Consider the following 288,358-nt stretch of genomic DNA (forward strand, 5'->3'; position numbering starts at 1 on the left):
GGCTGCTCTTCATAGCATCATTCCTCTCTGCATGCAAGGACTCCAAGTTTCAGGTTAATGCTGATCTAACATCCCCAGTAGAGTGGTGTTCATGCATTGCTTGCCTCAGAATTCCTTTCTACAAGATCATGAAAGACCTGAATATGACTTCCTGACTATATGGCATCCTCCACATGGCATGACCTTGCATGCACTGTACAGGTGAGGCCACACCTTGCATGCAAGTGTAGAATTGCATGCCTTACTAAAAATGTCAGGACATGCTTCTGCTTCTTCGCCCATGACTTAGTGAACCCATGTGCAGAGTGGTGGATTGGCAGCAGCCAGTGGGAGGCCATAGCAGCACAGCATAAACGGCATCCTGTGACATGGTCTGAGAAGTAGTGCTAAGGCAAATGGGGGGTCTCAAGAGAGCTATAGTTCTAAGGGTCTGATGCCTCTCCTTGTTATTGGCTTCAAGTAGAGCTTCACCTCACAGCGTCTGATTCAGTTTCTGCTGAGGCTTCACCAATTTATAGCCAGATTATAGATTCAGTGGGACAGACATGTAGGGAGGGAAATTGGCAGACTTCATCACCAGATGAGCTGGAACTCTGATGCAACCAGCAGGAACTGCTGCTTCACACTCAAGCCCACCTGACTCTATTTTAATACTTCATGCTAGGTGATTATTACTGAGTTTGATATTAGGGCTTGTACGTCTTAGTTAAACTTAGAGACCGTTGGACCCAGGCTGCAGTGGGGAAGGGTACTTTTAGTTAGTGGGGTCACCCATTCAAGATCCTGGCTGGACACTACAAATATCTTTGGTCTTCTGCTATAGATATGGTGGTTCCTAAATACCACCTTTACTTGCATCATTTGTCACCTTTGTATCTAGAAGATCTACCACAGATAAAACTGGAAGAAAGGCAGCTGGTTCAGAAACCATATTTTGAATGTGATAAGACATGAGGTGTCCTAATGTCATCATGATAGAAATGGAAGGAACAGTGACTTTCTTCTCTGACATAGCATAGAATCATAGACGTGTAGGGCTGGGAGGGAATATGAAGCCATCCACTTTATACCCCCATGCTGAGGCAGGACCATATCCACCTAGATTATTCCTAAAAGGTGTTTGGAAAATTTTAACAGGTTAAACAATGAGGGGGATTTCACAATCTCCTTTGGCAACCTATTTGAGTATGTATAGTTTTTCCTAACATCTACCCTAAATCTCCCTTACTGCAGCTTACGCCCATTACTTCTTGACCCACCTTCAATGAACATGATGAACAATTGATCACCATCTTCTTTATAACCGCCTTTGCTGTTTGAAGACTAGCACAGCCTCCATCAGGCTTCTCTTCAAGACTAAAGCTGTTCAGTTTAACAGGTTTTTCTAAACCGTTTATCATTTTTGTTGCTCTCTGCTAGACTCTCTCTCATTTGTCCCAATTTTAAAGTGTGGTGCTCAAAATGGACACAATACTCCAGTGGAGGCCTCATCAGGGCATGTCCAAAATGCTGGGACAGGTCTAATGATCAAAGTGTCCAGTAAATTCAGGTTAGCTGACCAAGGGAGTGTTTTGTGGCACGGAGCATCTCAGCACTTGAGGAGTTTCCCAATCTATGTTCTGGAAATTACTGCTCAGATGTGGGCCAGATGGATAGCTAATGAGGCAGCACATTCCTGTAAGGAACTGGGAAGGGTAAAAGCAAATTCTTACACACTGGCTGAAAGCCGGGGAGAGAATTGACTGTGGTAGAGGTTTGGGTTATAAACTGGTGTGATAGCTCTCTTGGACAATGAAACATGAGCCTACAGGGGGCAGATGATATTACTGGGGAAAGTGCAAGAATCCCTCAAATTATTAAATCCCCTAAACACCACACTCTGCTGTGGGCTGGTCACTCTTGCCAATTACCTCCTAGCTCTCTAATCCCCCATTTATGGAAAAAACTGAGGCTGTTGCAAAGCAGCTTTGGTATCTTCTAAACTTTTGACCATTTTCAGGGTTAGCTGGAGTAGAGAGAGAAGGTGCCAGTCCATGACTTCCTGGTGATAAATGAATATCCAGGGCTCACGATTATTTTAGACCCATCAGCACCCTTTGTCACCATTAACTCTTAAGGCTGGTGCCACAGTGGTGGATCCTTGCCAGCATAGGGATTACAACCCAGTAGTTCTATTCTTCTGAGGGAGTGGGTCCAAAGAATAGCACTGAGCAATTTTTCTGCCCTGGGAGTTCTCACACAGGCTTTTATTTTTATTACCTCCGCTGTTCAACCTGCACATGAAGCAGCAAGAGGAGACAGAGGACTGGGTCAGGCTGCAGTGCTGCTATGGTACAGCTAACAACTCTACCTCCATTTTATTGGCTCTGAACAGCAGGGACACCTAGTCCTCTTTTCCAACCTATGCCAGAGATTGGGGGATTAAAGGTAGTCAACTGAAGCTCATCGCAGCCAAGCCTGAAATAATAGCACCAAAGAGAGTCTGTAGGAAGCAGTAGGGGGAGTAAGTGGCGGACACTGAAGAAGTTAACAACTGCCCATCTGGGCGCTGGCCACTTCCCATGCCCCAGCTTCAGATAAGAGGCCTTGTTTGAGTCTTCACTGCTTCTGGGTGCCTGAGCAGCAGCAATGGGCAAGGAACTCTTGGCAGGCAGGCCATGATTTGTTTCAATTTGTACTGACCACAGCCCTCGCTTAACATCTTTACACGTTACCCTTCAAAATACCCACATTTAGACATCCAACACAGAGCCTATTATACCTCCACTTAAGCAAAGGCAATGGGGTTCAGTTTGTTTCTGGCAAGTCACAGTGTTGGGTTTGTGCTGTTCCCTGGCCATTGAGCTCAAGGAAACCTTGGACTGCCTTAAAATTCAGGGGGCTGGAGGAAAGGTAAACTGACTTCTGTAACTCACTTTCCCCTCTATCTATCTGCATCTGGGAGATCTTGCTGCAAGCAAATCCTAACCCAATCAATTTGCTCAGGCTGGGAAGGTGGGATGAACTGAGGGCTACAATTCTTTACAGTTGCTGGCATTTAGCCATTTTTACTACCCTATATAGCCTACAGAGAGCAACTGAGGAAAATTTTTGCACCTTTCAATCTTGCCTTTTTCTGTTTGCCAGCCACTAGTGTCTTCTAGCTTTTATTACGCATTCTTGGAAGGAGAGCAGTTTTGGCACCATTTGCCTGTTAGATATTAAATAAAGACAGAAATCATGATATAAAGTATTGATAGTTTATTTTCAAATAATTCAAGGATTTTTAAACTTTTTAAAATTTCTTTCAGGGTGAAAAACACTTACCCAACTGATCACTGAGCCAGGCTGTCAAACTAACTATGCAAAATCCCTTACTTAACTTTAGAACTCCAGCCAGGTGGAGTGAGGTGATGTATTAGATTTATTTATTGATTGCAGGGGCAGGTGTGGGGAACGCATGCACATATGCTGGAATAAAGAAAAGGAACCAAAAGTGTCTGCTTCCCAGGTCTAAAGTGATGATTTGGGATTATACCACTGACAGCATTTAGGGTGCTACATTAAAAAAAATGGAGATGATTGGAGAATTACCTTTTTTGGACCAGTTTTAAACTTCTCCTGTAGTAAGATAATACTTAGAACATACAGGAGCCCGTTTCACATTAACAATCTCAATGCTTAAATTCCCCACAGAAAACTAGACATCGAAGTGGTCTAGTCAGTGAGATAAAAGTAAATTGGCAGCTGTCTTGCATGTATTTGCTCAAGCTGGGAGAAGCGCAAAGCACTGCAGAGGGAGCTAATCAAGGTTAGTGAATGGACATTACAATTAATATTAAGTTCAGTGTTGGCAAATGCACATTGGAGGCAATAATTTGGGCTATTCACACACACTTTACTATGCTAAATTAACTATCAGCTCAGGAAAGAGACCTAGGTATTCTGGACAGCTCAGTTATCAATATGCAGCCTGAGGGCAAAAAAGAAACTTATGCATAAGGAATAAGCTAGCTAATATGGAAAATGCTATTCTATAACTCAGTAACAACCTCACCTGGAATACTGTGTTCAGTTCTGCTCACCCACTCAAAAAATAAAAGAACCCGTGAAGAAATAGGTGGTTGGTTCAGTGCTGGGTTCCAAGAATAATTAAGTACAGGAAACAATTTCATATGAAGAAAGATTGAAAAGACAATGCGTGTTTGCCATAGAGAAGGGAACAGGCGATTGAGGCCACAGTTTAGCAGGATGCAGAAACAGATTGGACATTTGGATGGAATACAAGAATAGCTTTTTCACCCTTTAAATTAGACTTTTGGAAAGGATACAAACCCTCATGCTTCAAGGCTTAAACAAACTTCTAACTAATGGGAGTTAGCAAGAAACCTTCCCTGAGGGACAGGGTTTTCCCTTGACAGACTACTGCAGGGCTTCTTGTACCTTCCTTCGAAGCAGCTGGTACTAGCCACTGTTAGTAACAGGATACTGGACTAGATTGGCTAAGTGGTCTAATGCAGCATGTCAGCACCTCTGAACAAATTTATGAAAACAGGCTAGTACTGAACTGAAGGAAATGTGTAAATTTAATAAAAATTTTAAACCTGTTCTTGTTACACCTGGCTAGCCCAAGAACTTTACATTTATCAGCAGTAAAGTCATAAAATGTTCTTATACACATGGAAAGTAGTAATAGTGCAGGGGAGTGGTGTATATTTACTATCTTCTATTTTACTTCCTCCTCCCACATCCAAAAACACAGTTTAATTTGGCCACAATACGATTTAATTTGAAGCGAAATATGCTCACTACATCCTTAAAGGCCACACAGTAAGGATAATACTGTCTGAATAAAAAACAAGATTAAAGTATAGAAATCAAAATGCTAAGTTCACTCCATCTTGAATATTTCTCAGTTCTTTCACTGGCTAAATGTGCAAAGCTCCTAAATTTTAGGAGCTGCAAAGGGGTAAATAGTATAGTTAAAAATAGTTTTAAAAAGTATGGATTGGATGAATGGATTATAGGGTGGATAGAAAGCTGGCTAGATTGTCGGGCTCAATGGGTAGTGATCAACGGCTCAATGTCTAGTTGGCAGCTGGTATCAAGCAGAGTGCCCCAGGGGTTGGTCCTGGGGCCGATTGTGTTTAACATCTTTATCTGGATGATGGGATGGATTGCACCCTCAGCAAGTTCGCAGATGACACTAAACTGGGGGGGTGGGTGTAGATACGCTGGAGGGTAGGGATAGGGTCCAGAGTGACCAACACAAATTGGAGGATTGGGCTAAAATAAATCTGATGAGGCTCAATAAGGACAAGTACAGAGTCCCGCACTTAGGACTGAAGAATCCCATGCACCACTACAGGCTGAGGAGTGACTGGCTAAGCAGCAGTTCTGCGGAAAAGGACCTAGGGATTTTTGGATGAGAAGTTGGATACGAGTCAACAGTGTGCCCTTGTTGCCAAGAAGGCTAAAGGCATATTGGGCTACATTAGTAGGAGCAATGCCAGCAGATCGAGGGAAGTGATTATTCCCCTCTATTTGGCACTGGTGAGGCCACATCTGGAGGATAAAAAGTCTAGTACCTACTACTGTGTATTAAAGATTTAAAGTAGAATATAACAACTAATATATGCTAGCAGTGGCACAAATTACTGAAGCATTTGTGGCTACCTAGAACAGGTTCTCAAATGAAAGTTGTTCATTTCTACATTATGTTCCTTTTAAAATTATAATTCAAACTCAAGTATGGACAGAGTAATTCTGAAGGCTACTTAATGACCATCCATTTTCCAAGTATGCTAGAAAAACATTCCACATATTCGCCACCTTTCCTTCGAGTTCAGACATGAGAAATGCTGAAGAAGGTGCACTACTGCATTACGATAGTCAAAAGAGCTGATTTTAGATTTTGTTTCACATTAATTTAAGACGTCATTCTCTAGTTCAGGGATCGATAACCTTTGGCACGTGGCCTGCCACGGTAAGCCCCGGCGGGCCAGGCCCCGCCCCGGCTGGGCTGTTTACCTGCCGCGTCCACAGGTTCGGCCAATCACAGCTCCCACTGGCCGTGGTTCACCGTCCCGGCCAATGGGGGCTGCGGGAAGTGGCACGGGCCAAGGGATGTGCTGGACGCCCTTCCTGCAGCCCCCATTGGCCTGAGACAGCAAACCACGGCCAGTAGGAGCTGCTATTGGCCGAACCTGTGGATGCAGCAGGTAAACAGCCCAACCTGGCCCACCAGGGGCCTTCCCTGGTAGGCCACGTGCCAAAGGTTGCCAATTCCCGCTCTAGTTGTTACAAAAAAAAGTTTTTTCAAAAAACAAACCATCCAGGTTCAGACTGAAAGCACACTTTAAACTGTCACCAGGTGACACTTGTGGATGGGTGCATAACAAATATATGTAAGTATTACTCCAGTTTTACAAAAAAAAAACTTATTGCGTGACTGGATTCTGCAAGTTACTGACCAGTGTTGCTATGTGCATTCTGGAACAGACAAGACATGGGTGTATTCCTACAGGCGTATGTGGTCCTTCAACACAGGTCTTTTCTTAAATGTAAAATTAGAAAGTTTACCATACAGAAAACTGCTTCCTACCTTCTGAACTTTTGAGAAGAGTGCATCAACCAAGCTTGCTGCAGCTTTATTTTAGTCATATATGCAAAATAAACTTTCTAAAGCAATAATGCAATTTAAGGGACCAACAGTCCAGATTAAGTTTATGCAAGGAAAAAACCAAAGATATTGACAAATTCACATGTATTTTACAAAATTTTCATGACTTTACAATTACATAAACATGTGGCATGGGGTGTCTGGGTACAGAGGACTTTACCCCACCAGTAAGTCACTTTTGCTGGTTAACAATACAGAACAAATAATTCTGGGCATCAAAGAGGTCAGTTATCCCATGTGTAATTTTCAGAGAAGCTAACATACATATTGTCATTGGACAAGAGAGCTCAATAAACATGGATGTAAAGGTATTTTTAATACAGTTTCTCAGAATTAGGGCTAATCTAGTAATGTGGACCTGATTTAATACAAGCAAAAAGGAGCTACTACTTTGACTTGGAAGTTAAGGAAATGCACATTACTATGTCTAGGGAAAAGTATCTAGAAATTGTAGGCCATGTGATTTACTGTAAGTGAAAAACATTAAATGCAGTTTGCAAGTCATGATTGTTACAACCCTGTGCTGGAGTCATTTACAGACTGAAATACAAAAGGAATATGATGGAATGCAATATACTGCCAATACTTAAGATGTGAAAAGCATTACCCAACTACAGCACTTAGCATGCTCAAAAGAAGGCTACGTTATTTCTGGTATTCTTTATTAAAAATACTGCTGTACATGAAGAATGAAAACAGGATTAAAGATGGGTAACATATATTGGGATCATGACAGAACCTAACATACTGGTGCTTTTTAGGGGAAGCTGTTGACAATTGAATTACTGAAACAAGGGCCAAAAAAAATAAAAATACATAGGTACCCTCAACAAAACATTTACAGCGTAGTAAATACATAGACAGAATTTAAAACAGGTGCAAAAATTAAAATGACCAACATCACATGATTTCAAAAGGTTGTCCTTTCTGTGCTTTTAGCTGTAAAGATAGGAAGATCACAATTTCCCACATGGAAGGGTATGTCCTGGGTGGTTTTTGTTTTTTTAACTATACACATACAGCTCTTCTTCGGAATGGAAGAGATTATAACTTTAGGACAACCTTCTTAATGGAATTAAAATGTGGTAGAAGGGCTCTCCCCAAAAAACACCCAAGCAGAACTTCAGACTGTTCAAATCATTCCCAAATATGGACCAAATGAAATAAATAGAAAACAAAGCTCAACAAATTATTTCTTTTATGTATTACCTGACACCAAATGTTTTCTGGCTGACATTAGTTACTTATGAAAACTTATTAGCTGTCTACTTTTTTTTTTTTTTTTTTTTTAAACCAAGTCCTGAGGTTACTAGGGGCTGAAGCAAACTGACATTACGCAAATACATGTAAGTTTGCATTCTAGACTTGTCTCACAGAGGATGGTTTGCTGGTCTAGGAAGGATGAGAAATTCAAGCCTTACTTTACCCCTGCCTGAACTTTCACAAAATATTGGTCCACAAACTAAATTTTCCAAAGGTTCCCAAACCCCACAACTGAACAGATGATCCCTTTTCATTTTCAAAGAAAACAATACTGGAAAAAACCTCAGCCCGCTTATAAATTAAGCATTTCATATTTCTTCTAGTATACAAGTACTTCTTTTTTGTACAAAAGAATTACAATATGATTTGTCAAAAAACATATAAAAGACAGCTGCTCTTCCTCAAATACATGAGCTAATGATAAAAGACTGTTTTGCATGTTCACTTCTCAAAGTTCCTGTTCCTTTTACAAGAAAAAGAACAATATTGTGGCAATTGTCATCCTTTGAATATTAAACATTATGTTCCTTTTAAAATTCATTCAGATCAAATGCAACAATAATTGATTTTTAACTCAACAACTGATGCTACCAAATGCGGACAAAACCACATTTTCTAAAATATGTAAAGCACGTCCCTAGTCTTCAAAGCTTTCGAGTTGCTTTTCTTGATGCAAGTCTCAAGGCGGAGAATCATTTTAAAGCTTATAAAAGTGGACAGAGAAATATTAAAAACTTCTCTGAAAACTACAAATATTGAGAATTATTAAAATTGATGCCAGTAACATCAGTTGCAAGTGCTTAGAGTCTGTCCTGACCTTTTGAGTTTCCACATTTTCTTCATGGTGAGCACCCAGTGCTATTAAAATATTCAGTGCTGGGAAAGGATAGATACAGTCTTCACTACTGCTTTACGAAAGGAAATTCCTACATATTTGGCAGTCTTCAATATCAAAGTGTAGGTGTTTATCTTTTGCTATAAATCCCAGGAATACCCAAGTTTGGAGAGACAACTGCATGTCCAAATATTAGAAAGTTAATTGAGGAGGAAAATTCCAGACTGAATTACTTCAGGAATATTCATGTGTTGAGTATTATCAAAAGTAATATTACTTTGGGCTAAGCAGTGACTGCAAAGGCACAGCAGATCATTATCCCTCCAGATTCAGGTTGTAAAACTTCAAAAGCTCTTGATGCCAGACAACTGCTGTGTTTAGTTAATCTTCTTAACAGTGTCTTTGTTTCTGTATCCAGTGTAGAGTACCATAATAAAGCTGTGGTTCAAAGAACAGAACTTTATACAAAAATTATACTGTAAATAACCTAAAGTAATACACTCCCGAAACTTGAGGCATTTAACACAATTTCTTTAAAAAAAATTCTGTTAAAAAAATTGCATAAATGTAAATGCAGCTGACTAGCAGGAAAACATACAAACAGTTTTTAAAGGCGCTGGTTGTGTTTAGAGCAAATTTGATATGCCCCTTAAATTATAGGTGTTTCAAAGGTTGCTATTTTGTCACGTTGCTTAGACAAGGCTTAAATGAGAGGGGATTTTATACATGTCAATTCACTGATACTTGATTTTTTTTTTTTAAATATGCATATCTTCTGGTTGGTTTGTTAACTAACAGTGGGTGGCATACAGAGCTTGCATACAACACACTTTTACAGAGATTACAAACTAAACTCTCATTTATAGAGCACAATTTCTATAAAATTATTTCCCTGGTCCTTTATGCTATTCTGGGTGCAAATAATATCAAAATGAATAAATTGAGCGATATCCTCAGTGACAAAAATGTATCCCAGAAATGTCCTTGCAAAGAGAGTTTCCCTTAATAAGTATACAATGTGGCAAAACATCAGAGATCAGAAAAGTCTTAAAAAAATTAAAATTAGTGCATATACAAGTGGAAAAAATAAAAGCAGGAACATCATGCACCTGATGTGTTCCTTAATCTAAAATAAATTCTTCACAGATAAAGCCTCCAATGGCAGCCATAGCTCTAGGATAAATGAAACATTCTTCCCTTCAAGTAACAGTGTACCTGACTGAAGTGCAAGCAGCTTTGCTCATCTCCTGTTTGTTTCCCAAATATGAAATGAGATGACAACAGTTCAGCTGTAGTGCAATTTGCTATTGGTTAAGTTCCTCAGCAATGTCCTGCATGCTTTCAGCAAATACTACAACTGACCATTTGCGGCTGCAATTAGTTCTTGAAAAGTATTTTCAAAGCAGCGTTTTAAATCGCTGTAAGTTACCACAAGTACACTCTTCTCGTCTCTGGAAATGAGGCTTATTTTTTCTGGCACACCAGCATCTAACTGTAACAAGAATGCAAAAGATAAAATGTGACAAATGGCAATACAATCATTTTCTTAAACATAAAAACAATCCGGTTTTTAGCAAGCGTGTGAGTATGAGTCACAGAAAGGGGACGGTTTTTCACTTTCAGCATAGACAGCCTGTTGACTAATCACAGGTTTGAAAATGTTTAACTCAAATCTGACCCTGAATCAGATTCATGGTCAAGACCCATCAGTTAAAATAACATTGCAGAAGATGATGAGAACTTGGTCCAATCCTTCTGAAATACCATCCCCCCTTAAAAGAACCAAGCAAGCTAGGGAGGGATAATCTCTATATAGGCCTGAGCCACAGCATTGAATTTCTGTGCAAGTTACCTGACAGGTTCATCAAATGGACCAGTAAGGAGGGATGGATCTTTGAAATTTTAAACAAAATTACAGGAAGTATCAGCACCTGAGCAATTTTGGCTGCCTATTCCTGTGCTCTGTAACAGCTGAAACTTTGACTTCCAAATTCAAAACTGGCTAGTGACGGTGGGAACAAAATTAACTGGCTCAAGTTTTTTTGTAAGGTATCCTCCTTTTTCTCAGTCTAGAATGCAGACATTATCTAATCCTGATCGCTGACAGACAGTTAATACAGGCTGTCAGAAGAAAAACAACCCCCTCCCCCAAACATACATCTCAAGTTTTTCTTCTGATTGATTAAACTACCATTGAAGCAGCATGGAAACTAACATACATCTTCAACTGGCTTCCACACAACTTGTGTCACTAATACTTTATGATATTTCTACCAGCAAGTGGTGTAGAAATCTCTAGGGGAACTTTATATTTTACAAAGAGTACACAATTTATACATGGCAAGAAGTGTTAATTGATTTGTAACTTGCAGACTCTTTGCTAAGTACAATGGGTGCTGCTTTCTTTTGAAAATAGTTTAAGAGATCTTCAACATTTGTTTTATACCTCAAACTCTCTTGTCCAAAGACAGGCTTCACTGTCTGTATTATGGTATATAAAGCAACACTTTGGAAACATACCCCAGGGGATGATGAGAGTACTAGTACATTTTTAGATAATATGGTGATGAGTGCTATGGAAACAGATAAATGTACTGTTATGCCTGTTTGAATAGAGGAAAAGGAGCACTAGGTTAGCCACCGAGTTCTTGTTTAATTGGGTGTTCACAGGAGCAACACTGTAAGATAGAAAACATCTTGTAGAAAGAGGTGCAGCATACTGGTCTGAATTCATAGCAATAAAAGCTAGAACCTCTCAAATTCTAGCCTCAGTGTTGTGTGAGGCTTCAGGCAAATAATGCAGAGAGACTGATTTGTTTTCTATTCCTGTAAAATGAGTATAACACTGCCACCACCACCCCGCAACATTTACCCTAGGGTGTTATTAGGATTGATTTGCAAAAAACAGTTTGAAGACAAAGAGTACTAACTATAAATGCTATGTATGATCTTCTATCTATTGTTCAGGTAAGTGCTGTACACACATAATTTGAGTTATCCTACTGGATTTGAAACACTGCAGATAAATAACAAACAAAGCCATGCTATTGATCATGTACCTCACTACATGTGGCTTTCTTCCACTGGTCCTTAGGTAAATAGGTGCACAAAAATGTCGCACTCAGATATAAAAGTTCCTTCCCCTTACGATACTTGAATAAGTTTGAATCTAACAAGGACATTTCAAGAGCGAAGTATGAAAGCACAGATACCCCATTTTACTAGGATCCGTTTTCCAACATGCTGCTTTCTGAAGTTTAAGTGGGTTTTTTTTAGAGTGCCTTTCCTGCCAAGATATTGAGGTCCTTCCGCCCTAGATAGTGATTCCTCGCATTATGGGTCCACAACCCTAGACCTAACCATTTGTTTTGAGGATAAGCTACAAAAGTTTCTAGCATACAATATTCTGCAATATATTTTCCTTCCCCTGACTTACAGAATTACATCCCCCAAAATCGCTGTAGCTCTTCACCTCCTGTTTGAGCATCAGCATACATTCCTTTAATTTTCACCTGGCCATTAGAACACACTCCCCTAATCTCCTTTACTTAGCCTCATCAATCCCTTTACATCAGGATTTAAAGGGACTGATAAAATGAAATTAAAAGTAAAAGGAGATTAAGGGAGTACCCCAGTGGCCAGATAGGTGAAGAGCCATCAATAATTTAGTGGAAGTTTTGGCTGAAGTTAACTAGTAGTTGCTCGTATCTCAGGATCTGAGTATGGCCAAACTTTTCTGGAAAAGAAAGGTGCTTTTGGATTGCTACGGTTTGGTAAAACATCTGCGAAGCTGAAGTATAAGCTGCAGGGAAAAATTAAGTCTATGTTCTTTTTTATTTCATTTATGGAGTAGGACAGAAAGATTTTCCTCTGCTGCCATTCATGAGAGAGTGCTCAACTAAAGTTTTGCCAATGATGCAACTAAAATCTTAGAATACTGCAAGTGGCCTCTTTAAACCAAGTATGCACCCTACCACTGCTGAGCTGCTCTGGGGGCTGGAAAGGACTCTAGCATAACTTAGACAAGCCATGGTGTCTGGAATCCGTGCAGCACTGCATGCTATGGCACCCCTCCGGATACAACCCTTTCACCCCCAGCCCTGCCCTTCACTGGCAAACCCCCAACAGCAGGGTGTGTGAGGGCATCTTCAGAAGACAGCCTTATGGTGGTCTTCCACGGTGCTTATGCCAGAAGAATCATATCTGGTTGATTACAAGACTTTTAGGGTTCCTTTAGGCTATCCTTTAGCATCACAAAAAGGGGGAACTAAATGAATTCCCAATTTAGTACTGCTAATTAAAATATCCATGAAAGGTTACATGCTAATTTAGTGGATAATCTATTCTCATCCAGATTAGAAAAATATCAGATAAATCAACAGAATTAGCCTATCAGTGATGCATCCATTTTCTTTCAACAGTAGAACGTCACATGAACGCTTCATCAAATCATTCTTTAAAGAAAGAAAACAGATACAGGTTACCTTGTTAAGACATGAGATAATGTGACTGAGGTCAATCCAAGGAGTGCCTGCTTCTGTCACCTGATGGAAAAGATGATCCCGAAAGAGCTTCAGTAGATATCGGTCTCCAGTTTCTGACCAAGTTGGGTCTTTCTGAAATCTGGTGCAAAACGAAGCTTGACATTAGCAATCAAGAGTTAAAGAGATACATATGCTCATTAACTCTTCAGAAAAAAACACTGTCTATCTAAGCTTCGCTACATAACAAACTTACTACCAAGTAGTAGTGTTTTCTTCCTATCACAAAGATATAAGAAGCTTTATCCAGAGTTCCTCAGCTAAAGTACCTGAAGTTAAATGTTTACTAAAAGCCTGCAGAAAAGGGATTGGGAGGAAAACCATCAAAGTTACCAGCCGAATGCTAAAAACTAGTTATACTGTAACTCAAATCTGCAGTTACCTAACAGTCTATTAACTGATTTTGAAAATAGGCCAGTGAAAAGTACGTTGTTTCATATTAGCATCTGACAGATAATCAGCACAAAACTATGCCCATTCAAACTCTTTTGAAACACTTTACTATAATTACGTGTTGAGGTAAGCCATAGCCTTGTATATGTACTCTCAAACATAATAAACCCCAAATACCATATATATGCTAAATATATGGTAAAGAAACACAAATATATATGTTGAGATAGGAATATTTTTCTTTTCTTTAAGTTAAAATTCTGATTAAAATAGCCTAACTCATTGCCTAAAGGTGCCTTTACTTCTCACTTCTTCTAAGGCATAATTGGAGATAGGATTATTCAGATCATATCTGTGAGGGTAGAAATCTTGAATTATAAATTGGATTTTATATACTGTACTATGAAAAAAAGTACTGCATCTCTTACTCTGGTCTCTCATTGATTGTTCCCAATTTTGCTAGAAGCCTAAACAACCTTCCATTCTGCACCTCCTATAACACAAGAAATGTATGATTAGTTTAAAGTTGGGAAGAAATACAAAACTTAAGACACTGGTGCATGCAAAAGCCTCAGTGCAGCAAAACTGATCTTGTGCAACAAAATTGCAAAGACCGATCAGATTAATTTTGATGAAGATGATTAATCTATTTCTAGAAAATGTAGACCAATACATGGCACTGCATACCCAAAGTCATATAGTGTTATTGATCTTTGTACTTCATTTTCTTCCTTTGCAAATCTCCAGTCTGGCCAGCACCCAGGCCATGTTTCTACCCCAGCAAGGGCTTGACCAGGGGTCGGCAACCTTTCAGAAGTGGTGTGCCAAGTCTTCATTTATTCACTCTGATTTAAGGTTTTGCGTGCTAGTAATACATTTTAATGTTTTTAGAAGGTCTCTTTCTATAAGTCTATAATATATAACTAAACTGTTGTTGTATGTAAAATAAATAAGGTTTTTAAAATGTTTAAGAAGCTTCATTTAAAATTAAATTAAAATGCAGAGCCCCCTGGACCAGTGTCCAGGACCCGGGCAGTGTGAGTGCCACTGAAAATCAGCTCACGTGCCGCCTTTGGCATGTGTGCCATAGGTTGCCTATCCCTGGGCTAGACTATCAGCTTCATTGCCTCATGGAGCACCAATGCAGACTCCAACTACCCCATTTGTATAGGATACCATAGGGTGTATACTTTTTTTTAAAGTATACTGGGTTTTAAGATGGAGCAGGAGCAGGGTCTGGACATCAGAACCATAAAAGAAAAAAATGCTAAATTTCCTAGTTGCTTCATGCCCCTCCTCTTTTATCTTGGTTATCTGGGCATTCAGTTTAGATTGTTTTGTTTTCTTCTCACACTTTTTTGGTTTGTTTTTTTTTTGTTTTGGTTTGGGTTTTTTTGCTAGCCATTAGTACTATTACCATTAGTAAATGGTACCATTTACCATGAGTAAAAGGTGTTTGGTAATACTGGTAAATCAGATTGCAATCCAAATTCCTAATAAGTATCAGATCTAAGACCAGTTTAGACACAAAGCACATCTGTTCAAAAGGAAAACTATAAACAAGTGTGTATAACTGAAGTAGCTGAAATCCTGACACCATCCGAAACAAAGACAGCAACAAAATCAACACAAAGTATAGAACCACTGCAATTTGGGGGTTTTTTTAATTACATATACAGCTGATAATCCATTTCACACACTGCTTTCCATCCCCATGGAGAGTTTGAGAGAAAAATTGTTCTGACTGTATCCTAGTTTACAATACATTGTGGATACATGCATATTTTATTTAAGTAGAGGCTTTTCAAATCAGGCTTCCAGAAGGATAAAAGGTTCTAATAATATGCCATTATTAAGCATCTCAAGACCCAGTTACTGCCATCCACACTCATATGGCGTAGCAGCTTACTCCACACACAGTGCCACTGATTTCAGTAGGATTACTCTTGAAGTAATTTACTACTCAAAATGAGTAAGGTTGGCAGAACTGGGTCCTAAATTTGGTTAATGAAGTCATACTGTAATACATTAGTGTGACAGCTTGATTTGAAAGACAAGAAAAAAAGGGACAACAAGATTTATACTCCTCAGTCTCCTGGAATACTGTGGAGCTGTCTGTATTGCTCCTGTAACTGTATTAATGTCTGATTATGAAGTGGCAGTGCAGCCTCCTACTTTGTCCAGCTACAAGGTTTTGCATGCAAAATATATAAATTAAAACAATAATAATGCTTAATGATTACATAGCACCTTTTATCTGTAGATCAAAATGCTTTACATAGGTGGTCAGTTTTATTATCCCCATTTTACAGATGAGGAAACCGAAGCACCCAGCAGGCCAGTGACAGCCAGGAATAAAATAAAATAAAATAAAATAAAACAAAACTAGGAGTCCTTGCGCACCTTAGAGACTAACAAATTTATTTGGGCATAAGCTTTCGTGGTCTAGAGCCCACTTCATCGGATGCATGAAGTGAAAAATACAGGAGCAGTTATAAATACATGAAAGGATGGGGGTTGCTTTACCAAGTGTGAGGTCGGTCTAATGAGATAAATCAATTAACAGCAGGATACCAAGGGAGGAAAAATAATTTTTGAAGTGGTAAGAGAGGCCCATTACAGACAGTTGACAAGAAGGTGTAAGTAACAGTAGGGAGAAATTAGTATTGGGGAAATTAAGTTTAGGTTTTGTAATGACCCAACCACTCCCAGTCTTTATTTAGGCCTAATTTGATGGTGTCCAGTTTGCAAATTAATTCCAATGAGAAACTGCAGAACTGGAGTCTGTTTTTGAAGGTTTTTTTGTTGAAGAATTGCCACTTTTAGGTCTGTATCAAGAGAGGTTGACGTGTTCTCCAACTGGTTTTTGAATGTTATAATTCATGACGTCTGATTTGTGTCCATTTATTCTTTTGCGCAGAGGCTGTTCAGTATGGCCAATGTACATGGCAGAGGGGCATTGCTGGCACATGATGGCATATATCACATTGGCAGATGTGCAGGTGAATGAGCTGTGGATGGTGTGGCTGATGTGGTTAGGTCCTATGATGGTGACCCTTGAATAGATATGTGGACAGAGTTGGCAACGGGGTTTGTAGTAGGGTTTGGTTCCTGGGTTGGTGGTTTTGTTGTGTGATGTGTAGTAGCTGGTGAGTATTTGCTTCAGGTTGGGAGGCTGTAAGCAAGGACTGGCCTGTCTCCCAAGGTCTGTGAAAGTGAGGGATCGTCCTTCAGGATAGGCTGTAGATCCTTGATGATGCGCTGGAGAGGTTTTAGTTGGGGGCTATAGGTGATGGCTGGTGGCGTTCTGTTACTTTCTTTGTTGGGCCTGTCTTATAATAGGTGACTTCTCTGTACCCTTACGGCTCTGTCAATCTGTTTTTTCACTTCAGCAGGTGAGTACTGCAGTTTTAAGAACACTTGATAAAGATTCTGTAGGTGTTTGTCTCTGTCTGAGGGACTGGAGCAAATGCGGTTGTATCTTAGAGCTTGGCTGTAGACAATGGATCGTGTGATGTGGTCTGAATGAAAGCTGGAGGCATGTAGGTAAGTATAGTGGTCAGTAGGTTTCCGGTATAGGGTGGTTTTTATGTGACCATCTCTTATTAGCACTGTTGTGTCTAGGAAGTGGACCTCTTGTGTGGACTGGTCCAGGCTGAGGTTGATGGTAGGATGGAAATTGTTGAAATCTTGGTGGAATTCCTCAAGGGCCTCCTTCCCATGGGTCCAGATGATGAAGATGTCATCAATGTAGCGCAAGTAGAGTAGGGGCGTTAGGGGACGAGAGCTGAGGAAGCATTGTTCTAAGTCAGCCATAAAAATGTTGGCATATTGAGGGGCCATGCAGGTACCCATAGCAGTGCCGCTGACTTGAAAGTATACGATGTCCTCAAATCTGAAACAGAACCCAGATCTCCTGAACCCTTGTTCGGTGCTCTTTCCACTAGGCCATACTGTCTCCTTTCAAAAATCTCAGTATAGGCAGTGGGATTAAGGGAAACAGGACAAAGTTGTGATTTAAGCCCTTAAAACCTTAATATCCCACTTTGACTGAAAGATTTGAGTTAGTCCATGTTTTGTCACATGACAGGGAAGATGCAAAAGCCTCCTACCATGCATCTTAGTCTGAATCTTGCTGGGGATTTGTAATCAAAGTAGGAAGAGTTAAACGCTCTCTACAGCAGTATTCTATAGTAATAGGAAAGTACACTTCTCCTGGAAGCTGTATAGCGGATAGTCAATCAAATTCAATCAAGACATGTATTGCTAAGTAGAACAGTATGAGCTACTAATTTTGTTGATGCGAGGGTGACAGCTGGTAGCTCTACTATTTTTCATTTGTTTTACAGGAATTAATATGGGGTAAGGAGAAGAGTAATGGAATCTGAATCTGAGGAATCAAACAAAGGTAGTATTTGCAGTTGTGCCAATTTCTAATACCAACTATTGAAAATGTTTTGATGTGCTGCAGATCGTATCTACTCAATCAGGAAAGGAATCTTCATTCTATAAGGTAAGGATTTAAATGCACAGAGAATGCCTCTTAGCCTCTCCTAAGTCTGTTGGTTCAGCAGAATGATGGTGCTTCAGCTAAAGCCCACATCAAAATGCCATCATCATGCACTGACCAACTCTCAGAGAACTGGCCACCAGGCTTTTAGGTTTACAATCAATTAGGCAGACCTCAAGCTCAGACTTGTTAAGACTACACAGCCAGCACCCGGGTCAGTCAAGTGCTTTCATTGTCCCCAAAGACATGAATTATTGAGGTACTGTATTTATTTCAACATTAGAATTTCGTATTTAGCACTAAATTCTAGTTCTCAAAAAGTCAATGACAAAACTCAACAAAAGCTCAAGAAGAACAGGATTCAACTTTATAGATTGTAGATCTACCCTCCGCAAGATACTTATGTTCAACCTTTTACCACTGAATGATTTACCTTTGCAAGGTCTTCCTCTATAACATCATTTCTCATTTGAGCAGCATCCAGTTGAGTATAGAATCGTGCACCAATCATAGGCATGATATCATTTACACTGCGAAGCCTATTTTGGTCAGTCAGCAAATACCTACCAAAAAACCAAATAGATTAATTGAACACATCACATTTAAACAGATATGCCACCATATTGTTTTAATCAGATCCTATTTTCTGCTTCAGATGCTATTTTGAGCACTAAACATGCATCTGGCTCTGAAGATGCCACTGTGTTTTCTTATATAAATGTCAAGCAGCAGTAGTGAAGTAGCAGAGAAAATGCTTGTTGTAACTTACCTATATGCTGTGTTTCCAGTCAATCATTGAGAGAAAGCACTCAGTAAGCTAAAGAGTACTCACATGGCAGTGGAGAAGTAGATCAATGCCAGAAAGGGCAGGATTAAAAGTAGGAGATATATGCAGATTGTAAATTTTCAAGTGATGTTTTTTCAAATGAGAAGCAGGGGGCAAATACTCCCATTTTTTCTCTCTCTGACTGTAAGGGTGGGTGAGGAAAATAGTGACTACATTTATGAACACAAAAAAACAAATCTTATCTCTGGTCAGAAAGGCAGCAACCCTATTAATAAAAAAACGGACAGTTTCAGGAACTAAAAAGTGTGCCTATACTTTTATAAAGAGGTAGAACACAAAAGTTAAGATCTTAATGCAAATCCAATTATTCATATGCTATTTCTCTGACTCTTGAAACAAGAATTTTATGATATTTTGGTCAGAACACCTTAAACACCACTTACTGAGGAAATATGGGAGTTCATATTTACTACATATACTGTAGAAAATATATAAAGTGGTCCCTGAATAGCAAGGGTAATGTATTTTGTCGGTCCCTTTTACCTACTATGAAGACAATTCAGTACCACTTTTTAATGCTGTACTTTTAATTTGAAATTATCTTAAGACACTACAGAATTTAATGCTTATTTATGTCTGAAAATATGAACTATTCATTTGGTAACTTCAGCTATATATTATCTTGCATTTATGTTTTGCTACTAACAAATTTCCTTCAACTTAAAAAGCGGCAACAAAAACATGCTTCAATTCATGCTATGATACTGAACTTACAAAATCAGATTCTTCAGATCAGAGGAATAGTTGATTGTCACCAGTTCCATAGCTTTCTGCAAATTTTCTCTCTGAATTCCTGACAAAGAATTGCAAGCCAACGCCAACACAACTTTTCCTAGTGAGATCAGATCTGCTTGCTAATAGAAAAAACAAACAACTTTACTATGGCACTTTTTAAAAGTACTCGCAATAAATTGTTTTTTAAATGAGTATCTAAAGTAAATGCTTTTTAAAGCCCACATTATCAATAGAATTTTTCAAAATATGTTTAGCGTGCACAAAACAGACGTCTGTATTAGTAGCAACTGGTAGGAATTACATGCATCTTTATTAACACTTAACATTCAACTGCCTATTTCTATTTTGCAATTTGAATTTTAACAAAGGGAGAGTGCCAGAGAAGAACTGTATCTCGAGAAGGGAAAGATCCTTTCTTGTGGCGATCAGAAGCTTTGAAAGGAGTTTTCTTTTCTCCATCCACCCCCTTCCACATCCCACCCCAGCAGAGTGAATGAACTGGCGATAAATAGGACAAGTCTTCCAGCGATGACTTACTGGATGATTTACCAAGGATTATTTGTTATACCAAGAATATCCTCCGGTAAAGTATGTTTTTTTTTAAATGAAGTAGTAAAACAGCAAGGCTATGGCATTTAGAGAGAAGGAGGTGCAAATACAATAATCTCATAACCCAAACCATCCACTGTCAGAATATCTGACACTTACAATACAATAATGCAAGGTTGTTGATTAACCCTAATCAAGCATGTGAAACCATCTCTTGATCTCAGTTGCCAAAGAATATGGGTTTGGTTTTTTTGTGGAAAGAAAGGGTTTGCAATAGCAAAACATTGAGCCTTTTAATCTTTGAGTAATTTCCCGTGAGAGAGGCTATGGGCCTAATGCCCGAAACTACTGAACAGGACAGGTTGGTGAGGTTAGTGTAAGAGTGGCATTTTATTCTGTGCAGGTTCTAACCATATAATCCTGTCACTTAACACCTTGATGAAAAGTAGCATCAAACAGAATTGTTCATATGACAGAAGTGCCACACACATATGCTGCCTAACAAGGCAGCATAAAAATAGTAAATTAAGACAAGGCAATGCTTTATCTGGCTTATGGGGGACCCTCAGGTATGTGTTTTATTCACTGCATTACAGCTGATTAAGAAGTTGTTGGCAGGTGTCAGTGATCTATCAGTCTGAATTGAGGACACTTCTAAATAATTAAATGGAGAATCTCCAGGCAGAACACGTTAGCTTTACAAGACACAGTAAGCATTAGTATACCTTAAACAACCTGGAAAAAAGGATTATGACTTATACAAACAAAAAGGATTCAGTTGTTACTTATCTGTTCAGAAACTCATGTTCTTCGAGATGGGTAGTCCATATACATATTCCACATTAGGTGACTGCACATCCAGTGCGCATGCGTCAGAGACTTTCTAGTCAGCAGCATTCACGGGGCACCATGTGCACCCTCACTTCCCTTGTGCGTCTTACAAGGGCATAACAGGGGAGTCACCCCACTGAGCCCAGTTCCTTCACCACTATCTGACTCAGGACTCTGAAGTAACGGGGATGGTGGGTGGGGTGTGAAATATGATATGAACTACACATCTCAAAGAACATCCGTTACCATACAGGTAAGTAAATCGCTTTCTTCAAGTGACAGCCCACATACATATTCCATATCAGGTGGGCTCCCTAGCAGTAGCCCCACAAGGGCTGTTACAAGGAGCCTCTGTAAAAATCTCTGTTCAAGACAGATCTTCTAAGCCTTGTATCACCTCCCGCCTGCCTGTAGTAGCGCATAATGTTTTGTGAATGGATGGATGACCAAGTCACTGCTCTGTAAATGTTCCAAATAGGAAGGTGTGCTAAACAAGTCACAGAGATGGACTGAGCTCTGGTGGGCTGGCCATGCACCTGTTGGGCTACTAGTTGATAGTACAATCTAATGTATTGAATGATACACTTAGAAATTCTCTGAGTAGAGATGGTTTGTCCTTTGAACCTCTACACAGACAAGAAAAAATCCAGGCAATTTTTGGAAGGATTTTGTTCTGTCCAGGCAGAATAAAATACTTCTGCATACATTTAGAGCACACAGTCTCTGCTCCGATTTGCCCATGTGAGACTTGGGGAAGAATAAGTGGATGGTTTAATTAATGTGGAATTCAGACACTACCTCGGGAAGAAAACTGGGATGCAGTCTCAAAGACTTTGTCCTTATGACTGATGGTACAAGGTGCCCCTGCCATCAATGTCTGCAGTTTCCCAACTCTCCTAGCAGATGTAATTGTCAAGAGGAAGGCCATTATCATTGAAAGGTAGTGCATAAAGTGCATACAGCCATTAGTTGAGTGGGTGTCCATAAACTTTGAAAAGGCCAAACTGAGATCCAAAGTTGGGGTTGACCAATAGGAATATCTTCAAAATACCCTTAAACTTTTTTTATCATAAGGTGGGAGAAAACTGGTCAATAGGGAGGTGGACTGCAGAAATGGCTGCATGGTGAACCTGGAGTGAGCGCAGTGAGGGACCAGAGTTCTTCAGATGTACAGGGTAGTCAGAATCTCTTGTATTCCAGAGTGCATAGGAAAAGTCTGATGTCATAAGGCCCAATTGGTAAACCAGTCCATTTAGAGAGGTAGTGGGATCTAGTGCAATCTTCCTGCTATTAACAGGGATGCTCAGGACTTCCTGTGAGCAGGCCAACTCCACCGGCAAGCATCCACATCATCAGGTGGAGGGAGTACTGGTTCTGATGCAAGACAGCGACCCCATTGCAGACTAGAAGGTTGGGGATCTAGGATAGGGGAACTGGGGAATAACGGTGAGGTTGTGGAGGTCCCTGAACCACGTTTGCCTGGGCCTCAGTAGGGCTATTAGGATAATCCTGGATTTCTCTTGTTTGATCTTCCACAAAGTCTTTAGAAGCAGAAGGATGGGAAGGAATGCATACAATAGTCAGGGGAGGAGGAAGGCCTCTGCCTGGATGTGGCCTCCTCATGAACAAAATGAGGACACTTGTTCTCTGCAGTCACAAAGAGATCTGTGTGGGGAGTCCCCCAAAGGCAAAAGATGTCCTGAAGAATATCCTTCTGGAGTGACCACTGTTAGCATGAACAGAGTTTTCTGTGATAACTATCTGTCCTTATGTTATCAGCCCCCAGAAACAGATTGCTGACAAGGTAATGTGCTGAATGGCAAAATCCCAGAGCTGAGTGGCCTTTTTGTATAAGGTCAGGGATCTGGCCCCTCCTTGTTTGTTCAGATAAAAGACAGCTGCCACGTTTCCAAACCTGAGTAGTCATGAATGTCTGGAAAGAAGGGCTATACGTGCTCTGTACACAGCCCTGAATTCTAAACCATTGATAAACAAAGCCCTTTCTGTAGGGGACCACAGACCTCAAACCATAAGGTTTGCCCATGTGTGTGGCCCATCCAAGCATCAAGCATTGATAGTGATAATCTGAGGGTGCGTGTCTGGGTGGGTGGGAGCGAGCTGAATGGAATGTCCTTCCTACATTACACTGGTCCTTTGTCAGGGAGACACGAATCAGTTTGTCTAGGTGGCGTCTTTTTGGAAGGCAAGCTCGGGAAAGTCATGTTTGAAGTGACCGGAACAAGAGCCTTGCATATAGAACAACAAATGTAGATGCTGCCATGAGACCCAGCAGCCAGAGGCATGTCCTTATCCATGTGAGTGGATGGAGACAGGATGTGGGAACCAAGCTCTTGCATAGCCAAAACCTGTTGGACAGCAGTAGACAACCACTGTGTCCACACTGAGCCTGGCTCCAAAGGTTGGATGGGATTTAATTGTAGATTTTTTTCTCGTTTGTTTACCTGAGATTGTGAGTGGATGCAGGCCAGCCAGCCCCTGATCAAGGTTGGAAAGACTTGGATGCCAGTCCTCAGATGAATTGCTACCACCACGAGACAATTGGTGAAAACACAGGGCACTGTAGAAAGCCTGAAGGGCAAGACTTAGTATCTATAATTTTTGTGGTTTAACACAAACCTTAGTAAGTTCTTGTGAGCCAGATGAATTGCAATATGGAAGTACACATCCTTGAGGTTGAGGGCAGCATACCAGTCTTTCTGGTCCAGGGAAGGAATTATGGATCTGAGGGAAACCAGCTTGGGTGCGAGCTTCTTGATATAGGCGTTGAGAGCTCTGAAGTCTAGAACCCAACCATGACTTGTTGGATGTAAGAACATACCTTGAATAGAATCCCTTGCCCCTGTGCTGAGGGGGAACTTCTATAGCACCCAGAGGCAGAAGAGACTGAACTTCTTGTTGAAGCAGGATCTTGTGGGAGAGGAATTGGATAGCATAGCCTCTCTGGACCACCTCCAAAACAAATGGTCTCAGGTGATGTTGGACCAGGTCTGTTGGAAGTGAGCCAGACTGTTGTCGAATGGAAGAGAGGGCAGAGAACACAAAGTAACCTGTATCCTGTCCTCAGGCACTGAGTCAAATGTGCTCCCTGGCCAGTGCCAATGCAGGGAGATGTGACTGAGATGTGACCAGAATGTTTCCTCCTTAAAAACCACCATCTGTGCCCCTAGAGATCAGGTAGTCTGAATTGGAAAAAAGGGTGGACTTTGCTCTGGAAGTTGAATGTGTCATATCCAAGGCAGTCTGCAGAACAGTTCTGGTCACCATAGGTTGGCTGGGCGGTAAGCCAACAGGTAATTTTTTACATTTTTAAGAGACACAAGTGTTCCATGGAGTTGGGGGAGGGGGGGAGGGAGAAGGAGAAGGAAAGGAAGTGGCCATTCTATAATTTTCTTTGTTGGAGGGAATGAGAGGTAGGGGGTGACTGGGAATCCTAAACAAAATTGCCAACAACCCTTCTCTCATTTGTGTTGTATCCCTAAATTGTTGTTGGGTGCGCAGGCAAATGGAGACTTTACAGCCTTACCTGCTCAGAAGAGTGAAAATAAAATGAATCTTGAACTTTACTAAGATGGAAACTCAGTCTTGGTGCTCTGAAGATGCAAAGAGGGGCAGAAGGGGTGCAAAGAGACAAGCTTCAGACTGCCTCTATTTATAACATCTCCTGCACTAAACACCTAACAGCACTTTTCTGGATCAGCAATACAGTAGGAGCAGCTTGATGTTAACAAGGGTCTAAAAGAAATGCCAGTCAGGCAACTCTTGCCTACTAACATCCTCAGGCTACTGAGCAATTAGTCATAAGTTGAAAGCAGTGCTTATGCGTGGCAGGTCCACCAGACAAGGTTTTTGGGAAGAAACACTATAGAGTCAGAATAAAAAGGGCTGAATAGATAATGGATTTTATTAGCCATTTCTTTTCTACTAACTGATTACAAAGAACACACAACAGGAGATATCCAGCTAAGAAGAAATAAGAAGCAAGTTAATGTACACTGGTAAAGTACACTAAGAACTGTTTACTCTATCACTAACAAAAAGCTGCTACATTTCTCAGTAGTTTTGAGCTTTAGCAAGGCAGAAACCAGCTTATTCAAACTTCCCATTTATTACTATGTATGTATAAATAAGCAATTCTCTCAGTGACTAAGCTTGTTTAATAAAAATAAGCTAAGTCTAATTCCCTACTGTGGTCTTACACTCCCAATGCTGGCAGGAGACGAAAATGCTCTGGAGACAGAATAATCATCCCCAAGGGGGAGTTAGGGAAAGAAGTACTCCAAATAATTATGGTGTAGCACTCATTGACTCTAAAGGGAGTCTTCCTAATCCAGGAAGTATGTGTATAAATGTTGGAAATGGGGTTGAGGGAGAAGTCATCCTTGTTTAAATCCTGATGTAGTGAGCACATTTAAGGATGGTGGGGAGGAGAGGAGACTGAGTGCACGTATACATTTAAAAAAAATTTTTTTAAGCTATCTTGCCCTTAGCATACACACATTTACTTCTGAACTATTCTGGCTATAACAGCATGAAAATGGAAAGCAGAAACAAAAAGTACAAAGGAACCATTAATTGTTCATTGACCTCATTTTCTATTAAAACCCTACATGACACATGCGCCCAATTCTGCAGTAGCTTCATGTACACATCACATCCTAAATTTGTTTTCCAGTATTCACTCAAGTTTTCATGCTAAATTTAAAAGATTTTTCCTTCTTTTAAAAAGGAATCAATTCCAACCAATTCTGATTTTTGTGGTTTTGCAAAATAAGCTGACCTATGCTTTGCTTGTTGTCAATATACAAGTGCTATATTATTTCTGAAGTTTCAACAGTAACAAAATGACAGCTCATGTATACAAATTACAAATAAATGTACACAGCTTAGGGAGGAAAACATATGCCAATACCAAAGATTGTTAAAAATATATATACACTGAAGCCTACAAATGTAAAATGTCTAGGCCTTAATAAAAATTAATGTTTCAAATGGAATTAAGAGTTGTTCCTGGCACGTATTATCTAACCTATTATAAAGCAAGCATGGCATTATCATCCTACCTGAAACTGAGCCATTAGTGCCAGTGGATTATTCTGACTGTTATCAAATGTTAAAACATCAAAGACTCCAACACAATTCACTCGTAACCTTTGAAACAAACAGGAAATAGGGAAGAGATTTGGTAAGATTTTATCTTTGATGGTTAGTTTTTTTCTGACATTTATCATATAAAATACAAGGTAAGAATTCAAAAAAGTCATCTAAGCTCTCCTGCTGCCAATTAGCTTACTAAGATTTTTATTTTTTTTAAATTAAAGTAACATATGCTGCTGCTAAAAGCTTTCTAGGTAAGAACTTAAGTGGATAGATCCACAAACATGCATGCCGCTTACTGGATGTTTTCAGAAGGCAAGATGTAAATCCTTCTAAACTTAATTTAGTAGAACTTGATTTCTAGCATCAAACCTTTACCACTTCATTAGTCTTGGGCCAACATAAAACATTTTAGTCAAATTATTAAGTTGTTTCCCCATATCTGGCAGAGGTATGTAATTAAAAGCTATCGTTGCACACAGATCTTAATAGTCAACCATCTAATTTGAAAAGGTTGTTTTCCATTACCTTGTTTTGCCCGTTACTAGAATCTTTGTTGGATCCATAACTCGACATGCTAATCCTGCTGTATGAATGGTCCTCAATGCAGAGCTGAGCTGCACAATATATGCCCAAATGAGAGACTCTGGTAGTAACCCAGCATGCTGCCGGGGCAGAGGACCATCATGCTGACCTAAAAGCAAAATATTATAGTATCAATGAACAAACAAAATGCAGCCATCTTTAACTTCAAGGATAGTATGTAAAATTTAAGTGAATGTATTTTGAAATGAAGAATTGACCAACATACCTCAATTTCATTCTATTTTAAGGCTACATCTACAGTACGAATTAGAAGTGTGATTCCCAGCTTGTGCGCTAGCAGAAGTGTGTATGCATCTGAGCTAGCATGCTAAAAATAGTAGTGTAGCTGCTGTAACATGGGCAGTGGCCGTAACCCTGTGGGTACATACTTGGAGTGGCTAGCCTGTGCTGCCGCTGACCATGTGTACAGGAGATGGGAATCCCACTCCTAGTTGTAGCGTAGACATGTACGCTTACTGAAAAAGTACCACCAACATTTTAAATGGATAATTTTGAACGGTCAAAATAGATCTTTAAAAAAGTGACAATTCCTTCAATAGATATTACAACTTTTGATTCAAATTCATGAAAATTAAGTCATTTTAAGTTAGGATGAAAATTCAGTACGAAAAGACAATAGGTTTAAAAAACTGATTGTTGCAGTCTGATTGTTGATGCATCACGATACTCAAAAAGCAGAAACCAAAAACGTTCCAAAACAAAAAGTATATACCACAATAACTACTGCTTATCTGCAATTGGTACCGTTGTGCTCTTATGCTATATAGAGAATAGAAAGGAGTATAAATTAACCCTGCCCCCAATCCCAGAGTGTACAGACAAGACAAACAAGTTAATTTCAAATTCCATTAGGGAAATAAGAATGAAAGATTGTATGTTTCAACAGAATTGGAATGCTGAGCCTTATTACCCCAGATCATTTGTTTCATTGTGACCCAAGTCACTAGTAATTCAGTCGTTACTACAGTATTCATGTTCAATGGGCCCTGTAAAAGCAACCTGATTTCAATCCATTTCCAAATCATAGCCCAAAAGCCACCCTCCTAGAACAGCAAAATATACAGAGTGCAGCTCTTAGTGGTTGATTTTAATGACTGACCTAAAATTACTGCTAGAAATAGGGAGACTGATTTTTTGTAGAGAGGGGCAGGATGTTAATACTGAAGACACTCAGCAACTAAAAGACGTTGCTGTTTGTGAGGCATAAAGAAGGGCTACAGTGGAAACAATACTTCCAGAACAGGAGTACTAGAACTAAATTTGACTATAAATCAGATTAGCTCTTTCAGACGTTTCACTAGGCCACATTAGTGCTTGTTTTGGGAATATCAGGGTCATCAATGTGGCTCTTCTTAGTAATGCCCAGATTCAAGAGTGCTCTTACATATGTGCCTCAATGCTGAGAGATTTACAAGTATCTTCATCCTTTTCCATATAAATGCCAGTTTTCCCTGAGGAATGCATCACCATTTCTGGGAAATTGCTCAAGACTGTAGTTAACAGCCACTGTTGAAAAGTAAAACACATTGCTCTAGATGATCCCAGATGAAATGTTACTGTTTGGTGGGGGGTTGTGGGAAGGCCAGTGGGCTAGGAATGTGTCTGAGGGTATGGCTACACTGGCGATTTGCAGCGCTGGAAAGCCTCCACCAGCGCTGCAATTAGTAAGTGGCCACACCTGCAGGGCACTTCCAGCGCTGCAACTCCCTGGCTGCAGCGCTGGCCGTACACCTCACTCGGCATGGGGAATAAGGATTCCAGCGCTGGTGCTGCAGCGCTGGTCATCAAGTGTGGCCACACACCAGCGCTGTGATTGGCCTCCAGGGAATAAGGTGTATCCCAGAATGCTTTTATAAATTACTCTCTTTGTTTTGTTATGCAGCCTCTCTTTGTTTTGTTGTGAACGAGCTCCGATCGGAGCTCCGTTCTGTACCTGGCAGTAAACAATCAAATGAGAGGCAGGCAGGGAGAGTGAATGAAACAGAACGGAGCCGATCGGAGCTCCGTTTGAACTGCTTATCTATAAAAACAAACACTGATCACAGCAAACAGGAGCTATCTGTACCTGGCTGTGAACGATCAAATGAGAGGCAGGGGAAACAGTGTTGGATGCAGGCTGTTAGGGTTCGCAAACATTTTGTGATTTTTCCAATCTCTCTCTTCCCCGCTCCCTGTCACAGTACACCACAGGGAGTGAGTGAAACAGGGGGGAGTCCGTGTTGGAGGCAGGCTGTTTGCAATTAGAGTTAAGACTAAGGGCTCATGAACATTTTGTGATTTTTCCAATCCAGGAAGCTAACACACAGTGTTGGCTCCAAAAATCCACTCTCTCTATCTTCCCCGCTCCCTGTCACAGTACACCACCCTCCACCCCCCTCTTTTGAAAAGCACGTTGGTGCACTTGAATGCTGGGATAGCTGCCCATAATGCAGCACTCCCAACAGCGCTGCAAATGCTCCAAATGTGGCCACACACCAGCGCTGGTAGCTGTGAGTGTGGCCACACACCAGCGCTGCTCCTACACAGCTGGATGACCAGCGCTGCAAACTACCAGCGCTGCAAACCGTAAGTGTAGCCATACCCTTACTTTCATTTCTGTTAACATCTTTATCTTTATTTTGGTGGCGAAGGTTCCATTGGTTCAGATTTTGAAGGACAAGACACTTCCTCTTTCAACCCACAGAACTCTGGCACACCACATGGAGGCTCCCGATGATTTAATTTTAGATTTATTGCCCTGCTGATGAATCAGTATGTGAATCATCCTCCACAAACCTGTTTACACTAATAGTCTCGCTTTGCACACATTTTTAAAATATCCCCTCTTCATCATTCATATCGATCACGGTTTCATGTCAGGGTGACAGGATGTTCCCTTATTGGGCAAGTCTCTGTCACTCACACATGCACTTTATTTCATTTTATACTCCTTTATATATGGTGAACTGCAGATGTAATACGCATACGGCCCCTTTAAGACAGTGAGTATTACATCTGTTTAAAAACCAACACTAGAATCAAACGTAATTTTTGTTATCTCCAAAGGAAAAGCACAGCCAAACGATTATCTTCGTGGAGAACTACAGTGATTTACATCACTGTAGCACCTAGGAGCCCTAGACATGGGCCAGAACTCCATTGTGTGAGGTTCTATACAGAAACAAAACAGTCCCTGCTCCAAGGGGCTTACAATCTCAGTATCACAATGGGAGCAATATTTGCCTTTTGATACCCAAGCACAAAACACTAATGAAAGAGCACTCATCATATACTGAGAAGGTAAAAAAGATCAAGGAGAGATCACTCAACTAAAATACCAAACTTTATTTCTGCACTAGAAAGCTGGAGTTTTCTGTGCCAGCTAGCTACTTAAGCAGTTGCTGATCTGATAGGCTTGACAGGGCCCAGGCCAGCCCCCACGTGGGGCAGGGATGGAGCAACACACTTCCAGCTCCGCTCTGGTCCTAGATCAGCTCTGCCCTCAACCCCGTTCAGCCTCCAGTCCTGCTCTGCCCCCAACCCCAGCCCAGTTCTGGCGTCATTCCTTCTCCGCCCCCAGCCCAGCTTCACCTCTAGCCCCAGCTCCTTCCCCAACCCCAGTTCCATCCCCAGCTCCGCCTTCAGCCCAAGCACTGCTGCTGAGGAAGCCTTGGCTGTGCAGTAGTGGAGGGAGTTGTGGACAGACAGTGTTAATGGAGGGGGGAGGGGCGGGGGCACACAACTGGAGAAGTTTGCTCACCACTGGCCCATGGTGAAAAGTTACTTTGAGTGTTTGAATTGTAAATCTCTGTAATTGTGTAATTCACCAACCAGGAAAAGCAGCATTAATTAAGGTAAAGGGCTCATCCAGTGTACAAGACGGCCCACAGAAGGCAAACGAGATATTGGGGTAGCACTGAAAGAAAGAGTCCCTGTTGATTGCATTCCTAACTCCCTCCAGGAAGGAGAGACCTACACATGAACTCATCCCATCACTTTGGGCTCTGGAGTGGAGAGAATTAAAATCCATGACAAGGGGAAACTGAACCTCTTTTATGCTGTTTGGACTCTTACCAGGGCTGGAGCTAAGAAACAAAAAGCAGAGATCCCCAGGGTCAACTTGGGTTAGTCTAAAAAGACATTCAGTGGACAGATTACTACACCTCTGTCACCTTTTGGAACCACAGACTGACTCTTTTGTGCTTGTACGTTGCCTGCTTTAACCTGTATGTAACTTCTTTTTTCTAGTTAATAAATCCTTAGTTTACTATAGGATTGGCTACCAGCATTGCCTTTGGTGTGAGATCTAAAGTACAAAATGATCTTGGGTAAGTGACTGGTCTCTTGGGACAGGGGGCAAACTGAATATACACCTCTACCTTGATATAACGCTATCCTCAGGAGCCAAAAAATCTTACCGCATTATAGGTGAAACCGCGTTATATCAAACTTGCTTTGATCTGCCAGAGTGCACAGCACCCCCCCTCCCCCGGAGCACTGCTTTACTGCATTATATCCAAATTCATGTTATATCGGGTCACGTTATATCGAAGTAGAGGTCTATTATGATTTTTGGTGTAAGTGACCATTTATCACTAAGTCTGTCTTGCCTGCATGGCAAGATAGATCAAAATGCCCAAGGGAACTGTCTGTAACTCCAGGGTAAGACTGTTACAGTGATTCAGGAGTTCATATTTGTTACTGGGTTGGTGAAATCTAACAACAGAACATACCACCAGTCTGGGGTGCCTTTTTGACAGTCTGCCCTCAGGCTGGCACTCACAGTTGTTAACCACTCCAGAGTGCAACCCCAGTGTGTATGATGTTGAGTAGATACACCCGATTATGGCTTTGCAGTGTGGGGCCACTCACACCTGAGCTAGGTCTGACACCCGGGCTGGCTTAAATGGTGATCACTTGAGTAAACAGAGTTAAGCACTTAGCTCTTTGTCAATACATGCTCCTGGATCTTATTTAACTAGGGCTTTGGCTACACTTGCGGCAGCGCTTTGAAGCGCTAAGTGTAGTCAAAGCGCCAGCGCTGGGAGAGAGCTCTCCCAGCGCTGTCCGTATTCCACCTCCCTGTGGGGAATAACGTACAGCGCTGGGAGCCGCGCTCCCAGCGCTGGGGCTTTGACCACACTGGCGCTTTGCAGCGCCGCAATTTGCAGCGCTGGAGAGGGTGTGTTTTCACACCCTGCTGCAGCGCTGCAAATTTGCAAGTGTAGCCAAGGCCTAGTTGTTTGAGAGGTGTACTACAATTCACAGCTTGAACAGGGACAATAAAAACGAAGTTCTCCCTTACTGTAAGGATGATGCACCTTCTGCCTATCTACAAAGGTCCTGTTGCACCCATTCTTCTCCCATCCCTCCCACTGTTCCCCACCACCCCGCAAGCTGAATCTACATTCTGTAGTACTGTGATATGGATTTTCTGGAGTAGTTTCATTTAAATTTTAAAAAGTGAGTTTTTTAATGAATCCAATATGAAAGTACAATGAATACAGTAGCCCCTCTGCAACCAGTTATTGAATTCAGTTAATTTTACATAGTCCCTACCTTGCCAATCAATATACTGCAGAATTTTTGTACTGTTAACGAATAACTGCATTTCACAAAAGTTGTTAGGGATACGGAGGTTTCAGGAGATGGACAGAGAGAGTTGGGGCTTCTGAACCCTGAACAGTCACAAAGGCAGTTTTGGATCGTGAAACAATCAAGTCAGCTAGATATTTCTGCTAAACAATCAGCAGCAGTGAAATAGTTAGTTTCCATTTAAAGTGGTATCTTTAGGTTTCAGTGTCAACTTGCTATTGCGATAAAAAGGTGCAGTTTATACCTCTCAGAGCTATTAGTTTCTGCTTGTGTGTTGATACAGAAAGATTATATTCACATCAACTTACAATGTTCAAGTTTTCAAGGTCCTCAATCATGAGGACTAGAAACAGTTTAAAACAGACTATATTCTGGGGAACTATTCTGAGGCAAGGATGGAAAAGATATGGATTCAGTTCCAAATTATGTTCTTATAGCGTAAACAGATTCCTGCCTACAGGTCAAAAAGGGGCTTGTGTGTCTTTGCTGATAAAGGGCTGTATGCAGAAAAGCAATCTGTAGCACTGAAAACTAATGTTCAGAGCCTTTGGAGGGGATTGTTAATAAGTATAGATAACTCAGAACTTTTTAATGCATTGACTGGAAGATATATATATAAATAAATATAAGAGAGAAGGCTTCTTGTCTGTTTCTTCTTCTAAACTAAAGTAGTATTGAACTAGGAAATCAATTGGAAAGAAATGCCATCCAATGCTGCCAAAAAATGTTATTTCTAATATTGCTGGGGTTTACTTTAGCAAATGATTTAAAATATGTATAATTTTGGTGTAATTTATTATTTACAACAATCTGATACTTAATTTGTATTCATTGATTATAATTCATTCAGGCAGAGTAACAGTTCAAGGTACTTTTGAGGCCAGGTTGTTACAGTAAGAGGAATTTCAGCTGGTGTAAAAAGAGATGTGAGACATTGTCATGTCTTGCACTATTTCAATACATTAAGTAATATATTACTAAAAAAAATGCTCTACCAGAAACTCCATAACAATAACTATCTCACAGAAAGATGACAAATTCCCTTCTTGGGAATGAAAACTGATATACAAAACAAGCAGCAAGACTCAAAGAAACTGGAATTGTACAAATAAATGAATTCTAAACAAACAGAATGCTTTGTCTGTTGAAATATGTACATGCTTCATCTTTAAATCTTATCCACATTATAAAACAACATTAGATTATCACAGTATGCTACCAGAAATAGAAGATACTTTATGGAATAAAAGACAGCACATGGAAAGAATTAAAAAAAAAACAGGAAACAACAGAAAGTACAGGTGTTCAGTACAAAAATAAACCATAGTTGTTAGTTTGTTTTTTCCCCCATCTGTCACGAGAAAGCTTTACACCACATCCCTTCCAAAAAAATTCTGGAACAGTAGTTGCAGATGACATGGCAAAATAAAAAAAATAAAAAGACTGACCACACAGACACCAGAAAGTGACATGTGAAACAGCTATGTAACCACAATTCTTTTCATTTAACTGTCAAAAACTAGCTTTGCTAACTGATAAGATAGAGACAAATAAGGTTGCATACCTGAAACCAAATTCTCTTAATTCACTATTTCCACAGATTCACACCAAGTTGTGCATCACATTGTGGGGATTCTAAAGCTTTAAAACTAATAGCACCATTCAGGGCCTCATATTGCAGCATGCTCTTTAGGAATTTATAGAAAGGAAATCTCAACTTCAAAATCCCCTGCTTCAAGGAATCTGTGAAGGTAGTCGAGCCTGAGAATTCAAATTATAGGCACACAATCTTATTTTCTCTCTCAAATTGTTCATTGATGCTCACTCTTGTAGACTAGAAAGCAGTAGGTAACCCAAAGATGGACGAGAAGAAATATCTGAAGGACTGCCCTGGCAAAAATGGCCAACTGACTTGCACGGTGTTGCTTAGATGAGGCTAATGTTGGAACAGAGTTTGAAGTGGCTGTTCGGAAGAGTTCAATAGTAAGGACTAGATGTTACAGATACTAAAAGCTACTCTAGCTGTGGTAGAATTAATTTAAATACCTTCCTGAAAAACAACTTCAGTTTTGTTATAACAATACGCTACATAATTGTACAGAACATCTAGTTCCTGTTTAAAAAAAGATGATTACTCTTTTTCTTAACTGCTAGGCCTGCAAACTTGTGGAATCGGAAAATCAAAGTGAGTTCTTTCCCTTTGGCACATCACCATCAGTCATGATATGATGCTTCTGCAAGTCACGTTTTAATTTCATACCTGAGAACTATATGAAAAGATAATGGGGACTATTTGATGATCATTTTGAATTGCATTTTTTAAGGCTTGCAGCTTTCATATGCTGAAGATCCACTAGGTCCTGATTTAGACAACCAAGTCAAATTTAAACATTTAAAATAAATTAACTAGTGGTTCCAGTTTCAACAAGCAGATGTAAAAAGAGCAGGCTTGGGAAGAGTCTGTGGGTCTATTTACAGAATTGCTTTCAGAGCCAATTAGTGGCCACTTTGAGCTATGAAATCCCTAACCACTGATTTCTTTTCTAAAAAGTAACAGACTACGGCATGGCTTGCAATTCACAGAATGTGGATCTGTAGATACAGTATGAAGGAAAAAATATATCTAGGAATATTAAATGTGCAGAGATTTTAAATTTGTTTCCTGTTCTTACTAACTGTAGCTTTACCTTTTCAAAGCACCATGCAAATGTTATTGGTTCTCATAACACCTTTTTAAGCAAGTAAGAATCCTCATTTTACCAAGGGGGACCTCTCAAATACAGAGATTAAGGGAGAGATTTTCAAAGACACAAATGGCACAATGACTTTGGATGGTAGTTAAGGCACCTGCTATTTGTGCCTTTGAAAATCTCACTGGTAAGTAATCTGCCACGTGCCACCCAATGATAGAGTTGGGATTAGAGCTCAGGAGAGCCCGACTCTCAGTCCCATGTTCAATCTAGTAGCTGTTGTAGCCTATAACTGCCAGCTTTCATGCACTAAATAAGCACCTGACTTTCACAATAAGCCAAAAATCAAGCTAATCCCATTTCAAAACAAGGCCAAAACAAGCCAATCCCTAAAAACCCCAACACTCTATGTGACTAGATCCCCCCAGCGTGCATCTGGGGCTGTGCACCCCTGACTCTCTTCCCCCACCCCAGCCCCTGCCTGCCTGGAGCCGATCAAAAAAAAAAAAAAATGAAGCAACAAACTACAAGCAAAACAAGGAACAAGCTACAAGCCAAAAACTAGCCAACAAGTAATTCACAAGCCAATTAAGCCAAAAACAAGCCCAATTCCTGCGTTTTTTCCCATGGGTTTGGCATGTCTGTTGTAGCCTCCTTACTCAAGTTTCTTGTGCATTTTCTTCCATTAGGAAAATAATCATTGCTCAACTGGTTCAGTCTATTATTTAAAATACTTCCTATACATTTATTTTCACGTAACACCTACAGCGTGCTAGGAATTTTACAAATAAACTAGGAAAATAGAAGTAAAGACCCTTGTCTGGTGGTACTTACAATATAATTAATATCTGACTAACTAAAAAATGATGAAGCTGAACTTACCTATTTCTCTGCCCAACTAACTTTACACCTCAGATATCTGAAATAGTTTCTAAAGTGACAGTTGAATGCATTTTCCTTACCCCATTTCCTTTTAGTGAAATAGGCATCAGCACTAGGGTCATTAAAGTGTCTGCTCATCATAGTCTCTCCTCCAGCATGAAAATCGTATGCAAACACAAGAGCTTAAAAATAAAAAGACTTGTAAGTGACAACAATTAACAACACTAATACAGGGTTTCTTAGCCTATGGCTCATGACCTAAGAGCGGGTTGCTGGAATGCATCAAAAGGTTGTAGGGCTGGCTGAACTCAGCTCCCCACTCCGAATACTGTGATCTGGTACACAGGGGCACACAGCTGCTCAAGTTTGGCCCAGCTGCCCCTCCGTCATGACGATGGGGCGCCAGCAAGGCCAAATTTGAATGTGTGATGGCTGCGATTCCAGGCACCAGGTCACACCACCACTCACAAAAATTTGTCCCGGCTGGCCCCTCACAGTGGAGACAGGCCAAACCTAAGCGGTGCTGTGGCTCCAGAAATCTTAATGTACACAGAGTATAGAGCTGAGCCCATGCAGCTTTGCGAGACAGTAGCTGTGAGGGAGCGGTAGGTGTCATTCTCTGGTAACTACTGGCCCCTTGATGTACTCCCCCACCCCACAGGAAGGTGACTGCCTGTCTTCCATATCCCATCCTGCCCCTCATCCCAGGCCCCCTGATGTACCCCTCCTCCCACAACCAGGCAAATCCCCCTCTGTCATACCACCCATCATGATCACCAGCTACCCAGCACTTCCCCCACTGCACCACCAGCCCCTTCTGCCCCCAACTCCTTCCCCCAGATCCCCACTTTATCCCAAAGATGAAAAATCCCCACCCCACCCTTTTACCCTCTGCCTCCCATGGGCCACGTGTGGGGGCTGTGTCCCCAGACCCCTCTGTCCTCCCTCTGTCCAACATTGCCCCCCACACCCCTCTGCCCCTCCAATTCCTTCTCCAGCACCCCTGAACCCTCAACCCCTTCTTCATTACATCCCCAAGTCCCCAAATCCCCTTCCAACCCCGTGTCCTCTGATACCAAAGACGGGGGGATGTTTTCTGGAGGTGTCAGCTCACTGCCAATCCCCCAATTCCATTGTGGAGCATCTGGAATCTTAGCTCTGAGACCCCACTCCCACCAGTGGAAGGGGGGTTGTCATTGGATCTCAGGGATCCCTGTCTCATGACAGGCCATCAAGGGTTACAAATGGGTCTTCAACCCAAAAAAGTGAGAACCACTGCCCTAATATCCTCAAAATTACCTCAACAGTTCAATTCCCAGAAACTTACAATGTTCTCCAAATGCTTTAGTGGTAAACACTTCACGCAGAGTTACAATATTCGAGTGTTGAATTTTTTTCCACATGTCAACCAATACCATGCACTTTGTGTTAACAAGACGGAAACCTGAGAAGAGAATAAAATCCACATAGTTTAATTACATCTATTCAATGATTTTAGGATCCATTAGATTTGTCTAAAAAACTTTGGTATCTGTTCTGAAAGTACTGAGCTGCCACCAACAGAGGCACACCAATATAAAACTTTGCTTGCTCATTTCCAACACTATGGACTGTTATCTAGGCCAAACCCTGCTCTATTATTCCAACAGAATGATTCATTTCAAAGCCAATTTAAGATTTATGCGTAGTATTATAGAAGTGCAAATGTTTTAGGCTTAAGTATAGGTAGCATTGAAGTTTAAAAAGATGACAACTTATTATTTCCCTCACCATGTATCCTCCGAAGGCAATATGGCAGATCATCTTTGCTATTTACAGCTTTGTAGCATGATGTAATGTACCCAAAGTTGCTTGTTTTCTGTATCCGATTGGGTGGTGGCAGTGGTTCTAAAGGGAAAAGGCTGTGGTAGCTGTCAACTTCTGTAGGGACTGCTAAAGCAGTTTATAGAAATATATTAGACACTAATTGCATTTGTAAAATAAATATTACAGTAGGAAAGAAAATTTGACTATTAAGATGTCAAACAATACTTTGTGTTGTGTCATGCAACAAAGTTAAAATTCATAATTCTATCTTTGGCACAAATATGGTTTCCTGTGAGATATTTCTGGATAACAGATATATGTGTTTTCTGAAAAATAGTCTTGCCATACTAAAAGTAAACAAGAGAAGTAAAAGCACTGCGTGCCATGAAGTACCAGCTTCATTCTAACATTAAACCAATTCATCCATAAATAGTGGGGAGCAGTACATTGGCAGCTGTGCAACAAATTGGGATCATCTTTTGGTCTGCCTCGAAAATTTACTTTCTTGCAGCTACTGAGGATGAAGATATGAAGGGACATGGATGACCCCCAGTACCCACACAAGCCTTGTGAATATGAAGCCCCCAGTCAACTCTTGACTTCGTTACGAGAACAGCAGAGAATAGCAAAGACAGACAGTTTTCAGAATGAATACACTATTTTGTTTGAAGAGTGAGGGGAACTGGACAGCTTATAAGACATCTAGGAGGACAGTTGAGACTAAGAAACTAGGCTGTGTTTTACAATGTGTCATTTAATGTGCTAACACTTGTATTTTAGTCCCAACTTTGCACCTAGACAGGGCAAACTGCATAAAAACAAGTTAGCTGACTGCGGTCAATTATAAGTTTTTCAAAAGACTGACCACAATGAGCAACTGCACAACATCCCCAATCTATACTTGGTGCAAAATCTGCCAAAAATCATGTTAATTAGCATTTTAAAACACAACCTATCTTACTAGTCAAGACAGAGTCTTGGAAAAACAAAGTCTTCTAAACATAAACCCACATTTACCAAGGCTTGTCTACATGGAGACTTAGTGAGTGGCAAACCAGGGTGTGAATACTTAGCATACAAGCCAGCTGAGCACTAAGTGGCCATGTGGACCCTGCTATCGTGCACTAAAAGTTCTGAAGTGAGCTTTGACGTACTCTTGTTTCAAATGGCAGTATCAAACTTTAAAGTGTAGTAGCAAGGGCCAGACATGCAGTTAGTGTGGAGCAGGCTAGTATGCTGTGGATTTACATTCTGGCTTGCTATGCACTAAGTCTCCCTGTAGATAAGCCCTAACTAGTAAAGGCACTGAGTTTAAACAAGGTTTTACTCCCTCAACTCCTCTTCCTCTGTTTAAATCATTTAGTGAAGTCAATCCTGTACGTATCTACGCAGGGGGAAAAACAAAAGGACAAGACAACAGGTTGATGGACTTCACAAGCACTGAGGACCATTGGGCTCAAGCAGAAGTTGGGGGAGGGGTTGCTAGGGAGAAAGTTCTTATTAAAAAGCAAATACTTTTGAGTAGTAACAAATATTATGGATGTTGGTTGAATGCCTTTGTTTAGGAAGAATTTCACAAAAGTGATCCCATGCAAAAAGTTCCTCTAAAGTATCACAATAAATGCTTATTATTAAACTTGTGGAATTTTACTTGTTTTTCCTCGTTAAAATACTGCCTTGGTCTGATTTTATACATACAAGCTCCCAGAACAGTTCACCTATTTCTTGGTAGTGAAGTGGCACCCTAAATATTCCTTCATCTAATGCCTCTCAAGATATTTGAATACAAAGGAAAAGATTGCTCAAGAACCCCTCCCGTCAGCATAGGTAATGTCTACACTGAAGTGTTGCAGCTGTGCTGCTGTAGCATTTTAAGTGTAGACATACCTGCAGTACCCAAAGCTGAAGCGTAGAAACATAGTCAAGTTGATGGGTTTAAAAGTCCTTCTCCTGATAATCTGCATACATATTCACTTTTGAAAAAGTAGGCCTTAGCTGCTGTAGTCACCCAATAGAATGCGTGAAAGCAAACCATGCTTAGAGCCAACCATGCCACTAACTGGATACAAAAATCAGTTACAATGTGGATTGAGGACAGGATCTAAAAGTGAAATCTGCTCAGTGAAGTTAACTGCTTACTTTTTAAGCACAGATAAATGGTGTTAAACAGAAAACCAGACTAAGTCAGCTAAAGAATTTTAAAATAAAGAAAAGAAAATATGCAGAAGAAATGGTGAACAGTAGAGACCTTATGTTTGTAAAGTGCTTTGAAGGGGCAAAGTATTAAAACTATGACGACATCTGTTATTAACAGCTCTAGTATAATCAGACCAAGTCTTACACTTCACAAAAAATTAAATTCAGGAACAGTTTTGCTAAAACATGCTGTTAATATATATTTATTTTTTAACAAAGTTAGTAGTGCTATGCAATTGTGCGAGCAAACAAGACTTGCTTAGAATAACCACAGACAATTATGACTGACTTTCTAGTTACTTACCAGGGATATCTGCTTGATCAATTTGAGCCATTGTTATTAAATGTCGGTTGATCAGCTCCTGAGGAACAAATTATGTAGCCTTACAGTACAGAACATAATTTAGTTGATCATCTTTGCTAAATTTACAGCATAATACCTAGGAAAGGTCAGGTTTCAATACTAAAATAGCTAGTTGACTTTTTAGGAGAACTCGCATCACCAGCTTGGAAAAATAAGGGGTTGAATCTATGGACTCTCCACCCAGGTAAAACCTGCACAAAAGGGAGGCTGCTTCAGGACTACTGCTTCTCATCGGAAGGAGGTTGTTGCCGGCACAGAATGCCCGAGGACAGCAACAGCGGTTCATTGCCCGGTGTGCTTCGCTCCAATAAACACACCAAGGTGGAGAAGCAGACAAAAGTTTAGTTGAGATCTCAAAGCGGTGCCAGGAGACAGACTTGTCTCAGATCAAGCACCCAGCTACAAGCAGTTTCTCTTTTTTATACATAACTTTAACTAAGCCTCTTCTATCCCCCCCCCTCACTCACCCTCTCTCCCCACCTTCCATTCCCATGTAGCAGATTACACTTTGCAATAGCAATTACATTAAGCAGTTAAGTCATACTTGGCGGGAACCAGCCTAGCTCATTAGTAACTCTTCTTTGAACCGTTATCTTGTTTTATTTCTTTTGATCTGTTATTTTGCCCCTTAGCCAGAGGCATACAGGCCTCATTATTATTTCCTAGTACCAGTGTGAGTGGGGTTGCACCTGATAACTAGCTGTTACACATTCCATTCTCTGTTGCTAGCTTGTTAGGTCGATTAAAGTTCAAACATGGAAAGGCTTTGGTCAGACATGGAGTGACTTTAGTTCATTCAGGCCTAGTACAGGAAGGCTTCACTGACACTTATGGTTTTCCACCCTCCTGAGTTACCTAGAGTCATGCCTAATGACACCAACAAGGTTACAATGGAGACTTTTTTTTTTTTTTAAAAAAGAAAAGTTGTGTGGAAGAAAGCTGTAAAAGGAACATGAAAAAGGCAGAGCCATGAAACCAAGAGACACCGTAACAAGTCGGAGCAACTCCAGGGGTGATCAGTATCCTGCCCCAGAAGACTAGCAGGTATGCTGAAAATGCTGAGGCAGTTAACTTTACACCCAACTTCATAATACATTTAAACATACCAAAGGAATAGAACTACATACTCTGTATATTGGAAAAAAACAAAAACAAACCACATAAATGAACATTTTCTTGATTATACTTCCATTTCAGTTAGCTGTATTCTAATCAAATTTAAAATAAAACCCCAATGCCTCACAAAATGTTTAGTATGTACAGAAATTCCAAAAGGTTTCAAAAAATACTTTTCTCTTCAAGTAACCTTTCTTGATAAAAAGATGTGGCATTCAGAAGGTATTACAGTTACAAATACTGTAATTTTGTTTTTTGTGGTATCTCTATTTCTGTCACGTGATTACATTTTTAAGTCCGGAATGAAGAGAATTCTAAGTGGTTTTAATGTGCCTATTTCCTTTTGTTGTTTGTAGTTGCTCAACTTTCTTAAAGACTATATGAAGATATTTAATCATTTCTACTTCAACACTATGACAGCTTACCTGTCTGAGTTCATCTGTCATGAAGAAGGAAGGTGCATTTGCTTTTGGCTGCATATAAGCAACATGAGGTGCAGTGGGAGGGTAAATGTGATAGTTTGGAAATACCTAAAAGGGAAAAAAATAAAAGATTTAAAGACTTATTTCCTTTAGAATTTGGAACATTCATCTGATTTTGATATGCGTTTATTCTGAGCAATTTTTGACCTGCTGACATAGTACATGTGCTATGAATGTACTTCTTGCATTCTCTACATTTTCCTAATGTGACATTCACAACCAATGCAACTTCAGATGATTTTTAAATCATTTAACACTAACTGTCGTCCTTTCCCATCCATAAATGCAAGTTTATCTTTATCTTGCAGAAATTAAAGATGATTTTTCTTGGAGCTTAACAATTGTTTTTAAAATGCTTTCTTCTTGCTGTTGTGTGAAAAACTCCACACAAATTGAAACAAGCAAAACAGATAAGTTTTCTCATCTCTTTCAGTTATAATAATCTTAGCTATTACTTGTAAGTTGTAACACTAATAGGTCAGCTATTCAGACAATGTGATTTTTGAGTTGACAGTACCCTTTTAATTACCCATGGATTTTCCCTACCATCTTTCCTTATAATTCCTATACTTAGTTACAACTTTTAAATTAATGGAAATTTCATCAAGAAGTCTTGTGTAAATACAACGGACCAGACTCAGTAAAACATAAGGCAACATAATTCTGAGTTGTCATCAGAACACTTCTTCTTTAGTGAACCTTTTACTAGAATTCTGCACAAAATTGTAAGTTCCAGTTTGCCATTTAAATATTACCCACATTATGCAACTATTTAGGGTCTTATGTGACCACCCCCATCCATCATTACAGCATTTTAGCATCTGCATGATAACTCAACTCAGTAACCTACTCCTAGTTTCAATTTTTGATAAGTCCCAATATGCTGCCCCTTTTTTTGGGGTGGGGTGGGGAGGGGAAGAGATGGAACTTAACACGTTCAGCACAGGAGTGCAGAAATAGAAGTCAGAAACAGCAAAGGAAAAAAACCTGCCCCATACTGCTCTCATATCACTTGAGTAATACCCCTCAAAATTAAGATTTGGCAAGAGAAAGTATCCAAGTAACAGCTTCTGTGCCAAGTTTCAATAGACTACAAATTAGTAGCAAGATTAAACATCACTCAAACATCTTCATTTTATGAAAAAGCTAAGATAGGGTCAAAAAGGTCATGAGGATATCAAAACCAAAACATACCATTCCTGTGAGAGGGGCTGGAGTTGTATCAGTATAGAAATATGTTGTTCCACCCACAGTTTCCTTCTGAATCACCTGGCCAGTAGATGGAGGCTGGGAGACAGCATTAGTAACAGGAGTAGAGGCACTAGTAGGCACCATATAATTTGCTGGGTTTGGAGTATGACTTCTTCTTCTAGGAGCAGGAGATGTGTGAGGAGTAATTTTAGGGGAGTGAAGAGGAGAAGATCCTGCAGACAGTGACATTCCTTAAGAAGACACAAGAAAATTTTCTTGAACAAATACTTGCTTTGTGGAAACGTAAAGACTAACTCAAGGCTTGAAAAACCTACCTCATCTACTCGTTCAAAGCTAAGTGAAATTTTGGTAGGTGAGAAGGGCCAGGAAGCTGCAACTTCCTTCTGCAGGAAGGCAGGGAGCAGAACGGCATAAGCACCACTATTTCTTTATGAAGCATTAAGGGGACAATGTAGCAGTACAGATGGAGAAGATACATTTTTCCCAGGAAGAGGACAGACACCAAACAGTCTGAATCTTTGCTTCTTTTAAAAGGAGAGCAGGACAGTTGTGGTGGGGGACTGGAGAACATGTGGCCTAGATGCAGGTGGAGGAATTAAGATGGCACACGGAATACAATATGTCAAGAGGGAGATAGGACTGAGAGCAGAGGAGCCTTGCAAAGACAGAGGAATAACCAAATTATTGGCATGCTTGTAGGGGCAGAACTGGTTTAGTTGTGTGCAGATAATATAGGGAATGAAAATGTGTCAATATATATTAGCACTAATTTTTACACAAGGTAGTCAAGTAAACAGTCAGGAAAGTTTTTCAATTTAAAGCAGTAAGCGCTTTAAAGAAGCTGCAGTAAGCGCCACCAGGACCCTACACCCCCTCTTGCACTCCAACGCCCTGTCCCAGCCCAGAGTCCCCTACCACACCACAAACCCCTCATCTGCAGCCCCATCCAGAGCCCACACCCTCAGCCAGAGCCTGTACCCCCTCCTGCACTCCAGCCCAGAGCCCCTTCCTACACTCAAACCCCCTCATTTCCAGCCCCACCCCATAGCCTGCACCCTCATCCAGAGCCCTCAACCGCACCCTGATCTCCAAGTCCTATAGACAACTTTAGAATCTCAGGGCTGATTAGCACTTTAGTGCTGCAACTGGAACAGACAGGGGCACCCTATGTTACATTCATGCTTTAGTTAATGAGCAACTTCTAATTCAAGAATATTGCAGATAGAGATACAAGACATGGATATTCCCTGTTCCCAAATATCCTTAAATTCATTAGGAATAAAAAAATATTCATCCAAGATTACTTTGACATTTTCAGAAAGTATAGGAATGAGCGCCAGCCTATAAAAATAATTTCAGACATTTATTCTATTGGCACCAACTACCTCATTTGTAAGAAAACCCCCTGGAGTTACAGGTAGAACATACATCTGGGTGAGCAGGTTAAATACAAGAAAGGCTGGTATTAGAGTGTTCCCTTTAATATCTCACTTTAGGCACACAGTTTTCCCCACTGGAAACAACTTTAACCTTTCCTAACACGACTAAAGTAAGCCTTTCCAGACTTAAATATCCTCTCTGCAAAACTGTACCATAGTACCAACTATATTTACCAATCCACATGACGAGCTACAAAAGTGAACATAGATTCTACCATGTAAAATGCAGCCCATCTCTCAATTCTGTATAGCTACCAAATATGTTAATAGATATAAATGTAACTTTTGGTGACTTTCTGATAAAAAAAAATTAAAAGACAGATTATACTATGCTGTGGAATAATGTAAACTTTCTTGGGTTTTGAAAATAGCTAAAATTTCATCTGAAACAAGTGTATTCTGATGGTACTATTAAAAGCTATTTACTAAATTTGCACTCTAGCTTTGGTTCTACTAAAGAATTTTTAGGCAGCTGAAAAGACATGCATAATAAGTTAGGTCTATTTCTTTCCGTCAACAAAACTGGAAGATTGCCTCAGAAAAAATTTTATATGTCTTCTATCTTTCACAAAACCCCTGAAAAAATCTTGCGACTCTCCCAAATTCCAAAACATGATTATCTTTAATATGTCATCTTATGCATTTTTTTCCTCCATTGCTGAGGTAAAAGTCTACCAGTTCATTGTCCTTAGGATATATAGGATGCAATGTGAGCCACATTAGATTTCTGGCATGGCAGCTTGCTTTATTGTGGCAATGCATAGTGTATTTTGTATAATCAACAATGGAAATTATAAATAGGTACTTCTGAATGACTAGATTCAGAATGGCTACATTTAATACTTTGAAGTATTCCTAAGAGGGGCTATATGAAGCCTTCCACAGAGTCCTGATCTGTTTTTTTGCTCTTTAAATATTCCAAAACAGAAAGAATAAACCCTGCCTAAATTGTCCTAGCTTGTTCCAGAATGTGTGATTACAATTCAATTAACTCTTCCAGCACAAAGTGTTATGCTATGAAGTTAACATCCATATTTATGCTGCAAAGAAAAGCAAGATTTCTCCATTAAAACAAGGAGCACCCACCAATACCTAAAGTGATTGAATAGTGGTTAAACAATTACTGCATATTATATAAAAAGACTATAATTTTAACAAGAGAGCAGATATGAAAGTTCTGTATTTTCTCCCACTTTAATGTGGAGAGGAGATAATGATTTCATAGGAAAAAATATACCAAGTCAAATATGGAAGGAAAGCCAATAAAATAATGGCCTACAAAATTAAAATGAATTTCATACAATTTATGTCCACTACACAATTCTTTAAACCAGGGAAAGATTTGAGTACGTCTCTTCTATCCTTTCAGTTATTTTATGCCATAAAATGTTTGACATTTATTAATTAAAAGCATTTATTACTGAGTGATCCAAAACGATACCAAAGCAATTGCTTCAAAGAATTTACTGAAAAAGAACTAACTGAATTAAAGTGTGCAGTTGTAGATTGGAAAAGCAGTTGCCACCACTTAATGAAATAATGTCTAGACTGCTTTATGTGGTGAAGTTTAATATAGAATATCTGTAAACAGCAAAAGTTATATTGTACTGTACATCTTGTTGGTTTGGGTATAAATATAGTTCAGGGTCTGTGTTAAAAGTATGCTATGAACATCTGTTGAAAGTTTCTCAAAACCATTCTCATGGGGCCAATAAAGCAATGTACTACCCAGCTGTGGTTATAGGTATAGTTTCATCCATTTTTCAATGTTAACAAGATATATTTCCATTTGCAGTAGTCAAATTAATACATCTAATGTTTAGAAAGTTATGTTTGTTTAGCAAAGCAAAAGAGAGGAGGGAAGGGAAACAAGAGAAAGGGATGATTATTATTATACAATTTTGCATACTGTATTATGCTTACTAGTCAAAATTTGAAATTTCGCATGAAGTTCAGCCCTGCACTTAGGTTTCAGGGATTTGGGTAGCTTTTGATGAACTTCTGACAGCTTGAAGGAATAAATTGGTGGTAAGAGTATCCAGCCTGGAAGCTAGACTCACAGAAACTCTCTCATATCAAGCCCCCTTACTGGAGTGGTAGTCTATTTTGCCAATGCACATGTTGAGTGAAACGGTTGGAGATAGGAAGGGTTTTTTTAAAATCAGAGTTTCTTTTTATCCTGCTGGAACAGCAGACCTGTTTGTTGCAAGAGACTTGCAACTTTGCTTTTGGTTCTGTGGGTGATTCCAGTAGGCTAGGAGTGTCAAATATCCAGCACATCTGATGGATTTATAAGGCTTGCATTGCGAATTCAGATTTTACATCATCTAAACTTTCATTTAAAAAAAAAAGTTTCCAGCCTTCATGGTAGCAAAGAAAATCATCCCAACGTAAACAATGCAACTAATGTAGTGCTGTCAATGTGAGTTTGCAGACTGTTTGAACCTAGGACTCAGGGGTGTGAACTCCCCTGGCCACCACTAACGTAACTTAGGTGTTAATAAAAAAAAAAAAAAAAAAAAGGACACTATTTCTACCCTCTTTTCCATTTCACTAGTTGTTGACATTAAAGCTCATTGGGAAAAGCAGACACCGGGAGGTGCTGCAAGAAAGGAAACGTGGAAGTAAAAGAGGAGAGAGGAAAAAACAATGAAGTACAGAAACCAGTTTAGCATATCTTCCCATTGACTGATACTGAATGCAACAATAAAGACACTGAATAAGCAATAAGACAGATTGTGGAGCCCCTGCTCCTGTAAGCAGGAGCACTGGCTTCATTACACCTATTTACAAGGCAAGCGCTCATCCATGTGATTAGGGCATTGCACAATCTATTTTTAAAGGTTTCATAAGTGCAATATTCTACTCTTGATCTTTACACAAACTTGCCACCGACCATATTAAGAAAATAGTAAAGCAATTTCCATCTCCTCTATGGGAGAGTTTAAAGGTCTGAGCCCTGTGAGTGATTAACTGGTAGTAGGAGCACCAAGATATGAGCTTTGAAGAAGCTGCTGTCAAGCTGTTTTTTTCATTCTCAGTGGGAGAAACCGATCTTGTCTGATAATGGAGAAAGCTGGGAAGAGAGCTTCCAATTTTCATCTCTGCCCATCATCAGCCTCTCTTATCTTCTCGCACACTATACTCAAATGCATCGGTAAAGTCTTCTGGTGAGGTAAGCTCTCTCTCACTTACAGCTTATCTTGCTTCATTTCAGTCACATTTGAAATATGATCTGTGTATGCTTTGCTAACCTATACTTCTTGGTGAGAGAGAGATTTCAGAATGTATTGACTTAACTATTTGCAAACTGATCAGTGGTCCCCTGGAAATCTGCAAGGAGCTGACTGGTCACATGCTACTAGCCCTCCCCCTTATTTTCAGCTGCTAAGTCTCTTCCCTAGTATTGATAAGTACAGTACCCACACAGGATTTGTGAACTGGAGGGGAAGTAGGAGCTATACATCACCTGAGGAGGTGGGAGTTAATATTCACATGTGAAATCAAAAAGTGCCTGTTACTGTTGAACTTTCACTTCTTACATTGTTTAACATTTTCCAAGTTCATGGTAAGTGAAGAAAAGGGAAGTGACAGGAGCGAACAAAGAAAAGCCAGTATACTTAAAGCATATTCACAAATTGCTGAACTGTTGACAGTAATCTAAAAATGGCTATTAAAATATTTAAATTTGTAGCCAAAAATTTAACATTGACTTTTACACAAAGTACTTGATTAAAAAGCTGGAATTCTGCAAGTATTAACTTCTACACCCACAACTGCTTAGTATTAAAAGACAGTAGAGCACAACGTTCAACTTTGCATGCTAGGGGCATGAAAAGCGTGCCTTTACTGGCTTGCTTAATCACATCTAGTAGTAGTAGTTGTACAAGTTTCAAAGAATTGCTTCCCAAGTTATAATAGTTCAAATTAAGAAATATTTTCTTCATTCATATTCTTGTCACACAGCTACTTTTGCTTTTTAATAAAAAGACTAGTTTTATACCACAACAGTAAAAAAAAAAAAAGGCAGGAAATGAAATATTGATTTTATCTTCCTTTTGTATTACAATTCACTTGGCTCCAGGCTCACAGACAATTCATGGGATGAGTGCTTTAAAGCTCTATTGTTCGCATTTAAATATTTTAATTAAAACAAAGTGTTTTTTGACTGAGGATTCATATGGATAAACTGGGACAAAAAAACAACACATTAGTTTTAATGTATTCTTCATTTGAGACCTGGTCCTAAAACTCTCTGAAGTCAATGGAAGTTTGCCAGTCAATGGGTGTAAGATCCGGCCTTTAATTAGTATTTCATAATAATGCAGTTGCAGTTTAGCATGGCACTTTATACCTTACTAAAGTTCACATATAATTATTGTATTATGTCATCCATCACTTATGTTAATTTGATCAACAAAGATACCAAAAATTTGCTCAACATGATTTGTTCTTTGCAAAGCTATGCTATTTAGTGCTTAGTATCAGAGGGGTAGCCGTGTTAGTCTGGTTCTGTAGAAGCAGCAAAGAATCCTGTGGCACCTTATAGACTAACAGACGTTTTGCAAGACATCCGAAGAAGTGGGTATTCACCCACGAAAGCTCATGCTGCAAAACGTCTGTTAGTCTATAAGGTGCCACAGGATTCTTTGCTGCTTCTATTTAGTGCTTATTTTTCCATTATTGTCAAAACAGTTACAGACAGTTCTTCCATGATTTTACTACAGACTGAAGTTAGTCTTGCCAGATAGCAACTGTCAAGACTGAGCATTAAGTACAACAGTTGCTCTTTTTGATTCCTCTAGTACCTCTCTAGTTCTCTATGACTTGTCAAAAGCAATTGTCAGGGGTTCAAGTACGTACATTAGCAAATTCCCTTACAGACCTGGGATGCATGTTATCCAGACTTGCTAATTTGTATATATTCAAATTGTCCAAGTATTCCCATATGTGCTTTTTATCAAGAATTAGAAACTAGTAAGGTATCTTTGCTTTATCAAACTTTGGAAAACTAATGTGCAAATTGCTTGAAATTTTTTGACTGTTTTTATTTCCAGAACACCATTGAATTCCAGGATTTGCATGGAACACATTTTTATAGGAGTTTTTAATACTGAAAATAATTGGAAGCAGACCCCAAAATATGGGTTGCAAACTGAGATTACACAATAGGACAAATAGTAGCAGCAGAATTAATTTTTAAAAAGGCAAGTGATTTTAAGTCTTACTTTCTTTGGTGCTATAAAATAAAGCTAAAGATTTAAGAAAATTCTTAATCTAGGGGGTTGTCTACACTTACCAAAGGATCGATGCTGCGGTGATCGATGCATTGGCAGTCTATTTAGCGGGTAGTGAAGATCCGCTAAATCGACCGCCAATAACTCTCCCGTCGACTCCTGCACTCCACCTGATCGAGAAGACTAAGGCTCTCCCGTCAACGTCGCATAGTGTGGACCCCGCAGTAAGTAGATATAAGCTACGTCGATTTGAGTTACACTAGTCACGTAACTCAAATTGCATAGCTTAGGTCGACTTTTCCCTTTAGTGTAGACAAGGTCTAAGAGTCAATGTATTATTACATCCACAATACCTATCCTAGAAATAAATAAAAAGCATTTATTGTATACAGTACACCCTTGCTATAACAAGAGACCCACTGTGGGGGAAAGGGGAGGCAGTAGCTCCTCCAGCCTGTCGCAGTGGTGAGGCTAAGGTGGGATCCAGGGACTGGGTTCATTGTATCTGAAGGTTTGTTATTATGAAGGGCATTATAGCGAAGGTGTACAGTAACGTAGTAAATTAATTGGAAAATTATTTCAAGATATTGTACTATTATTGGCACTACGGATTTTAAATTAAGAGCTAAACCAGGAATATACTAGGCTTATATACATTGAAAACTTTACTCCTAGTTTTAAATGGGTTAAATTTGAAGTGTAGATTAATAATAAATAGCTATACTGCAAATCATTACTCCCAACTTACCTGGAGCTAGTCCAGCAGTAGCAGGACTTCCCATGGAGGGGTGAGAGAACAAGGCTTGAGAGAAGGCAGACATACTTGACTGAGACACATTATTCAGCCTGGAAGTTGATCCTCCTTTCGGAATAAACTCACTTGCAGTAGGATTTGGTGTCTGTTTAAAAATCAAATGCAGTAAGTTAATGTTTATTTCAAGTGTGAAGATATAGACAATGCCTATTAAGCTCAAAAAACTTTCTAGGCAAGTATATCAGAGGGTATCGGACATTTTAAAGATTTGCATACAGCTTGTCTGAATAGATATAAAAATAAAATAATAATAAAAATAATAATTGGAGATATACCTATCTCCTAGAACTGGAAGGGACCTTGAAAGGTCATTGAGTCCAGGCCCCTGCCTTCACTAGCAGGACCAAGTACTGATTTTTGCTCCAGATCCCTAAGTGGCCCCCTCAAGAATTGAACTCACAACCCTGGGTTTAGCAGGCCAATGCTCAAACCACTGAGCTATCCCTCCCCCTTTAAAATCTGTTTGTGCAGTGTAATCTTCTACCTTACATCTTAAGTAGCATTATAGTGCTTGCCTTATGAACATCTGAGTTATAAATTTCTATAACACCTTTTCAAAAGATTTGTCAAAAATCTCTTCTATTTTAGTATTATGGACCTTTCAAGAACTGAGACTTTGTGACACCGCTGCACAGACTGGCACTATGAAGTGTTTTAGGGAACTAGACTGCTGAAAGTACCTCAGAACTGAGAAACAGTTTCAAATTTAAGTTGTAAAAACCACTTCTACTAAAGAAAGGTCATTTCTGTCTCTGTTTCAAACAGGTTAGTATGTTCCTTTTTTTGGAAAGTACAGCTTCCTTCTGTTTTAGGCCATTTCTACACTACCACTTATGTTGGCAAAACTTGTATTGCTCAGAGGTGTGAAAAAACACACTGCTGAGCGGCATAAGTTTTGCTGACATAAGTGGTAGTGTGCACAGCGCAATATCAGTGGGAGAGCTTTTCCCACGAACATAGCTACCGCCTCTCATTGGGGGTGGTTTAATTATGTTGACAGGAAAGCTCTCTCCCATCGGTACAGAGCAGCTAAACAAGAGATCTTACAGCAGCAGCTGTAAGGTCTCCAGTGTGGACATGGATTAAATAACTTAGGCTATTTACATAGCACCTTTAACAAACTGCTAGTTGCTACACCATAGACCAGTGGCTCTCAAACTTTTTTACTGGTGACCCCTTTCACATAGCAAACCTCTGAGTGTGACTCCCTTTATAAATTAAAAACACCTTTTTATATATTTAGCACCATTATAAATGCTGGAGGCAAAGCGGGGTTTGGGGTGGAGGCTGACAGCTTGCAACCCCCCATGTAATAACCTCAGGACCCCCTGAGGGGTCCTGACCCCCAGTTTGAGAACCCCTGCCATAGACAATATGATTAGACAGGTAATAGATGAACACCTTAAAATAAGTAAGGCATGTGAACACTTAGTCTGTAAAACAATTAAAATTACTGGTTTTGAACTTGCATTTTAAAAAAAGTATGTTTTTCATAGGAGAAGAAATATAAACTGGTTCTAGGTGGGCATAAAGTACACTACAGCATATCCATCTAAAATAAACTTAAGTGGACAGAAAACATGTGAAGTTAAGAGTAGGAAATAAAAATAAAAATGAACAAAATTCTACAAGTGGATGTGTATAACCTGAAGATTATTAAGTGTTAGTTGGCAAATTTAAGTATACATTCTCAGATTCAAAGGGAACTGCTGCAATTGCCTGAATAAAAGAGGTAAAAAGTGAAAATCAGAAAGAATAAGTTAGCAGCAGAACTCTGAATGGACAGCAGGCTGTTGACAAGATAATGGTTGACAAAAAACAAAACCAAAAAACCCACACCCTCACAGCAATTAAACCAGGTATAGACCATACTTTTTTAGGTAGTTGAAATATATTACGAGTTTTAAAATTTAGATTAGTTAAGTTACTAAATTGTACACTTTTCCACAAAAGTGAAAAAAAACAAGTCAAAGAAATTAAGTTCTTCATTTCACACACATTAGAGAAAAGATATGACAACAAAGATTGACTGAAGAAAATTATTTGAAAACTTTGTTTTAAATTATTTTGGTATTAAAAATAAATTAAAAGAAATGCGCCTCCAATTAGACACTTCAGCCAAACACTATGGAATATAATATTTGAAACTTCGAGAAAGGAAGGTTAAATCTGGACATTGCAACAAGGTAGATGATACTCAAAAATTTAAAATTACAAAAAATAGTTCAACAGCCAGCAATGGATTTGGAATGGAGCTCCACTGCATTCCTACATTTCAGCCCTACAACAAAGATAAATTCTTATCAAAAAATAATCTGGTTGTTTTAGGTAGGAGTCAATTTGTGCATGTGTGTGAATATTAAATTTGAAATACAGTCAATAGAGAACTGTCCTATTTTAGTCACAACCAAAAGCGCAGACAGGAGAATTAAAATACCTGGACACATAAGGGTATAAAGGTGTTCATCTATGATGCTAAAGGAATTGCAAAGTCTGGGTAAGGAAAAAAATCAAAATCTAAACCAAGACAGGAAAATAAAATGAAAGTTAATTATAACTGGCAATTTTAAATGCATTTAAACACAACGGGAAAGTTCTAGACAGACACCTGTACATTTTAGGTAGAGGAATAACTGTAGAATGAAATATGCTCTTGAACAGCCTGAAGTAAGATCAGGCAAACAGTCATGCGGTCAGTTAGATGAGGAGACTGGAGAAAGTGAAGAGAGGATGCACTGAGGGGAAACAGAGTTTTCAAATACAATACTACTACCGTAAATTTATCAAGCAACATCATTCAAAGTGTCTAAAAATAGGTGAAAAGCTTGTAGAATCAAATTAAATTGCATCTCAAAGAATCATAGTCCATAGAAAAATAGTTTCTTACAGTTACAAGTAGATCAGGGGTCGGCAACTTCTGGCACGCGGCTCGCCAGGGTAAGGACCCTGGCGGGCTGGGCCAGTTTGTTTACCTGCTGCATCGGCAGGTTCAGCCGATCACGGCTCCCACTGGCCGCAGTTTGCCATCCCAGGCCAATGGGAGCTGCGATCGTCTGAACCTGCCGACGCAGCAGGTAAACAAACTAGCCCAGCCCGCCAGGGTCCTTACCCTGGCGATCCGTGTGCCAGAGGTTGCTGACCCCTGAAGTAGACCATGAACTTCATGTCTACAATATTGTGATGAAAATTCTACCATGTCAAAACATTTTATGAAATTAAAACACCTATACTTCAGTGAACGAACGAACGAACAAGCAAACAAAATGCAGGCAAAACCAAAAATGAATCCAAGAAACTCTGATCAGCAAAAATTCCCTCCTGCCTCCTAAAAAGTGGGCAACTTCCAAAAACCCACAACTGATTAATATTTAACTCTCTCAACTCAAGTGGAAGTCCATTCCACTGTCTATAAAATCCTACCACTATAAATTCCTGAATATATTCCACAAATGTAGGTACCCAAGTTCTGGTCTGTAGAACAGCAACCAGTAGGTTCAAACATTTTAAAATGAAATTCTACTCCGAATATTCCCACTTGTCACTCTATACTTTGGTTTATCCAAATTAGGTGGCTACACCTGGATGCTATACTCCACATATATCTAAACAGTACTTTATAATGAAACTGCAAAAAATACCCTTGATTTGACATTTCATCTCTTGACGAACAGCAATATCCTACTGGCCTTTTTGGTCTCTCTCTCTCTCTCTCACACACACACGCACATGCACACGCCTCTTCTATGCTGGTCAAGGAAGAGATTTGAGGATTTAAACATGCTTCCAATTTCTAACCCACTTGGCTCCATACCCATTGATCAGAAAAACAAGTAGGTTATAAACCATTATAATCAGAATTTGAACATAAAACATTCTACGCAGTCACAAACAAGCAATATTTTCTAATAATTTAATATAGCATGATCAGAAAATTGGACGTTTAGTTCCCAAAGCAAGCTTAACTGCCATGTTACACGAAAGTTTACGAAAGCTTTTAAGAACAGATGAATTTCTTGAATGTGTAAGATCACAGCTATAGTGCCACATTATATTAGTGTGATTTTTCTGCATCTGAGTTCCTTGTTACATGTGCATTTTTAATTTGTAATCACTTGAAATCAATGAAATTTCATTTCATTTTCTGGCTTTCTAGATATAGGATCATGTTTAAAATAGGCAGCCACAGTATGTATACTGTACACATTCAAAATAGTCAAGGAAGTGACATATCACTGTTACTTGTCTATAATTGCTATTCATTTAAGTGTTCTTTTCCAAACTTCACAAAATGCATTCAAACAGGTATATGCCAATTTTGAATGCAAGATTAAGAAATCAGTTATTAATGCTCTAAATAAGTACCCAAGAAGGTTCTTATACCTGAAAAAAACATCCTTGTCAAACTCTGGCAACACAAAACACCAAATGAAATTTTAAGAAACTTTTGACTAAATTTGAACCAATGATAAGCCCAAGTCAAGAGTTTTCAGCCCAAAAGGGGATGGGATTGCCTTAAATAGTCAGAAGGACAACAAGTGCATCATTACAGTTTTATGGGGATTAATTTAACCCACCATACTGAAATAAGAATGGTTCCACTCTAAAGGGACACTTGACTACATGTGGAAATTGCACTGGTTTAATTTAAGGTGTGATTTTTAGAACTACTTGAACTGCTGAAAGGCTGAGAACATTTATTTTGGTTTAAGACAGGCTTGTTGCACCTTAGTTTAAGTCTCTTCCTAATTGAAAGTGAGGGGAGAGTTTATGTCTTTCTTAGACACAAAGAAAATTTACTTCATTGCAATCTGTTATACTTAGGATGCTCCACTGAAAACACTGCCCTTTTTTGTGGTGATGTGCAAAAATACAAAGAACCCAGTTTGACCCTCTGAATCCTGGTAGAAGGTGCAGGATTGGCAATTCAACATATTTGACATGAAGATCTCGGACACACAATACAGAAACTCTCAGTCATTTTTACAGTTTTCTGAGTGGAACTTAAACTTCTGTCAGAAAGCTTGGTAGAATAACATCCTTTAGATCGTGAGTAACCAACATGTATTTGGCGTTAACATGTTCAGAAAGAAAAAGAAAGTAGTATTTCCTAACCACATTTCTGAGATAAAATTTTTCAAAAAAGTAAAAGGTTCTGAATTTCCTATAAGAGCTGTGTAAGCAGAGTCACAAAGAGCTCATGTTCAGCTGCTTATCCACCACCACCACCACATTAAGAAACCTGATGGTAGAAGGGGGAGAACTTTACTGCTAGCTTCTCTCTTGAAAGTTTAAAGTTTTTAAATTTAGAAATAGTAGCACAAGGAATTTTACCAGCATCTAAAAACTTAGGTTTTTTTGATAATCATTAAAAAACAAATAGAACAAAACCCATAATCAGAAGAGAGGACAATGTTGTAAAGAGGAAGATCATTAAAGATGCTATCTTGCATCCACAAGATTATGGCAGTAGTTTGCAAAGCATATTATTTTAGTATCTCTGCCTCAGATTAAACAAACTCAAGAATTGGGGCTAAAACTGCTAGTCAATAATCTGAGTAAGAGTAACCTAGAAGCAAGAAAAAGCAGTGTGACAATGGCAATTTCCTACAGATCCTTGGAAGACCTTATTGAATTAACGTCAAATATATTTGGGGTCCATTGTTTTAAATGAAGGGTTTATGTAGGATTGTGTTCTACTCCCAGGGGGCGGGGGCTACCACAGCTCCTCCAGGAACTAAAAACAGTGGGTGCTGATTAACGTAAATCAGTCAGGTTATAGCCCCACCTCAGAGATGCATCACTTCCTGGGGCAGCTCACATATATTAGGTCAAACTGGATTCTCCACAAACCAACAGACATAGCCAGGACCTTTGGATAAAATAGCTTGATTTTCAACTAACCCAGGGCCTTCTTTCTGATACAGCAAACAGATAGGACCTGCTGTCTAAGAAGGAGTCACAATCCTTGCAAAAAAGGGTTGGAAGGACTGACACCTACCAGACCCTTGTCCTTGAGTTGGGGGTAAGCTTTTTAGCATGTGTGTAGCTTCTTTTCTTGTTTTTAGTATATTTTCTCTTTTATGCTTTCACCTTAAGAATAAATGTGCTTGCTTCAGAGATTCCAAGGCCAGAAGGAAACACTGTGATCATCTAGTCTGTCCTCCTGTATAGTACAGGCCATAGGACTACCCCAGAATAATTCCTAGAGTGTATCTTTTAGAAAAGCATCCAGTCTTCATTTTAAAATTACCAGTCATGGAGAAGCCACCATGACACTTGATTAACTGTTCCAGCAGTTAAATACTCTCACCGTTAAAAATGTATGCCCGCTTCTAGTCTGAATTTGTCTCGCTTCAATTTCCAGTCATTGGATTCTGTTATATCTTTCTCTGCTAGACTGAAGAGCCTATTATTAAATATTTGTTTTCCATGTAGCTACAGACTGTAAATCAAGTCATCCCTTAACCTTCTCTTAGTTAAACTAAAGAGATTGAGCTCTTTCAGTCTATCACTATAAGGCAAGTTTTCTAATCCTTTACTCATTATCGTGACTCTTCTCTGAACTCCCTCCAATTTCTCAACATCCGTCTTCAATTGTGAGCACCAGAACTGGACACAGTACTAAACCAGCAGTTGCACCAGTGCTGAAAAGTAGTAAAATAACATCTCTTCTCCTACTCAAGATTCCACTCTTTATATCAGGGGTAGGCAACCTATGGCCCGGGTGCCGAAGGCGGCACACAAGCTGATTTTCAGTGGCACTCACGCTGCCTGGGTCCTGGCCACTCGTCTGGGGGGCTCTGCATTTTAATTTAATTTTAAATGAAGCTTCTTAAACATTTTAAAAACCTTATTTACTTTACATACAACAATAGTTTAGTTATATATTATAGACTTATAAAAAGAGACCTTCTACAAACGTTAAAATGTATTACTGGCACGCAAAACTTTAAATTAGAGTGAATAAATGAAGACTCGGCACACCACTTCTGAAAGGTTGCTGACCCCTGCTTTATATCATAGGATCACATTAGCTCTTTTGGCCACAAAGTCACTCTGGGAACTCATTTTCAGCTGCTTATCCCCCTCCACCACCAAATTTTTTTCAGAGTCATTTTCCAGGATATAGTCTCCCACTCCATAAGCAGAGCCTATCTTCTTTGTTCCCAGATGTATACTTTTACATTTCGCTGTATTAAAACACATATTTGCTTATGCCCAGTTTACCAAGCAATCCAGATCATTCTGAAACAGTGACCTCTCTTCTCATTATTTACCACTCCCACAATTTTTGTGTAATCAGCAAATGTTATCAATGATAATTTTGTGTTTTCTTCCAGTCATTGATAAAAGTATTAAATAGCATATGGCCAAGAACCAATCCCTGAAAAGATCCTCTGGTCAGGAGGGAAATAGAAGTGAGTCTCTGCACAAGCAAGGTAATGGCTGAGGAGCCAGGAGCCTACAGTGGATGCCCTTAATGGACCAGGGAGGAAGGAGAAGCAGGGGTAGAAGGGCATACAGATGCAGTTGCCCTGAACCGTGACAGGAAGGTAGAAGAAAAAAAATTCACAAAGCCATTTACTGAATATATTTGGAGAACGTAACAGACTTAGACTTTAAGGCCTGAAGGGACCATCATGATCATCTACAGTGGATGTTGCTGCTCAAACAGTATGGATAAAGTAATGGAATAGTGTGACTTTAAAAAAAACCCTGAAGTTCTGAAATTTCAATCAAGCACCCAAAGTAAGCCAACACCACCATTTATTTACAATCAATAGAATAAGGGCCACATTTTCAGCTGGTGTAAGTCAGCATAGCCCCACTGACTTTAATAACTAATTGTTTAATCATACAACTAGCCATATGCTCCACACCATTTCTGAAGGACTTTCAATTAGCAAATTTTCTACTGATTGCATGATGTGAAAACAGTGCTATTGACTATGCTACAAACAGTAAAAGGACAGCATCCAAAAATAAAGCTGCTGATCAATAAGTAGGTCAGCTACTAACAACCATCATTCTCTTCCCTCCTCCTCTCACCTTAGATGTGCCACAGTTTCAGTTCCCCTCCTCCAAAGTATATTTAAGATATTGCCAACCTTATTTTAAATCTGTTGAAGAAAATAATCTAGGTACTATCTGAATGCACCAATGATTTCTGCATTAAGTGTTCTTGCCAATACTGTTCCAGAATAAGCTGATTTCGCCAAAAACAATTACCTCCAGATTGTTTACATCTGGCCTGAATCATAAAAGCAACAGAAGATACAACATCAGTGAGCTTGATAATTAGGTTCTGCAAGACTCAGGGATTGTCTACATGAACATTTAGTTTGTGGCAAGCTGGGATGTGAATCTACCCCATGCTAGTTTGCTGCAGACTAACTGTCCATGTGGACCTTGCTGACATGCATTAACAGTTAATTAATGAGCTTGGATCTAGTCCTCTTCAAAATGGAACTCGATCAAAGCGTATTGATGAACTGTAAGTGCACATCAGCAGGGTCCATGCGGCCAGCTAGTCTGGTGTAGAGTCACACCCCGGTTTGATCTACCCTGGCTTGCTATAAATTAAATATTTGTGCAGACAGGCCCTTACAGTAGTTAACACTGATCTGACTTCAGACAAGTCTATTCTACCATAGGCGCCGACTCCCTGGGTGCTCCCGGGCTGGCCTCACCTTACTCACCTCATCTCCGTCTCCTCCACTGAGCATACCATGTCCCTGCTTCTCCCCCTAGCTCCCAGCGCTTGCCGCTGTGAAACATCGCTAGGAGAGAGGGGGGAGGAGCGAGAATGCGGCGCGCTCAGGGGAAGAGGCAGGGCCAGGGCGGGGATCTGGGGAAGGAGTCCAACAGGGGCAGAGTTGGGGGTGGGGACTTTGGGGAAGGGGTTGGGATGGGGGCAGGGCAGGCGGGGGTGGGACAAGGGGTGGAGGCGGGGCAAGCACCCACCAGCAGCAACAGAAGTTGATGCTTATGTACTCTACAATCTACTTCAGAAAGGTCTCACAACCACCCAAGAAGTACCACATATATTTGTGCTTTACTGTTCTCAGCATGAAATGTAGGTGTCCAAGGTATGTCAGAATACATAAAAAAAAGGTCCTAGCCCAGAACAGTTTAAAATCTAAATTTAGTTATAAGGCAATTAGGGAAGATGAAAGAGCACAGGAATAGGACAAGGAGAGAAGAGGTTAACTGCAACACAATCACGTCATTTTCTTTTATGTTGTGTCACAGACGAGACTTTTGAGAAGAAATTTTAATGAGAAATGGCTAGTAGATTGGCAGACCAAAAACAGGAAAAGCATTCTAGGAGAAGACTGAATAATAAAAAAAGGCACGGAGTGAGACAAAACAGCAGGGCATTAAGGCCATCACTGATAGAGCAGCAGGGTTGCAATATTTATACATGAATGTTAGGGAATTGTATAGACTAAAGGATTACTGCAATTACAACTACCAATCCTGGTATATATCTGCCTTCTTGTAAAGCACTTTCAGATCTACTACTAAAAGCACTACATAGGAGCCAGGTGTTGTTATTCTTAATCAGTAATGAACTACCAGAGCACTCATAAAAAGATTACTGAATTCATCCTCAATGTACTTGTGATGTAGCGAAGTACCCTGTTTTATAGACGCTGGCTGAGGCATAGAGAAATTAAGTGACTTGTCCAAGGTCATATTGGAAATGGGTGGCATAGCAGAAAACTAAATCCAGAGCTCCTGAGTTCCAGGCCAATGTCTTATCCTCAAGACCATTCTTCTCATATTGTCCACCCCGCTGCTAGTGCAGAATAGTTCCCAACAGTGTATTTTCTAATGCTTTATTCAGACTAGTTGTAAAACAGTTCAGGCAATAAATGAGGTTTTTATGCGTGCCAGATTTTCTATGACAAAGGCCAGTTTCAAAAGTCTGGGGACACAGAAACAGTGTGCAACAGAAACTTAACTGAATGTCAAATGTACACGTATGTAGTCATTAATGAACAACATTGTAGATTTTCCCCCTATCAGACTGATAAATATAGCATGGTGGGATGTGAACATGACTTCTTTCTTCACCAGGAAGTCAGTTATAGCCTAGTGCACCAGGCCAGAACGGAGACAACATTTAATTTAAATCAAATCCATTGTAGCAGGGAGTAAAAAACTACATTGTTCAAAAGGAATACTTTGACAAATTTGTCTCCTGTATGCACAGTAAAAGCAGCAGCTGTAGAAATATTGTTTGTGCCTCTAAATGGCTGTGGCTGGTGTACTGCATGGCTATATTAGCTCCATGCACAAATCCTATCAGATCAAAGCAGAAATAGATTCCATTTATTTCTGAAGTATGCAGTCGAATGTACTTACCATGTTAAAAACCTTAAGTAAAGTCTTTTTGTTCTTTTTAATTATTATTATTACTACCCACCATCTCCAAATTCACGCTGATCTGTTCTGACATCCCAAACTGAACAATCCTTTAAGGTCACTGTTTGGAAAGAACTCCATTACACTGTATCCATGCTATTCGGGGCAGTTATCTCCCTTTATGGCACACTTTTCAAAATGGTTTTTATACTCCAAGTAATCTTTAAAAACAGACAGGTGTGCCCAGTAATGAACCTCACTTACCCAAGTCCCTATGCAACTGTTTGCTATTCTATTTGAGTTTTCTGATAACTATGACATCTGAGAATTATGCATTCTGGAATGTCAGAGCAGCCAGTCTGAGACTGGAGGTTGCGAGAGATGTTAAAAACAAACCTCTCTCCCTGCCACCCATTTGTGCAGAATGCCTGCTTATGTTGTTTAATAGAAACAATCAACACATCTCTCCTAAATTAATGAACTCTGCCCATTTCTACTGCAGCTCACCCTTACAATGAATTACAGTATTGCTCCTCCAAAAAGTTACAGGTATTTTGAGCTGTACATTTAAACTGAATCTTTTCTTACCATTTTACAGTATGTGTGTTGTGTGATCATGTAATAATACACCCTACTTTCTGCATACACACAAGGAGGGACAGAACTGAAGTAGCCATGGATGTTTTGAAACTGAGGGTAGAATTTAGTAACCTTTTGAAGCATAAAATTGAATAGAATCCAACTCACTCTGCCCACAATGGTGTTGACTGTGCAATGCTTACTGGTGTAAGTAGCAGCATAAGCTTACTGCCACTAACATAAAATTGATTTGACCCTTGTGTTCTCATGACCATATTAGATCATTTCTCTCCTCTTTCAGCTGCTTTTCTGACCATAGCAACATATTAAAGGTAGCACTTATGTTGCACCTTTCAAATAAATGTAATCCTGTTTACACAATCTGAATCATGTATTTCAAAGGCTGTACATTCAAATGAGTATGTGAACTTTAAGAATACCAGAATGAAAAGTTATAAACCTATTCGAATGTTGAGCTGGAATCCTGGTTCAATATTAGTTATTGATCTTCAACAGCTAAGAAAAACCAGCAAATAAAACCTTATGTCCATCTGAACGTACAAGTAATCTTAACAGTATTTTTTGTTTATATATTATATTTTCATAAATTATATTAGCAATGACGACTTGAGGCTGAGTTCTTTCTGGGAATTAACAGGCTAAGGTAAGAACTTTAGCTTCAGCATAGGCTTTCAACACCTTCAGCAGCCATTAAATGCCCTCCCTAGTCACTACTGTTTAGTCATCATCATCCTACACTATTTTCAGACCAGAAAAGCTATTTCTAAACTACATATCTTCAAAATATTGCTATGGCACCAACTTTATTTGTGGATTATGGACATGCTAAATCAGGACACAGTCAACTTGAAATCTCAGTTTCAACGTGTTAATTTAAAAGTAATTTCAGGTACCAAACAATTACTACTGCCTATTTGTAGTTTAACAGTTAGTTTCTATTTTTTAAGATTAATTTTCTCTTTCCCTCTTGCATGAAAACAGAAAGAAGTTTAATATCGGTACTTTCAGAGTTACCTCCACAAAAACTCACTAGAGCTTCAACATACATGAGGAACAATCTTGTTATAGAATTCAACCAAAGCTGAAATTCAGCTTCTCATGCTCCACCTAGGAGGCCCTACACAATTTTGCTTTCATCTACAGTCTCTGCTCATCTTTTCATTTTCCTCTTTCCTTCCCTATGCTTTTCACCATATAATTGCTTGTGTCTCATCTTCCTGCTCTGATTCATGTATTCTGCCCTCTACATCTGGAATAGTCTTCCCTTCCTCATCCACAAAGAGTCTCTCTCACTCTCTCAATCCCATGTCTCCAAGAAAGAATGCACATTGTAGAATACACAGCATCATGTCCTATGTGACACATTAATAATGAACTGTTGCATTGGCCTTATGTGCAGTAAGGAACTTGGATATATGGGATACTGTTCCTCTGCCCTCCCAAGCCCCTTGCTGCAGTCCCATCCCATTGCCAATTTAAACTCAAAGACTTGGGGACACTAGTAGGATTCAAAGAGCCTCATTCCTTTACAATTCAGGAGTGGAAAACTTAGAAGAAGAGAAGGGTGGCAGGAAGGAGGCCTGAATATTTAGGGTTCTAGTCCACTGCCTCCCCCATAGGATTTCTAGCTTTCTTACTCTAGAGCTGAGCAAATGGACCAGATGAAAGTCCCAAATTAAATTACAATGGAAAAGGAGCAGAGGTGGCAGCTGCAGGAGCAGGAGGGAGAGAGCGGGGAAACGTCTTCCTTGCCTTTCCCTGTTGAGTCTGGAGATGGGAATTCTGCCATTCCCCCTCTTCCTCTCACCTAGCAGGTGACCCCTAGTGAATTATGTGAGGTTTGCGCCCCTACCAGTCACAAAACAGAGTGATATATTGAACAAAAGCCCGAGAGCTTCAGAGTTCTAATTCCAGCTCTACCACTGATCCACTGCATGCTTTAAGCAAGTCATTTAACCTTTATCTTTCTAATTCAAATAGAAAAATAATACCTCAACACCGCTGTGAGGTAGAAGACTGTTCTCAGAGTAAACATTAATCGCAAGTGTTACGCAAGTTCTAAGCAATAAGAATTACAACTATGGTTACCACCTCTGAAATACAAAAAGAGGGCCCCGCTCCCCAACAACCCACAACCCCAAGGCAACTCAGTAACACTCGCCCCTTCAACAGCAACTTATAGTATCTAGCGAGAAAACACACAGATAAGATTGATAACATCATTTTCTTACTTAAACTGTGAAAGTGGGAACACTGCAGCATCTTTAGCTGGACACAAACTTTTAACACTAGATATTCTAGTGTATTGTAATGTTAATGCAAATCTTTAGTCCCACATTAAAAAAAAAGTCAGATTAAATTATTTTTCTGGCAACTGGCAAATCCATAAAAAACCAGCCAGGCTGGTTGAATACCGACCAGGTGGTAACTCTAGTTGCAACAGAATAGTTAAGCTTAATATGACCATTCCATTCAAAGTACCTCTTTTCAGTTATAATATTATCAAGTTTATACAAGTCTTTAGTTAAAATGCCCATTGGAATGAATTCTTTCCAGAAAAGAATAACCATGACTTTCAACACTGCGCAATCTCTCCTCTCTTAAAAATGTAGTTGATGGTAATTCGGGTGGTGCAAGACTATTAATACAATGTTGAATTTGACAATTTAAATGCACAAGACAGGCAGGAAATTAAGAAGATTCAAATAGCAAAGTTAAATTGTTAAGTTTTCTGATTTTGGGGCATTTAACTTTTCTACTTTAATATTGTAGGCTTTTTTGCATTGAATATTAGATGTTTGCAATGGATATATCTAAACTTTTTCCATCAGAAATGTACCTCACTCAGGAATGTAAAGTATGGCGTCTTATTTTTAATAGATTAGAAAGAATGCAAGTCTGTTATCTCCTCCACAAATTAGAACATTAAATAAAAACAAAACCTCTGAATGGGAGTGGGGACAGACAATAAAATGCCAGAGAGCACTTGTCCTGGAGACTACTACACTTATTTTATTGTTTAAGTTTCTGGCCCAATTTCATCCCCTGCTTTGTGTAACTGCTTTTAACATTGTTTTAAAATGTAAAATAGAGCATCCGAGATACTGAAAAGTGACTAGTAAAAAGTAATTTTACCTGAAAATTGTTTTCTGTGACTCTGTTCCACCAAACCATATTGATGGGTACTCCTGTTTTACACCTGTCAGCCAGACAGCCAATAGCGTTCTTTGATTTTCGTGCCTTTGATCCCACCGGAACTATCCTCTCCTCCAGCATCCCCAGTCGATACTTCCTTGGCTACGAAAAAGAAGGAGAGAAACCAGGCCACTCCTAACATCCCTCAGTCTAGAACTAAGCTAAAATAGGTAGAACATCTCAGGATGATCTCTGGATTGGTGGAATAGGAAACAATTTGCAAGTAAAATTTCTCTGAGACTGTTTCCCTTCAATCCCGACTACGAGGCTCTAACTAACAATGCCTTGGAAAGGAAAACAAAACAACTAAGGCAGAGGTAGAGTATCTGTAAGCAAACCACTGCAACTGAAGTCTGTGCATACAGTTTGGTGAATTTCATAAAAATGAAAAATTGTTTTGCAAAACCTCTTCCATTGACACTTCCCTATTTTTATCCAACAATGCAGACACTTTTGTGACAGAACAAGTGCGGAGGTTTTACAGAGAGACGCATGGTACCTTCCAACCTATATTCCTCTCTAGCACATACCTTCAACCACATTGTGATACTGAACTCTGACACTTCCCTTGGGAAGGGTCAAAGGCTTCCATCAATCAACAGGAAATCAGCTTCATGAAAAAACATTTAAAGGCAAACAAATATTTAAGTTCAAGGCTGCCACAGCACTTTCTTGAAAAGCATGGGCCTTAATGGAAATTTCAAAACATAAGATAGTTTTCAAGCCATTTACAACAGAACTCATGGAACTATACAAAAGGTCTTCCATCTGTCCAAATTAATATTCAGAAGACTAATTCCAACTATCTTCCTAGATGAAGACAGACATGAAATACAATAATGGAAGAGTATGTGAAATGGACTCCAGTCACTCAAGAAAGCAAACCACGCTTTTAAAAAAAGCAAATATGCAAAAGCTGGTTGTGACTCAATAATAGAGACAACCCTAGTGCCCTGATTATGGAAAACCAGTAGATGGACTCTAAAGCATTTAATTGTTATGAAAAGAGCACTGGAAACTGAAGTCCTTTACTTAAAAAACAGGCAAAGCACAAGGGCACTGCAAACTTCCCCATGATGTTTACCAATGTATCCTAACCTAGAGAGCAAATACCAGCAGGGACAGTTCAGAGTTTAGACTTATTTAGAGCATGGCTTCTTTACTGCTGCTATAATCAACTGGGGACAAAATTTCCACACTTATGAGTGTGGGTTTTAATGCGGCTGCTGGGCCACTAGGATCTGGGTTGAGACCACCAATTACTTAAATCTTACACTGGTCACCGAGCAGTTCTAAAACGGCTTTCAGAAGACTTCTAGTTTGGGTAATAGGCTGTTGCCTGAATGTGAAGAATGTTAGAAGTCTAGGATTTTGATAAGAACCTGCTGTAATCTTCCAAAATGATCAAAGGATGTTCTGCTATGGTAAAATCCTCATGACAATGAAAGGGAGGGAAAGAGCAGCTAAACTATTTTAGAGTATTTTGCCCACATAGAATGAAGGATGTAAGCTTTTCAATAGTCTCCTCTCTAAAGCAGGCTTGTAGCAAGAGTCATTCTGCACTGAAATACCCAAATAGTTCTGAATACTTATTACACAAAGAAATATGAAATAGTTTAGAATCAGACCAGCATGTCTGTTATACATGGTCCCATGTAATGACTCCACAGATAGGAGATACTGCATGGATATGGATCAACTCTCCTGGGTTCCTGTTGTTACTTCCTTCTATATTTGTAATATGAACTCTTAAAACCCATGGAGAAAGTTTATCCTTATTCATAAAAAGTCTTCCTTTTGGGGTATCTACTGAACTAGGTATCAACTGGCAAATGTAGGAAAGTTTTACTGCGATCACGTATAGAGCAAGATAAAAAACTAAAAACTTACTCACCTTCATGAAGAAACACACTTAACTAGTCTCTCTAGGAAACTGAATGGCTTGTAATTGGACAGGCATGGTAAAGATTGTTCCTTGCTAGACAAAATGAGAACTTCATTGGAGGAGATTTCCCCCCGTTCATGCAAACCCACCAATGCTGTAAGGTGAGTCTAACCAGACTTTCACAAAAGGCTGCAAAAGAAGCCTCTGCTTATGGGGGGTTCACCTGACAACGTAGGAGTCACATTATCTAAACTCCTACAGAATTCAATTGGCTTTTTGCTTGAATAATAATAAATTCCAGGATTTGGCCTGCTCATATTCATGACTGTTGTTTCTGATAAAAATAGTTCAAGTTAAACAGTAGAAGATGAAGGATCCCAACTTTGACCTTTAAGTTATAAAGGTATAATGCTGCTTAAAGATCAAGTAATTTGAATCCTTGACATACAAAAGGAGAGTAAGTGGCTTCTGCAATGTCTCTAGTCTTTCCAACATTTTGAGTATGAGTTCATTATAGTAAGGCTAATGATCAGCTGCCCATTAGGAAGACTGGAAAGAGCAACATATCTGAATTTCCGGAAAGGTATACTCAATACATTTTAAATGTGAGGTCTTTTGGGTGAGGCAAAAAATGTCTTTTCTCTGCGTCAATGTTGAAAATTTTACTGTATTTTTCCATGATGGGTGTGTCTCAATGTCCTTGACCAAACTAGCACCTTGCCCTTCACTGCTATATCAAGTACTATGCCCCAACCATCCATTCTCCTCAGTGTTGAAGTTCACGTATGTTAACAAAAAGCTTATGGATCCTTCAGAACGAAAGGTGATCTATAAATATAAGTATTTTGAAAAGGGAAACTAAAACAAGAGAGAAACCGAGCCAAGCAGTTAAAGCAGAGGGAGGCGGTTTCCTTTACAATTAGCTTCAGATTCCAGAGCAATACAGTGAAACTGAATTCAGGCTTTATGAGGGGTCACAACCAAAAACACACACAATAGCCAGTTATATGCTACAAGCAATATAGAATCCAGTCTGGACTGATAAGATACCCCTAATTCATAGCCTTCCTAACAAGACTCAGGAATTAAAAGACATCTGCATGTAATAACTTAGATCTGGCACTAGAGGCAAGATTTTCAAAAGCGCCTAAGTGACTTAACAGTCTATATCGGGGTTCTCAAACTGGAGGTTGGGACCCCGCAGGGGATCATGTTATTACATGAGGGGTCGCAAGCTGCCAGCCTCCACCCCGAACCCCACTCTGCATCCAGAATTTATAAAGATGTTAAATATATAAAAAAAGTGTTTTTATTTTATAAGGACGGTTGCACTCCGAGGTTTGGTATGTGAAAGGGGTCACCAGCACAAAAGTTTGAGAACCACTGGCCTGTAGCCAATTTTCAAAAATGACTTGGCTTGTCTAAATGGTAAGTTACTGCATGGCAGGCCAGGGTATGAATCTACAGCGCACCAGCCTGCTGTGCAATAATTCACCCCATGTAGGCATTTCAACAGCACAGTGGAAGTCCTGGAGTGTGGACTAGACCTTACACATTCACTGCAGTTTAGCAGTGTACACACAGTCAGCATGCAGCAAGATGATGTGTGGTAAATTCACACCCTGGCTTGCCACGCCATACAGACATGCCTGAGTCACTCAATTTTTTTTTACCCAAGAACCCGAACTTCTGCAATGCAAGACAGACATTTTAATAAAAAGAGTGGATTAAATTCTGAGTAACTTGCATCTAAATATCCCAAGTTTACCCTCAAACTATTCCATCAACGAAAGCGCATCCAGGTCAGGATGTACAACCGAGTCTACAGGAAACCAGAAGAAAGGAAAAGGGAATAAGGAATTTCTGCAGAGAGAGCTGGTAGGTAAGGTTAGTAAATCTACTGAATAGTCAGGACAGGAACACCAAGATAGCAAATAAAATTACAGAGAGCAAGAATATGGCAACCACAGGTAGAGGATTATGCCTTGGATCGAAGGCAAGGACAAAGCAGCCACTCATTAAGCTTCTAGGAAAACAAGGTTACTTGAGAATGTCTTCTATGGAAGTTATGACATCCTATGAAGAGATGATTTAACCTGCCCAATAAAGCTCATGAGCTGCTTGATGAAAGGGCAGTTCCCTTGGATGAATATAAAGATGACTGAAAGAAAAACTCCATAAGGAAAGAACTGCTCAGCAACAGATTTTTTGCATACTTTGACATCTGTATAATGTCTGTACATTTTAGGAAGGCAACTGACATTTAAATACTGACTTAGTAAACAATCTTGAGAAGCAGAGAGTTCCTACTAAGAAATGTTTTCACACCAAAATACTCTGACAGATGAGCAATCTTGAATCACCATGTGCTCTGGAAATGTTTCCTGATGCCCGCCCATCTGTTACTTTCTCCCCATTCATCCAATATAGAGTTCCAGAGAACTCTAGCAAGTCTATTAACTTGTCCATTTTATTCTGCTAGATGGACTGCTTGCTGTAACATGAAACTTGTCTAGATTTATCCCTGTGAGACAAAGAAAAAAACCTCACAAAGACCCAACAAAATGCAAGGTTTCCCTGTTCTAGTAACTTTCATTCAATGATAGAATCTGCATTATCTTCAAGCCTGAGGTTTTCAGTGTTGTCTGCAGGATTTGAACACTGGGAATTAAGCCACCATATTCCATAGAAGCAGCAAAGAGTCCTGTGGCACCTTATAGACTAACAGATGTATTGGAGCATGAGCTTTCGTGGGTGAAGACCCACTTTGTCGGTATCATATTCCATAGGTAATTTTGGAAAATCTAAGCATAACACTTATTTGTGTGTGGAAAGATTTACTCATTTTCTGAAATGCATTTATTATACCATTGATGATAACACAGCATTTTAGAGATGTAATACACTACCTGTTCCCAGGATCCTACAATCTAATTCAGTCAGGGAAACATTGGACTATGGTGGGTAGAGAAGATGGAGTACACAACAGTTATCAGTCACTAGAGAATACAGATTTTTGGACAGTATTGTATTTCAAGGAAAGTAGTTCAAATGTGTATTTTTGTTTTACAGAGTTACTTTTGAAGCATTATTTTTATACAAACACCAGACTGGGAACAGATCATGCCTCAACAGAGACTGGGCAGAGATTAGTGGTGGAGAGCTACTCAAGAAGAATTTGAAGATACTGAGCCATGTTAGTCTACTGGGGCCTGGTCTACACTACGCGTTTAAACCGAATTTAGCAGCGTTAAACCGATTTAACCCTACACCGTCCACACAACGAGGCCCTTTATATCGATATAAAGGGCTCTTTAAACCGATTTCAGTACTCCTCCCCGAGAGGAGTAGCGCTGAAATCGGTATTGCCACGTCGGATTAGGGTTAGTGTGGCCGCAAATCGACGGTATTGGCCTCCGGGCGGTATCCCACAGTGCACCATTGTAACCGCTCTGGAAAGCAATCTGAACTTGGATGCACTGGCCAGGTAGACAGGAAAAGCCCCGCGAACTTTTGAATTTCATTTCCTGTTTGGCCAGCGTGGAGAGCTCACCAGCACAGGTGACCATGCAGAGCTCATCAGCACAGTTAACAATGCAGTCTCCTGAGAATCGAAAAAGAGCTCCAGCATGGACCTCACAGGAGGTACTGGATCTGATCGCTGTATGGGGAGAGGATTCCGTGCTAACAGAACTCCGTTCCAAAAGACAAAATGAAAACACATTTGAAAAAATTTCCAAGGCCATGATGCAGAGAGGCCACAGCAGGGACTCAGTACAGTGCCGTGTGAAAGTTAAGGAGCTCAGAAAACCAAAGAAGCAAACGGAAGGTCCGGGGCAGGGCCGAAAACATGCCGCTTCTACGCTGAGCTGCATGCAATTCTAGGGGGGTCCGCCACTAGTACCCCACCCCTGTCCGTGGATTCCAAGGTGGGGGTGGTAATCGCAGCCATGGCTGAGGATTCTGTGGATGGGGAAAATGAGGAGGAGGAAGAGGACGACGAGCTTGCAGAGAGCACACAGCACTCCGTTCTCCTCAACAGCCAGGAGCTTTTTCTCACCCTGACGGAATTACCCTCCCAGCCCTCCCAAGCCACTATCCCACACAATGAAGCCATGGAAGGGACCTTTGGTGAGTGTACCTTTGTAAATATAAAACATGGTTAAAAGCAAGCGTTTTTTAATGATTAATTTCCCCTGAGGACTTGGGATGCATTCGCGGCCAGTACAGTTATTGGAAAAGTCTGTTAACATGTCTGGGGATGGAGCGGAAATCCTCCAGGGACATCTCCATGAAGCTCTTCTTGAGGTACTCCAAAAGCCTTTGCAGAAGGTTTCTGGGCAGAGCAGCCTTATTCTGTCCTCCATGGTAGGACACTTGACCACGCCATGCATGTAGCAAGTAATCTGGTATCATTGCATGACAAAAAGCCTAGCTGCGTATGGTCCCAGTGGTTGCTGGCATTCAAGCAACATCCGTTCTTTATCTCGCTATGTTATCCTCAGGAGAGTGATATCGTTCATGGTAACCTGGTTGAAATTCAGGAATTTATTTAAGGGGACAGAGATGGCCATTCCTACTGGGCTGTTTGCCTGTTGCTTAAAAGAAATCCTTCCTTGCAGGTAGCCAAGCAGGGGGAAAGGGGGTGGGGGGTGATTGGCGCTGAGCTTTTTCGCGTTTGGCTAGCAGGGATCTTCCATGATACCAGCCACACGGTGGAGGGAGGGGTAAAGCGATCATCCCAGAGAATTGGATGGGGGGTGTGGTTTCTGCTGCTGCATGTTAACAGGAAAGAAGCAGCACTGAATGGGCTTTGCTTGGTATTTGGGAAAGGAGGGCACTGTGTATATGAAGGCTGCAGAAGCCGAAAGACAATGGCTTACCACGGCCGCATGCAAGTTGAATTCTGCTGCCCGGACCTGCATCTGTGATCTGTAATACCAGAGCCGCAGGCACTCAATATTAAGATGCAAAATGCGACATTGTAGTGAAATCACATGTGCTATGTAAGGTGAATAGTGTTGTTCACAGTGAAAGAGTATAACCATTGTTCTGTAAAATGTATCTTTTTAAATACTTGTCTCCCTTTTTTCCCTCCCTCATGCAGCTGCAAATTTTTCAAGCCTCCCTACTCCATCCCAAAGGCTCTCTCAGATAATACGGCGGAAAAAAAAGACACAAGACAAAATGTTCTCGGAAATCATGGAAGTGACCCGCCATGAAAGAGTTCATCTGAATGAGTGGAAGGACATGGTATCAAATTACAGGAAAGATGCCAGTGAACGTGAGAACAGGAGGGACGCTCGAGATGAGAGGTGGCGGCAGGAAGATCAGAGGAGGCATGATGCAACGCTGCGGCTGCTGCGTGATCAAACTGACATGCTCCGGCATCTAGTGGAGCTTCAGGAACAGCAGCAGGATCACAGAGTGCTGCTGCAGCCCCTGTGTAACCACCCTCACCATGTTCCATATCCTCCTCACCCAGACGTGTAAGAACGTGTGGGGGGAGGCTCCGTGCACCCGCCCACTCCACCCCCGTGGACAGCCCAACCAAAAGGCTGTCATTATTTTGAAATTTTTTTTAGTGGCCTTTTCCTTCCCTCCTATCCTCCTCCCAAACCACGCCCGGGCTACCTTGTCAGTTCTCTCCCTCTTTTTATAATGAATTAATAAAGAATACATGATTTTTAAACAATAGTGACTTTATTTCCTTAAGCAAGCTGTAATTGAAGGGGGAGGGTGGGTTGCTTACAGGGAATGAGTCAATCAAGGGGGGGGGGCTCATCAAGGGGAAACAAACAGCAGTCACACCCTACCCTGGCCAGTGATGAAACTCGTTTTCAAAGCCTCTCTGATGCACACCGCTTCCTGGTGTGCTCTTCTAATCGCCCTGGTGTCTGGCTGCGCGTAATCAGCGGCCAGGTGATTTGCCTCAGCCTCCCACCCCACCATAAAGGTCTCCCCCTTACTCTCACAGAGATTGTGGAGCACACAGCAAGCAGCAATAACAAAGGGGACATTGGTTTGGCTGAGGTCTGAGCAAGTAAGTAATGTGCACCAGCGCGCCTTTAAACGGCCAAATGCACATTTTACCACCATTCTGCACTTGCTCAGCCTGTAGTTGAACAACTCCTGACTACTGTCAAGGCTGCCTGTGTATGGCTTCATGAGCCATGGCATCAAGGGGTAGGCTGGGTCCCCCAGGATAACTACAGGCATTTCAACATCCCCAACTGTTATTTTCTGGTCTGGGAAGTAATTCCCTTGCTGCAACCATTTAAACAGAGTAGTGTTCCTGAAGACGCGAGCGTCATGAACCCTTCCCGGCCATCCCACGTGGATGTTGGTGAAAAGTCCCTTGTGATCCACCAGTGCTTGCAGCACCATTGAAAAGTACCCCTTGCGGTTTATGTACTGGGTGCCCTGGTGCTCCGGTGCCAAGATAGGGATATGGGTTCCATCTATCGCCCCACCACAAATGGGAATCCCATTGCAGCAAAGCCATCCACTATGACCTGCACATTTCCCAGAGTCACTACCTTTCGTAGCAACAGCTTAATGATTGCTTTGGCTACTTGCATCACAGCAGCCCTCACAGTAGATTTGCCCACTCCAAATTGATTCACTGACTGGTAGCTGTCTGGCGTTGCAAGCTTCCAGAGGGCTATTGCCACTCGCTTCTCAACTGTGAGGGCTGCTCTCATCTTGGTATTCTGGCGTTTCAGGGCAGGGGAAAGCAAGTCACAAAGTTCCATGAAAGTGCCTTTACGCATGCGAAAGTTTTGCAGCCACCGGGAATCGTCCCAAACCTGCAAAACTATGCGGTCCCACCAGCCTGTGCTTGTTTCCCGGGCCCAAAATCGGCGTTCAATGGCTAGAACCTGCCCCATTACCAGCAGGATCTCCAAAGCGCAGGGGCCCGCGGTTTGAGAGAATTCTGTGTCCATGTCCTCATCACCGCGCTGCCGTAGCCCCCTCCTCCTCGCCTGGTTTTGCAGGTCCTCGTTCAGCATAGACTGCACGATAATGCGCGAGGTGTTTACAATGTCCATGATTGCTGTCTTGAGCTGAGCAGGGTCCATGCTTGCTGCGCTATGGCGTTTGCACAGTTCACCCAGGAAAAAAAGGCGCGAAACGGTTGTCTGCTGCTTTCACGGAGGGAGGGGTGAGGCTGTACCCAGAACCACCCGTGACAATGTTTTCTGCCCCATCAGGCACTGGGATCTCAACCCAGAATTCCAAGGGGCAGGGAAGACTACAGGAACTATGGGATAGCTACCCACAGTGCAACGCTCTGGAAATCGACACTAGCCTCGGTACATGGACGCACACCACCGAATTAATGTGCTTAGTGTGGCCGCGTGCACTTGACTTTATACAATCTGTTTTAAAAAACGGTTTCTGTAAAATCGGAATAATCCCGTAGTGTAGACATACCTTGGGACAGAACTAGCTTTTCCTACGTTGCCTCCTAAAAAGTGACCATTAAACACAAAGGTGGCAACCCATAACCTGCTAGATTACACAAAAGCGCTCTGAACAACTCATTATCCCACAATCCATAAGCCACCTCTTTCCCCCTCTCTTCAGGGGAGCCATAACCACTATGTTATTTTCATTCAATAAACCATGATGTGTTATCTGGATTAGAAGCACACACTTCAAATGAACATTACCGGTAACTAATATGTTCCACATGGAGCTATAATTGAAGACTACTCAGTGGTAGAGTTGCTACAGAATGCACCATCCTCTTTGTCCTGCATGCCAACTATTAGGGGGATGTCTTCCCTAGCAGAGGCGTGCAAAGGCGAAGGCTCAAACAGTTCCAGAGGTACCAGACCTGGTACCATAGAGGCGCCCCAGCCCTTGTGTTTTTTTGTTTTTAACTTCTCACTCTTTTCTTCTGTCATGGAGCCCTAGCCTTCTCTGTAACTGCTTCCTTCACTTGCTCTCAACTGACCTTATAGCTGCATTCCTGAGCTCTGGCTTAGTTTCACCTGATATAGCTCCGAGTTTCACAGAGATATTATGACCTTTGACCTGATTTCTCAGTTTCACAGAAATATTATCTAAACCTTTCACACACTCAGTCATGAAGAGCTTGGTGGGTGAATTCTTATGGTCGACAGTGATTTCCGCTATGAATACCTACATAAGAATGGTGCTCAAAAGTACAAGCTACAACAGGCCACTGACAAAGGTCAGAAAAGTGCAAGTGGTCTACATAGTTTCTTGTAAAGTGAGATGTTTGACCATGTTCCTGGTGAAAAATCATCGGATGTTTCTGCTACTTGCACTTCTGAATCGTCCTTAGCTAGTGAGGATGTTGATTTGGGTTTCTCAGGCTTGTCAAGTGCTGGAGTATCTGATTCTGGCACAGAGCTTGGTATTGAATTGTTGAGCCCTAGAATTTCTGAGTCTGGGACAGAAAGTTACCTGTTGGTTGTTAGTGCAACAGTTATGGATGCGGATGCTGAAAATGGTTTGATTATTGAAAGCATGGGAAAGAATTTTGGACTCTGACAAGGCAGATCTGGCTACTTAGCCACAAGTGACAGATTCTGCTCACTATTTTTTGGTAGAAAACAATCTTGTTAATTTAAAACAAGAAAGGCAACTATTAAAATGGTGATTCTTTGCTAATACTCCTAATGTTATGTTAATTGCCAGTAATCTTCATTAATGTACAGTTAGATGCTTGTCTCCTTGTTCTATTTTACTTGTTTGCTTTTTCAGCTAAATTCTTCATCTTCCTTTGGGAACCATAAAACTATGCACCCAAACTTTTTTCACTACAGCAAGTGAGAATGCCAGCACAAACATTTAAAGGAATATATGGAGGCAAATCACTTGCTGAATGGAACTTGCAGAACAGTTGGAAAAGGACTGCACAATTGAAAAAGGTATGCAAACCTGCTACAAGATGCAGAAGGGCATATGGCACAATACTCTGTCATTTCTTGGATATTTGCAGTGTTTAGGTGAGAGATGTTAAACTTTGAGAGGGTCAAGTGAGAAATTAGACAGTCTCTTGTAATGGTAATTTTTTAAGATTTACTGGAATTGCTTGCAAGGTATGGATAGTGTGTTGCAAGATCATGTGAAAGCTATTAAAGCTGGTGCCACAAAGGTGATATAGTGAAACTGAATTAAAAATGTATTTTAGTAGGATCACAAGAAAGGTATGGCAGGCTATTTTTTACAAGATTAATAAACCTGATTACTTTTCTATTATGTTTTATTGCATTCCAGACCTCTCCTGAATGGAACAAATGTCTCAGGTGTTTATGTATGCTGAGGTTTTGAAAGAAAGAGCAAAAGATTCTTGCAAATTTTGTGGATGTAATTGATATCCACACCAAAACCAGGGAGGATATTATTATGGAAGTTGTTATTTAGAGGAGCTTAAAAAACAAAAACAAAACACCTGTTTAGATCCAGCTGATTGAAGGGGACAAAGCAATAAGAACAGAGCTAACATGGCTTCAACACACAAAGCCGTTCAAAATTGAATTCAGTGGGTAAATCAAAATGAGTTTCGTCCCACATGCTACCCGTTCACTGACTCTTGTTGGAGAAGCAGCTGCAACGACTGTTCCAAGTTGTTTTATTTTTCTGGAATTGTTCAAAGGATTGTATACTCTGTTTTCCATTTTCACTAGTGGTTGGGATATGTAGAAAAAGCATATCAGTGTTACATTAAAATGTGAAAGTACACAAGATGATCAGTATGGGTAGAGGCAATGCTCTAGACAAGATAAAAGCTTCAATCTTATGCCAGTACTTAATTAGAAGCTGATAGCTTGCAAACAAACATTACACAGAGGTTTTCGTTTTCTTGTTTTTGCTGAGAAGCAGAATACTATCTGGTCAAAAATTAATGCTGTGAGCAAAAAATTTCAGAATTCAGATCTTGACATTAAAACAGCTAACCATTTACTTGGTGGTCTTCAGGGTGCTTTAACAGAATTATAGTCTCCTGGGTTTGTTGCATGTAAGGAAGCTGTTGATTCACAGGCTGAAACATTAGGAATATCCACACAGGTCAAAGAGAAATGATCTTAAAGGGGAAAATAATGCTAGGTGAACTTGCAAAGGATGAAAAGAAAGGTAATTAGATCTTGAAAGTTTTGAATGCAAGGTTTTCAACTATATTTTAGACAATATTAACAGAATTGGATGATAGGATGCATAAGTATGAAGTGGGAGAAATGTTTGCTTTCTTTTAAAAGACGAGTAACTGAAAAGCAGCAGTGACGACCTGAAGAGCCACACTCAAAACTTAGCAAGCAGCTATTCTTGTGGATTTAAACCCTGAGAGTTTTGACAATGAAATTGAGCTGCCAGTTTTTGCAAGCAAATCTTTAAGGATGACTTGGAAACAAAAGCACGCATCGAACTATTTAGTTACATTCTAAAAAGATCTTTAGATGAGAATATCCCTAACAGAAATAGCATTGCATATATTTTACTGGCAGCTAATCAAAGGAATTTCAGCAAGCTAAAATTAATCACTTAGAACATCAATGGGGCAAGAAAGGGTATGCAATCTGGTAATTATTTCTAGAGAGAACTCTGAAGCAAGGTGGACAGACTGGGATGAGTTAATGAGATTGCTTTAGAGAAGACTAAGGAAGGTCCCCTTGTAAGAGTATGTAATGGTGATTTTAGGGGTTTTTTTTGGTGGGAGGGAGCTGGCAGTAGGAGGCAAGGATGCCTATATTTGAGTCTTCTAACCGGGCCCAGAACATCCCTGGCACAGCACTGTTTCCCAATCTCTTTCAGGCGAAATCCAAGTTGCTGATATGGATTCATAAAACTCTATGTGGTTTGGATCCTAGTTCTAAGAGCTCTCTCTCCCTTCATGTTCCACGAACGCCATTCAAATCAATTAATGCACTCTTGCCTACCACCCCTATATTTGAACTTCTGAGGGCTGGAAACAGTGGTTTTCAGCAATGGGTTCTAGGCTCTGGAATTAACTGCCCTCAATGAGAAACCAGAAGAAGAATCACTTGACCTTCAGTCCATGGTTCAGAGCTCATCTGCTACAGAGGTGGCGTATCCTGACATTTACAATGTTGTCACTACGGTTAAGACTGCATACAAGTTTCAATTCTATCCCCTATTTTAATTTGCTCATAACATTCTCAAATTTTCACCTTTTGAGATGAAATTTTCACTAGCTGAAAATGACTTGGGGAAAGTGATCAAAAATGGTTGAGTTATTTGAGGGCAAGTGAAAAACAGTTCTTGTATTATAAAAAATTCTTGATACTTGCAGTTTGGTACAGAAATAACAGTCATTTGAGGGATGTGCCTTTGAGTATTGCATGAAAACTAGTTTTGATCTGAGTTACAAATATGAATGTTGCATGCTGCTGAAATAGGACATTTTGTATTTTGTTTTAATTCACAACATAGGAACAGAGCACAGGCAAGTGTTGGTTGGTTAGTTGCACAGCGAAAAAGAGTTCCTACAGACCTTGCAAGCACCAAAGGAGTAACAGAAGGCTGCTGCACTCTTAGGTCAGTCTATGCTCAAAAGTTTAGCAACGCAGTTACATCACTTAGAGGTGTGGTTTTGTTTTGGGGTTTTTTGGAGACATAGCTATGCTGGCAAAAGCCTTACTGTAGATGCTGTGATACTGACAAAAAAGTACCTTTTTGCTGGTCTTGCTGGCACAGCTGCATGAGTAAAACTTCAAATCTGAAACCTTGTCTACGCTTAGAAGCAAAGAACCATGCTTAGAAATGCACCTTGGGGACTCCATATGTTGAGGGAGGCAAAAAGTACATTACTCAGCTGTAAATTTCTTAAGTTTAAGGGCCTCTTACGATACACTGCACAGAACACAACATTATGGTTGTGTGTAACCAAACAGTTCCAGATAATGGAATTTACACATATAAGAAAGTAGAGTTTACAAGTCTAGGAAAGTGAAATTTGGGTTTTTCTTTTTAAAAACCCAAGAATATTATATATAAAAATATTGAAAAAGTTAAAGATGTGTAATGAAGCACTCAAAATGCAGGGAACAACAAGGTTAAGGATTCATATGCAACCTTTACTCTGCCCCTTGTGCTCATGTATCATTATATAGTAGCTGTGTGATCACACTCTTCCTCAATAATGGCGTTCTTCCTGCCACTTTGGATATAAATGTAGTATCTTATATCATGTATGGAAGCCTAGAAGATCTTTCCCTATTCATGTTTCATTACAGCCCTATGAAGAGTCCATAGCAAGTCATTCTTACTGAACACACTACATATGTATTAGACCTAACTTAGGTATAACAGAGAAATCTTGCAAATACACAACAGCCATGTCGATGTTCACCAGAGTTAGCTTTGTAGTTAATTACCTCAGCCCTTGAATTGTAGCTATAGAAGACTGTGTGCCTGGTAGAAAAGATATGTAGCTGATGAGTGCTGACAAACCTATTAAGTTATCCTTTTCCTAAGGTACATCTCACAGAAAGACTAAGTCAATGAAATTACTCCAGGCATAAGATATATTGAATTTATTTAGGTATAAATAACAAAACAAGCAATAAGATATTTTTTAAAATCACTAGTTAAGATGAGAGCTAGAAGTTTGTTCTTTCAAATAGAATAAGCATTTTACTCTGATGAACTTATACACATCAATTCCCAAAACTTTCTATAAGTAAATGTAATTTTGAAATAGTTTAGCTTCGTGAAACTAAACTACCCATAAATCAAATTCAACCTGAACAAAAAAAAAAGTATTTAAGAAAACACCAGACTTACATAAAAATAAAGAAAATATCAAGTCATGTCTGTTAATTAGTAAATATCAATTCTGTGGAACTCTACTGAACAACTGAAAACTGGATAACAGAGTTCCATAAAACTGTAACAAGGAGACCAAATAGCACAGCAGTCTTGATACATGCCTTGTAGTCAATAAGTCAGTTTCTCCACAGTAAAGAAAAACTTTATTTTAACTCTTTCTGTAGGAGGATAAACTTGTTTCCACATTTGTGCAATAACCTTCTTTACAGAAACAAGCAAGTGATTGCATAACTGTTTAATAACAGTTTATTGCACAACAGTATGGTATAATTGCAGAACAAACTTCATGTCTGAAAGAAAAGTTTAGTCCAGTGATGATCTGAAATCTTCTCTGTAGCCACAATCCTGAAAATTACAATGAGTGATGACACAAATATGGGGTTGCTTGGTAATGAGTATTGATCTACCCCTAAATGTGGTTTATGTACTGGATTTCTGAGATGGTGTGTTAGAATGCCAGAGGGGAGTAGACAGTTTCAACACACTCCCACATAGTTAGATACAGTCATAAGACCAGAGAATGCAAACCATTAAGGCTGAATGGATTTAACTGCCCGAACAATGGAAAATGGATGGGCAGGGGTGGCTCCAAGCACCAGCGCACCAAGCATGTGGCTGGGGCGGCAAGCCGTGGGGGGGCACCTGCCAGTTGCTGTGAGGGCAGCAGTAGGCTGTCTTCAGCGGCATGCCTGCAGGAGGTCCGCTGGTTCTGCGGCTTTGGCGGTGGGTACGCCGAAGGCGCGGGACCGGCAGACCTCCCGCAGGCTTGCCGCCGAATCCGCACTACCAGCGGACCTCCTGCAGGTGCACCGCCGAAGGCTGCCTGACTGCCGTGCTTGGGGCGGCAAAATACATACGCCATCATATGCCAGCAATGCCCCTCTGCTATGTACATCGGCCAAACTGGACAGTCTCTACGGAAAAGGATAAATGGACACAAATCAGATATTAGGAATGGCAATATACAAAAACTTGTAGGAGAACACTTCAACCTCCCTGGCCACACAATAGCAGATCTTAAGGTGGCCATCCTGCAGCAAAAAACTTCAGGACTAGACTTCAAAGAGAAACTGCTGAGCTTCAGTTCATCTGCAAATTTGACACCATCAGCTCAGGATTAAACAAAGACTGTGCATGCCTTGCTAACTACAAAACCAGTTTCTCCTCCCTTGGTTTCAACACCACAACTGCTAGAACAGGGCCTCATCCTCCCTGATTGATCTAACCTCATTATCTCTAGCTTGCTTCTTGCTTGCATATATATACCTGCCCCTGGAAATTTCCACTACATGCATCCGACGAAGTGGGTATTCACCCACGAAAGCTCATGCTCCAAAACGTCTGTTAGTCTATAAGGTGCCACAGGATTCTTTGCTGCTTTTTCAAAATACATAGAGCCGCCCCTGTGGATAGGAACGTTCTCCTAGAGTGACTTTTTTCCCCTTCTGGTTCAGCCTTGCTGGCTGACTTGGAGAAGACATCACATTTTATCCCTGTAACAAAGAACACTGAGCAACACGGTAATTGGCGTCAGAGACACAGAGGGAAGGGGAGTTGACTTCCTACAAGAATGCTGAAGTGCTTTGCGTAGCTCAAAAGGCTGTTTCTTTCACCAACAGAGGCTGGTCCAATAGAAGATATTACCTCATCCACCTTGCCACTACAAGAATGCAAGTTGGTTCTGTTCTTTTCCTGTAACTAGGGCGGCCACTCTCACATTCTCAGAATATTGGACATTCCGGTAGTTGTGGGAATGGAGTGGGCCTGCCCCTGTCGGCATGCAGGGTGCACAGGAGCGCACTGCCCTGCCCCCCCCTCCCCCCAGTGTGATCTCGCATGCACCGTGTGAGAGATCAGGCCGGAAGAGCTGCACAGTGTGTTCTTCAAAACGGCATCCCCTTGTCATCCCCTGGCATCCCCAGTTTTGTCTCTGTTCAGTTCAAAACCAGATGAGTGGCCTCCCTACATGTAACTCAAGAGGGAAACATCTTACTTAGCTTGCAGAGAAGCACAAGAAGAGGAGACTAAATATGCATGTAGGCTGTTTTGCAATCTTTCTCTCTAAAGTTTTGTTCCTACTGCTGAATAAAATATTTGGATTTAAAGAAGTTGGTCAGTCTCACTGGTCACAGGTCTGTGAACTTTGCATGGTAATACATGGTTGAATACATGGGTATCCCAATCTAAGAGTGGAAAAACTGCAAAATTCCAACCCAAGACAGGGAAGGACAAGAGCCCTCACACCTGGGGGAAGAGCGGGAGACTCAGACAAGAATGGGAACAGAGGTTTAGCTAGACCTATAACCATGACAAGCACGTAGTCCCCATGTCTGTATACTGTAAATTGAAGGATTAAGACCTGTTAGTAGTAGTCAAAAGGAAGACGTTTCAATGCAGTATACTACATTTGTAATAGTGTGTCCTTTTCATTGCATTTTTTCCAGCAAAAGAGGAAACACATTTTCATTAATTCTTGATCGTTTGTTGGGTAATACATAATATACACCTCTACCCCGTTATAATGCCACCCAATATAACACGAATTTGGTTATAACCCGGTAAAGCAGCACTCCGGGGCGGGGGGAGGGCTGTGCACTCCTGCAGATCAAATCAAGTTCGATATAACGCGGTTTCACCTATAACACGGTAAGATTTTTTTTGCTCCCGAGGACAGCGCTATATCGAGGTAGAGGTGTATTCTTAATATTATCTTAACCTGAGTTAAGATATGAGGGGTTCTAAATGAGCTATTACCAACCAAAAAAAGATCTTGGAGTCACTGTGGATAATTTTCTGAAAACTTCTGTTCAACGCAGAGCAGCAGTCAAAAAGGCTAACAATATGACATGAATTATTAGGAAAGAGATAAAGAAATAATACAGAAAATATCATAATGCCACTTATGAATCCATGGTACACCCACAGCATCAACACTGTCTAGTTGTGGTTGCCCTATCTCAAAAAAGGATACAGTGGAACTGGAAAAGGTTCAGGGAAGAGCAACAAAAATGACTAAGGGTATGGAACAGCTTCCATACAAGGAAAGACTAAAGATTAGAGCTGCTCAGCTCAGAAAAGAGACTAGGGGAAGTAATAGAGGTCCATAAAATCCTCAATGGTAAGGAAAAAGTGACTAGAAAAGTGTTATTTACCCTTTCCCACAACATAAAAAGTTAGGGTCACCCAATAAAATTATTAGGCAGCAGGCTTAATACAAACAAGAGGAAGTACTTTCCCACAACTCACAACTAACCTTGGAACTCATTGCCATGGGATGTGGTATTGACCAAAAGTATAAGTGGATTCAAAAAAAGAACATATGCATAAAACTGGAACAATACAGTGAAGGAACAGATCCATGATGACAGTTAACTAAGAGTAAATATAACAAAAAATTGAATTATAGAAGAAATGCTACTTTATAGTATGTGATCTCAAAGACTACTATAATACATATGCACAAGCTAGCAGAGCAAAGGTTGCTTGTTGAAACTTCACTTTTGAGTGCTTAACAGACTTTTATGGAATTCTATTTAATTTCATATTAGTCAACTAATTTCTACAGTTTAAGAAGTGAATTTACATGACAAAGAACAAAACGTGAGGAGTTTATCTTTTTTCATCTTAAAAAAAATAAAGAGAATTCCCAGATGAGTGCTTGCTACGGAACAACTCAATGCTACAAAGTGCTGGCCCCAATAAAGCAGAGGATGTAGGCATATATGATCTTTAACCACATGATTAGTCCCTTAGTCCCATTTAAATATGACTGAAGTCATTGCTTCAAGTTAAGCATGTGCTTAAGTGTTTTGCTGGGTTGGAGCCAGAGTGTTCAGCACCCTGCAAGACTGAGCCAATAATGGTTTCAAGGCAGTGTACGCGTACTAGTGGAAAGCTGTATAGAACACAGTAAGAAGAAAAGGTGCCAAAAATACACTACTGCTGTCAGCAACTGTAGAAACATGGCATGAGCAGAACTAAAATGGAAATTAGGTCTGGTTTGGGAGACAAATATTCCAGAGGAAATTTGGAATGGATTAGGCAAAGTTCAGCTCTTCATGCAAAGAATACTCTGTGTAATAGACTAGCTAAGCACGAAGTCTGGAAGATGCACCAAATTTAAATAAGAAGTTTGTTTCTGATTAATCTCAATCCAGATAACTTCTCCATTATCTTCCACTGTTCAGTCCAATTTGGAGAAAATCTTTTGTTCCTAACTTCTAGTTATCCAGGGCCAGTGAAGAGACATTCTGAAGGACTAGAACTCTTGTTATACAGCTTGTGGTATATGTAGAGAGACTAGTACAAGCAGCACTGAAACATCCCAAAAACATGGCCAAATGGAATCACAGGATGGTTCACTCATTCCAACCACTGTACCAACAGTTGTCGTCACATCAACAATTATCACTACTGCAGGGTATATCTACACAGCAACAAAAAACCCACAGCACTGAGTCTCAGAGCTCAGGTCAACTGATTTGAGTTGGCAGGGCTCAGACTATGGGGCTAAAAACCACAACGTAGACATTTTGAGCTTGGGCTGGAGCCTGGGCTCTGACACCCAACACCCTTGCAGGGTCTCTACATTGCAATTTTATAGCCCCGCAAACCCAAGTCAGCTGACCTGGGCCAGCCACAGCCATGTCGCAGATCTTTTAGCACAATGTAGATGTACCCATAGAGATCTCTAGTTCTGACTCAGATCAAGAACCATTCAAAAATGGAAATAAAACCAAGAAAATTATTGGAAACCATTGAGGACAGTTCAGTTCCAATGGGTTTGAAGGTATGAACAAATAAATTTTAAAAAGCAACAAACGTGCTGACCTTCCAGGCTGACTCGTGAGGATAAGTGGTAACCATAAGTCTGGATTGGTGGTAACAGTCTCAGAACCAGTTTACACAAAAATGTCACTATGTGTTTTTCTTTAAACTTATAAAAGTGCCATCCCCTTAGCATCAGTGATTACAATAAATTATACCATACATATTTTATGAGCTATCAAAACAAATTACCAAAGGAACCAGAATAAATCCAAAGAGCTTTTCCAGGCTGAGATAAATAATAAATTTATGCTAATTTAAAATATAATCTTTCTAAAAAGAAAGTATTTCAATACATTAATGTTGAGACAAAATGTAAAACTCCAAGGAATCCAAGTTCAGGATGACACTCCATCCTTAGCAAATGGTATTATGCATTTTGGAAGACAACAAAAGAGGTACAACAGCATTAAGTTAAGGACAGAGTGTTAATCTAATATTGAATATCCTGGCTCTTGTTATCATGCACCACAAATTTGTTATTTGTGTACTGTAGTTTGTAAGAGAAAACTGGATTTGCTATAAGAAATTTTCAAGTAGCTACCTAATTGCATTTAGGGTTATGACATTCAAAGAGGTTTAGGGTTGTCCAAACCTCCACATAGACTGCACCCACATAAGTGTTCAGCAAATTTGAATTTTTTCTTTTTTCAGTATTCTGTAAAATTTCTTAAATTTGTATTCTTAGATTTACTGTAACTTAAAATTGTAGTGCAGCATTCTAATAATTACTTGATTGGTGAAAGGAAAGATTTTACAGTTCCAAGTAAGTGTTTATCAAAGGCCATTTGAAGGTAATTTTTAGAATGTTAATGTAAAATTAAGAAGTTGGGTTAATTTTTTAAAGCCAATCTATAGCTGTCTGATTACAGCTATTTAAAAACATTTAATGTTTTTAACCCCATTATTATAAGCACCTCAAATAGCCCCAAGCACACAAACCTATTATTTCCAAACACTGTCTGCCTACACAAAAAGCAAGGAAATTCATAGTTAAGGTTACCAAGTCCATCCTTAACTTACTTTGCTGTGACCAAGTATTGCAGCTCATAAGTAGTATAGGATCACCCACTGTTCTGAGGACTCTGATAGGATCATATGATCAGCAATATCTAGGCACAATAAGATTTTTTCAGATGGAATAAACTCTGAATTTCCTTGTCGAAGTCAGCTATTTAATAAATATTTCATAGAAACCTTTATGAATTCAATACTATTGAGACATCTCCCTTTTGGAGAGGTAAGCTGCAAAGCTTTTATAAATAGCTGAGTATTTTAAGATTCCAAATTGCTAACTTTTAAACAAAATATCTGAAGAGCAATTTCTCCTTTACTCACTTACCAAGGCCCCATTCAGGGTGTTATATTTGTCTTCCAAGTCAGTGATAATGCAGGAAATGCTAGTTTTAGACAACTATTTTCAAGCTCTTTCAGGACAAGACAAAACAAAACCCTAAACTTGGGTTCTTGTCAAGTAAACAGATGTTTTTCAAATAGCTGTGTTCAAATTGTAAGTGCATATGGTCTACAAAAACCATTTAGTATCCCAAATCAATGTATTTCAAACTGTCAAAAGCTCTGCAATTCACCTTACAAATGACCTGTTGACATGAACTGTATGCTACACAAACCCCAATAATATGAAAATATGTATTACAGAATATTAACAGTATTTAGAAAACAAATCCATAGCCCTCTGCATTTGTATTCTCTGCAGTCTGAAGTCAGAGGATAACTTTCTTCTGCATTAAAAAGTAGAAGCTACAATGTATAATCAATTAGTAACATTTCAGAGGTTTCTATTTTGTATTCCAATTAACAGAAGTGCTAAATTAGTTGTAAAAGTGAATTATGAGTCAATTTGCATAAGCCACTCTTTCTGTCGAAGACACCATTTTTGTGACTATGGGTTTAGAGCTCTGATTGTTCGTGGAAAAACAGGAACAAGCTAGGAACTTATAACAATTTCAAGTTTTGCTTTGTATTTGAAACATTACATTACCAACCTGGACAAATGAGATTAATTATAGGTAGGTCAATTAAACAATATATAGCACTGTAGCCAGTTGGCCTTATAGTATACCTATACATAATGATTCAGTCCTTTTTATTGTTGTGTGTACGTTTTCATTCTCACCACTTTCAGCAAATAGTGAAAAGTGTAAGATTATATGCAGCATTTAAAGCAAGTTGTTGGTGCATGACAGCTGGCATTAAGGAATAGGACAATTCATATGCCAAACTATATCCAATATTAGGAAATAGACAATCTGTAACAACATTTTATTTCAAGGAACACTTATTTGGTGGGCCAATTATGGTAGTTTTCATTTCAATCCTTACCTGCAGGAACTATGCAAAGAACCCACAACTTCCAGTACATGGTTAGAGCTACAGGAGAAAGCACAAGCATGCTGAAGTAGCGTGCTTGCAAGACAGTGCACCACTCATTTGGGGGAAATTAATGCTCATGTAGGTGGCTTGATATTAGGGAAAAGATGTGAAATTGGTCAGTGAAAGTAAATTTTGACTACTATCTGGGACAAGTTGGGTTGCCTTTCTAACAAACAGCTGCAGATCACAGACTATATGGAGCTCTAGTGTAACCCTGGTTTACAGAAAAAAATCTGTTTCCTAATTTTGTAGATGTTTACATTTTTTCAAACTAATGAATTCTGAAAGAATCACGGAGGTTCAGGACCCATCCTCCATTTGAAGATCTTATCACAGAGCCCTGAGGCTGTGAGGGCACAAGAATGAACACCTGCAAGCCTCTCCTCTCAGCATCATAAAAACAATTTATTTTAAAGTTCAAGGGGCAGGTCCTTGACACTCATGTTTGAAGCATTCTTATAAATGCAGTCTGAAATATGTGCCTGGAATATTTCATATTAGCAGCAACAAGCTGTACTGCAATAGCACATCTTAAAGATATCATCTAACTTCTTTATGTAATGAAATATAAAACAACAAAAGTGACACCAAAAGAGCCATACCCATTTAAAACAATCTAATTTCTTGGGTCATCTCTGTTCTACCCTCCATTCCTCTTTTGTCAGTTACAGATATGCCACCTTCTAGAGTTTAGGTGTTGCCTACCTTTCTCCTTTGAGATAAACTGAGGGCAGCAAAGTCATTAAACAAGGATGAAGCCGGTGAAGTCAGTGGGTCTGTAAAAGAATGTTAGAAACATCATTACTACTATATTTTATCAGCACAAACTATTTAAAAAAATAAACTTCAAATAATTTTAAATGTAACTGGAAAAAAGGCAAAAAAAGGGTTTCTTAATCATCCAAAATTAAAGCTAATTTTAAAGTCATAACTGCTAAAAGCATAGCAGTTCATCAGATTGTGCATGGGTACACAATTAAAATAGCACTTTAGCAGAATTTTAAAAGTTACCCATTGCCAGTTTAAATAATTACATGCTGTACTCCATACCACTTAATTCTACAAAGGTTATGGATGTTATCTGTTTTGCCAACTTTTTATTTAGACATTTAATCAGGACCCAGAGGCAGTCAAGATGAGGATTTTACAAGTAAATTATTATTTCTCCCTGTCCTTACACTTCACCTCCAGGTCATAAGTATCATAATCTGGAACTCAATCACTACAGTCACCATTTAAAAAGGAAACTCCAGATTAAGCATAGATTAAAAATATGGATGTCTTCTAATTGCCTGGTGGATGACATCTGCTAACACACTAATGTTTAAAAACGTTTTCTGTAAACACAAATCTCTTTGACCATGGTCAGTATGCTTTCAAAGTGCAGTTCTATTCTGAAATGTGCCTCAAAGAGATATTTGCAGTTCCTTCTCAATAATTTCTTATCAAGTCTGTTAAATTTACACAGCCAGTCTAGCAAACCAAAAGTCAGTCTGTTTTTTCCCCTCCTCATGCATTGCCACCAATAGTGGATATTTTACAGATAAAACTTAATCTCATTTACACCAGCAAAACTCCACTGTCTTGAACAATCAATTGTTTTCAATGGGAGCGTAGAAGTAACACTCAGGACAAAACATGTTCTGTAAAATAATTATTACTAGAAATGAAGTACAAGGAGGAAACAGCCATCTGACTTTCAAATCTCAGGTTGCATTTGCAGAATAAGTCCATGGTACCCTCACATCTTGAATACTGCATACAGATATGGTCGTCCCATCTCAAAAAAATATATACTGGAATTGGAAAAGTCTCAAAAAAGGGCAACAAAAATTATTAGGGGTATGGAACGACTTCCATATGATGAGAGATGAAGAAAACTGGGACTTTTCAGCTTGGAAAAGAGATGAGTAACAGGGGATATGTTTGAGGTCTATAAAATCATGACTGGTGTGGAGAAAGTAAATAAGGTAGTGTTACTTCTTCTCATAACACAATAAGTAGGGGTCACCAAGTGAAATTAATAGGCAGCGGGTTTAAAATGAACAAAAGGAAATATTTCTTCACACAATGCAGAGTCAACCTGTGGAACTCCTTGCCAGAGGATGTTGTTAAGGCCAAGACTATAACAGGGTTCAAAAAAGAGCTAGATAAACTCAGAGGGTAGGTCCTTCAGTGGCTATTAGCCAGGATGGGCAGGGATGGTGTCCCTAGCCGCTCTTTGCCAGAAGCTGAGAATTAGCAACAGGGGATGGGTCACTTGATTCCCTGTTCTGTTCATTCCCTCTGGGGCACCTGGCATTGGCCACAGAAGACAGGATACTGGGTTAGATGGACCATTGGTCTGACGCAGTATGGTTGTTCTTATGACTAATCATTAAGATAAGTAAAATAAAAACACCTGTAAACTGACAAGTGAATTTGCTATGGAATCTAACACAAACACAGAGTTCCACAACACCACTTTTGTAATCCCTTTCAGAGGAGGGCCATATTTAAATGCATGTTTTTGCCAAATGGAAGTGGGAGCCAATTCTTAAAGTTGTTAAATATTGAGATATGACTAAGAAGATGTGAGGAAATCTGAAGTGTTATATTCTAAGAAGTAACTAAAAAGACTATTGCGAGGTTCAGTATTCTCTCACCGGAGTTAAACATTAAAATTGCTCAAGTTAAAAATATTTTCCTTAACAGACAGCATTTCAAACAACTTGGGATCTTCCAGTCATTGACATAACCAATAATATGCATTAGCAGCTTCATAACACAAAGATAGGCCTACAAAATATAGCCATTTTGTGTATGGATGGAAGGGATGTTCCCAAGTAATATGAAACAGGAAAGTGGGAAAGGGACAAGGTATTACTTAAAACATGCTGTGTAGAAATTTTAAATTCCAAGCTCCAAGTTATTGGGCATATGCCACAGAACTCAAGATCCAAAATTAATTAGATTTCTGTTAGTGCCATGTTCCTGTCCTCTGTTACCAGGAATTTCATATCAAATAGCCTGTTCTACTTTGGCTGCAGGGAAAAAAGTGAAAAACATGAGGTGATAAACTTACTTCAGTTCGTAAATAAAACAAAAATGTGTGAATGTGTATGCACATATCTAAAATTTAAAAATTAAAAAAATTACATATGTAATTCCATTTCACTTTTTCAAACAACTTTTTTTAGTAAGAAGCATTAAAAAAGGATTACTGTATTGATGCTATATAAACAGTTTCTAAAGCTAACTATCGGGGCTTTATAGTAGACATCCAAATAAGTATTTTGCTTGATATAACTGAGCAGTAAGACAAACTTATAAGTTTTTCCCTTTAAAATGAAAGGCAAGCTGAGAGTTAGAAAGTTCACTAGTAATTTGGTTTGGAATATACAGTAATAAAAAAAATTGCACAACAAAAAGTCCTATCACCTCAAAATCAGATTAAAGGGAGGACTAACTCCCTTGAAACTATTTTTTTCCATAGGGATAGCTTTTGAACATACCTTTAAACATATTTCTTTAAAAGTTCTTACCATGGCCTGCATACTGCTTGGCACTGTCATTGAGAAGGCTAGGGGAACTGCTGCTATTTGTCATCCTCTGCAAAAAATGAAAAACAAAATTGCATGAATAAAATAAAGCTATTAAGGCTGAAGACATCTGAGCTAATGTTAAAGACTTTATTAATACTAATTAGAAGATTAACATCCTGATGGCAATTGTCTCAGGGTAAGAAGAGGATACGTGCTTATTTCCAATCTAATAAATTGCTCTACACAGATTCTGATTGGTAGTGAACAAAAAACGTTGAGCAAATGAGAGAAAACAACTCTAATGAAAACCACACAGCACAAAACAATTGTATATTATAAACAGCATTATCTACATCAACTACTTATAGTTTAGGAAGCCCTATTGCACCTACGGTTCTCCTTTTTCCTATAGTTTCTCAAAATGTTAGAGAAGGCTGTAGCTTTTATTACTTGAAGATTCCTTAATGCTGCACTCCCAGGACAACTCCTCCTCTCCATATTCTATGCCACTATCATCATACGAGACTCTTCCCCTGTGGAGAGCTGTCAAATTAGTATAGCATTTGGTGGCATCTTTTGAATGACGGAACCCAGAGAATTACCAAGCACAGTGGGGCTTTCAGGAAAACGATACGATTCCTGTAGCTGTGCAACACGTTGAAAGGCCAGCAATGGTTCTCTTCAACTCTTTCAACTATTATCAGGCTGAACCCCGCTGGTGTGCAGTAAGGGCAGGAATCTTGCTAAGCAAGAACTTCACCCCAACTCAGCTCTTTGGCCACATAGGTCAATATTTTCAGAGTAGGGCCTAAAACGAAGGGAAAACAAATGGCATTTTGAGAGCTGCCGCCTCCCTGTACTGTTGTTAGAAATACATCTGCAAGGTGACAAGATTCTCACCACTTTCCATAAAACAACTGAAATTAGAAGTCCCTGCAGAACTTTAATACTCATTTCACCAAAAACATACAAATGCTTGAGTTATATTAAAGAAGAATGGAAGCAGGTTTTGTAAAATAAGTACAGTAGGACCTCAGAGTTACAAACACCTCAGGAATGGATGTTGTTGGTAACTCTGAAATGTTCGTAACTGAACAAAATGTTATGGTTGTTCTTTCAAAAGTTTACAACTGAACATTGATTTAATACAGCTTTGACATTTTACTATGAGGAAAAATGCTGCTTTCCCTTTTTTAGTAGTTTAGGTTTAACACGATACTATACGGTATCTGTTTGGTTGCTTCTGTGGTGGGGGTGGGGGTACTCTGGCTGCTGCCTGACTGCGTACTTCCAGTTCCAAATGAGGTGTGTGGCTGACTGGTCAGTTCGTAACTCTGGTGCTCGTAACTCTGAAGTTCTACTGTAAGACAAGTTTTTACAACTAACTTATGCGTATGATACCATAAAAAGAAAGGACAAAACAAACACTAAATTATAGAGTACTTAGTAAAACCATTTAGGCACATTACCAGATAGCAACTTTAGATGTGACCCTCTCAATGAGCTCAGTCAGTTGCCATGCTAATCTCACTCAATTCCACCTACTGCATTCTGTTGAGATGCTACGGCATCAAACATTCTGTTGTCATGGGACCTATTATGTTACTACCCCTTCCTCCACTCCATCCCTATGGATCTCCACACACATACCCACATAACCTCTGTCAAGCTGTCCTGCAGTGGTTCAAGAGTATGAGTACCCACCTCGGGGAAGAGGCACAAACCCCAAATTGGTTGTGACTTCTATACTTAGATTTCACCAACCAAATATCAAGTGTAAACTCCTCAGGCACTATAACAGCCCTAACATGGAATCACATCCAGTCCCCTCTCTGTCTTGCCACACAGATAAGCCTGCCTTTGTCATAGACTGTCCCTTACATCATGAAACACAGCAATATTCAGGTTATTCCCCATCCCAACAGACCAGTCACTCATCAGGTCAACTGCACTTTAGATCTCGCACCAGAAACAAGGCTTGTAGCCAATCCTATAATCAACTATCTAAAGATTTATTAAATAGAAAGAGAAACCAAAAGAATCATTTACAAGGTTAAAGCAAATATACACAAACAAGTTACAGTCTTATGTTTCAAAGGGCAACAGAAGCTTCTATAATAAGCAAGCTCTAGCTGTCCTTTAGGGCAAACCCAGGCTAAGCAGCTGGGGATCCCTTGTTTACACCTAGAAATCTTGCCCCAATAGTCCAAGCAGCAAATGAGATACAGTTCTTCCTTGTTAGGGGCTTTTATTCCCTTCCCCCCTTCTCCTTTGAAGCTGCAGATTCAGCTGATGGGAGGAATTCACTTGCAAGACTCATCTTTATTGGGGAGTGGAGGGAGGAGAGAGAAGAGTAAACAACAATCTTTTGTCCTCTTTAATGTTCTACTCTAGTCCATCTGGTGTCAATGGACCTTCTTTGACAGACAGGACATAACACCTTCTGCTGGAGACCAGCATTTTGCACTAGTTAAAGTCACTGTGTAAATCACCAGACAGGAGAGAGAAAGAAGCTTAAGATACACCTACTTAAATATTACTTTACAATATGGGATACAGATGTTATAAGTGAGGCTACATCTACACTTGCAGATGTAGAGCACCGGGAATTAAACCAGCCCTCAGACAGCAGCAGGGAAAGTGCTGCTGTGTTCTCACACTGTGCTCCTTGTGACTGTGGAGCATGTCCACATTAGCAGCTCTTGGAATGCCACAGAGAGCAGTGCATTGTGGTAGCTATCCCAGTGTGCAAGTGGCTGCAGCATGCTTTGAAAAAGGTTTGCAATGCCTAATGGGGCAGGCACAGCATCACATGATGCAGGTTTCCCAATCCCATTGTTCCATGGGCATCCTACTAGATTGCCAGCTGCTTTTCAAATGAGGGATTGGGGAGTGTGTTGTGTGCATGTGGGGGGAGACACTATTTTGGGGGTCACAGACTGTCAGCATGCTATCTTGTAAGTTCAGACAGCACCAGGGGGAAACTGACATCAGCTGTGACCCCCCACCCCCCCACCCCGCCACAGAGGAGCACAAATGCCTGCCTCTGCAGCAGGAACATTCCACAGTAATGGCTTGCTTTGTGTCCTGGAGCAGATAAGCATGTGTGCCCTCAGAAAGGAGCTTTGAAAGGGGATTTCCTCATGCCTGGAGCCAAGTTCAAAACAATGATCAGAGTGTCCACTTGACTTCAAGGGATTATGGGACATTTCTGGAGGCCAATCACAGTGCAGTAATGCAAGACATCATCTACACTGACACCTCAGCGTTCCAGCCCGGGTGCAGCTCTATGCTTCTCGTGGCGGTGGATTACCAGGAGCGCTCCAGCTGCAGAGTCCAGGCACTCTAAGTGCCTTGCCAGTGTGGACACCTCAGGAGTTATGGAGCCCAGTGCTGATTTAAAGCACTAACTTGCAAGTGTAGACAAGGCCTAATGCATGCAGCAACTCACAAGCATTCAAACACAGTCTAACCTCTGAACACATTCTTATAATTCTAAGACCTATTATTAATATTACCTAATACTAATACACAGGTGAACCAGGCTGATTTCAGTTAAGTATTTGCCAGAATTCAATTGAGGCATGGAGACCTTGGCATGAGCTGGCATCTGGCCTACCAGTGTCACCACCTCTTCCAAGACCTTTGATTAAACAAGCTGCTGGCAATGATTTTGATTCTGTGGGTATATCATATTGCTGAAGCCCAACTCACAATAAAGGGTTATTAATCAGTGACAGCCAACTGCTTACCATAGACTAACGTCCGTAATGAATTGATAAAATGTATTTATCACCACAATATCAGGCAAACTTTGCAGGCTTTGGACTAAGAGTTAACTTATTTCCCAAATACAGAAAACGTAACATGACACCTGTCTTACCTCCACCTCAAAAGCAACATTACAAGGACACAGATAGAGAAAATCTGACCAGTAATAGCAGCAAAGAATCCTGTGGCACCTTATAGACTAACAGATGTTTTGCAGCATGAGCTTTCATGGGTGAATATCCACTTCTTCGGATGCAAGAAGATGCATCCGAAGAAGTGGGTATTCACCCATGAAAGCTCATGCTGCAAAACGTCTGTTAGTCTATAAGGTGCCACAGGATTCTTTGCTGCTTTTACAGATCCAGACCAACACGGCTACCCCTCTGATACTTGACCAGTAATGTAACACTTCAGACATCCCTACTTAACACTTTTCAGCTTCACTCAAAATTGCTTTTAGCAAGTTGAGAAATATCACCTTTTCCTATATTAGATGATCCTTCTAATTCTGTCTTAGCTAGTGTATATAATTCTAGTGTCTAAAGTACAATTCCTTCCACCATAAATTACTTTAGGTGTAGAAATGGGATTTATAATATCCAATGCTGTAGAAAGAGCCAGATTTTTGTTTGATAGTGTATGCAATGTGGTACCTGGTACCACGCCTTGGCTTGATCAATCCTTTTCTGCCACCTAATTCAACTGGTTAGTTTCAGCATCTTAGTTCTTGGAATTGGGTATGAACTGAACACAACAGCCATACCAGTCTTCTGGTAAGTAACAAAATAATACTGACTTCCTTCTTGAAGTGCACAACAGATGAGCCCCACTAATGGCTGAATTTCTGGATCAATCGCCACTTTGGCATCTCCTTTAGATTCATCTCTCCTAATGGAATTAGGCCAGCGGTATGCCTCAAGGCTGATTGATTAAGCATCTACCTGTGTAAGCCATATGAGGTGCACCCTGGCTTTGCTGAAACTCAATAGAATGCAAGATATCATCTGTACCCTCTGTGTGAACAAGCAGACAAAGGGATCAGGAAAAAAGCCAGAACAAGTTACATGAGACAGATGTCAAGAATCCCATCATACTAAAGGAAATTTTAAAAAAAATCTTGTATGAAACTACTAGAGAGAGCGCAGAAATTTGGGGAAAAAAGCAAATTGGTACTGATCTCCAAACGAGTAAAGAAACGTGATCTTGGCAATGACGATCCCATCAATCTCTATTTCTTTCAGTCTGGCGATAAGTTCTGAAGACACAAGGCAAGACTTCCCACCACCACTTTTTAAGTAATGTCCAAGTTCCAGTTTAACCAGTTATCTTTCCCCATGCCTTCCTACTTATCCAAACATAAGCTCAGTGTAAAAGAGGTTCTCAAGCTAGTATCTGAAACAGTCTAAGGTCCTTCGAAAGTCCATTTTACTTTTTCATTTTATATCAGTTAATTTGGTCAATCTGTGCCAGAAGATAGGCCATTTAGTTATGTGTATCTAGTTGCATTTCCTAGAATTACTCTCTTAAAAGGCCTCAAACATCAAGGTCATAATAAAGTCACATTCAGTCAAATCTACATCCACAGCACTTGCTGGGGTGGATAAAAGTTTAATTTTAAAAAAAAACCTGCACGTTTTTAGATTTTTTAATAAATTTACATTTTAAAATTTCGACTGCCTAGCTCAAGAACCATTACTTACTAAGTTCGTCATGGAAATAAATTGATCCTCCTCCCACAAGAGAGTCGGTTCAAGATGTTGATGCATTATGCAATTCATAGCTTTGAAAGTGTCAGAGTAGGATTCACTGTGCAGTGTTGTTGTACCCAAGCTGGTCCCAGGAAATCAGAGAGACAAGGTGGGTGAGGTAATATCTTTTATTGGACCAACTTCTGTTGGTGAGAGACAAAAGCTTTCGAGCTTACACAGAGTTCTTCTTCAGGTCTGGGAAAGGGATCAGAGGCTATGTCTAAGCTACAGGGGCACTGATGCAGCTGTGCCATTGTAACACTTCTGGTGAATACATTCTAAGATGACAGGAGAGAGCTCTCCCACTGGCTTAATAACTCCTACCTCTGTGAGAGGTGATAGCTATGTCGGCAGAAGCTCTCCCACTGACAGAGCTCTGTCCACCCTGGCGCTTAGGTCATTATAATTTATGTCGCTTGGGGAGTATGGATTATTCACAAACCTGAACACCACAAATTATACCAAAGTAATTTGTAGCATAGACATAGCCAGAGTATCACAGCTAAATACAAGGTGGAACAGATTATTTAACATAAATTGTTAACACATATTTCAAGGGACCATTCAAGGTAAAGTGATCTGTTAACATCCCTCTAGTTATAGGGTGGAACGGAAGGGAGGGGAGCAGCTAGGATGGCTGTTAGAGGGTTATAAACATAGTGTATGCACCAGAGCCTATTTTATTACATGGAATCAAATATTTTGCCTGCTTAATACTAAGTTTCAATATATTCAGTTTGTGACATTTGGAAGAACTGACCAGGCCTTTGTAATTCACCAGGCCTAACGAATTTGCTTCAACAGGTTATATTCATCCACTGTCTGTTTTTTGTTCAATAGTGTAACAGGAAGATTAGCTTTCCTACTTTCTTGACTCACAAGTCAATAACTGTTTTATATTCTCTTTCATACAAACTATATCCCAAAACACTTTTACAGAGTTATTACTTAACTATAGTCTGGATTAGGCTGCTAAAGTACTGGGTAGTTGCCCAGTGACCCATTTTCTGGGACTGGCTAGAATGTCACTCTGTTCTCAGTCCCAGCAGAAAGGAGAGAGCATAGATGAATATTCAGCTATGGTAGAGTTGAGGAAGAGACAAACAAAGGCAAAAAAACAGATTTGCAGACAAAAACCCAAGGTAAACGAGATAGGAAGTAAAACAAGGATGACAATGGAGCAAAATTAATTTCTCAAATTTAAATGCTACCCTCTATTACTGAAGGAGTGGCTACTTTTTACAAATCAAATTTACTACTTAATAAAAGTGCATCTAAGTGGCAGGGTAGTAACTTCTATTATTTCAGTCAGGGAACAGTGTATCTGAGCAAAACCGTACTTATCTCCAGCCCTAAAAATGGTTGTGGAAAGAAAGACTGAAGTATCAATGCCCATGAAGTAGCAATATCTTCTCTTCTGTAGCAGAGCTTTTGGAAGCGTTTAAGTAATTAAGTAATATGATAGTCTCTTGTGGCCTTAAACTCTATGAAACTAAAAAGGTAAGAGTTGCTTGTATTTACTAAAGCATAAAAATGACAAATCAGAATTTCACTGCCTGAAAAAGCTATGCTTTGTTGCTCACACCTATCAATAAGCCTGGTCTTTTTACAAGTGATTTAAGTCCACAATTTAGCAGCCTTGGTTTAAACACTCTGGACAACTGATCATCTCAGATCAATGCCCATTCAAAAGATCTGTACTACAGCCATATGCACTATTTCTTGGACTTGGTATTGTGCATGGACATGCACGTGGTCTTTATTAAAGACTAAACTGTTTCTGGATTAAGAGTTGGGCTACTTGGTCACTCCCTTTGGTTCCTTTTATCAGAAAACTCACTTACAGAAAACTTACCCTAACACATGCTGAGACTCTACAAACGGGAACATAAGAGAAAATATTGAATAACTGAACAATTCTTGTCAAACTAGATTTAGGCAGCTAGCCTGGGAGAGGTTTGGATTTGAATCACTGTATACACATACAACAGTTTCAGACTCCTATACATTTCATGATTCTACACCACAAAGAAGCTTGCGCAGAAAGACAACTCTGTCGAAACCAAAGTCAAACAAAAAACAAAATCCCTGCCCCAATGCCACATGGAGGTCACTCAGTTCCACACACATCCCTAATCCATTGCTGGCTATTTCAATACTCAATATTCCGTTGCTATGGTCCTGATGGGTCATAATGAACTAGTTCAAAGTCAGCCCCAAAACTGATGGCTGTTCTTTTTGCTTAAGTGATATGAGTACGTTGCCTCTGTTCAAATCTAAAAGAAAAACTATTGTCAGAGCAAGATCCATCATCACATGCAACATCTAGGGTCTTGTCTACACTGAGCTTTTTCTGAAAAATTCCTTATGTTGACGTTATACTGCAGATGAGAGTAGTAGCATAGTCCAACCAATGGTGTTCTTACTATCTTCCAACTTGCTCTGAGCACTACCTCCAATGGAAGCTATTGGGCTCTCATTTTTGAATGGCGGACACTCATTTAGATAAGTACAGATTTAATTTTTTTTTAAATCTTCAACGTTAATCTAAGACATACACTGAAGAAAGTTTTTCAGAATAGTCACTGTGGTTATCTGAATATATAGCTATTAAATTACAAAAGCGGAATGTAAGTATAATTCAGAAAATCAGTATACTTTTACTGTTTCTTCGCTGTCAAGGAACAGCACAGCTCTGCCCCTACTTACATCTCATCTAAAGGGAAGGCAGTGTGAAAGAAGGCACAGAGAGTCAGGTGCTGATGAAAGGGCAAGCAGCCAATCTGTAGAGGGGGAAGAATGAGGAAAAGCTGGCAACAGCAGCCACAGCACACTCTTGCAGCCTCTGGATACTAGTGAGGTATTTAGACTCCCATTCCTCAGATTTTCACTGTGACATTCTTTCCCTTCTATCATCTGGCTGTTTATCCCAATCCTCTCCTCCCTCTTCCCTCACAGGATCTTTCTACTAGCCTCACCCTCATTGCTTTCTTTGGTATTTACCATTCTACTCTCCCTTCTTCTCTATCCTTAATTTGTTATCTATTTATCTAGATTTAAATTAATAAAGATGCCTATCCAAGGCTCTCTGTGCCCTAACATACAACATATACACAATTAAATTAAATCTCAGCAGTATTAAAATCAGTTCTGCAAGCACTCAGCCAGTCAACTACCCCTTCATCCCAGTAGCATGCCCCTCCTCTACTCTGGCTTCATTTATCCTTATTAACCAGTTCTCTCCTGCGTTCCCTCCTTCATGCCCACAATACATTTTTAAATATTATACACACACTACACTAAAACAACATTAAAATTGCAAAAGTCGAGCCCTCAAAAGTTAGGAAGTGACAGAAAAAACAGTTACATACCTGTTTGGTAATTCTTGTTCTTTGAGACGTGTTGCACATGTCCATTTCATTTTAGGTGTGTGCGCACGCCAGGGCACCAAAGCAGGAAAACTTTTCCCATATCGATTCCCATCCGGGCAGCACATACACCCTCTGCACGGGCATGCTGCCGGCTTAGAGTGCAAAGGAGCAGAGTAGCACTGATGCCCTCATTTCCTTCACACCAGAAGCCAGTATTTGCTGGGACTCCCATGTAGAGGGGAAGGAGGGGGAGTCGTGAAATGGACATGTTCTACGAGACGTTGCACATTTACCAAACAGTTATGTAACCATATTTTCTTTAAATTCTTGCACATGTCCATTCCATTTTAGATGGCTCACAAGCAGTTCCACATGAGAGAAGAGTGTCAGAGTCTACCTAAACAAGGCCTGCAACACCATTCTCCCAAATCTAATGTCATTTCTTGAGGCCTTGGAGAGAGCATAATGAGTGGTGAAGGTCTAAACACATGACCAAGTCGCAGCCCTGCAAATCTCAACTGATGGGAACGCGAGCCAAGAAAGCAGCCAATGCTTGTGGTCTTGTAGAATGGGCTAGAACTCACTGAGATAGGGGAACCTTAGCAATATTGTAGCACAAATACAGGAGGAGATGCAGGAAGAAATCCTCTTCCAAGTGACAGGCTGCCTCTTCATCCTGTCAGCAAAGGAGACAAATAATTGGAGAAATTCTAAACTCCTTTGTCCTTGTCCCAAGAAAAGGCTTGTGCCCTCCAAAGTATGGATTTTTCTTTTCTTTATTATTGGGGGCGGGGGAAGTTTTGGAAGAAAAAAAATATTGGTGAGCATATAGTCTGATTTAGATGAAGTTCCAACACTAGTTAAGTGAAATTTTTGGGATGTGGATACAAACTCACTTTCTCTTTATAAAACACCATATAAGGATGGTCAGCCATGAAAGCCTGAAGTTTTACTACCCTCCTGGCAGAAGTAACAGCCACCAAGAATGCCAGAGAGACAGGAGAAAATGAGGACCCAGCTATAGTTTCAAGAGGGGGCTCCATTAAAACTGAAAAAAAAACCCCCACAAATTCAGATCCCATCATATTACTGGGTCCCTAATACTTGGGAAGAGTCTGTCCAAACCTTTCAAGAACCTAACAGTCATAGGATTGGAAAAACAGATCTTCCTTCTACAGGAGAAGAGAACTTGGAGATACCTGAAGGTTCCTCTGTCAGCTAATTGACAGAATCCTTTTTCCTTTAGGTGAAGCAGGTAATCCAGAATAATATGAATAGGAGCCTGTGAAAGAGAGGTATCATTCTGCTGGGACCAAACAGAGAACCTCTTCGTTTCTTGAAGTAAGTATATCTGGTGGAGGGTTTTCTGCTATTTAAAAAGAACATTTTGCACTCCAACTTAACAGACCACTTCCTGGGGAGCTACCCACTGAACATCCAGCAGTCAGATGTAGGCTGAGAAGGTTGGGATGCAGCATCTGACCATGGTTCTGTGAAATTATGTCCAAGCCTGAGAGAGAGGTATGGAATTTTGAATAGAAAGGCTCAAGAGGTCCAAGAACCTATGCTAGCTGGCAAGACTGGTGGTGGCATCCTGTCTGAGCCTGCTCAAAACTCTTGATGCCATAGGGATAGGAGAAAAAGTGTAATGAAGTTTCCCCTTCCAGGATAGTAGAAACACATCTGACATATCCCAGGCTGGGACCTGCCCTTGAACAGAACTGGGGATTCTTCCTGTTCTGTCAGGTGGTGAATAGGTTTATTCCTGGCATTCTGCAAATCTTTGCCATGTTCAGACTGAGAAACCATTCGTGATCATTGCTGAATGATCTGCTGAGATAGTCCACTAGATAGTTCGGAGACCCCGGAAAGTGAGATGCTTTGAGAGTAATCTCATTCCTGATTCAGAAAGACCAAAGGTTTATTGCCTCTTGGCAAACAAGGTCATACCTGGCACGTCCAGGCATGTTTAGATGGAACATCACAGCTGTATTGTCCAGGAGCACCTGAGCAGAACCACCTTTGATATGGGGAAGAAACACGTCATCAGCCAGGTGGATAGCTCAAAGCTCTCAGACATTCATGTGAGGGAAGAGAACTTGAGTCTGAAAGTCATCCATGACCACGGTCACAGAGGGCAGAGTTGGGGCAAAAGAAACACTGCTGCATACACTGGCAGAGTCCATCCACCAGTCCAGGGATGACAAAACACTTGTGAATATTTGAGTCAGCATGCCCAGATGATAAGGATGGTAGATAGACAAACTCTCCACATGACTGAGGTGAAGTCTGGATACTGATTCTTGTAAGAACAAGCTGCCATGTGACCTAGAAGTTTCAGGCAATTCCTCACTGTTGTACAAGGATATGCCTGAAGTCTTTGTATAGGTCCCATATCACTTGAAATTCTAGCTTGAGGTAAATATGTGATTGCTGTGGTTGAGTGGAGAACTGTTCCTATGAATTTGATTCTGAGGAGAGGGAGAACTGATCTGTCCTTGTTGATCAACAGATCCAGTGACTGAAAAACGGACCAGATCTTCTCAATGGCCAGTATTATTTGCTGTCTGGACAGATCTCAAAAACAACCATTCATCCAGATATGGGTACACCTGGACCTCTAGCTTCTTGAGATATGTTGCAACCACTGCCATGCACTTTGTGCAAACTCAAAGAGAGGACCATAAGCTTATAACAACATCTGCTATGAGTTTTAAGAAGCTCCTGTGGCTTGGTGAACAGCCACATGGAAGAAGGAATCATTTAAGCTGAGAGCACTGAACTAGTCTTTTGGGTCTAGGAACAACAGATGCTAGGGTAACCATACAAACTCTTTATGTATCTATGAAGGTATCGCAGGTGTACAATAAATCCAAGGCCTACCTTGGATGGTACCACATGAGGTGCCAGAGTTGACAACTCTACGTCGCCAGAATGTGATATAGGCGAGTTCCTAGTGAGACCTGGCTTACCCCTTGAAGATGAAGAGGGCTTTTTCTGTCTGGAAGAGGTCAAAGTGCTAGACTTCTGCTGCTGTTTACATGATACTGAGACAGAGAAGAGTGTCATCTCTCTGAACCTCTTCAGCACAGGGATGCCACCAAGCCTGGTAGAATGTTCCAAGATGGAACAGTCCAAATTCCTGCATACTGAGCACCTGGGTTCCAAAACTGAGCACAAAGCTGCTTCCACCAGGATATCTTGACACTGAACTTCCCTCAACTTCTCAGTCCTGATCTTAACCCCTCTACAGAGAGGGCACTTATGTCTCACATATTCTTCTCCCACACACCTTAAACAGAAGGAGTTAGGCTCTCTGACTAACAGATTAGTTACAGCCATAACAGCACTTAACCCACAGGAATTTAGGCATGGCCTCATACAGAAAAGCTCAAAGAACAAGAAGATAAAAATCAAGTCATCTTTTGCAAATGAGTACCATTAACTAAAACTGTAACAACTATACTAAAGTAACTATTTACAATTAAAAAACCCTCTAGAAAAATTTTCCTAAAGAGAGAACGAAAAAGGTGAGAAGCTCACACACGCTGACTACTGACCACAGGATACGAGATGGAACTGGAGTGGGGGAAAAGGGCTGTTCTGCCCTTTGTAGCCTTGGCTAGTACAAGTGTGCAGAGGGCACATGCACTGCCCCAATGGATACTGCTATGGGAAAAAGTGTCTGGCTTCAGTGCACTAACACGTGCATACCTATGTGGAATGGACGTGTGCAAGAACTTAAAGAAGAATTTAGATTGCCTGTACAATCTTAACGTGCCCCTCTGGGATGTACGCATTACAACAGGATCTTTAATTACAGGATCACATACTAGTTTTTCCACAAGACCCCTGCCCCATTCAGTGTACAGGATGGGCCAGCTGTAGGGATGAATCAGGGCTGTGTAATGAAGGAGACTGCTGTCTGTAGTACTCATTTCAGTTGCTGCAAAAGATGAAAGGTGTATCATGAATGAGGCAGCAGACTGCAGGAAAAGAAAGAATGGTCTCATGGTAAAGAAAACTGAATGCTGCTATGGAGGATAGGTTTCTATCACTGCCTCTACCACAATGTAGTTAAGGTATTTAAACCAAACTTCTCAAAGGTGGTCACTAAACGTGTGTTTCCATTTTCTGACTTGGGACCCTGGTGTCTGATTTGCAGAAATGCTGAGCACTCTCAGCTGTAACTGAAGTCAGTGGGAAGCGTGCTTTGAACATGAAGTGCTATATAATGCGAAGAACTCTGAAAAATCCAGTAGTAGGTTTCTCAAATTAGTTTGCCACTTGTAACATGGTATCAATACCCACAGGAGTGTTGTGCAAGTAAATTTATTAGTACTTCTGAAGCACTCTGATGCTACAGTGATGAGCTCCACAGAAAAGCCCATGAGCAAATAATTGTTTTCAGAGCAAGGTTTGAATGGTGTGTGGTAAATAAGGTCTGGGGGCCACACACTGAACATGAATGAGTAAACAAAATATTGAACAGATGCTTATTAAGTGAGCGCCATCCATTCTGTACACTGAAGGAGACAGGACCTTGTGACCAGGTACCGGTAATTAAAAACAGTATCACAATGCTGGGAACTAAGTTAAGGCACAGGCAACCTTAATTCTGGTATTTCCTTACCAGTGAGTGCTTGACTTTTGCCCTCTTATTAATGTTCTTTTAACAGATTTGTGTGTGAGAGTGAGTGTGTGAGTGAAAGTAATTTCCTAGGTTCTAAAAAAAGCAAACTGAAAAAAATTCCATCATGTTTCATCATTCTCACTCTCACATGGCTCACCGGAAGGGGTGGAACCTTTAGATGATACCACACAGACCTCTGCCACTTGAGCTAACAGAGTGACTGACAGCAGTAGTAGGCAGTCATCTTCTATGTGCACCAGCACTAAAGGATTATGAGACACTGCCAGTGAGCTTCACAGACATTCACTGACAGCAGAAGAATGGTAAGATTTAGTAGTCTTGGGTTCCATTCCAGGTTTAGAGGAAAGCATGCTCTAGTGACCACAGACACTTCTGCTCCACCCCCTGCCATCTGTCCTTTTCCCAAGCCTGTCTCTTCCTCAACCCTCTCCTTTCCTCAGGCTTTTCCATCCACCTCCTTGCCCAGCAAGTCTTAGTTCCAGTTACCTTATCCAGCCATTCCCAGTTCCCCTGGCTTCCAGTCGCGGGTGCCATAGTCCATGTTCCCAATCTCACTCCCCAGGCTTCTTCTCCAATCTCAGTGTCATCATCCTGTTGTCCTAGTCTCTTTGCCTAGCCAGTCCCAGCTCTCCACCCATATTCCAGTTCCTCATCAGATCGGCCTCACCTCAACCTTCTTGCCCTGCCCCCAGTGTCCCTATCCTCCTTCCCCTATCAGCCTCCAATCACAGTCTCCATGTCCCATCTACTCAATCTATCCCCACATGTCCAGCTCTCGTGCCCTCCGTACACAAATCAAGCAGCTTCCTCCTCCATGCTTGGGCCCAGCAGAGGGCGGGGCTTCAGAGCACAGGAGAGAGTTCAGTTCTTGTACCCAACCTGAACCCAGCACAGCATGCAGCAGCCCAGAGCAGCAAATGCAGGGAAAGCCCCACACTGCACTGGGCCAGAGCATGCCCAGTGTGGATGGAATCTTAAGGAAATTTAACTACTAAAATCTAAACAAAGTCTATACTGAGCACGTGCAAACTGTGATTTTCAAAGTCTTATAACTTGCTCAAATTTGGGCAGATTTTCACAGGGACAGCAAGAGATGCATCCTTGACACAATGGCCACCAGCCTACCAAATTCCAAATCCCTGCTCCAAAGCGCAGGGGCAGTAAAGTTGTTAAAAGAAAAGGTTGCAAGAATATATCCGTAGACTTGTTCTTAGAAACAGATGAAATTTTTTCGGCAATCTTTTTAAAAAAGAAATCATACTGAGGCAGACAATCAGCATGGAAAATTGCAGCCCAAATAGTTAAAATTTGACAAAGTTATAAGCAACTGAAAATGCATTCTTATAATGAGATGTGTCAGGCAACCTTAATTGGTGGGGCTAGTAGCTCCCCCTATAATTCTTGTGCATTTGTGTTCATATATTCCAGAGACATACACCTATAACACTGTCCCCGGAAGCCAAAAAATCTTACCGCATTATAGGAGAAACTGCGTTATATCGAACCTGCTTTAATCTGCCAGAGTGCGCAGCCCCGCCACCCTGGAGCACTGCTTTACCACGTTTATCCAAATTCATGTTATATTGGGTCGCATTATATCGGGGTAGAGCTGTACTTTACAGACAAAAACTTCAGTTTATTGATTAAGTGCAACATCTTCCAAAGCAAACCCTAAAACCAAGAAAATATCAACGTATAGGACACTTCTTAACAGTAAGCTTAATGTCCACAGAGCATGTTTTCAGCAATGAGACTCCCCATCTTCATGAGGAACTTTATTCTGACTCCAACAGATAAGAAAACACTACACACAACACATTAAGGTTTTGTGGGTTACTGTGCGAAAAATTAATTACAACCTTAGCAACATTACCAAATATTCAGCATTTGCACGGGCACCCAAGTTAAGTGCATGATGTGCTTCTGAAAGAAGTATGAAATTATAATAAAAGGTTGTGTATTCTACAAGGAAAATGTTGCTGTTAAAGATCAGAGTCCAAAAAAATGCAAAACTTTGCACTTATGTTGCATAGTTCCATGTTTAACTCAGTGCTATCTAGTTCAAATTTCTTCAGAGATAGGAAAATGATTTTCTAATTTCCAGCCCTGCCAACTCACCTTGAGATATGAGGTCAAGATACAAGTTTTCATCTCCTGCATGGCTGCCAGTATAAAAAAAAAATTCTACACAGCAAGTTATGCATCCTCCAACCCCATTTAAAATAAGCGATAGAGCCTTTTTCATACCATACATGAAAAAGAAGGCAGAAAGGGAACACCTAATTCTTTCCCACCTTTTGCTAGTTATTTTTATATGCACCATACTTGACCTCAAAGGAGCCTTATGAGCAGGAGTTTCCTTGATATAAAATAAGAAAAAGCTTCTGGAAGGGCTTTCTCCATGAGAAAGCACTCGCCGCTCCCAGTCACCCAAAATCTGGATTTATCAGCTTTCCAAGCACACAGACAGACCATCTTCCCTCAGGTTTTTAAAGAGAGGATGGATTGAGGTTAGAGTGCTTTATTTTACTAAGAGATTATTACTGCATTTACTAACAGATCCATATACTTATGCTTTGAAGTAAGATGAGCAGCCCTTTCCAACAGACTGTATTGTATGACTGTTATATTGTATATGTTAACATATAATGGACACCTATATTTGCTACAAAATAAAATCTATTCCAAAAAATTACATTGCAAATGGAGGTCACTTAATTAGTTTATATTCTTTGGGCAATGCCACATAGATAGAGTATGATAGATGTTCACCTGAGAGTTTACATAAGTCAGGATATTAGTACATTGTTACTTTAACAGTTCACACGGTTTCAGAGGCTTAAGGACATTAAAATGTATTTCAATTAAAAATATTTTATAGTTTTGAGTAAAAAGGCTGAAAAAAGTTAGTCAGACCAATTCAAATGTGATAGACACAAATAAGGGGGCCCTAAAAAGAAACCTGGACAGTTAAAGTTAAGATTGCAGTATATTTTGAACACAAGTCACAAGAGGATTTAAGGTGCAATATAAAATGAAATCAACAAAAGGAATAGATCTTTCATCCTGAAACAAAAGTGCTAATAAAAATAATTGCAACACAAAGGAATGAACAAGGTTGTTCTATTTTCACCGTTAGATGAAATGGGAAAGCCTAATGTACTCTGATAGGTACAAAAACAGTTGTAGAACGGCAAGTTAGTTTTCTGTTGCTCCTGCCACTTAACTGTTTTCAGTTCTTGGCACAACAATGTAACATGGCTGTCAGAGCTAGTGCAAATTGATACCGTTTACTGCTAACATTACCTGCATCATGGGATATTTTGCTTCAGCAGGACTTCCAAATCCATTAACGCCAATGAAGCTGGTACTAAAGTAGGAATCTGTGAGACTAGCATCAGCTAAACCACTGCCATCTATTCCAGGAACTAAAAGAAAAAGGGGAAAAAAAATTCAGATTTTAGTTTAGCAAGTCTACCTGTTTCTTGCCAATAATATATTTGTCTAGATTTAAACTTGCATTCCTAAGAGAAGCAACAAAGAAAACATATTTGTGCATATAATGAAAGGAGCAATTAGGATGGAGGATGAGTGCAATATAAAATTAGAGCAGAGAGGTAGGCAGGGAGGAAGAGCTCAAACAACATGGAAAGAGTAAGGAACAAGTGAAGGTATCAGAATAGGAAGTAATGTGGTTGGAGCATCAGGAAAGGAAGAATTTTTTAAAAAAGAAAGGAGAGTAATGATCTTGCATACATAGTAAGAAGTTCTCAAAATGTTCAATAATTTATTTCTCAAACAACTATTTTTCAAACAATGTATTCATTCCTCTTGATGGCAACATTCATAGCAAGTTAACAACTTAAAATGATGTGCGGGGAAGAACTCAAACATCTTACAGCACAGACACTATGTTGCCTAAAAGTTCTTCTAGGCTAAGAGCAAGCATGAAAGATTTAATTCCCAAGGCATATTTTCAGAAAGTTAAGTGTCTAGAAACAAAGGCTTATAATAAAAGTAATTCAACTGTACCTATATAAATTTGCTACTACAGTGCAACAAGGATTTTTAAGAATAAAATAAATAGTAATTTCATGAAGACCTAAAACACACTAACTAACAGCAAAGAATCAAGATTTTATGGTTCTATGGAAGGTATGTTTCAGTAAAGAAACCCTCCACAAAGCATAAATGTGTGATGGCAAGGCACAGATCCAACTCAGAGGAAAGACCTGTACCACATCAGTGCAACTTGAACCTTGGTATCAGCTCCAGCCAGTTGGTAGCATGCTAACATGTCTTCCTAGTCACCATTGTCAAATAGAATCAAATGGATCTCTGTACCAAGCTGAAGGATTGCAGTTGCTGGTATTCACACCCACAGGTGAGAATGTAGGGTTTCGAATGCCAAAACAGGCTGCATGAGCTGGTTGGTAACTTCCCTGCTTCCAAACTAGAACAGATAGATAGCAGTAAAGTTTTTCCAGAAGAAACAAAGAAGGCATTAGAGTAGCAGCAGCACTCAAGTGGCACTAACCAGCACCCAGTTAGCAACTGACAAGTTGCGCTTGCTCACACTTCAGCCTATATCCCCATTTGAGCCAGCCAACTTAAGTTAATAGCACCACTGCACTTGAATGTCAGGTTGTGTGTGAACGCAGGGGACAAGTTAAGGGGAACACTTGAGTTATTACAAGATATCTTTGCAATGAAGACATGCCCTTAATTAAACTCATGCTGTCATGACTTTAGCATTTAGCTGGCTACTGAAGAGTTTTTCAGGAGAGGTGTACTACAGATGTTAGAGACCCCAACTACATATCATCAAAAAGGACATGAAATTTTCTTCAAGTCAGTTTTGAATCTTAAATTTAAGGACTAAGGGAACAGGGAGGTAGAGCCATATCTGTACCTGCAGCACCTTGTCGGTCCTCTTCCACAACTCCAGAAGAACAGCCAAGAGGGAGCTCTAATGAGGCCCCCCTTGCTAAAGCCCAGCATGGAACCAGAACTACTACTCCATCTGCAGTTTGGCCCTGTTCTTACCCCCCTCCCCCATAGCTGTGTAGGTGGGAAGTGTGAATTCAGAATAATGGAACAAGACTATACCATTCTGTAGACCTATTGTAATGAGAATACTGAAAATTGCAGAGCTGCCACATACTGTTTCCACCCCCTGTTAGTCAGGATCCAACTTGGACTAGGAAGGGTCAGCTCGAAAGGTGGATAAATATGTCCCTCTGGCTGACACCTTGAGAGCTAGGGTTACCAGGCTCAGACACATACGCTGATCATCAGAGCCCTGGGCGCATGGGACCCCAGTAACGAGCAAGTGTTGCAGGAATGCAGAATCGGTCAACTACGCTTGGCTGATGCAGCAACTCATGGTGTCAGACGTCATCAGGTGGTCAAGGGACATCTACACAGAACACATCACCAGACATCTGCAATACCAGGAAGGATGAGCTGGAGTGCCGATGAGAAGCACAGTGGAGAAAGTAACTGAAATACTCTCCTCATGGATTGTATTTTCCAAATGACAACCTACCCTAAATTCTCAGTTACTGAGGGACAATCTTCACTCATTGATATATGTGCTTTCCACAACCAACTCTCTGTATAACTTTTCATGAGTGATGTATCCAAATACTTGGCTGCTAATATCTAAACTGTATTTTTAAATTTACTCACCTAAATTTGGGTTATTGCTGATTATGCGCTGTATGTATCTTATGATTTAAAAACAAATTATCCACAAATACAAAGTTTAAGAACTATACCCAGATGTACAGATATTCACCAGTTTTTTTTTCAAGATGGAAATTTGGGGCTCTGTTTAGTGACAATTAGTTGTTTTCATGTTATTTTTCATTCAGAATTGCTTAGGTTCACATTGAGGTGTCTACTGTCCTGGAATCACGGGTCTTCTCTGCTTCAATTTCAGTCAGTATTGAAAGCTGAGGTACTGCTGCAGCTTTATGCTACACTGTACAAGTTAAATCCATGTCCTTCCTGACTGGTGAAGGCTATTAGCAACTTTCAAAGTTTCAAGAACAGTTACCATTCCAAGACACACTGTATAAACTCATCAGCATTTCTGCTGTTTCACACTACATTTCCTTCAGAACCCTCGGATTACATCCAATCCTGATGATTTACTGCAATGGAATGTCTCAGACTGCACCCTAAACTTCCTCAAATATTACAATCTGTTTAGGAATGCCACATGGATTTCTTGTGCGAAAAGGTATGCCGGGCATAATTTTTTACATTGTCCTTTATTATAAAGACTGGTTTTACACACCTGACTTCTCTGCTACATTATAGTTACAAGCAACATTCAAGATTACAAAAATAACTGGGAAAGGTTAGAGAAAAAACCTTTTTTTCAGTTGGTTACTTTGTGCATTTGACAGCATTTTTTGCTTTGACATACTTAGAGTATGTCTTCACAGGGATAAAAGCCCTGTGGCAAGGCCACGGCTGGCCCAGGTCAGCTGACTCAGGCTTGGGCTGCAGGGCTAAAAATTGCTGTGTAGACGTTTAGGCTCAGGCTGCAGCCTGAGCTCTGGGACCCTCCACCTTCACGGGGACCCAGAACTCAGGCTCCAGTTCCAGTCCAATCATCTACGCAGCAATTTTTCAGCCCAAAAGACACAGCCCTGCAAGCCCAAATCAGCTGACACAAGTCAGCCACGGATTTTTTTAATCCCCGTGTAGAGTGCAATGATGAACAGTTCCTCATTCCCTACAAGACTGGTCACCTACATTGTTCCTCAACACTATAATCACCCATCCTGTTAAACATCTATAAGCCACTGAGGAAAAGAATGAAATGTTGTAGTCCCACAAGTCAACAATATGCAGATGACCCCCAAACTCTCTCACTCACTTCAATACTGATAGCACTAGAATAATGAAAACATTTTTAAGAGCTGTCCACCACAGCATCTCTCAGGGAGAGTCTACCTGAAAATGCCATGTCATTCTGTAGGTTGGGAGTTTTCCTGGACTCCTTGGTGTTTCTGGATACTCACAAGAGCTGTAGCTACTCCAAAATATTCTCTTATCTGTACCTGGAAAAAGTCTCAGCCTCTTTTGTAGAGTAATGATCTGGCCGGCTGTCCATGACTTCATAACTTCCTTGCTAGGTTACTGCACCTCGCCGTACTACAGAGTAATTACACTGACCTTTAAAAGATCCTAACCAGACCAAAGCACAATAACCCATGTCCCACGCATCACCAGCCACTAAGAGCACACGACTATGGTGCTCCACTAACTACACTGGCTCCCCATAAAGAAACATGCTGATTTCAAGGTGGTATCCATACAGCCTTCCACTGCATTGTACCAAATTACTTAGTAGAACAACTCAACGTTCCTTAACAATCATGCTCCACAGGAATGATTCAGTGAATGACCTCAAGGGTTAAACTCATTAGCGCAGAGGACAAGAGTTTTCCTGGTAATAGCTTGAGGTTATGGAATTCTATTCCAGAGGTGAAGAGTGAACCCTGCCTTCAAAGTAAAACCCAAGATTCATTTCTTTAACATAGCCTTCCCACATCACCAGCAATGACTAAGAAAAGATAGATAGAAAGGGACAAGATGCAGCTCAAATAGACATACATTAAAAGAAGAGGGAAAAATAGTTTCCAGACATCTTTCTAGAAGACAAGAGAAACAAAGCCCACTTAGTCGAACCATGTCTTCTATAAGATTATTTTTGGGGGGAAAACCGTTCCTACAGCAATGGGTACTTGATAAGCACCTAAATAGATGAGGCAGTTGTCACTTGATCTATTTTCTGGAATACCACAAATGCTGTTAACAGCTTTTTCTCTTATTTGACTTTGCTTTTGACAATATTTTCAGTTACAAACAATTTAGTCACAACTTAGGTGTTTGGAAACCTCAGTGATGATCCTGGTATAAATGCCTAGACATACCAAACTTCGAGAAGAGTCTGTAAGCGACTTTCAGCTGGATAAATCACATGCAATGTTGGAAACTGAAGGGCAAGTCTAATATAAACACTAATAGGTAATATGGTCAACAGGGCCGGTGCAAGGATGTGTCACACCCTAGGCAAAACTTCCACCTTGCACCCTTCCCCCCACCCCGCGCCCCCGCGCTGAGGTGCCCACCCCCCCACGGAAGCTCCCTCCCTCCGCTCTGAGGTGCCCCCCCCTGCGGCAGCTCCCTACCCCCCACCCTCAGGCACCCCCCCCCGCCCACCCCTGCTCTGCGCACGAGCACCCCGAGCACACCGTGACAGCTTCACTTCTCCCGCCTCCCAGGCTTGCGGCGCCAGGCAGAAGTGAAGCAGCTCACCCCTACCCCACCTCCTCCCCGAGCATGCCGTGGCTGCTGCACTTCTCCCGCCTCCCAAGCTTGCGGCGCTAATCAGAACATCTGGCCGCCGCAATCGCTGACGAAGAAAATGGCACCCCTCAAATCCTAGTGCCCTAGGCGACTGCCTAGGTTGCCTAAATGGTTACACCGGCCCTGATGGTCAAATCTCCCTTTCTACTCCAGGATTACTGAAAGAAGTTGAGAGCAGCTCCAAGTACGCCTGCTTAACAGGAAGCTCTGCTTTTCATGTGCTGCATAACTATGAAACAAGGCTTAAAACGGGACCTGAAAGGTAAGCCTAAAGAGTTGGGTTTGTGCCCTTTTTGTGTGGTGTAAATATGGTCTGAAACAAAGGTTTGGGAGAAGACTTTTCTGCTTGTTTTTAATCTTAAAAATAACAGGAATCTAAAATTTGGTCTTCCCTGGCTTTGCTCGAGGTCTCATATATAGAGAGCTTTCTTATAGATTAATCAAAGGGACAGATGCGTTAATCTTTTACTAGGACAACCTTTCTCTCAAGTGTTTACTATGTATTGGCATTAAATAAGTGTTAAACATCTCTGTTATTGAAGAACAGAATATTATCTTTGTTCCTAATGCTGTGCTAAAAAATATCAGACTTCTGGAAAAGTAATATCCAAACTGAACCTTGTGTGTTGCCATCACTGCTTAAAATCCTAAATTATAGCTATGTCTGCAATAAAAGGTGTGTTTTTACAATGAGATGGCTATCTAGATTCAAAATCCTGTTAGAGACAAGGAACAGGTAAATTTTAACCTCAATGTAGGCTACTTGAAATTAATCCCCTCACCCCACCCTGCCCCCAAGGGTTTAACTCAACTAGCTACTGTGAGATAAAAACTACAGTGGCTTGTCTCCTCTTGAATTTTACAGAGATAAAAAACAAATTATTTTTTGCAGCAAACATAAAGCCGGTGTGTGAGAGATGTCATTTAAAACTTAGGAAAATTGCTTTGGCTTCATTAAAATATTATATTTGTAGGGCTTATATCTGACCTACTTTATTTTGTAGTGACATTTCTTCTATCTAGAAATAACACCATATACCTGGGTTAAAAATCAACATTTGTGTACTGTTTAATGGCTCAAGTACAAATTATGTGCTTTATATCACGTGGTAAGTGATTCTATGTATTGTCACTACCACTGTTATAATCTTTTAACTCTGATATCCCTTCTAGGTCTGTTTTTAATATAGCATTTCTCAAGGCAAGACTAAAACTAATTGCCTTTATTACAAACACTCCACCTTAGTGATCAGGAATTTATTTACAAACAGAAAGGGAAAAAACAGAAAAACATAAAATAAACAAACTATACCCTACTACTACTAATAGGAGAGCTAATCTTCCTGTTCAATATTGCAAAATGTGCATACCATAGATGTGTCTAATCTAGATTGCAAGCTCCTGAGAGCACATGTAATTTCTTCCTTTTTATTTTTACAAAACCAGTAACACCTCAGCACTAAAATGGTGATAACAGAATTACTCTCTCGGCACCCACACTCCACAGCAATTACTCAATCCTCACACCTTCAAAATATGTTCTCTCCAAGTGCTTTCCACAAACTCTCTCTCTCTTCAGGATATACTGCATCAAAATTCTGATGAAAATAAAGTAACAGAGAACTATTAAGAATATACAAAATTTAAAGTGTGGGTATCTAAAGGTTATTTTTTTTCTTTTCAGAGGGAAGACAGTAAAAATGTTCTGCTGCTTAAGATTACTATTGGTATTTTCCTATCCTTATGGTGAGGAGGGACAGCCATTAACCATACAGAGTTGGTTCATATTTATGACATATAAACTCTCAAAACAGCCAACCTGACTATGGCTTGTACAATCCATGACCAGGGCCTGACTCTTAAGCTTGTATTTCGTTTCCAAAAGTAAATTCTCAGCAAAGAATGTTCAGGAACAGAATGCTTTAACTAGGTGACTAAAACGATTTACTCTTCTCAAATCAGTGAAAGTACAAAGCAGCAAGATGACTTCGAAATTCAGCCACACAAAAACAAAGGCAATGCGATTAGTGCTCCTTTAACTCCCTATGGATTGTACTAAAATACACACACTAGGCAGCCTAGCCCATCTCATCAGCAGTGCAGGACGGTTTCCAACTCTACCTTTTCTAGGGTATGTCTACACTGCTGACTAAGCCCACATCTGTGGGACCCAGGCTTGGTAACATGCTGTTTCCAAGCCCTCAGTTGAATGTCCACACTAAACTGTAAACCTGGGCTTACAATTGCTGGACTTGGGTCTCTCAGCCCTACTAACAGGTCTATACAAGATCCTTCTGACTCAGGTCTGCAGCTTGAACTGTGTCCAGACTGCAAAATGAAAGGGTTTGGACCTGAGTCACAGTGGGATTTGGGCTCTGACACCCACCACACACACACAGAGCAAGGGTCCTAAGACTGGATCCTGAGTGCTTGCTGACTCGAGTCAGACTGATGTGTGTGGACTGAAGAGAGGCTTGGGCTCAAAACTGAGGCAGAGTCCAGGCTAAGAGTGCAGTGTAGATGTACGCCTAGCATCATGATCTATTTTTGTATGTTGCAGGAAATGGAGCTTCCACCACTTCCCTTGGAAGCCTGATCATCTCTCTGCCCAGATGTTTCTCCTGATCAGCCTAAATTTTTCTCTCTTCATTTTAATCCCATTACACCAAGTTATAGTATCATGCATAACTACATAACTGGCTCCATCTTTGGTCCTCTCTTTCTTTGATTCCACTTTTTTCTTTGCATAGTGTCATACACTCACAAATCTTAAAGCTACCATTCTCTACACTGATGATTCACAAGTCTACCAGTGTACTCTTTACTAGTCTCCATCCAATTCTGCATTTCTACCAATCTCTTCTTAGATCTCTCACCATCGGCATCCACTAATATGGCCAAATCTTAACTCAACATTCCTCCTCTCCCACCTCAGAATTTCTTCACTAAAAACTATATTTACTGCAAATTAGACACAATATGTAGACTGTGTTGGGTAAAATGAAATCTTAACCTTAATATGGTACGCTGCAATATAATATCAGGTAAGATGCAATATAAAAATAGTTTCAAAGGTAAAAATTACATATTTAAAATAACGCTCAGTTCTGTTACAATACATTAGAACAGTGGGTTTTCACCTTTTTTCATTTGCGGACCCCTACATTTCAAATAGAAGTCTGGACCCCTTTGGAAACCTTAGACGGTCTGCAGATGCCCAGGATCCACAGACCACAGTTTGAAAACCACTGCATTAGATTACAATCCAAGTTCTGTTTCTGGAGTTCTTTTGGATTTTGTTTTTTAAAGATCTAGCTTGCTGGTCAGTTTGTCTTTCTGAGTCTCTGAACTATTGTATGTTGTTTCAAAACAATGGTGATGGTTAAGTCTTCAACACCTTTTTTAAAAACAGATATTATGAACAAGTTTCTATAACCAATGTTATAAAATCTAAACTGTAGGTCTCACCTAAAAAAACAATTTCTTGAACTGGCTTAATTTGTTGAAAGTGATGGTATGCATGGTCCCTACGGTGTTGTAGTGTTGCCCCTACGGTGGCAGCAGCTGCTTACTGCTATTATCACAGTAAGCTTGAAAATGTGTAGTTTGCTGGCTGTAAGAGCAACAGCACTATGACTATCAGGCCAGCTTGTTGTGATCCCGGTCTCCACACCCCTTCCACCTCCAGATCATGGATAGTCTGAATTATGAACCAGTGCTGCAATGGAGGGCCCTAGAGCAGCACTACTACCTCAAGTGTTGTGGTCAAGTTAAATTTTGTTCTACTTTTATTTATTTTTTACCGGAAGTGTCCTACAGAGAATTTGAGGAAGGATTTATTGATAAAGAATAAAGAGAAGGAAAAAGGAATGTTGAGAGGACAAGACTAGAATAGGGTTAAGAAGGAAGAGGACACCAAGGCCTGGTCTACACTACACAGGTAGGTCGACATAAGACAGCTTACATCAACCTAAATATGTCACAGTGTACACACCACAGCCTTGCCCAACCAATGTAAATGTCCTACTATATCAACATAATAACACCACCTTCCCCAGCTGGGTTACTTACATTGGCTGTTTGCTGTCTTCTCAATTTCAGGGCTTCATGACGCCTCGAAACAGATAAGAAAACCCAGCAGCTAGAGCCCAGCTGACCCTAGCTCCCTGCTCTCATCAGGGAATGGGAAGGTGAGAACCCTGGGAGGCAGCTGGGCTCCCCATGGGGAGCTGCATGGGGTTGAGAGCCCTAGCTTTCAGGCCCCCCAACACTGCCCCTCTTCAGTTGGTAGAAGTGCTTTGGTAAGGAAGCGCACCACCAACAGAAGGAGCGTAGTGTGGACCTAACGTAGGTCCACTTAAGTCTATAGTGTAGACATGGCCCTAGACTTGGGAATAAGGGGAACTAGAGCTCAACAATCAACCCGACAATAGAAGTACCACTGTTCTCATGGCCAGCTCCTTGCATGTGCATACCTAACACCACAGCAGCATGGTGCTGCTGTCATGGCAGAGCTATGAAAGCAGATGTAGCTCCCTATGTTTTTACTTTTGAGATACTCAACTATATTTAAAAACAAGATGAAAGAAGATTAAGAAAAATTTTAACTATTACAATATTTTATAGTAAAAAGCATCCAAAGGAGTTAGCAGATAATTTTAATAGTTCCTACACCACAATCTTTACTTGCGTATAAAAATTACACACACAAAAATTAAAAGAATATTATGGTCGCAAAGTTAAGCACTCAAAAGTTACGAAATTCCAGAATTAAAGTTGCCATGACCCATGGATGTACGCATAATGATAGTTTTTGAATATATGATCACATGCTACTTTTTCCATGAGACCTCTGCCTCTGTCAGTGCACAGGGTGACAGCTCCAGGGAATGAACCAGGGCTATGTAGATTAGACTGTCTGTAGGACCCCTGTTTAAGTTTTTGCAGAAGATGAAAGGTGTGTAGTAAATGAGGCAGGGGACCGCAGGAAGAGAATGAATGGTCACATGGCTAAGGCAGTTGAATGCTGCCCTGGAGAACTGGATTTATCCCTATATCAGAATTTCTAACAGTGGGCAAGCCACGCAAAACAAAATTTTCATAGGCGGTCACTAATTGGCCTCATGTTTGGATGCCCAGCCTGAGATCCTGGGGTCTGATTTGCACAAGTGCTGAGTACTCACAGATGCAATTAAAATCAATGTGAGCTGTGTTTTGAACAAATAAAGCACTTAAGAACTTCCCACCCGAAAAATCAGGTTTCTCAGATTAGGCACCCAAAATTAGTGGATGATTGTGATCTTGATCTCTCTATACCTCAGCTCCCCATTTGTGAAATGGGAATAACACTCCCTCACCTCACAGGAGTGTTGTGAAAATAAACAAACATTTATTATGATTTCAGATACTATAGGGATGAGTGAGGCAGAAAGGCCTATTAGGAAATTAATAATTCTGTATTCAGAGGAGAGTTTAAATAGTGTGTGTAGTAAATAAGCTACTGAATAGCAGATCATTCAATTAGCACTGCCCATTCTGTGCTCTTGCATTTGAACCAGGTGGCTTCCTCCTCCACACTGCCTGAGACTCAGCAGGAAAAGCAATGAGGGCATAGAAATAAGTCTGACATCGCTCAGTTCCTGCATCTGGGGCCACAGGAGCAGGGAGCTGCAACTACAAGGAAAGTTCTACTCCAGTGGTCCCCAACCTTTTTCATCTGGCAGGCGCCAGATGACGAGCCACGGAGGATGGTGGCGGCAGAAGAGCACCCGCCGAAATTCCACCGACAAGCGGCAACGTTAATCAGCATCGCCACCAAAATGCCGCCAACAAGTAGTGTCATCCAGAGGCATCGCCGCCAAAATACCGCCGAAAATTGGCGGTGACACTTCTGGATGACGCGGCTTGTCGGTGGCATTTCAGCGGATGCTCGTCCACCATCCAGTACGCGGGCACACTTAGACGCCCCTGCGGGCGCAATGGCACCAGCGGTCACCGCGTTGGGGACCCCTTGTCCTACTCAGTCGCCACTGCCCTGGGCTGGAGCATGCTCAGTACACACAAAATCTTCAGAGAATGTAGCTGGTAAATTCTCAAGTCCAATGCTGAACGTATGCACAGTGAAATTTTTAAAGGCTTATAACTTGGAATTTCTTCCCACTCACAGGAACAGCAAAAGAGACATCTCTGACCCAAAAGAAACCCTCCTGCCAAATTTCAAATCCTGCACCAAGCCTGGCCACACTAGTGCTTCTTAATGAAAGGATGTAAGAATTTTTTGGACATTGAAAAAAAGAGTATTTTTCTCCAAACTTTGTTCTGACAAATGGCTGACCCATTTTTGCTGAAACTTTCCCCCCAAAAAATTCAAACTGAACTGGTAACTGGCTTCAAAAATTTCAGTTCCACCAGTTAACGTTTGCCAAATTATAAGAAACTGAAAACAGGGTCCTATATGGAAAAATGTTGGGCAATCTTAACCATAGATGGTGCTACTGTCTCCTCCTGTAAGAGTACATATGACAGTATTACATGCCTATGTTTGTCAATCTCACATTAACTACCTAGATAACACTGCTCAATGGAACAGGCTCACCACAGTAAATATGAGCAATCTTGAAACTTGGCAAGTAGTTGTTATAATTTATTGTTAGATACAAAAGCAACAAAGTTCATTAGTAGAGAGATCGAATACCATGAACAAACTTGCTGTCTGTCAGCTATATATCTACAGCATCCATCACTACCTGAATTTCAGAAAAGTACCATGAAAACATTTGATAGTTAGAAGTCATTTCATGCAAATAAACTTTAAGTTTATGCCACAAACCCATAATGCAACCAAATGTAGCGTACTAATTTAAAAGAGCATGACAATCTTTTTTTAAAAAGCTCCACAGCTAAGAAGATTTTGCTATGCTGAGTGCTGCTGCAACTACAGACCAAGTCACTTACAAAGCTAGTTTTCTGTAAGTCTCAAGTGCACAGCTAATAAAGCTCAAGTATAGCAAGTGCATCACCGATAAGTGACAGTAACTCAGCTTAATATGGAACTCAGGAACTTGCAATTCTCACTTTTTTGAGGGGAAGGAGAAAGAGAGGTGAGGAAGGGGACTTATTCTGAAATACTTAAAAAAAAAAGTAATGCCATCTGAGGATGAAGAGCTATATTATGAGTGTTTCAGTTGGGAAATTTAAGATTCCCATCAAAAGAATCTCATTTAAAAATTGTCCGAACTTGACTACCCTACAAAGCTACTAGTGAAATAGCTTCTTCATGCTAGTCTCTCTTCCAGCAGAACCCTTAAGCAGAAAGCTTTGAGTATCCTGTTTTGACTCAGATACAAAAACCCTTTACCTGCTGCTGTATTCAGGCTCCGTTTTGCCTACATATTTTTGGATGTCCCTGATGTCAGCCAGAAAGTATTTGAGTAAGCTTCTGTTAAAAAAAAAAAGTTTTAACAGATTCCAAATATGAAAAACTGGGAACTGAGGCCCCAAAGGAGATTAGGAGTTTTGTGCACCTACACATGTACCAGCAAACTGGTGGTTTTGGGGGGACAGTATAAAGATGAAAAAGATATGAAAAGCAGCAGGTCATTTCAAAGCATCTGTGAATAAATTAATCTAGTTTCCTTTTACACAGTGCCAAGCTACTCACACTGAATCTCCCCAACCACCAACCTCAGCCATCACCATTGTTGTTTAGTATTTGCTTCTGGTACTACCCACAACATGCTAGGTGTTTTCCCACACATCTCTGCCACCCACCAACCCCACTGCACACCTAACCAATATCCACGGGGGAGACCCTTTCTAGTATCCCCCACCATTCCCCTGCATACCTAACCAACATCCACAGGGGACACCTTCCCTGGTAACCCTCATCACCCCCTGCATCCCTAACCACAATCCACGGGGGATACCCTCCCTGGCATCCCCATCTCCACCCTGCATCCCTAACCAGCACCGAGGGGGACACCCTCCCCTGGTATCCCCATTTCCTGCCTCTCTAACCAGCACCCGCGGGATACAAACGCGAGCCTCCTCCTCTCCCTGTATCCGCGGGGGAGGGGTCACCTTTCCCAGCATCCCCAGCCCCCTCCCCGCCCGCGGGCAGGACGGGCTGCCCGGCCCTGTCCCTGCCAGTTCCCACCAGCCGGGACTCGGCCGTTGTCTCCTTCCCTCGCCCGCACTCACTCGCCAGCCGCGGTCCATCCAGCCCCCCGCCGCCGCCTCCTCCTCCGCCGGCGCCGTGGCTGCCCCCCAGCTCGGCCTTCTTAGGCCCCACCGCCGGCGCCGCTCCGGGGGCTGCCCCGTGCGGGTAGCCGGGCCCGGCGGCGGCGGGGACGCTGGGGCCGGGCAGGCCGAGCGGGAGCCCCCCGAGGGCGGGCGGGGGCCCGGGGCAGGCGGGGGCGGCGGCGCCGGGCTCCTCATGCAGGAACTGGCACTCCTCCCCGTAGAAGCAGGTCTTGTCCTTGGCGTAGTAGCGGCAGAACTTCAGCTTCAGCCCCGCGCCGGGGGCCGGGCCCGGGACCCCCACCGCCCCGACCCCCGCCGGGGCCCCCGCCACCGGGGACGGGCCCGCCGGGGACGGGCAGGGGAGGCCGCCGCTGTTCATGGCAACGCCGCCAGCCTCAGCACCATGGGGAGAGGCCCGGGAGCCGCCGCCGTCACCCGGAGCTCCGACTCCGGAAGGGGGGAGCCGGGGGCGCGATTGTGCTTCTCTTAAAGGGGCCGCGCGGCTCAGCCCGCCGGGGGTGAGGGGCGGAGGCGGCTCGTCAATGGGCCCGGGCCAGGGCTTGTTTATTCCATTTTCCTCTTCCTGAGCGGACGCCCCGCTGCGCATGCGCGGGAGAAGGGTGTTCTGGGTAATCCAGGACGAGTGGGGCGCTGGGGGACCCAGGCAGAGGGTCCCGCGCAGGCCTAGCGTGGGCGGGGCGGGGGTAAGGGGGTGCGCGCGCGCCTCTCGTCAGTGACATGTCCCCGCGCGTGGCGTCCCGGCCGTCTCGTGCCTCCTGGAAACACCCCCCAAGAGGCCGCAGCCTCAGCTGCTGCACTGGCCCCGCGCATTCTGCTGCCTCTGAGGGAAACCATGTGAAAGCATCAGGGCCCTCGGAAGTGACGAGCTGCGCCTGGCTTGGCTCAGAGGCTGGCTGTTGTGCAGGGCTGTGTTCATGCCTCCTCCATTGGTGGCTGCAAAGCCCCCCGCGCTCAGTAAAGAATAAGTAGCCATTGATCAGCACCAGGGTGCTCGGGCAAGGCAAACAAACAAATCAGGGAGGGGTTTGCAGTGTCAGGGAGGGGTGCTGCAGCCCTCCCTCCTGTGGGTGAGTTCTCCGGCCTGTGTTGTTATCTGGGACGTCAGACTAGATTATCATCCTCCACCACCTTTTAGCATAGTTTACTTGTAGCTAGGTAAGTAATGGTTTAAAACACAGCTTCCTTCTGATGGTTTGTTGACATAATGTGAAATCCTGGCCTTGTTCAAGTAAATGGGAAACTCCCAGCTGATGCCACTGGAATTTTACCATTTACTTCAGTGGAGCCAGGATTTCACTCATCACCTTCAAACGTAGCACTGATTCAAAATGCATTTAGGGAAAAAAAACTTTCTGTGATATCTCTGCTATATTCTGTAGCTAAACCCATTTTCAAAATATGCAGACTTAGGCCTGGTCTACACTAGGACTTTAATTCGAATTTAGCAGCGTTAATTCGAATTAACCGTGCACCTGTCCACATCAGGAAGCCATTTAATTCGACATAGAGGGCTCTTTAGTTCGAATTCTGTACTCCTCCCCGACGAGGGGAGTAGCGCTAAATTCGACATGGCTCTGTCGAATTAGGCTAGGTGTGGATGCAAATCAAACTTAGTAGCTCCGGGAGCTATCCCACATTGCACCACTCTGTTGACGCTCTGGACAGCAGTCCAAGCTTGGATGCTCTGACCAGCCACACAGGAAACGACCCGGGAAAATTTGAATTCCTTTTCCTGTCTGGGCACTTTGAATCTCATGTCCTGGTTGGACATCGTGGCGAGCTCAGCAGCACCGGCAACGATGCAGAGCTCTCCAGCAGAGGAGTCCAGGCAATCCCAGAATAGAAAGAGGTCCCCAGCATGGACTGACCGGGAAGTCTTGGACAGGGGCGGCTCTACATATTCGGCCGCCCCAAGCAGTCATGCCCGGGAGGCGCCCCCGAGCCGCGGGAGCAGCGGACCTCCCACGGGCATGACTGCGGAGGGTCCGCTGGTCGCGCGGCTCGGCTGGACCTCCCGCAGCTGCGGGCGGTTCGCTGGTCCGGCGGCTCCGGTGGACCTCCCGCAGTCATGCCTACGGGAGGTCCAGCCGAGCTGCCAGCCGAGCATCCCCTCCGCAGTCATGCCTGCGACAGATCCACTGCTCCCGGGGCTCCGGTGGACCTCCCGCAGGCATGACTGCGGCAGGTCCGCCGGCCCAGCCTGCCGCCCCCCCGGGAAAGGGCCGCCCCAGGCGGGTGCTTGCCCCGCTGCGCTCTGGAGCCGGCCCTGGTCTTGGATCTGATCAGTGTGTGGGGCGATGAGTCTGTGCTTTCAGAGCTGCGCTCCAACAAACGGAATGCGAAGACCTACAAGAAGGTCTCCAAAGCCATGACAGACAGAGGATACAGCCGGGATGCAATGCAGTGCCACGTGAAAGTCAAGGAGCTGAGACAAGGCTACCATAAAATCAAAGCGGCAAACGGACACTCCGGAGCCCAGCCCCAGACATGCCGCTTCTACGAGGCACTGCATGCCATTCTTGGTGGGTCTGCCACCACTGCCCCACCAGTGTGTGTGGACTCTGACGAAGGGATAGTGTCGACGGCCAGTTCCTCGTCGACGTTCGCAGATGGGGAAGATGAGGAAGGAGATGAGGAGGGGGAGGCAGTCGACAGCGCTTACAACTCTGATTTCCCCGACAGCCAGGATCTCTTCATCACCCTCACTGAGATCCCCTACCAACCCTCCGCAGCCATTACCACGGACCCTGAATCAGGAGAAGGATCAGTCGGTAAGTGCTTTAAACATGTTAACATTTATTTCTTAAAAGAACAGGAAAATAGACTAGGCAAACAGAAGGTCTATATGCAGGGGAATGGAACAGGCATCTTCCGCGGAGATCTCCACAAAGCTCTCCTGGAGGTAGTCGAAAAGCCTATGGAGGAGGTTCCTGGGGAGAGCTGGCTTATTGGGTGCTCCGAGGTAGCACACTTTTCCGCGCCACGCTCTCAGCTGGTACTCCGGGACCAGTGCCTTGACGAGCATTGCAGCATAGGGCCCTGGCTTGTGCTGGCTTTCATTCAGCATGCGCTCCCTGTCTCTCCGTGACACCCTTCTCAGGGTGATCTCGCGCGCAGACTCCTGCATGTAAGTAGAGTGATTTGTGTACTATTACTATTGGTAGTGCTTCACTGTTCCTTAGAACAACAAGAAGCGTCACTTTAGAGCCACGTGCTGGAGGCTACAGAGTGGCAGCATACAGGGATTTTTTCCAAGGGAAAACCACGAGGGGGTGGAACAGGGGCAGAGTTTATGCTTTCAGGATTGCCTGCAGCAAGAGGACAGAGCTGGACATTGACTTTTAAGCAGCCAAAAGCCTTTGGCTTACCATGCCTGGCTGCTCCACGGATTCAGCTTTCCTGCCCCGCTTGTCTGGTCTGCAGTGCAATACCCCAGGCAATGAAAGCGAATGCAGACAAATCGAACTTTCCCTGAGTGAGTGCTCAGGAGATAGGTGCCATCCATGGTCTGGTTCACAGGCAATGAGTAGACTATGTTTCATTTTTAAGAAAATGCATCTTTGTAAGCAATTCACTCCCTTTTCCCCCTCACACAGCTGCAACAGTATCCCGACCTGCTCCACCATGCCCCTCACAGAGGCTGGCGCAGATTAGGCGTCGTAAGAAAAGGACACGGGACGAGATGTTTGCTGAACTTATGGGCTGCTCCAGAGCAGAGGCGGACCAGCAGAGCCAGTGGAGGGAGAACCTCACACAGCAGCAGCGCTCACACAGCGAACGGGAGGACAGATGGCGTCAGGAGGACCAGCAGGCGACTCAAACGCTGCTTGGACTACTGAGGGAGCAAACGGACACGCTCAGGCGCCTTGTCGATGTTCTGCAGGACCGCAGGCAGGAGGACAGAGCCCCCCTGCACTGTGTCTGCAACCGCCCTCCCCCGCCACACACTCCAATACCCACCTCACCCAGAATAACAAGAAGGAGGGGTACCAAGGGCCGTGAAAACTGTCACTGCACCACAGCGGACTGCTAAATTACCCAAAAGTTCTCAGTCCCTAGATTTTGAAAAGTTCTCACCTTTACTGTGTTGTTGAGTATTAAAAGTAGTTTGCTGTTAATTACTGTTTCTGTCATGTTTGTTTGCTGAAGACTTTCTGTGAAGCGGGGAGAGGGGTTTGGTAATTGCATAGGACAGTCACCATGAACAGGGTACAGACATGGGGGCAGGATCAACAGCAGATTATTCACTGAGTGCAGTCACTAGGCACCCTGGTCAGTCTGTGAGGTGTTTTTAATGTTCTGTTCATAGGCGGCAGGTGCCCTGCTCCAGGTATACTTGGAGGTGGGTCTCTCCCCCAGCCCAGCCTGGATCGGGCCCTGGCCCACGCGGGTCTCCCCCCGCCCCGTCAATTCCCTGCCTGGAGCAGGTCCCAGCGCTCACCTGCCACCCCTCCCCCAGCGTGTCGTCTCTCCCTCCCCCCCCGCGCTGCGTCCCTACCTGACAGTAGAGTGGCTACCGGCACAAATGCTGTCTGCTGCCCCATGGTCCTAGCGCCTGCCATCCACAAATGGCAAGGCATGTTGCCATCACCCTGCCCTTCTACCATTGCCCTGAGCCTCTACAATGCCCCAAACCCTCAGCCACAGCCACAGCCCGCAACCCCCTACGCCTCCTCCCCCTTCCCACACACCCCTCACCCCTTCCTACACCCCCAGCCCAGAGGCTGCACCCAAACTCCGTCCCAAAGCCTACACCCTTCACCCCTTCCTGCACACCCACCTGTAACCGTCCTCCCCCCAGAGACCGCTGTAGGAGCAGTAGCCTATCATTCCTAGAGTCTAGAAGTGGTCTCTACATCACTGCACACCCTACCCACCACAGTCCGCGTCCCTGTTTCAACCCTTTGACGCGAAATCATTATTAAAGAAAAAGTTTTTAAATAACAATGCTCCATTACCTTTATTTTTACACGTGTGTTGGAAGGGGGCAAATGGGGTGAACGGGGTATGAGACTGCAGAGGAGAGTCAACAGTAAATGGGTAAAGAAACATGGCCAGGTTCAGCTTCTCTGTAAAGCAACTGGACAGTCATAGGTTACCCTGCTCTCTGAGGAACCTAGCTTTCAAAGCCTCCCGGATGCACAGCGCTTCCCGCTGGGATCTTCTAATCGCACGGGTGTCTGGCTGAGCGTAATCTGCAGCCAGGCGATTTGCCTCAACCTCCCATCCCGCCATAAAGGTCTTCCCCTTGCTCTCACAGAGATTGTGGAGCACACAGCAAGCTGCAATAACAATGGGGATATTGTTTTCGCTGAGATCCGAGCGAGTCAGTAAGCTCCGCCATCTCCCCTTGAGACGTCCGAAAGCACACTCCACCACCATTCTGCACTTGCTCAGCCGGTAGTTGAAGAGTTCCTTCTCACTGTCCAAGGCGCCTGTATAGGGCTTCATGAGCCAGGGCATTAGCGGGTAGGCTGGGTCCCCGAGGATCACTGTAGGCATCTGCACATCCCCAACAGTTATTTTGTGGTCCGGGAAGAAACTACCTGCCTGGAGGCGTTTAAACAGACCAGAGTTCCTGAACACACGCGTGTCATGAACCTTGCCTGGCCACCCGACGTTGATGTTGGTGAAGCGTCCCCTATGGTCCACCAGTGCTTGCAGCACCATTGAAAAGTAGCCCTTTCGGTTAATGTACTGGCTGGCCTGGTGGTCCGGTCCCAGGATAGGGATGTGAGTCCCATCTATAGCCCCACCACAATTTGGAAATTCCATCATGGCGAAGCCAGCTATGACGACCTGGATGTTTCCCAGGGTCACTACCTTCGAGAGCAGGAGTTCAACGATTGCGTTGGCTACTTGCATCACAGGAACCCCCACGGTAGATTTGCCCACGCCAAAGTGGTTCGCTACTGACCGGTAGCTGTCTGGCGTGGCAAGTTTCCAGAGGGCTATGGCCACTCGCTTCTGCACTGTCAGGGCTGCTCGCATCCTGGTGTCCTTGCGCTTCAGGGCAGGGGACAGCAAGTCACACAGTTCAAGGAAAGTGCCCTTACACATCCTGAAGTTTAGCAGCCACTGTGATTCATCCCAGACCTGCAGCACTATGCGGTCCCACCAGTCCGTGCTTGTTTCCCGGGCCCAGAATCGCCGTCCCATTGCATGAACATGACCCAGTGCCACCATGATCTCCACGGCGCGGCGTCCCGTGCTTTCTGACAGGTCTGTGCCAGTCTGAGACTTCATGTCCTCACCGCGCTGCCGTTGCCTCCTCGCCCAATTTCTCAGCATCTGACTGTTGAAGAGATGTATGATAAGGTGCGAGGAGTTGACAACGGCCATAAGTGCAGCGATGATCGCAGCGGGCTCCATGATCGCAGTGGAGAGCTGTGGCGTCCGCGCTGTCACTTATAACAGGAAAAGTGCGCAAACTGATTTCCCACCGGCGGGAGTGACGGTTGAATGCTGACAGTTACCAAGGACCACCCTCGACACAGTTTTCCCCCCCAGCATGCATTGGGGGGAAATCCCAGAATTCCAATGGGCAGCGGCGAGTGCGGGAACTGTGGGATAGCTTCCCACAGTGCACCGCTTCCAAAGTCGACGCTTGCCCCGTTACTGTGGACTCACACAGTCGAATTAGTGTATTTAGTGTGGATACACAAATTCGACTTCATAAGGTCGATTCCACAAATTCGACTTAAGTTGATTCGAAATAGTCTTGTAGTGTAGACATACCCTTAAAGAAAGTGTACCATGTTACCAGTTTTCTTCACTTGCATTCCACCAGGAGAGAGGCTGCCTTGGCCACACTTCCGCCTTTAAAATTATGAATTTGTGAGTACTCTTACTGACCTCAAATGAGGCAGGTGAGGTGAGGGCTGTAGAATTATTACCAAGTGACAGAAAATGAGGCATATTATGGTGGTAGCAAGGTAATTCAACAAGAAAATCCAGGGTTTTCAATTTTCCATGATACGCAGGTATGGATAAATATTTGGTATTTTTATACAATATATGGTGTGAAGAAAAATATATCTTGAGGATAACTTTAAATGTATAGTATCAGAGGGGTAGCTGTGTTAGTCTGGATCTGTAAAAGCAGCAAAGAGTCTTGTGGCACCTTATAGACAGACGTTTTGGACCAGAGCTTTCGTGGGTGAATACCGACGAAGTGGGTATTCACCCACGAAAGCTCTGCTCCAAAACGTCTGTTAGTCTATAAGGTGCCACAAGACTCTTTGCTGCTTTTAAATATATATATAAATTACATTATTTGTGTGCAGTGAAGCCATGTCTGTCCCAGGATATTAGAGAGACAAGGAGGGTGAAGTAATATTTTTTATTGGACCAACTTCTGTTGGTGAGAGACAAGCTTTTGAGCCACACACAGCTCTGCATCTTGCCTTTCTCACCAACACATTGGTCCAATAAAAGATACTACCTCATCCACTTTGTCTTTCATTGTTATTTATAAACATCTTGTACTATTGTCTGTTCTAACTCAGTAGGCTACCACATATTGTGTCATGATATCAATTTTTAATCAGAACTCCCCATTCAGCGGCAGCTCCAGGCACCAGCACACCAAGCGCCTGCCTGGGGCAGCAAGCCGCGGGAGGCGCCCTGTTGGTCCCTGCGAGGGCGGCAGTCAGGCAGCCTTCGGCAGCTTGCCTGCAGGAGATCTGCTGGTCCCGCAGATTCGGTGGCAATTCGGCGGCGGGTACGCCGAGCTGAAGCCACGGAACTGGCGGACATCCGCAGGCAAGCCGTCGAAGGCAGCCTGCCTGCCGTGCTTGGGGCGGCAAAAAAGCTAGAGCCACCTCATCCCCATTTTAACCAGTGGCCCTTTTTTAGTCTTGTAGACGCTGTCCTAAAATTCTAATATATTATTTTTAAAGGAGCTAATACAATGTGTATATAACAATGAGAACATCTCATGTTCTTTCACTAATGTAACCCTCCTCCCATTCTTCCCCATTTCCTTACAGCCAAACCTTGCTGTGTTTTCTCTTATTTAAACTTAAATCTTCTGCCAGGGACCTGTCATTTCTTAATTGCCTGAAAACACCATCTACAACTATGACATTATGTAAATACTAAATAATATTGTGAGGCTGTTTCTGCAATGTCTGTTCTCCTTTGTAGATGAAAGGTGGGGGTTTGGACACAGCCTCATTTTGAGTTTCATGACAGGATTCAGGAAAGATTTCCAAAAGCATAACTGTAAATTTCATGCTGAAAAACAAACAAATTCCTTCTTCACAGATGTTTGAAAACTGACTTAAAATTAATGCAAAATAAGGGATTCTCCCTTTGGATGAGTGAGACTCAGCAAACCTGCCATTTTAAAGGCGTGTTTAAAGACTCTAGAGATGAAGAATTTTGCTATGTGGGTTTTCAATGAGTCATTTGCAATCTCAAAAATTTTTAAAAGTCTTCCTGAGTCAGACTGTGACACCAACAGTTTGTGACACAGTCCTTGCAATTATATATATAGCAGAAGAATCCCCATATTTTTAAGCACCTTGAATATTATTTTGGTAAGAAAAACGTTTTCTGTGGAATTAAGATCCTTTTTTGTCTTGCTTAGACTCATTACACCTCTACCCCGATATAACACGACCTGATATAACATGGTAAAGCAGTGTTCCAGGGGGGCGGGTCTGCGCACTCCGGTGGATCAAAGTAAGTTCAATATAACGCGGTTTCACCTATAACGCAGTAAGATTTTTTGGCTCCCGAGAACAGCGTAATATCGAGGTAGAGGTGTATTATAAAAAATAGAAAATCGGACTGCAATCAAGATGCTTTGACAGTTTGTACGAAAAGAGATTTTCAAGAATGAGTGGGATTTTAAATGTCACATTGAAACAAATAAAAATACTCCCTCATCACATAAAGACTTTAAAAACTTTTTTAAAAGGCTGTCTTAAAATTAAACCTCAGACCACAGTTCTAGCAATTAGCATTATTGGTATGACTTTTTCAGGTGGTTGCAAACCAAGGGAGAGCAAATGAATTGCTTGGTTGAAGAGGTTGGTCAGAAAGATGGGCAACATCCAGGCCCATCCTATCCAACAAGTCAGGGTTCTATTATTTGCTTATTAAATGGTGATCAAGTCATAGTCACTGCAAATGTCCCTTCGTGGAATGCAACTGCAGCCACACCTGCTCTGTGAGATTTGCAACTCACTGGTGTCCGTTAGAGTCCCCATTCAATGAATGACATCTGGGTTCAGCCCTTGCCTGGGTTAGCTCCCACTGCAACCAGTCCCTGGTCTGAGAACACCCCGTAGTGCCAGGGCACCGCCCATTCGCTGGTGAGGTATCTACATAGTGTACATCCATGGGGATGTTAGACCATGTCCAAATGAAAGGATAAAGTTGTCTGTTGGGGAGCAGTACGAGTTGGCTAACCCAGTTGTATTGGAGTGGGATGTCATTCATTTTAACCAGTTTCTAGGGAGTTTTCAGAGATTCCCCTCTCAGAAGCTGTGGGATTTCCAGTCCTATTAGGGGAAACCAGCCTACCATTGTGAGTCAGATTGGGATAGATGAAGATCCCCTCAATTGAGGGAGATTCTCCTGTTGTTCAGGAATATATAGAAGACAATCATGAACAGCATTACGCCATGCAGTACTTTCAGCAAGACATCAAATTTCTAACAGGGCTGTAACTTTATGATTGAACCACAGAGAATGAGTAATGGAAATAACATCCTGAGTCAGACATGTGACCTAGTGGGTTCTGGCAGATTTCACTTACACTGGAATCACTGGAGAAAATAGCTTTCTCCAGGTTCTAAGAGTTTTTGCACCATGGCTTTTTGAGTACATGGAGCTCCTGTGACAAGGTTTGAGCTTGCAGAAGGATGTGCAAACATCTTTTACCTCAAATGACTATCCACTACATGACAGTAGGTAGGTGGCTCTACCTTGTTAGCAGGTATTGGAACCTGACCAGGAATTGCAGTTTAATTGCTACTAATTCTCTGGGGCAGTTGTGATGAATTAGATTCCATCCTGAATATAATAAGAGAGGTGGGATTAGCTAGGATTTCTGACAGACAGGACCTAATAGAAAGAATCTTAGGAGGGGAAGAACCCAAGGAGAAAACTTAGACAGACCTACCAAACTTAAGGAGAAGGCGCACATTGTGGATTGTGTTGTATTATTTTGGATTTACAGTTTTGTTAATAAAGCCAGGCTCCAGGAGGAGTGACGTTTTGACTCTACAGTGACAGTGTAGCTTTTATTCAGTGCTGGGAAAGGACTCCAACCTCTTAAAACATTCTAGCAAATATTTTTGATTGGGTATTTCACATTGCTACGTTCTGTTACCAATGTCACCTGTAAATGGCTTTGACATTTAGAGATCAATCTCTTATAGGCTCATGTAGTGACTTCACTGCCCAACATCTGACTGAAGCAGTGGAAGAGTGTTATTTTGTGAAAGGTCTGATTAGAGAGTGTGATACCATTTGCACACAGGCCATTTGGTATCTTTTTTAAATTAAGTACAAAATTACTACATCAGTATCCACCTGGCTGAATACATCTACATCTGTGGTTCAAAATCCTGACTACTCTATTCAATGAGAAGGGAAAGTCAATACAGAAAACAGAGCAATGGCTGAAGTGTTAAAGACCTTTTTTGTATCAGTTTACACCAAAACAGTTAGCAGTGACTGGATGACTAACATAGCGAACATCAGTGTAAATGGGGTAAGATCTGAGGCTAAAATAGGGAAAGAACAAGTTAAGAATTAGGTGCCTTCAAGTCAATAGGGCCTGACAAAAATACACTGGGACCTGGCTGAAGAGATCTCTGAGCCATTAGCAATTGTCTTTGAGAATTTGTATCAGATGGTAGAGATAGTGGAGGACAGGAGAGGTCCCAGAGTACTGGAAAAGGGCAAATTAATTCCTGCTTATAAAAAGGGAAATCAGGACAACCCAGGAATCAGTCAGTTTAATGTTGGTACTCAGAAAGACAATGGAACAAATAATCAATTTGTAAGCACATAGAATATAATAAGGTGATAAATAACAGTCAACGTGGATTTGTCAAGAACAAATCATATCAAGCCAACCTAATATCGTTCTTTGACAGGGTAACAAGACTTCAGGATGTGGGGAAGCAGTAGATGTGAGGTATCTTGACTTTAGTAAGGTTTTTTATCCTGTCTCACTTGACCTTCTCATAAGCAAATTGGAGAAACAGCCTAGACCAGTGTTTCTCAAATGCCGCCATGGTGGCCACATGTGGCCACCAGGGGCTTTTTTTACAGCCACAACCTCCTGGGTGGTGATTGAGAAGTGGTGGGAAGCAGTGGGCCACCAGCAGGAGTTGGTCCCTGCCCCCGTCTGGAGCCACAAACACTGTAGGAGCAGGCAACCAGTGTGAGTTCCCCACCTTCCTAGGGCCAGTGTGGCTTGGGCTTTGGGCTTCATCCCTGGGGTGGTGGGCAGCAGGCTCTGGCCACGCAACGGTGGGCTTCATCCCCCAGCTGCAGGGCTTTGGGCTCTGGCCCCGGGCTCATACCCTCCACGTCATCCCTGGTCCCTGCTGCCTTCTCCATCCCTCAGTCATGCTGCAGGACCCCAGGATCCAGCCCCGGACTCACCCCCACATTGCTCCAACCCCCGCTACCTCTTTCAGCCCCGCATTGCCCCTTACCCTCCTTACCCACCTCCCCATCCAGGGTTTAATTTGTCTCCCACCTTGCCAGGGATGAGTAAGTCTGCTGTGAAAAGTGATATTAACAAATATACAAATATCGCTTTTCACAGTAGCAGACTTACTAGCTAGCAGGTTTTTTTAAACCCTACATAAATAAATAACTATGATTTGGACATGGATATGTGCATATTTATTGTTTTTTCTAAAGTTAATTAAGTATTTAAGGAAAAATTGTCAGAACAGCAACCAAAAAATGTGTTGTGAGAACCCCTGGCATAGATGAACCTTCTATATGATGAGTGCACAACTGGCTGGAAAACAAAGAGTAGTTATCAATGGTTCACAGTCAAGTTGGAAGGACATATCAAGTGGGGTCCCACAGGGATCTGTCCTGGATCCAGTTCTATGAATATCTTCATAAATGATTTGGATAATGGCTTAGAGCAGTGGTTTTCAACCTGTGGTCCATGGACCCCTGAGGATCTGCAGACTATGTCTAAGGGTCTACAAAAGGTTGTCATTACCCACAGAACAGAGGTTTTCAGCTGTTGGATTCCTGAGTGTCCGCAGATTGTCTAAGATTTCCAAAGGGGTCCACACCTCCATTCAAAGTTTTTTTGGGGTCTGCAAATGAAAAAAGGTTTAAAACCACTGGCTTACAGAGTACAGTTATAAAGTTTGCAGATAATACCAAGCTGGGAGGGGTTGCAGTTGCTTTGGAGGACAGGATTAGAATTCAAATTGATCTTGAAAAACTAATAAAAAATAATAATAATAATTTAATAATTTTTTTTTAATTATTGGAGATATACCAATCTCCTAGAACTGGAAGGGACCTTGAAAGGTCATCTAGTCCAGCCCCCTGCCTTCACTAGCAGGACCAATTTTTGCCCCAGATTCCTAAGTGGCCCCCTCAAGGATTGAACTCACAACCCTGCATTTAGCAGGCCAATGCTCAAACCACTGAGCTATCCCTCCCTCCCCTGAAGAAATAGTCTAAAATAAATAGGAAGAAATTCAATAAGGACAAATGCAAAGTATTCCACTTAGGAAGGAATAATCAATTGCACACATACAAAATGGAAAATGACTGCCTAGGAAGGAGTACTGCAGAAAAGGATCTGGGGGTTACAGTGGGTCACAAACTAAATACGAGTCGACAATGTAATACAGTTGCAGAAAGAACGAACATCATTCTGGGATGTATTAGCATAAGTGTTGTAAGCAAGACATGAGAAGTAATTCTTCCACTCTACTCAGCACTAATAAGGCCTCAATTGGAGTACTCTGTCCAGTTCTGGGAACCACACTTCAGGCAAGATGTGGACAAATTGGAGAAAGTCCAGAGGAGAACAACAAATATGATTAAAGTTCTAGAAAACATGACCTACAAGGAGAGAGTGAAAAAACTGGATTTGTTTAGAGATGAATTTGTGGCGGGGGGGGTGGGGGGCAATGATGATAGTCTTCAAATATATGAAAGGTTGTTATAAAAAGGAGCATGGTAAATTGTTCTCCTTATCCAATGAGGATGGGACAAGAAGCAATGGAACAAATTACAGTCTTAGGAAGATTGTGGAAATCTCTGTCCTTGAAGGTCTGGGATGGTCTAGATAATACTTAGTCCTGCTTCAGTGTAGGGGACTGGACTAGATGACCTATTGAGGTCCCTTCCAGTCCTACAGTTCTATGATTCTATGAATGTGTTGAGGTAGAGGAGGTGAACGCCATAAAAGTTAGTTGTCATAATTAAGGCTACGTTTTAGTCACTGGTATTTTTAGTAAAAGTCACGGACAGGTCACGGGCCAGACCTGTCCGTGACTTTTACTAAAAATACCAGTGAATAAAACTTGGAGGGGGAGGGGGACGACTGCCTGGGGACCCTGCAGGTGCTGGGGGAGGACGACCCGGCTGCTTGAGTGGGGGCAGGCGGTGGTGTGCAGCCCAGGACCCCCACTGGTTCTGGGGGGTGGGGTTGGCAGGGCCAGCAGGCTCCCTATATGGCTCCGTGCCTCCCCTCCAGCAGCAGCAGAGTTTGGGTGTAGGAGGGGGTTGGGGCACAGGACGGGGTGAGTTGGGCTCTGGGCAGCACTTACCTGGGGGGGCTCCCCGGAAGCAGCAGCATCACCCTCGCTTAGCTGCTAGGCGGAGGCGTGGCCAGGCAGCTCTACTGCACACTGCCTCCCCCTGCAGGCACCGCCCCTGCAGCTCCCATTGGCCACAATTCCCAGCCAATGGGAGCTGCGAAACCAGTGCTCTGGGTAGAGGCAGCATGCAGACCTGCCTGACCATGCCTCTGCCTAGCATCTGAGTGAGGGGAATGTCACCACTTACGGAGAGCTCCCAAGGTGAGCGCCACCCAGAGCCCTCCTCACCCATCCCGTGTCCCGTCCCACACCCAAACTCTGCTACTGGGGGCAGGGGCGTGGTGGCCCGAGACTGCCCCAGCAGCAGCCAGTGCGCCTGGTGCAGGGGCTGCCTGAGCTGCCCCTGAGCCAGGTGCACCAGCCGCTGCAGAAATCAGAGGTCACGGAAAGTCATGGAATCTGTGACCTCCATGACAAACTCGTGGCCTTAGTCGTAATCCGTAGTGGTGTTCCTCAGTTTGCTATACCTTCTCTAAGCCTATGTTTATTTCCTGCTTTAGGGATCTTTTTCTTTCACACTCATCTGACTATCTCCCTCACTCCTTCAAATCTCTTCAGCTTCCCATTTCTCATCACATCATGTTTAAACTGGTTTTCATTTCAACATCAGAACCCAACGTAACTGCCCCAGTCTGCATCTCAAAGCTAGTCTTTTTAACACATTGCTGGCTCTGCTTTGCCAGTAACATCAACCTCAATGCTCTGTTCACCCACTTCTGCAATTGTCTCTGTGACATTTTCTATGCAATCCTCAATGTGTAAAATGCCTTCCCAGTTCCGGTCCATCAAGCTACTACACTCTTTTCATTTAAATCCCTCCTAAAGGTTTGTTTTCCATGAAGCCCATAAGAAATTATTCAACCAATATTAATAACAAAAAATCCTAGTCATTGCTTCTGCTGGGTTTCATAGCACATACTAGCTACACTGAGTCTGTCTTGCTTAGACTGCAAGCTCTTTGGGGCAGGGATTGTCTGTATTTTGTGTCTTGTACAGTGCCAAACATAATAATAATAATAATAATAATAATAATAATTGGAGATATACCAATCTCCTCGAACTGGAAGGGACCTCGAAATGTCATCAAGTCCAGCCCCCTGCCTTCACTAGCAGGACCAAGTACTTATTTTGCCCCAGATCCCTAAGTGGCCCCCTCAAGGATTGAACTCACAACATATTGTTACTGCTTCATAAATAATGAATAAAATAAGAATAAAATGAAGACTAATGAGAAGTTCTGAAACTACACCACCCCCTCTCACTCCAACAATGAGTTATGATATGGGTGCCCTAGATGAGGCAAGCAGCTTTAATTAGCCAAGCTCCATCTTTCCAGCCATTGCCAATGGACGGGGCAAATTACAGGAGTAATTGAGCTACAACATCAGATGCATATGTGAAGAAAGATATGGAGATGTGATTTAGAGACTAGAGCAAAGGACCAGGATAGGCTAATATTGAGGGCCTTCCACTTTTAGATAGAATGACTCACTAACTCACTGTGAGAGTGGGCAAGTCAGGTGACCCTTTTTTTGTACTCTAGACAAGCAAGCTGTAAAGCAAGCCATACTAGGTCCTCACAGCTGCTGTATCTAAGTTTGAGCTTTCCTGTGGAAATTAATAGCTTCCTACACCCACCCACCCAAACTGCTGCTTTACTCCTGTTCCAGCTCCACTTTCATTGGTAACAAATTTGTCTGTGATATTAGAAACAGAAACTTCTCATTAAGAGTCTTAAACTGAGCAAGTCAGCTGATAGATTCTGACTAACAAAGTCTTAACCATCTGGAAGGGGCAGCTCTCAGTTTTAAAGTTTTCTCCCCCTTGTGATGACAAATGTTGCTGCGTATTTCCATGAGACATTTAGAATCTCACTCGGATTTTTGCTTTGAATCTTCCTCTTTCGGATTGTTATCACAGCTTGAATGATGCACCTCCCTAAAGATACCAACAAATTACGTGGACTTTCAGCCATAGACTGAGCAGCAGAAACTGCATTTGCTTCAAAAATTGGATTGTGATTAAATGGCCAAAAGTCAACTCTGTCCAACCTGCCCTGGTATATTTTTATCAACACTTATGAGCTAAGGATTAAGGGAACACAAGAGAGAGAAATACAGTGGCACTAACATATCTAGTCTGGTTCACATAATGCAGCTCTTTCTGCAGTGATCCTTGCAACAGAAGGAAGAGACTCTCTGTCCCTCAGAGAGGCCCCTTATTCCCCCTTTCACAGCCATTTCCTTTGGGTGCAGGTCTCAGTTATATACATTCTTGGGCCTTTAGCTTTTGAAGAAGTGGTTTCATGGTTTAAAGGTTTGTGGTCACTGACGCACACCCTTAAGAGAGGCACCTGCTGCGCTCAGTTTCACTCAGTTGGGTCTGGGGACTGCAGGCTCCAGTCAGGCAGGAGAGTCTCCGGCACCAGCAACCATGAGACCACACCAAGCCAGCACCTGCACCAGCAGCAGCCTTCTTCAGCTGCTTGGTAAGGGCACACACAGCACAAAGCCTCCTCCAGTCCTCCCTTACTATTATCTGGTTCCTTTCTCCTTTTTTTCTCTCACTTCTGCATCCCCCCTCTCTCCCTCTATCTATCCCCTCCTGCTTCTCTTCTCTTACCCCTTCCATGGCTCTTTCACTCAGTCTTTCCTGCCCACCTCCTTTGACCTCCCTCTCATTCTCTTCCCCTCCTTTTTTCTCTTCCTTGCATACTGTTCTCTCTCCCTCTCCTCTCCACCTTCACAATCTCCCCCTTCCCCATCCTCTTTCGGCTTTTACTCTCAGTGCACCCAAATTCATCTCATGTACAAGTAAGGAGTTCAGACTTAATGACAAAGTGGTTGTTTTCCAGTGTAAAGAATAGTAATACAGACTTGTTTGGATTGTTTTAAGCAATATGGGGCAATTTCTTAGCTAAACCGTATATGGAATACCATGGCAGAGTAAGATTTAATATTGCATTTGTGGATTATTTGGTGGTGTTTTAGAGTAAATTATGTTGTTTTGTATTTTTGTTGTAGGGTGTAAATGGAAGAACACATCATATTAAAATGTAGCAACTTCTGCCTGATTCAGTGCTACTGCAAAGCTTTTAACTTTTAAAGACTTGGTTTCCCATTTTAAAAAAATATTCCAAATGTTTTAATGTTAGGAGAAACGGAGAACACATTTATTGTATGGGAGATGCTTCCAAGCTACTTTCCTTTGTCTCTGAAATAAATGTTCCTTGCTTGAGGTGAGCTTGATCTAGTTGTTACAAAATTCAGGAATGTGAATCAGGAGAGAGGTTTTTGTTTTTTTCCTGGCTCTGCCACAGCCCTGCAGTATGACTGGAAAAGTCATTTAATGATTTTGTTTCCCCAGTTGTAAAAAGTGGATAATAAAACTTACCTGCCTTCCAGAGCTGTTATTAGGTATGGTTCATTAATGTTTGTAAACCTATTTGAGATCTGCCAAGGGAAGGCACAGTAGAAATGAAAAGGATTATTTTATGATCTCCTGCTGCAAATGATTCTAATGAAATGAGTACTAAGCAAAACCTGTCAGGCTTAGATTTTGGTGCATTTTCTTCTAGAAAAGCAAAGGATGCAAACAAAGTACAGTAATCTTTGTGGGAATCAGAGTTAGTGTAGCATCCAATCTTGGGCTTTGTTAGTCTTACACCGTGCATTAAAAACTAACAATAGTGTTACTATTAATTATTATCTGTATTACTATAACCCTACAGCCCCCCACTGGGATCAGGGTCCCATTGAGTTAGGTGCTGTACAAACAGATAGTGAGAGACATTCTGTGCCCCGAAGACAAGATGGACAAAGGGTGAGAGAATGGGAGTATTATTATCTCCATTGTGTACCATGGTTAATTGTGTAGATATATAATTTGTCAATTCAGAAGTACAAGAAGATTTTCACTGGGGATTGTTGTCTCCATGCATATACAAATATGGTGCTTTTTTTAAAAAAAATCATTTTTAGAGTAGGAATTATGACTTTAGTGAGTGATAATGAGACTCTTAAAATTGAAATAGCCATTTCCTAAGACTTTCTAAAGGTTCTTCATTATTACTTAGAAGTTTGAACTGAAAACAAATAATGTAGCAGGTCCAGGTCTGGCAGACTTTATACATCTGATTTTAAAATATCATCAGAAAACTGTATTTACCCAGCAAAGAAAAGTTATGTTAAAATAACATTCAGAGACTCTCTAAAACTAAGATGATCAGGAAACTATAAAGTTAAGACTCCCACTCTATCTTTACCTCATATATCTGCAATTGCAGAAATCTCAGAACAGAGTGTCCTACTGTGTTATTTGCTGCAATAACCAGGCAGCAAGACTTTGGAAAGGAATCCTGGGAGCATTATGAACCAGAACTTATTTGGTTTATGACAATTAAAAGCTCCTCCCCTAATTGCTTTTCTGGCCATCCTAATCAGACACATGTGGTTAAAGGTAATATTATCTGGGGTGAAATTAGTTTCATTTGCACAAATCCAGGGAAGTGAAGTGCAGAGAGGTGAGGGAATAGGGCTGTTGTGCAGCTGCCCTCCCCACTTCATCCTGCAGTTTATGGGATAGAATCATTGCCTTTCTATGTCACTTGTGAATATGTATAATCACTGAACCTGAAACTGTCCAATGCCACCTTTCATGGCAGCCTATATGGGGCTGCCACTAAAATCTCTGCAACCACTATGGGTACAGAGACCCCATGTGGCTTTAGTAGTGGACATCTCCATGCAGCCTCAATTGTGAGGAGTGTGTGGTGCAGAGGGATTTGTGTTGGTTTGACTCACCAGAGTGAATTTCACCCTTAAGAAACAGTCCTGTTTCATTTATATTTGCTACATTAATTTTTCATGACAGCTTTTCATGGGGCTGCCTGTAGTTTCAGGACAAATTAGAGGAATCATGAGTTACTGATTTAGGTCCCATTCTTTCAATGGCCCTAAAAAGCTCCAGACTAGACAGCAGTTTCTCTGATTGCGCAAAAGCTGAAAGACAATAACATTGACATACATATCACGGAGCCTATAGAAAACAAAACTGAAGTGTGTAACATTCCTATGCAGGAGTACCAGAGAAGTCTGAGACTGGAGATTTCATTTCTATTTTTTAAACAGATAACAGAATTATTTGGGATCTAGATTTCTCCAGAATTTGTCAGTCTCACTGCAACGCAAAGATTACCTTCTTATAAACCAATGGATAAAACACTTCAGAGCATGTTCAGACACAGACCCATGCCACTGCCAGAAATGGTAAATCAGTGAACATCCAAGAGGCAGAATCATGTTTTATCCTGACTACACTCTCCTGAAGCATGTTAAACCTTTACGCAAGCCAAACAAATTCTTTGTATGAGACTAGTACATGCTCCGCTTACATGGTAAAACACAGTGGGATCTACTGGACCACAATGTATCATTGCTTTGTCATACATTAGCAAATCTTTTATGTATCAAAAATTTAAGAAATGTTATTTCTGAGATGAAGATTCCTGAAGATAAAAAGGATTATTTGGATTTTTGCAACTGACTAAAACGGAGCTTGGTCTATCCATGCTGTATTTCTTTTGAAGATAGACCCTAGCATTTTCATTTGGGGAAACCAAAGTTTGCCCAACTTTCAAGCAGATAAACATTTGGAAGACGTACTAATTCAGCATATACCTAGCTACCATAGACAGGCTCCTGTCCCTGGCCACTGGCATCCATTCTGGATCTGTGCTCATCAACAGTGGAGACCTCAATGGGAGAGATTACAGGTTCCTTGCACTGCTGCACTGAGTGGACTTTCTGCTACCAAAGCGAGATGGTATATCCAGGGCTGAATCAAGGCACAAGATTCATAAACTATCCTAGTTTACTCTTATTTAGGGTATGTAGAGATCTGTATGTATATGGAGAATATAACTTTCAAAAGAGCTGAATATAAAATAGCAAAAGCAGTATCATTTAGACCCATTCACTCAGTTACTGTTGTCTTTGCTGCCATTTTGCTCTGCCAAGTTGAAGCAACCAGTAACTAAGAAAACTCTCGAGGTCCCTTCCAGTCCTAGAATCTATGAATCTATGAACTCTCTCAAATGCCTCATGGAAATGTTCACTGAAAAATCCAGGGACATGAGAGTAACACTAACGTCAGAAATAATTAAATGGGGGAGCCAGGTTGTGAAAAAGAATTTCCAGAACCAAAAAAATAAATAAATAAAAATAAAAAAGGAATAGCTGTAGAGGGTAACAAAGAAGACTAACAACCAATTGCAGGCTCACAAGATAGCAATGGAAGAGATCAAGGACTTCTCAGTTGAAGTGATCAAAACTGTTACAATAATTAAGAGGAAAGTGGGACTCAGCAAAACTAGGTCACAGCCAAGAACATCTAGAACTTGTATATCTGAGTGGGCAAGGAAAACCCAGCTTTTGATTCACTTTGCGTTTAACACTGTTCCTCAGTTCCTTGACATATCCTCCCACGAAGATGCCACAGGAATCAAAATAGAAGCACAGTGCAAAATACTGGATTAGGGACTGTTTGTCTCTGTAACCCTAAGATCTAACCGGAACATTATGTTTGAAGGATAGAATCTTCTTTTTCCTGGCATACTTCATGGAAGTCAAAAGGTTAAAAAAGACAGGATTGCTACTGTGTGGATGTCTTCCACCCAGTTCAGGTCCAACTAGGATAGTGAAAGAATATCTGTTGCCTATTCTAGGGCACATCCTTGGAAACCACACTGCTTAAAAAAGCAAACAACCCCCTACCCCCCAAATTGACTTGTAAAGTAGAACAATAATTACACTACTTTTTACAGTATAGGTTTAATTGTGTAAGTAAGATTTTCTTGCTGTATGAGACATAAATATGGTTTGGACAAATACTTATTGGGTTACAGTGTGTTCCTTTATGGTATGAACACATTTAGTTTTACATTTATAAAACTATTTTATAAGTGTAATTTTTTCACAGTTATCTGGCTCATTGCCGTACATGACATGCAGTGATACATTAGCACAAACCCTATAATTATTTTAAACATTTTATTAATTCATTTTTACCTCTTTTACACTTTTTTAGCATAGCTCTTCTTAACTTGCCGACAGGCTCTTCCTCCCCTCAAAGGAAGAACCAGCTGTAGTGGAAATTATTGTTTTAATTCAGAGGGGAAATGTATACGGTACTAGGGTGACAAAGAGTATCATTTCTTCAGTAACTGTCAGTGATACATATATTCTTGCGTTTTCATTTCTCTATTTCATGGAAACTTTTCTCTTTGGAGGCAAGTTATTATGGCCCAGACCCTGCAGCGCTTCCTCCTGTGAGTACTTCGTACTCACAAGAAATTAGTAGCTCCATTAACATCAGTGGAACTATTCTTGTAACAGGACTGAGCCCTCAGTGTGTAAACTTGAAGGGTATTTTTGATATCCTTTTAATAAACAATGCAAAAAGTCTCATATTATCAGGTGAAGCTAGTGGGTTTATACAAATACTTTGGTTTTCACCTGAATAAATGGACACATGTTCACAAATCACTGTATATAGCCAAGAACCCTGATGGTCCAAAGCCACATGATGATTGGCTAGTTGGCTTTTTTTGATTATGTCTGTCACAGCCATTTACCAACTCCCAGTCCCATTTGGGACTTCAGCACACACACACACAGACACAAAATACTCTATGTCCCTGGATCAGGGTGCAGTAAGGGACTGGTTAATATGGGGGACAAAAATAAGGAACCCATGAGGATGGAAGATGAATGGAAGCAGTTATGGGAGTATGGAGAGTGAGGGCCTAAAGAAGAAAAAGTCACTTTTTAAATCCTTCCACCAAATGGCAAGTTACTATTTCTTGTTTGCAGTGTTGTTGTAGCTGTGTCGGTCCCAGGATATTAGAGATAGAAGGTGGGTGAGGTAATATCTTTTATTGGACTTTTTTTTGTTGGTTAAAGAGACAAAATTTTGAGCTATTTCAGCACTGGTTGGTGGCCCTTTCCACCACTTTTAACCTTCTTTCCAAATAGGGAACTTTTCAGCAGTCCAAATTAATGTGAATTTATAAATTAAAGTGAATTGAAAGTAGCTGTCAAGCCACAGAGTGCTCCTGGAAGAGCACTGACTGCAACAGGGCTGCATGTGGGCACAGCAGTCTACCTGCACAGAGCTCATTGCAGTATCGTGGCCCATGGGCCCAACATGCTCCCACTGTAGCCAAGAGAAGTTTTACCATTTATTTAAATAGGAGCATGATACACACTCAACTCCCACAAGCAAAATAACAGTATGGTAGTTTGAGAAATGTACTTTATAATATTTAAGATGCAGAATCACAGGGACTGAAGGACAAATAAGCAAGGTGACAAGTATCAGAGGGGTAGCCGTGTTAGTCTGGATCTGTAAAAGCAGCAAAAAGTCCTGTGGCACCTTATAGACTAACACACGTATTGGAGCATGAGCTTTCGTGGGTGATGCATCCGACAAAGTGGGTATTCAACCACGAAAGCTCATGCTCCAAAACGTCTGTTAGTCTATAAGGTGCCACAGGACTTTTTGCTGCTTTAGCAAGGTGAAAGGTAAATGAAAGTTTGGATAAAAAGAACATCAGATTGGAAATAAGGTGTACATTTTTAACAGTGAGGGTAATTAACCATTGGAACAATTGACCAAGGGTCGGCGTGGATTCTCTTTCACAGGCAATTTTTAAATCCAGAATAGATGTTTTGCTAAAAGATGTGCTCCAGGAATTATTGTGGGGAAGTTCTATGGCCCGTGTTATACAGGAGTCAGACTAGATGAGCACAATGATCCCTTCTGTCCTTGGAATCTATGTATTTGTCCAAGAGTTCTGAAAGAATGTAAGAAAGAAGTGGCTGAGCTGATCACAAATGCATACATTCTCTCATTAAAATCAGCTACTGTTACCAGAGCTATGGCAACTCCTATGTAGCTGGAAATATTAGAATGAGAGGCAGAAAAATGGAAAGCTAATTAATATATACAAAATAATCCAAAACATAAATTCATTCAATGGGGAAAAGAAACCTGGACAGCATAAATGATGAAACAGGAATAGGAGTGACAAACAGCAAATAAGATCCAAATTTGCAATGCAAGATGACAGCAAAAAAAGCCAATAAGAGTTTGAGCTGCATATGCAGTGGTATCACATGAGAAACATTACTGATCCTTGTGTCATCATTATCCTTGTTGTCCCGGAGAGGGAAACTGAAGCACAGAGAGGCAAAGTGACTTGCCCATGGATTCACAGTGAGTCAATGGCAGAGCAGACAAAGAATCCAGGTCTCCTGGCACTCAAGCCTGGTGTACCATTGAAAAAACAAATGTAGAAAATGAGTGCCACTGACAGAGGAATATAATGCAAATCCCAAAATGGGATCACTTATCTAAAATCACTAAGTAACTATGAATCTGGCTATGATGAAGCTTATACATGACCATTAACCAGCCTCTTCTAACTAAGCAAGGTACAATAGTAAAAAGGAATAATTTTACTGAGAAATAAAAACTGATGAAATCTATACCCAGGGTGCTGCGAATAGGTAAGGCTGAGTAGGTGGCGGTCAAACTCTTGGAAATGGTGACCAGGAAGAGGAGACTGATAATGAGTTAGGAGTGATGTGGTAGGATGCAGAGGTGAAGGAATACATTCCTCTTCCCCCACAGCTATTGCCTAGCTGATGATAGACAATGGAGAATGAGAAGAAGTTTTAGAAAGATTGAAAACTGATTGGTGAGCAGAGCTTTGATACACTTGTTACAGATGTGACAGTCATCTTCTCTGGGCATGTGTCAGGAGGAGGGCTGAAAATGGTGTTCCTGAAGTAGGCTGGATGGGAGCTGCTGCTTCTCCTTCATGCATCCTAAGGAGAGATCGTTTAGACTGAGGCCTAGATGAAGGCACAATGGATTGGACAAACTGGAGATGTCTATTATCAGAACAGCCAAGAGAGATTTGTTATTTTGTGTATTAGACTGATGTAGTATCTCTTCACAAGAATGGGATAGTAAAGTCCAACAGAATAATAGGCAAGAAGATGAATGCACTTGCTGAATATTTATTGCTGCTGCACTTAGTTTGTTTGTCCTGGCTCCAAAAATAACATTTCTTGTTTCTTCAGAAATTAGTGCTAATCTGGAATTTTCTTTCAGCCTTGGAGATCCTTCCAAAAAGGGATAATACTTTAAGATTGATACCTTTGAATGAAAACAAGAGGATGTTTGAAATAGAGCTGTTAACCAAAAACACCAATGTGAAAGAGAAAATTAGGAACAGCTCTGGTTCCCAGATTTTAAATCAATATTCTGGTGATGTAATATTTATATTATTGTACTGTCCAGAGGCCCTGTTGTTCAAGATGCTGCCCAGAAGAGTTTACAGCCGATGAGCATATCTACACAGTTTGTGCACCTATTTAACTAGTTTTTAGTTATTTGTATAATCAGTAATTTAGTTAATTTGGTGCATAAATTTTGCATAGACAAGGCTTAAGAAAACGTTTAGAAGTAATTTTTAAGAAAAATGGAATGCAAATCCTTAGCTTGCAATTAGAGGGAGAACTGGTTAAACTAGTTGTGAGCTGTGAAACTATCCATAAATTCAAAGACTTCAAAGGAATGCATATATATTCAATACACATTGCTCTGTCTGAAGCAAATCCCATAAAGGAAATATGCAAAGGGAATTTGATTATAGGGTGTAAGAAATAGTTTGCATGTTGCATAAACAACTTAATTCAAAGAGGTCAAAGTTAGCATAGGGAAAAACATAATGGGTGAAATCCTAGACCCACTAAAACTGAGGGCAAAACTCTCATTCACAGTAAAGGGGCTAGGGTTTTACTCAATGTGTCAGCCTGAGAGTAAGTGGGTGTATCTTTTGATTACTGTTGTGTCTGCTTTCTGTAGGGCTGACTGCAAGCTAAGGATTGTGTAAGACAGTCCAAGAAGGTTTTACTTGCATGCTAAAGGAGTGGAAAGATGTAAATTACACCAAATAAAAAGGACACCATATTATTGGGTTTATTTTGGCACCCATTCAGGAAAGGGGGCTGGATTATATCTGTTCAGACTCCAAGCTCAGCACTTCAGAAGCTTCAAAAGGGAGTTCATGCTTACCAGACCTAACATACTGTTCATGAAAATGAGATGCTTATCTAAGACTTTTATCATTTCTTGTCTTCACAATCTGAACCATCATTTGTTCTATCAGATTTGTGACGTGGGAGTCCTTCTGTACAGAATTACATGTACACTAGCTTGTTTTTGGTATTTATTGTTTTATGTTCTGAACCTTGTTGCGTGTACAGATCTGTGACTGCAGTGAAACAGTCTGACATTGAACAGCATGGACCAAAGCCTGCTGAGAATTCAATGGATAGGTTGGTGCAGGAAGAAGATGGAGGAAGGAAGTCTTCCTTCTGCCTTAGTACCTCCAAGAAGCAGGGCAGGATTTCCACCTGGTGGTAAGAGGGGGAACTGCCACTAGTTCCACCAGTACACCAAGGAATTTGGGAAGATCTTCAGCAAAAATGCTGTGGATGCAGACTGCTCCTTTTATGAAGCAGTAATAAGGTGCATCCACCTGCCTCTCTCTCCCCACCACCAAAGGAACTGTGAACTAATCTTCTCTGCAATTGGAGGATGGCTTTCCATATTAGTTGAGCTAGCCCTATTCCCTTGCTTTCCCTCTTCTTTGCCTCTCCCAGTAGTAAAGGGTAAAGTAGGGAAGTGAAGTTTGCATAAGCCAAAGAGCTAGGAAAGCAGAGCCAATAATTGTACCTGGCCATTCTATAGGAGACCATATCAGTACTGCCAACTCAAAAGATCAAAAAACATGAGCTGGACCACCTAATGAGATCAAAACTCATGAATCAGGTCCCAAAAGATCATGAGTTTGGCTGCACAAATTATTTTGGGGAAGTTCTATTGTCTGTGTGATCATCTAGTCCAGGGGTCGGCAACCTCTGGCACGCGGCTCGCCAGGGTAAGCACCTTGGTGGGCCGGGCCAGTTTGTTTACCTGCCACGTCTGCAGGTTCGGCTGATCGCGGCTCCTACTGGCCGCGGTTCACCATCCCAGGCCAATGAAGGTGGCAGGAAGCCACAGCCAGCACATCCGTCGCCCGCACCACTTCCCGCTGCCCCCATTGGCCTGGGACGGTGAACCGCAGCCAGTGGGAGCCGCGGTCTGCCGAACCTGCCGATGAGGCAGGTAAACAAACTGGCCCGTCCCGTCAGGTGCTTACCCTGGCGAGCCGCGTGCCAGAGGTCGTCAACCCCTGATCTAGTCTGACCTGTAGTACAACAGTCCTTTCTGGCCTTGGAATCAGTATAGCCAACTCGGATAGGATATGTGCATGGGCACCAACTTATATGGGCTTTTGGAGCTAAAGCCCCAGGAATATTCATAATCAGGGGCTCTGCTCCACCAATATTTGGAGCTAGATTTTTCCCCCTCCCCGGAGCTTCCCTGCCTGAATGTAAAGAGAGTGCACAGTGTGTCTCTCTCTCCTTTGCTGCTGCTGCCATAGCCTAAGGGCTGCAGCATTAGCATAAGAGGAATGCTAACTACTGCTGAAGCACTCAGGATGGGGAGGGGAGTACCTGGAGGAGACACAAACGGGCCAGGAGACAGACATCATTCACCTTAGCAGCTGCTGGGGCTTCCGTGAGTGTTTGACCCTAGGATTTTTTATTATGTTTGAGTGTTTGACCCTATGATTCCCCCCCTGCCCCAGCCCCAGTCCCAGCCCCTACTCCTACCCCCAGTGAGGCACAGCAGGCTGCACAGGGGAGGCAGGAAGCCACATGTGAAGGCAATGCCTCCTCCCCCAGCACCCACCAACCCACCCGCCACAGGAGGGATGGGAGAGGGAGGCTTCCTAGACCTGAGCAGCTGGGGCTTGGGTGAATTTTATGACACCCTGCTCCCCCGTCCCATAGCCAGCCACCACCCTGCCTACCCCACTTCTGCCCCATGCTGGGCAAGGGGCAGCCCCATCCACAGTGAAGTTATGGTGAGGGGCAGCAACATGGAAGGCCACCTGTGCCCCCCCCCAGTACCCATCATAGGGGAGGGGAGTGAGCTTTCTGGACCTGAGAGGGGCTCTAGGAGCATGTGCAGAGTGTGTGTGCCATGGGGGGCAGGAGGGGTCCCTCCCCTGGAGCTTGCTGCTGCCAGTGGTGGTGATGGGGAGTCCTCTCTGGCCCTAGCCCTGGGGCAGCCTGTCTGCACCCCAAGTTCCTCAGCCCTGCCTCACCCCAAAGCCTGCACCCCCAGCACTGAGCACGCTCCTGCACTGTGAACCCCTCATCCCCAGCCCCACCCCAGAACCCTCACCTGAGGGGAAAAACATGCAACTTAAATTTGGTGGTCAGTTTGGAGTATCATTGTATTTAGCACAATATTTGATTATTTTACACCCTTCAAAGTATGTAACTGGTCGTATACAGGTGTTTTCTCTGAATACTGTCTGTGTGCCTCAGTTTCCCCAATGCATTTCTTAAGGCTCTAGATGGTGGGATAAGGGTGTGTGATTGTTGTAAAGCCCTAGAGGGCCAGTGTGATGCCGTCTGCACAGAGAATGGCCGACACCCTGTCTCCAGGCAACTGATGGCCTGGGCCACTCTCCTGCAAGGTGCCAACTGAAGGTGTTTGGAGTATCATTGTATTTAGCACAATATTTGATTATTTTACACCCTTCAAAGTATGTAACTGGTCGTATACAGGTGTTTTCTCTGAATACTGTCTGTGTGCCTCAGTTTCCCCAATGCATTTCTTAAGGCTCTAGATGGTGGGATAAGGGTGTGTGATTGTTGTAAAGCCCTAGAGGGCCAGTGTGATGCCATCTGCACAGAGAATGGCTGCAACCCTGCCTCCAGGCAACTGATGGCCTGGGCCACTCTCCTGCAAGGTGCCAACTGAATGTGTTGGAGAACAAAGAGATCAGGTGGCCTCCTAATGCTTGGAAAAGAGACAAAGGCCAGAGGAGGGAGTGTCAGTGCCTGTGCAGACTTCCGGGAAGCGCATGGTGTGGAAGGGGATGCTGGGATGCTTTGGAACAACTCCATACAAAGCCAGTCAGGACTCTGGGGGAGCCTCCTCTCTGAGCATACTGTCTCCAGGGCAAGAAGCTTACACCTTCCTGGGTCTGACCTCGGAGCATTCAGCATGCCCTTCCACACTGTGCACTTTCTGCAGCGAGTCTGCCCAGGCAGGTCCTGGGGCAACCAGAGGTCCCTGCACCCCAACTCCACAGTCAGATGTGACTCTCAGCCAGACAGTAAAACAGAAGGTTTATTAGATGACAGGGATACAGTCTAAAACAGAGCTTGTAAGTACAGAAAACAGGACCCCTCAGTCAGGTCCATCTTGGGGGGTGGGGAGCCCAGACCCAAGTTCTGGGCCTCTCCCGATTTCCCCAGCCAGCTCCAAACTGACACTCCCTCATCTGGCCTTTGTGTCTCTTCCGGACAAGGAGGCCACCTGATATCTTTGTCCCCAACACCGTCAGTTGGCACTTTGCAGGGGAAACTGAGGCACCCACTCAGTATTCAGAGAAAACATTAAGAACATTCCTACTTTGTCACAACAGGTGCAACAAAATTTAATACCGTATATTAGGTATTAATAGGCAAGTGCTGCTTCTGACTTTCCACTTTTAATTGACCCTTGTAATCTTGTGGTGCTGACGCATTGTAGCTTCATTTTATATCAGCTTACAGGGTGAGAGCCGGGGGGGGGGGGGAGACCACCATTTTGGGCCCCACCAAAAATTATACGAACCTGCCGCCTATGGATATGTGGTATTTTTCTTAAAGCCCAAGCCTGACTCCTGATTTTTTAATGTTTGAGGTTGCCAGTACCATGTCATTACTGGAAAAGTTTGAAACTTCACACCCATGTATTTTCACTGCAGACCTATTAGTTTTCCCAGTAACTAGATTGCAACTAAGCTGCATGAGTCTTTGCCTCCCACATATACTTCCATTAAGTGTGTTACTGGACCAAAGACTTCTTTTGGCCATTCCTTGTAACCACCTTCCTCTAACTTCTCTGCTTCTGTACTCTTTATGGGTGCAGGCTGTGCTGGAAATAATGTTTAGTGTAATTCCACTCAATAGGTAGGCTTATGTAGGCAGCCTTGAAAGAGTGTCTACATTACTAAGAGGATCCATATTAATCTACATACAGCAAAACTACATTTTAAAATGTTACTTAGGTTGCAAGGTCAAGCACTGAAAAGTTAGAAAATGCCAGATCTAGGGTTGCCCATGCAGCCTTAATTCCGCCCCCTTGTGCGTTCACCCTGTGCGCTGAATGGGGCAAGGGTCCTGTGGAAAAAATAGTATGTGGTCATGACTGCACCATAGTGTATCTGCAACAGAGTTCTTTTCTTTTCTTATATCTGCACCTCTTCCCCTGCTACAGCTGGTTGGGCAGCTCCCAGGTGTCCCCAGTAAAGTGACTGCTGCTGCTCTGGCAGTGATGTGAACCTGGCACTTTGGAATGTTTGTCTGTTCAGTTATTATTTTGGCAAGCTGCCAAATTTTTCCTGAAGGACACAAACAAGAGATGGGAAAGGGCCATTTTTAACAGTTTGTGTCTCAGCAAAAGAGAAATAGAATTTCATGGGACAAAGAAAAGGCAGTTTGTTAACCTGAGGGCATTCCCCTTGCTGACTACCAAACCTGTTGCAAACAATGGCAGTATTAGAGCTTCTCAAAAAAAGGGTCACATAAAAACATAAGAAAGGCCATACGGGTCAGACCAATGGCCCATCTAGCTCGTATCCTGTCTTCAGACAGTGGCCAAAGTTAGGTGCTTCAGAGGGAATGAACAGACCAGGGCAATTATTGATTGATCCATCCCCTGTTGTCCACTCCGAGCTTCTGACAGTCCAATGCTAGGGACATCCAGAGCATGAGGTTGCATCCCTGATCATCTTGGCTAATAACCGTTGATGGACCTATCCTCCATGAAATTACCTAGTTCTTTTTTAAAACCAGTTATAGTTTTGGCCTTCACAACATTCCCTGACAATGAGTTCCTCAGTTTAACTATGTGAAGAAGTACTTCCTTTTGTTTGATGTAAACCCACTTCTTATTAGTTTCATTGGGTGACCCCTGGTTCTTGTGTTATATAAAGGAGTAAATAGAACTTCCTTATTCACTTTCTCCACATCATTCACCATTTTACAGATCTCTGTCATATCCCCTTTTTGTTATCTCTTTTCTAAACTGAACAGCCCCAGTCTTTTTAATCCTTCTTTATATGGAAGCTGTTCCATACCCTCAATCATTTTTGTTGTCCTTTTCTGTACCTATTCCAAGTCTAAGATACCTTTTGAGATGTGTTGACCAGAACTGCATGCAGTATTCCAGGTGTGGGTGTACTATGGATTTAGATAGTGGCATTATGCTATTTACTGTCTTATTAACTATCCATTTCCTAATGGCTCCTAACATTCTGTTCGCTTTTTTTTGACTGCTGCCGCACATTGAGTGGATGTTTTCAGAGAACTATCCACGATTCCAAGATCTTTTTCTTGAGTGGTAACAGCTAATTTAGACTCCATCATTTTGTAGGTATATTGTTGGAGTTATGTTTTCCAATGTACATTACTTTGCATTTATCAATATTGAATTTCATCTGCCATTTTGTTACCCAGTCACCCAGTTTTGTCAGGTCCCTCTGTAACTCCTTGCAATCTGTTTTGTACTTAAGTATCCTGAGTAATTTTGTATCGTCTTCAGATTTTGCCACTCATTATTTACCCCTTTTTCCAGATCATTTAGGAATATGTTAAATAGGACTGGTCCCAGTACAGATCTCTGGGGGACACCACTATTTACCTTTCTCCATTCTGAAAACTGACCATTTATTCCTACCCTTTGTTTCCTGTCTTTTAAGCAGTTACTGATCCATAAGAGAACCTTCCCTCTTATCCCAAGACAGCTTACTTTGCTTAAGAGCATTTGGTGAGGGACCTTGTCAAAGGCTTTCTCAAAGTACACTAGATCCACTGAATTACCCTTCTCCATATGTTTGTTGAGCCTCTCAAAGAATTCTAGTAGCTTGGTGAGGCATGATTTCCCTTTACAAAAGCCATGTTGACTCTTCCCCAACAAATCGCATTCATCTATGTATCTGATAATTCTGTTCTTTACTATAGTTTCAGCCAGTTTGCCTAGAACTGAAGTTCGTTTTACTGGCCTGTAATTGCCAGGATCATCTCTGGAGCCTTTTTTATAAATTGGTATAATGTTAGCTATCCTCCAGTCATTTGGTATCGAAGCTGATTTAAGTGATAGTTTACATGCCACAGTTCGTAGTTCTGCAATTTTATATTTTAGTTCTTTCAGAACTCTTGGGTGAATACCATCTGCTCCTGGTAAGAAACCTTTATAAGGAAAATATTAGATAATTTAAATATAGTAGTCACCACCACCACCACCTATAATATCATACTGAAAACAGCAAAAACAATCGCTGCAGGCTAGCAACTGATAAAGAAAGTAGAATAAAGAAGTCTTGTGTCCTAACACCTTGAATAATATTTTATGGTCAATGAACCAGAAACAGTATGCTATTCCTGAAATTCACATTCAGTGAGTACTCATGTAATATTGTTATTCCTAACATTAAACTTAAGGCTGCTTTATCTGTGTATGACATTTCAGTTTTTGTCAGGTGGCATAGTGCTTAGGCCCCGGGATTCGAAGTGCCAGATGACCATCTGTGAGATCATTTCAGAGGCATTATTGTATATCTAAGCAAGATCTGATGTCACTTTATAATCCACAATCTCTGTTTTAGTTACATATAAACATAAGGTGCATTCCTCTCACTGTGAATAGGAACATTAGTGTAAATGATGAATTATCTGTAACTTGAAGTCTTTAAACCATGATTTGAGGTCTTCAGTAACTCAGCCAGAGGTTAGGGGTCTATTTCAGGAGTCGGGGTGGGTGAGGTTCTGTGACCTGCAATGTGCAGGAAGTCAGACTAAATGATCACTATGTTCCCTTCTGATCTATGAGTCTATTACCCCTTCATTCTCTAGAAAGCTTGAGTTTCGTGGCTGTTCTTTCTGGATATAGTTTGCAAACTTCAGAATGACTTTGTCTGGGAATGTAATAATTTTGCCTCTGTTACTTTAGCTAAACCCGCTCCTGGTTTGAAAATAAAATCTAACATATAATTCTAGTGGATCAACAATCTGCTTAATGCTTAACTAGCAGAAAAGTAGCTTCTCGATTCAATATTTGCCCCAAAAAGCAGGGTCTTTGGCCTGGATATTAGCAGTTAAATTTGCTACCTGGTACTTGCCTTTTAGCAGCATTTTTCCAGGTATGTACTTTCAGAACCATATTGCAGGATTGCAATTTAAATGTTGGGTGAAATCCTGACCCCATTGAAATCAATGAAAGTTTTACCATGGACTTCAATGAGACTAGGATTTCAGAGGGTATGCAGAGGTCTTCCAGGGGATACATCAACTCCTCTAGATATTTGCCTAGTATTTGCCTAGTTTTACAACAGGCTACATAAAAAGCAATAGTGCAGTCAGTACAAACTAAAATTTCATACAGACAATGACTTGTTTGTACTGCTCTATATACTAAACACTGAAATGTAAGTACAATATTTATATTCCAATTGATTTATTTTATAATTGTATGGTAAAAACAAGAAAGGATGCCATTTTTCAGTAATAGTGTGCTGTGAACGTTTTTGTATTTTTATGTCTGGTTTTGTAAGCAAGTAGTTTTTAAGTGAGGTGAAACTTGGGGTACGCAAGACAAATCAGACTCCTGAAAGGGGTACATAGTCTAGAAAAGTTGAGTACAACTGATCTAAACTGTCTTTAATATCTGCAATTTTGGTGGCTTCATCACCTGCCTTGATATTCTGTTTCACTGCTCAGTTATTCTTGCTGTGACTGCATTTTCCTAATATCTAGCCTAAATTTTTCCTTCTTTAACTTCAGACTCTTGCTTCAAGTCCAACCACCTTAAGAATCAATGTAAACAATGTGGCAGAAGCTTTTTAAGTGTTTTGAAAGAACAGTCCTATGATGTTATTTTGGGATCTCATGCTTACTTATACAGTTGAGGGCCAGCTTGAGGAGCTTATCAAAATCACACACAGATCACTCCTCTGAGTTAGTTCCTTATTCTTACTTCTCTTTTTCTTTTTTCTGTGCATGCTTAGGTCTTGGGTTACTGTATTACACCTATAGGGCTAGAGTGTGCTTTTTTTAAGCCATGGCCCTGCATGGGGCTAGTGCGGAGCCACACCACACCATCCAGAGCACAAAAGAGATTGTACCTCACAGCAAGCAGAATCTTTCCGATGCTGCTCCTTGGGCACATGGAGAGTATAATTTGCTCGATCCATTGGGATGTTAACCCTTAGTGCCCTTGCCAGACTCCACGGGCCACTGTGAGGTTGGGGAGGGGAAATCCAGGACCTTACTTCCTTCTTGCCATTCCCTGCCTCTTTTCCAGCATCCTGTTCCCCAGGAAAAGCAGAAGCAATGGTCCCTTTGCTCCCCAGAATCCAGGGAGCACAGGGACAGCTACTGGGAGTGTCTGTGTAAGTGGGGGAAGCTTCTTACTCTCCCATCTGCCTTGGCATGGTTGCCCAGAGGTTGCTCACAAACTGGGACATAATGTTGCTTATGATCATTTTATCCTATCTTTAAGATTATAAGTAGAAATGTAAATCATAAAGAGTAAGGAAATTCCTCACTTTCTATGTAGGGCTAAGTACTGCCATGGCGAGTGCAGCAGGAATGAGAATTGCCGGGCAGGATTCTATGGGTGAGCTGGGTGTGGGATGAGGACGTGTTTGGGGCTGCACTTTGCTGCTGCTCTGAGCAGGAGCACCCTGGGTTCCTGGGTGACAGATGAATCATCTTGGTGACAACAGGCAAGTTGAAACATTAGCTGGCAGCTGAGACATTCTGACCTGATGCTGCTGAGGCATATGCAGCATGACCCTTTAAGAGATTCTGATGCATAAGAGAACTAGAAGATGTGGCACATGGTTTGTAATGGGTTTTTTATTTTGCATTTATTTTTATTCTAAAGCACTCTCCAGGATCCATAGGAAGCAGTCAGGCAGTCATCCAGTTTGCAAGTATAAAATCAGATTGTGCAAGTGCACGTATGTACATGGACTTTTGCCTCCTTTTTTGTAAAAATATCTCTCTATATAGGTTTTGTTGCATTCTGTTTTCATTAAAATCATGTTTATCGTCATCTCCACGTAGAAACATGACTGTATTTGTTTTCCATTTTGGTTTTGCAGTTCTTGCTATTACAGCAATGACTTTCACTTCTGCAACAAGCCAACATATACCAGAGATTATGTGCATGTTAATCGACCAGCAGAGTAAAGATTCAAGAACATTGGAGTCATCAGTATTTCTGGAGGTAAGATAACAGTGAATAAATAGCCAACCACAAAAAAAAAATAGTCTCATCTGAGATTAGGAAAAATATTAGTAGAGAAGGAAGCTTTGAAATCCATGCTGAGTTTAATATTTTTGAACTAGAAATAAGATAAATATCTAAAACAGAACATTTGATCAATACTATGAGATTCTCACATAATTTGGCCTAAATTATTCACCTCTGAGTATATTTTGAAATGTATAAAGAAAAGGAAGTGTATGATTAGAAAGACAAATAATTTGGACATGGACTACGGCATCAAAGATGGATGTGTGGATCAAAAATCAATTTTCCCTTCCAGTGCTGAGTTATTGAAGGTCAACAACAGACCCTGTGCAACTGAAACCTGCTATTTCTTTTAGAGACTTAATTACAGAGACAATCCTATACAATCTTTTAGTTCTTGGACAAATAAATGGATAGTTCTGCACACCCAGAAGTAAACTAAGAAGAAGGTCCACGATTTTCCAGTGCTGGGTACCAAAAACGGAACACTCAAAATTGCATAAACATGTTCTTCTGAATGCAAGAACATGAAGAATGTCCACCTCCTCTTGTCACAGAAAAATCAGATAGCACACATTTTTATGAAGATTACCAAGGGTTTCTATGGGATGGTAATCCCATTTCTGTAATTGTATGTTCTCATCTGTATAATGGTGCTTTCTACAATATTCCACCGATATTCATGTTCTGCTGCTTATGTCACATACTTTTCCATATCAGTCAGCTAATTGTTAATGTGATAATCCCATTTAGTAAATTCAAGTTTTGTAGGGCTAGACTGTGCCATTGTATTTCGCTGATCAGAATAAGGGGGTTTCTCTAACTACTCCCCATTGGCAAATGGGCAGGGAAGTGGAAGAGATGGGCAGGCATTTGGATGGAAACTTGGCTTCTCTCCCTGTTCCCCTCCATCCCTCACTGGGAAGAGTAACTGGCCAGGCACAATGGAAGGAAATAACATGCACCCTTTCATGTGCTGCAGTGAGTTATTTACTTTCACACACACCCACACCCCATCCCATGCCAAGCAGAAAGAAATCTTGGGGCTGCTCTTAGAATGGAGTAGTTACATGCCACCCTTTTACTCAGGCTGAGCCTAAAGGCTCAACTATTCTTCACTGGCTTTCAGAACCAGCGCAGAATATTTATTTTTCCATTTGAGGTTCTCCTTTAGCCAGTACTTAATTTGTGCCAGGGCTAAGCCCCAGCACCTTTAGGCTTGGCAGTTCATAGCCCCAGCACCTCTGGGCTTGCTGCATCAGTTATGAATGTAAAAAAATTGCTTGAGCTCTGGCACTTAATTGCTTGAACCTCAGCACCTCTTTCATTATAAATTAAGTACTGCCTTTACTGATAGACAAAAGTGAGTAAATGCATGATAAGGAAGGTCATGGTGTATATAGTCTGTTCCTTGGTACAGTACAAAGTGTGGAACAGAACTCCAGCAATATACAGAATGACGCACAGCATGGTGCTAAGAGATTTCCTTACCTTGGGTTTGCAGTAGAAGCCTGAAGGAAAAGGATGGTCTTGCAGTTCTTTTATCCATGGAAATACCTAAAGGTAGGTGAAATCTGGAGTGAAAGCTTGAGTGATGTGTGATCTTAGGCCTGGGCTACACTACAAAGTTAGGTCGAAGTAAGCCCTTTGTGTTGACCTAGTTGTTGTGCATGTGTCTACACTTCAATTTGTCTCCCACCGATGTAAGTGCCACGTTACAGCAATGCAGTAACACCACCTTCCCCAGAAGCACTGAGCCATGGTTGATGTACCGAGGATGGCTTAGCATGAATGTAGACACTGTGTTACCTATGTGGATCCTAACGGTCCCCAGTAGTTTTCCCACACTGCCCGACACTGACCACTCCGATCACGATTGTGAACTTTACTGCCCCGGGGTCACAGAGACCATAAGGCCCCCTGCCTTTAAAACCCTGTGAATTTTTAAATGCTTTCTCCTGATTGTCCAGTACGGTGAGCACACTTAGTAGCTCTCCATTGTTGTGCGCAGCTGCCCAGCTGGCCATGCTGGCTGCACATGTCAGACATGCTCCTGCCTAGAGTAGACAGGAGATATTGGATCTCCTGGGCCTGTGGGGAAAAGAGGCTGTGCAAGCACTGTTACAGAAACAAGGACATGTATGAGCAGATTGCATGGGGGATGCTGGAGAAGGGGTATGACAGGGATCAGCAGCAGTGCCACTTGAAAGCCAAGGAACTGTGTCAGGCATATCAGAAGTCCAGGGAGACCAACATTCAATCTAGTGCCAAGCCACAGACTTACCACTTTTACAAAGAGCTGCATGCTATACTTGGCGGAAACCCCACTACTGCCCCACACACCACCATGAATACCTCCAAGAAGTCCAAGTCACAGGCCCCTGGCATGAACAGTGAGGACAAGGAGGAGGTGGAGGAGGAAGAGGAGGATGGGGGACGTGCAACCGGGGAGTTCAGCTATGCTGAGTGCCAGGACCTGTTTGAGACTCTACCGCAATCCAGTCAGTCCTAGCAGTCGAGCTTGGGCGAGCCTGATGCAGGGGCAGATCCTCGGGTAGGTGTGTACATTTATTTCCCATTACAGTGATGGTACCCACAACTTAACAGGACACAGCTATCAACTTTTCATGAATTTACTTGTACTAGAAGAGGTAGCGGTACAACTGAGAGAGGCAGCGCATGACTCTTGCATTTGGGGAGGCTGGGCACAAGTGCCAGAAGCTCCCTAGAAGTGGGAGGGGCCACTGGCACCTGGACTGTAGCCCCACTCACCGCTCCGCCCTGAGCGGTGACTGCACTCCACCCCCGCTTTTCTCTGAGGCCCTGCTCGGCCTGTTCCCCAGAGTCCCTGCCCCCGCTCCGCCTCTCCCTGCCCCCGCTCCGCCTCTCCCTGCCCCCGCTCCACCTCTTCCCTCAGTGCCCTGCCCCCACTCCGCCTCTTCCCCCAAGTTCCCCTTCCCCTGCCTGCCGCTTGCTCCTCTCTGGCCCCTCCCCGAGTTCCCTGCCGCTTGCTCCTTTCTGCCCTCTCTTGCCTTAAGGGCAAGTGACAGGGAGAGAGGGGGAGCAAGGGTGGGAAGAGGCAGAGTGGGGATGACGCCTCGGGGGGAAGAGGCACAACGCGGGAGGGGCCATGGGGGAAGAGGCCGAGCGGGAGTGGGGCCTCGGGGCAAAGCACAGGATGGGCCGTAGTCCAGCTGCCGGTGGCCCTCCACTTCTTGGGAGCTTCTAGCGGCGGATCTCCAAAGGTGGCAAGCTGACGCACCTCTAACGGGGGTGCTTCTTATACTGGCATTTCTCCCAAGCCCCTTAAGCCCACCACTCATTGGTAGCATTGTTATCTGCGTTTTATTCCCCTCCAGAGTTAACCAAGGGGGCGGTGTATGTGCATGTGGAGCAGTTTGTTTAGGTACAGAGAGATGGCCCTTGCGTTCTCAATGAAACTTTCATGCAGGTATTCTCAGTCCTCTACCAAAGGTTTCTAGGGCTGGCAGCCTTATTTCTTCCTCCCCGATAAGACACTTTCCCACACCAGTCAGCGAGAACTTCAGCAGACACCATTGCAATACACAGGCTAGTGGAAAATGGGCAGCAAATGCTCTCTGTGCCTTTGTTACCCTCTGGGATGAGATATTAGCTAAAATCACCACCACCCCATACTCATAGTTTCACGCAACCAAGCAATTCCCTCTTCATTTCCCTCACCCTTGGTGGACCCTTGTGCTGTGCAAAAGCAATCCCAAGCAGAAGTGTCAATAAGCCTGTCTTGTTTAAAGCTTTAGGGGAGCAAGGGAAGGGAGTTCTGAATCTTAACTTTCACTTTACATTGTGACTGTACTGACAGTGTTACCTCTTTTACCTGCAGCTCCTGCCATTGCCATTGTGGCTTTGAGGAATTCCCCCCACACACCTGCAGAATGATTGAGCCAGATAAGGAGAAAGAAGAGGACATGGGATGACATGTTCAATGAAGTCCTGCAAGCCAGTGCTGCATCAGACTGTGAGCAAAAGGTCTGGAGGGTGAACATGGCAGACAGCCTGAGGAAGGAAAGTGTGGACAGGAGAGAGGCCCAGGAGTCCCAGCAGGAAAAGGAGAGAGAGATGCATGAGGATATAATGGGGCTTCTCCAGCAGCAAAGGCAGATGCTGCAGACTCTTGTGGACCTAAAAGTTCAAAAATCACAGGCTCAACTCCCTTTGCAGCCCATGAAAAACTCCATTACGGCACCTCCCGACAGCCCCCTCAACATTCCATGTGGCTTCACTGCCTGCTGCCCTATCCATACCACTCCATCCAGCGGGACATGAAGGACAACCACCGCTTCACATACACTGACCTGTGAAAGCCACAGTAAAATGGTAAAATGGACATGAATGTTCATTCCTTTGTTAAGCTCTGTTCCATTATTTTATTAGGTTTTTAATATATTTGCTTTTACATTGCACAGATTTTTCTTTTCCCTGGTTTTGTTACTGAATAAAATTCTATTATCTGGAAAATAATTCATCTTTATTAGTGCTGCAGAGCACCCAGCAGTTTTGAAAGCACTCACTTCCTTGTTACTGTATAGTGTGACCCGACTCATAGGATCAGTAATAAACACAAGTGTACTAATCAGTGTACTGTCAAATTAATAGGTGCATTATCAGTGTTATATTCACAGATGTACATCAAGCACCACACAATTCCTAACAGCTCCCAAAACATAAGGGCCAGGTAGAGCGCAGTACACCACAACGTATTACTGTGGCTCACTGTTAACGTGCTCTTTCAAAGCCACCCTGATCTATATAGCTCCACGTTGAGCTCTTCTAATAGCCCTCATGTCTTTCTGTTCAAACTCAGCAGACAGCTGTTCCACCTCTGCCCTCCACTCTGACAGCAACTTTTCCCCCTTTGCTTCATAAATATTATGCAGGTCACATCAGGCAGCTATAACCATTGGGATGTTTTTCTCACTGAGATCCAATCTTGTGAGTAAACAACGCTAGTGTCCCTTCAGTCTACCAAAAGCTCATTCAATTGTCATTCTGCACCTGCTGAGCTGGTAGTTGAATTGTTCTTTGATGCTGTCAATGTGGCCATTGTACGTCTTCATGAACCAGGGGAGCGAGGTGCAGGCTGGATCCCCCGGGATCACTATTTGCATTTCAATATTGCCAGTGGTAATCTGTTGGTCGGGAAAGAAAGTCCCTGCTTGTAGCTTCCTAAATAGTCCTGTGTTCTTAAAGATGCAAGCATCATGCACCTTCTCTGACCAGCCAACACTGATGTCAGTGAAGCATCCTTGGTGATCCACCAGTGCTTACATAACCACAGAAAAGTAGCCCTTTCTGCTGATGTATTCTGTGGCAAGGTGGTCTGGTGCCAAAAATACATGTCGAATACATGGGAACCCCATTACTACAAATCCATCTACTACGTTTTGAACATTGCCAAGAGTCACAGTCCTGCATAGTAAAAGAAGATTGAATGACCCTCCACACTTGCATGACAATGGCCCCTATAGTGGATTTTCCAACTCAAAATGATTTCCCACTGACCAGTAGTAATCTGGCACTGCAAGTTTCCACAGTGTGATCACCACTCGCTTCTCCACTGTCAGTGCAGCTCTCATTCAGGTGTTCCTGCGCTGGAAGGCTGGGGCGAGTTTGGCACACAGATCCGGGAATGTAGCCTTGTACATCCGCAAGTTTTGCAGCCACTGCTCATTATCCGAAACCTGCATCATGATGCGATCCCACCAGTCAGTGCTCATTTCTTGGGCCCAGAAGCCAAGATTCCACAATCTGCAGCTGCTCCATGAACACCAACAATAACCTTGAATTGGCTTTCGCTCTCTGGCCTCAAAGAAATCATCATGTTCCATGCTGATTCAGTTCTTCTTATGGCTCTGCAAATACTGAAGGATCATGCATCTTGTGCTTGCAATGCTTATGATGGTACTGCAGAGCTGTGCAGGCTCCATGCTTCCATCAGAGATGAAGGACAGTGAGGAGGGCCACTCAGATTCATTGGACTTTTAAAAAAAGACACACAAAATATGGGATATAGATGACATTATGGGATGCAGACAGTTGCATGCTGGGAATTTGACCCTTTGCTCCCAGTCAGCCCTGCACAGTTCATTTCTGCCCCACGATGCAGTGGCAAAACATCCCGAAAGAGTGCACTGGATGGTGGCGGTTTGCACACTGGGATACCTGCCCATGGTGCACTGCACTGTCCATCCACACAAGCACTCCTGGGGAATATGCTCAGCACTTATGCAAGGATCCAAGTGTTTCATACACTTGCGTGACAAGCTCTGGCAGCTTTATGCCAATGTGACTTGCGTCAACCAAAGCTTGTAGTGTAGACATAGCCTTAATCACTAGGAGAAAGTAGCACATTACTGACTGAACTACTACTAACTATGCTGTCAGTCCAGAAAGCAAAACTTGTTAGTATAGCACAAATCTTCCTGCATTTGTTCATTCAGTAGAATTAAACATATTTGATGAGCTAAATTGAAGAGGGAAACAAGAATGAAAGTATAGTATTAAGATTAGTTTTGTTTATAATTACTATGCATATATATGTGTTATCAATAGGCATAGGCATATTTTTAATAGAGTGAAGTGTTTTCATAGGTGAGCTTCCTTTTTAAATGTTTAAATCTGAAAAATCGAGTTACCACCATAAGACACAGCAATCTGTTTTATTGCAATGCAGATGCCTAGTATTTCAGAAGATCTTGGTTGTGACTTGAGTTCTCAAAGCACAGAGAATGTCTATGAAACAGCAAAAAGTGTGGAAGTTGACGTGTTTGGAGACATTGAATTAAAAGTGATCATGAATATTTCAGAGACCATTTCATGCCTTTGGGTCTTCAAAGAGAACCAAGCTGACTGCAAACTCTCACTGGACTCAGAAAACCGGTAGGTAAAGGGTTGTACTGAATCAAAAAACCTAAATGGGATACTTTCATTAAAGAATGCAAATTGGATATTTTCTATATGAGAAAGCTTATTTATCATTTCTGTTCACATTACTTGTTATATTCCTAAACCTATCTTAATTATTATCATTACTAAACTGCATGTTGCTAATTGCTGTTTATACAAATATGCACTAGGAAAGCAATGAACACTGGCATTATAGTTTACAATATAGTGATTCTTTGCATTTGTATAGCATGTTATATCTGAGGATCGCAACAGACTTTACAAACATTCATCAATTCAAGCATCACATGCTCAGGTCAAGGAAACCACGGCACAAAAGGTTAATGCAATGCCTTGCCCAAGGTTACACTGCAGATCAGCATCAGAGCCTAGAATACCACCCTAATTCTCTTGACTGTGTTCTAGCCACAAGTCCATACATCCACCCAGAGAGCTGAGAATAGCTGGGGTAGGACCAGAGGCCTAGTGTAGATGATTCCCTTGCAGGGTGAAACCCATGGGATGGCCTCTTGGTGAGGAAATCTCCATGGGAATCCTGTTGCATGGGCCCCGATTCAGGAAAGTACTTGAGCACATACTAGTCTATCCCTATTCAGGACAGTACTTAAGCAGAACTTTGAATCGCACTTGGGACGAGTGCTTAAGTGCTGTCCTGAATAGGGATGATTACATGAATCAGGGCCATTGTCTATGAAAGCACTTTGGAGACTGAATGTGCTGCATGTGTGTTGAGTACCACTAGCCTAGAATTCTGTTTGCATGGATTAAGTGTAATGCCACTGTATTCTTCAGCCCACTACCCTCTATCTCAGGGGTTCTCAACCTTTTACGTTCTGAGCCTCCCCCCTCCACCCCAAACATGCTATAGAAATTCCATGGCCACCTATGCTTGCATATAAAAGCCAGGGCCTGCTGTAAGGGGTAGAAAGCAGGGCAACTGCATGGGGCCCCACTCCCCAGCCCCCCCCCCAAAAAAAAGCCTAAGCTGCTCAGGCTTCAGCTTTAGCCCCGGGGTGGCAGGGCTTAGGGCAGCGTGGCTTTGGCTTTCTGCTCTGGACCCCAGTGGCTCTAATACCAGCCCTGCTTGGCGGACCCCCTGAAACTTGCTCACGTGGCCTCCCAGGGGGCCCCAGACCACTGGCTCAGAACTGCTGCTCTGTCTGACATGAATGGTCTCTAATCTATTTTCTGTTTTACAGATATGTTGTTTCGCTGGCCTTTGCAAAAATAAAAGAAACTCAAACTGGAAAATACACCCTTGCAGTTCAAAGTGAAAACAGTAACTACACAATAATGTTTCCAGTTCTCGTAAGGAGTAAGTATGTTTCAAAGCAAGGAAATCAGTCTACCAGGGAATCAGCTTGAGAAGGGGGAGGCTGAAGCCTGTAACCAAACCCTCTCTAAGCAGTGAAACTCTGTCAATTCTACACTCCATGAGACTTCTCCCTTCCTCAATTGTCTCTCCTCCCTCTCTTTCAGTTCTTGTATTGTGGGCTATTTTTCTTGTCACTTATTTCATGTATGGCTGCCTCATTTCCCTTGGTTCATTGTGAAGGTTAAAAAGGTTCTGAGTCACTACGTGTTGTTAAAGATGACATGAAAAAGATTGTTTTTAAATGGGACTTGTGCTCATTTCTCATTCTTTGTAATGTATTATGCACCATACACACACACACATGGACATGCACATGCACAAACCCAAAACAAACTATATTAAAAGAACATTATTAAGATTGCAAAATCAATCACCCAAAAGTTAGGAAATGCCAGTTTGAAAGTTATCTGTATCACCTTAATTTGCCCCCCTTGTGCAAATGCATTACGGTACAGTCCTTAATTACATGATTTACTGCCTCATTCAGTGCCCAGGGTGGATGGTGCTTACTTAATGAACAGCTATTCAGAATTTGCTATCCTCATTGTAAAAGTGGTCCCATGCTTTATTTATACTATTCAAATGCTGTTCTGAATCTAGAATTACTAATTTCCTTGTGGGCTTTTCTGTCTTGCTCATCACTATAGTATCTGAGAGAGTAACAAATGTTAATTTATTTTCACAACACCCCAGTGAGGGGCAGTATTATCCCCATTTCACAGATGGGGAACTGAGGCACAGAAAGATCAAGATCAAAAGCATCCACTAATTTTGGGTGCCTAATTTGAGAAACCTACAACCTGATTTTTCAGAGTTCTTAACATTACATAGTGCTTTACATGTTCAAAACACAACTCCCACTGATTTCACTTGTAGCTGTGAGTGCACCACACTTTGCAGGATCTCAAGCTGGGCACCCAGAAACACACAATTAGTGACCTCCTGTGTAAAGTTTGGTTTAAGTGACTTTCCCTAGTCTCACCAGACTCCTTGTCTCAATCTACTCCTTTCCCTACTCCCTGGGTGTGCTCTTGACCCGCTTTATATTCAGATCAGATTTTTTCCTCCTCTGTGCTTCCTGGATGCCAGCAGAGGGATCACTGAGAGAACCAAAGAGACAGGTGCCCTGCTGTCATCTTCAGTACCCTGAGCACCTGGCAGGAGCCATTACAGGGAAAGAGTGGCTTCACCCCGTAACCCTGGCTTGCAGCATGCTCAGTCACTCTGTGAGAATGGTCCATGTGTACTCACAAGGAGCTGTGAGAGGCTGAAGCATGCTCAGTGAAGATAGACTCTTCAGAGATGTTAACTGTAAACTCTAATCTCCATTGAGCTTGTGTGAACTGAGATTTTTCATAGGGTTATAACTTGGCCAAATGTGGGTAGATTTTCACAGGAGTAGCAAAAAGCACATCCCTGGCAAACTTGCCAAATTTCAAGTCCAGGCTCCCAAGCATCAGGGCACTAGAGCTTTTTAAAAAAAAGTCACTTTTTTTTTAAATGGACAAAACAGTGTATATTTCCCTAGCCTTGTTCTTAGAAATGACTGAACTGTTTGGGCTGAAATTAAAAAACTCAGCCTGGGGCAGAATTGTCCCATTGGCATAAAAAACTCTCCTGTCAACATAGCGCTGTGCCCACTAGCGCTTATGTCTGTGTAACTTATGTTGCTTAGTAGGGTGGAATAGTCACACCCCTGAGCGACATAAGCTTTGCCAACATAGGCAGTAGTGTAGACAGCCTTATAAGCAACAGGGTCTTTAAGATACCTAAAGTATGAATCAGGAGCAACTGTCAGTCTTCTCATCAGAAATTTTAACTTCATAATCACAGTTGAATTTAAAACAAAATCAGTGTTTTCGGTTTTAAGTGAAGTCATCATCAGTCTTGGTGCAATAAACTTTCAAGCATAGTCCAAACTGCGAAGCTGGCAGGCTCAGGGGATTGGTAATGGTTTATGGAACTTTACATCTCTAGGTTACAGATTTATGGTGGTGAAGTCATTAATGACTTTTCCACTGTGTATATGAAATGAGTTGGTTAGAAGTAGCACTCCTGCATGCAGTCTCAGTAGATTCTTCAAGGGTTTAAAGCAAATAGATTCAGAAGCTGATTTTCAGAGGTATGAGAACTCATAACTCCAGTTGAAGTGAATGAAAGCTACAGGTGTTCAACACCTCTGAAAATCAGGCCTTAGGTTACCTTCTGATTCCTACAGGCAGTTCCTTGAAGTCAGGGAGATGGCACATTTACCAGGTCAAGGTTGAAGAGCTTATACAATGAGGACCTTAGACAAACAGTTCCTTACTTTCCTCAAGTGTTAAAATCACTTGAAAAAAATATTATAACAAACAAAATGACATAATATATTATGAGCTGAGCAAAACAATTTGGCCTAGTGTTGTTAACAGCCTAAATATGAGGTATGGCAAAGCTCAAATATCCAAAGGCCAAATTTTGTTCTTGAATGCCTGCGCATTGCTCTCATTGAAGTTATTGCTGTTGTTGGGAGTATGGGTATCTGAGGGTAGATTTTTTGCCTTCTGATTTCATCTTGTACTTTGTTTATGTGTAATACAATCAGCCTTCTCAGTCTGACACCTGCTGTCATTTTTCTATCATAACAAGAAATGTTGATTGGCTACTGCTTACATATATGTCTAAATCAGTGTTGGATTCTTACCTCAGGAAGTCTGTCAAGATTATTTAAAGTGACAGACTTGTTTGGTTTATAAATCTATAACTCAGACATAAAATATATATAAAAAAAGAATGAGGAGTACTTGTGGCACCTTAGAGACTAACAAATTTATTTGGGCATAAGCTTTCATGGATTAAAACCCACTTCATCAGATGCATGGAGTGGAAAATACAATAGGAAGATATATATATATATACAGAGAACATGAAAAGATGGGGGTTCCCATACCAACTCTAATGAGACAAATCAATTAAAGTGTGCTATTACCAGCAGGAGTAAAAAAAAACGTTTGTAGTGGTAATCAGGATGGCCCATTTCAAACAGTTGACAAGAAGGTGTGAGTAACAGTAGGGGGAAAAATAGCATGGGGAAATAGTTTTTACTTTATATAATGACCCATCCACTCCCAGTCTTTATTTAGGCCTAATCTGATGGTGTCCAGTTTGCAAATTAATTCCAGTTCTGCAGTTTCTCATTGGAGTCTGTTTTTGAAGTTTTTTTTGTTGAAGAATTGCCACTTTTAGGTCTGTAATTGAGTGTCCAGGGAGGTTGAAGTGTTCTCCGATTGGTTTTTGAATGTTATAATTGTTGACGTCTGATTTGTGTCCATTTATTCTTTTGCATAGACGCTGTCCGGTTTTGCCAATGTACATGGCAGAGGGGCATTGCTGGCACATGATGGTATATATTACATTGGTAGATGTGCAGGTGAACAAGCCCCTGAAGGTGTGGCTGATGTGATTACGTCTTATGATGGTGTCCCTTTAATAGATATGTGAACAGAGTTGGCAACGGGATTTGTTGCAAGGATAGGTTCCTGGGTTAGTGTTTTTGTTGTGTGGTATGTGATTGCTGGTATTTGCTTCAGGTTGGGGGGGCTGTCTGTAAGAGAGGACTGGCCTGTCTCCCAAAGTCTGTGAGAGTGAGGGATCATCCTTCAGGATAGGTTGTAAATCCTTGATGATGTGCTGGAGAGGTTTTAGTTGGGGGCTAAAGGTGACGGCTAGTGGCGTTCTGTTACTTTCTTTGTTGGGCCTGTCCTATAGTAGGTGACTTCTGGGTACCCTTCTGGCTCTGTCAATCTGTTTCTTCACTTCAGCAGGTGAGTATTGTAGTTTTAAGAACGCTTGATAGAGATCCTGTAGATGTTTTGTCTCTGTCTGAGGGATTGGAGCAAATGCGGTTGTATCTTAGAGCTTGGCTGTAGACAATGGATCGTGTGATGTGGTCTGGATGAAAGCTGGAGGCATGTAGGTAAGTATTGCAGTCAGTAGGTTTGCGGTATAAGGTGGTGTTTATGTGACCATCTCTTATTAGCACTGTAGTGTCCAGAAAGTGGATGTCTTGTGTGGACTGGTCCAGGCTGAGGTTGATGGTGGGATGGAAATTGTTGAAATCCTGGTGGAATTCCTCAAGGGCTTCTTTTCCATGGGTCCAGATGATGAAGATGTCATCAATGTAGCGCAAGTAGAGTAGGGGTGTTTAGGGGATGAGAGTGAGGAAGCATTGTTCTAAGTCAGCCATAAAAATATTGGCATACTGTGGAGCCATGCGGGTACCCATAGCAGTGCTGCTGACTTGAAGATATACGTTGTCCCCAAATGTGAAATAGTTGTGGATGAGGACAAAGTCACAAAGTTCAGCCACCAGGTTTGCCGTGACATTATCGGGGATACTGTTCCTGATGGCTTGTAGTCCATCTTTGTGTGGAATGTTGGTGCAGAGGGCTTCTACATCCATAGTGGCCAGGATGGTGTTTTCTGGAAGATCTCCAATAGATTGTAGTTTCCTCAGGAAGTCAGTGATGTCTCGAAGATAGCTGGGAGTGCTGGTAGCATAGGGCCTGAGGAGAGAGTCAATATAGCCAGACAATCCTGCTGTCAGGGTGCCAATACCTGAGATGATAGGGCGTCCAGGATTTCCAGGTTTATGGATCTTAGGAAGCAGATAGAATACCCCTGGTCAGGATTCCAGGGGTGTGTCTGTGTAGATTTGTTCCTGTGTTTTTTCAGGGAGTTTCTTGAGCAAATAGTGTAGGTTTTTTTGGTAACCATCAGTGGGTTCACAAGTGTTAAAAGTGTCCTACGCATTAGGAAGTTGGATAATGATGTTTCCAAAATATTGCAGCATGTCTGAAAATATTTGCATTACTTTTAATAGGTAAACCAAGGAAGCCCTATTTTGTAAAAAGTGAAAACTTGGGCATTATAAACTGCATATCCGAAAGCTACCCTACACCAGATATCGAATGGTTATTTTGCAGAACACCTGATGACAGGTATGGTGCATATAATGCTACCTTTTTTTGTTTACTGAATTTTAAGGTGCAAGTCTTGATTTCTTTCTAAGCCAACAGACTTTATACAGCATGATGTACTTATTTTTGATGTGATTGAACCTGAACAACTGAAGGAGAACTGTGGAGTCAGATTTTGAAAGGAGAATGTAATGAATGCTCTCATAAAATTTCACACACTCACAGTGTCCTCAAAAAACTACATGCAAAAATTGAGTGCATATGAGTGCAATGGGCGAATTCATATTTTTGTATGAGCTTCAGTGTATTCTTGGAAAATTGGGCCAATGTATACTTTTGGAAACTTTAGGCACCCTAGTCTGAAAATTTTGGCCCGAGTCCAAGCATTTTCACTTGACATAGCTAATATATTAAATATATTTCTAACCCCATAGCCCTCTATTTTCCATTTCCCTAAAACCTAGCTATTTTGAGAATGAGTGGGGGTTAAAGGTGGGACGGGTGTCATTAGAAATTTTCTGTCTAAGTTTGCCTTTCCTTGTAGCTTGAAGTTTTGTGTATGATAAGTGGTTCTATTGGCAACATGAATATGTTCCAACATATCAGATCATGAGTAAGTAAATTCAACATTCAGTATGTTGTCATACAGAGTGCACGTGTAACAGTGTGGATATCTGTCCCTCTCGAGTGTCTGGACGACACAGGGATTTATGAGTCTTCAACAGCCTTCAGACTACCAGTACTGTGTCTTCTAGCTCAAGTAGTAGAGGCTCATAGTCCAACATCCTGGGTTCAGTGCAGTCCCAGAGATGTAGGGTGAAATCCTGGGCTCATTGAGTTTTGCCATTAACTTCAAAGGAGCCAGAATTTCACTCATAAAATTACAAATATTTACACCTACCAGTATAAGCACGAATAGTGTATTCAGGTAATATCAGCTCATTCTGTTTATAATTTCCCTAGCTCCATTGTCCTTGTGTTTTGTTTTATAATCTCCACATTTTCTAGTTCCTTTTATTCAACTACAAAATATGCCAGTTTCCTTACTGTTGTTGATATTCATTAAATAAATGTATGTGTAATTACAGTTGCATCAATACAAATCGTAAAGACAGTAAAAGAAATGGGAAAGTATATGGAGTCCAGGAGGTGCCACGTGGCTATTCAGCAAATAAGTTATTTCAAACAGACATATGGTGCTGCGCAACTAATGAGCTGGGCAGAGAATGCACCAAGCTGTATACAATAGGTAACATAACTATAAGATTTATTTAAATAGGGACCTAATCCTGCCATTGATGTTAATTGCAACTATTCATTTCAGTAAGGTTTGCAAGACAGGGCTGTAAATTTGTCATCACTGGAATAAATATGTTTAGAGGTACATTACTAGGCAACACTAATGTAATGCTGCTATATTTCTGTCTCATATTTATCTCCTAAGTTCTAATGCTTATTTATAGTTAGGGCCCTACCAAATTTACAGTCCATTTTGGTCAATCTCATGGTCATAGGATTTTAAAAATAATAAATTTCACGATTTCAGCTGTTTAAATCTCAGATTTCACAGTGTTGTAATTGTAGGGGTCCTGACCCAAAAAGGAGTTGTGGGGTGGTCACAAGGTTATTGTAGGGGGGTTGCGGTACTGCTCCCCTTACTTCTGCGTTGCTGCTGGCGGCAGTGCTGCCTTCAGAGCTGGGCAGCTGGAGAGCGATGGCTGCTGGCCAGGAGCCCAGCTCTGAAGGCAGAGCCATCACCAGCAGCAGCGCAGAAGTAAGGGTGCATGGTATGGTGTTGACACCCTTACTTCTGCACTGCTGCTGGAGAGGCCAGGTGCTCAGAGCTGGGCACCTGGCCAACAGCCATTGCTGTCTGGCCGCCCAGCTCTGAAGGGAGCACAGAAGTAAGGGTGGCAATACCACGACCCCCTTAAACATGGGCGGCGGGTATAATAGGCCAGGGCACGCTGCCACCAGACACCTGATTGCAGGTTTGGCAGGTGAAGTTTTTGCTTTATTATGCCCCATGCAGGTTCCGGGGCAGCTGAGAAGGTGGTATGTGCTATTCAGCTTCCTGGTTTCATCAGTAATCTCCCTGGACTCCAGAGAGATTACTGATAAAGTCAGGAAGCTAAGTAGCAGATACCGCCTCCTCATTCCCTGCATAGGGCATAATGAAAGCACAGGTTCTTCTTCAGAAAGAGATGCTGCATTTTTTTTCGGGTGGCTTGGGGTCTGGGGAGGAGAGGGGAGGTGCTGCCGCAGCTGGCCCGGGGCTCCTCCAGGCAAGTGGAGGAGAGGGGACGACTTGGGCCTCATCGGGCGGGGGGAAGCTCGGAGCTCTCACCCCAGGCAGGTTGGGGTGGGGCATGTAGCTCCAGTCATGGGAGGGGACAGGGGGTCTTGTGGCTCTAGCTGCAGGGGATGGGGGGCTTGGGGCTCCGGCCAGGGGGGCATGGACAGAAGGGGTGGAGCTGGGGGCTAGCCTCCCTGAAGGGGGGCTCCATCCGCTACCCATGCCCCTAAAATAATTTTGCAAACCCCTTGCAATTCCCTTTTGGGTCAGGACCCCCAATTTGAGAAATGCTGGTCTCCCCTGTGACATCTGTATAGTATAGGTAAAAGCACACAAAAAACCAGATTTCATGGGGAGAGTCAAGATTTCACGGTCCATGACGTGTTTTTCATGGCCATGAATTTGGTAGGGCCCTATTCATAGTACATTTAAAAACAAATTGTTGTGTTATTTTACATTTCATAAGTAACTGCTATTTTTTCAATAATAAAATACTTTAAATTTTTTTTGTAATACTGATATTCAGGTTTTTTTAATAAACTTTGATTAGCTTTATTCTATGCTGAATTGCACGCTGTGTGAATACATGGTTATTGCTGGATTTGAAAGTCAGGACAGAATTTGGTTTTATTTATTTGAATGTTAGACTATTATAATTAATTTTAATGTTAGTTATAAATCTGGAAAAATAGTCTGTTATTATTACAAATACAATAATAGATGCAAAACTATGGATGCTTACAAATGTGAAAATGGGGTGTGGGAGGGAAGGAAAAGTTTAAATAAATAATTTTCCCCATAGTAAAATATAATTTCATTTGTTGTTTCCCTGGTGTGTTTTCATTTCGCAGATCTAAATGAAAAACTTGGAGGATCTTTACCAGAACTCCTTCTTAAAGTTGGGGAGCCATTACTGATAAGATGTAGAGCTTTTTATGAAAACTATAAATTCAGATTGAAATGGCATTTTGAAAACAGAGAATTACAACAGGTAATAAAACAGGATTCTTTTCACATAAGTAATAATGGACAGTACCACACAATATTAAATATAAACCTTTATTAAAAACTAGGAGCGCTGGTTTGAAGAAACAGACTATCAACAAGACTCCTCTATGGTACGGATTCTCTATGTATTTGCCTCATCAATGGGAAGAAGTGATAATGGGCATTACACCTGTTCTTCCACAGAACATCCAAATAAAACAACTTTGGTTACAGTCTTAGGTAATTCAGATTCATGTTGTTAACTTTGTGCCATATTTTTCTTTTAGTCATTCAGCTGTTTGCTTGCATGTGTATACACTATGCTTACAATTACAAAAAAATCCTGTTTCTACTTGAAGTTGAAATTGGAGATAAGCCAGAACTGGATTATCCATATCCCTGCAGGTGCCCCACAATCACACCTGCTCCCAGGTTATTTGCATTACTTCTCAAAGACAGTAGTTCTGGGAGTGACACCATGTGGCAGGGTGATGACTCACTGGCGCGGCACTTCCTGCTGGTCATCTCGGGAATTAGCTCTTCCAGCCCGGAGTGCCCTCTACAGGCCGAGTGTCTCACCTGCCACTGGCCCCGTGTCACTCCCAGACCCCGATGCCCTTTGCCGAGGGGTTCTGCCCACCACAGTACCCCCTCGCTCTGGGTCTCCCCTCCCAGGGGAACCCCCAACTCTCTATCCCCACCTTGCCTCAGTGGCTACTGCCAGTCTCCATTTAGCCCCCACTCACTGGGGCAGATGGCAGTCTGTAAACCACTCATCATCGGCAAGGGGAGTTGGACCAGCTGCCTATTCCTGGGCTGCCCCTCGGCCCTTAACTCAGCCTGCAGCCTGGGGCTTTGCTAGGCTGGAGCTCCCCAGCTCCCTCTGCCCTTCCCCAGCACTGCTACACCCTAGGTACCCTCCTCAGCTTCCCAGGCAGCCAGGTCCTTCTCTCTCTAGAGAGCTGAGAGAGTGTGTGTCTGTCTCTGGCCCTCAGCCCTCTTATAGGGCCAGCTGTGGCCTTATTGGGGCGTGGTCGTACCTGTGGCTGCTTCCCCCAATCAGCCTAGCATTTCTCTGCCCCAGCCCTCTCTAGGGCTGCTTTAACCCCCTCAGGGCAGGAGTGGGGTGACCACCCCGCCACACACCACCATAACATTAATTTGAAGTCTAGCCTATACACTGTAGTCATCCTTTCAGTATTATTTCCAGAAACAAAATAATTCAAGATGGCAACTGCAACCATTTCAAAGGGAGGCTGGGGATGTAAAATATTGGACCTATCCAGAGGGTTTCCAGATACCCAAAGTTTCCTATAATTAAAAATTTCTGAGCAGGTTTCACCAACCATCCTTTAGAATTATCCTGTTGACCTTCTAACAAATACAGGAGATCAATTTTAAATTAAAATTCAGCTTGTCCAGTTAAAATTAAAAAAGTCAGAATATGCAAAAGTTAAGGTTTCTAAATCAACAGTAACTTGGTCACATTGTATTTATGCAATATTTTATTCCTGTTTTTCTTGTTAAATATGTATCTTAATATTTAATAATTTGTGCTAGCAAATATACATAACATATACATAACATACATTTTGCCCGTAGTCCGTAAACATTATAAAGTGCTTTTAAGTGATGCTCTACCAACATCAGGTCATTTTATTGGGCTGAATGGTGGCTTTCCCATGAGCCCACAGTAGGGAGCAGTGCATTGTTGTGCTCACTCTGGAGAAGCCCAGGGTGAGACTGTGATCCAGAGAGAGTGAGTCCCTATTGCTTTGGAGAGGGAGTAAAGTGAGCTGGGTCTTTACCACCCACTGCCTGTCCCTTTTTACTCCCTCATGCAAGGGAGGGACATATCATGTATGTGGACCCTGCTCTCCCTCCTGCACTGCTACTCATGATGCAAAGAGCCGGCTCAGGGGCCCTCGTATCACCTTACGTCCTGCCCCAGAGGACTATCCAGTTATCATTTATTTTACATACTAGTTGCTCTAATACATAACTTAGTTTACTCGAATCCGTATCAAGTATAACCTACATGCACAGGAATGAAATCCAGTTGTTCCAGGCATACAGTGGTGAACCCATCAACCCATTAACAAAGGCATGAGGTTGACGGCTTTCCCTCATAGAGCCCTGCTCAAAGGGAGTGACTACAGAATAAAAATTATGGGTAAAATGATTTGTGAAAGAGTAAATCTGGAAAAGAATTGAACCCTCTTTATAGATTAATAAACATGTCCCAGTTATGTCACAGAAAACAAATACTAACTTTCAGGTAAAATCCAAATTTTCTTCTTATTAAATTAACTACAATGTGATTATGACTACCTAGCCATGCTATGACTGGCCAAAGTGATGCACTAGGGGGCTTAGGGCTGTCTCCACTGCAAAGAAAAACCTTCAGCGCTGATAGGTTTCAGAGCCCTGCTCAATTGACTTGGGCTTGCAGAGCTTGGGCTGCAGGGCTAAAACTAGCAGTGTCAACATTTCCATTGAGGCTGGAGCCCACACTCTGAAACCTGGCAAGGGGGGAAGCCTTGGAGCATGGGATCCGACCTGAGCGGGAATGTCTACATGGCAATTTTTAGCCCCGTAGCCTGAGCCCCACAAGCCCAAGTCAATTGAGCTCTAAGACTCACTGCTGCAGGTTTTTCGTTGCAGTGTAGAAATACCCTTAGATACTTCAGTAATGGACACCATGGAAAACCCTACAGTAGTAGCTAGATGCTGCTAGTAAAACTGGATGGTATTTTTTTTACCTAAACATTTTTCAGCAGAAAAATGCAGATTTGGCAACACTGAAACATTTTGTGGGTTCCTATTGATTCTGCCAATTTCTTTCAAGCCTGGAAAATAAAACTAAAATAAATAAATCAAATTCAGGAAAACCTGAAATGTTTCAGTTTGAGGTTTTTAAAATGAAATGTGTGTATTTTCCTATTGAAAATGACTTGTTTTGAAATTTTCTTTAATTTTATTTTAAAAAATTAAAATGTAAAAATAATGCTTAAAATTGAAACAAAACATTTTGGTTTGGGGAGGAAAAATGTTATGCTTGACCTAAAACCATTTTTTTTTACATTTCAATTTGCCAAAACTATTGAAAAATTGTATTCATGGTTCAATTTGAAATTTATTTTATTTCTTATTTTCTGAAATTGCTAGTGAATCCAAAAAAAAATCCATCATTTGCCCAGCTCTAGCTGCTAGGTTATTGCTTGGCCTAGTTAACTCCCACCTTCAGGTGTTATAGGTGAATATCTTTAACTCCTAGTACTGTGCACATAGAATTTGACAATTAAATAAAAAAAAAAAAGGAAGAAAAGAAAATCCAAGGCAAAGCAAAGGCTCAACAACATCAGCCCATTCAGTTTGTATGGCTTCCAAAGAGGCTTGTATGCCTTCAGGCCAATGCAAAAACCATAATCATTTCAAAATTAGTAATTTCAAAAGTTAGCAATTAATCCCAAATGCCATCATCAGCAATCCTTGCCCCCAAAAGGGAGATACTATAACAAATGAAATAAGCCTATGATCCTGAGAAATAAGGAGTCATTCAAATGGGAGTTCTCAATTTCTGAAATGCTCACATTCAGTCAGCTTCAGTCTTTTACTGGGCAGAACATTTTCCTATCTCATGGTAACTAAATACAATAGACTGGCCACGCTGTTGTACTCAAAGTTTCTGAGTAAAGGAAGCAGAAATTCAAACCCAGCCTCTGAAGCTGCTGCTTATAGTTGAGACAAGTCCCTCTACGTCTTCTTCAAGGCTGGGGGATGGCCTAGAAAGACTGCATCCTTGGATCCCAAATTTTAACTATGGAGCTTTTTTAAATGTAATGTTCCCATTCTTCACGCTGGAGCATCTCAACCCTGACTAATTCAATTTGTAGATGAATGAGGTGGATAGATTTCCTTCCTGGTAGTCTCAAAGTAGATATGCACAGTATTATTGTAGGAAGAAAATACTTCAGCCAAAAAGCATAAATTGCTCGCGCTCTCTCTGCTCCTTTTCAAGTACACCCGCTAATCTCACCTTTTTAATTTTAGCTTTATTCTCAGATTCTCAAGTGTGGCAGAGAGGTTTTTAAACACAGCAGAAACCAGGCCATTAACCACAGCTGCAGAGTTTTTCATATCTGTTATTCTCACATCCAGTTTCTGGATGTTACCTGACATTTTGTTTTATCAGCATTGGATAAAGAATTCTGTGCATTATCCAGTCTTTGTTCCAGGAGAGATGAGCTATTTTAAAATAAATGGTTTAAGCTGCAGAATACCAGGTTCAAAGGTAAAAATAATTACAGAAACAAAAAAAGATCATATTCAGACTTAGGAGTTTCAACTTGACTCCCATGGCCCCTAAATAATTACTCTTAATACATTTTGAATAGAAATCCAAAAACTGCCACATGTAAACAGAAAAAGGAACGGCTGTGAAGATCAGCTCACTCACTCCTGCACTCCTTTCTTTCAGCTGTAAGAGGAAAAACTGTTTTGTTTAAGCTGTTTTGTAGAGAAATGGTGTCACTTTATTTCAAGGTACTTGTGGGCAGTATGGAATTAGCTGTTAGACCCAATCTATTTGATTGGTGCTCACAGCATAACTTCAAATGACTTTCCATCTGGAAAGATGAAAAATACTCCCCTTGGTCCCATTTGTACAGCCCAAGCCCAAGACGTTTATAGCTCACAAAAATTGGAGAATTCACACAAAAGGAAGCATTTCTTGTTTTAAAGCATTGTCCATTTTTATGGTTTATGTGGGAATTTCCACCATATTATTTGCTAAATGGTAGAGAAAACTGTGCTTTACAGAGCATGTGGATTTGGCCAGAAGAAAACCATTTAAAAAGAAAAGCCCAAACCAGCACTATTTACTACAATTCTCGTGTTTTGGGATTTTTTTTCTTTCTTTATGGACCTGATCCTAAGCCACTGGAAAGGCTTCCATTGGTTTCTGTGAACTTTGGAGCAGGCCCTGTGAGATGTAGATTTTTTTTAAATTGATCGTTTTAATACATTTTAAGGTTACTTTTCTATTTTTCATTATATATATAAAATGAACAAACAAAGAAGTAGATATATATTTTGTTTTGTCTTTTCAAAGTTAATAAGGTAAGAAATGACAGCAGCCATTGAGAGATGCTTACACTGGCAGTGATGTATTTCTTTATATTTTATAAATCTTAAGTTATTAACATTTGGAATAAGTATTTACAATTGAGTGAAATAAATTTACAGAGGATGATCACTGTAGTCAATTCAAAATGACTTGCGGGGCAGAAAGATGGGTGAGTTCCTGTATTTTTAAAGATCTTTGAGTCTTTTATTAACCAAGCCAATCAGATTGGTTCATTCAAAGACAGAGCATTTACACATAGACTGGAATGGAACATCAGGACAAAACCTGCATGTTATCACCCAGTATTGTACCTGATCTTTTTGTAGATAAACAGAATGGTCACTAGTGATTTTATGACCAATGCACTTATAACTTGCAATAATAAATGAGAATAAAAATGTGCACATTTTCAAATTCCTTAATTAAATGGCAGCTTTTATAACAGAATTTTAATATTTTGTTTACAGAAAAGGGATTTATAAATGTAACTGACTCAAGAGAAGATTTTGAGATTGATCTGTTGGAAAAGTTTTGTTTTGAAATTAAACTTAAAGCATACCCACCAATTAGATGTATATGGATTTTTTCCCAAAAATCATTTCCTTGTGAGCAAAGATACAATGCAGATGGATACAGGTACTTAACTATTCTGAATATTTGTCTGTTATAATTTGTACAAATACTTATTTTATTTTTTGTCTTTTAAAAAATGGAAGTATTTGTTCATTTTTTTCTTTTAACATGTAGAGTATGGTTTTCGTTTTTAAGTTAAATGTTATTTTTAAATATAAATAGATCGATATAATGGTGAAGCAGTGTTACCAAAGTGTTCTGTAATGTTATTCGAGTCTTCCAGAGCAACTCATGTAAATATCTCGTGTTATACATTTGATTAGTCTTGTGTGTTATAACAAATACTTTCCTAAATTATGCACATAACATACCTCTTTCAATTATTTTGTTATATCCTCAGAAAACTCAGTTTCTTGATCTTAGACATAATTCTCCTTTTATGAACCCATTCTGATCATCCATCTCTGAATTATAACCTTCTAGGTGTTTTCTTAGTCTTATTCCATTCTTAGCTCATGTTTCCAGTATCTTTCAGGCTGCTAAAGCCAAGCTTATTGGCACGTAGTTTCCTAGACCTTTAGTAGATCCCTTAGGCCTTGTCTACATTACAGAAATTTTACTAGCTGTCCAATTCACAGATTTTTCCCATGTTACAAAAGAAGTTCTGAAAAAAATGTTAACTATTTTTTCTGCTACTTCCTATAATAAAGCTCTGGCATGGATTCTGTCTAGTCCTAACGATGTATCTATTCTCCAGCCTAATTTCTTGATATCATTATTTAATTCCTTCTGAGTTTCTTTTCAACTTTGCAAACTAAAGTCATACAGCATTCTAACCTCTAACTTTGTGAAAAGTCAGGCAAAAAGTTAACGTTTTAGCAATGTTAACTAGTCTTGTCTATGCCTGGCCTGCGCCAGGTCTGAGGACATAATGCTCCTGTGCTGATGTCTTGTTCCTCATAATCTTAAAACATTTAATTCTTTGCTTAAAATTCTGTTGCAATCTTGCTTTCACTTTTTAGCTTTGCTTTCTTTATCGTTTTGTTACACTTCACTTTAGTCTTAAGCCTTTTTGGTCCTATGCATCCGACGAAGTGAGTATTCACCCACGAAAGCTCATGCTCCAATACATCTGTTAGTCTATAACAGGGGTCGGCAACCTTTCAAAAGTGATGTGCCGAGTCTTCATTTATTCACTCTGATTTAAGGTTTCGCGTGCCAGTAATACATTTTAACCTTTTTAGAAGGTCTCTTTCTATAAGTCTATAATATAAAACTAAACTATTGTTGTATGTAAAGTAAATAAGGTTTTTAAAATGTTCAAGAAGCTTCGTTTAAAATTAAATTAAAACGCAGAGCCCCCCCGGACCGGTGGCCAGGACCCAGGCAGTGTGAGTGCCACTGAAAATCAGCTCGCGTGCCATAGGTTGCCTACCCCTGGTCTATAAGGTGCCACAGGACTCTTTGCTGCTTTTATTGGTCCTATTTTGTAACAGACTTGGCTATTCATCTGAATCAGATTGGTTATTTGGAGTCAGACCTTCACATAGTACAGAGACAACACAGATCAGCCTGGTAAATGATCTTCTCTTGGCAATGGAGGCAAGAGATCTGTCTTTGTTGATAACATTAGTTTTGTCAGCAGACTTTGGTAGAGTTGATTACTGGGTCTTGGTGACTAATCTGCAGTCCCTGGTGTGAGTAGGCTGATCTGTTCTTCAGTGGATAAGATCATTTCTGGAGATGAGCTCGCTGAAGGTAGTCATGAGTATTTACTCATCCTTGTCCAAGAGATACCACTTACACGCTGATAATACTCAGCTTATTTACTTTCCAACTATTGCAGACTGTCTCCTAGCTGTCTGATTGTCTGGCAGACCGTTGTGTTTGGAGGACAGACAGTTGATTCAACCCAGATAAGAGTAAAGTGATGCTGATGGGCCAAAAATAGTATTTTTGAGGAACTCTGAGATGGTTTAGGTAATTGTGATATACAGGAGGGTGGGGTCACCACTTGATCTCAGGAATATAGAAGTCACTCTAGATTGCTTTTTCAGCATGGAAATGCATGTTACTATCATACTCCAGAGTGGTGACCACCAAGTTCTGTGAAAAGCCCACCCTTTTCTGTCTATTGCAAGCCTGGCTTTGCTTGTTCACACCACAGTCACTTCAGGCAAAATTCTTGTAACCGAGTCCTAGTCAAGCTGCATCAGTTACAGGACATAGCTGCCCAGGTGCTCCATGCATAGAACCCAGAGAATAAGTTTTGTTTAAATGTTGTTTTTAAAAAGTTTACATTTACAGCATCCCAGATAGTCATACTTAGTGCTTTAGATTTTCAAAGCACTGTACAGATTTCAGCCAACACAATGCCCCTATAAGAAGGCAGGTAGTTAAGTATTATTATTGTACCCATTTTGCAGATGGGTTCAATGGACAGAAAAGTAAATACATTAAAAAATAAATATGCAATCACATTCTATAGCACCCTGTTTGATTTGTTTTTTTCAGCTTTGCATGTTTCGGTTTATGGTTGAGTAATCATATCTCCCATCACTTCTACTTTATTCCTTTCATATCCTTTTTATTGATTTTATTTCCTTTTTTGATTTCTGTTATATCCTTATCAAGTTGTTCCTCTTTATTGCATTTTATAATAAATTTGTACTATGAACTTTGCTCCTTAACATTTAATTTCATGCTATAAAAAAATTGGCACCATCTTTAGTTCCTCTAAGTGCTAAGAGCAACAACAGGTTCTTTCAGACTTTCCATTTTCTGTTCTCTCTTTATAAAACAGACCATATCTCTGTGCTTAGCACACTGCTGCTTTTCACTTCCTTACTATGGGTGAATCAATTCCATGAAGGCAAATGCTTTCATGTACATCTTGCATCCGAAGAAGTGGGTATTCACCCACGAAAGCTCATGCTGCAAAACGTCTGTTAGTCTATAAGGTGCCACAGGATTCTTTGCTGCTTCTACAGAACCAGACTAACACGGCTACCCCTCTGATACAATGATCCCTCACTTTCACAGACCTTAGGTGGCAGGCCAGTCCTCGCCCACAGACAACCCGCCAACCTGAAGCATATTCTCACCAGTAACTACACACTGCACCATAGTAACTCTAACTCAGGAACCAATCCATGCAACAAACCTCGATGCCAACTCTGCCCACATATCTACACCAGCGACACCATCACAGGACCTAACCAGATCTGCCACACCATCACCGGTTCGTTCACCTGCACGTCCACCAATGTAATATATGCCATCATATGCCAGCAATGGCACTCTGCTATGTACATCGGCCAAACTGGACAGTCCCTATGTAAAAGGATAAATGGACACAAATCAGATATTAGGAATGGCAATATACAAAAACCTGTAGAACACTTCAATCTCCCTGGACACACAATAGCAGATTTAAAGGTAGCCATCCTGCAGCAAAAAAACTTCAGGACCAGACTTCAAAGAGAAACTGCTGAGCTTCAGTTTATCTGCAAATTTGACACCATCAGCTCAGGATTAAACAAAGACTGTGACTGGCTAGCCAACTACAAAAGCAGTTTCTCCTCCCTTGTTGTTCACACCTCAACTGCTAGAAGAGGGCCTCATCCTTCCTGATTGAACTAGCCTCGTTATCTCCATACTGATTCTTGCTGCATATATATACCTGCCTCTGGAAATTTCCACTACATGCATCCGACGAAGTGGGTATTCACCCATGAAAGCTCATGCTCCAATACGTCTGTTAGTCTATAAGATGACACAGGACTCTTTGCTGCTTTTACAGATCCAGACTAACACGGCTACCCCTCTGATACATAAAAGCTACTTAGTTCCCACCCCACCCCCTGCCCCAGGTTTCTTTTTCAGGGCTGACTGTTTCTTTCTCCTGTACATCTACGGTACCTGCTGATTCTGGCTGTTCTCTTCTGACATAGATTTTCCTCAGATGCCTGCCCTCTTTACCCCTATTCACTGACTGAAATTCTTCTAGCCAAAAAACCTTATTCCCTTAAATCGGGACATCTGTACCTTAGATCAGGGGTTCTCAACCTTTGTGGCCCCCCCAAACATGCTATAAAAACTCCACGGCCCACCTGTGCCACAGTAACTGGTTTTCTGCATCTAAAAGCCAGGGCTGGTGTTAAGGGGTAGCAAGTGGGGCAATTGCCCAGGGCCCCATGCCACGGGGGGCACTGTAAAGCTAAGTTGCTCAGGCTTCTGCTTCAGCCCCAGGTGGCGGGCCCCAGGGCCCCACACTTCACCCCCATGCAGTGAGACTTCGGCTTTCTGCCCTGGGCCCCAGCAAGCCTAATACTGGCCCTAAAACCTACTCACAGCCCCCCAGGGGGCCCCAGGCCCCTGGTTGAGAACCACTGCCCTAGAGCACCAGTAATTATATGCAAGGAGCATCTCCCTTAAGTACTCTTCTATCACTGATGAACCAACAAAAGTTCCCTCTCAAATCTGACAACAATCCAGACAAAAATAAAACAATCAAATGAACAGGTTTGGGAATCACTCCCATTTCCTTTCATTACAGCACATAGAGAATATAATTATGTCTGGAGACTGGTTTTACATTTCTTTATTCAGAAAATTTTTATTTTGGATTCTTTGTTAATGACTTCATTTTTTTAAAAATATTTGCATCTTGACTACATGTAATCTGTAAATGTACTTAAGCATTTCCCCCTCTTTTCTCAACAGCATTTCTTCAAGGTTCTGTGATCATAAGTATCAGTCAGGGGAGTACGTATTCTATGCAGAAAATGATGATACATATGTGAATAAAACAATGATGTTGTATGTGAAACGTAAGTAAAAAAACGCACAGGTTTGATGAAATCTATGGGTGAGAAATCCTGACCCCTTTGGAATCAATCAGTGGAATTTTTGCCATTGACTTCAGTGGGGCCAGGAATTCACCCAATAGGTTGTTTCTTTCCCATTCCTCTTTCATCCTACCAAAAAAAAAAAAGAAAAAAAGTAACAATTTATCACCTTGTAGATCAGGAATTTTTCGGATAGTAAGAGTGAATTATAACTAGTTGTCAGATACATTAGACAATACAAAAAAGCAAACTTGTTTTTACGAGGAAAAAAAGGTTGGGTAAGTGGTAATTTTGAGATTTAACCAATAGTAAGGCTGCTTGCTAATGTCTTCTGTTTCCTAACGTTTCCCATCTAACTATGTTTTTATTTGTGCATCTCATAAACAAGTCTGTTTTTCTTTCTACCACCTATTTGGGAGATTTTTTTTGACTTGCATATTGCAGATTTTGGAGTACAGTAAGGGTGCATCTACATTGCAATTGGAGGTGTGATTACAGCTCAGGTAGGCATACCTGTGCTAGCCAGCACAGCTAAAAAGAGCAATGAAGACACCATGGCAGGGACCCCAGCTCTTCACTACTACTTTTAGCCAGGCTAGCTAGATCAAAGCTAGCGTGAGTAGGCCTACTTGAGCTGCACACACGCCTCGGATTGCAGTGTAGACCTACCTCAGGTAGTTTGAGTCCCAGTGATATATTGAAAACTAGATACCTGTCCTGAAAACATTACTGCAATGATAGATGTCATCAAAATGGGAAAGGTTTAAAAAGCAGGAGGGGGGTAAGCTCCTGTCAGAATTTTTTCACACTCATCATGTAGCAGCTGCTGTCATGTGCTTCTGAGATGTCAACACTACCTCGCAGTTTGGACTACAGGGGTGTGAATACCAGGACATGCCAAAGTGCTGCCCTGGTAACTCCCCCATATAGATGCTGCAGGTTTGAACTAAAAGGTTCCTAGTTCTGATTAATGTAATCCTGTTTAAAGAGGACAGTGGTAATGCGAACTAGGAACTTTTTAGTTTGCACCCACAGCATCCACACGGGTGCTACGGCGCAGCACCTTGGTATACATTGCTATTCACACCCCGTAGTCCAATCTGCGGGGCAGTGTAGACATAGCCTCACTGTTTCTTGTTTCATTCTCGCTGAGCACTCTCTAGGCCTTGTTCACCTGTATCCTATGCCTGTTTTGCACCGATAGATCTCCACTGATTTCAATAGAAGTACTCCTGATTTACACCAATGTGACAGGAGAATCAGGTCCTATGTGACTGGATTGTTAATTAGAAATCCCCAAGCCCTATAAAACCTAGCAGAAAATACCGAAGACATCTCAGCCATCAAATATGATCAGGAAATAGTCTTTTACAAAGAATTCCTACCTCTAGTGTGCCACCAACAGCGTGGACAAAAATAGAGCAAGAAAATGAAAACTTCTTAAGAAAACTACAGTGGGCAGGCACCAACTGTAATACAGTTACATTACTTCAAAAAGGCAAAATAGTCTTAATCCATGAGAATGGGATAGAATGAAATGAGAAGATTCACTCATTAGGTATAACTTGCCATACCCTGCTTGTGGCTTCTTGATGCCATTCACGAGTTCAGGAAATTCATCCCAGAACCCTGTAATGAGGTGTATAACCCTGCCCTAGAACTAAAGACGTTAAAGAGCAACTCTGGGTCCAGATGACCCCGCCCAGCCTCACCTGCAGAGCATGCTCCAGATGGAGATGGAGCTTAAAAGAAAGTCACACAGCTTAGAAGGGGACTAACAAGCAGGGAGCTCCTGAGAAGGGATGCTGCAAAAGCCATTCTTGGAAAAGGGGTGCACCCAGACAGACAGGAGCGGCAGTTAGTACCATTTTTCCGTTACCTATTTGCTACAGACTGCAAAACTTGGCCAATAGAGTCAGGGGTAGGAAGTGGCCCAAGGAGGGTAGCGTTAAGGTGGTCTTGGGTGCCAGATCCCAGTGGAGTAGGAGGGTCTGGGCTCCCCTGCCCTGCTCCCCTCTGCATTAAGAAGGGACTTACCCTGTGATACTTCCAACAAGCACTGACCATCACAAACCCATGAACATTTAGTACCTGTTAGTGCTACACTATCATGTGTTATGTGTTGCATCCAGTATTTTTTGTTGAAAAAATCTCAGCTTTGCTACATGTTAGTACAGGCAAGTCTCATTTTATGCGGGGGTTCCGTTCTGCGGTTAGCGCGTAAAGCAAAAACCATGTATAGTGAAACACTCATTGAGTTGAATGGCGGGGGGAATCACCCGCACTACACATGCAGTTTTTATATTGTTGTTTTTCTTTTTTTCTCCTGTTTTTGCCGACCACTCAAAGCTGAATTCGCGCATGTTAAATGCACCTAAGATGCGACTTGCCTGTAATATCATGTCATTGCTTTACATTAACTGTCAACAAAAGAAATGCTCTTCAGTGGGAGTCAGGCAATCAGAATTTGCCTTTTCACGTGTAGCATAGTTTGGAGGAATGATTATGTTGCGGTTGGGAGTCAGGAAGTTCTGAGTTTTAATCTTGGCTCTGCCACTGATTCACTGTGAGATCTTGGGTCAATCACTTCACTTCCCTGTTTCCATTATAATACTTTATAAATACCTAAGTAGATTTTGATCACTTTGGGTGTGGTGTAACCACAGGTGCTGGAACTAGGGATGCTGGGGGTGCTGCTGCACTCCCTGGCTTGAAGTAGTTTCCATTATATACAGGGTTTACAGTTTGGTTCAGTGACTCTCAGCACTCCCCACTATACAAATTGTTCCAGCATCCCTGGGTGTAACCCTATAGACTTAACTGTATTATTGACTAAAGTATTATATTAAACTTTTTTGTGATATGTTTGTTACAGGGAAACCTGAAGTAACAATACAGTCAACATCAAAAGATATTTCTTGCTACTCTGATAGTTACCCTGCACCATCTTGGACCTGGAGGAAATGTCCAGGACCCGATTCTTCTAAGTAAATAAAGACATTTTCTGCCATTTTAAAAAATTTCTATGTTCTTATTTTTGATGTTTCTTTGGCTAAATAAAGACTAGCCGGTGACTAGGATACTGTAAGATGAACTTTGGGGTACATGTAAAATAATAGTCTGGTACAGGGATGAATCAGACTAAATCAGAGTTTTTCCTTGACTTTAATAGAAGCAACATCAGGCCCATAAGCATGTGTATCTGAATCTCTTTATATTGAAATAAACACAGCTGTGTCTAGAGCAGTAGTTAGACATTAATTTAATTGCACAGTGTCCCAGTATGAATACTGGATTCCATAAAAGCTTTCCTTGGTGCATTTAGTGGTCCTAATGAATCAAAGTATCAGCACCAGTAGATTTGTCAGGGAATACATCAAAGTGTCAAGATATTCTTTTGGTTTATCTAGCCATTTCAGTACCTGGAAGTGCACTGAGGATCTGATCTAATGCTCAAGGAAGTCAATGAGTCATTCAATTTACTGCAATGGAGATTGAATCAGGCCCTAAAACTTCAAGGTACAGGGTGTTTCTTGCACTGTGTCGACATTGCGTTACTCATTCTACAAAGCTCATTCAAAAAATAATCCTACATTCAAATTAAGGTACCAGATCAAATATATTAATGGAACGTTATGTATGAGATTTAAAATATTTTAGAAAGTTGTTTTTAAATATTATGATAATTTTTCTATCCTTGCATCCAAATCCACTTCTTTCTATGAGTCTAACTGTACAGAAATCAAAAGGAGAGGAAAACATATAACTGGTAAATTTAAAATATTTCTTAAAGTAGCTTTTCATATATAAAATGCTGATTGTCTTGGGAACATGTAGGTCTAGAAAAAGTGTTGTGTGTCCCATTAAAATGTGGCAATCTCCTCTTTCCTTTGATATAAAATTCCTCTTTCTAAATATTAGACTTAAATTTTGCTTCTCATTTGGGACTGAATGTTTTCCATTCTAAGCCTTAATCAAGTGTAATTTTGAGGAGAAAACTGTATGCGTTAGAGGAAAGATAAGTATTTTTATGGCAGGTTAATCTTTTTAAATGGCAGCTATTTTGAAGCTTCTGAGAACTCTGGAGGGTTTGAAGTAGCCCCAGTGGAAATGCATTAGTGGGCAGAGTGATGGAGAAACAGTCAAAGTGAAACCCAGATGGAAGGCTGGAAGTAGAACCTGGATAATATCCCTTGAATTTATTTTTTATTTATTTATTTAGAGTCATAGGGCCAGCTCCTCAGCGGATGTAAACGCACATAGATCCACTGGAAGCAACAGAGTTATGCTGATTTGCACCAGCTCAGGATATGACCATAATATACAAAAAAAAAACCTATCCTTGGCTCTAGGTGCCTTTACCAAAATTAAAAATTAAATCAAATAAAAAGAAAACCCAGCATCTACTCCCAACCCCCACAATAATAATAAGAACTTAAGAACATAAGAACTGGGTCAGACCAATGGTCCATCTAGCCCAGTATCCTGTCTTCCAACAGTGGCCCATGCCAGGTGCCCCTAGGATGACCAGATGTCCCGATTGTATAGGGACAGTCCCAGTTTTTTGGGATTGTTTCTTATATAGACTCCTATTACCCCCAACCCCCATCCCAATTTTTCACATTTGCTGTCTGGTCACCCTAGGTGCCCCAGAGGGAATGAACAGATCAGGTAATCATCAAGTGATCCATCTCCTCTCGCTCATTCCCTTCTGGCAAACAGATACTAGGGATGCCATTCCTGCCCATTCTGGCTAATAGCCCTTGATGGACCTAGCATCCATGAACTTATCTAGTTCTTTTTTGAACCTGGTCAGTGTCTTGGCCTTCACAACATCCTCTGGCAAGGAGTTCCACAGATTAACTGTGCTTTGTGTGAAGAAATACTTCCTTTTGTTTGTTTTAAGCTGTTGCCTGTTAATTTCATTTGGTGGCCCCTCGTTCTTGTGCTATGAGAAGGAGTAATTAACACTTCTTTATTTACTTTCTCCACACCAGTCATGAATTTATAGACCTCTATCATATCCCCCCTTAGTCGTCCTTTTCCAAACTGAAAAGTCCTGGTCTTATTAATCTCTCCTCGTATGAAAGTTGTTCCATACCCCTAATCATTTTTGTTGCCCTTTTTGTACCTTTTCCAATTCCAATATATCTTTTTTGAGATGGAACGACCAGATCTGCACCCAGTATTCAGGATGTGGGTGTACCATGGATTTATAGAGCAGCAATATGATACTTTCTGTCTTCTTATCTCTCCCTTTCCTAATGATTCCCAACATTCTGTTCACTTTTTTGACTGCCGCTGCACATTGAGTGGATGTTTTCAAAGAACTATCCACAATGACTCCAAGATCTCTTTCTTGAGTGGTAACAGCTAATTTAGACCCCATCATTTTGTATGTATAGTTGGGATTATGTTTTCCAATGTGCATTACTTTACACTGATCAACATTGAATTTCATCAGCCATTTTGTTGCCTAGTCACCCAGTTTAGTGAGATCACTTTGTAACTCTTCGCAGTCTGCTTTGGACTCTATCTATCTATCTATCTATCTATCTATCTATCTATCTATCTATCTATCTAATGTATGTAGATGTATATATCATCATGTATAATAATATAGTGAAAATCAAGCCCAGCAATACTCTCCTCTCTAGCACAAACATCAGCCACCTCTCATGATTTGGCCTCCGCAAAGCCCTGTGCAAGTTGTAACAATCATAACTGGACCTCATTTCTTTTTAGTTGTACAGAAGAAATCACAGAAGGGATTTGGAGTGACACACATGAGAGGAAAACTTTTGGGTCCTGGCATTCCAGCAGCATTTTAGATATACAGGATACAGTGATAGGCTTTTCCGTTGAGTGCTGTGCAAACAATTCTGTTGGCTCATCCTGTGCGAAGAGATTCATTAACCAACAAGGTACTGTACCACTACTGAGACAGTGCAGGCCATCTCAAGTTAATAAAAGACTACAAAGAGAAAACTATGTCATCATCTGTATTGTTGGTTCATATTTGAATATTCTTTGCAAATAAAATATAGGATTCCACACAGACTGTGAGAGTGGAATTGTGGGTAAAATTTGTGTCTCTCCTGGCATGATCTTTTTCTTAAGTTCAGTGATATGGTGTTTGGGACCAAATCTAGCAGTCCCAAAGCAGATTATTCTTCCATTAAAGTCAGCTGCAGAATCACACCCTGTGAATCTGGAGGCCTGCTTTTTATTCCTATGAGTAAGCTATACCTGGAAATTAAGTTACAAATTGATGTGCAGCCCCTTTTGCTTATGGAAATATATGAGATCCTCCTTTTATGTTTGATTGCAAAGAAGAAGCAATGTGGCTATCAGGTCATGTTCTGTTTGAATGTCTTGAGACTAAAGATTTACAGCCCATAGATATTGCATGAGGAAAAATATCTGAGCTACAGAAAATAACATGCAGTATTATTTAGAAAGAGGGCAAATATGTAATTTATTCAGTTTGAACATAAAGATTTCCTTTGTCTTGAAAAGATAAGATGTTGTCTTAATTCAGTAAATGCGTTGACCACAAGTGATAGATATTACCCGGTACCATTTCACATACACACTATATAGTGTCATAAAGGATATTAAAGTTGCTCAGTTTTGACCTTCAGAAGACATGTTGCAGATATAGTAAAAAAGGAAGTAGACAGAGAAGAAAAAGTAGAAGGTAGCAGTCAGTCTGCTTTTGTGAGAGAAAGTCACACACTTTCACCTTGAGTGTCTTAAAATCATAAAAATATAACAAGGAAAAGGCAGGGAATTCCAATTTTACTACCATTAGTTATTGAGTCATTTTAATTTGTCTTTCTGACACCCAGCCTGGTAGTGATGTACACTGATTAGTGGTGTACATAGGCTGGAATGTCTATGAGAACATGTGTAGAATATATTTAAGTATTATGAATCCAGTCATCTAATGTCTAATATTTTGAATTTAATGAACAATGAATTTTTGTAAGCATGTGTCAAACATAATTAGTTTACACTGGAGTAAACTGTATGGATGGCACACACTGTATGCTGGTGTTAATTTTCTGAATGGGCAAGGATGTATTTATCTGTATGATGAAAAAGTTAGACCTGGTAATTTTGGCATTATGGTGTTAACTAGGCAATAGCAGAGCAATACTCTAAGCAGGTTTGATGTAATTGGTCCTCAGTTAACTGGTGACTCTTTATATTATATCTGCATTGAGGCAGGGGTTATGCAGTTAACCTTGGATGATTTTTTATTTGTTTGGCTGCTTGTCTTTAGATTCCCTGGGATCTGGGCAACATGCCATAATGGCATCTGGTTGAACAATGATGTCAAAGGGGTTAAAGAGTCATATAACATTCACTTTTTGAATGAAAATAAGTTTCAGACGTACCCAGTTTATAAGTATTGCCCATCTTGTTTTGTTATGAATACAACTCATTCACAGCACTAATTGAAGCCCTGACCAAAGACATTTGAAGTCAATGGGGTTACTTCCATTAAACACCTCTTCCCGCAGTAGAATCAACAAGAGGGGGCTAAGAGGAGGAAATATTTATGACAAGGGGTTCCTGTCTGTTCATTCCACTTTGGGCTGTCAGTCTGTCCCATGTGGAATGGATCATGGTGCCGACCAGGGACCCCAAGCAGATCAGGTGCATCTATGTGGAGATCTTTTGCCTTCACTCTGGCTCCATGTCCCCAGCATTTCCTTTGCTATCTGGCAGCATAGCTACATTACCAGGGACTCCCCAGGCTTCAGCTGTCCCTGGAGCCTCATTAAAGGTATCTTCCCATCACAGACATGATAAGTTCTGTGGTGTAAAGGGGAAACAATGTGTATTCTCCTAGCTCCACCCTCACCCAAATCTGGGTCACCCAGACCCTGCCCTTCCCTCTGCATAAATCTTTGCATCTTGGATCACCTCTACTCCAGAGGCAACTTCATATGAGAGTTGGTTGATCCACATACAGAGGATCTTACTCATGTACTGAGGTTTGAAGGGCATGATCTGGTTCCCTGAGAGATGTTGACCACCTGTAATTCCCACTGGCAATTCTCAGAGTCAGGCCAAAGGGAATAGAAAATAGTGGAGATAATACAAACAGGACAGATTTGACTCTGTTCCTTGTAACCTAACATTATATTCCAGTTCTGATTCATTGTTTAGTAACATATATCTTTTTAAATTACAGGAGCTGTTTTTTCCCTCCAAGATAATGTTTCATTCTATGCAACCACTGGATTTTGCCTTCCAGTTATAGCTGTTTTGCTTATATTTATTTTTCATAAATACAAAAAGGTAAAAGCAAAAAACTTAAATGAATGCTGTCCACTCCCCTCTCTTAGAAATCTATTTCTCTGTTGGACTAATACAATTTTTCCATTTCTGAAGCAATTTAGATATGAAAGCCAAATGCAAATGATACAGATAGTTGGTCCTTCAGATAATGAGTACATCTACATTGATTTCAGTGAATTTGAATATGATCTCAAATGGGAGTTTCCAAGAGAAAATCTGGAATTTGGTGAGCAACCTGCTATGTAAACCATGAAGTCATCGTATTAGTTTGCATTGCTCTAAACTAGAAATCACCTTAACTCATTTTGTCTTGTAGGGCAGGCACTTGGCTCTGGTGCCTTTGGAAAAGTGGTGAATGCGACAGCTTATGGAATTAGTAAAACAGGAGTTTCAGTCCAAGTTGCAGTCAAAATGCTAAAAGGTACAGTAAATCACAGAAAGATTCTGCTCTCACAAGCAGTGATTTATCGTTTGTGTTTTAAGGTAGAAACAGCACCAGAAGCCCCTCTAAATCAATTCCCTTAGCAATTGCACCTCACAGTCCTTTATACTTTAATACTTACTTAGCTCTAAAAAAGTTGTTCCTTTTGCATATTCTTATTGCTGCATTTTGTAGTTTATTCCATGTATTAACTAAATTCTAGAGTGTGTCTCTAAGGCACAACCAATAGTATGGGAAAGGATAGAACTCTGACACTCCTGGGGGTCACAGGGAGGCATTCCCCCTCAAGGGAAGGACTCCTGGGCCTCCCACATGGCAGAGGTTGCATACCTGCTACAGCATCTTTTCATGGGATACATCCTTCTCTTCCCAGTGTAAGCCCGGCCAGCACTGGTGAGTTGGGCATGGGGATTTGGAGGGAGCCTAGCTAACAGCTCTGTTGTGGACTTGCTACTTATGGATGCTGTCTTAGTCCACATTACCCAGCTGGGCCTTGTCTTCCCTGCTTTCCAGGCCATTTAGTTTCTCAGCTGTTCCACAGCTGGAAAGAACTTGCCCCATCAAACCATTGGGATGTGGTGAGGTCCCTCCTGCCTCCTGTGATATGGTCACCCAGTACCCCAACTGCCATATATGGCATTCAGAGGTGGAAATATGGATTCCATCCAGAAGAGAAGGCAGGGCTTAACAGTCATGTAGTGTCAGCCCTGAGAGGGCTTCCCACAAGGCCAGTCCTAAGAGGGTTTCCCACCTCCGGATTCTAGAAGGACTCTCCCGTTGGAGAAACCAGCTCTGCCATGCAATTCGGCCCCTTTCATGCTGTGGTAGGGCAAAGTTTTAACTCTAGTAACTTTTTTAAAGTTCTTTCTATATTTGATTGATATAAAGAGAGTGCTTCCTGTTCATGAGGTAAAGTGACATTATTTTGGGCTAAATGAACTCTGAGGCAAAGGAGATGTTCATTAGCACAGGGTACCATTTTTACTGAGGGAACAGAAAACACCTTCATTTTGTTGTTACACTGAAATATACTTTCCATTTTCTCACCCTTACTCTCTGATTGGCTACTATGGGTTCCTCATCTCCATGGACTACTGCCTTCAGAACAGACATGACTGCCTCAGTTTCTTACCCATCCAATACTTCCCCCTCTCTTGCATAATGAGGAGTTATTAGTTCCTCTCTCTCCAACTAAGAGTAATTAAATTAATAAAGTAAATTGTATTTATTAACTAGAGTTAGATGAGGTGAGTTTGCATAATGATTCTACATTTATTGAAAAACAGGTATAAAGTCATTATTGAAATGATTGTACACTAATTGGCTAATGGCCTTTATTAGCCAATTGGAATACAATTATTTGTACACTTTATGGTGGATGAGAAATCATAGACATAGACTCCCTCAGCCAATCAGAATGCAGGGAATTGCATAAATGAGAAATAAGTTATGAGTCAGTAGTTGTACTGCTTCTCCATATTATGACTGAGACAATTCCATATAATTTTAAGTTGGAAGCTATGGTTTCCCTCAAAATTGCATTATTCAGTTTTGAATCAGGAGAGACAATAGAGGAAAAATTATGGGCCAAATTCTGCTCCCAGTTACAACTGTTTAAATGCAAAGTAGCCCTACTGAACACGGTTCAATTTTATAGCAATATAAACTAAAAAGGAATTTGGTTCTATATCTGTCTCCCTGTCTCATATTTAAAGCAAATTCTGGCTACTTGTCAGAATCTGCCAACCGTTCTTTATTTTGTCATTTTCATAATATCTGTTTTTCAAGACCACAAAATCATCTCACAAAGCTTGTAGCTGGAATACAAACACACAAAGAGAGAGAGAGAGAGAGAGAGTTCCAGCTGTGATATATAGCAGATAGAATATCTATTTATCTTAAATTATTACTCTTTAGAACAATTTTCTACACAGTCACAGCTTTATATCAATGGGATTAATGTAAACAGAAAGCTTTGCATGCCGCACAGAACCTAAACTTTTTAGGTTTCAAACTCTAGCCTGTAAATATTTTTCCAAGTTTGTATTGCTGTTGTATTTACAGAAAAATCTGACCCTTCTGAAGAAGATGCTCTAATGTCAGAGCTCAAAATGATGACTCATATTGGAAGCCATGAAAACATTGTCAATCTGTTAGGGGCTTGCACCACATCAGGTAATAAACACCACATTGAAATATACTAACCTAAATCAATGTAAAGAAGACTTCTGAATGGAATATAAATACCTCAAAAATTGGTCATTAGCAGCAATATGAAACATCTGTGAATCCTGATAAATCCAAAATACCATGGTTTGTTTGTTTTTCCAATGTTGTGCTATGCAGTAGCCCAGATGCAGAAAATAAAGTGAGGGTAAAATGAAAGAGAATCTAAGGGCTTGTCTGCACAGAAAAATGGTACTACTTTAACTATACTAGTATAGTTGGTATAATTAAAATAGCACAGCCCACCAGCTGTGGATGCAGTTATACTGGGATGAATGTGTCTGTACTGGAACAGTTAATTCCTGTGAGGAAAGGGGAATAAGGAATACTGGCATAAGGCACCTTTATATCAATATAACGGTGTCCACACTGGGGGTTGTACCTATTTATTTTTTGCAGTAGAAAATCACCAAAATAGTTACAATGATGCAAAAACTGTTTGAAGACCAATACTAAGGGACAAAGAAGACTAGATAGCCTGATGGATTGGCAGGAAAGGAAGTGGAGACGGGTTAAAAAATGAAATGAAAATAGGAGAGTGGAATGAAGGATGAGGAGTGAGTGAAGCAGAGAAGGGAAGAGAAAGGAAAAGTAAAGAAGGGAGTGAAGAGAAGAATAGAGTGAGGGTGGAAAAAAAATAAGAGGGGAAAGATTGTGGATTACTGTTGTTATTTATTGTTTGTATTGTGGTGGTGCCCAAGAGTTCCAGTCATAGACCAGGACCCCATTGTGCTTAGCTATTGTACAAACACAGAATAAAAAGATGAGCCCTGCCCCCAGGTAGCTTACAATTTAAGTAATGTAGTTGTACTAGTGAACAGAGAGAGGATAAGGAAGCTATATAGTGTGAGCAGGGCCTGGCGTTTGTATTTGTAATTGATTTGTTACATCCATCACTCTCAAAAATAGGGAAGATTTGAGCCATAGGTATTATTTTAAGGCAGAAATAATAATAACAATGAAATCTAATTTCCCCAGCTCATAGGAACAATAATTCTGTCATGAAAAGAAAAGGAGGGCAGTTAAATAGATCATTGCGACTAGCTTCGCGGCTAAGCCTGGGGGGATAAGGGGGATTCAGAGCCTGAGCTCCAGCCTAAGCTACGACTTCAGAGTGCTGTCTACACAGTTATTTTTAGAGCAAGCCCTGCTAGCCCAGGTCTGTCAGCCCAGGTCAAGAGCCTTGCTCCCAAGTGCTGTGTAAATATACTCAAAATGCCCCACCAATGACTATGCCCACATATGGCGGCACCTTTGTTCTAGATTGTCTTAGAACAGAGTTGATTGCTAGAGTGTACGGACAAAATAAAGAAATTCTATGAATGAAAGTGGCTTAAATCAAACAACAGTAACTCAGTTTGCCATAACAAAAAATACTGTTAAGAAGGGCCCCAACCGTAATGACAGCATGTGGGTAAAGCAATATGAAAAGCTGCTGATTAGAAGGGCTTTTCTCTCCAGCAAGCAGTTTGAGGGAGGAGTATATATGTCCGAAGTCCCAGGAAGTCTCTCACACTCTCAGAGGAAGGGGTCTGGGTTTGAGGGGAAAACCACATTCTTTGCCACACACACACCCCAAAAGCCATTATGTCATTTCCCAAAAGCAATTGGACTCTACCTAATCTTTTGTGCCTACTCCATCTAGTGTGGATGATAAGCTACATCTTCATGGATAGCACCTTCCAGTCCTGTACACTAAGGGCCAGATTTTTAAAGGTGCCTAAAACTCATCGATGCCTAAAACTGAGGTGCCTAAAACTCATTTATTTCAATGGGTGTTAGGCGCTTACTTGCCTTTGAAAATCCCACTAGGTGCCTAAATACCTTTACAAATCTGGCCTTTAGTCACTAATGCTAATGCTCCTCTGGTAACATTTTTGGGAGGGATCTTTATTCCCCTTTAGTGATCCCCAATCCACCTTTGATGATACACATTTGGCAATGTCAGCCAGGCAAATTTTCTGAGATGTTTGCCTCATATCCATCAGTACCAGTTATTTATATGGAAACTGTGAAAGGTTCAGACATTTAATATAGACCATACACTGGGAGAAAATAAGGGTTCCCTAGGGCTTCACCAGGGAGGCACTCCTTCCCCCCAGGAAGATTGCTTCAGTACATCCCGTACCCGAACAGTAATAGATATTCATTCCATAAACTATCTCAGGACCAGTTTACTTGATTTTTGAATACTGTTGCTATGGTGACCTGCTGAACTACTTAAGGAACAAAAGAGAAATATTTCACCGGACATGGACAGATATCTTCAAACAGCACAATTTCAGCTTTTACCACAATTTCCATTTGGATCGAAACTCCAGGTAAAATGTTCAGTAACAGTTTGAACTATAAGTAACCTATTATCAGTCAAGCGCTTGCACTGAAACAACTCCATGCAAGCACATGTCCCGGAACTCTTTGCAAAGAAAACTGCTATAAATTGGCATAATTCCTTTGAAGAGCTGAGGATTGGGGCCAGTATGTAAGTAAACAAATCTAGCTTAAGGAGTGAATTGAGGAGTGTCCTTTAACAAAGAACACCATTGAATTCTAGGCTCATCACACTCCAATCTTTGGTTCTCTGCAGGAAGAAACCCACTGGGAATTGGCTAAAAAAATGGTCCTATTTTTGCTGCAGTTCTTCCGATTGCACTGCAAGCATCATGAAACCCCTTCTGTGGATTTTGGCATTTTAAAGGGTCGTGCTAGATGTATAATAAGTAAGAATTCAGTGCCAAAGGTTGTAATGGCAGCAACTGATGCCCTTTTCATTACAAAACAGTTCACATTTTAGATTATTATTTTATTTGAAATATGCAACTTTTTTAAATATGCCCCCTACTCCAGACAGGGGACAACATTAAAAAATGGATCATATATTTCATTGTGTAGAATGGATGACTTTGGAGGAATGCAACTAAGGCAAGACTCAGATTTGACCTCTGGATCAAATGGGATTACATTATATTCGGAGGAAGGTGAGAAATTAAGCATTTTCTTCTGAGTAACAATTGTAAAAAACAAATTTTCTTACTTTGTATTAGAGACCTGTATAGAAATAGAGAGAAATCAATAGATCTAGATTATAGCAAAAATGTAGGGACAGATTATTTCTTTCTTTATTTATTTATTTATTTATTTGGAGTGGGAACAGCAATTCCATACATGATTGGAAAGATGGAAACATTTTGATGGCAGATTGATTTTTTTTTTTAAAGGCCTGTTTCAGAGATTTGGAATATTGGAATTTGGCCTCATGAATGTGAGAAAGTTGCATGGGTTTAACTAAAGGTGTGAAAACTGACTTAGAATCAGAGAATCAGAGAATATCAGGGTTGGAAGGGACCTCAGGAGGTCATCTAGTCCAACCCCCTGCTCAAAGCAGGACCAACCCCAACTAAATCATCCCAGCCAGGGCTTTGTCAAGCCAGGCCTCAAAAAGCTCTAAGGATGAAGATTCCACCATCTCCCTAGGTAACCCATTCCAGTGCTCCACCGCCCTCCTAGTGAAATAGTGTTTCCTAATATCCAACCTAAACCTCCCCCACTGCAACTTGATACCATTGCTCCTTGTTCTGTCATCTGCCACCACTGAGAGCAGCCGAGCTCCATCCTTCTTGGAACCCCCCTTCAGGTAGTTGAAGGCTGCTATCAAATCTCCCCTCATTCTGCTCTTCTGCAGACTAAATAACCCCAGTTCCCTCAGCTTCTCCTCGTAAGTCATGTGTCCCAGCCTCCTAATAATTTTCATTGCCCTCCGCTGGACTCTTTCCAATTTGTCCACATCCCTTGTCATGGGGGGGTCAAAACTGGACGCAGTACTCCAGATGTGGTCTCACCAGCGCCGAATAGAGGGGAATAATCGCTTCCCTTGATCTGCTGGCAATGCTCCTACTAATACAGTCCAATATGCCATTGGCCTTCTTGGCAACGGGGGCACACTGCTGACTCCTATCCAGCTTCTCGTCCACTGTAATCCCCAGGTCCTTTTCTGCAGAAAACTTACATAAACTGCTGAAAAAGACTGGGTTGCCACCCTTATTTGAGTTCATTTTAAAATTGATTAGGAATCAGTTTAAACTAATCAGAAGTAAGCCACACTTTAACCAAAAGAAGAGAGTCCACCCAGGGTATTGCACTGGCTTAACTAAATTGGTTAAAAAATTTACTTAATTTAATTGAGTGCAGCCTTCTCCTATAGACAAGGACTGTAGTTCCAGCAGAGATGGACTAGTTGGTAGAGAACAGGTAAGATGGTTATAGATGTAAGAAAAATGCATCTTATCATGTAAACTGCACAGCTATCACATCAGTATCACCTCTATAAGTGTAAGTGTGTGTGTGCATATGTGCATGAGAAAGAGGATCTCATAATTTTGCCAATAACAATAAAAGTAAAGTCACAAATTGTATTTTACGTTTATTAGTTTAGCTATAGTTTTGACTGAAACCTTAGCTCTTGATCTGCTCTTATCGAAGTCAAGAGGAATTTGCTAGTATAACGACTAAGCCAATGTTTAGTAAGGATCTCAGGATTTTGCTTGCAATTATTTTATGTATTTATTAGCAGTAATAGAAATAATAACAATAAAAGTGGTACTGGACTTTGAAGACATCTACTCTTGACACCTTCCCCTTATCTGTGTGAGAAGAATAAGTGCACAATGCACTGATTATGCTTCTTGATACTGTATCAGACAAGCCAATTGTAATGATTTATTGAGATAAATGGAGAAAGGGATTAAGCTACAGAAACTTTCGGTATGTCCAGACTACCCACCATATCGGCGGATAGCGATCAATTTTTCGGGGATCGATATATTGCGTCTCATCTAGACACGATATATTGATCCCCGAATGCGCTCTCATCGACTCCGGAACTCCACCGGAGCGAGAGGCGGTAGTGGAGTCAACACGGGGAGCCGCGGACGTCGATCCCACGCCGTGAGGACCCGAGGTAAATCGATCTAAGATACTTCAACTTCAGCTACACTATTCACGTAGCTGAAGTTGCGTATCTTAGATCGATACCCACCCCCCCAGTGTAGACCAGCCCTTTGCTTTACTTTACTTCTGAATGAGTGTGTCCACCCAGAGGTTTAGTGCACTTGAACTCCTGCAATTCAGCTTCACACCTTCAGTTAATTCATCTTCACTTTCCCGAGTGTCCCCAGGTACTCACAAGCCCAAGGTCTGCTTATGTTTTACAGAAGAAATTAAATATATCAATAGAAGGGTGTATGAAGAGGAGGACTTCAATATGCTCACCTTTGAAGATCTTCTCTGCTTCTCATATCAAGTTGCCAAAGGAATGGAGTTTCTTGAATCAAAATCGGTATGTTTAACCTGTGAACAATGTTTAGAGTGTAAAGAATAGAAAGATAGATCAAATTAGCAGCAGGCTGTCTGAAATAGAAAACTGTGAAGTGACAGGTTTAAACCATATCTTTATTACAGATTTTAAAATAACCAAAATAAAATACTCCTAGATTGTGCCTTTAGGCTTGACTGTGTGTGAGCCAGGTCTGATGCATATGCGACCAGAGGGAGATTACTGTTTTGTTGGGCCATGGACCAGAGCAAGTGGGGGCCCCTCCGCACCACTTTTGCCTGCAGTCTCCTCAGTCCTCCCTGGGGAGTGGGGTGAGGGTGTGGGGCACAGGAGCATCCATTTTTCAGGCTGGGGACCTTGGGCACGGGCCCCATAGTCCTGTACATTAATCGGCCACTGATCTCCAATAAGATTAAGTAGAGTTTAAAGGGCTATGTCCTCCTTTCTAAGGAAGATTGGAAATGCCTCATTCTTCTGTCACAGGGCAGAGTTTGCCTTAGTGGAAGGGGTCGGGGTTCAGCTTCTTAAACCCATGGGTTCTTGGTGAGCCATACAGATATCCTGGGAGATCTGCTGGAGCAACAAGGACCTTTGTGCTGAGGACCTAAGCCTACTCATTGTTCCCCAGCTGCTAGGGCACCTTGAGGACGTCAGCCCGATCACTTCTATAGAAGCCATGTTGCTTGAGGTTCCCTGATTACTTCTGACTATAAAACCAAACCTTAGGATGTGTCTGTGTCTCCACAGCATAGAGAATGAACCTATCCATATTACTACAAATTGGGTCTGTGGGGAGTAGTGGATTATGCTGTGGAGAATAGCTAGCTTCCAACCCCCATCCCTTACCACAGTCTCCTCTCCCACTCCCAACCCAGATATACAGGCTTCAGTTCCTTCTGCTTGCAGAAGTGAAGAGGGGGGTGGGTGGGCTCTAGCTGTCAAACAGAAAGCATCTGTGGCTCAAGCTATGTATTAGCATTCTGGTGCCCTTTGGAGGTTTAGCTTTATCCAGTGTATAATCAAACTGTATTTCTGCTGTTGTTTTTTTCCCCTCTGAAATGATAGTTGCTGGGGAGAGAATTAAATAAGCCGCTCACCTCTCTAATCTCAGCCTTCTCCCATTCCTCATAATAAACAGGTAATATTATTCCATAAACAACTAGTAACTATGACGTTAGTTCTGACATCTTGTTTTCCATTGTACATATTAACACTGTAAAACCAAGCTATTTCACTTTTCCATTAATGCAGGTAAAGTTGTTTGAGCAGGGAAAGGTGCAAGATTTTGCCTATGAAGCCAAGAACAATGAATAACAACTTCCATCTGTTGTAAAACAATGCACAACCCTAACCCATTCTTTCTTTACAGTGCATTCACAGAGACCTGGCTGCCAGGAATGTATTAGTGACCTGTGGAAAAATAGTGAAAATATGTGACTTTGGTCTAGCTAGAGATATAATGAATGACTCTAACTACGTCATCAGAGGCAACGTAAGCTCACGCCTACTTTACATTTTTCACATAATTGTAAAAACTATAAGGAACTGTTGAGCTGATAAACGCATATACAGTGGGATAGTTATACTAGCTGGTAGTTATACATGTAGCTGGACATACAGGAGAGTAACCTCACTGTGTCACTGAAAAAGTTTTCTTTCGGCAAATGAAAATAGTAGATTTGGTATTAGCCTAATCAGATTTGGGCTGGACCCTGCAAATGTTTGTATAATAATCTAAACATTAGTTAACTTAAGAATACAACACTGTGGGCCAGATCCTCGGCTGGTGCAAAGCAGAATAGCTCCAGGGAAGTCACTGTATTTAAGTCAATATGGCATAACCAGCACTTTATAAAAGCCACTCAGTTTCATATACTAGAGAAGAAGGGTGAGGGAAGCAAGATCTTAGAAAAGAATGCAGGCTGAGTCATCGTTGATTTCAACATGAGCTCCAGAGTTGGAATTTTTTGGTGTGTGTGTGTTGGGGGAGGGGGAATAATTAGAGCTTGCTCTGTTAATGAATGTATTATTTTAGACTAATGTAAAGGCTTGGGGAGGCTTTTGAGGACAGGGATGAGTAAGGATAGAAAACAAAAGTTCTGTGGCCACACTTAAGAAGTCGTTGGGACACCAAGGTGGTTCCTTTGATCTGTGAGAGAATGAGGACTTGGATGAGGTTTCCCGGGTGTGACAAAGTGGGGTTTTATTCATCTTGTTATGTTGCATGTGAGTCTTACTGTCCTATACTAAGCCTGTGTGTACCTCCATTTCCCTGTGCACTGCACCAATATTTCGGTGGTGGGAATTAGATGTGTGATTTTTGCTGAGGCCCTCACGGCAGGTGAGGCTGCCCAGTGGTCTGTACCTATGCTATGGTGGTGCCTTGGTAACCTGAGACCCAGGAGGGGTGTGTGACCAGGTGACACCTTTTACCCTGGAAGTGAGACAAAGAGGAGGCGGAGGAGCAAGGGGTGTGTTGGAGGTCCGATCCCTGGAAGCGGGCAGTCTGCTTGGGGGACTGGAAGAGGGGGAGGCCAGGCCATCTGGCCCAGGACTCCCCAAGATGGACTTGGTTGAAAGTCACTGATTTCTGTGATAGCAAGTTCTGTTCTACACTGTGTTCCTGTCAACTAATAAACCGTTCTGTTCTACATGCTGGCTGAGAGTCACTGCTGATTGCAGGAGTTGGGGTGCAGGGCCCTCTGGCTTCCCCAGGAGCCCCGCCTGGGGGACTTGTTGCGGGAAGCACACAGGGAGGAAAGGGATGCTGAATGCTCCGAGGTCAGATCCAGGAAAGTCGAAGCTGTGTAAGCTTCTTGCCCTGGTGACAATATGTTCAGAGAGCGAAGGCATGCTGCACCAGAGTCCTGACTGGCTTTGTATGGAGTATTCCAGGTGACTCCAGGCATGGAGGATGCCAAGCGAACCACTCACAGAACTTTGTTGTTCAGCTCTTTATTTATATAAAGCTAGATTGTAACCTTACAACCTGCCCTAAGAGAGGGACAGCACACAGCTGCACTAGCCCAGGAGCAGGCCAGAGAACAAACTGTGTCAGAGACTCACAGCTCCTCTCCTGATTCCCCATTGCTCTGGGGCTGGAGCAAGTTACTTCACCCCAGTCCACATGTGTGCCCCGCTGGCTACTCAGGTCAGTGAGTAGGCTGTCAAACCAGAGCTCCTCCCACTTCCTGTCTTCTCCACTCCCCATCCCTGTCAGCTTGCTCATAGTGAGTAGCCCCATCTCTCCTCCTCATGGCCAGTATCATATTCTAAGCAAGATCAAGAAGAGGAGTAAGAGGGGTCCTTAATCTCCTGCATAGCAAAGTAAGGACTCTGACAATGTAGCCCATGGAAGACAAACAATCTTAGAACCTGTCATACAGTAACCTCACCTACAGCTCGATGAGCTGTTTGCAGAAGCTATTTAAAATGAGTCTATTTTTCTGTCTGCAATCACACTTTGATTGTACATCGGCAGTGAATGCTCTAAGAAGTTGGCTATACTGTGTGTAGAAAATACTAATCAAGCTCCTTTTCTGTCTCTTTGTACAGGCTCGGTTACCAGTCAAATGGATGGCTCCTGAAAGCTTATTTGACAGGATATACACAATTAAGAGTGATGTCTGGTCTTATGGAATATTACTGTGGGAAATATTCTCTCTCGGTATGTTCTATATCACAACAGAAGAGCACCACTTTTCCCTAGCCTCCTGTATGCTAATATTTCCACAATATTTCTCATAGGTGTGAATCCTTACCCTGGAATTCAGGTTGATTCAAACTTCTACAAACTCATTCAAAGTGGATTTAAAATGGATCAGCCATTTTATGCTACAGAAGAAATGTAAGTGTAAATTCTGGATACTGCATAGGGATTAATTAATTGTTAATCAAGTAATTATTTTTCCTAATGCTATCTTTATATTTATTCCACTCGTTTGCCCTCTACTCTGCCTAACAGAGATATTCCAGGCAAAATCACATCTTTCTCTAAGGCTGGTGAAGGATATTTGTTAATGTAGCTTTTGTCTAGAAGCAGAAATTATTATCGTGTCATGATCAGCAATGAATGTATTTGTTTGAAAAGACCAGTTTACTACCTGTTTTCAATTGGTCCTTACATTCTCAGAAAACTTCCTCTTGGGTTGGTATTTCAGAATCTTCAGCTCCATTCATGCAGGAGGGTTTATTTTCTATAGCAAGGGTTACACAAAATCCATTTTAGATACTAAATAAAGCTCTTGTGAACTTTCTCTTCTTTTTTTACTGAACCCAGCCGTGTCCAATTCAATTCCAGGGATATATCAGTGCCTTTAGAAGAGGCGAGTGATAACACAAAAGGGTTTGGGTGGGAGCAGGAGACAGGATATGCAGGGGCATTGTAACTCTTGTGCTTCTCAGTATGGACATTACAATCAACATGGAGTCTGATGTGGATATTCAAATTCTATGGAGGTTACACCCTGCAAACACCTGTGGCTGTGTGCTCTGCCAAAGGGGAGGAGTCCTACGGGACAAAAATGGAGAGAGGGGAGAAGGCAGAGGGCTGCAAGACATTGAGCATGAACGAAAGGGAAGGATTTTGGTATCTCTGGGCTCCTCATTGCAGACCTTTTGACATTTACCAGGACAGCCTGTAGACATGCTGATATCCATAAGGCCAGGTACACATATTGCAAAGCTATGGGCATTGCAGTGTCTTCAGGCTCTGCCTGTAGATATTGTAATGCCTGGGAAGTTGCACATATACATTACAATGTTTATGAGTCCAGCAGGGATTTCTGTGGAACTTATAAACCCCACAAGCATTTATGTTGACCGTATAAATTCTCAAGGGACTTCTGCAGAGATTATAAACATTGCATGGACTCCTGTGAAGACTCTGTGTGGACTTCATATAAATTCCACAAAGACTTTTGCAGGATTATGCTCCATAAAGATCCCTATGGAGATTATATGACTATGACGTTCACTTAAAGTGGGGGCAGGATCAGCCCCATAGACACAGTCTGCCATTTCTTAGGAGGGAAATGTTCTCCTACTAGTCTCAATGTGGAGGGTAGACCTATTGAATCATGTTAACATTGCTAAGATTTCACATGATAAGTGATATGTAACGTGATAAGTAACTAACAACCCCGGATGAAATCCTGGCCCCTGTGAAGTCCACCAGGAGATTTGACATTGACTTCAAGGGGTGAACTACAGAGTTTAATGTGTGCACTCTCATTCTTTTTATTTATCTTTCTGAACAAATAAATCAAACCTGAATTCTTTATCAATATCTTTCTGATACTCCATAATACAGTCTGTTGATCTTTGGCATTTCTGTAATGCAGTTACCATAGTATTTAACCATTGATACATTTTCTTTGGAAACTGTCACATATTTCTTCTTTTGTTCCTGCAGATACTTTGTAATGCAGTCCTGTTGGGCTCTGGACTCTAGAAAAAGACCTTCCTTTTCACAGCTGCGTTCCCTGTTAGCACGGCAGCTGGCTGATGCAGAAAGAGCGGTATGCAATCATGCAAATACAAAAAATGCCCTGTTTTGCAGTTCTATGTTTTAAATGTATCTTTAGAGTCCATAATAAGGTATTTGGAACTGATGGCTCCTATTGCTGACCCACTTCATTAGAAAGGATTCCCAGGGACTCCCCATCATGTCATGGAGCTGGTTTCTTCCCTTAGCTGAGCCATTCACAGAGGACTGAGCTGAGATGGAGGAGGAATCCTTTTTGCAGACTTTGTTGTGTTGCTCTAATAAACCGCCTGGGACATAGGGACTTCCTCTTTCCTGCCTGTTTCTCCAGTCCAATGCAGGAAGGTCACTAACTGTCTCTCTTTGCCCACAGAAACTAGTTCCCCTTTTGTAAAAGCTAATGCAGCTGGCTTTGTGGTCTACTGGCAATGCTTATGGTTGCTCTATGTGGGGATCTGAGTTGGGACATATTGCAGGGTTTGTCAGGGGCTAGGAGTTCTGTGGGTGCAACATGCTTAAGTCCTGGAGGAGGGAGAGCTTTATGTCACTCTCAAATGACCCCCTCTGCCAGTAGAACTAATGTTGACAGGGTCTGGAGGGAGCAATAGGCCACCCTCTTTAGATGGAGATATGTTATCCTAATGCTGACAAATAGGAATATGCAGGATCCTAGAGGAGCTTACTTTCCCTGCCAGAAAAGTGATCCCAGTGAAAAGATGAACTAATGCCTTTCAAAGCCATAGGTTCCCAGCTGGCTTCCTGCACTTAGCAGGCCAAACAAATTTCAAGGATGGAGTGTCCTTATGCTGATTATAAATTAACCTTCCTGCTTCTGCCTTAAGCCTTCCTGCAGCAGTAGGCTGACAGTAGTCATTAATTTAACCAAAAAGGGCCCCTTCTCCTTTTGTCGCTCTCAATAGACTCATTGAGCATGCTCAGTAGAGTGCACGTACTGTCATCACTAAGGGATGAACTGTACAAAGGGGCTGGGGTTTGTATGTTGCACGTGAGCTTTTGAAGGAGGGTTTCATTGAAATCCAGAGACAAAATTCCACTGTTGAACTAAAAAAGACTTTTTTGCCCTTGCACCTTTTATCAGCTGAGATATTTTTCCTCCTGGGGAAGAATTTCCCACAGGGGCTGAATGTTTATTGCTCCTATTCCACATTTTTGCTGAAAAATAACCTGGATGCACTATCACAGTCAGAATTCAGACGGCAGCAATGTACAAAACTGTTACAGACCAACTAGCATATTTTCTGGCTGTTAATAGCAAGCCCTAAATGTGTTGTTGCTGCCCCAGTATTTTCTTGATGTTTTTGTTCTTATACATGTGACAAATGCTACTCATGTCACTTATGGCACTTCTGGAAGGCGCTCAGATTCTACAGCGATGAAGGCACTATAAGAACTTGAACGGAATGATAGATAACCAGTGTGATACTGGTTGCTAGGAAACTGTGTGCAATAGATAACACTGTTATAAATGATCATTACTAGAGATTAAACATAAAGAATTACATATAATCACTAATCCGTTTCAGTGTTCATACCATATGAATCTCCAGTGCACTCATCTTATGAGGTAATGTGTGCTGCTAGGGCTGTTGCAGCAGGGATCCTCTCCCTGTGTGTGTATTGAGTGAAGTTATGGAGGAGGTGACTCAAAGGGCAACCCCCTTCTGCCTTCCACCAAAGCAGTGGGGATGTGGGGCGAGAGGTCAGTCATGACCCAGTCCCCCTCCGTTGAAAGCAGGGGTCTTTGGAAGACGACTTGTGGGCTGACTTCACCCCTCCAGAGATGCAGGCAGTGCTGTGAGAGTAGATCTGGCCTCAGTTCTTCACAGGTGCCAGGGTCAAAGGTAAAGAAGAGCCAGTAATATCAAATAAATGTACATCTGGCCTGTGAGACAAGATGGGTAAGGAAATATATTTAATTCGATCAGTTTCTGTTGGTGAGAGAGACCAGCTTTCAAGCTTCTCTCTCTGATATCTTGGGATCAACATGGCTACCACAATACTGCCTATGCTTGACCTGTTTATTGAGTGCAACTATGAGGCCAAGTTCTGTCTTATTCATGTGGCCTCATTGGAAAATCTGAAGGGAAAGCATGTAGTAGGGGCTCAATCCTGCAATTCAATCAAGAGTTGAGCATTCTAGCTCTGATCCAGCAAAATACATCAGCACATGCTTAACTTTAAACATGTGACCAGGGGCGGCTCTAGGGATTTTGCTGCCCCAAGCACGGCAGGCAGGCTGCCTCCGGCGGTTTGCCTGCGGAGGGTCCGCTGGTTCTCCGAAGCCGCGGGACCAGCGGACCCTCCGCAGGCAAGCCGCCGGAGGCAGCCTGCCTGCTGTCCTTGCAGCACCAGCAGAGCACCCCCCGCGGCTTGCCGCCCCAAGCACGCGCTTGGCATGCTGGGGCCTGGAGCCGCCCCTGCATGTGACTAGTCCTGTTGAAGCCAATGGGACTATTCAGGTGCTTAAAATTAATCACCTCCTGATTTCTGCATTGAGGCCAAAGTGCTCAGCACCTTGTGGGATTGAACCTTTGTTATGATGCATGGCAGATCTCCAGCACAGGCCTAGCTCTCCTGAACAGTCATGGAGGATCTATTCTGTCTAACCTCCAAAACAAAAGTCAGGAAGGTATGTAATGGATCATAGTCATGGAGGACAAGGACACAGTCCATGTGTTTGTGCAAGGGAATACCCAAACCCAGCTCTTACTCACAGCCCCTTGAAATATTGAATTGTATTCCTAGGTCTCTGCATTCCAGGAGACTGATTTTCTTCAAGTTACTCACGTCAATAGGACTTAAGGACATCCGTAAGCACATGCTTCAGTGTCTTGCTGAATTTGGGGCTAAATGCACCTGTTTGTCAGATGGGGACCAGATCACTTTCTCCACAGGATTTGAATTTGACCTCCTGGTTTGGAAAATGGATTTTTATCCCCCAAACAATTTAATATTATGTAAAGCAAAATGTTCAAGATGCTGGCAGCTAAGCTGCATCCGCTAAACCATGAGCACGCATCCATTTTCATGCACAAAATTCACATGTGGCTTTATTATAACTCGTCCCTTAGTAACAGCAGTAAATTAGTAAATGCAGTTGCACACATTTGGCAGGCACAACTTAGACAACTAGTTTTGAAAATATGGTCTTAGATGGTTATTACTTTTACAAGAGAGTGCTTAGCAAAGATTTACTCTCCTGTACTGTGGCTGCAGTGCATTCAGCTTTACAGCTGGTATTCATTATTGTATTACTTGCTATTTTGCTAATATAGCTACACTGAATTTAGATATGAAAATTCAGTATTATGAGGAAAAACTCGATGCTAATGTACTCTGTTGTGTTTAGAGCAAACAATAATTTATATGACTTACTTTCCTTTCCTAATATATAGGTCTATCAAAATATGGAGAGCAATATTTCTACACACCCTTCCAATTCCAAAACCAGACCACCTGTGAGCAGGAAAAATGAACGTCTTCCATCCACTGATGCATCCCAGGATGAAGATTCTCAGATAAAAAAATAATCCAGTTTCTGGACTTTACCTAGAAATTCATATAAGTGTTGTATATGATTAATGTTTTATGTCACCACTATAAGTAAACAGATTATTAGCTGCTGCTATATTAGCATTTCTTACAGGCAATTCCATCATCTCATACCATGAAGGGAACCTTTATTCAAAATCATTATTTTAAGTCCAGAAAATGCATTTACCACAAGCCAGAAGCAGTATGTATTTTTAATCAATGGCTTTTTGATGCATCTACAACTGAAAACCTTCCAGTAACAGCTTTATGGAAGCTGTATTTAATCAAGGCATTACATTCAAACTACTGTAAGCTGCATTGTAAGCAAACATGAAAATCTTAAGGGATTTTCAAACTTACGAGCTTTAAAGTCAGGTACCTAAATCCTAGGGCTCTGATTTTTCAGAAGTGCTTCTTACACACAGCTCCCACTGAAGTTAATGAGGCTTGAGAGTACACAGCACCTTTGCAAATCAGGCCACTTTATTTAAAGACCTAACTGTAAGCACCTGTGATTGAAAATGTTGGCCGTTATTGCCAAGAACCTAATATGTTTTTGAGTATTTCTGATAATTTGATTATGAATCTTTTCATTCCTTTACATTTCCTGTTAGATGTACAGCTTGAGTTCTTATACTTCTGCCAGATGGACACACTTCATTTTTAATGAGGTTATTCTTGGTCCTAATTTAGGGGCATAATCTCATCTCTATGATTCAGCAACCATTCAACTCCCAGGAGTTTTAATGAGAGTTACCTGTACGAATCCCACTGCACTGAGATGAGAATATAGCTCTCTATCTCCTTTCCTGCTTTCCTATGAGAAAAATCCCTGAGGTGATTGTTCTTCATATAGATTTGGAGATATATTATTTTCCTGTTGATGATATGGGATGTGTTGGCACAACTTCTAGGAATGCTAACCAGAGATGTGTGCATAACTCCCAGTGAATCAAGAAGAGAATATGCTTTTTTAACCATTTTTCTCTTTCTGCCCTACAAGAATTGCTAACCACGTTCAGCACTTTCTTTGGTAACTTCAGTAGGTGTATCATTATTTTGATTAAATGTTACCCCATAAATTATGGTACTATTTACTAACAAACTCCTGACAATGATTAATAAATCTGTTCTTGTACAGCAATAATGCATTGCATATTTTGGTTAACATTTATTACTGAATTATCAGATGGCAATGTTTTATACCAGATATAAAATCCTGCCTTTGAAATGCAAGTGTAGCAATAAACTTTTTTCAAATATATTTTTCTTTTGTTTCTGGAAAAAGCAAACATGCTTGGTGTATTTCAAAAGGGGTTTTTTCCCCAATATATGGAAATATGAATAATTTCAAAATACTCAGAAAAGGGACTGCACTGTTGAGCATGGTTGAACATATATCTTAAAAGCAGATGAAAAAAAGGGTTGTGATCCTTCCACAGATAGAGGGGGCCATTTGGATAGGTTTTTGGCCATTGTGATTTGTAGAGCTCTATGGGATGAACTGTACATGTAGTGCATGCCATTCATGTTACCTGCTGCATATAGCACACACGTGTGTATAAATATTTTGGGTAAGATTGTGCCCGGCACTGAAGATAGGACAATTGGAACCTCCCTTACAAATCTTGCATGGGCTACCTGGATCTTGGCTCTGGGCACACAGCGATAAGTTGGTGTTGTGTATTTGCTATTCCCACCTCCAGAGTGTGAAGAATGGCTGGAGCAGAGCAGAGCTGGAGTAAGGGGCTTCGAACGGAAATAATGACTCTTAGAGCCAGAATTCCCTCCCTGGATTTTCCTGGTTCAGCACAGCAAAGTGCTGGCCCATTCACAGGCTTGTGCAAAACCACAAGATAGCCCCTTTTAAATGGCTGCTTTGCAATTTTCTCTCTCTTGCTCTCAAAAAAAAATTAACCTTGGTGTTAAACATGTTGGGTGTTATACAGCAACATGTAGATACACAACAGTGACCAGAGAAGATTTATCACATGAGTGTCACAACACTGCTATCTGATAAGGAGAAAGGTACTAGTCACACGTACTGTGTGCAGCTAAAATGTTGTTTGAATAATTCCTAATGCCTCTCAGGGCTTCTGGGATGAGGAGGGAGAAATATATGATTTTGTTTCTAGTGCGTTGTTCCTGCATTTCACATCAGAAAAGAATAGAATGGCAAAGGGATTTCTCCTTAATAAAGGATAACAAAATAAAATGCTGGGGCTGGGAGATAAACTGGTCCAACAGTTAGGACACCAGCCTAGCACCTAGGAGATCACAGTTCAATTTTCTGCTCTTCCATAGCTCTCCTGTGTGACCTGTGCTAGTGGGTTGTAGCCTCTCTGTGCCTCAGTTCCCCATGTGTTAAATAAGGATGTCACTTCCCTACCTCACAAGGGTGTTAGGAGGATGAATACATTAAGGATTGTGAGGCTCTCGGCTACTGCTGTGAAGGGGTATATAAGTACCTAAAATGGCTAAGTTTTATACAGAATGGGCTTTATATCTTGAAATAAGAATCAGTGGAGCTGCCCAGAGGATTATAGGACATCAGTAAAGAGTATGGAACCATCTTTCTAGTGAAAGTCCCTGCTAGAAAGATGAGAGAGAGAGAGTGCTGAAAACTCCAGAAGAACCATTAAACTAAGAAGCAGTTAAACAGCAGTGATCCTGCCACAGCCAAAGAATGATAACAAAGGTTTAAAAATTAATTGGATCTGCTACCATAAAAAGCATCATATGCTCCCCCCAGGTTTAAAAAACCGTTATGAAACAGAGAACAAAACAGGAAATATAACAAACCAAAGTGTAAGATACAGTCAACACTACCCCCAACCTTCATGACTGAGGCGCCTAGTTGCTGCTGTGATCCAATTGATTTGTTTTTATTTTTCTGCTAGGGGGCAGTACCAAGTGACCGTGGTCAAATTAGCCAGACTTTTGCCTACTTTTGTAAACAGTTGTAAAATCATCATCAACGAGAGAGGGTCTCCTTACCCCTCAAATAGATATAGCTCCCTTTTTGACATAACCATGAAGAGAAAAGGCATGACACCTATACCGAAGGAAAGGCAATTCAGAATCTACATCAAGCCTAAAATGATGGCCTAAATGCATAGCTTGTGAATGTTAAAATACTGTCAAGTATTATGAAGTGTCCGTGAGGAGTCGCAGTTAATTACAATTACACTTTTATTGGACGCTAGGGTTGAAGAGGAAAAGCCAGGCCAACCCTCTCAGACATTGTTGGACACTAGGTGGCGCCCTAAGATCACTTTTTTAGTTTTTCTGTACCGGATTAGCCTTGCACTACGGTCTAGTCCTAGTCTTGTATATATGATTTATAGAGCTTTTGTGTATCTAAAGTTTTGTACAAACATAACAGTTAATCCTCACAAAATCCTGGCACCCTGCTCCACTTATCCCTATCCAAGTAAGGTCCACTGGCCTCAATAATCAATATTAACATTTTAAAATCCTGTAACTGCAATAAAAGAAAAAAAAAGAACCATTTTAAATAGCTCTGCCTCGGAGCTTTTTGTCCAAATTCTGCATGGCTACTTAATGTGATAATCGAGGTGGCCCATTTGCTTCATTCTCTTTGCTATGATTAATTGATATGGGACAGTCACAATTATACCTATCTCAGGGGTAACTCTGGACAGTATTTGGCTCTATAGGTTTATTATTCAGCCAAGTTTTCTACACAGAGCCAGCGTTGTCTAAGTGGTGTGGACAGTGGATTGGGGGACTGGAACTCCCGGGGTCTGGGTTTATTTTTCTGCAGCGGTGAGAACTCAAGCAAGTCACTTACACAATCTGTTTGCCCAGTTTCTCCACAGGCTAAACAAGGGCTGGGAATTCTTTCTTACTTGGTTTGCCAGGGCTTTCCTCTCCCCTTACAGGATATAAGTAACTCTTGTTGGAGTTACATGCACACAAAGTGCAGGATCGAGCTCATTACCTTCCAAAAGGCATTTTCAAATTGTCATACTTTGGGATCTAAAACCATATGTTACTGAGGGCTACGGCCCTGCTTTGTCTGATTGTAGCATTCAGACAACTTAGCCTGGGGAGGGCAGCATGGGCCAGAGACAGAACCCGCCCCTTGGTGAATTACATCTAAGGTTAGTTGTGCCCCTAACTCTTCCTGGGGCTTGGATAAGAGTCTCTGCCTCAGTTCTCCAGATGTGTAAAATGGGGAAATAAATGCTTTACCCACCTCACAGGTGTGCTGGTGCCGAGATGGGCACGTTATCTCAGATGATAGAACTGCCTGGAAATCCGGTGTTTAGAGAAGGAAACAGCGGTCTGATCCTGCGCCCATTGAAGTCAATGGGAAAGTATCCTTTGGTTCCAGTGGGAGCAGGTTTGGTCCCCAAAAGAAGGTTTTGAGTTTGTTTGTTTTCATCTTCATGTAGTCCAGAAAGAAAGAAAGAAAGAAAGAAAGACTCGGGAGCGGAGACGAAGCATGGAAAATTTCATCCTGTAAGAAGATTTTGGATAATTAGGAGCCAGTTAAATCAGGAGATTGTAATTTAAACATGTTACTACTTTGGCTGTAGCATCCACTACTAGCTACTGCTATAATTCTTAGTGAGCCTGAGCCTGCTCCCATTAAAGTCAAATAAGAATTCAGATACTGTCTTCATAGGAATAATTCTGCTACTAGTAGTGGTTCTAGTTATTATTCATACAGCACCTGGGCAGTGCAATGGTGTTTAAATGACAAATAAAATCGCCCTCTTATACAGGCCCGGTCCTACAAACCTTTACTCAAGCCTGCAATCCATACTCAAGGGAGTAGTTTTATTCCTTCCCTTGGAGTTGTAGAAGTGGGTCTTTAGAAGGGGCGCTGGAACAGTTCTGAGAGCCAAACTGTTAACCCTGTGTATGATGGGAACCACTCGGAGCGAAGCCCTAGTTCCAGCACCTATGGTCTTTAGTTGGACACAAAGGGAGATGCTGTCGCACAAGATGCGGTTGCAGAGAAGGCGCTGCAAAGTCTCTTGCTACGGAAGACAGTGTAGAAAATAAAGACACTTGGTAATTAACTAAGGCATAACGATTCGGTTCGCCCGAGGGAAGGCTACCCTGGGAGTGTGCAGCGGATAGTGCTCTAGATGTTTTACAGCTAGAATTTCACGTTTTCCTGAGGAATGGAGTCAGTATAAAGCCACATTATGGCAAAATTATCCTGCGCGCCAGGCACCAGCGAGCCTGTATCGCGGGGGAGTCGGGCGTCATTAGGAGCTGTATTGTCAGCTCTGTCGCTAGTGATGCCCTGCGAGTCATATAGTCGCTCCGTGACTCAGTTTCCCCATGGGTGAAATGGGGATGAAAACGTTCTCGACACCTGTGTAAAGCCGTGTACTAGGGATGAACGGCACCATGGTAATACTGAACACTGCGTCGTGCCCAGAGTCCGGGGGCTCGGGTCCCCTGATCGTGGCTGCTGTGCTAACGCACAGGGAGACATACATTCCCTTTGACACCAGTCCGACACGCTGGCTGCCCGTGGAGCTATGCCGGTGTACGGCGGAGGTCAGACAGTGGGGAATCAGTATTGTGCTGTTTTCCCGGGGAGCTGGGCGGCCGGGAAGGCGCTGTGACGGGAGAAGTCTGGGGGGTTTTACCTCTGAAACGGGCAGAATTCGAACTCGGACTCACTAGCGCAAGTGATCAGGGTGGAGTAATGTTCTTTCTGCGCCCCGATGCCTGCGCCAGCCTGGATCGGGCCCCAGGCAGCGGGCGGGGAAGGGGGTGGAGTGTCCCTTTGCATGGAGGTTCAGACGGTCCGGGCAGCGGGGCATTGGGCTGTAGGCACCGGTCTGTAGACGAAAGGCGGGTGGGAGACCCTGGGGGCTAGTCACTGCTGTACTGAATTGTTCTGCAATCGCTAGCAAGAGGCTTGAGGGCCCAACTTGTCCTGCATTTCACAAGCCCCTCTTCTGGGATGTGAAACTGACTTGCTGTCCTTTCGCTCCCTCTCTTCAAAACTGCCACAGGGAAGCGCAGTTCATTTCATCCTCACCCGGTCCCTGCAGTTTCACCAGACCACACTAGTCTCAGCCCAGACCGGAGCCCGATTCGGCCCGGTTGGAGCTGGTCTCTGCGCCAGCGGAGTCAATGGGGTTTCAATGGGAGCGGGCCTCCGAATCCTGGTGTAAACCCGAAAGGATTCCACTGAAGTCGATCGAATTAGGCTGCAAACTGCAGCAGAGCCTGACGCCTTATTAAGCCAAAGGTGGAGTGGCGGCGAGAGATGTCTGATTAACAGCGACGACAGTCCGGCTCTAGGGCTAGATTCACGGGCAGTGCCTTCCTATTGGGGAGTAAACCCGGGGGTGACTGATGTGTTTGCGTCCTCCAGGTTCCTATTCACTCACAGCGACTCTAGGAGAAGACACTTTTCATTTCCACAGAGCGGGCAGCCCACTTGGCCACACCTGGCTAAAGAGAAGTTACTTAATGCGTAACCTGGCAAATTCGCTCCAGAGACGGGCATCTCAGAGAGCCCCACGTTTTACTGGGGGTGGGGGGGGGCGGAACGAGCCAAATATTGGCATGTGGGCTGACTGGAGAAAAGGGGGGAGGTGAACTTCTCTGTAAGGGCAATGAAAAGCCGATGGCAGAGCTTATGCTGTCACTGCGTTTACTGAAGCGAAAGGCAGCCACATTCTCAGTAGGTATTTCGTGTGCACGCGTTTGAACCCGAGCCCGCTGCGAGCAAACGCTCGCCTTCTGCTCCGCTCCTAGCGGCGTGTATTTAAACAACCCTAAACCCAAGGATAAAAGTGTTGGCTTATTCTGCAACGTAATCTACATCAAAGCCCCGGGGGCAGCCAGCTTGAAAAGCTCCAAGATGTTATTTCAGCCCCTTATCGTGTCTGTGCTTTAGGGGGAGCCATAAATTCCACAGATCGGACTAACCCACGGCTCCTCCTTTTCTTCCCCGGCTGGGCCACCGAGGGCTTTAAAACAGTTATTTTTACCTCGCAAACAAAGCGGGGGGGGTCAAAGAGGAGCATCTCCGAGAGAGTCCCGGGGGTGGGCCCCCCGCCCCCACCCCCACCCCCACCCCCACCAGTCCCCTTGGTGGCAGTGAATACGTGATTCCACCGCAGCCCAGGAACCAGCCATCGGCCCGCGTGGTGACGGCCAGGAGCCTAGGTCTCTAGCTACCCCGCGAGCAGCCTGCCGGGTTTCACACACAGGGATCGCAGCCATCGGCAGGTAAGGAGAGGGTCTTGAGCCGACCCCCTGACTCGGAGGCGCTGCGGAGTGGGAGTCCCAGCCAGAGCAGCGCCCCAAGCCCAAGGCTGACCCGGCTGCACGTCTAGCAAGCAGATCAGTTCGGCTTCCCCTCCCTCCCCGCAGCCAGAATGAGGGGCGAGAGCCAGATCCTCCCTTGGGCTGAGGGGGCTCGGCGCTGCAAACCAGCCTCCCCTTGGCTGAGATCACGCCCCAGCTCGTCAGTGGAAAAGACTGGGGAGGTGACAAGCCCTGGCCCCGCGCACTGCAGGGGACAGAGGCAAGGCGAGCCGCCCCCCCCCCATCGGCTTAATTCCATCGCTGACAGAGCCCCCTGCCTCCCCACAGCCGCATTTCAGACTGGCGAAAGGTGGTGCGGGGCAGAGCTGTTTGGTAATGCCAGGCTCAGTTCCCAGTGTGAACACAGAGCTCACTTTCCGAACACAATCGGAGCCAAAGGCTGCATCTGTATTCTGTGCTCCTTAGCCCCAGGCACAGAGCAGGATTTGCTAACAACATTTCGTTTTACTTATACATGCAGGAGAGAAGAGACTGGCTTCTTGGTCCAGTCAGTTCAAGCGGGTGTCAGGCTGCGGGTTAAGTCAATAAAGACAAGTGAAAAGGGACGGTGCTTTATTCCGTTTTGCTTTTACCAAATCCTGTATTTTTTGGCTTCAACCCTTTGGCTGTGCCGTGCAAAGGCCAGTTGACACCTCTTATAACAACAGACATTTAGGGTGATATTCCAGTTGGTTCCAATGCGAACAACTTTGCCCTGAGGAGGAAACATAGCAAGAAGCCTGACGGTGAAGACGCCGCACAACCGAAGCAAACGAGGGTTTCGTCCCACTCGCAATCACCGTTTTGTAACTTTTAGGTCAAATCGTTTGTCCAACCTCACACTTGAAAGGCTCTGAAGAGAAAAAGGCTTTGCATGTGGGCCCGATCCTGCCCCGCGCTGAGCGCGCTGGGCTCCCCGGATTCTGCAATGGGGCTTCGGAGCTCAGCACCTCGCTCGATCTAGTCATTAATAAACTCGGAACTTGCTCAGCCTGGGTGGGGGGGGGCGGAAATCGTAATAAATAATTAGGCGTTAAATGATGCTTCAGTTTTGTCCTAGGGGAACGCGGCATTGAAACCACGCGGAATGTCTCTTTGACAGGAGCGAAAAGTTTTAAAGGAGGGTCTTTGGGATGTGTGCATTGGTGTGTGGGGTTGTGTCGCTTGCTCACAGTGGTGTATGTGAGTAAAGAGAGAGGGGGAGGATGCGCACTGATAACTGGGGGTTATAAGCTAACACCGATCCCACGTCAAGGTACTCACTGGAGTACAGTTTAGGTTATTTGTGGTAAAGCCCCGTAGCCATGTACTCCCGATTTCCTTGCGTTGAAGCATGTAGCAAACTAGGGGCGGCCCCACTAATACAGAATCTTATTTAGACAATGAACAGCATGGCCAGGATTTGACAAGGAAAACTTTATATTAAAATACGTACAAATGACCTTGCCCGCCTTCGTGTCTATTTGTTGGACCATGGTGTTGCTTTGGGAAGCGCAGGGGGGGGGAAGGGGGGGGTCGTTGTGGATTGCATTTATTTCCAATGTGCAGGCATACAACACTGTACAACCTGTAGGTGTATTACACGATTGTTAAAACCCGTTCCCTGCCTCCCAACAAAGACAAATGCAACGCAGTGTAATGGCGGGATATAAGAAGAGATGTACAAATACAAGCGACCCCTCCGATTATGTAGCTATGATACCGCACCATCCCAACCGGGATGTCCCATAAATAGCAACCGCGGGGCCCTGCTCACGCCTGGGGTTTGTTTTCCGCGTGGAGCGCTCTCATGCTGGGCTAGGGTGACTGGGACATCCCGGGCAACTCAAGCAAGATCACGCAGCTGGTTGTGCTTCATTTCTGCCCTGGAATGATGTTGATTAAAGCCCGGTGCAAGCTAACATGAGAGGCCGGGTCTGAGCGGCCCCTGGCAGCCAGGGATCCTGTATTTCGCCCCTCGGTGTTTTCAGATACCGATCAAATAAAATCAGACGGGACCAAATAGGCAGCAAGCGCCGAAACGCTACTTGCGGAGAGGAGTTGGGCAGCTGCAAATCTACTCGCTCGGGTTAGAGAGACTCGGGTGTGTTTGATTAACTCTTTTCCACTGGCAAGGTGTGCACGTCGCGGTAAGGGAAGAGCCAAAGGGAAAAGCAGAAGGGTGGGGGGGGGGGAGAGCAGGTGGGGGCCCGATCCTGAAAGGTGTTGCAGAGAGTCCTGGGAGATGAGGGAGATCACCGCGCAGGACTGACGGTCACCTGCTGTCCTGTCCCCCCTCTCCCCGTGCCATTGCAGTCCCCGTGAGTGCTAGTGAGAGATCACATTCAGCCCTGCACTGGTTTACACCAGGGCTGAATTTGGCCCAGGCTGTGTAACCGAATTTAGCTCCCGAAATCTTCTCAGTCCCTTTGTCTCCGGTTTCATGTTTGGCATCGGGCTGTTGTGGCTCCATTCGCTGAGCAGCATCTCCATGAAGAACCCCAGTTCACTGAAGAGGGGAGGCGGTTCAAACGGATCAGTAACACGTTTGCGCCCGACTGAGGCCACATGGTCCAGTGAGCCGAGAAGACCTTGGGTCCTGAGGCAAGATGGGACACTGACTCCCTGTCACCTTGAGGCACTAACGTGACTTCTTTGTGCCTTGGTCAAACCTGCTGCGGGACCTGGCAAATGCGGGATTTTTAACGAGAACGGACCTGAGCCTGCAAACCCTCATTCCTTCGCGTAATCCTTACTCACGCAAGTAGCCCCCATACAGTTAAGGGGGCTGCTCGCCTCAGACGGAGTCCCATGCGTTGGCAAGGCTTGAATCCCAGTTTGCAGCTATTCCGATGCAATGCAACCATTAATAAAACCACAAACCCAAAATAGCTACAAGGTGACCATTGCCAGCTGTTCGTGCCCGGTACATTACTTCTCGCAAGAGTTCTGGGTACCCTCACTTCCCGTTCTTCCGCCCTATACGTGGTCGCGGTTTTGACCCGTTCACACAATAGACTCCTCTCTGTTGGTGGATGATGGGTCCCTAACTAGTTCTCTGGAGCTGCTGAATGGGGTTGTTGGCGGTGATGTGTGGATTAAAGCGATAGCTCAGCGGCCTCCCCCTGGATTTTATTCTGAGAGGCAAACGCAAGATTAAATGAACCCCCACAAAAATGCCTTTGAATAACCTGGCTATGAAATTCCCCCAAGAGCAAGACATTGTAAAGGTTTCCATTTGCCCCGAACTCGCCTTGTCTGGCTAACAGCTGTTCGCCCCCTAAACCCCGGTGCTGGCTGGATTCAGCACATTGATCGCTCATAACTAGACCATATCTTTTGTCCTGATTAAAGTCATACCCTGGGCTTTATTTTAAGCGTCACGGTGTGTGCGATTTCCCTTAGGCCTTCCCAAGCCGGGAGGAGGCCACGAGGTTTTAGCACCCTGTCCTGTCCCATCCGCGGTGGCTTTGGATTACCTGTCCCGCTTTATAGCACCACAGGCGTCCCCTATCCCTCCTGCGCGGGTGTGCAGCTCGCTGCCTTCCCCTCCACCGGCTGAGCACACTTCTGCCAGCCCCCGTCCCCCAAACACCAAAGCCGAGGCACAAACTGGAGCCAAAGTATCTGTGCTCCAGGGACGCGCGTGTTGTCGGTGCTTTGGGGGAAGAAATCGGCTTCCCGTGTAAACCGCGTGCGTCCCCGCGGAGCGCGAGGGCCAGGGGCGCTTGTGCATTTTGGATCCAATATGTTCAGAGCTTTGTCAGTTTAATGACCCTGTTTTCGGTTTATTGCTTCATCAAATTCGCATACTCCTAGATGTGCTTTGTTAGTGCTTATCGGGAGAGGAGATTACGCTGAAGGATGCAGCCTTTTCCAGAGGTCTGTTTAAGCCTTTGGCATTAGGAGCGCTGGGCTTTTAAAGAATTCTCCATCCCGCTTTTCTATCTTTCATGTTGGCACTGTGTCATCAAACTGACACCAGGGAAAGAAATCAGCCCCCGAGCCAGTGGATTTCGTGTGCTCAGCACGTTCATATTACAGCTGTACAATATTGCAGCACATAAAATACCAGCCGTATTTTAAACTGTGTATGTTATAGGGACGGTTTCCACGTAGAGTCTGTGTGCGTGCTAGGTACAGACAATGCATAGAGACCCTGCATGGGGACAGAGTGCACCAAACAAGCTCGCTAATGAAGGGGATATATTCCAGCTCATAAAAAAGATTTCGAACAAGGTGTGCATCAGATCTGAACTCCACTGTTCACAGTCCCTGGCGTCGCTCCACCATTAAAGAAAATGGTTAAAAAATGAATCCAACAACTTTCTGGCGTGCTGAAGGAGGACATTCCATGGAAAATAAAATTTGAGAGCTAAAATGATCCAAACCTCTTCCTCAGAAACATTACACTGCACCACACACTGCCAGGGCTTTAGTGACAAGCCTTTCTGAGCGAGCTAGTCCTGAACAGTTACCCCTGGCAAAAATAATTTCTATAATTAATAATGGGGTCCACCCTTCAGTTTTCATTGCTGAAATCCAGGGGAGTTTTGCCTGGATCCGGCCCATATTAACTAGAAATATTAAATGCGAATTGAATTTCCCTGCGCGGTCTGCATGACATGAAATTTCAAGCGATGGTTCGCACAATTCTCAGCACTGTGATATCGAGTTCTGATCATAAGGTATTTCTGCCGCGATCACTGGATTCTCCCCTGGGGCCGCCCAGAATGACTGAAGGTGGCTTGTGAAGTGGATTTTGAGAAGGGTCAGTGCTGAGTTGTCAAACTTCTGTGAAACAGGGTGGAAAGGGAAAAGTTTCCATCGTATGCAGTTATCTCTGTGAGTAAAAGACTTCGTTGCTGTGTATATAAAGAGATGCAAATATTCAGCATTTTCTGCATTGTTCCCGGTCAAGGTGACAAGTTAAAGCATAAAAGCACTGAATGGATGGCGCCTCTTCAAAGAACGAATTGTATATGAGATGTGTTGTGAGGAGAATGAAGAATTCTCGTAGCTAAGTAACATTTTCATAGCTGCTTGTTCGGCGCTAGGAGTTTGATCGGGTTTGCAAGGCGCTTTAAAATGGCAATTCACTGGGTGAAAAAATAATTTGGTGAACGCTGCAAATCACCAAAACCATTCTCATGTTTATCCTCGCATCTATGGTGTCATTGCGAGGCACTACTTCGCTTGAATTTAGTTTCAATTGATCAAAAGGAATTAATCAAAATGAATGAAATAAATTAAATTCATCCCCTGGTTTTCCAGAATCGTAACTGAAATAGGAGTAACAAAGATTTAGCTTGAAGTTTGCGTTTAAGGCATATTTCATAGCAAACTTTCCCTCAATTACAATAACTTCTCTCCGTTCAATCTAAACTATCAAATAGGGGCTAAAATATATTTTAGATCGGCAGAGGGCTTTTTCCCTCCTTCACTGTTCGGCATTGATTATATTTCTTTCTCAACAATAATATCTAGCAATTAGATTAATATTTGTTAAGACAATTCTCTTGATTTTGTGCGACCTCTCTGTCTTGAGGCTATTCGGCAGGCGTATCCGAAAATTCGCCGTTTCTATGATTCTGAAAACGTTTTCAGCAAAGTATATGCAACACGGTAATATTGTTATATATGAAGTAGAACTAAAACACGATAGAGCAAAACGAAAAAGGAGCCACTTATCAACATTTAGGGGAAACAAAACTTGATTTGTTTGGTAAGAAATAAAGGAGATCCAAGTGCATTCCTTCAGGATTGAAAATTCTGTATACACACATAGAGTCTTGTCGATTTCACTTTTCCTCTGTTCGTCATCCAGTAGTCTATGGAAAAGTTATTCTAAACTAACAGCTCTAAAAAGCGAAATATCTCTAGCTATATATCTCCTTAGACGTGCTGCCTTTATAACATTTAAAACAAAAGCAAAAACCTAAACAAGGGCTGTTCTGTAACGTGCTGCCTATAGATAGTCCATGACACACGGTTCCCATATTCCCACCCTGGCTCTGAGAAGTCTCTCTCTCTCTCATTCCCTCTCTCTTTTGCAAGTCTCTTCATTTAGTTCTTTGAACCTGTGATTGGAGGTTAAAGTGCACCAGGTTGCAATGGAAGGAGGAAGCTCTTAAACAATAAAGGCTTGAATATTTAGCTGTGATCAGGTCGCTGCCCTCTCCTTATCTTTTTAAATGCAAATCTTCTTTTAGGGGTAGTAGCTATATACCCAGCGCCTCTCCACGTCACCTGCCTTTGGTGTGTCTGTGCCATTACTAATAGAGCCTTGTAAACAATCGTTAATCATGTAAGTGCTGCCGGCCAATGGGTTCGGATCGCTAGTGGGAGAGAGACGGCTCTGCAGAGGCAACCAGGGGGACAGTCCCCCCGCTGCCCCCCCCGGACCAGAAGGGGAGCCCATCCCCAAGGAAGAGAAGAGCAGCTCCAGAGCCCCAAGCAGCATGTGGAGAGCTGCTGCCCGGCTCTCGCCATCATGTACGTGAGCTACCTATTGGATAAGGAGGTGCCCATGTACTCCAGCTCCGTGCGCCACTCGGGGGGGCTCAATCTGGCGGCGCAGAACTTTGTCAGCGCCCCGCAATACCCGGACTACGGAGGATACCATGTGGCCGCGGCCGGGGTGAACCTGGACAGCGCCCAGTCCCCGGGCCCCTCGTGGCCCTCTCCCTACGGCGCTCCGCTGCGGGATGACTGGAACGGCTACGGGCAGGGGGGCCCGGCCACTGCGGCGGCCAGCGCGGTGCACGGGCTGAACGGCGGCTCCCCCGCCGCGGCCCTGGCTTACAGCCCGGCTGACTATCACCACCACCACCACCACCACCCGGGCCCGGCGCCCCACGCCGCCTCCGGGGTCATGCAGCAGCTCAACCCGGGCGCCCCGGCCGCAGAACAGCTCTCCCCTGGCGGCCAGCGGCGGAATCTGTGCGAGTGGATGAGGAAGCCGACACAGCCCGCCCTGGGCGGCCAGGGTAAGCGGCGGAGCGCCGGGGGCCTGGGCGAGCAAAGGCCTGGGGCGCCGGAGAGCCCGGCAGAGCGCTGGGACCCGGAGCGAGCTGCCCACCAGGGCCCTGGACCGGAGCCCAGCTCGGGGGTCCTGGATTGCAGCAGAGCCCTGCAGGCCTGGGGCCCCGGAGAGCCCGGCAGAGCGCTGGGACCCGGAGCCAGCTGCCCACCCACCGGGGCCCTGGACCGGAGCCCAGCTCGGGGGTCCTGGATTGCAGCAGAGCCCTGCAGGCCTGGGGCTCTGGCTAGCCGCAAAGCGCTGGGGCCCTGCGCACCGGAGCTCTGCACGGGAGCCTAGCTCAGGGCAGTCTGGGAAGTAGCAGAGCTCGAGGACCCTCGTAACCAGCCTGGGCCTTGTTGGGACCCAGAGCCGCCCAGGAAACCGTCACTCTCCGGGGACTGAACCGCGCTGCGCACCGCTCGGGCTGCACGGTGGGGGCTATGGAGGTTAACAGCAGGCAGTTGTTTCGCTAGTAATTTCTCAGCCTGGCTGCTTTTCGGTTCGGGGAGTGGAGGGAACCTCCTCCAGGAAAACCCAGTAGGAAATAGGGCCCAAACTTTCCGGTGGCAGGAGGGAAAGGGCCCCCCAGACAGCTGAGTTCTCTTTGGAGCCGCTGGCGCTAGTTCAGATCAGAGCAACCTGGGTGTTACTAGAGAGAGGTTTGTGCCATACACGCGTGGAAGTGATTTGCAGGGACATTTGATAATGCCAAGAAGCTCACTCGTTTTGGAGCCCGCCGCAGGCATGCGGGCCCAGGCCCAGGCATTTCACCGGAATGGCCTCACTTCCAATATATATCTATTAAAGAAAATAAGGAAGCAGCAGCTCAAAAATGAGGCTCTTCCCCAAAAGGAAAAATTCTATTTCGATTGTTTCCCGACCAATTTAGTTTAATTATGTTTTAATATTGAACAAAAATACTGAAGTGGGTAGAAAAATTCTTCAAATAACTGGTCGTATTCTCGCCAGCACTTGAATTACAGATCCTTACGGGGGGAGTTTGTAGCAACAAGTAGAGTCACTTTGGGACTTGGGAATCGTGTTACCGAGCTGCGGGTACAGAGAGAAATGTGGACCTTTGTGAGAAATTAGCTTAACATGAAAAACGTAGGCAACAAAGACCGAGCCCTGCTGGGGGTGGGGTTGCGGTACGATTTTAACGCACTGGGGGTTGGCAGACCGACCCCACAGAGCTTTGGAACCCTGTTTCAAGGGGTCTTTTGAATCGCTGAGGGACAGTCTTTTGGTGGGGACTTTTCCTACACGATCCAAGTTTCGCAGTGGCCAGGAGAGCCTGTGTTGACCGATTTCCCGACCAATTTAGTTTAATTTCATCCCCGTGGAGTGCGCGCTGGTCCTCCCCGGGCTTCAGTCCGAGTAGCCCCGGTTATAGGCACTTCAAGGATTTTTATAACCAATTACAGCCATATAAATCATTGGCCGGTGTCGCTTTGCATTCGTTTCTGAGTCATTGGGCGCATACCTTTATTTACGTCTTGGTGAGCTTTAGGTCTTCACGCCGACCTGCTGCTCCCTCGCTGGGAAATGGGCGAAGGCGGTTCTGGGTCCTGGGGTTGTCAGGGTTGGGGCTGGCTCTGGCATTCCCATCCCACCGAGCTGGGGCTGCAACTTATCCGGGGGGCAGGTTTCCTCCGGGAAGGTGACACTGATCTGTGCGTCTTTTCCTCCTCGCCTTGGGGAGCGGGGCGCGGATCGGAAGGTGTTAAGGGTAGGGCGGGGTGTCTCAAGCCCGATTTTGAAAGTTTCCCCCTTCCTCAATCTCGTGGGGGAAGGAGGCTTGGAGGGGAGCTGAATGTCAACTGAGAACGGTCCGTGATGTCCTGCACTAAGGTGCCAAAGAGGTGGCCAGGCGCCGTTCTCAGTTGTGATGTTAATGTCTCCCGGGTGCCTGCAGACTAGCCAGGAGCTCCTGTTCTCTGCAGACCCTCATCTGTCATGGGCCTTTAAACACATCTAGCTTTGATATACACCTTCCACGCTATTGTCCCTTTTACTGGCCGGAAAGAGGGTGGCAACTTTCGCAGTAAATAATGAATTCTGGCATTCCTCTCTCATCCCCCGGCTTCCCCAGACAACGTGGGGGGCGATTGGGGTTGACTATTTCCCCCAAACCAAAGGGCATCGAGTCAGCGCACTACATGGGAACGCAAACGACCAGCACTAATGCGAGGGAATCTGCAGGCCGCTGAGCACCCTGCCCAGTAGCCAGCAATCCAGGAATGGAAGCTGTCCGATTTTCCCACAATTCCGTCCTGTTCCCACCGTTTTCCTTTGGGAAAGGGTGGCTGGTCACTTGGGGGGATGTCTCCATTCAAATGCTGCCTTTGGAGCCAGTGTTTATGTTAATCTGCAGGCCAGGGGATGAAAGCGCCTGCCGCCATTTGCTCAGTAGTGGTAATTCAAACAGAATGGGGCTGTTATTAAGGCATTGAGAAGGTCTTTCTTTGATAAGATCTCCTTGTCCGGCATTGTTTGCGATTGTGTTCCCCATTCAGCGGCTCTGGGGAGTTTTCTCTGATCAGACTTGTATCTTTGCAGGGCGCTTTTGTTGTGGTTTGCAGAGAGTTTACCTGAACAAAGTCAGCCTGCCGGGCATTACATACCTAGGGGCAGAACCTCCCGACTCTTCAGATCTTTCTGATGAACAAGAAAGCTGGGGATATAACCAGTTAAACAAGAAACAATACGAAGCAAAGGGAGATCAATTGATTTAGCAATGTACATACATGCTCCGCATTAAAAAAAAAATCAGATGCGTCAAACTTGGCATTTTTGAGCACTGATATGTTCTGCCTCCATTCCAGTGTCAGGCTTGTCGGTTCTCGTCTGCAAAAATAAATGAATCCGAGTAAAGGTACGGATTCGACATAACAATCGCAGATCGTCTGCACTACCATCGTTTGCTGAGGGACATCAAAAATCAGGGGGGAAATCAGAGCAATGCCCAAGAAGTTTACTTGTGAGAATCTAAGACTTCTGCTGCTGTAGCAAATAACCCCAGACAACGCGTGCCTACATTAATCGGGGGTTATTACCATTAGGGATGAACAGGAACAGCGGCATTTCAGAACAATGTTCCTTGGAGAAATGTAAAAAATTAAGGTACATTTCAAAATCATTGACATCTGGGCTGCCCCGGGCCGGGGAATATTGTGCATGCGTTTGGTTTCTGATGACATTCGTGCAGTTTTTTTCCCCTTTTTTCCCCACGGCCTGAAAAAAATGGGTTATCTGCAAATCTTCTTTCTAGAGCCCGGTCACGCTCTTTATTAAGTCCCAGTTTAGGGACTGAAATCATTAACGGGGTCCCGATCCTATACTCCTTGCCCATGAAGGGTTTGGGCTGGGTGAAGAGTAGCCGAGCCCCAGTCCCAGATCAGGTGACGGAAAGAATGGATCGGGGGAAAGGGTTGCCGTTAAATGTGCCTGATCAGTTGTCATGGATTTCTCCTCTCTAGTTAAAACCAGGACAAAAGATAAGTACCGCGTGGTGTACACGGACCACCAGCGGCTGGAACTGGAGAAGGAGTTTCATTACAGCCGGTATATAACAATCAGGAGGAAAGCAGAACTGGCCGCTACGCTGGGATTGTCAGAGAGACAGGTGTGTCCCTTGAGAGTTCCCTTCGCTTTATTTCTGAAGTACCCACATGCTCTTTAGTCGTGTCCATCCCCCCCACACCCCCACGCGCTTTGTCACGGTGCCACTGGCCCAAGAGATCATGCAAAGGTGGCCGTGGGGTCGCGGGCATAGTAGCAGAATGGCTGGCACCAATCGCTGGGGAAGGCCTGGGAAGGGCGATAAATACCGAGGCGCTGTCTGCTCTCGCAAGGAGCGTGGGTGTTTTCCTAGGTCATGGGGTATGTGACCATGTTTGGAACGTCTCTCCTGTCTCCAGTACTGGTGTGTGCGAAGGAGACACAGACCGACAGACAGGCGTGCCTGCTTTCCAACCCGACAAACTCCCAAGTGGCACATCTGAGAGTGAGGCGTCCTGACCCACTCGTGCGCCTGTTCGCTCACAGCGTGCTCCGAGCTGACGGCTGAGACGTGCATGTTGGCGTCAGGAGTTGGGATCGGGCCCACTCCCCTGTGAAAGGCTCTGCAGGAGAGTGCGCACGGCGGGACTCTGGCTTGCATGACACGGGGCTATTCCCTGCGTGTTGCGGCAGAGCCGGGCGCAGATGGCTGGGCTGATTGCGGAGAAACCCCTACGGTGCCCTCTCCAGCTGCCCAGCCCTGCTCGCCTGGTCATTCTGGAGCCGCTCCGCTCTCTGATTTGACCATCTCTTTCTCTCCCTCTTTTATCCCCGCCAGGTGAAAATCTGGTTCCAGAACAGGCGAGCGAAAGAAAGAAAGATCAACAAGAAGAAATTGCAGCAATCTCAGCCCGGCGCGGTGCACAGCGGCTCGCAAGCGCTGAGCCCGGTCTCCTCCCTCCAGGGATCAACGGGTCCTGGCCCAGCTGGGGGCGTCCTGGGAGCTGCTGGGGTCTTAGCGCCATCAGTGACCCAGTGACCGCAGCCAGAGACTGAGTCGGGGGCGGGGGGGCTTCTGCCCTCCTTGGTGAACAGGAGCCCGACATTCACAGAACCCAGCGTGGAAAAGGTCACTGGTCACCCAATGAAACGGACAGAGCCCAGGCTTTTCCCCTCTGTGCACTACAATGGCCGCACTGACCTTCCTCAACCACACTCCAGCCGTTTGCTTTTTGTACAAAGTGTACAGTGTGTCTGTTTCCGTGGGCGGGGATATTCATGATCTCGTGTGTTTTTACACTGGCGTTTGCAATGCAGTAAATCCCACTGTAGCCGAGAGCTGAACCGCAATAGTCTGTAAGTTCTCCCGCTGGGAATCTCGGGGATCGGTGCGCATGTTTTCATTACACAGGCTGGGCTAGCCATGAATTTTAATAGCCAAATGTAAAGCACATTTGTCTGTCCCAACCATAAACCTTCAAAATGACCATCTCGCCTTACAGGGCGGGGAAGGTAAGATAAGACACCGCTTAAATGTTCCGAAAGGAATTGCTTCACGTTAGCCACCTGTAAAGGAGCTCATAAATCTGGTGCTGGTTTATTAGTTTTCTGCACTGCCTGAGCTCTCCAGCCGAAACTGCAACTAGCTACACGTGTAAGCGCGAGGATCGCTGCCTGTGTGATACTATTGCCAAGGGGGCTGGGATGAGAGAGTTGAGAAATGAACCCAGAGTAATGTTCTGTTGGTTAAATTATGCCATTCTCTTCTCCCTAACCGAACAACTTCATACACACAGGGGCCTTCCTGCTTTCCCAGGCTTTATCCAAGCTTCATTATAGGGCCGATAATGAAGAGAAAGCCCCCAGGGGAGCCCCTGGGCCCTAGGAAGGTTCTTCAACAAGCTGCCTGGAACACAGACATTTGGGGGTTGGCACGTTTCAATCTTTGTATTAAATGGGCAAGAAAGACCAAAATATGGATTCTTTCCCCAGATCTGGACACAGACAACAGTGTGGGGGGGGGGGGGAGAATCTCTGCAATCTCTGGTCAAGCTTCAGTTTGGTTTTCACCGTTTTATTGTAGTTTTACTCAACTCGTTATCCAAAATCTGGAAAATTAGTCTTTGAAACACACACAGACCAAAGCTTTCCAGCCAGGTCGGAAACTCCATGTCCTCATTGCACCTGCCAGCGGATAGGGACAGCTAGCCAGTCTATATTCAGCGGGGCATTGACAATATACTTTACCCGGGATTTGCAGTTACCAGTGCGCCATGAGGGTGAAATTGATTTGACATTTCAGACCTGTTACTGCCCATGGTAACATGTGAGCTCCTGCCCCAACACCTTTGGCCAAAGACAGCATTGGTGAGGATTTGTTCATGGTGCAATTTTTAGTCCATCATCCCTTCTGGGACTCTGGTCAATACCAATAATCAAAGGGGGAAATAGTCTATTAAATGCTTCCTGCTATTTTTTATTATTACCTTTCCATGCTGGAGCAGTTTTAAATACACTAATTGCTCCGTGTCATTTTAGAAAGGCTATTAATAAAATTAGTGGGGGTTTTTGCAGGGGGGAGGGGCTCTTTTATTACCGACCTTGTTTTTAACCACGTGTTAGGGCTAGGACAGGCGTCTGCTAAAAACGGAGAGGTTGTATAAGTGATTGTGTAGCTTCGGTGTGATTCCACGCAGTGGGGGGTTGAAGATGTGTTAGAAATTAAGGGTCTTCCAAAGAGGGGAGTCTAGTGCTGCATGCAGGCTCATGCCCGAAGACCGAGAAGCTGACTTCATGTGCCAAGCATGTGAAATCAACATGGGGCTTCCCCCTGGGCTCTGCCGTGGTTTTAAAGCCCTAGTCTCTTTTGTTAGTTGCTTCCAATATAATTTGATGAGCGGAGGTTTTGTTTTTGTTTGGATTGTTGTTTGTTTGTTGTCTGGGTTGCAGATTTCGTGTCCTGGTGTATTTGGAAAAGGCAGCATTCACCGAAATCTGGCGGCTAACAGTGTGTGTCTGCGCAGATGTATACGAATGAGTGTGTATGCGACTGAGCCAGGCGTGGGTCGCTGTTCGGTAGGATGTGGTTTTTATAAGGTGTGTGCAGCATTTGCGGTAGCTGAAGACCTCGCAGGGTGGCTGGAATACGGAGCTGGTCCTATCCATCGAAAACCTCATTTTATACCCACTAAAAGCTCAGCTCCAGGGACTAGCCGCTAGACCCCGAAGCTGGGAGAGGGGAGTCCGTGGGGAGCTGTGTCTGCTAGGAGTCTCTCTTTGTGCTGTTAAAAGAAACAACCAGGGGGAAAGGCTGGCCCGTGTGCTGGCCTTGGGACGCGGTCAACCCGGCAACGCTGGATCATCCTGAGCAATCAGGACCGTCTCACCCCCAACACTAAAACGCTCCACTCCTGCAGCGCTTCTTCATCCCTGCGAGACAAGAGTTGTACCTGGGACTGCAGGATCCGGCCCCAATGAAAACCAAAGCCAGCCCTTCTCTCCCTGCCCCAGCCCGAGCCTGCAGCCCTCCCCAGCCAGGCAGGAGGATGCGGGCTGGCCTGGCCTGGAATGCCTGTGCCCAGCCCTCGCGGGGCGCGGGGGGAAACGACTCCGGCTCCGAGGGCGCAGCCTTTGCAAGGTTGCCCTCTGGTGCTGCAGGGGCCGCGCCCGCACGCCATTGATCCTCGTGCTCTGCCGGGGAGCTGGCGGCTGCTGCTGCTGCTGCTGCTGCTGCCTCAGTTGCTATGCGTTGCTGTGTAACGCCTGTCAATAAACCTTGTTTGGATTGTGGAGCAGAGCGCAAGGTTTGTTTGCTTAGTGGTTAGAGGTTCAAAAGTCGGCATTGTCCTACTGCGAACGATCCCAAGTTCTTTCTCCCTCGGGAGCACTGGCTGCAGGGGAGGGGGGAGGCATGTCAGTGTCTTGACTCTGGGCACATTTATTTGCTTCCCGGGATAATTGATGGCAGAGCAAGAAAGATGACTACTGAGTTATGAAAGGCCATCAATAAGGAAATTAAACACAACGGATCTATGGGAGCAATACGCGCCGTTCACTGTGGTTTTGCTGGCATTTTTCCATTCTGCGGGAGCTAGGCTGGGGCGTCTCTGCTTGCAGGGCTGGCGAAGCCGTGGGATTCCCGTTGCTAGAGGCCAGGGAAGGAAATGAAATAATACATAGGGTGGCAATTAGGAAAGCTTCCCTCTAGTGGAATCTGTTGAATATAGTCTCCCAAGGAAAACGCTGGGCGCCTCACGTTTTGCCACATTTAGCTGTGGTCTGTACATGATTTTTAAAACAGCTGGACGAGTGTCCTTTTTGAAGTTTGTTTTTCTCTTTGGTTTTACCTGCGAAGTATCAGGAACATCGGCTCTTCCTGTGTTTTCCAGAGGACTTGTTGGAGAAATCAGAACATGGTTACATACCTCCTCTTAACTGAAGCGGGGGTAGGGGTTAATCTTTAAAAAATAATTCGTTTCTCCAACATGATAATTAAACGTAACAATGGAATAAGTGTAGATAAAGCCAGAGTTTTAAACAGCCTGACTACAAATCTATTTCCTTCTTGGTTACTCAGCGTTCACTTTCTTGACTCTTGGTATAGCATCATGTCACTCCTTAGTTATCAGGGAATCTTTCCAAACAAAACAAAGCACAAAAGTACCAAATTTCCTACCCCAATTTAAAATATTTGTAGTTGGGGAAAAAAAATCTTTCAGATCTTCCTGGTCCCCATGCATCATAAAGGAGTATAAGAAGGCACGTGCTTTGTTGGCTTGTTTGTTTTGTTCATTTCAGGTGACTTTTGAAACTAGTCAACACAAAGCCCTGGCAGATACGCTGCAGCGTGAACTTCCCTCATTTGTCCCTGGCAGCTGGATTATTATTTTAACCGTTTTCTTCTCCCCATTTTTTTACTCTGAAGATTCTAGGATTCTGCTGATAGGTGGTAAATGAATATTTCTGCTTATATGGCACCTACCAGATAAGGTTCTCAAAGCGCATGATAAGCATTAATGACTGTATCCTCACAGCACCCCTGTGCGGTATGGCAGCACAATTACCTCCCTTGTCCAGGTGGAGAAAAGGAGACACACGGAGCTTAGATGAATTGCTCAGGAAACAGAGCAGGGTATAGACCCCAGATCTCCAAGCCCTCTGTCTTAATCCGAAGGCCGCCCTCTGCTCCCTTTTGCCATTACAGCAGGAATAGGCCGAGGGACTTCCCTCCGCCCCTACCCCCTTCACCCAGGCCCTTCCCCATGCTATGTTCCCAGCAGTAGCTGCCAGCCAGGAAAATGGGAACGATACCAGCAAGCTCGCCACGTATAGCTCGGATCAGCCTTCCCGCAATCACTTCCCGAGCAGGGCGGACATCCAACAGTTCCATAAGTCATCGCCCGTTTTGCTCGAGTTTTCAGCCTCTCGCTGGCTAAATCCACGCCACATTTCTCTAGCGGCGAGCATGTTCTATAGATCAGCGTGGCTTGTGTCCTCGGCCTGTTATCTCAGCACTTTGCACCTGAAGGATGGAAATAACAGGCTATACACAAACGGTAGTTGATAAATCCCACTCCAGGAAAACCAACGCAAACAAGGGGAAACCATGACAAAACGATCCCCTCTGCTTTATAAACATACAATTGCCTCGCTCTGGGTACCTTAGTTCCACTCTTGGCTGATTCGCTGAATCAATGACTAGAAACAAGTATCTCAACTGTTGATTAGAAGCCAGATCCCGCCCTGTGGAAATCGATGGGAGTTTTGCTAGGGACTTCGACTGGAGCAGGACAAGGCCCCAGGTACAAGAATCGAAGAGCTGAAAGTGGCCATATCTCCATCTACACGTACACGGCAATGGGTGATATAAAAAAGGAAGTCGCCAGTGAGCTCTATGGCCTAGTGCAGTGTCATTGACACCTACATTGCTGTACCGAACCAATGCGTTATGATCAAATGTAATGCCAAAGGGCCATCTATCGATCTGAGTTCACATGTGATAATGACAGATATTAAAGGGAGCTCCATGAGTGATTTAAGCAGTTCACAGCTGGATGTTTGTATTGGCTGCAAGCAGAAGTTGAAGCCTGAACAGCTAAGAAATCAGGCACAAAATGAACCCGGGGGCAGGCACTATCTAGCCAGTTTATGCTGAGGACTACATCGATAAGGAAAGGACTGGAGGCAGACGGAAAATGCAAAGTACAAGAGATAGGGGCGATGCGGACATGATCAAAGGGAGTGGCACTGTCAGATCCAAAGGAAAACGTTTCTTTACCAAGTACAAAAGACAGGGTACGAAGTAATACACAGCCTGCATTCCTGCAGGGAAATAAAGGAGAACAAACCAAACAGACAACATTAAAACAGCAAATACTGTTGCAGAGACAGGAGAGTTAAGCCCAGAGACCCTTTCCACGGTAACGCCCTTATCCGGGGGGTAGCCGTGTTAGTCTCTATCCACAAAAACAACGAGGAGTCCGGTGGCACCTTAAAGACTAACAGATTTATTTGGGCATAAGCTTTCGTGGGTAACCCCCCGCCCCACTTCTTCAGAGGCATGGAGTGAAAATTACAGATGCAGGCATTATTACACTGACACACGAAGAGAAGGGAGGTATATTCATGCCTGCATCTGTAATTTTCATTCCATGCCTCTGAAGAAGTGGGGTTTTTGACCCATAAAAGCTTATGCCCAAATAAATCTGTCACCGGACTCCTCGTTGTTAACGCCCTTAGTCATCCAAGTGTTCTTTGATGTCAGAGCCCACTGTAAACTCTTGTAGCTTTGCCTTTGCGCTAAGTCCCGCTCCTTTTACTTGTCCCATTGACTCCTCTAGCGCTCGGTACATCATGGAACTTGAATCTGTTTGCCACAGAACTCCGAATTCTGTAAGGAAAGGAGCGTTCCTTTATCACGGGACTCCAGAAAATAGCACGTTCTAGAGCCTGAGTCGTTTAGTTGTTAGTTCACAGCTCTAGAAGCCAAAACCAAACCACTTGAGGTCTAATCCTGACGGTATCACTAACTCGTTCTTCAAACAGGCAAGTCACTTAAGAGTCCCTCGTTTTAAAAATTGGACAATTTCGCCTTCTTCTCCCAGCGGTTATCAGTAGTAACTCAGGTTTGCACACAGCCTATAGAATGGGGCTAAATATCATTAGCCATGTTTAGATACATCTACAATTTCATTTCAAGACTGTTATGAGTGGCTGTCTGATGACACAGCAAACCATCCTCCAACTGAGATGTATTTGGATACCGCAGCTCTGTTGGTTTACATGCTCTAAAAGTTGCCTTCAGTTATTTTTATAAAGTCACATTTCACTGCCATAAAATACGTGAAACAGCCCCAGGAGATAGCTTGGTTGATAAAATTCTCCGCTAGCTGTCAAAGCATTATTGCTTTATGGGGTTAAAAGCCCCTACAATTTAGTTTTTTTAGTTTACAAAATTGAAGTTTAAAACAAGGAATTTACATTCATTCTTTTGCTGTGGGTTTAAAAATCAGTCCCAATTAGCTATAGGGGAGAACTAATGATTTTACTTTAAAAGTACATTGACTGCTTTAGGACTCCGGGATTGCACTAATAGAAGGATTTTTTCTACTGCCGAGTGTATGAAATGCAACATATGCTTATAATATTTGCTAATTTCTAGAAACACATTTCACACTGTTTAAAGGTCGCAGCGAATTCCTGCTGGAGTCAGTGGGAGCTGGGGGCTCTGAAGGGCATTACTGACAGAGGACTTCATGCAATGACAGACTCTCGCTGACTTCAATCGGTATCGATGTGATTCAGAACCGAAAGCAGCTCTCTTTTATCAGCTAGTTATTTGTTTTCCATGGATCATCTTCCTAGTCCCGGTAACCACATGTCACTATTAATACTATCATACACGGCGTCCCATGCCCTCCTGTAATTCCCAGTCATTCTCCAGCCTATCTGACCCCACCTGGGTTCCCCCACTTTCTCACACGTTGTAAATACAAGAGAACCACGACGAAGCGGGCAGACTTTGTGCTGCAATAACCATAACCTAGCGAGCTAACAAGAGATGGATCCGAGTTACTGGACTGGAGGAGACCTAGAAAAAAGAGCAGCGTTTTCCCTCCGATATACAGTACTATGGCTTGCAGTACGGAAACAATCGCCTGTAAATGACCACTACAGACGGCACCGTGCGGTGATTACAAGCACGTGTCTGTTACGTGCAAAACACCTCAACCGCCAAGAATCCACAATCCTCTCCCACGTCGCACCATTCTCCCAGTATAGACAAGCTTCTCAATCTTGTTACCCACAATTCCCCTCTCATTCCCCCCACCCCTTCAACCGAGATCACACGAATCTTCACGTTCTTTCTTCTAAATATTAGGGGTCACACACTGTGATCTCATGGCCATATTACGCCATGAATTTTCAAGCAGAAGTCCCCATTATAGACAATGCCATGGGAACTTCTACTGAAAAACTGATGGCAAGAGAAGACCTTCAGTTACACCAGTGTAAATCCGGAATGGGTTTATCAAAGGTGAGCTAGGATCAGAATTTGCCTCCAGAGTAGCAGGCGATGTGTCTCGCTGTCCTGGGGCAGTATTAATGACTGCAGCTTCAGCTTTTCTTTCCGTGTTTTATTACTCGGGATTCTTTAGCACACTTACTGCTTTTTCTAACAATGTACAATTATGAACCTTTTGCAGACGTGCTAAAGTACTTTAGGGCTTGGGGGTGAAAATCTTCTCAATTTCGTACAACGTGCGTCTGACGAAGTGGGTATTCACCCAGGAAAGCTCATGCTCCAATACTCTGTTAGTCTATAAGGTGCCACAGGACTCTTTGTCAATTTCATACAACTTTTTGGTGCGTTTGGGCTTCCTGGTTTTGAGAACCAGGCAATAGAGATCGCCTGTATGGACCAAAAATAAACTCTACCTCTGACTTCCCACTTCAGAACAATAAACTAATCACATACTTTAGATACTAGGAGGACAAATAATAGCAATCAAATGCATAGAACAAGCAGAATCAGGAGCTTTTTCTCTAGGTCTGGTAGGATCAGATATTTCCCCTCAACATTTTCTCTGGATTTAGTTTTCCTTAGTTGACACCCGAGCGTAGTTTGTGGTTGTACTTAGCACACCGGCAATAATCATAATAATTAATACATTCTCCAGCGCCTAGGAGCCCTAGTTATGTGCTAGGGACTGTAACAACGAAAATCTATTTTAATTAATATTCTTAGACCTTGAACCTGTCTTTCACTGCTACACTGGCTCAGAACAGATAAGCCTGGGCCTAGAATACATTTGTTACTTAGACCAGGCTTGCTGCTGAGTAGCTTCACATTCCCCCCTTGCGCTCTTCAGCTTTTTTTTCGAAGGGTTTAACCCGCCAACTCTTTCCGCAATCAGTCACAGGGGTGCGTAGTTATGCGTTTGTTAGAGCTATGAGCTTCCCTCCAAGGGACGTAAGAAACGTGCAAGTTTCTATAAAGTCCAAACTCTCCCTGTTGCTCGCAGGAACTCGACGTTACTATAATTAGTGATTAGTCCGGGGTGTTTCCCTGCCCTGGGTTGGTCATTTTCAAAGACTGGCACTGTTGGGAAGTGGCCACTAGATGGCAGTATTGGCCCTGACACTGGACGGGGGAAAGGCTTCTCCCAGGAATCTGTCGCCAGTTACTTTTCTGCCTCAGCTCCTACTCGGTTTACAACCCCCACAAACAGGTTCCAGCCAAATAGCTCCTCTTGCAGCCCCATGTGACAGAGTAAATGACTCCCTTCCCCCAGCCCGCTCTGGCTCTCACAGTGGGCGCTGGGCGGAAGGAATCCGTGAGAAGGCCGTGGGAGCACAGGCCTAGCGAGTGCCAGCAGGGGTGGGAGCCAATATTAATGAGCAACATTAACACCTTCCCGCCACCTTCCCGCAGGAGCCGCCCCCTTTACACGAGCTCATGGCAGAGAAGAGCGATGGGGACAGCAAGCCACTGCCTGTTTAACAGGAAGAAGCTCCCGCGCCAGGACACTTCTAGGTGTTACCCCTGGCAAGCGAAAATAGCAATTGCCCTTAGTGCTTCCCAGAGTAGGAAGCTGATCTGCGCTTCTGCTTCGCTAGCAAAGGGGCGAGTAAACACGCGCCCGCTGCTGATGCTGGGATCTGGAGCCCAGACCTGGCGGGTTCTGTTCCGTGATCATCAGGCAGCGCCCCTGGGAACCTTTGAACAAAATTCATTCCCGCAAAGAAACCAAGTTCCACTGCAACCCCCACCCCCCTTATCTGCCAACTACTTAACCTTTCTATTTCCCCATTGACTCCTTCGTGCGACTTCTTACATTTCTGGCAATCTCACACCAATTCACACTCTTCATCATTCTTTAAAAAGCAAAATTCGAACCTCCTGAAAATGGAGGGTAATTACCCTAGTAAACCGACCTAGCGATTTCCCCCTGTGGAGTGTCTTGGGGCTGGTTGTTTGTTAATTTTGTTCGGATTTGGAAACACCCAAGTGTATTTTGTATTTTTTTTGTTTTTGTATTTTTTTGTTTGTATTTTTAGCTCGCACACCAGCAAATTTATAGTTCAATTAATTTTCATAGATCTTCAACATATTTATTTACTTTTATGAGAATACATTGCTTCAGATGAAAATCTTGCATGAAATCTATTGAGATGGAGGCAAATTCGGAAAACCTTGCATCTTAATATTACATTTTCCTCGTGTTCCCTTTAGTTGTAAGGGGTCAACATAATAAACATATACTGCAAAGTATGCTGATAGAAGGGGACCATCATATCCTTACCAAGTCATCTGGGCCAAATTAATCCATGGCGTAACTCTACTGGAGCAGAATTATCTGTGCCTTACCACCTGTACAGCCGTTTACAGGTGTATACAATGCTACCAAATTATGCTGAACAGGTGGAATAGCCTGATCCTATTCTGGCAGAAGTCAATGGCAAAACCCTCATTGTCTTCAGTGGGAAGAGGATCAGGCCCTAAATGACTGGTATTTCCTAAGTTTTGAGGGTTGGACTTTTCAACCTTAATCGTGTTTTAACGGTCAGTGTGTGTATTTTCCTAGAGTTTAATAAAAAGCAAACTGAAAAACCAGAACTTCCATTATGTGGCATCATATTGACAGTCACCGGGCTAGGAACATTTTAGAGCCGCTGCACAGACCTCTGAGCTAATGGAATAACTGATAGAAATAGTAGGTTGTTGTGGTGTATTGCGGACTGTGGGCTTTCCTGGTTCTGCTTGCAGGCTGAGGGGCTGAGAAGCAGAGCATGCAATCAGAGTAAGTCTGGGTGAGTTCTGATTTCTCTTTCTCTGGTTTGGGCTCTTGTGTATTATTTTTCTGCATTCTAAGAAATAAAATAATGTTCAACCTCAACCTCTTATACTGTTCTCTAAGTTCTCTGTGTGTATGCGGTGAACATAACATTTGTCATCTCTGAGGCCAAGCACTAGAGGGATATGGGACGCACACTTTGCCAGTAGGTTTCACAGATACTCACGGACAGCAAAGGAATAATGGGGTCAGTTCCAGGCTGGGGAGGGGACTGTGTTCCAAGAAAAACAGACTCTTCTGTCCTTGCTTACCAAGTGTGACTCCATCTGAGCTGACACCCTCTGACCTGTTCTTGTCCCAGCTTTGGTTCTTTGTCCCAGTCCCATTTTTATCAGGCTTCTCATCCCACTCCCAATCTCTTTACCCTGTAAATCCTAATCTCACCCCTTTGCACTACCTGTCCCAGCCTTCTTGCCCAAACATTCACGATCCTCCCCCTAGCTCTTGTCCCTAGTCTCCTTGCCCAGCCAATTTCAATTCCCCCTCCCAGTCTGCTCATCTGACCTGTCTGTGTCTCTCACAAACCCTGATTTCCAGTCTGCCCACACTTCCACTGCCCAAATTCCTCCTCTCCATTGCCTCGCAGTCCCAATATCCCTCCCCCTGCTTCTCATACAAGCTCAGTATCCCTCTGGATCCCTATCCCAGTCTCTTTGCCCAGCACTCCCAGTTCTCCCCTCACAGCTCAGCTCTGTGTGATATCCATCTCCCCTCTCACCTCCTTTTCTCCATCCACTCGTTCTCAATCCCGGTCTCCTTGCCCAGCCATTCCCCGTATCCACCTGGCTGTCAGTCAGTCTCCTTGCCCAGCCCATCTTACTCTTCCCCCCAGCACCTAGGCCCAGTATCCTACCTCCACAAGTCCCAATTTCCTTCTCCTGCGCAGCCAGCTTCCTGTCCCAGTCTCTCACCCTTCCCTCAACCCTGGGCTCAGTCTTTTATCCTCACTCCCTCTCCTCTCCCATTCCTGCAGCTCCAGGTTTTGTTTGCTGTGTTCAGATCAGGCAGCTTCTTTCTCCTTATTGTCTAGGCCCAGCAGGGATATCATTGAGAGTACAGGACTGAGCATCTCCTTGCTCTCAGTCCAGGTACCCAGCCCAGGGCTGCAAACCCAGGGAAAGTTCTGCTCAGCCCTGGGCACTGGAGCATGCCCAGTGTGAATGAAACATTCAGGGAATTTAACTGCTAATATCCAAGAAGTCTCTACCGAGCATGTACAAACTGATTTTTCAAAGGCATGTAACATGGCCAAATTTGGGCAGATTTCCACAGGGATGGGAACTGGCGTGTCCCTGACACAAAGGCCATCCGTCTGCCAAACTACAAATGCCCATTCCAAATAGAGCTTCTCAAAGAAATAGAGCTTCTCAAAGAAAAGGTCACCAGAATTTTTGAATAGGGCCAAAACAATGTGGTTTTCCCTTGCCTCTTTCTCAGAAATGGCAATATTGATTTAGCTAAAATTTTCCCAAACTATTCAGCCTGAGGCAGACACCTGGCATAGAAAATATTAGCCCAAGCAGACAAAAATTGGCAGTTATAAGAAACTGAAAACAGGTTCTTATAATGGGAAGTGTCAGGCAACCTTAGTAATAGCACTACTAGCTGTAATATAATACAATAACAGTGGAACTTCATGGACAGAGAAGCAGAATGAACTTCCTAATTTCACATCATCAGTGAATATAACTAATGTGCTGTTTACCACATCCTCTGGATCACCAATAAAGGTATTAAATAAAACTGGACTTAATACCTATGGCCATGATCCTACAAAATACTTAAACTTGTACTTAACTTTAAGGAGCCAATGAGACTACTCGTTTGCTTAAAATGAAGCACATGCTGTGCTGAGGCTGGGCAAACATCTATTTCCCCAATGAATATTTATTTAGCCTCTACCCTCACACAGTCTTTCTGATGGTTTCCAATGCCCATATCCAAACTAAACAGAATTATTTTTCAAGATAAGACATGAAGGGGGACTATATCAGAGACTGTATGATCAGCTAGCTATATTACATCCACTGCTCTGTGCTAACCCACTCCTGCTCTGACTTAAGTCAATGGGGCTTTTGCCACTGACTTCCCTAAGGGAAGAGTCAAACCTTGATTTTGTAGTTCATTAAAATGAAATGGAAAAAAGAAACCACTAGGGTTCTATTGCCTTATTTGTTCTTTATACACATATGACCAGTTCCTCAGCTAGTGTAAACTGGTATAGCTCCATTGAAGTCCATGGAGTTACACCAATTTACATCAGTTAAGGGTTTGGCTCCTGTTGGTCATTGTTCATGATTTTGTTATCTCCTGATGTTTACAGACTTTTTTTCCCCTTTTAACAGTTATTCAACTACTTAGCGAGGCTTATAATTAGCTATCTCAAAAGTAATCACTAGGATCCCTTTTTCCCTCCATTTTTAAGAGACTGGGAACTGCATTTTCATTTCTCCAAAGCTCTAGTAGCTCTCTATTATCCATAAGTCTTCTCAAAGAATTCCTCCTTCATCTCTAGGGTGGCAGTATAAATCAAGCTCGGGTTAATAGTATAACCAATTTACAGCAGTCCAACAGCCTATGGGAATGATTTTGTGGTTTCTAACCAGTTCCTAGAGGCCAAATGGTCACATAAGAAACCATCACCATAATAACAGTAATTATTATTTGTATAGTGGTAGCACCTAGAAGCCCCAGTCAGGACTAGGGACCCATCATGTTGTTGACTTTTTGGTTACTTTTTTGGTTACTGGATGGTCACTTTTTGGGTGGCCTCAGCTGAGGCCAAGGAAGAAAGGGACTGGGAGACTAATGCTATGTCTACACTGCATCTGGGGGCAAGCCTCCTAGCCCCAGTTGACAAACTGGTGTTGAGTGGATCTTGAGCTTGCGAGTATAGATATTGTTTTTGTTGTGCCTCTGGCTGGAGCTTGAGTTCTCAACCCCGGGGGGGAGAGGGGGCTGAATGACCATCTTACCAAGAGGTAGGTCTGATTTACTTCTCACCCAGGGTGTCTGGATCCTCAGCATTTGGTTCAGGAGTTTCTCATCCTTGCTCTCCCTATGTCCATGTGGCCTGTAACACATGCACACTTTGGAGTCGTCTTTGTTTTTCATTTTTTTGCATACATAGCCAAAATATTTGCTACCTACTTCACTGTCACGTTCTAGCTCACATATATTAGATATAACTGCCTCCCCTCCACCTCCTGTCCCTTTGGGAACTCTTCTCTTCAGCACATCCCAGATTTTATGTGCAAAGTGAAAACTTCCATTTCCCATCCTGACTGCTAATTGTACAGGCTGCCTAAGGACCCCTGCTGTCAATTTTGAACCCCTATAATAGTGGAGACTGGTCAAGTCACTTATCAACCCAGAAGGCCCAGGATCCAGGGACAGCTTCTGTGTTGAGGCCCACAGGATGGGTGAAATCAAGGTTGGTCAGTATAATTTATTGCAGCCCAGAGCACTATGGAGACTACCCTTCCAGTTTGCAACAACCACCCCTAGTATGTCCCCTATGCTGGGGTCTATAAAGGGGTCAGTGTAGGGCTGCATGTAATAGCCCCATGTTGTTCCTGCCATCTAGTCATGCCTCCTCATCCCCTACATGCTGCCAGAGAGGTCTATAGGGATCAGGGCGAGCCCAGAGCCCAGTATCTGCTGTGCTAATTTCTGTGACCTACATAGCAGAGCTGCACAGAATTCTGCAGAAAGCTGGGCCTTCTGGATGAATGTTAACTGACAGGGAAATCAATGGGGAACTGTCCATTGGGCTGATCTGGCGACTGGGGAAAGGCACCAGAGATGAAAATAGAGCTAAACACGGATTATTCCTGTGCACTGCAGTGGAGTGGAGCACTCAGCGGAAAGGCCATGGCCTCACTGGGCCCAGCAGAGGTTTGCTCTGCACTAATAGGGATAAGACTGGGTTAAGTCTGTGCTACAAGTGCCTGCTTTGGTACTAGAGCAAGCACCTTCCTCTAACACACTGATCTCCTCCCCAGGACATGTTCTTGTTGGACACACAGTTCAGCCCAAGTTCCTTTGTGTAGACATCAGACTTTTACCCTGGCACAAAATTTCATCCTTGTAGTTTCCGCCAGTGGAGTTCTGCTCTGGGATGGATCAGGAGCCAGAAACTTCCCTCTCCTCCTCCCCATGGACCTCGGCTCTGCTTCAGGCCCTTTCTGCCACCCCCAGGCCCAACACTGTTCTTTCCAGTGGCTCCCTTCTTACAAGCTCCTAAGCCCTCCTGGAGGGAAGCAGTTTAGCTGCTGCTGCAGACTGGCAGCCCACCCCCACAGCTCACTGGAGACCAAGCCCAGGTGATCACAGTGTTGCTGTCTGTGCTCCCTCACTAGTCGCAGAATGAGCTCCCCCTCTTTGTCTTCTATTCTATCTTTTGAAGGCAGCAGCATGGGAGCAGCTTCTGAAACCCCCCAGGCCTGCTCCCTAGGGAGAAGTTATAGAACATTACACATGGAGGTGGGGGAGTGGCAGGCAAAATGGCAGCTGGGCAAGGTGCGGATGGCAGCTAACTGGATAGGGAGGTGTAAATGGGGGTTATGTTCATCTTACAAACCACATAAATGATGTGGCCATTTTCCTGGCTGCCTAGTTACATTATGCACAGGGCAATGGTGGGTTCTCCATGGGGTCGAATTTCCTGCTTGGGGGTCTTATGTGCATCCCCTTTCCCCAGCTTGTTCCTCCTGCCCTGCCCTTGTGCCCTTTCCATGCTAGGGACAAAGTCTTTTCTCTCCAGGCACAGACGATGCCTTTAAACTGGGAACCACTTTCTCTCGCTGGGCAATCCTGCTGCCCTTCCAGGCTCTGATACAACGGGCACAATTTGGTCCATGGAGTGAACTAGAAAAGCTGAGTAACATTTTTACTTGTGCCTCCCCCTTATCTGGAGTTACGTCACCCCCACGCAGTCTTAACCAAATATTGAATCACCTCTGGAGGTGTTGGAAGGTGAAAAGGAAACTGCAGGAAACAGGGCGTTCTGGCTGGAAGAGAAGCTTTCATCGGTTAAAACAGAAACCTATGGGAGGAATAGAGAAAGGTGTCTTGGGGAAGAAGGTATCTGAAAGGCTGGAGGCACAGGTGAGAGCTGGTAGGAAAGCCATCTTCTCAGCAACCTCTCGACCAGGCGAAGTAAGGCGTATTCACCTAGAGAAATCAGAGTTAAATGGACTCATCTTTAAAATGTGAATCTTCATCCTAATGCTGCATGATCTACAGCTCCCTGCCTGTGTCACTGTTTCAGAGACTTTTGCCTTTCCTAAGAGTAGGTTTTGCGCCTTGGGAAAGTCAAGAATTGACACTTCATTGCCACCCGATGCAGTCTCAAGCTTGGTCAGGTTGTAGGCAGCGTCGTCCAGTGAACTGGGCTGTGAACCTGGTCTCAGGAGACCTCCATTCTATGCCTGGCTCTGAGACTGGCTCACTGTGAGTTCTTGGGTGGGTCCATTCTGTGCTTCTCTTAAAGGTGGGGCTAATAATTCTTACCCACCTTTGCTAGAAGCTTTGAGATCTGTGGATGAGAGGCCTGTATAAGCACAATATAATTAATTACTGTTATTGTAACACTCCTAACAGTGATGCAAGAGTATGAGCACCAACCTCAGGGCAGACAGTTAAGAACCAGGGCACAAATCCAAATTGGTTGTGGGTTCTACTCTTCACTAACCAACTGCACCAAGTGGAAACTCCTCAGGCATTTTAACAGCCTGAGTATGGAGTCACAGACAGTCCCCTGGATACTCCGGTCTGTCTTGCCCCCAAGGTGATATAGATGGCTTCTTATGCCAAGAATCACAGCAATATTCAGGTTATTCCTTATCCTGAAGGACCAGTCACTTACCCCAGGTCAATTGTGCTTTAGGTTTCACAACAAAGACAACACTTGTAGCCCATACCATAGTAAACTAGATGAAGATTTATTAAATAGGAAAAGGGAATGAGAGAGTTATTTACAAGCTCAAAGCAACCAAACATAGACACATAAATGAGTTGCTGCCTCAGGTTTCAGATGATAACATAGGCTTCAATAATCAGCAAGCTCTATTTGTCCTTTAGGGCTAACCCAGGCTAAGCAGCTGGGGATCTCTTGCTTATGCCTAGAAACACCTTGCCCCCACCAGAGTCCAAGCAGCGCAGAGAGCCTTAGTTTATTTGTTTTGGGGTTTTATCCCCCTTCTCCATATGCTCTGAGCTGAAAACTCAGCTGATTAGAAGAGTCCACTTGCATGACTCCTCTTCACGGAGAGGAGAGCAGAACAATAAGGGTCTTTAGTCCTTTTGTTGACAGTTCCTCACTCCAGATGTGGGGAGCTTCCAGTTGTAAGATGCACCCATCTGGTATCGATGGGTGTCCTCTTTCATAAGGGGCGAACAATTTTTTAGAAGAGCAGCTCTTAACACTCAATGCATCTCTCCTGTCTGGCGATACATACGGTCACAGAGTGTGGCTCATAGTACAACCACTCAGATATTACATTACAACTGGAAACACAGATATTACTAGTGAGATTAATGCATGCAGCAACTCACAAGCATGCAATAGAGCAGGGATCGGCAACCTTTGGCACGTGGCTCGCCAGGGTAAGCAGCCTGGCAGGCCGGGCCAGTTTGTTTACCTGCCCTGTGGACAGGTTCAGCTGATCGTGGCTCACACTGGCCGTGGTTCGCCGTCCAAGGCCAATGGGGTTACAGAAAATGGTGCGGGCCAAGGGATGTGCTGGCTGCCACTTCCTGCTGTCCTCATTGGCCTGGAGCAGCGAACTGTGGGCAGTGGGAGCTGCGATTGGCTGAACCTGCAGACGCGGCAGGTAAACAAACCGGCCTGGCTCGCCATGGGGCTTACCCTGGCGAGCTGCATGCCAGAGGTTGCTGATCCCTGCAATAGAGTCTAAGCACTAAACATTTTCTTATAATTCTAATACCTATTTTATCACTATTAACCTCCAAGTGAGCCAGACAGATTCCCGCTATGTATCTATTAGTGTCCAGCTGAGACATGGGGACTTTGGCATGAGCTGGACCCTGGCCTGTGAGCATCACAGCTATTATTCAATCTCATCAAATTACCTTTATTCAATGCTGCAGAAGACGTTTAAAATAACCTGCCAACGTTTCAGGGAATATTCCTTTCCACTGCCAATTTAGATGACCTGAGAAGCAAATCACTCTAGGTAAGCTTCTACCCTAAGATACTCTTGGCTCCCAGTAATTTTATTCTTGAGCCCTAATATAAACCATACCAATACCCCTGGGGAACAAAAATTCTTCTGGAGATTTACCCTTAACTTATTTTTTTCAGTTTCCAGGAGTGGTCAGTATCTTCCTGGTGCTTGCTTAAAATAGGCTGAAAAAAGCACATCTTTTGGACAGTGTTATTTTTCTAGCACTGATGACGCACTCAGTGCTTTAGTCCAGCATGGTCACCAGGGCTGGCTTAGACTTGCTGGGGCCCAGGGCCAGCACCAAAGCCCAAGACCCACCGAAGCTGAAGCCCGAGCCGCACCACCTGGCACTGAAGCCCGAGGCAGCGGGGCTCAGTGCTCTAGTCTACAAGACACAAATACAGATCATCCTTCCTCCCTGCCCTGAGGAGTTGAGGTTTTACTTTCTTTTAAGGTGCTTAACAGGTGCAACATTGTCACTCTGTGTCCTCAACCACCTAAGGAGCTCAGAATCAGCAGGCCATTTGCTTTGGCAAAGATGCAATCTAAAATCTCTAGGGAGAAAGGGCCTGAAGCAACCGTGTTCCATGACTTCCTAAATCTGAGTGTAGTGGCCAGTCCATTCCTGGTATGAAAATGAAACAAAAGAAACCACTGTTTGCCATTGGTTTTAAAAGTGGAATGTTTTAAATGTACTTTATCTTACAGTGTCCTGAGATTCCTCTGTGTATGATCTGCTGGGCTTAGTTGTCACAGGCCTTACTGGCATTACCCAGTGTAATGATGTTGAAAGTTAGTGAAGTTACATCGGCATGAGAGACTTGGAAAATACAGTGGTGACAGAGAGCTGTTATTTATTTTACTAAACCAAACTGCATGCCTGTTTGCAATATATTAATACAGTAATTAAATAACAACCGCATAAGTTAACACTTATGGACCTGATCTTAGTAACCCAACTAACATGAACACACGAGTGCATGTTTCAATGGAAGTAGATTCACCCATATCACACACTGATCATGCTTTGGAGTCAGTCCTGTTTCTTACACTGAAAGTTCTTCAGGCTAGGCACCATGTCTGCTTCGATATGTATGCTTGGAGCACAATTGTTTATAGAGACGTCACCTAGGCCGTTCTTACCAAACATGGGGGCTCATGTTTAGTGCCCCTCAAGCGATTCTCTCTCTTTCTCAGCCCTCTCTCTAGCTTGCACCTTGGGCCACACCAACCCCTAGTTGTCCTCAGGATCAAGGCAGGGAAGAAAGATGGCATGATGCCACTGAACGGAACTCAGGTACATCTGGAGAACAAACCCGGTATTCCCAGAATCTGATGCATTAGCAAAGTGGTTCAACTGTATCAGAAAAAAAGACATTTTAAATTCATACCTGTGACATTATCTGTCTACTTAGCTGTCTACCCATCAGCACAGTATCTAAGAGTGAAAGGTAGCTGGCTCTACACATGAGGAAGAAGAAAGTACAACAAATCCTTTCCCACAGCACCCCTGTGCAAAAGCAGCTAAATTAGGATGTAAGTGCTTGAGGCAGCAAGAAAGAGGAGTAGGGCGATTAGTCCTACCAGCAGTACTTACCAAACAGCGGGGGATTTGTCACGTCCTTGCACACTATGTGCCCTGGAAAATGCCAGCTGGTGAGGACAAGCAGGCAATGGCTTTTGAAAGGTGTATCAAGACCTGCTCCTTACTGTGCTCATCTGGAGCCTTATGGAGAAATAACATTTCCCTTCACAACTGCTGGAGGGGCTGAATCCTACTCGTGGGCTCCACAGGTGCTCAAGACAATAATCTGGCCAGGAATCTTGCTTGGTTCATATTAAAAAGAAACAAAAACCAACATGCATGTGGCATTTGGAGGGCACTTCCTTCCAACAGATGGCTCAGTAGCAGAGGAAAAGGAACCAAGTGTTGTCCAATAAGCAAATCTAAATGCACCACAAAACCTATTTTCCTGTTCCCTAAAAATGTTTTAAATCAGATTTAGACAATTGAGTTTTCATATTTTTATTCACAGAATGTAAGCAGATGGAATGTTCTTACTTGTGGTTTCATGGCAACCAAAGGTGTGCTAGGTGCAAAGGCAGTATGTCCCGCTTCTGCTCTCTCTGTGCAGTGACATGACATTCCACCAGAACTATAGCAGCTGTGCAACACCCTAACCCAAAGAGCCGAAACCACACCACTAGCCAGGGTGGGTGCTGGGCTGCTTGCATTACATTCCCCAGTGTACAGTAGCATGGGGAACAGGTCTTTCCCCACATAGAGCCCAATCCTTCTTCTGTTTCAGGCAGTGGTAGTTTCCCCATTCGCGTCAGTCAGAAGAGACAGAAATAAAAAGTGCGCCACCGGTCCGTGTTTCTTTATGCCGATAAACACTTTGTTCTTTAAAAATAAAATAGGATCTGGGTCTCCTTTCACTCACACGGGTGTAAATCCGGAGTAACTCCACTGAAGTTAGTGGTGTAAAACCTGCGTCACTGAGGGAAGATTCAGGACTATAGACTACAGTTTATACATGCAGGTGAGATAGCTAGACATAAAACTACCCCAGCTTTGGGATGAAATTTGAACAGTGCGTGACAATACTGCACTACAGTATAGGGCAGAAATTGAATACCATATTCTACTGAAAATGCGAGGAGAATTTAAGCAACAAAATGCAATATAATCATCTAATCATACTTAGCCACAGCAACTTTCTATGTTAACATAGCGTAAATTCTTCTTAATATGAGAAAAGTACCATAGTTTGGAAACTCCTATTGATGTAGGTCCTATTACACCCCAGTGATTTTTAAGCCGAACAGCTATCTCATCGATTTGGGAGTTTTGTTTAAAATCTGTGGCAAACTCTTGCCCGTTGATTATAGTTTTACTGATCACTGGGATAGGGAGTTGTAGGTTTGGGAGCTAAATTCCTCTTACAACCCGCATTAAAACTTCCCATAAATAATAACATTTCTTTACGATTGAATGCAAATATTAACGTAAGAAAACAGAATAGAATAGAATAGTGCTTCAGTTCGAGGTTGTCTCTTTGTGTTTTGAGGACTCGCTCTGAATGAATATAAAGTGTAATATACACTACTATACTCTTGGGAGGTGCCATGCCCTAGGGACTAGAGCGGTGGATTAGCAGGCAGGAAATCAGTTCAGCTCTACCATTGCGTGATTTTAAGCAAGCGACTTCTCCCTTCAGAGTCTCTTCCCCACCCGCTTTGCTTAGATTGTAAATTCTTTGGGCCAGGGACTGCCTCACCTTGTATGTGCACAGGGCCCAGCACAATGGGCTTCCAGGCTCATTTGGGATTGGGGCTGCTAGGCTATGGCGCTGATGACCCTGGGAGTCCTCTGCGAGGCTCGTCCCCTGGCCCTGGTTTCTGCAGAGGAAAGGGCACAGTCAGGCACGGATCCGCTGGTATGGGGCCCGACCCCTGCACCGGGCGCCCGGGTACCCACTGAGGTCCGGCGCTCCCTGCTGGCGCAGCTTGGCGAGTTGGTTCTACCGTGGCTGCTCCTTCTCTTTGCTCGGGGGCGAGGCGCAGCGGCTGCCTTGATTTCTCTGCTTGTGTTTCGGCCGAGGCCCCTAGCGCTCGCCCCCCCCCCCCCAGCACCTTGCTGAGAAATCAACAGACATAAACTAACCAACGCGCGAGGCTTTCCGTCTCCCACCCAGTGCTAATTACCCTGCGCTGGGTCCCGGGCAGCCACGCGCTCCCCTTGCCGGCGTCAGTCGGGCCGGATCGGGAGATCCAGACCCCGCCAAACCCCCGCGCTCTGCGCCCCGATTCCGCTTCGCCTGCCCCGCTGCGCTCCGAGTGCCCGGGCAGCCCGGAGATGCGGCGTTGGGTTAGCGCCGAGGGCTTTCTCCAGCGCCCCCCGCGAGCTGCTGGGCCCTGGGCCTGAGCCCGGCGTGTGTCTCTCCGGCCAGGCAGCCCGGTGGGGGCGATCCCAGCTCTGCCCATACCCCGGCCGGCACTGCGGGCCGCTCCACACTGGGCTGCCCCTTGCTCCTGGTCTCCAGCCAGCCCTGCCGCTGCAGGGAGGGGGGATCAATCCACCCTCCGCCCCCCACGCCGCCAGGCTGCCGGGGGTAATGCAAGCCAGGGAGGGGGAATCAATCCAGGCCAGCCTGAGGCTCCCGCCCCGGCGCTGGAGCTGGGCTCAGATTATCCCCCGAGGGGTTGCAAGCGCCCCGGGAAAGCCGGGTGCACTGGTGTAGATCCGCGGGTGAGCGCACATTTCTACATCGGCAGGCGGCTGTCGGATGCCCCTCGTTACCTTCCTGCGTCAGCCCCAGGAACCCTATTGGCGGGGTCCGGATCTCCCGATCTGGCCCGACTGACTCAGACAAGGGGCGCGCGTATCTGCCCGGGACCTGGCGCAGGGCGTCCAACCTGATTCGCTGAGAAGCGTCCAGAGGATAGGGAAGCTGCGGTGACTCGAATCCGATTTACTGGCTCAGCCAAATAAGGCGTTTACACTCTGGGCCAGGAAGGGTCTCCCGATTGCTGCTTCGTAGTTGCCAAGCCACACCGAACTAGGAACAAAGTCCGCAGAGACACCCAAAGGAGCCCAACATCTTCCAGGGAAGAAGGGCAGGAACATTACCAAGGGATGCTCTGGTTGGTTAGAATCACACCGTCTAGACCTCAAATCCTGAGCCCAGCCTGGTCCCACAACAAGTCATTTCACATAATTGGTGAAATGTATTAGTGCTTTCCAGAGCTGAAAAATCAGAGCCAAGTCTCGAAGCTCTGGGGCTTAGGGAGCTGCCCATACGGAGCTGTTCCGACAAAGTTGGAAAGGAGCTCCGGTCCATGGCTGAGCGCCTGGGTGTTAAGAACATTCACATAATAATAGGTAATAATCAAGAAATTCAGGCTGACATTTGAATAAACTTGCGTTCTACTGGGCATTACTACTTGATGCCTCTATTTGCAGGTATTTTATTGGCTACATCACTGGTTCTTTCTTTCTTTGGTCAAAGACTTGAAACTAAACTTTGCATTGATCTCAGGATTTATCCAGCAGCGCATGGAAAGAAGAGTCGATTGCTGCTCCGTGTCTAGCTAATAGTAGCGGAGTGGGTATTTTGGTAGCTTGCTCCCAGTATCTGAATGTCTCAATTTGCCTGCCTAGAAGATTTTAAATGACAGATCTCATCTATTAATATGGAGTCGTTGGGACCCGAGCCTGCGGTCTGTATGCAGGTGAAACTCCTATTAACGAACTGCAAAGCGACTGTTAACATGAACCGATCCGTTATGCTACTTATTTACTTAATTTAATTCCCCCCTTTTAGGTGGGTAGCTGCTGAAATATCACGTTCCTTTCCCACCAAGTGCCTGTTCTGCGGTTGTTGGGATACCGAGGAGTTTCCCGTATTGGGCAAATAGAGTCAGGAGGCGAAAAAAAAGCTCGGTTTCAGCCGCAGATAGAGACGGGCTACTCAGGCCTGGGCTTCTGAAACCCAACTGCTGATCACTGGTGCAACCAGCGCCCTGCGCGCTCGGACGTGCCAAACACTACACTGCAAGGAAGGCGCTCAAACCCATCTCCCCAAACCCAGTGGCGGCAGTGAGCGCCACGTGTTAAAGGAAATACAAAATCTCCCTCCCCCCCTCCCCCCGTACACATTTTGCAATCTCAAAAACCTGGACAGATTTTTGTGCTCGATTTACACAGACCTGAATTCCGCCTGTGCTAGTGCAGGCGCGGGGAAGAGAATATACACCTACCTCTCCCCCTATGCCTGTGCGTATGAACAGCCAATGCGCACGGGAACTGGCTTCATTTTGCACAACGATTTGTGGGTGATGCGACAAGCACAGCCCCGGCAGCCTAACACCAGGGCAGCAGGAGCCCAGATGGAGGCAGGGATCTCTCATCGTTAACGATGGACCAAACCAGACAATCCGATCTATGCTGTAATCTTTGTCATTTTCCTCCTTGCTGATCAGGGCGCCCATGCAGTTTGCAACCGCTCCCTGCCAGCAGGCGTGTCCCAGTTCGCATCTGGTTTCCTTGCTGGTTTCAATTAGACTGGTGCTCTAAGCCAGTGGTTCTCAGCCAGGGGTACCTGTACCCCTGGGGGCAAGCAGAGCTCTCCCAGGGGGTACATCAACTCCTCTAGATATTTGCCTAGTTTTACACCAGGCTACACAAAAAGCCCTGGCGAAGTCAGTACAAACTAACATTTCATACCGACGCTGACTTCTTTCTACTGCTCTATAGACTATACACTGAGATGTAAGTACAATATTTATAGCCCAATTGTTTCGTGTTATAATTATATGGTAAAAATGAGAAAGTCACCAGTTTTTCAGTAATAGAGTGCGGGGACACTTTTGTATTTTTATGTCTGATTTTTAAATAGTTTTTAAGTGAGGTGAAACTTCAAATCAGACTCCTGGAAGGGTACCGTAGTCTCGAAAGGCTGAGAGCCACTGCTCTCGGCAGCTTTTGAGTTACTTTTTTGTTTATGTCAGACAGATTTTTTTCTTAAGAAAACAAACAATCACTCAAAAAACCTTTTCCAGCGCAAAAACCCTCCGCATATTCTACCGCACAGCGAGCTCTTTCTCCAGGGACTTGGGGGGTGGGGGATTTGGTTGGGAAATACGGAGCAGACGGATACTGTAGCTGTTAAATTGTCTACTCACAGGCCTTCTGGACAGACCGTATGCACACAACCCCCGGAAAGCTTTTACATGTACTCCGATAGGAAACAAGAATAACAAAGAAAACAAAAACTCCATCAAAGCACGGCTAGTGGCAATATAGTTCGTTTGAAAACCTGATGGCATAACATGGCCCTGAATTGTGTGGAGGGCTATTTAAAGGCAATTGCTGATGCTCGTGCATTAAAAAAATAATACCGCTTGTTCAGACGATCACTGCCCTTCAGTCTCTTCTCCTGCCTTGCATTCAGTGCGAACTCTCTCTCCGCTCGAGGAGAGGAGTCGGTTCGCCCTGTCCTTGCTGAAGGTAAAACAGCCCAGAGCGCCATCCTCCTTGTTGACTTGGAGCTCGCTTACGTTCAGTTTAATATTGTTTTTAATTAAACCTCAGCATCTCCACGGGCAAGGGCCAGATCCTGCACTCGGTGTGCGTCCCAAGTTTGTCGTGCGGGAGTGCCGGGTGCCAGCGGGTGTAAATCTCAGGGGTTGCTAATTCCAAAGCCCCGCAGGTTTAACATGCGCTAGGGACTGCTTTCCACGCGCGCCCGCGGGGTGTGCGAGGCAGCTGCAAAGCAGGCGTCACTGACATACACAGCACACTCCCCAAAGCCTCCTGCGTGCGATCCTTTTTCTGAAGACACAGACAGAATTGGTTACTCAAAACTTAGCTTTCTCCCATATAAGCCCACCTATAGATGAGCTGATATAGAGAGACAGGTATTTCCACACAGATCACCCCGGCGCGAGAACATGCTCTAGCGAGCGAGCTAGCTAGCCAGCGGAAGTTTTGAGTCATCAGCCCCGTGTCTCCAGGAAAACACAAGTGCACCCTGCAGAAAGTGTTGGTAATTTTTCTCAAAGGGGGAAAAATCCAGTTTAGAAGGAAGGCGAGGAGAGTGACCAATGTTTCGTGTGCCTCTCTCGGAAAACCACCGTCACTGTAGCTATCGGGCCGGATTTCAGAAGGGAGCATCCCCCACAACTTCAGATGAAGTCAGCGGGAGCTCGCGGGGCTCGGCTCCTTTGGAGAATCCGGCCCACCATATCTTTTCAGTTTCATCAACTCCATCAAAACTGAACGGGAGATTGTCGCTTCCCCTGCCGCCCCCAGATCTCCATTGCCTGGAGTTTGTGCATCGCTTACTACTTTGATGCACGGGATAGATAAGGGCAGAAAACTGCGCCTGTCTTTTTATTTCCCTAGTGTTCCTCCAGTGAGGACAGCTATTTCTACAACCTCCGCGCCCTGCTTTAACCTTGGCTGCAGCTGGACCGCTAACGGGCCCCGGGGAGCTGCGCCCCACGATCAGCATAGCCGGGAGCAAGAGACCTGAATCCCAGGCAGGCCTCCCCCCGCCCCCGCCGCCCCTTGCAGGAGAGGACAGTTTCTTTGTTAAAGACGGGATCTTTGCAGAGGTGCTAACAAAGTAGAGCGAGGACCCCGCACCCCCATCCCCACAAACCACACCGAGCCTTTCTCTGCTACAGCCAAACAGCTTTAATGTTTCCACAAGGACACCGGTGTAACTGTACAGCACAGGGGCTCCCCGGGGACGCGTGGCAAGGGTCCACCCGACACCGAGGCTTCGCACCCCTGGCCCCTCTCCTTTAACTCTTACCCCTCTACGCGGCGCCTGCCAAGGCCGGGGGGTCCTTTCACCGAGCGTCCTGCTGCCTTCGCGGGGTGGCGCTAGAGGGCTGGGGGGAGGCAGCGAGGCTGGAGGGGAGCAGCTCTCTGGAGGCGGCCGAGGCCAGGTTCGCCGCGTGGCCTTGCTGGAGCTCCTCTTCCCCCGGCAGCTCCCCAGAGGACACCACACAGTCTTGGTCCGCGTCATTGCTGTTTCCTCCGCCGCCCCCTGCTCCCCTCTTTTTATCCTCTTCCTTCTTCCACTTCATCCTCCGGTTCTGGAACCAGATCTTTATGTGTCTCTCTGTCAAGTTCAGCATGACCGCCAGCTCCACGCGGCGGGGCCTGGAGATGTACTTGTTAAAAAGGAACTCCTTCTCCAACTCCAGCAGCTGCGCTCTCGTGTAGGCGGTCCTCGTCCTCTTATTCTCCTCTTGCTCTACCACGTAGGAGCCACCTAAAGAGAAGGGAGAGTTAAAATCTACCCACCAGGGACCAGGACCCGGAGGGACGCTGGAAAGGCGATAGCATCTCCTTGTTCAGAACACAACCGGGGTTGGGAGAGGGGAGAGTCAGGTTTCCCCCCAGGCTTCCCCTTTTACTCACAGGTGAGCGGTTTAATGGACCTTGGATTCTCTTTCGAGATCCAGACAACACTGAAATCACGGGCGTGTGGGCGTATTTGGTTTTTAATAAAACAGACTGAGCCCAAACCCCAGCGCAAATCCTTGTCTGCATCCCCAAAGGTTTACAAATCCGGCCCAAGAAATTGACAGGGGGGGGATGGATTCTGCCCTTTAAAGAATGAAACTAACAAGGAAAAGGCATTCCAGGGCGGAGGTGGATTTTTAAGAGCCTTTCTTTAGAAACACCAGCACAGGCCGAAGACACTAGTCCGAAGCTGCTCCGCTTGTTACCTGTAAATCCGTTTTAGTAACAAAACGCGCTGTGTGGTATGGACACCGAGTAAAATCCCCGGGCTATATCAGTGTTTGAGTGCAAATCCCCAGTTGAAATCAAGGTCTCAAAACTGACGAAATGATATGGCCCCTTGGGGGAGAAAATAACAGCCGGTGCATTTGTGACAATGGCTGATTGTTACTGGCATGGGGCGATTTGTAAACTTCATGCTTTTCAAAAATCGGAGCTGCTTCTGAGTGACAAAACCACCCGTTTTTGTTTTTTTTTGTAAATGAAAACCCCCAAACACCTCACGCCGCCTCTCGCCCAGCGCACAGACTTTCCGAGACTCTGCCACGCCGCCATCTCGGCTACTGTACGAAAGTGAGCTTCCCTCGGCACTGCCAGCCGGAACCCCGGGGTTTATCATTCGGGTGCAAAAATTTAAAACTTTTTTAACCGCTAGATTCGGTCTAATTTAGAGGCTCCTCCTTCTTTCCTGGAGCACCCCAAACCCCACTGCAGTCAATGGCTCGTGGCTATTTTCAATTCACAGGAGTGCAAAAAATATTGTTGCTCTAGCTCAAAACCTCGACATCACTTTTGACTTTACAAAAGGAAAGGCGGATTCCTGGAAAGAGAAGTTTCCTTAATCGGCCAGGAATTTGCAACGGATTAATCCAGGGGTAGGTAACCTATGGCACGTGTGCTGAAGGCCGCAGGGGCGAACTGATTTTCAGTGGCACTCACACTGCCCAGGTCCTGGCCACCAGTCCCGGGGGGGCTCTGCATTTTAATTTAATTTTAAATGAAGCTTCTTAAACATTTTAAAAAACGTATTTACTTTATATACAACAATAGTTTAATTATATATTATAGACTTATAGAAAGAGACCTTCTAAAAATGTTAAAATGTATTACTGGCAGTGAATCCTTAAATCAGAGTGAATAAATGAAGACTCGGCACACCACTTCTGAAAAGTTGCCGACCACTGGATTAGTCCCTAATCCAGCCATCATCCCAGTCATTTTACAAAGGTAAATACAATTCCCCAAATGCTGGACCTGAAAAAAGAAAAGTGTCTGTTGTATTCACAGAGACTATGTTCCACTGGGATATTTGAAGAGTCTCATTAAAAAAACCACAAACAAACACAAACAAAACAAACAAGAACACTGGATCCTGCAGTCGTTACTCAGACAGACCTGGCCAGTGACTGAAATAGAGAGCACAGCCGGATCGGGCCCTAAAGCGTATTGCAACTAACTAATGGGAATGTAAACTCCTTGCATAATAACAGCTGTGAATAAACCTTTGTGTCTGGTGTCACAATTCATGTGCAAAACCCATCCGGACAGTCCTAAAGCAGGTTCCTAGTTCCCAGCCACCTCTCCCTTTCTCTGGGTGTTTGCCGGACGATGAGTATTGCATGTGGGTGTTCTAAGGCAGTACTGTTTAATTAATTCATTATTGTCGTTTTAATCAAATAGCCTTCACAGCACACAAGATCTTTAGGCATGAAAAGGGAAAAGCTACTGTCTAAATTATTAATTATTATTAATTATTATTATTATTACTATTGCTTGTTATTATATACCTGGCCGGGGGGGGGGGGGAGAGGGTGAGCACTAATACCCATTTAAATAACACGAGCCGTTCGGTTTTTCATGCCACTCATTGTTAAACGTCCATTTTTTAAGTTATTATTATTTTGCCCGTTATTATAAAACCAAAAACGAATTGCGTGCAGAAAAAAAAATATCGTCCGGCTGAGTGAAACTCAAAGGAGCACGGACGTTTAGAGAGAGTGTGACCTTAATCCGTCCTTTTGCCTAGGTATTGCAATACCTCTGTAAAGAAAAACAAGAAGATTTTTTGGACACTGCTGCAAATACCGAAGCGTAAGTGAGTGTCTCCTACGGACCGTGCCTCAGTTGAAGTCGGTGCCATAACTCCGAGCAGGGCCTGGTGGGTTTTAAGAACTATGTTTCTACATAGGCAAAGCTCCCAACGGGAATTCAAGAGGAAGTTTGCATGAGAAATATGAGGGCAAGGCTCAGTTTTGCTTTTCGTGGACTTTGTAAATTCTAATTAAAAACCACTTCACATAATGAGGGTCCTTCCGCACTGACATCAGGAACCCCGGGGGTTATAATTCGGGTGCAAAAGTTTAACCTTTTTTTAAAACCACTACACTCGGTCTAATTTAGAGACTCCTCCTTTCCTTGGGCACCCCAAACTCCACCGCAGTCAATGGCTACTGGCTATTTCCAGTTCATGGAAGTGCAAAAATATATTGTTGTTATAATAACTCCCAACCTCATATTCACTTTTGACTTCACAAAAAGAAAGGCAGATTCCTGGAAAGAGACGTTTTCCTTAATCGGCCGGGAATTTGCAAGGGATTTGTCCACATGCCATTGACTGCTATGGGAAAAAGCTCAAGCCCCAGTTGTTTACGGTTATTTGTATGTAAGATATTTTTGATCCCATATTTGCTTTTACCAGTCTATGTTAACGTGTAACAAGGTGACGCTGCAGATTTCCCCCGAATCTTTGCATCGCTAAGAATCGGGCCAGTTTGTAGGAGATACCACTGCCAATAACCAGCTACGCCATTAATACAAATGAACTTAATTACAGATATTTCTTAAGGAAGCTGCTATTTCTAAATATAAGCACTCATTCATTCATACAAATATACGTATATAGTATATGTAATGTGCATATACAGGTGTATATACGTACATTTACATAGAATACATACTCTATGCAAATTACATAAACATGTGTACAGATCATGTGAGTATACATGTGTGTATACATTATACATGTGTGTGTTTACATTATACACACACACACACACGTTCTGAACCAAGCTTTTATGTCAGAAGCTACTTAGATTAATTGAAAAAGTCAGTATGGGAGAATCTGTTAATGATTTTTTAGGTTTTAGGGATCCCTCCCTATATTAAACTACGAGAAAAGAGGACGCATATCTGGTTCCTTTCTATTTATTAAACGCATGTGAAATGGCTATGATTTTACCCCAGATCAAAACCCCTTCGAATATATTTGCCCTTTAAATGGGGGAAAGGAAAGACGTCCATTTCTTGTAGTGGTTTCTTTTCTTTTCAGGTTGTCAGGGTAAGGAGCAAAGAACACAGTTTGATTCTTGTTTTCAATTTAACGTAATTACCAGGATATTTCACCATTATTTCAATATTTCCTTACCTTTTCAACTGTCTGTTTGAACACAACCATTAATGTAATATTTGCTGTAGAGGTGTGACAGAGAGTGCACAAGGCACAGGGCAAGATAACATTGTGCAGCGAGAGACAGAAATATTGTTCTACAACGGAACTTTCTGTCCAGAGAGAGTTTCTTCCTCTTGGTGGCAGGCAGCTAATTCAATTTGTGTATTGTGTCCCCTACCCAGGTTTAAAAGGCATAAGTAAGGCTAAAACAATCGCATACAGACAAAAATTGAATGGCCAGGTAGGCGGGGTTGTGGCGTTATTTATTACAAGATTTAGCCTTTAATATTACTTTCAAAATGTCTTTTATTTTACTCTGTATATTGTAAGGGCATTTCAGGCAGCAGCTTGGCTGTGAGCTCTGCGGGACATTCTGGGCTATCTGGTTTTTACACAGTGAAATCAACGAGGGGCTCTCAAAGCGATGGCACAACGTGGCCTTTTCGTAGGATCTGACTGCGAGTAACCCTGGGCATTTCCACTGGAAGTTGTCCATTTCCCATCCAGCGCTCCCTCTGCCCTGAGAGCACTGATACCAGTGGCAAAAACTGCATTTTCCGGATCAGACCCTGAAGTTAATGGTACAGCTCTCAGGGTGAACTCCTGGCCCTACTGTAGTCAAAAGGCAAAGCTCCCATTAATTTCAATAGGGCCAGGATTTCACCTTCACTGGCTACATATGGAGGAAGATGGGGGGCCCCTGTGTTTCCCTCTGCCATTCTGCTAGGCATGGATCTCCGCCTCGCATTCTTTGCACACCCCGCTGACTGCCAGGGGAGTTTGGGGCTGGCTACCACGGGACAGTGTCCCAACAAATTGAATATTTCCCAGTGACCGCATGGAATTTACAACTAACAAACCGGCAGTGAGATCAGTATAAAAGTACCTGGTCAGGTGAGTTGAAACAGCAGCACCCTGTGTGTTTAGCTTAGATAAGTATCAACTTCAGCCTGATACTTAGTGCTAATTAGTTAATTAGTTTAATTAGTTAATATTTGTTCAGTGCTTTGCAACAGTAAAGAACTATATAAGGACTAAGTATAATTCCAATCGCTTTGCCTTCACCCAGTAGAAAACTGAAAGCAGTTGAGATTTGTTCCTGAGCTTTTCTTTCTTACTGATTTGAAATGCGATGGCTTCATTAAAGGTATCATAACTGGGTCCATATTTATATTATACAAGAATTGCCAGACTATACTATACATACAGGTTTGAAATAGAAAATGGACTCGTAGATCTCAGGACATTGAAATACATCCCCATTTAAAACTGGTGCTATTGCTAATGCCAAACTGACCCCAACACTTCCTAAAACAGGAATTTTATGGAAGTGGAAGAGAAGAAACATTTACAGGACAAATCTTGCGAGCCTGGCTTACTTCATAGTGGAACAGCTAACAAATGATAGGGAATTTCCCTAAAGTAATCACACACGGGGCTATCCCAAATGTAAGCTTCATTTAATAACCCGAAGGGGAATTATTAGTGATGAGAAGGTTTCCTTGACATTGTACAAGACAGAAAGAGAGGAAGCAACAGCAGCAGCAGAAGAAGGCGACTATCTTACCGGTCCATTGTCCCTTCCAGGCGTGAGATTTGGTGGATTTCATCCATGGGAAAGGCAACTGAACTCTAGGTTCCTCTAAAACCCCAGTGTCAGTCCCATCTGCAAAAGGAATAGCTTCCTGGTGGGGATGAGGAAGCTGAGGGTGATGAGGGTGGTGGTGATGATGGTGATGAAGATGGGAGACCCCTGGATCCTCTGTAATGGGAGGTACCTCGTAGGGTGAAATGTCTGGCGGGCTGCCTTGTTCCAGGGCACCTAAAGCACTAGAGTAGGGTGTCTGCTGCTGCCTGCCCATGTAGAGGCAGGCTGGGGGGTTCTGGTTATAATCCTGTGCCTGGGATCTCTGAAACGCACACGAATCCTTGTAGAGCTGGGTCGATGCATAATACTGTTCTTCAGTGTTCATGGCTAGAAGGGGACCTTAGCTAGTGAAACATCAGGTGCTCCCACTCCGGGCAGGTTGTACGTCTGCTTTGACAGGTCCGCTTCACCTGCGGGAGCTGATGCTGCAACAGAGACGGGGCCGTCCGAGGGTTGCCTCCCCATAGGCTCCACTTCTCCCCACGTGAGCCTGCCTCAGCTCCCCATTGGGCGGGGCGTTTCCCATAAGAAGAAGCCCTCGGTGGCTGGGATGGGTGGGTGAGTTTGTTTCGCTTTCCTCGGAGGGCTGGGAGCGCCGGTTCTGCGGCCAGCATCTTCACGGTGCGGACACGTAGCGCATCACACCGGGGCATGTGTGCTGGGGGTGAAAGGGAGTGGGAATTAAACACCTCTCTCTGGGGGGAGGGGAGGTTTTTTAGAATCTGTTACTCACATTGCGCAATGCATCGCTGCGGTTTCTGTACCTACGGTGTGTACAGAAAGAGAGATGTAGGGGGCGGGGGCAGAGGGAGTCCGGGTGTATATTATAGGTTTCAAGATAGTGCAGGTGGCTGTGCTTTCACTAAAGTTTGTCTAGGCTCAATCAACAAAAAGTGCCCAGGATTGTTGAATTTTAAACCTCTAACTTGGGAAACCCTATCTCCGTGTGTGAGTTAGATTAGGAAGGCCACTCGTTGCTTATCACATTGTCACTTACTTCGACGTGGGACTCAAGAATTCAAGCGATAACGAAAACGACTCCTTTCTCAAAGCACATTCACTAGCCTCTGGTTCATTGCCTTCCACAAACCGGGGAAGTCAGATCTCTGCGTTTTCAAGTGACTCTGTATATCTCTGTGTAACTGTTTCTGTCTAGGCACACAGACATATCTATCAGCAAAACCACACAGGCATCACATAAACACACACGGATTAGATATGCGCAATTGATTAACACAACGCACACAATATCACAGCCCTCTTCCCCAAATATTGAGGAAAATGTTGTCAGTAGGTAGGTAAATTTGCTTGAAAAGTTGGGTAGACATTCTGTGTCCTTTTCATGTTCACTCCTTATTGTTGTGTGTTGTGTTAATATTTCACAACCTCTTTGCAAGGGGTGAATCCTAACGTCCTTTTTTTTTTGGATGCAGTGCTATTCAAATTGCAAAAAGCGTTCGTGTGTACTTGTGTGTATAGCTATATGGATGTGGTAGACCTATGTGAGAGTGTGGGCACACAGATGTGGATAGACAGAAGTAGGGGTGTGTGTTGTAGACACAGGACTGTGTACGTGTACGTTCCTTAGGGAAAAAGACCATCTGTGTAGCAATCTTGTGGCAGACACAGTGAAAAGAGGCAAAGATTTGCCTTCTCTGCAATCTTTCCCTGCCCTGGAGTGAATAAAGACATTGCTGGGTATTCGCTGCGGAAGACCACAATGCTATCAATATAGCGACCGATAGCGAACGCATTGATTCCCGACAGGGTAGTTTGGGAGACTTCTCTGCAGCTTGGCTGAGACGTGTTGACCCTTGGAGATAATGTGCTCTAAGCTGGTGCTGGTTGACTTGGTGACGAGGCTATGAGGAGGCGGAGAGCTACCGAAGAGGACAAAGATCATTTCCCTACCTGCTCGTGTTCTCGCGCGGACACACACACACGCGCGCGCGACTTACCTTGCACTCCTCGTCTCGTGGTGCATTTCTGCAAAGCGGGCTCCATGCAAGCGCTGCCTTGACTCCCCCGTTGTGGTTTGGTTCTAACACCAATCCAGGGGGGAGCGCAAAGCTGAACAGTCCACCCGGTCCCTATCTCCCGGCGGGCCCACGGCGAAGGGGGCAGAGCTGAGGGCCCCGAGATGAGAGACACATTCTGGGTCCATAGATCTGCCTTTTGGATGGGGGGGGGGCTAACAACTGCCCAGGGAGCCGGCAAAAAGCGTGCCTGTTATCAGCTGTTCTGTGCGTGGCAGACAACGGAAACCAGTGCCACGGAGCCGAAAGGGGCTGGGCTGAGTAGATTGCTCAAATGCAGGGTTCCCGGGGATCATAAAACCTCCCAGTCCATTACATTTAAAATGAGTTTCCGCTATGAATCCATTCGCGTCCCCCCCCACATCCCGCCCGCTTAAAAAGCACACTGCGCGTTTGATTCAATATTGAGCCATTAAGCAATTGCTTTCCCAAGTCATTTAACAGCAGCTCTTATGGATAAATAAACAAAAAAGGCTGTAAACCAATTACAGTGCGGAGAGTGAAAAAGGGATTTTATTAGCGGGAATTACTGATAGACACGGCTGCTGCTTTGGCTCCTCCGCCCCCACCCCAGCCTCTCCCCCAGCAGGAAAGCCCAGGCGCTATTTTAGAGCGGAATGCAAGAAGCAAGCTGCGGGCTTCGAGTCGTCCACACCCAGTGGCATTATGATTAGTCTCGCAAGAAACGTCTCCTCCGGTGGGTCTCTTCCTTGGCGGGTTTAGGTAGAAGCGGGATTGTCTGGTGTGAAAAGCCCAAGTTTCTGAACCGCTTAATGTCGCACTTTTAGGGCCGGGACCTGCGAACACTTACCCAGGTGGGTACAACTTTAGTAAAAGGGAGTTTCTGTGTTGCAGTTGGCGGCAGGCTGCTCACCAACTGCGGGACCAGAGCCTTGGCGTCGGACGAATATTCTCCCACAAAAGCTCATGCTCTGATAGGTCTGTTAGTCTGTAAGGTGCCACAGGACCCTTTGCTGCTTTTACAGATCCAGACTAACAAGGCCACCCCTCTGATACTTGGTGGGTTTGGCGGCTTTGGACTTGTAGTTCCCAGAATTGAGCTGAAAACAGAAATTTCAGCAGCCCTCCCCCCCCCCCTTTGCTGAGCTCATGCTCTGGTGGCCAGCTCTCTCCCAGCAGCAGGCCATAGTGTGCCACTGGCTTTTAAGCAGAGCTCCGCTCCCCAGTGACGCCAATGGCAAGGGCAGACTGGTGCGTCTTCGCCTCAAGTAATTGCAGGCAAAGGTGGCTTCTCGCACGTAAACAAACTTCTGGGTCAGCTCCTATCGCCATGGTCCTTAATGGAGTTTTACCTTTGATTTCAGCGGGAACATGAGGATGGTCCCTTTGCGAAGTCACTTCTAAACACACACGCCCTTCCCCAAATACCAGTCCTCTTTCTAGGCTTTTTTTCCGGAGGCCCATCGCCGTGGTAGCTGCTCAGAATGACCGTTTCTGTGCAGCGCTGGCAAACAGCCCTGACTCTGTGAACCCCAATGAGGGTTTCACTTGGGCCATTCTTCTGCCTGGAGGTTGGTGTGCAGAGCAAGGGAGGCCACGCGCACCGCCACAGTGGCGCACCAGAAGGAGAAGGCTGACGAGTCAAGCCAGGGCAATAAAAACCAAAGCAAATGGATTCATCGCCAGGTAGTGCCATTAACCACCGGTGTCTTAATGTGATACTCCCCCTGCAGCGAGCATTTCTAAGCAGAACAAACAACCTCCCTTAAAAGTAAATGAATTCCATATAATTTACAGCTAATTCTCCTTAATTCTGCCTTCATGAGCAGGCGATAAGGGAATGTTGCGCTGGTTAACAACAGCCCAGCAAACTGAAGTTCAGGAAAAGGTCCCGGTTTTATTTCCAGCTGCGGTATCCTGGCCCTGTCTGGCTCCGGTGGAAGCCCAGGGCAAAGCTCTCGCTGATTTCAAGCAGGATCACGTCGCTGATCCTAGCACGTTGGGAATCGTGATCATCTCTCTGTTCTTCCGAGTCCCAGAGTGCAGAGGAGAAAGGAGATGAGCTAGGGGGTTTAAAGGGTGACTGTAGGTACCCTCCTGCCAGGGAAACAGCGACATTTCCTTACCTTCCCATGATCAGAGGCTGGGAGGTTCTAATAAGACCCGTGGCTCTGGAATGAAGCACATTTGAGGAGGAGCAGAACCTCTGAGTCACTTGGGCTCGGGACAAATCTCACAGAAACAGCTGTTCAGGCGAGGATCTGAGTGCGCGCTCCGGAGGCATATTGTACACTCACGCTGCATCCAGAACTCCCATTGAAATGAATGAGAAACCTAGATTGATGAGAAATAATGTAGAATATTGACTATCTTAGCAAAGATAAGGTTAAGGTGAGTTGATCTCCTACAAGTACCTAAGTACGGGGAATGTATCTATTACTAGGGGGCTCGTAATTTAGCAGCTAAAAGCAGAGCAAGATCCAGTGCCTGGAAGCTGAAGCCGGGGGGGAGGGGGCAGGAGAATCAAACCGGAAATAAGTGGCACATTAGACCTGAATTAGCCACTGGTACGGATTACTGAAGGATGTGGTAACTTCTCCCTCACTTGGAGTATTTCCACCAAGACTGGGTGTCTTTCAAAAAGATATGATCTAGTGCAACTAGAAGTTATGGGCTTCACCTAAGATAGGGACCTTTCTGGCTACAAAATGTAGCTCTGAGCACTTCAATAAAAGCCATACACAGTTTGGGCACATGTATGAGTTAAACACTCGCCAGGTTTGGCGGAAGAGTGGGTATGAAAACCTGACATTTAAATTATGTACTACCTTTGATCCGTGTGCATGGCTCCCATAAACATCAAATGGAGTGCCAGTACAGACTGAGAACAACACAGAGAACCAGGTTGTATATTGGCAAATAAGCGTATACTGCTTTGAGGAACCATCACTTTCTATGTATCCTTACTCACATGAAATTTGCTGTAAGGGCCTCTTAGTAAGACACTGTTCTCTATTCTAAGACAAACAAACAAAACAACTAAATTAAAATTCAATCAAGGTTAAGAGTATACATCAGTATCTTAAAGCTAAAAAAAATTACATAATTATATAATTCTCTCAAAATCAAGCTTTACAAACCCAGAATTTCAGGTATACTTAAAAATAATGCAAACATGTGACATCATGCAAGAATCACACGATTATAATTAAGGCACGTCTGTGGTGCCATATGGAATTAAACTGGAGGTTCCCCCAACACACAACTGATTTCCTCGCTTCAGGGGGACACTACAGGACAGAGCTAAGGGGGATTTTAACAATATATTTCCAGAGCTTAACACGTTTGATCTTCTTTTTAAATTTAACCTTAATGTAATGGGGTGCTTAGCACTTCTGAAAATCAGGCCACATGCTTAGGGTTGGGATTTTAAAGGTAGAGAAGTAACACAGGAGCACCAAAAATGAATAAATAAATATATAAAACCAACATAAGCACCAAATCTTATTGAAATTTAATGGCACTTTTGAAAACCCAATCCCAGATGCTTGAATTTGCATTTAGGAACTTAATATGAGGCATTGGCTTTTGAAAATCTTGTCCATGTCCCCCCAAGTAACGTTCTAATATCTATTAGTTCAAGCTATCAATAAACTGATTCCTTGAAATGTAAACTGTTCTGAACACAATTGGTTTATTTCTAGAAAATGTAACAGAAGCAATCTTTGACTTTCAATGCAAATTACGTGTGATTTTGTAAATCAGTTCGTTCCCTTTTAAGTTACAGACTTATTATTTATTATTTTTATTATTTCCTCTCATTTTTCTGACTACCATCATAGAGGTGTAAAGTAGCAAGATTGGAGTTTTAATGATCCCTAGTTATAGTGATGTGATTGGGTTGTTTTCTGTTCATTAATATTGTAGGGCTCAGTGAACTCTCCTTAAATATCTGGTGTTGTTACTGTTTACATTTTGGCAGGAAAAAAAATCAAATATGACTGGAGCAGATTAAAAATAATCCCCTTCTCCTCTCCCATCTGTGTTCAAACCAATGCAGGGAAATTGTGGTAGAGAGTCAAAGCCCAAGGAGTGGGAGGAGGAAAGGATGGCTGGGAAATGGAGCTTTTCCAGGAATTGATTTTTAAAACCCCCACACTGCTATATCTAGAAGAAATGTAACCTCTCACAAAGCTGGTTAATTATCAATGACCATGTGAAAACAAAGCTGTCTTACCCTCTTAGAGCTGTGATAAAAAGCTAGAGCATGAAGCACTCCAGCTGCCTTAAAGTAATACTGGATCATCAACATTAGAGGAGTTTTCTGGTCTCCATCAACCTTCTATATACACCACACACTCTGTTACTTTAATTTGGTCTTTCAGGTAGATCTAGATACAGGCCCAGATCCTGAGCTGGGTTTGATGCAGTTTCTGTGTGCTAATTGGGTTTAAGATTGGTTGACAGTAGCTTAGGGATCATTGCCAGTTGGCACGGGGGCTGGGGCAGCAGCTGCAGGATAGATAGCTTCCCTGTTTCTCCTGCACCGAGCATATCTCAAGACAGGAGAGAATTTGGCCCACATTCTTTCTGCTTTCCTTGGTATCTTCCTCTCCATCCCTCCTCCTCTCTCTCTATGCTGTTATCATTATTTAACCTCTAATTGGTGGTGGTAAGTATATTGAGACACACCAGGTAAATAATGTTGTATTACATTATAAGCAGAGATGAGTGGATATGACGAAACAGTTCTGTGACTTTTTATTGAATTCTTAAACAATTTCACTTTGCTGGGTTCACAAGCCTTTTTGTGTTCTGTTCCCACAAATATCCTATCAAATGAAATGCCTTGCAAAAATGTTAATGAGAACTGCAGATTTTAAATAAAATCTGTAAATTGGGGATAATACCTTCACCCATCCTCTGTCAGCGGTATGTAGAGTGTAAGCTCTTCGGGGGAGACTGTCTCTTTAAATGTGTTTTTACACTGCTGAACACAATGGGACCCTGCTCTTGGTCAAGGTCTTTAGGCACAACTATAATACAGGTGTCCTGATAGCATCCCCTATAACTGAGGTTGCCTGAGCCTTCCCATTATAAGACCCTGTTTTCAGTTGCTTATAACTTTTCTAAACTGGAATTTTCCATGCTGGGTGCCTGCCTGCTTTCTTGGGAAAGCTTCATCTAAAAGTTTTTGAGAACAAAAAGCTAATAAAAATATTTGTTTTGCCCACTTCTTTAAATGCTCAGAACCATTTAATTGAGAAGCACTAGCTCATCCATGCTTTGGAGTGGGAACTTGAAATTTGGCGGGGATTCACCCTGGTGTCAAGGAGGTGCCTTTTGATGTTCTGTGAAAAATTGTCCAAATTTGGCCAAGTTATGAGCCTCTGAAAAACTGCAGTTTGCACTTGCTCTATAGAGTCTCGTTAAGAAGTCAGCTGCTAAATTCTCCAGTGTGCTTCCACACTGAGCATGCTACAACCCTGAATTGCAGGCGATGAGCTGGACTTCCCTGCAATTGTATCTGAGGGCCACTGTGCTGCCAGACACAGGAAATGAGAGCAGGGAGACTGTCTGTCCTGTGCTCTTAATGCTTGTTCTGCTGGGACTCAAGTAGCGTGGGAGAAGTTGCCTGATCTGAATGCACATGATGAGCCAGACCTGGGGGGATGATGGAGGGAGTAGAGAGAGACAATGAGTTTGTGGGGATTGGGGAAAAACTGAGATTGGTTGTTGGCTGACTGGATTGAGACTGGAACTGGCTGAGCAAGGAGCCAGGCATGGGGAATCAACTGGGACAAGCAGGCTGAGTGGGGAGACAGGATTGGAAGCTGGAAGGGTTTGTAAGGAGAGAGATGAAGCCAAGGTGGTGATGGTGATGAGTCAGAGTGGGACTGGAAGTTGCTGGGGCAGGGAGTGACTGAGACAGGGATGACAGGTGGGTGGGCAAGGAGACAGGGGCTGGGATGAGGAGTTGGGTGGCGGAGCAAGGACTGGGACAGGCAGAAGGAGATGGTGGCAGAAGTTGAGGGAACACGGAAGACGGGTCTGGGACTAGTACAGAACACTTGCCTTTAGAGCTCAGTATGTTACCCAAGATTCCTGAGTCTCACCATTCCACTGCTGTCAGCAAATGTCTGTGAAAGCCACAGCCAAAGTTTGTGTCTCATCCTCTGCTAGTGACTGCTCCACAGAAAGGATGAGAATCTGCTACCACTGTCAGTTAGTCCACTAGCTGAAATGGCAGTGGACAGGGCAGTGGAACTAAAGTTCCCTTCTGAGAAAACATGGGAGAATATTTACGAATCCATATGGTTAAAATTCTGGTTTTATTCAGTTTGCTTTTCAAAAACCTAGGAAATTACACACACACAAATATGTCAAAAGAACATGATTAAAGTTGTAAAATCAAGTTATCAAAAGTTAGGAAATATCAGCATTAAGTTTGCTTGTGCAGTCTTAACTCAACCCCTTGCACATGTGCATTATGGTACAGTCTAATTAATTACATAATCATGAACTATTTTTTTCCACAGGACCCTTGCCTCATTTAGTGCACAGGATGGACAGCTGCTATCTTGATGAGCATCATAGAAAAGTCCATGAGGAAATTAATAACACTGCTTTCAAATCAGGGTTTGAATGTGTTTCAATCTAATATTTTCCAGGGCTGGGTTTAATTTGTCTATATTTATTTATGTATTACATTAATACTGCAGTGCTGCCTACAATGACTCTGCCTACAATGACTCTAGTGCATGAGTACCAACCTCAAGGGAGACTGTTACAACCAGGAAACAAACCGCAAATTGGTTGTGAGTTTTATACTTAGATTTCACCAATCAATTATCAAGAGTAACCTCCTTAGGCACTATCACCACCTAAACATGGAGTCACAGACAGTCCCCTTGGGTACTCTGATGTATCTTGCCACCGAAGTGAGCATAACTTTGTGAGAGATGGTCCCTGACACATGGAATCACAACAATGTTCAGGTTCCTCCCAGTCCCAAAGGTCCAATCACTTGCCCCAGGTCAGTTGCACCTTAGGTTCCACATCAAAGATAACATTTTTAACCAATCCTGTAATAAACTATATGAAGATTTATTAAATAGGAAAAGGAAATTAGAGAGTTATTTGAGGTTAAAGCAAGCAAATAGACACACAAATTAGTTACAGCTTAGGTTTCAAATAGTAATATAGGTTTCTATAATCAGCAAGCTCTATTTGTCCTTTAGGACTAACCCAGGCTAAGCAGCTGGGGATCTTTCGCTTATGCCGAGAAATACCTTCCCCCTCTCCCCCCTGCCCCGAGTTCCAGCAATGTAGAAATAATCAGTTCCTTCTTGTTAGGGGTTTTATTCTTGTCCTGCTATGTGCTCTGAGCTGCAAGCTCAGCTGATGGCAGGAATACACTTGCATGACTCATCTTCACAGGAAGACGTGCAGAACAACAAAAGTGTTTTGTCATCTTATTGATGGTACACAGAGAAATTCCAGTTGCAGTATCCCACAATAGTCTGTCTTGGTATCAATGGACCTTTCCTTTTGGGATGGGGGTAATGCCTTCTGTTGAAGATCAGACCTTTGCCCTTATTAAATTCTCTCTCCTGTCTTGCTGATTTACAAAGTCACAAGACTCCCAATACAACCTCTTAAATATGGCTTACAGATGTTATAAGTGAGATGAGGGCATGCAGCAACTCACACTCATGCAATAAAGTTTAACTACCAAACACATTTTTTATAATTCTAATACCTAATGCACAGGTGAGCCAGACTGGTTCCAGCTATGTATCTGTCAGTGTTCAATTGAGACATGGGACCTTGGCATGAGCTGGCACCTGGTCTGCTTGTATCATAAATACATCTTAAAGAAGTGACCATCCCAAGTTTTACGTGCCTTTGCCATGATTTAAAAATACAATCCCATAACAAACCAACAAAATCAACATCTTCTCCTTATCCTTATGAAACCAGAATGCACTTTGCATACACACGCGTTGGAGGTAATTTATTAGCATGCCTAGCTGGTAGCTCTGCCAACTCACCATTCTCTTAAACACACACACCAGTTTTACATGGTCTTGCATGATCGTTTGAACATACATTGACTGTCTAAACCTTGAGAATGATCTTGTGTATCTAAATGCCATCTAATGTATCGAATGACAAGGACAAAGGAATTGATTGAATATCCTGTTCAGAGTGTCTAGATAGCTGAGAAATGCTGTTTCCTCAAAATTTTCAGTGAAACTCCACCCAGTAATCATTAACTAGGTCCAAGCTTAGGGAATTAACTGAAAGTTTTGAACAAGGCAGTCAAAGAACATTCAATGCAATTCCGCAGACTGATTAGCTCTGTTTAGTCAAAAAGAGTCGGATGGGAAGAGTCTTTTCTGACCTATTACAAATGTATTACAATTTTGTACACACACTACCTATTCTTAGAATCACACCTCTTGACTGCAAGAGGGTAGAATGGGTAAGTGTTGTTTGGTGAAGACTGCACACAAGATGCAATAATTGCTTGCAATGGATTATGCTTTGAGTAATAAGACAGGTAGCCAGGAAAATATGGAAAGACCGTGGAAATAAGAAATTCCTGTCTAGTCAGTTTCAATTCCTTTGAATTTATAAAACTCGTTGTCCTTATGTGTAGGTGCCTGACAAATAGAAATACCTGCTGGAACAGAAATAACGTAATAGAGCTAAGTAATAGATAAACATTTGAGTGGCAGTGGTTATCTAGATAAGGGAATCTGCGATGCTCTACACTGCTTTGAAATGGGAGTAGGTCAAAGCACACTAAGGAGCTTTCAGTGCATGGCAGCAGGGTCCACATGGACACATAGTGTTCAGCAGGCCAGCGTTGGGTAGAGCAACAGCGCAGCTTGACCAGGCTAAGTGCTTGTGTAGGCAAGCCCCTAGTTCAGTGTCCTAGCCACTAGACCAGGCTGCCTTTACCTCAGTGAAAATCAGGACATCTCCAACTCAGTAACTGAATAATATAAATTTTAGCAGCTGAATTCAACCTCTTTAATGAAGTGAACCTCAAATGAAATCCTCCTCTTTAGTGCTTAATTCATCTGTGCCCTGGCAGTTCATGTGATCAGCTACTTTACCGAGGAGCCAGGCACAAGCGCAAGACTGGGTAAGAAAGCAATTAGTGGTTTATTTCCTTTGCGCATTGGCAGAGACACCTGTGTACAAGGAAGTTCTGGCAGCGGCACCACGCTAAAAAGCTTTCACATAAAATTATATAGCCAGACAAACAACATAAAAAGCCAGATTGCCTGATAAACAAATAAAATCTCAGCAATTTGTATGAAATCACCCCACTTAGACTCCTGAAGCTTGAAACTGCTGTGTGTTTTTCCCCATTAAATTGTTAGGATGCTCTGTGCATAAATTGTTATAAATTCAGGCATGTTTGTATTGTTTTAACAGCCTAGATGGGTCTAACTCTTTACCTTGGATGATGCATTAGATTTGTATAAAACTGGAACTTGCCTCTAGGGTGCTGTTTAATGTTGCAGCCACACAACCTTGCGTTGTGATCTCAGTAATTTTCACAAGCTAAGCAGGCCTTGGGTAGATCAGGAAGTTGATGCAGAAATGCTATGGGTGATTCAGTAGGAGGCACTTCTTTCTTTAAGTCAGGAATAAGCCAATACCCAGCATGTTCTCCTGGCACGCTTTCCCAGGTCAGGTATAAAGCTAAGGTCATGACAATTCTTCGTCAAAAAAACATTGCATGTCACTTCTCATAAGAGATGAAGTATCAGCTGTAGTCGTCTGTCAATAATGATTTGGCCAGATAATGATTTGAGTAATTTCATTTCACCTGCTTAAATCCATGCCCAGCGAGGGCTCCACAGGTGTCACTGTGACACATGCCATGGTTACGAGGAATTTCACAGTGACAGCAGCCAAAGAACTCTGAGGCTTCTGCTCACATGCACAGGCCACTCCCACTTGTGCTAAAGGAGGATCCCCGTGGTGCATGTGCAAACCCACTGTTTGCAGGTTCTGCCGTCTGTTACATTTGTGCGACCCCAGCGTCTCCAGTGGTGTTTTGCAAGCACAACTGAGGATGGGATTTGGCCCCGCAACTGGAACTCAGGGTCAGATTCTCTCTTACATGGGCTATTCCCACTTCAGCTGAGTTGTAGAATTTCCTGGGTGTTGAGCTTACCACCCATGGAAGAAGCCAGGATTTCACCACCTTAACCCTCAGATAGCCCGTGACCTACGTGGAGCTCAAATATTCTGCTGGAAGACAGAAACAGAGAGAGCCTGGTAATAGAGAGCCTCTGTGTGTAGAGATGGTGCTATGCCCAGACCCCATAGGGCACTGAATTTCTAGGGCTGCCACCATCTTCCGATATTAGCTGGGAGTGCACCATTGCAGCTCAGCACCTTCTTTCCACCAGCATAGTTTGGGGGTGGGGTTGGGAGCTGATCCTTTAAGGACAGCAGCAGCCAGATGCTACCAGCTTGTAGAGACATCAGCATGGCTCTGGATTGGCTTCTCTCAACCCCAGCACAGCATTTGAGCGACCTGCTCCTTTCAGATCATTCCTCCCACCCGCAACCAGCAGCAGTGCCTGGGAACCACTTTACCAACAGAGCTCCCATAGGCTGGCCATCCCCCTGCCCTTCAAGCTTTCAGCAGGGGAGGCCTAGGAAGCCAAATGCAGCATCAATGTAGTGCTTTTAGTGTAGACCTGCCCTTAGCTGCTGGGAGCTGCACAAGCAAGGAGGGTCTGCTCCCACCTCTCCACATCACCTGTGAGATGTGTATCAGCTCTTTTTGTCAAGCTGCCTGCAGCGACTCCAGGGCATGAATACCAACTTCAGGGCAGACTGTGGAGAAGCAGGCCCCAAACCGGCTGTGAATTCTGTACTTAGATTTCACCAATTAGTTATCAAGTGTAAACTCCTCAGTCTCTATAACAACCTAAAACATGGAGTCATAGACAGTCCCCTTGGGCACTCTGATCTGTCTTGCCCCACAAGTAAGTTTCCCTTTGTTATCCCTTACCCCATGAACCACAGCAATATTCAGGTTACTCCCAGTCCCAATGGACCAGTCACTTACCTCAGGTCAATTGCACTTTAGATCTCACATCAAAGACAACACTTGTAGCCAGTCCTATAACAAACTATCTGAAGATTTATTAAATAAAAAAGGAAACTAGAGAGTCATTTATGAAGTTAAAGCAGGTGAACATACCCACACAAATGAGTTACAAACTTAAGTTTCACAAAGTAATAGAAGCTTCTGTAATCAGCAAGTTCTGTTTGTCCTTTAGGGCTAACCCCCCACTAGGTGTGTGACTTATGTGGGACATTCTTACTTATGCCTAGTAAAACCTTGCCCCCAAAGTCCAAGCAGCACAGAGACACCATTTCTTCTTGTTAAGAGGTTTTATTCCCCTCCTCCCATGTGCTCTGAGCTGCAAACTCAGTTGATGGGAGAAATCCTCTCGCATGACTTATCTTTCGTGGGGTGGGGGAGGAGAGCAGAGAGACAAAGTCTTTTGTCCTCTTTAATGTTCCACACTAGTCTGTCTGGTGTTGATGGATCTTTCCTGCTGGGCAGAATGTAACACTTTCAGTTGCAGATCGGCACTTCACAATAGTCAATGTCTCTCTCCTGTCTGGTGATTTACATAGTGACATCTGTTTAAATATTACCCTGCAACATGGCATGCTGATGTTATAAGTGAGATTAGTGCAAGCAGCAACTCACAAGCATTCAGTACAGTCTAAACACCAAACACATTCTTATAAGTCTAATACTTAGTGTAACAACACTAACACACAGGTGAGCCAGACTGATTCCAGCCATACATTTGTCAGTGTTCAGTGAGGCCTGGGGACCTTGGCATGAGGGAGCACAGGGCCTGCCAGCATCACTCTGTTCTCCCATTTTCACTGCCTCAGACGACAGGCCCAGCTGTACTGCCTGTCCCCAAGTTAGCTTGGACACTGACAGTACTTTTTCTGAAAAGTAACTTGTTTAAAACCATACATATCAGGCAAGCTTGTACGTGTTCCTCCTCACTGCTACGAAGGTCACAACCTGATTCTCATATTGAGCCACGCTAAAAGCTTCCATGCTTTCTCTGGGCTCTTGCTGCCTTTGGTAAGAGCATGCTCACTGCGGTATTACATTCATTTTTGGACTGGAAAGCCCATCAGACTTTTTAAGGCTTGCGTCATGGTTCTTTTTATCTCTTTCCACAATGAGGGCAAATAGTTTATAAATATTTCAGCATCACTCTCGTCCACCACAATGAGTGAATGAGCTGACCCATGCATCACCACTGTGGGTAGGGTTTTCAAAAGCACTCAGCACCGGCTTAATTCTGCTCTAAACAAAATCAGTGGCAAAACTCCCATTCACTTCAAGGGGAGCAGACCCAGGCCAACGATGAGTGCTTTTGACATTTGCCTGAGAATGTGGTTGACTTTTCGGAAATTCAGAACATGGATAATGTTTTTGCATTGATGTATTGAGCGGGGACAAAAACATTCTTCTCCCATTTTTGAAATTTCATTTCAACTTCTGTGTTGTGCCCAGCTCTAGAATCTGGGGAAGGGCTCCTCCCACTTACGTAATTCTGCTTATCAGGCTGAAAGTTTTATGGAGGGCTGAACTTTGGCATTTTCTTTACCTCTTAGTCATGCTAGTTCATGGCACAGCAACTTTTGACACCATATCATGTGACGATGGTAAAGAATCAAAGAGCGTTTTTCTTTTAACACTGAACAAGGAACTTTCTTAAAATAGTATTTTCCCAAAAACTACATTGTCTCTGTGCGTCACTGTAGAGCTTCTATCTAGAATTTTGGCCAGCCCCCTTCTGCCAGACTTCCTACTACAGATTGAAAAATACAGTACATATATCATCACATACCAGACAAAGGCTGGGAATCACTGATGTAAGTGAAAATGTTACTGTTAAACTGTGGAAAAAACATAATGAAATGGTAAAGGATACATTGTGTTAGGTGAGCTAAAATAGACTTGGAAAGCTTGCTACCATTGCTGGCAATAATATTCAAAGATTGCATGTTAAGCTCACGATAATGTGTATGCGTGCAATGAATAGCAATAGTTTTAGAAGATTATTTTCAATAAGGGATTGCTGTGTTTAATTGTGTATCAACCTGAGCCTTCATGTCCTCAGTTTCGTGCCTCGGACACCGAGAATGAAACCAAATTCATTGGATAAATAATTAATTAATAGGTTCAGTGCTTAGTCATGTGAGCGGTTCAACTGAAGTCAATGGAACTACTGAGGAGAGTGATACACAGTGTGAGTACGGATTGCAGCATTTGGCTCGACAGGAAAAAAAGCCCAGTCAGATCTGACCCTCAGATTCCACTGATGCCATTTGTAAATCAGGACAAAGACATTCACAGTTACATTTAATAAAAGGTAAATAAAACAAAACCTTACTTGCCGTTTAGTTGAAAGAATACACCCGGACTGGCAAATACGCTATTAAGTGAATTGTATCACCTGGGCACCAACTGATTTATTGTCCCTCAGTTTTCGTTTATAAAACTGACAAAGTCTTGGCTGATAAATACTGATATATGTTAAATTCAGCTGGCTTATGATAAAAGTTGCTTGCCAATCGGCGACAGCTGGCCGCCTCAGCAAACACACCATGTAGCTACCTTCACCTCAGAGGAATGTTAATTGTTATTTGATATAATAAAGTATGTTTAAGGTCCAAAGGAAAAAAGCAAGAAGGTTGAACTAAATAAATACATAACACTACCAGGGCACAATGCCTATAACTTAATATTTGCTACCAAATACGTGTAGGAGTGATACCTTCTTCAACCTAGCTGGCCAGGCCAGTGCTAATGGTTGTATAATAGAGGTCAGATAGCTCTCTCCTAACGATACTTCAACACTGACAGCAAACCATTGTTACACTATCGCTCAGCAGATTATGAAAGGAAAGATGGGCTTGTGGTGAAGGCATTAGACGGGGACTCAGGTGATCTGGGTTGGGTTTCCAAATGGGCTAGAGGTTTCCTGTGTGCCCTTGGGCAATGTATCTTAATTTTTCTGTGCCTTGGTTCTGCCTATGTAAAATGTGATACTTCCTTTATCAGTGTACTTAGAGTATAGGATCTTTGGGGTGGGGACAGTCTCTTAGTATATGTTTGTACAGCACCTGGCACATTGAGGTCCTGATCTTGCTTGTGGCCTCTATTGTAGCACAGATAAATAAATAAACAAACAAAAAAGAAACACTCCAACCTGATTACATCACAAAAGAGAGATCAGATTCTGATCTCGTCACTTGAGTTGAGTACTCCTTTATCTCACGTGTAGTGCCACTGCATTCAGAATCTGGCCCTAGATTTGCTTCCATTATTGCTGTACTGTATTTCAGCAGGACTGTTCCGGGAAATGCCCTTCTGCCAGCTTGCTCTGAATGCTACATAATTTGCACACACAGTGAGCATCAGCACTGGGGAAATACCACATCATTATTATGTAACTGTACAGCCACATATGTAGAGCCCTGTGTGGATACAAAGTATCTGCATGTGATCCACGACCCACAAAAATGATTCGTGGATATGAAGAGGATATCTGTGGATTTGCAGGGCTCTACACATATGCTATACGTGAGCTGGGGGAAATCTCTATTTGAACAATGATTTGAATGGTTTGGACTAAATATTAAATAACTAGGCAGCAATGAAAATGTTCTACCCTGGAGCATTCTGGTGAGATTTTTTCTATATTTATTTATGCACAAATCTGCCCCTTTTCTCCTTCTCTGAGGAGCTTTAGGGACTGAAAGGCAGCGGGAATGGTGTTCCACTCTGCAATGGCAAGGGGAGGCAGTTGTGCAGAAGCAAAGCTAGACATTTAGAGCCAAATGCTGACCCCGCTGGGTAGTGAGTGTTTGCTATATGCCAACTCCAGAGCAAATAGGAGGGCCCTACTCTGGTCCTTAGCAGCCATGGAGCTGGATGAGTGTGGTGAAGAATGTACTCTGCCTTGTGGAAAGAAGTGGCAGAGTTCACTCTCTGGAGCTCCAGGAATAATTTTTAGGGTGTGTCTACACTTAAACCACTCCAGCTGAGCTGCTGTAGCCCTACCTATGCCCTAAGTATAGACCCTACCTATGCTGAGGGGAGGTAATCCACCTATGCTGATAGTGTAGGGAATCCACCTCCCTGAGAGGCAGTAGCTAGATCAACAGAAGAATTATTTGGTTGACCTAATGCTGTCTGCACTGAAGGTTAGGTCAGCATACTACATCTCTCAGAGATGTAGATTTTTCCCTCCCTGAAAGAAGTACCTATAAGATATACCGATCTCATAGAACTGGAAGGAACCCCAAAAGGTCATCAAGTCCAACTCCCTGCCTTTGCTAGCAGGACCAAGTACTGATTTTGCCCCCGATGGCCCCCTCAAGAATTGAGCACTCAACCCTGGGTTTAAGAGGCCAATGCTCAAACCACTGACCTATCCCTCTTTTTGTACATAGACTGTAAGAGGTCAGAGCAAGGGTCCATCTAGCCCAGTATCCTGTCTTCCAACAGTGGCCAGTGCCAGGTGCCCCAGAGGGAATGAACAGAACAGGTAATAATCAAGTGATCCATCCCATCTCTCATTCCCAGCTTCTGACAAACAGAGGCCAGGGCAGGGATTGGCAACCTTTGGCAAGTGGCCCGTCAGGGAAATCCACTGGCAGGCCGGGATGGTTTGTTTACCTGCAGCATCTGCAGGTAAGGCCGATTGCAGCTCCCACAGGCCATGGTTTGCCATTCCAGGCCAATGGGGGCTGCAGGCAGGGCTGAAAGTAAGGAGGTACGGGTCGGTACGACGTACTGGTAAAAAGTAGCCGCCGGTACTGGCCCATATAGCTGACTTTAAAGCGCTGCTGCAGCAAAGGACCCTGCTCATCATTGCCCCTTTTGCCCCCACCCTCAGGCTGCCAACGGGGGGGGGGACGGGACAAAAAGAGCAGCTGCCCCAGGGCTGGCGATTTAAAAGGGCTCAGGGCCCTTTAAATCGCTGCTGGAGCCCTGGGTGGCTCAGGTCAGGCAGCGTGGATGGGCTGGCTGGGGGATGCTGACCCCCAGCCCTGCCCCTTCCGGGGGGCATAGTCAGCTCCTGTACCGGTAAGAGTTCAATTTTACTTTCACCCCTGGCTGCAGGGAGCGGCGTGGGCCGAGGGATGTGCTGGCCGGCGCTTCCTGAAGCCCCCATTGGCCTGGAACGGCAAAGCGTGGCCACTGGGAGCTGCGATTGGCCGAACCTGCGGCTGTTGCAGGCAAACAAACCATCGCAGCCCGTCAGCAGATTTCCCTGATGGGCCGCGTGCCAAAGGTTGCCGATCCCTGGGCTAGGGACACCATACAGAGGCTGGGGACACCACGCTGATGTAAGTTCCCAGTGTAGACTTGTCTTTACAGTGTCAGCCAAAATTCCTCCAGGGGCTCCCACTGCAGAAAGGCTCGCTCTGCACCCTCCTGGGGCTATGCCTTGAAAGTGGAACACAGCCCTCAGTATTGGCTGTGTTAAAGCTTCTGTAATTAACTTATTTTGCCTTTCCCTCAGTTTTAGAGGCAAAAGATATAACTGTCTCCTTAATGAAAAAGCAATCTCCTTTCATTTTTTTCTTTTTGCAGATTGTTTCTCTTATTTAGGAGTGACACATTTAGGCCACAATGCTGCAAAGATTTACGTATGGTCTTAGCTCTATGCATGCATACTAGTCTTTGCAGTTTTGTGGCCTTAATCTCTATTTAGAAAATTCATGCATGTCTTTAAATTCCACAAATACAGTGAGGCATGATTTGAGATGTTAACTATATCTAGGCCTGCTCTACATCTAAATAGTACATTGAGCTAGCTACATTGCTCAGGACTGGGAAAAAATTTGCACCCTGTGAGATGTAGTTAGGTCTAGCCACTAACTCTCAAAGAGATTAGGGTGACCAGATGTCCCAATTTGATAGGGACAGCCCCAATTTTGGGGTCTTTTTCTTATATAGGCTCCTATTACCCCTGACCCCCTGTCCCGATTTTTCACACTTGCTGTCTGGTCACCCTAAAAGAAGTAGATTACCTACATTAATGGAAAAAAACTCAGTTGATGTAGCAGCCGTGTTAGTCTGTAGCCATAAAAAGGACAGGAGTACTTGTGGCACTTTAGAGACGAACAAATTTATTTGAGCATAAGCTTTCGTGGGCTACAGCCCACCGATGAAGTGGGCTGTAGCCCATGAAAGCTTATGCTCAAATAAATTTGTTAGTCTCTAAGGTGCCACAAGTGCTCCTGTTCTTTTTTCAGTTGATGTAGGAAGTTTCTACACTACAGCAGTACAGACACACCCCTAGTGTAGAAATTGTTCAGAGGATTGAGATATCAGAGGAAAGTCAATTCTCCAATATGTTTTATGAGCCAAAGAAATGAAAGAAGAGTCTCTTCCATCTAGATTGGCTGTTCTACTAAGTAAAGAGCCTTCATTTGTTTTTTATTGGATTTTGCTATAGTTAAAATGTGATGGTTTCACTATCTTCCCTAAATCAAAACAGGTGTAGGAATTTCCACAGAGCACTGAGGACGTTACAGAAAGCTTTAAGATAGATGTTCATGTATCACAGATGGCTCTGGTGGCATTTCCATTTATTTCACCAGCTGTGTCCATGAAATAAATCAAGCACAAGAATGATTGACTAGATTTTGCTCTGAGTTATTCTGATGTACATCTAAAATAACTCTACTAAAGTTGATAGAATTGTTCTGGATTTGCATGATCAGAGTAAGATTTGGACCTTAGTATATAGTCCAGTAATACTGGAGGTCTTGATATATTCATTTCATAGAATTGCAGTTCAGTTTTGCTTTTAATGTATTACACTAGTTGTAAGAACTAGTTGATTTTATTTGATTGACTTTATTTAAGTTCTTTAGGTGATTTTTATTTTTTCAGAATTCATGTGTCTGTACCTAGAAGTGCTCCAGATAACTTTATAAGTTGTCATATTTACTCTGTATTTATATAAGACGAGTTTAATGTGTACTTTTCATAGACATTACTTTACTGGAATCTATTTGCCTGATGTACACAGAGCAGTACACAGAATTATAAGATGTTCCATATGTGAGTCTAAAGTTGTAGAAACTGTGTGTTATATTATACAGTATTAACTGAGAAATAATGTGTCATCATGTAAGTAAATAATGCGTCAATGCATATGCACTGGGGGCCAGAGTTAAAGCAATTCCTGACTTCTGAGAGTTCAGAGTTTAAGGTTCTCTTAACATAGCCTTTATGGGGAAATTTCATAGGTGGTGGGTTTTTTGTTTTTCAAAAAGCCAGGAAAAAATTAATTCCATAATGTGGAATTACTATTTTTGCTCAACAACATCAGAACGACTTGTCCCATGCACCCAATGAGGGAATCCCTCTCATGAGGATCTTAGGAACTGTGCAGCTTTTACCTTCTGAGATACACATTGAATGAGGCAAGGGCTCCAAGTCAAGTTCGGAATTCTGGGCCCTTGCCTCATTTACTGCACACCCACTGGCCTCAGCCCTTCAAAGACTTGTGCACGGGTTTAATTCTATGCACTGGGAGTGGCCCCATTGTCTCACCTCACAGTGCATAGGGTTAAGCACAGACTTAAGTCTTTGCTGGATCAAGGCTGTACATAGGTTTAAATTGGAGCCACCAGATGTTCAGCACTTTTGAAAATGAGGCGACTTTTTAAAGTGCTTAAATATGGATTTAGGAGCCTAATTTTAGGAATACGGTTTTGAATCTGGGCCTTAGTCTCCAGGGAGTGCTTAAATGGGCAACCTTACTCCTCTCACAACACAATTTCTGGAAAGAGAAAAGATAGACCAAACAAATGCAATAATATGGAATGATTGTCTGGATACTACTGGCACATTCTATCACATGTGCCTTACAGAAACTCCAAGTACTGAGGAGTACACAGGTAGATAATAATAATACCTGGCTCTTATATGGTGCTTTTCATCAGTAGACCTCAAAGCACTTTACAAAGGGAAGCCAGTATCATTTCTCCTAGTTTACAGATGGGGAAAGCAAGGCACATGGTGGTGAAATGACTTGTCCAAGGTCACCCAGCAGGCCTGTGGCAGAAACAATAAATGTAACCCACATTTCCTGAGTCCCAGTCCAGTCCTTTATCCACTAGGATGTACTGCCTGCTCTATATAGCTATCTTAGACTCATGAGGTAAATCTGTTTCCAATAGTGTGTTTATCCATCTGGTCATTTCTTTCCAGCATTGATATACGTACCGGCAAGTCTACTACCTGTTATAACAAATGCTTACAGTACTAGTATAATCTATTGGTAAAAAAGGGGAAATGATCTTTATTCTTGCTCATTTGCATGTACTCAGTCAAGTCTGTGATATAAGAACATAACCAGTGTTAGAACTAATGTTTTAATTATTTCAATAGAAGATGTTTGTTATATGTTGGGTTTCTTATTTAGGCTGCATTTTAGCTAAATGTATTGCTTGGCTTTAAAGCTAGATACCAAAGCATACAAAACACTAGAAAAGACTATAAGAGTTTGACTGTACCAAGCATTAACCTAAAACTCCAACTGCCTACTGTTGTTTGCCTGAGAGAGTATTCTAATTCCAATCTGCTTCTGATCCATGCTCGCATTAGGGGTAAAACTCTTGAAAGAAGCTGCAAAATACCAGGAGATTCTGTGGACATCCTGCTCGCAATCCTGGTAATTTATATCTGTCTATTTATCTCAGGTACTAATATGGTGCCCATTGAATCATGGAATACAGGTCTGGAAGGGACCTCGAGAAGTCATCAAGTCCAACCCACTACACTAGGGCAGGACCAAGTAAATCTATCCCATCCCTGATAGGTGTTTGTCAAACCTGTTCTTAAAAGCCTCCAATGACTGGGATTCCATAACCTCCCTCGAAAGCCTATTCCAGAGCTTCACTACCCTTAGAAACAACGAGGAGTCCGGTGGCACCTTAAAGACTAACTGATTTTGTGGGTAAAAAACACACTTCTTCAGATGCATGGAGTGAAAATTACAGATACAGGCCTAGATATATTGGCACGTGAAGAGAAGGGAGTTACCTTATGAATGGAGAACCAGTGCTGACAAAATTCAGTCAGGGTAGATATGGTCCACTCCCAATAATTGATGAGGAGGTGTCAATACCAAGAGAGGGAAAATTGCTTTTGTAGTGAGTCAGCCACTCCCAGTCCCTATTCAAGGCCAAATTGATGGTGTTAAGTTTGCAAATGAATTGTAGTTCTGCAGTTTCTCTTTGAAGTCTGTTTCTGAAGTTTTTTTTGTTGAAGGATGACTACTTTAAAATCTGTTATTGAATGTCCAGGGAGACTGAAGTGTTCTCCTACTGGCTTTTGTATGTCACCATTCCTGATGTCTGATTTGTGTCTATTTATTCTTTGGCCAAACTGGACAGTCTCTAATGTACATGGCAGAGGAGCATTGCTGGCACATGATGGTATATATCACATTAGTAGATGTGCAGGTGAATGAGCCCCTGATGGTGTGGCTGGTGTGGTTGGGTCCTATGATGGTGTTGCTAGAGTAGATATGGGGACAGAGTAGGCAATGGGGTGTTACAGGGATTGGTTCCTGGGTTAGTGTTTCTGTGGTGTGGTGTGTAGTTGCTGGTGAGTTTTTGCTTCAGGTTGGGAGGGCTGTCTGTAAGCGAGGACTGGGCTGTCGCCCAAGGTCTGTGAGAGTGAGGGATCATTTTTCAGGATAGATTGTAGATCGTTGATAATGTGCTGGAGAGGTTTTAGCTGGGAGCTGTACATGATGGCCAGTGGTGTTCTGTTATTTTCCTTGTTGGGCCTGTCCTGTAGTAGGTGACTTCTGGGTACTCCTTTCATTCTGTCAGTCTGTTTCCTCACTTCCCCAGGTGGGTATTGTAGTTTTAAGAATGCTTGATAAAGATCTTGTAGGTGTTTGTCTCTGTCTGAGGGATTGCAGCAAACACGGTTGTATCTAGGGCTTGGCTGTAGAAAATGGATCATGTGATGTGTCTTGGATGGAAGCTGGAGGCATGTAGGTAAGTCTAGCGGTCAGTAGGTTTCCAGTATAGGGTGATGTTTATGTGACCATCACTTATGGGCACTGTAGTGTCCAGGAAGTGGATCTCTTGTGTGGACTGGTCTGAGGTTGATGGTGGGATGGAAATTATTGAAATCCAGGTGGAATTCTTCAAGGGCTTCCTTCCCGTGGGTCCATATGATGAAGATGTCACCAATGTAGTGCAAGTAGAGGAGGGATGCTAGGGGACAAGAGCTTACCCACGAAAGCTTATGCCCAAATAAATCTGTTAGTCTTTAAGCTGACCGGACTCCTCATTGTTTTTGTGGATACAGACTAACACGGCTGTCCCTCTGATACTACCCTGAGGCCTGGTCTACACTACGAGTTTATATTGAATTTAGCAGCATTAAACAGAATTAACCCTGCACCCGTCCACACAACGAAGCCCTTTATATCGATATGAAGGGCTCTTAATACCGGTATCTGTAATCCTCCCCGAGGAGGGGAGTAGCGCTGAAATCAGTATTGCCATTTCAGATTAGGGTTAGTGTGGCCACAATTCGACGGTATTGGCCTCTGGGAGCTATCCCACAGTGCACCATTGTGACTGCTCTGGACAGCAATCTGAACTCGGATGCACTGGCCAGGTAGACAGGAAAAGCCCTGCGAACTTTTGAATTTCATTTCCTGTTTGCCCAGCATGGAGTGCCGATCAGCACAGGTGACCATGCAGTCCCAGAATCAAAAAAGAGCTCCAGCATGGACCGTATGGGAGATACTGAATCTGATCTCTGTATAGGAAGATGAATCTGTTCTATCAGAACTCCGTTCCAAAAGACAAAATGCCAAAGCATTTGAAAAAATCTCCAAGGCTATGATAGACAGAGGCCACAGCAGGGACTCAACACAGTGCTGCGTGACAAGCGTAACGGAAAGCCAAAGAATCAAATGGACGCTTACAGAGGGAGGGAGGGGGGACTGAGGACTCTAACTATCTCACAGTTCCCGCAGTCTCCGAAAACCATTTGCATTCTTGACTGAGCTCCCCGAAGGGTCAAAAACATTGTCGCAGGTGGTTCAGGTTATATGTCATCAGCCCCTACCTCCCCCCCCCATGAAAGAAAAGGGGAAAAATTGTTTCTCGCCTTTTTTCAATGTCACCATATGTCTACTGGATGCTGCTGGCAGACGCGGTGCTGCAGCGTTACACAGCAGCATCCCATTGCCTTCCCTTCCTGATGGCAGATGGTACAATAGAACTGGTATCCGTCATCATCATCCCGTGAGTGCTCCTGGCTGGCCTCGGTGAGGTTGGCCGGGGGCGCCTGGGCAAAAATGGGTTTGACTCCCAGTCATTCCCTTCTTTAAGCTTTGTCTCCTGGAAATTCAGTCCTGCCTGGAATATCATAGCAGCTGGAGGCTGCTCTCCTCCCCCCACCCCTTTAATGTCTATTGGAGATTCAGTCCTGCCTGGAATATCATAGCAGCTGGAGGCTGCGGTCCTCCCCCACTTAATGTCTAATGGAGATTCAGTCCTGCCTGGAATATCATAGCAGCTGGAGGCTGCCTCCCCTCGTTTTATCTCAATAAAGTCAGTGTTGTGTCTTACTCATGAATTCTTTATTAAATCATCACACAAATGGGGGGATAACTGCCACGGTAGCCCAGGAGGGGTGTGGGAGGAGGGAAGCAACAGGTGGGGTTGTTGCAGGGGCACCCCCTAGAATGGCATGCAGCTCATCATTTCTGCAGGATGTCTGGGGCTCTGACCCAGAGTGGCTGTTTGCCTCTCTGGTTCTTTAGTAGGCTTGCCTGATATTCTAGGCAGGACTGACTCTACCTTTAGACAAAACGTAAAGAAGGGAATGATCTGGGGAGTCATTTCCATTTTTGTCCATGCACCCCCGCCCGCAGGGCCGGCTCCAGACCCCAGCGCGCCAAGCGCGCGCTTGGGGTGGCATGCCGCAGGGGGTGCTCTGCCGGTCACCGGGAGGGCGGCAGACAGCTCCGGTGGACCTCCCGCAGGCGTGCCTACAGAGGGTCCGCTGGTCCCGCGGCTCCAGTGGACCTCCCGCAGGCATGCCTGCGGATGCTCCACCGGAGCTGCGGGACCAGCGGACCCTCCGCAGGCATGTCTGCAAGAGGTCCACCGGAGCTGCAGGACTGGCGACCACCAGAGCGCCCCCCGCAGCATGCCGCCGTGCTTGGGGCGGCGAAATTCCTAGAGCCGTCCCTGCCCGCCCGACCTCACCGAGGCCAGCCAGGAGCACCCATGACAACAGCAGATGGTATAATATGACTGGTAACCATCATTGCCAACTTGCAAAGCAGCAGATGGTACAATAGGACTGGTAACCATCTTTGCTAACTTGCAAAGGCAAGGGGATACTGCTGTGTAGCACTGCAGTACCGCGTCTGTCAGCAGCATCCAGTAGACATATGATGACAGTGAAAAAAGGCTGAACGGGCTCCATGGTTGCCGTGCTATGGCGTCTGCCAGGGCAATCCAGGGAAAAGGACGCGAAATGATTGTCTGCCATTGCTTTTACGGAGGGAGGATTGACTGACAACATTTACCCAGAATCACCAGTGACACTGTTTTTGCCCCATCATGCATTGTGATCTCAACCAAGAATTCCAATGGGCGGGAGAGACTATGGGAACTATGGGATAGCTACCCACAGTGCAACGCTCTGGAAATCGACACTAGCCTCAGTACATCGACGCACACCACCAAATTAATGTGCTTAGTGTGTCCGCGTGCACTCGACTTTATACAATCTGTTTCCAAATACCGGTTTCTGTAAAATCAGAATAATCCCGTAGTGTAGACATACCCTGAGAGTTTCTAACCTGCATATCCCGTGCTGCAGATTAAGCCCATTACTTCTTGTCCTACCTTCAGTGGACATGGAGAACAATTGATCACAGTCCTCTTTATAACAGCCCTTAACATATTTGAAGATTGTTATCAGGTCCCCCATCAGTCTTCCTTTCTCAGAAGAAACTCCAGTTTGTCCACATCTCTCCTAATGTGTGATGACCAGAACTGGACACAGTATTCCAACTGAGGCATCATCAGTGTCAAGCAGAGAGGGACAATTGCTTCCTGTGTCTTAAATATGACTAATTCACCCCAGAACTGCATCAGATTGTTGCCTCATGTTCAATTTGTGATCCACTCTAACCCCTAGATCTTTTTCAGCAGTGCTATCAATTAGCCAGTTAATACCCAATTTGTAGTTGTGCAACTCACAGGTGCTGGCTTCTAATTTTCTAATTTTCCTGAGAGGTGCTCAACCTCCACCCAGCCTCTGCTCCCACCCTCACTCCACCCCTTCCCCCAAGCCTCTACCCTGCCCCACCTCTTCCCGCCCCCACTCTGCCCTGCCTCTTCCCCACCTCTTTCCACCCCTTTCCCGAGCTCACCCCGTCACCTGCACGCCACGGAACAGCTGATTGTGGGGTGCAGGAGGCGCTGGGAGGGAAGGGGAGGAGTTGATTGATGGTGGCCTCTGGTGGGTGGGAGTGGGGTTGAGGGAGTGGAGCTTGGCTGCCAGTGGGTGCTAAGCACCTGGTAATTTTTCTCCATGGGAGCTCCAGCTCTGGAGCACCCACAGAGTCGATGCTTATGGTGAAACTGATTTTTCCTTACTAAATGACATACTTTGCACTTGTTATTATTGAATTTCATCTTGTTGATTTCAGACCAATTCTCCAATTTATCAAGGTCATTTTGAATTTTAATCAGTGGCGGCTCCAGGCACCAGCGCTTCAAACGCGTGCCTGGGGTGGCAAGCCACGGGGGGCGCCCTGCTGATCCCTACCGGTCCCGCGGATTCAGCGGCAATTCGGCGGTGGGGACACCAAAGCCGCGAGACCAGGGACTTCCCGCAGGCATGTCGCCGAAGGCAGCCTGCCTGCCGTGCTTGGGGTGGCAAAAAAGCTAGAGCCGCGCCTGATTTTAATCCTGTCCTCCAAAGTACTTGCAACTCCTCCCAGCTTGGTGTGATCTGCAGATTTTATAAGCACATTCTCCACTCTGCTATCCAAGTAATTAATGAAAATATTGAATAGCACTGGACCCAAGACTGACTACTGTGGGACCCCACTAGGTACATCCTCCCAGATTGACAGTGAACCGTTGATAACTACTCTTTGGGTATGATCTTTCAAGCAGTTATCCATCCACTTTATGATAATTTCATCTTGAACACATATTTCTAGTTTGCTTATGAGAATGTCATGTGGGACTGTGTCAAAATCCTTACTAAAATCAAGATATATCCTGTCTACTGCTTTCCCCCTACTCACTAGACCAACAATCCTGTCAAAGAAGGAAATTAGGTTGGTTCAGCCTGATTTATTCATGACAAACCTATGCTGGCTATTCCTTATAACCCTATTATCCTGTAGGTGTCCACAAATTGATTATTTAATAATTTGTCCCAGTATCTTTCCAGGTATTGAAGCTAGGTTGACTGGTTTACAATTCAGGTCTTCTTTGTTCCCCTTTTTAAAGATAGGTACTATGTCTGCCTTTCTCCAGTCCTCTGGTGCCTCACCTATCCTCCATGAAGATAATTACTAACAGTTACAAAATGCTTCAGCTAGTTTCGTAAGTACCCTAGGATGAATTTCATCAGAACCTGCCAAATTGAATACATCTAACTTTTCTACAAAAAGAATAGGAGTACTTGTGGCACCTTAGAGACTAACATTTATTTGAGCATAAGCTTTCGCGGGCTACAGCCCACTTCATCGGATGCATAGACTGGAACATACAGCAAGAAGATATTTATACATACAGAGAACATGAAAAGGTGGAAGTAGCCATACCAACTGTGAGAGGCCAATCAATTGAGATGAGCTATCATCAGCAGGAGAAAAAAAAAACTTTGGAAGTGATAATCGAGATGACCCATAGAAGGTGTGAGGATACTTAACATGGAGAAATAGATTCAATTAGTGTAATGGCCCAACCCATCCCAGTCTCTGTTCAAACCTAAGTTAATTGTATCTAATTTGCATATTAATTCAAGTTCAGCAGTCTCTCTTTGGAGTCTGTTTTTGAAGTTTTTTTGTTGTAAAATTATCACCTTCAAGTCTGTCACTGAGTGGTTAGAGAGGTTGAAGTGTTCTCCCACTGGTTTTTGAATGTTATGATTCCTGATGTCAGATTTGTGTCCATTTATTCTTTTGTGTAGAGACTGTCCAGTTTGGCCATGTATATGGCAGAGGGGCATTGCTGGCACATGATAGCATATATCACGTTGGTAGATGTGCAGGCGAATGAGCCCCTGATGGTGTGGCTGATGTGATTAGGTCCTATTATGGTGTCACTTGAGTAGATATGTGGACAGAGTTGGCATCGGGCTTTGTTGCAAGGATAGGTTCCTGGGTTAGTGTTTATGTTGTATGGTGTGTGGTTGCTGATGAGTATTTGCTTCAGGTTGGGGGGCTGTCTGTAAGCAAGGACTGGTCTGTCTCCCAAGATCTGTGAGAGTGAGGGATCATCTTTCAGGATAGGTTGTAGATCTTTGAGGATGCACTGGAGAGGTTTTAGTTGGGGGCTGAAGGTGATGGCTAGTGGCGTTCTGTAATTTTCTTTGTTGGGCCTGTCCTGTAGTAGGTGACTTCCGGGTACTCTTCTGGCTCTGTCAATGTGTTTTTTTTCACTTCAGCAGGTGGGTATTGTAGTTTTAAGAATGCTTGATAGAGATCTTGTAGGTGTTTGCCTCTGTCTGAGGGATTGGAGCAAATGTGGTTGTATCTTAGAGCTTGGCTGTAGACAATGGATAGTGTGTTGTGTCCTGGATGAAAGCTGGAGGCATGTAGATAAGTATAGCTGTCAGTAGGTTTCCGATATAGGTTGGTGTTTATGTGACCATCACTTATTAGCACAGTAGTGTCTAAGAAGTGGACCACTTGTGTGGATTGGTCTAGGCTGAGACTGATGGTGGGATGGAAATTGTTACAATCATGGTGGAATTCTTTGAGTACTCCTGTTCTTTTTGCAGATACAGACTAACATGGCTGCTACTCTGAAACCTAACTTTTCTAAATATTCTTTAACCTGTTGTTTCCCTACTTTGCTTTTACCTTCCTTCCCCCTTATTGTTAATATCAATTGTGTTGAGCATCTGGTCTCCATTAACCTTTTTAGTGAAGAGTGAAGCAAAACAGATATTAAACACCTCAGCCATCTAGATGTCATCAGTTGTCATTAGTTCCCCTTTCCTGCTAAGTAAAGGACCTACACTTTCCTTCATCTTTCTCTTGCTCCTATTGTATTATTACTTTTTATGTCCCTTGCTCAGTGTAAACCCATCACCATAGTATCTGAGCATCTCACACTCTTTAATCTGCTTATCCTCACAAAATCCCTGTGAAGTAGGGAAGTGCTATTATGCCCATTTTACAGATGGGGAAAATGAGTCACAGAGATAAGGTCTAGATCCACAAAGGTATTTAGGTTCCTAACTTCCATTGGAAATCAATGGAAGTTGGGAGCCTAAATACCTGTGTGGATCTGGGTCTAACTGACTTGCCCAAGGTCACACAGGAAGTCTGTCGTACAACAGGGACTTGAACTCAGGTCTCCTGAGACCTAGGCTAGATTGGGTTTGATTGGGTTTTTCTGAACATTTAAATAAAAAGAATCTTAAGAACGGCCACACTGGGTCAGACCAATGGTCCAGTATCCTGCCTTATGAGTGTGGTCAATGCCAGGTGCTTCAGAGGGAATGAACAGAACAGGGAATCATCAAGTGATCCATCCCCTGTTGTCCATTCCCAGCTTCTGGCAAACAGAGGCTAGGGGTACCATCCCTGCTCATCCTGGCTAATAGCCATTGATGGACTTATCATCCATGAACCTGTCTAGTTCCTTTTTGAACCTGGTTATAGTCTTGGCCTTCACAACATCCTCTGGCAAGGAATTCCACAGATTGACTTCCTCCTTGGATGACTTTGGAATCATAGCAAGGATGAATTAAGGTATTTTGGCTACTTTGTGGCACATGAATGCTTCCTCACAGCTCCCACATGTACCGCTGATGAGCTGGATTGTGACATAACAATCTGTCCCAAAGAAGGTGTGGTAGGTAGCTGCACTTCCACAGCAGCAGACTAGAGAAAAAATTATGATTTGGAGAGTGCTGGGAATTTGTGTGTGTGTGTGTTGGAGGGCACACCCTACCTCAGCCCACTGACTCCTCACTTTTTGGGGGGTGGGTGGAGGAGGGAATAGCAGCCCTGTAGCGGTTGTTTTTCTCCCATGGTGCAACCTGTGATGCATGGTGCTGTAAGGATAGGTCACAATTCTGCCCTAAATTAATATCAGATGATTTACAAGTCCAATAAATTCTAAATAAAACTTGATCCTGGTTAGTTTTAAGCTTAGTTCTAGAGGATCTTCTAGATGTTGTCCAAA

The 288,358-nt window shown here is 43.1% G+C and overlaps 4 protein-coding genes across 11 annotated transcripts; 2 read left to right on the forward strand and 2 right to left on the reverse strand.

Moving 5' to 3' along the window:
* Nucleotides 1-6,607: 6,607 nt before the first annotated feature.
* On the reverse strand, nucleotides 6,608-121,064 carry PAN3 (poly(A) specific ribonuclease subunit PAN3). 8 transcript variants are annotated; one of them, XM_045016849.1, is made up of 19 exons: nucleotides 120,451-121,064; nucleotides 107,170-107,291; nucleotides 90,320-90,386; nucleotides 87,501-87,571; nucleotides 64,805-64,966; nucleotides 50,633-50,783; nucleotides 43,191-43,438; nucleotides 41,940-42,044; nucleotides 40,339-40,396; nucleotides 37,803-37,919; nucleotides 37,360-37,476; nucleotides 36,113-36,214; nucleotides 26,809-26,974; nucleotides 26,247-26,334; nucleotides 19,765-19,904; nucleotides 18,637-18,766; nucleotides 14,122-14,186; nucleotides 13,244-13,382; nucleotides 6,608-10,251 (listed from the first exon to the last, which is right to left on the reverse strand). In XM_045016849.1, exons 1-19 carry the CDS (start codon nucleotides 120,869-120,871, stop codon nucleotides 10,111-10,113), a joined length of 2,610 nt encoding a protein of 869 aa, XP_044872784.1. In that variant the 5' UTR covers nucleotides 120,872-121,064; the 3' UTR covers nucleotides 6,608-10,110. The 8 variants fall into 8 exon arrangements, with proteins under 8 accessions (XP_044872784.1, XP_044872774.1, XP_044872767.1 ...); XM_045016839.1 differs by having other exon boundaries at nucleotides 37,803-37,961; XM_045016832.1 differs by having other exon boundaries at nucleotides 37,803-37,964.
* A 15,674-nt stretch (nucleotides 121,065-136,738) lies between these two features.
* On the forward strand, nucleotides 136,739-208,543 carry FLT3 (fms related receptor tyrosine kinase 3). The gene is made up of 24 exons (XM_045016905.1): nucleotides 136,739-136,836; nucleotides 154,696-154,820; nucleotides 161,560-161,765; nucleotides 162,992-163,107; nucleotides 168,029-168,146; nucleotides 169,214-169,374; nucleotides 171,273-171,412; nucleotides 171,495-171,648; nucleotides 177,004-177,172; nucleotides 181,835-181,941; nucleotides 184,835-184,946; nucleotides 187,705-187,883; nucleotides 190,166-190,272; nucleotides 190,366-190,498; nucleotides 190,589-190,693; nucleotides 192,779-192,889; nucleotides 195,108-195,261; nucleotides 195,833-195,918; nucleotides 198,151-198,275; nucleotides 199,642-199,764; nucleotides 201,828-201,939; nucleotides 202,020-202,119; nucleotides 203,686-203,791; nucleotides 207,174-208,543. The coding sequence occupies exons 1-24, from the start codon at nucleotides 136,782-136,784 to the stop codon at nucleotides 207,306-207,308; spliced, it is 3,039 nt and encodes a 1,012-aa protein (XP_044872840.1). The 5' UTR covers nucleotides 136,739-136,781; the 3' UTR covers nucleotides 207,309-208,543.
* A 12,555-nt stretch (nucleotides 208,544-221,098) lies between these two features.
* CDX2 (caudal type homeobox 2) lies at nucleotides 221,099-227,087 on the forward strand. The gene is made up of 3 exons (XM_044992589.1): nucleotides 221,099-221,594; nucleotides 225,109-225,254; nucleotides 225,969-227,087. The coding sequence occupies exons 1-3, from the start codon at nucleotides 221,099-221,101 to the stop codon at nucleotides 226,167-226,169; spliced, it is 843 nt and encodes a 280-aa protein (XP_044848524.1). The 3' UTR covers nucleotides 226,170-227,087.
* Nucleotides 227,088-251,994: 24,907 nt separating this feature from the next.
* Nucleotides 251,995-258,236, reverse strand: PDX1 (pancreatic and duodenal homeobox 1). Its single transcript, XM_044992168.1, has 2 exons — nucleotides 257,736-258,236; nucleotides 251,995-252,466 (listed from the first exon to the last, which is right to left on the reverse strand). The coding sequence occupies exons 1-2, from the start codon at nucleotides 258,139-258,141 to the stop codon at nucleotides 252,039-252,041; spliced, it is 834 nt and encodes a 277-aa protein (XP_044848103.1). The 5' UTR covers nucleotides 258,142-258,236; the 3' UTR covers nucleotides 251,995-252,038.
* Nucleotides 258,237-288,358: the final 30,122 nt, after the last annotated feature.

This window comes from Mauremys mutica, chromosome 1 (assembly GCF_020497125.1).
Source record: "Mauremys mutica isolate MM-2020 ecotype Southern chromosome 1, ASM2049712v1, whole genome shotgun sequence".
In the NCBI taxonomy this organism is placed as follows: Eukaryota; Metazoa; Chordata; order Testudines; family Geoemydidae; genus Mauremys; species Mauremys mutica.

Excerpts from the sequence above, each read along its gene's own strand:
- PAN3 (XM_045016832.1), bottom strand. The coding sequence starts at position 120,871 with ATGAACAGCGGCGGCCTCCCCTGCCCGTCCCCGGCGGGCCCGTCCCCG. Across the intron at positions 50,784-64,804 it reads TCACAGAAAACAATTTTCAG|ACACCAAATCCTACTGCAAG; the intron begins GTAAAATTACTT and ends ATTTTTAAACAG. Across the intron at positions 19,905-26,246 it reads CACTAATGGCTCAGTTTCAG|CAAGCAGATCTGATCTCACT; the intron begins GTAGGATGATAA and ends TTTTTCTATTAG.
- FLT3 (XM_045016905.1), top strand. The coding sequence starts at position 136,782 with ATGAGACCACACCAAGCCAGCACCTGCACCAGCAGCAGCCTTCTTCAG. Across the intron at positions 181,942-184,834 it reads AATGATGTTGTATGTGAAAC|GGAAACCTGAAGTAACAATA; the intron begins GTAAGTAAAAAA and ends TGTTTGTTACAG. Across the intron at positions 195,262-195,832 it reads CATTTGGATCGAAACTCCAG|AATGGATGACTTTGGAGGAA; the intron begins GTAAAATGTTCA and ends TTCATTGTGTAG.
- CDX2 (XM_044992589.1), top strand. The coding sequence starts at position 221,099 with ATGTACGTGAGCTACCTATTGGATAAGGAGGTGCCCATGTACTCCAGC. Across the intron at positions 221,595-225,108 it reads GCCCGCCCTGGGCGGCCAGG|TTAAAACCAGGACAAAAGAT; the intron begins GTAAGCGGCGGA and ends TCTCCTCTCTAG. Across the intron at positions 225,255-225,968 it reads TGGGATTGTCAGAGAGACAG|GTGAAAATCTGGTTCCAGAA; the intron begins GTGTGTCCCTTG and ends TATCCCCGCCAG.
- PDX1 (XM_044992168.1), bottom strand. The coding sequence starts at position 258,141 with ATGAACACTGAAGAACAGTATTATGCATCGACCCAGCTCTACAAGGAT. Across the intron at positions 252,467-257,735 it reads CTGGAAGGGACAATGGACCG|GTGGCTCCTACGTGGTAGAG; the intron begins GTAAGATAGTCG and ends CCTTCTCTTTAG.